This window comes from Cydia pomonella, chromosome 12 (assembly GCF_033807575.1).
Source record: "Cydia pomonella isolate Wapato2018A chromosome 12, ilCydPomo1, whole genome shotgun sequence".
In the NCBI taxonomy this organism is placed as follows: Eukaryota; Metazoa; Arthropoda; class Insecta; order Lepidoptera; family Tortricidae; genus Cydia; species Cydia pomonella.
In genome coordinates, this window is record NC_084714.1 from 11,715,438 (window position 1) to 11,994,245 (window position 278,808).

Here is a 278,808-nt window from a genome sequence, read left to right on the forward strand (position 1 = left end):
CCTTGCACTCCCGAAGTGTTTTCAGTGTACGTTCAAATTGTCCATAAGGAGGATTTTTTTTGCACTCTAGCACTGTGTACAAGAAAAAATGTTAGGAGCTACGGCGTAGCACTCGTAGCACACACAGAGTTATTCAGATTTTTAAAACATCATACCAATATCACTGAACCTTTACTACCAATACACAGGCCAATTCGAACGAGTGACATAACAATAAACTAAATGAGATGAATTTATTAATCGAATAGATTAATATAATATTCCAAATGCCTGTGACATCATTTTATATTTTATAATTCCCAATATAGTAAACAACTCTATAACAGGAACAGGCACCAGTAATGGGATGGTATGGACAAATCCTGTAAAAGAAGTATTTACCATCAGTTTTTAATCGCTGGCAACATTTTACCATAAACAAGAGCAGAGCATAATATTGAAACTAATTGCAGTAGCTTTCATTAAATACATAGGAAACATAAAGGATGAATTGGACATTCAACTTTTAAAGCGTAAAGCGATAGACATTTTACAGGTGTCGGTGAAATATAAAAATACTCCAATTTTTCTTTTAAATGTACCATGATTGTACCCGTTAACATAATTAAATGTGACAGTATAATGTAATTTAATTCTTGAATGAATAAAGACATAATTATAATCATTTTTGGTATGTATAGTGTGCTAAACAGAAAATTTTAAATGACGTGTAACTCTTGCTATTAATAAATACAATACAATACAATACAAATATTCTTTATTGCACACCTCAATACAGAAACAGTACAAATAATACAACACATAAAGAAGAGGTAAACAACAGGCGGTCTTATCGCTAAAAAGCGAAGCATCAAACTAAAGAAAATAAACCATTGATTGATAGGAGACATAGGAGTTAGTGTACAGTCAGTATCAAAAGTAGCGGATCAAACAACGCTTCAAAAGTATCGAACATTCGGATTGTACTATTGATGCTGACTGTATCTACGTTTGAATTGGCCGGTCGGTGCCTAGGTATGCATTTAGATTCGTAAATTCGTATATGTAATAAATAAAAAAAAGTCTGAATATGTCTCCAACGTAGTTAAAAACCTAAGTTAAAACCCATTGGCAAAAATGACATGTAATATTCCGACATTTAGAGCGTCTCAATCTTATGGTCACTTTTAATAGCATTTGCTGTTGCGAATAATATACATAGTGAAAAGCCGATTGCCCTTCGGGCAGCGAGAGGTGTTTAACTTCGCCCAAGGAAGTTGAGTTGCGTGGAATAAAAGTAGGATGTTCAAACTATTGTAAAGGTAGCCGCATGAGAAAAATGCTTGTTAAATCTGTTAATTTATCATCAAACTAAAGAATTTCGCCAAATTACCTGTATAGAAGTATATAATTTTTTGATTGACCAAGCGAAGGCAAGCTTGGCTAAAAATACTTTACCACAAATGTCCCATTCTCAGTCTCTTGTAAGCAGCTTCGAGAATTATGTGGTTATCGTTATATCGATTCAGTTTTAGGGTTTCGTACCCAAAGGCTAAAACGGGGCCCTATTAATAAGACTCCGCTGTCCGTCCGTCTGTCTGTCTGTCTGTCCATCTGTCACCAGGCTGTATCTCATAAACCGTGATAGACAAACTAGACAGTTGAAATTTTGACAGATGATGTATTTCTGTTGTCGCTTTAAAAAGTACGGAACCCTCGGTGGGCGAGTCAGACTCGCTACTTTGATACTTGTCCGGTTTTTTTGGAAATCAATACTTGTAAAATCTTCGCTGGTCTCAGGTGTTGTCGAGGTGATAAATAAGAGTGGACTGTAGTATAGACGCTGGTTTACTTCAAAAATTACAAAAATACAAAAAGTGGCAAAGTGAAAAGTCGCTGGGGAATTGGATAACAACGGTAAGTTTTAAAAGCTCTGTAAACTGTCAAAGTTTTGAATGTAAAATTGCCATAGTTAAATTTGAATATAGAGATTTGAATTATGATTAGATTTATACATTTCGTTGAATATCTTAATAAAAATAAAATGCAATTTGAATTAAATTAATTATAAGAAAATATTGTTACATTAAATTAAATTATATAATATAAAACTATGGAAACGATTTTGAATACATATGGTAGGTTTTTGCCTAACGAATACAGGATCAAAAATTAGTTAATTTTTGAACGATTCGTAACAATACTATAATAATTTTATACATAAGTAACTATGTCTGTCCATCAATTTACCTGTAACCTCTTCACGCGTAAATTGTAGAAGGGATTTAGATCAATCCACGCATACAAAGTCGCTGTTAGAAGCTAGTTTTTCATAACGGCGGAGATGATGCTACACGACGTTTTACAACCTACAGGTTCACTAGCTTAGAAATTGTCAAGTATATCAATGAATTGTATGACATAGAGGCTATAACACTTATCTATGGGTTTGGTATCGTCTTTTGGTCACCCAGACTTTTTTTTTGTTTAGAGCAATTAGATTCGCTTACAAAGCAGTATACCGACGTCGGCAATCCAAAAAAGGGTTAAGTAAATTCAGTAGGTGTCCTTTTTATTATGACGTCACCTATTACGATCCTTCATTCTGTAAGGCTGAATGTCGTTAACGATGTCTGACCTTTAGATCTAATTGAGGTTGTTAACCTGATTAATTGATTTTTTACATAATAAAACTTTCAAACATACGAGTACCTATATATGGGACGTTACTTCTGTTTTACTCATTTCCTCAAAGGTTAACTGGAAGAGATCCCATACAGGGATAAGTTCGCCTTTGTTGTATTTAATTTACTCTGTAACTGTGTTTTTCGTGTTTTTATTTCTGTGTACAATAAAGTATATACATACATACATGCAATGTATAAAACAAAGCATCACTGTACAGCACAGCACGTTTTGACCTCTGATAATGGTTGATTGTTATGAACTTATGAATCTAGAGTTAAATATAGCCAGCAAATTTTCAAATACATTACTTATCGTAGCAACAAGTTTCTCTCATTTAGTTAAATATTTGTACAAATATCCTGAGTGAAGCTAAGTGAAATTGTGTTTATAAACACAAATTATTTGTTAAACTTACACCTTGGCTGCGGTACTGGATATGAAGCTGCGCTCTTAAGTATTTTAACGTGCCAATTTTTGGCAGAAGTGGGTAGGTTGCTACTGCAATGTCATTTAATTTGAGTTTTGAATACAAATTTTGCTATGTCTTTAAAGGCATTGAAATTCAATTTTAAACATTTAGGCCGTTATTTTCATAACTAAAGAAAGAGGTATACAAATGTCACCGATATCGCATCGTATGCGACTTGGATTTTAAACGCAGTTATTCACCTCAAATCGGTGTCCTATTTTTTTTTCAATATTTTGACAAAAAATACCTACTACTTAATATATTTCTCTAGATATAAGGTGGCAACTCTATGTTGAAAGTACAATCGATCGGAGGTTTTGTAGGTCTGACGTAGATATCAAATCCTTCTAACTTGGCCAAAAACTTGGAGACCCGTTTATCGAGAGAGCAGTTTTATGTAGCGATCGGTCGTTGACATCGAATAAAAATCGGAAAAATAATATGATTGGTTTAGAAACCCTCGAAAGTTGCATCTAGGACAAGCCGTAAGAAAATTAATAAGACGCGTGGGCCCGATAAAAACGTGAACGTGACTCGTGTTTTGAAGGATTGCTTGAAAAACGGCCACTTTAACCTAGTTGGTTGTGACCCTGCCGGGTACATAATGTACCTAACCCGGTGGTGTGATGCGCTAATAATATACACTAAGGAATACGTACCTATTGTATTTGTTCCTTGGTGAAGAAAGTGCTCTAAATACTTATATTTGTTCACATGTTGTTCACACGTGTCAGTACTTGGGTGTGTAATACATCTGTAATACCTGGGTGACGGGAATGGCGAAAAAAGGCCGCTCTCCTATAAATAAGCTATTTTACTATGAAGTCAATACGGCTGTTTCTTGTAAAATGTTATGCTTTTTATGAGTTCTCCAGGTCTCAATCATAATAAAAATAGTTGCCCATGCCTTTAAGAGTTATTTTTAATAACACCATTTATTATTACAGCGGTCAATAAAGTTTATTCTCTTGAACCTGAATCTGAAGTACAGAGTAAGGTCAGTAAATATGCATTAAAGGGCTTATCTTAAAAGTAAAGTTTCGTGTTTTAAGTCCGGCTGCAAATGGATAGGTAAACTGCATTGTATTAAAACTTGAATCTTATGATTAAAACTATTGAAGGAAATGTCAATGATCATTACAGTACCCCTAGTGTAAATAAATTCGATTTTGAAACGTGACGTACGCGTTTGCGTTTAGTCTCATTTTGTATTGGATTTAGAAAGAGCGCGCCAAGCGGGACGTTTTGGAAACTCAAAATCCTATACAAAATGAGACTTAACGCAAACGCGATCGTCACGTTATGATGTCGATAAAATTTACACTAGGGGTACTGTACCCCTAGTGTAAATAAATTCGATTTCGAAACGTGACGTACGCGTTTGCGTTTAGTCTCATTTTGTATTGGATTTAGAAAGAGCGCGCCAAGCGGGACGTTTTGGAAACTCAAAATCCTATACAAAATGAGACTTAACGCAAACGCGTTCGTCACGTTATGATGTCGATCAAATTTACACTAGGGGTACAGATCGAAATATTGACAAGACAAAGCTCGTACCAAAAAGACCGACGACTTTGATTTTACCTTAAGTATCGGATATTAAAGTTTATAATGGAAGAATTGTATAGTTTGTATTAAAAATGAATAAAATGTGTAGGAACAGTGATACTGCTTTGTTGCGGTCATGTTTTACCGAAATAATACTGTGCCGTAGTTCAGAGACCTTGTCTCTTATAGACCTTTATCGTCTAATTGTTATAATTTTTCTCCTTAGTATAATGGAAAAAGGCGTGAATTTGACATCGACGTCATTAACGTAGGGCGTAATGAATCGATGAACTAAAATATGAATTAACAAAAGTTTTATTTAATATAGTTTCGTTCTAACATATAGATGTCCCCTTAAAAACTCGTTTTTAGTGAAAACGCGTTTTCCGTAGTTAAAACAATTTTTCCGTATCGCCTCAGTAAAGATGCGTTTTCACGAGTTAGAACCTTGTGCATTGGTGAAAACTAAATGTATTTCAATGCAAACTAGTTTTGACTAGATAATGCACATAACACAAAAAAGGTTTATTTTTTAAGTAAAGATAATAATATAGGTATGTAAAGTCAGTTCGGGCGTAGCGTAGCCGGCCGCTCTGCTGTGATGTATGGTTAACCTAGGATGCTTCTCCTCGCTTCGCTCGTCGTCGTACCAATTTTTTACTCTCACGCAATACGCGTTTTCCGGTTAAGACTAAAACTTTACCTGAAATTATTTATGATTAATTAATTAATCAGTGAATGGACATCTTGTAAACACCATGGTGGCAAGAAATAAAGGAAATTAAATGAATACTACCGGCCTTCACCACTGGAGGGCTTCGTCACTTTTTCTTTAATATATGACATCTATATCAGTTTATGACTATAATTACTATGAAGAAGGCACTTAAAAACTAGTTTTCATTTTCACTAAAGCGTTTCGGAAAACTAGTTACAGTGAATATGCGTTTTCACCAAGGCCATACGGCAAATTAGTTTTCACTAAAACGGGTTTTTACGGCAACAAAGGCATGTCTAAATATATTTTAATGTTATTTTACTCGTAGATCTTATAGACGTTTATGAATAACGCCATAAAATCGAATAATTGTAGTTCAGGGGGTCAATTAGTAATACTATGTACATTATTAGCTTTGTCTAGGATCCCTCTTCCTTTCTAGGAGAAGTATCCTAGCCGAGAGGTCTGATTGCAGCATATGTATCTACTTAATCTCTATATAGGATAATGTTCTCTGAAAAATGCCTATAAGATTAACTCCTTATTTGTGGTGTATATGGGTCTGAAGAGGCTTGTCCCCTCGCAGGGGGTACCTTTATCGCGCCTTAGTAACTGATTTACATAATACGATTACCTACGTCTTTGTAATATATCTGTTACCAGGTTACCACGTTCATGACTTTCATGAGTCTTCTCACTTAATTCAAACCAAGAACACAGCGCGTGTAAACCAAACAATGAAAGTAACGTGTTTGCGCTGAACCTGTATTTAAAAGGAAGTGTCAAGTTGAATTTCACACTAAAGGCTTAACAAGAGACACAAGCATCGATAACCATGCGTCACAGGTCACACGTGCAAGGATTCTAGGCTGTTTGTATTTATTATGTTTAAGTAAATGAGCTGGTGACAGCATTGACGCAAGGTTGCACGTGCAGTTTCGTTAAGAGGAAATACCAGGTGATCCCCTTCTCAGATTTGAGAATTTTAGGTAAAATACCTCCATCGCGCTGACGGGAACGGCTCATTAAATTAGTGCTATAAGTCCTTATACTGCAGCTTAGGCGAAAAACCATGCGTAAAATCTCAGGAATCGAGGTTTTGTTCTCGATATTTTCATCCTCTAAAACTCGTAACGAAATTTTGGGAATGGAATGAAAAATAAATTGACTATCTGTGTCTTACCGTTTTGATTTTTGCGTTTATTGTTGCCGATTTTGTATGCTAGACGTCATTTTTGGCCGTTTTTAGTGCTGAATAACCAGTTTTTATAAAAAACAGAATATCAAAAAAGCAAAACGCAGACACAGGCAACGGTAATATTGAACTCATATAAAAAATATTTATCTAGGGCCAAAATCCAGAGAGGAAAATGTCGAGAACGTTTGTATGAAAAAATGACCACTAATGTTAATAACCAGTTGATAACGGGTGCACTATACTAAGTAAATGATTCCTTTCGGCCATCTGAGACCACCTGATTTCTTGCCCAATGTAAATAATAATATGAGGTATAATAATTCCTCTATCCATTCTATGTTTTCTCGTCAGCGATCTACGTACAAGTATTACGTGCACTGTTGTCACTTACCTACCCCCTAATACAAATACTTAAACATACTTACCGGCAAAATAATAACAAATGCTTATTGTAATTGTAATCAGTGTCTGTCGCTCCTTTTGTGACATGGAATATGTAAATGAAATGAATATATTTAAGTTCTCATTTTAAGTGAATTGTACAAATTCTTATGAGAATAAAGAATCTTTAAACCGAATTATGTACCACCAAATAAGACCAATTATAAGGACAATGTAAGTGGTGTAAGACTGTTATTTATTAAATTATTTATTCATTTTAGACTTAAAACAAAATATTTATAGTTGATTGTATGTGATAGACTTAAAGCTACACTTTTAATGTTTTGTTAATTAAAAAAATATAATTATAGTTTAATGTAATATAAATCAGTCTGAGTAATTCCAATTAAAAGAAGATAACATGATTCGACCCATAACAATCTAATTATTTTGTGTAAATAATGTTTTCATTTATAAAATAAAAATGTGTGGTCCTATCAAATAGATATAATGTGTTGACAAGTAAAATCATACTATTTTATCAACAAAGTTTGATTCTGATACTGATTCCGATCAATGTTTCCTCTTAAATACCTAACGCGGTACTTACTAGTGCTACTTATTCGATAAACTTAATAATTATTCGCCAAAAAAAATTTCAAACCGGTTGAAATGAAAATTTAACATAAGAGTTTTGTATCTTTTATGAAGATGTGATTCCAGGAACCGTTCAAATAATAATGAAGTGTCGATACAATCCAGTTCTGAGAAATCTAAAGTTTAAAGCAAACGAGTTTACAGCCGAAATAAAACTGTCATCTTTTTAGCGCCCCGTACAAAATTTTGTTCAAGGAACACTTATGGTCATATATCATTTGGGTCTTGCGAATAGGTAAAATGCGTTTTTTTTTTTTCAGAAACTGTTTGACGTAGAAACCTAAAATTTGGAACAATTAAGAGGGTTACTCACGCTAGAACGATCTAGGTCCGGGTTGATGCGTCCGACACTTAGTTTTCTATAGAAAACTCTACCAACACTACCAGATTCTGTTCTGTTAAATATTACTAGGAAATGGTTTTGGAAGCGAAATGCTAAAAAAACAAAACAAATAGAGTCGGGTGAGGTAAAATAGATTCTTGATATTTTTAGTGATCTACGATTTGGTATAAAGTTTGAGTCCCGGGGAAGCTAGTAAACCTATAAATATGATTATGGTATCGCCTTGCTTGCACACACTGACAGTCCTTATTTACAAAAACAATGACGGTTAATCTCCAGCCAGTTAAATTTTTAAAGACGTTTATAAATAGGGAATATCGTTCGTTGATCTTGCCCGGGCCTAATTCGTGTACGTGGAAATGGTCATCATTGGGGAATTAACATGTTATCAATTCAATTTATTACATAGTGGTCCAATCATTGTTTGTTTACAAACATTGCAAGTAGGTACTCCCGCGCACCCCGTTTAATATACAATATGTATCTGATCCTCAAGCAAAGCTTTAAAATGGCTAACGTCTAAATGGAGTATGGTGTAATTACATGGTTTGTGTTACCTTTGCAGCAGTTCCGTTTATATTATAATTAAAATTTAATATTAAATGGATTATTTGTACAGTTTCCATTCTAATACACATATTTAACTCCGCATTCCATAAATCACAATACTTTACAACCAAGAAACGTTATAAAATTTTTATAACATTTCTTGGTTCTGCCAAAGATTTATATAACTTCGTATCTCTTTGGTTCTACTATTGTCTGCATGTAAAGATGTAATAATAAATTACTTTCTTTCATCAAACCTCAAATTTAATTTGAAGTTGAGTGTCAAAAAAAAAAACAAAAACAAAATACTACGACAACCACGACGCCCATAAGAGTACATTGGGGGTTGTGGTTGAGATTCAAGATGGCGAAGGTACTCGTACGAGCTCTACGCGCACACTTAAAAGTTACCACCGAATAACGACACTTGACATTGGCAAAATCATCATAGATTTGATGGAGGCCATATTTTAAAAGGAGAAGAAGAAATGCCTTGAATATGACGACGCCTTAAATTTTTACTGCGATTTTAGTTTTTTTTTTTTGTAATTTTTACCTTAGGCTTACAAAGTCCAGACCTGGTTCCATCATGATAGTGCACCGCCTTATATCACTGTTCAAGTGTGGAATCAGCTATGTGAAATTTTTGAAAATCAGTGGAATAGCAGGATTGCAGAGACCTTGTGGTCTCCCGTTTACTCGATCTTACATCACTTTTCTTTTGGCGGTAGGTAATGCAATTAGTTTTTTAAACAGACTCAAGAACTCAGAAAGAAATTTAGTAAATTCAATTCAAGCGTCGTTTTCGGCAAAAGCGTTTACCTACATTACAAATGACATTATGACATTTATGTCTACTTGTCATTGATAATAATAAGATGGTAAACAAATAATACGGGATGGTAAGAAATATTTAAAAAAAATTATATACTGTGATGTAACTCAATTGATTAATTTTCCTGTATAGTATTTGATGTTATTTATTAATGATGACTTGTAAATTGGCTTTATAAAATAAATGACTATGACTATGACTACTTTCCTCTTAAGTTACAACAGCCTCTTTAGGGCTGAGTTCGAACTTCGAACCTACAACCTCCGAACAATCAATAATCTCCTTTAAATTCCAATCGACAACAGTTTAGGGTATAACACCGGGGCTTTTTTCACCTTTCAAAACTCCATAATCACCCTGAGAGGAGTGGAATTCATAACAAATCGACAAAGTTAATTCAAATAAGTCAGTTTTAAGTGTCCTAATGGACAGGTACATTTGTTAATCCTATGATAGTGAAATTAATAACAGATGATGGTAATAGATAAATACGAGTATATCAATTAACGGTTCTATAATTACTCATTGTTATGCAAATCTTTCTACTTAATTCACAAATGGGCTCCAAAGCGTACACTCAATTTTGTGGGAAACTTCGGAATTATTTTTAACCGCTGTGACTGCCACGCCGTATATTTATAGATTTCAACATAACTGTAGCTAAGAAAGTAAAATTGTGAACCTTTTAGGCTTCCGTAATTTTATTTTTCCCATAAAATACCTACTTACCTCGATTGGCTTCTTTTTTTCTGGTTTCTTGCGTATTGAGTTTATATTCGTACCACAGTCGAGTTTTCAGTTTTTAAATATTTTTGACGATATACATAAACCATATTCCATTTTAGGGTTTTCTTGGTCTTTCTATCTTTAGACTATTAGCAAGCAGCCTGAATTTTTAGGTCATAAATACAGATCTTTAGGTTCTAATTTGCTTTATCTATTACATACTGATAGCATATTGCGTTTAATACATACATATTAACTAAACAATCATCATTCACACCAACACATCAAAATGATTTAAAGTAAGGGTTGACAGATATCATTTCAATGTCCTGTCCCCCATCCCAACGAGTTTGAAAAATACTATAGTGTTACAGTTCTGGAAGGTTTATTAATTTAGTGTTATCATTTCCTTTCACAGGAAAGGGAATTTGAGAAGTCTCGAAATTTAAGAATATTGGTGATACAAATCCATACACTTTTGATGCACCGAAATAGTTATTTATTTTATAAGGGGGCAGAGTTGTTCTTTAACCGCTCGTTCTAATATTGATACCTGAGCAAGCAAAAGATTCCAAAAATGAACCACGAGCGTAGCGAGTGGTTCGAGAAGTGGAATCCTGAGCGTTGCGTGGGTTTCAATGCATGATGGTTAAACAAACTGTGCCTCCGAGTGAAACACAAAATTATTCACCACACCAACGCGAGGAAAAAAAAAACACTGAAATATCAAAAAAATCAATGGAAGTAATAAAATATATGTCATTTAAAATCTTCATTTAAAAGTCAATTCTACCAGCTAACATAAGGAAACAACTCAAACTTTGCCCTACATGTGGTTGAAATGAAACTTTTTCATTAGTTTTTGCACAGTCAAGAGGGCCTTTACCAGCTGTTGATGTGGTGAAAAAACCTTTTTTAGTCTGTGTAAGTATGTTGATAAGGCTGCCTGTGTATGATTCATCTGTATGTACTCAAAAAACTTTTAAATATGTTACTTTATTTTGTTAATTTCGACTATCCCGTGAATATTTATTTTCATTTAACGAAACAAACTTCAAAATGGCCTCCTGAGTCAGCTTATTCACATGAAGGCACCTTGAGATTTATTTATAGGCCTGGCCCTCTGCTATTTCCAGGGTTGGGCTCATTGACGGACCCCATCGATCCGGGGGCGGGTCCGGGCTGCACCACCAGCTCCGACCTAGTTCACACGCTCAATGAAACAGGGGTATGAGTAGAGGGCCTGAAACAAAACCGGTAACTTAGAATTTGTCGAAATTTGAATTAGATAAAATGTGTGATGTTACTTACAAATAATTAAAATTAAATTAAAATTCATTTATTTCGAGTAACAATAGGACTCAGAATCACATACTATTAAATAACATTAAAATGACATAAAAACAAATTTAAAACCGTAAAACCACCCAACTATAGTCCAAAGCTCCCAACTATGGTCCACAAATAAACTCAAATTTTCTTGTTCAGGTGTGTATTTTACTATATTTTTGTAGTTCTAAGGCAAAGTACGTTTATAAATGGAAGGTAAAACTAGGAGTAAACCACAAGGAACATTGGTATAGATACTTAATTTCCTTTTGAACTTGTGGACCATAGTTGCAGTATTGGACTATAGTTGGGTGGTTTTACTATTAATATTAACATAAATTATTTTAAATGATACAACACAACACAACACAAATTATTTTACAACATGTCGCAGCAATGTCGAATGTAGGGACAATCGTCTCTGTCAGCAATCATGGCCAGGACGGCATTGGGGTAGCTCGCACCCTACGTACCATGGAGGCCCCGCGCGCGCGCATGTTCATGCATGTTGTTGCATGTGCGTATGTGTGGTGGGAATGGCTGTGGTGGGAATATCTATTTGCCATTCCCACCACTACAATGAAGTATAAATGAGTTTTATTTGGGTGCGTAATCAACTTGCCAATCGTTAATGCTCCATTACACATGAAACGCAACTGTCACTGTCGCATTAATATCGAAGAGTGATAGAATAGAATAGATTTTATTTGTATTGATTGTATATCGTCATATTACCTAAAATAAATTATTTACACTTAGATAATCAAAACATTAATAAAATTATGTGCAAGTTAATACACGTGTATACAGAGAGTGAGAGAGATGAGATAACGATTGGAAGTTGGTTAAGCACCCAAATTCGCTTTTTATACATAAACAAATGTGTGCGTGTTCAAATTCAAAACATATAAGAATGTACATATATCTAGTACTTATACTCCATCATTTTGCTATTAATAAACGTAACATGAATATATTTGGTATGTAAATAAAATAAAGGAATAGTTTTTGTACCTTTTATACCGCCATTCAAAATAAATAGGGGTTGTTGTACTGTTTACAACGAATTAATATGACCATAAAGAAAATTGGTATAAGTTCAAACCAAAAAATTCTGTTTTCCGAACCTAAACGGATTATAAAACAATCGTAGCGCTTTTTTGGATCACAATACGGCTGCAATAAATTTAATTAGCAGTCTTGAGGCCTTTCTCGAGGGCTTGTATAGATCTCAAAATCACGAACATGCACTTAATGAATTTATAAATTTTTTTAACAAATTACGCACAAAAGTTAAAAATATGAAAATTGCCTCTAATAATCGGCAATATCATGTTTGAAAGAACGTATTGATTACTTTTTATTGATTTCAATAACTTCACTTACATTTCGCTCACGATTATGCTCAGTGAGAGTGAGAGAAGAACACCAAACTCACTGCTCCTTAAAAGTAGGTATCTTATTTGAAAACACAAAATTACGTAAAGATGGCAATCCACAGAGCTCGTTTACTTTTTATAACGATAATGGAGTACCTATTAATAAATTAATATTAAGATGTTGATGATTCTGTTACCACAGTATCTCGGTGACATTCGCCGGTCATTGGTCTGGTTGACCTGCCCACGCTCGCACCACTAGACTCTCAATAGAAGTCCGAGTTTTAATAATGAAATTCATGAAAATTAATATAGAATCCAGTTTTTAAGATGGTTACTCAAATTACCTATCCAATTAATTTAATTGTAAACTTAATCTAATCTGGCTAGTCTAGTTGATAGTTCCTAAAGGTAACGATGGAAACACTGAGGGTCAACAAACAGAAAACTAAAACGGGCCGCTTAGAGGACATACGATAAAAATAAATATTAATTAGAAAATTATTTTTGTTTTCTCGTTAGAAAAAGAAGATTGCAGGCAATTTCAAAATTGTGTATGTGTTTTTGTAGACGGTGGTCTAGAAAACATCTCTTAAAATTCTGCTGTTTTTATTTAAAAACATATTTTTACTATGCACAAAAGTATTTTAACGTCTTAATTTACCGTTTTTTAAACCTGGTCAAGTTAGCACTTTTTTAAAACCGCTAACATTAGTGAACTATATCTAATTTACCATAAATAAGAAAAATGTAAAAATACCACAATTATGATTGAGTAATGAAAATTTGAGGTAAAAAAGCTTGTAAACCCTAAAAATACTAAGTACTTAACATTTTGCAAATACCTCCGTCTACACTAGCGCCCCTAGCGGCGAAATTACACGCATTAGCCCTCACTGTGCGAAATGCACTGTGAGTAATGTGTGGTAATGCCAAATAAATATCAAATATAAGTAAATTGAAAATTTGAATACCGCAGATCCCGAGTTTAATATGTTTGTGAATAAAATTATATCGGCCAAACCAACTTCCGATGTGGTTTTAGCCTGCAATCAATGAAAAATTCTACATTGATACCAGCTAAAGTTTGAGAATCAATAAATACTTTCATTGTTCGGTTAATAACTTGATTTACGAACGTAGAATATTAATGAGTACAATATGTACCAATAACTCCGTACTAAGTGATACCTGTTTCCAACTAAGCCATGAAACTGGGATGTTATACTCTAAAGAGGTTATAAATCATTGTACTACCCAAATTGGAAACGGATTGTGTTCCCCAAGGAAAACCAAGATGCGCGTGGTCGGCCGAAACATACTCGGTGATGCGAGTGACGCACGATGTTGGGTGACGCAAAATACATTCAACTTCGTTATATTATATTCAAACTGACTGAAAACTGAAAGGGTTAAAAATAAGCCATCTTCAGAATATAAATCGTACAACTTACAGTTAAATTGGAGTAGGGAGTTGTAGTTATAAGTTTTTGGATTATCAAAAACGGATCTGAATTTTCAACGTCAGATTGAAAGCTTACGATTAAATAAAAAAACTCCTAGGTAATTTTTAGGCAGTTATTTTTATCACCAGATGTTCAAATTGGTAAGTTATATTTGGAGGAATTTAGGAACTTACACTTCTTATATAAATGCCTAAATTTAACAAAAATTTAACCTTGAAGCCAAAGCATAACCTGTTTTTTGGATAGCTTTATAAAAAGAAATGGTTCTTAATTTAACTCTATTTTTATCCCCCTAGTGTCATCTGGAAAGTAACTTAAAGGGAAAGATGAAAAAAAAACTTAAAAAAAGTATTATTCACATTCAATACAAATAGTGACATAAATAATGACGTGAAAAATACATAGCAAAATTATAAACTGAAATAAATGTCATATACTAAGAAAAAGTGACCAAGACCTCCAGTGCCCCGGGCTGGAACCGAACCAGCGTCCTCTGCTATCGCGGCAGGTTTTTCTTAGTATATGACATTATTTCAGTTTATAATTTATATAGTAGTGTGTGTTAATAAAAAATTAAAATATTTTCTAAAAATAATTTAATTTGTTCTAATACTTCTAATAGTACATAGCAAAATTTACAAATGTCTGGGAAGACATTAGGTACATTCATTATAATAATCTTAAAATAAATAACAACTACAATTTAACAGAGATTGTACAAGGTAGCCCAAAATAAGTTGACAAGTATTTTTACTGCTGCATATTGATGATCATTTTTACGAACTTGTACGTTTTAGTATCAAAGCTAAAAGAGTACATTTTGGAGATGTTGCGTCTTTTTTAGATAAATTAATGTAGTTTTAATTATTTAATATCACTTTGTAAAACACATTTAAGTTAGAAAAAATCCTAAAAAATATTTATCCACGTATCTTTGGGCCATCCTGTACAGTCTTGTTAATTATACGTTAAATTGAGAGATGTAAAAGGACCCCAATTCAAATAAAAACCGAATACTTATAAGATTTGGAGATATAAAGGCTCTCCAAGCGTCAAAATAAAATTATATGAAACAAGCATTTCACTGGAGACTGTAAAGCTAACAATATTATAAATTAATGCTACAGAATACAATATAACTTTGGTGGACTGTGGCTCTGTTACACTTATTTGAAACTTTACATTGAATATCTTCTGTTACAGGAATATGTACTACATTTACTTGGAATTGACTTTTTGGGTATCTAAAAAAATTAGAAAATGAAGTTACGTGCATTTTCTTAGGCCTACAAGGACGCGGTACGACTGCATTGGATGCGGGGTCGTTGATCGCGCGACCCAGTTTTACCTCTGACGTCATAGTACGCCTCCGTGACGTCATGCGCGAGCCTCCGCGAGCCCATTCAAAACTAGATCACAGCCTCGTACCCTGCACCCTGCACCCCCTGTTCCACAATTATATCCGAGGTCGCAGGTACATGGAAGTATCAGTGGAGGTCGTTTCACTCTGCGTCCTTTCTATTTTTTATATGCAAAAGGTCACGGGAGAAAATCCCAAGGAATTCCTGTATGCTGATATTTAGTTGTTTTCTCGTTGGAAAGAAGTGGAGAGCACTTGTAGAAATTGGAGGTCAATAGCATGGCCAATAATGTACAAAAAGTAGATAGATTTTTTGGCATTTGATAACACTTTTCATTGAAATATCAATAATTAACATATGCTTTAATTAGAAATCGATATAAATAAAGATTTAAGTAAGTATATGAACTGTTAATAAGTCATGGTTGTACTTATAAACTGCGAGATTAAGGTAATGGGTGTGTTTATATTATTCGCAATTTCTATTAAATTCTACATACTTGTACAATAGTACTGTGGTTTGCGCCCTTGGGTGGTCCGAAATAAAGAAAATTATTCGTTAGTATAGTACCTATTTATGGCTCCGTTAGCGGACATTGTCGTTTTTTCACGGAAGCCGATGTGTAATATGTATACATATGTATACATATGCGATGTTACGTATTGTTTGTAAATAAACCGGATTAGAATACATTTACTACCTATAAAAAAAACTGTTTCTCATACTTTGAAAGTATATAAAGCGGAAATTGTTTATCTATAAAGCGGGTTGAAGGTGATACGTTTCGGCCCTAGGGTGTTTTTTTCAAGTAGGTACATTTTTACAATGTTTAGCAATGAAAATTAGGTTCGAATGGATTTGATGTATAATTTCCATTATGATTTTTAACTCCCAATTCTTAAATCTTCAATTTTTTAAGCGCTATTTATGTTTAGATCGCCTATTTATTAGCGCATGTTTTAATTCCCAGATTACCTTATTAACAATAAATAGAAGTCATTAAAAATCTTCATGATAAAAACAATGTTTATATACTATTTATTGCTTTTAATCTAGTTTTTTATATAACTAAAATATGATCTTTGGCACATCTGGTTTTACTCCACAATTGCAATTAATGTAAATTGTAATCATATCACATATATTAGGCTAAAACACAAAAAATACATGGATATATGACAGCTAAAGTTGTTATTACATCTATCCTATTGTCGGACACTTTCTGCTCCACAGCTCAGTGCAGCGGTCTTTTTGATGGTCACCGGGAAACTAGTCGAAATTATGCGGCGGATCCGTGCCTTTTGATTTTGAGTCTTTCCATGGAAATTGTATGTCGGCCAAGGAATATTTTCTCATGTGTACCGTCTAAAACAAAACAGTCACATCTTGAACAAACCTATGTCCTTATATAATTACTAACCTCGCTAATAACTACCAGAGTTCTTAATTGCCAGCTAAAACAATGTTCGATTTTTCATCTATGATGTATTTTGATTGTAATTATGGACGCTATATAGCGTCCGTGGGACTTAAGGAGGTGGTAAGATTAGGTAAATTTATGTAATTGAATTTGGCAATAGTACGCTTATTTTATTTATAGACTAAAATATTTCTTACCTTGAGATAATTGTTCTTTCTTAGTTTAGTAAAATGGATTAAACTTTAACTGAGTCTGTGCGGAGACTCTGTGCGGTGGATTTTTAATTTTGAAAATTAATCAATAAATCTATCTCAAGAACATAATGCGTTATTTAATCATTTTATATGAAAACTGGTAGTTTTGCGTTAATGACTTTATTGACAGCATTGACATTGCAGACTTTTGCCTCTGACTTCCATAGATTTTATGAACATAGACAAAGATAAACTGAAATAGGTAATAATTTATGTAAAATAATAAAAGTTTACATAAGGTAGTGTGACATAAATCAAAATATTTGATAAAAATAATTTAATTAGTTCCCAAAGTTGTATAGAAAAAGTCAGCTAGGAGCAATGTTGCTGTAGAAAAATAGTTTTATGTTAAGTACTGGCAACGTATTTCCCCAGCATTAGACCACACATGCGCAATTATGAAGGGTCATGTCTTTCTAAGGAAGTCCCATCTGACTTGAACTATTGTCGCTTCCTTTGTGGTTTGGCAACTTGCCATATTGCCTCAAAGTATCCATCAAAGTTCACCGTGATCTAAAGTTACATGAAAAAGTATAATACAATACAATACAATAGTATAATAGTAACACTATCTTTGGAGCATATTAAAAAATGTTGAGCCAACGTAACGATGCGACGCTAATATTTAAGTAGTTATTTTGACAACAATCCGTTGTCTAACGTCACGTCAACAAAGATAATCTATGAAGTATCCACTTATAATTATTATTATCATCATATCTCCTTCATAGCCTGCAGCTTTATAATTTCGTTATTCCATAACCTATAACTCATTCAGTTTCGATTTCGCTTTATACTACATACTGCTTGCAGGGATCCTTGATCGCCTTGACACGGATTGGTAGGGTCATGCTCTTTAGAGAGGCGCAGTTCCGACTACCGAAGGTTCTTCGTTATGACGTCCATGTTTCATAATAAACCTACCCCTATTTATAGGTATCCTTGAATAATTATATTATCGTTTAAGTAATTAGCGTTCAAAGATGATAGAAAATATTACAACTGCAGTATGCCAGTGTCATTGTAATGATTCTGAAAAAATAATCAAATGCATTCAACTTTTCCTTTTCTTCATTTATATAAGTGTAGGTTTTTCACTTATTTATCCGGGGATGTTTAATCTTAAGATTACGTCAGTCCTATCGTACCTTTAACGACACAATCATCATCATCATCATCACATTACAATCATCTACGGCCTGACAGTATACTGACTAATATAATTTATACACAAATAAATATATCTCCTTTGCCTCTTCTGAGTTTGGTGTCGCCAAGACGATTTGAAATGCGCCTACATCTAACCTATTAAGATTTAGTGACTTCATCAATATTTTCCTTTTATCTTCGTTCCGCACACATTTCACTAATACATGTTGAACATCCTCTACAATTTAACTTTTATTTTTTTTCATTTACTTATATAAAGTGTAGATATATTATTTTATTCGTGAACCTAAAATACATAATAAAAAAACGATTTAACTACCTATGGCCTCTATCTTAATCCCTCGATTTAGAGAATAATTATGTATATTTATTAACTATATTAATGTTGCGGAGCGTTTCCAAAAAGCTGGAAAAATTATCAGAATTTTCATGATAATTTCTCAAAATTATATAAACCATTTTGAAAATCTTTCCATCTTCAAAAAAGGAGCGTACAGATTTTTAACGGGTCGGCATCACGCTTGTAACACCTCTGTTGCAGTTCCAGGCGTCCATAGGCTATGATGACTGTTTACCATCAGGCGGGCCGTGTGCTTGTTTGCCACCGACGTGGTATAAAAAAGAAATTGACATTTTCTTCTCCCATACAAAATTATGAGATTGTAGAAATTTCATTTACTAATTTGAAGACCTTTCCTTCACCACATCAATATCTTTGCATGCGATTAATAACAAAATGACTATCAAAATGCCCAGAAATGGAAGTGCTTAATAAAATAAATTCTGCATTTTAATTCAAAGTTTAAAGATGTACTGTTAATAGAATGATATTATGTATAAGGAGGACCACAGCGTTAATAAGATCCACAAATAAGACGAGTTATTTTCAGACCCAACCTAGTGTGGGTTGGATATGAAAATAAGTCGCCTTCCTAGTTAGTAGGAAGTTGGTTCGTTATTAAGTTGCAATAAAAAGGCAAAATTGTGAACAAGATTAAAATATAACTTTATATGAACCTATGTACGAGTCCCGTTTCATTTTCATATGAGATTTTTAACTTAAAGTAATCGATATTCATTTCACTTTATCGTACAAACAGTATACGCTGTATTTTTCTTATAGGCCTAAAAACATCTTCATGTCTTCTTTGGAGTGAATTTTTAAATAAAATTGTCTTAAAACATTTATCTATAAATGTATAAATAAAAATATTCCAAAAGAAAGATCTTCTCCTGTGTGGTATTCACTACATATGTACAATGAATTTTCTTACAAAGATACAAGTTTTGATAAAACATTCTCGCAAATGCGTAGAGAAGAAGACAAATCATCGCATACAGTTCGTTAATCTTCCACACTATGACTCAGTCACGTATCTAGGTCGGGAAAATTCAAAAACCCATTTAGGTACTCATACTTAAGTGCTAGCAACTCTTGCTTGACAATAACAGATAAATGTTTTAAGAGGATACAGGAGCTGAGATATTATTTTAGGTGAATATATCCTTCTCACTAACGGAAGCGGCTCCTAAAACTAGTGCGATAATGAGAACGCTAGGTTAGGCGAATAATCCTGCGTAATAATCTCGAAAAACGACGTTTTGTACTCGACTGTTTCCTCCTCCAAAACTTAACCAAATGTAACAAAATTTTAAGATCTAAATGTTAATGAATTTATCTGTGTCGGACTGTTTTGTTTTTTAGGCTAATTGATGTCAGTTTTGAATACCATGCTTCTCATTGCGGCATAATAAATTAGGTCCTTTACGCGAATATTTGAAGTGCACTAGTGCCTTAAGAAAAAAAAAAATCAAAACAGTCCGACACAGATATTAATAATTATAATCTGTGCTGAAAAAATCATTGCTCTATATTCAAAGACCACGGAGGAAACAGTCGAGTCCGTTTGTATGGAAAAATGACCACTCCTGTCGCCTCTTAAACACGTTTGGTGTTACTCGTAAAAGCAGTGTTATTCAATCGTGTTAACGTGAAAATTACAAAATATGTCTGTAAAGCTTATAATAGTTTCAAAACAAAAGAATATATACCTATGTGGACTGTTAAATTGAAAAATGGACGATGGGCATTATAACAGCTGCGTATTATGTAAAGTAGGCGGATATAATATTTATTACATTATACTTTTTGACAGTCGACAATGTATTGTAAAACTTGACCATAATGGTAGCATTTTAACAGAATAATTTATTGAAAAAAAGATGTATCATAACTTTGCGAGGTGCGTATTCATTTCAAAAGTAGAGTAACCGCACAACGCGATGGCAAACTATTAAGTAAATTGTTGTTAATTTTTCGGTTATAACTTATAAGTACCTGGGTACCGTTTCGAGAAAGCTTGTTAAGTGTAATCTCCAAGGGCTCATTTAGACGGTGCGAGAACTCGCATGCGAGTTTAATTACATTGCGGTATTTGATCGGTCTGCTGAATTGGAAGTAACCTCAATAGTCCGCAATGAAACTAAAATCGCATGCGAGTTTGCGTGCCGTCTAAATGAGCCCTAAGGATCTTATTATCTCTCTTGAAAACAGCTCTAATATTTATTCTGTGATTCAGCCACGGGCTTTTTCGCATGTCCATGAATGGAAGTTAAAGAATAATGGATGAAAACCATGAATCAGTTATCTTTTTCAGTCACGTATTTATTAGTAAACACATGAGATTGATATTGGTATAAACCATTAAAATCATACTACCTTTTCTATTCTTTTGACTGGACAATACCCGTGCACCTCGGTCGTTAACATTACTTTTCACTCAAAGCAGCTCAGAATTCAGCTTTGTTCTGAGGTTGTGCTAAATGGAGCTTTATTTATAGAAACATTATTAAGAAGCTAAATATGGCTCAAGTCTAAAACCATCGTCGAAACAGTTGAACAATCGTGAACTTTAATGTAACGATATAAGGTATATTTGTCGTCAGTTGAGTGTGTTGGTGTGGTAGTACTAAGATGGGTGGAATGAGCCATTAGGCGCGGTGTCACATGGCGCTCGGCTGGCGCCCCCGTGGTGCAACGGGATAGTCCTCCTTGAAAGCGACATGCGAAAGTAGAACGAGTTACCATACAAAACAAAAGTATTCACTAAACGTCCTAGGTATTTAGTTATACTGAAAAACAATAGGGGTAAAATTCATTGTGTATTTTAAGAAAAATATAGAGATATTCCAGGGATCGGAAACCGGTATTTTTTGTATGGGAACGAAAACGGTATTTTTTCGTTCTTTGTTGATTATTGCATTTGTAATTGGGCAATCTAATAATACGAAGTCGTTATCCAAAAACACAACTGAGTCCTACTGATTTGGAGTATAAAATAAACCGAAATATATGGTTATATCGATGTTTTTGCAAAAAACCGGTTCCGATCCCCGAGATATTCAACTCCGGATTATGTCCTATTTTTTGACGGAAATGGGTCAACTGCACATAACACGATTGCAATGATACTTATAGTCACTATGGGTAAAAAAAATATTTTTTATAAACACCTATTTTATGTGGAGGCTAACAGATGTTGGTAGGTAGTTGTAAAAAGTTCTTATTGTAGGCCTTAGGTCCACTTCTTTCGGATTTTAAATCACTGTGTATCGATGCCAATGCCAACTTAATTAATGATTGGCAACACCGTTTAATTCTTACTTTAGTGCAGTTGGTAAGACGTGAACGTAGCGATCACGGCCAAGTAAGGATCTGACACGACCTAGCCCCAGTTCTTAACTGTAAGATCCCGAATCACCTTGCAGTAAAGCTATACCGTACTCGTATCATGCCCTACTCTTAACAGTTTAATGTGGGAGCGAATGACACGGTGGTGATGATAAGGGACGATATAAGCCGCAATGACACTTGTACTGTACTATTGATTGATTAGGTACTTGTAATATTGTTTTGCGTTTGAGCACTACATTCATACATCGGCCTTCCCTTTTAGGCACGTGTACTGTTGTTATGTACCTATTTTATCCTGCTATCCCAGCTACTTTGCATCAGTTTTGTACATTACTTTTCGCACACAGTAGCCTCAAACAAGAGCAATCGTAAAATATCTTTGAGTTAAAATTTTTTTACAGCTTGTCACAATTTTTTCCAAATACGTCCATGGACTGATGCGAACACTAAGTAAACACCGCGTATAAGGCTTATTTTAGCTCCGAATCCAAATGTGTGGTTTCTAGCTCAAAATCAGCGCCATCTCTGTCAGCGGTACATTAAATTCCAAATAATGGCTTCTCTCCTAAACATCGATATAAAATATACGCATATAGCTATTGTAGTTGTAAAGCTGTAAGCCACTGCGCCATAATACTTTTTGTTAGATCTGGTTTTGGATCTGACCCCTTAGGGTTTTCAAGACGTTTCACTCATGTTTCATTTAAAAAAAAAACATTATAAGTTGCATGATGTACGGAACCCTTCAAACGTGAGTCCGACTCGCACTTGGCCGGTTTTTTATGTAGGTTTGGAAAGAGTAACCTTCCTATTCTTATTTTTCACCTACGTATACTCAATTCCTTATTCCTTGTTTTGCTTTTGCTAATATTTTTATTTATGTTTTTTCTTTCAGGAAACGCGCACCTTTTATTTTTAGTTTAGTTGGGCGATGCGTATGGGTTGATTTGTGATACATATTTTTAAATATTTTTTGGGTGAAGTTCATGTACCTACCTACTTAATGGTGTGAACTAAATACCTACTTAGTTACAATTAGTAAATTTCGCTTGGACATTGTTTATTGAATTTCCAAACACACTAGTTTCAAAATTAAATGGAAACACGTTTCATTTGCTCATGAAATATTATTTGCACTTGCCGAATCCTATGCCGAGTCATACGACGCTACGGAGCCACACTGTTACGTCGTCGGTCGCCCAAATCCAATGTATAAAATAATGTCAAACATTAGATTGTATTTTGTTATTATTTGTGTTTTCTCGTAACTTCGTATTTTTTTTTAAACATGTTTTGTAGTTCGCAGTGCCTTAGTAGTAATACTGTAATGCGGTGTAACTAACTTGAATAATAAAATAAATAAAATAAAATAAATTATCGATGGAATTTCGTAATAAAACGAATGATCCTGACCGTCATGAGAACCGTCTCAATTCGAGAACTCAATTTCTTTAATTAAAACTTACGAGTATGTTTGGTTAAGTACCTAAATTATAGTGTTTACTTCAGGTATCTAAGGTTATACTCGTAGGTTTTAAGTACTCGCGAGCTTGGTTTCCATAACTCGACGTCATACAATTATTGCGCCTATTTTGCGTGGTGGGTTGTCGGCACTACTCTTGCCAACCCAACTCTACCTAAAGCCTAGCACCCTTGATGTTGCCAACGACTTTTTGGGAGAGACCCCGGCGAACCGACGTGTTGTCCCCGGTACTCTGCCACCCCTGGGCATTGGAGAATGACTTAGGCAGCTGTCTCTTCTGCCTCCATGCACGCCTTGTAGAGGGGATTATCTGTAGCACGTAAGGTTAACAGGTGCTTGTTTAGTGGGGCGTGGCCAGTCAGAAACCGGAGCTGTGGCCTCTTCAGCTATCTCAGCCTCTTTGACAAACCGGGGTTGATTGTCGGGCCTTCCTTCCTTCCTTCGCCTGCCTGCACGTGCCTAGGTTAGACCAGCACTGTTGGTGTTTTACCTTGTGATAGTATATTCCGGAGCCAGGTATAAGGCAGAAAGTATCTTATAAGGTAGGTAGGTAGTAGGTAGGTTTTAGGAAATGCGATGTGCCTGTGATACTTTGAACCCTGTGGATTGGAACCAGACACGCACAGCCGACTTCTTCAATTATTCAAGTAAGAAATCTATTTACCCCGACTGAACACGATACTGAAATTATGTTTTTCCTTTTTTATTTATTATATATCGTTACTCATCATTAGGATTCCTAGGTTCCACACGCGCCCTAGAGTGGCTTTTCTAGAAGTCGAATCGCCTTTTTACCGCCCTAGTTGCCTTCCATTTTATGCGCAAATCCTTGCTAGGAGTGTAAATTAGTTTAAGGACAGTATTTTAATTAGTGTTGATTTCATAAGAGTTTTCTTCGGGGATAGAAGGGTAAAGTTTAATAATAGGATAACCGGAATAAACTCAGACTTTATTTAATGGCGTTATAATAAAATATTATGAGTTTATTTTAATTAAAGTTTTCATATTTAATTTACTCTAAAATGTTGTTACTTCATTCTGAGTAGATATCTTTATTACTTAACACTTAATTATTTTATAAATGTACCTACTGCTATTTTCCCCCTAATATTGGCATTCGCTTCAGATAAAACGTAAATTAATTTCATTTTCACTAAGTTTATCTAAATGCTCGAAAACAAATTGATATCAATCGATTAAAATAGTCACGTTAGCCGATAATTATTATCTGGATTAAAGAACTTTTGACCGAAAGAGTGAGAGTTCAAACGGGTTTAGGTCACTGTCTCCTTGGCGTTGACGGATTTCTTGTGTTGTTGTGGGCTTCGTAAGGTTCAACTAAAGATTGGTAAATCTTTACTAGCGTTTAGCGTTTAGGTACGTATTCCTATGCTTGATGCGACGTTTGGCCACGATCAGCTATCGCTTCGTACTTGTTCTGCGGGCAGACGAAGTAGGCGGCTCGCCATGTGCTCGTCACGTTGCACGGTGCGTGCTCGGTATGGTGCAGCGCAGACATTGGAAAACCAGTTTGAGTTTGGAATACGGTAAACAGTGTAGCTGTTGCGTAATCGTTAATGTTTCGTACACAATGGTAACGTACTTGTCTTACACTAGTCTTACTATATCTAACTTTATACATTAAATCTAATTATACTAGTACCTCTGTCAGCTGTAGACCTCGCGATTAGATTCACGAGATAAAAAAAATTAAAACAAAAAACACTAACCTCGTTGAGTCATTATCACAGCGTACTCACAATGGTCTTAAGTGCCGTAGACTTTAACCTAACACCAACGTCTTTTATGCCAATTTTCACCATTTTGAATATTTTCCAAAAAAAACGACACGACAATTTTTTTTACCTAGTATTAAAATTAATACCTAGCTAGCTAGCTATGGGAAAAAGATAATCATAAAATAATGGATTAAATTAGCCCAACAGTTAGTTGTAGCAAAGAAATACTACGGAACTAAATACTTTTAGTACAGTAAAGGAGAAAGTAAGCACTTAATCGCAGGAGCGAGATGATCGCAAAATAGCTTAAAATCTGATATTCAATATGTATATATTCTAAGTGCTGGTTATGTAAAGTCGGGTAAGGCAATATAAAATTGGATGAAATATTGACGAAATACTCGGGCTCTGCCGCGGAGGAGGCGCGGTCACGTTACACCGAAGGGGGTATCGTGGCTTCTAGACAACCTCTCGGGCATGTGCTCTAGGACAAAAAACGTGTTCTTAGTATCATTGTTTTCCTGGGAAAATAATGTGAAATAAATATACAATCGCTTGCAGTTCACGCAGGCATACGCAGGAAGCACATAATGTAACTTCCTAATACAAAAGTTATATTTTTTATTATGATTGTTGCAGACTCTATGCAGGATACACCATCAGCCTTAATTAGAGATCATTTTAAATTTTCAATATAAATATAAACTTTATTGCAGTTATAACATAGTAAAAGTACATAAAAATATATTAAGATAATTACTACTCTTATAAAATAAAATGACTAAAATTTACTTTAAAAAAATGTCTTTCATATATGTACTTACTTACCTTCACTGGCTCAGTGACCCAAACATGATCTTGGCCTCTGACCTGAGCGCCACTTCACGCCATCACTTCACTTTCATATAATGTACTTCACCAGGTTTTTAGGTAGGTAGGTAGGGAGTGTTACAATGTGAGCCGGAGCCGAAGGCGTAGGCGAACATTGTAAAGGAATACGCCATGAGCATTTTTTGACCTACTTATACAACGTTGCATACAATATTTTTCCTACGAGTCAACAAAAATAAATCTTAATTTAGGTAAACAAAGCAAAAGTATATAGCCAAGACGCGCGAACATACCTTGTAACGCGCCCGGCCCGCCCGGGCCGCGGCCGGCCGGTCCGCGACACCTCGTAACTCATGAGGCCCTGGTACTTGCTACTTGCTAAATTAAATTTTTGGAGTTTTTTCTCAATATTGGCCACTGTAGCCTACGGAGACTAACAAGCAACGCTAAGCGGTCTTCGTAGTCTATGGGTGTTGCTATATTACGGGTGTCACATGCGTGTTTCTGACTTATGAAGTAATTATTTTTACTATGCAACCAAATGAATATTTTGTAAGTTGGAAGCAATGCACTTAGTTTAAAACTGTATTCGTTTTGGTTTTGTTAGGTTGGTAGCCATTAATCGCAGTAACGTTATAGCGATTAAAAGCACAAGAGCTTTTATGAGGAATAGACAATATAGACTTTTCTTGAAACCTTTTATGTATGTTCTTATATTCGTGTTAATGAATGCATAAATGACAGATAACAGTAGAGGAGTAGGAAAAAATATTATATTATCTTTAATATTATGTTATATTATCTTTATAAAGAGCCGTATTGATGGGTTAATATATTCTCATGCTTTTTTGTACGGCAAAATTGTTTCATTTTTAGTGACCTCGAAAGATGTTTTCTATGTATAGCTAGAATGAAAAAGAACCTATTGGAAAGGGAATATTCAAAACTTTATTTTTTTGGACGACCCTAATATATACCTATAGACAGTCATATGTATATATATATATATATATGACTACGTTTGACGTTTGACACTAAAAGATTACTAATAAATATATCATAAGTAGACTGCTGTTCGATAAAAAGTATTAAACTGTATGTATGATCTATTGATGGTATGATCTTATGGCGTTATTCATAAAGGCATGAATTAGTTATGAATAGTTTGTCTTTATCTGTCATTTTGACTTATAAGATAAGTACCTTTTTGTAAGAAAGAGATAAAATATAATTTAACATATTCAGGCTCGTAAAGTCTTATGAATTAGGGAATTAGTCTTTATCTGAGCCCTAATAATTTAAGAAAATCAAATTAGACCGCGGTATTTATCATACATATTGTTAGATTTTAGCGCTTTACTGCGCTAGGGATTGGTACCTATTTACTTAGAGTCTGCAAGGAAGAAATGTGACTGGCCACGTGAGTTTTATTTTTAAAACTTTCTTCCCCACAAAACGTGGCGTAACAGCGTCGCGAGTCTGCAAAAGTTAGCGGTCTATAGGCCGATTCTAACTTTCAAATCCATTTCATCTCATTTTGACATCATTCGCTCGTGCATCTTGCGTGTACTAGCTATAGGGACCGTGCGCGTTGGAGGGTCTGCCATCTTGTGGGCTACGTCGGAACAAAAACATCACATTTACGCCTCGCGCCAAAAATCTGACGGCTCGTGTGTGGCTGACTATTGGAGCGAGCGAACATATCGATTTTTATCTCATTTGCCAGTTTGAGTGTCGCACTGCCGGGCAAAGGCCAGGCTTTCTCCAGCTTTGTGATTTTTCTGGCAGTTGTTAAGATAGGTGTCAAAGTGATCTTGCCATATCCGTCTGGGCAAACCCCGCGCACGCTTCTTTATCGGCGTTCACTTGGTGATTATGTTAGCTCACCAGGGTGCCTAGCCAACGAGACAATCGTTTGCGCTACGATAACGAAACGCTTTGTGTCTCTCTATCACTCTTTCATATTAGTGCGACAGTGACAGTTGGGTTTCGTTCGCAACGAAGTGTAAACGATTGGCATGTTGGCATGTTACGCACCCTATTTGGATGTATGCGATAGATATGGCTGATATCGATAACAAATCAAAAATTCGACTTTGAAGTTCGAATGCCGCTCCATTTTTTAAAAGGTTGTGCTTTTTTCTTGACAACTCTCTTTCATTAATTTTTATTAAAAGGTTTTATTTAGCTTTCCCTGTAGCGTCACAATAGGGTTGTTTCCATCTACAAATCATAGGGCAGAATTGTATCCCAATAAATTCTTTTGGATTATAAGAACATGTTAAACTACTTTTAGGGGACCTGTAATGACCATATTTTTGTAAATATTGAATTTAAAATATCTTTTGGCACACGTCACGTCACCAAACTCGAAACGTCATTGAAGATTGTGATGACGTCACAACTCTCGGATTGACACTGTTGACAGTTAGGCGATAAACAACAAATGACAAATGTCAGTTGACAGTTCGTATCTTCTACGTGTGTATGTAGTTATGTGTCAAACCGTAAACTGTGACGTCACACAATTTTCAAAGAGCGTTTTGGGCGCGAAAGCATCTGTCAAAATATATTATGTTAATTTAACATATTTAAAGCCTTTTTTAGTATGAAAGTTGAATTTTAGGGCAACTTTTAGTTAATATAGAACGTAATACAAGCGTTTCAAAAAATTGGAAACAACCCTATTATAATAATTGAAATATTAACCATATCTTGGTGTCTAGTTTAGTTCAAATTTTGGTATGAGTACTACTTCGTTTTTTTAGCATTAGAAATAGGGGGGACTCCCTCTGGTCGCATAACAACTTTTGTCATATTTTTAATAACACTTTATACATAAAATTGTAAGTTTTTTTTTTTATCGTATGGCATATGTATGTCACTGGATTAAGTACATAGATAAATTTATAATTAGAATTTCGCCCTTCCTAGGTACGCGACCGCTTCTTCTGATAGGATCTTAAAATCATCTACATGGCCTGTGTATCTAGTAAGGGGGCACTCCAGAGTGATGTGGTTGATGGTCTGGTCTGGGTGCCCGCAGTTACAGGCAGGAGAGGAGCTCCAGCCCCATTTGTACCAGTGGTGGCCGCAGTTGCCAACTCCTGTTCTTAAGCGGTTAAGAGCAGACCACACCCGGCGCGGTTCCTTGAATCCCACTGGGGATACTCGCAGGGGTAGAGCAGAGAAGGGGTTTGCTTGGTCCCTGAGGGCTTCCCATTCTGCGGTCCATGACTCCTCCAGGGTACGGGTGGTCAGGGAGTTTTCCATCCGTAATGCAGGCGGGTTTCGGGATTTAAGACGTTTTCTTCCGAAGCCCTCGAGGTCTTGGTGAATTGGTAGTTCAGGACTAAAGTGCGCTTTCACTAGTTCGCGTTGGAGGCATTTTTCTCAAAATTGTAAGTCATTAAAATCTTTAGGTCAGGATTATTCCTGAGCATAACTGGGTTTATGTCATAAATGAGTTATGTCATAATTTTTATAGTCATTCATTCATTTCGTATAAAATTTTAGGTCATCTGCTTGATATCCATAATTGTATTTCGTTCGAAGTATTGCAGTGCATAGTATTAATATAGACATAAAAAATAGGTCATATATTTAGTGGTCATAATATGTTTTTAGGGTTCCGCACCAAAAAGGTACAAAAGGAACCCTTATATAGTGCGACTCTGTTCGTCCGTCCGCCCATCTGTCACAACGCTAAATATCATATCTCGAGAAACACGTAATTAAGCTATCGTTTTGAAATGTGGAACAGTTATGAACAACGCTAACTCAGATACATTGAAAGTATTTTTTTATATACGGAAAATGCCGAATATGAAGAGAGAGCAAAATTTCAAAGTCTAGTGACTAGGTCAAGTGGGGTATCATTTGAAATAGCTCAAATTGTACATTACAAAACATTTTTTTCTTTTTTTCCCTAGTGAAAAATAATTGATTTATCGAGGAACATGTGAAAAAATACCATTCTCCCCCCTTATCTCCGAAGTTTACCGAAGAAAAACTATGAAATTTTTAAAGGAAAAATATGATCAGACCTCTATCTTGATAACTTTTTTTATTAACAAAAAAACATTTTCGAATTCAGTTTGCAATTTAACCAACTTTTTCAAATAAAAAAATAATTTTTGAAATCGGTTCACATGATAGAAAATTATCCTTGAAAAACCAACATTCGTGCATTATATTTGGTGATAGATGGCGCTGTACACAATTTTACTTAGTATAGGTACTTCTGATCAAGTCTTTCGCCTATACAGTTACACGAGATAATTCAAAGTTTGTACGGAACCCTCAGTGCGCGAGTAAAACGAACTCGTACTTGACCGGTTTTTTTTTCATAAATGCTACAAATCATGAGTAATAAATATGATGAAGCAAAAAGAGGAGATCGAAGGCCAGGAGCCCCCTCCAGTATATATAGATATAGATTTATTCAAATAATGGGTAGGTTAGGTTCGGCAGGTTTCTTTAGATGCTCGAAGGGCAAACTACGTAGAAATAGGAGCCGCGTGAGCGGGACTCCGTCGAATTAAGTGTTTGGACGGAGATTAGGGAAAAGATTTATTTACTTTTAAACGTTATGGAGGAAGGTGTATATACGGCTATCAATAACTAAGTATGCCCTAAACCATTATGGTTTCAAAATTATTATGCTACAAAAGGTTATACGTAAAACATTATAGGTTAGTATCGATAAATATGCTTTTAGCTGGTATGACATTTGATTCATTATAATATTTATAATTAAAACTTATATGCACAAAAAATATATGACAACTGCTGAGTATGTCATTAAATATTATGGCTAAAAGTGTATGACACAATATAATATAACTTTTCATTTGTGCATGCAATGATGATTATGACACAAGATGTTATGCGTATCAAAGATATGATTTAAACTTGTATGCAACCCAATAAGGACCCAGAATAGGGTAACAGTCATGACGTCACTTTTTATTGAAAATCGCTTAAAAAAATTGTAACTATTGCTTATGCACCAAAAGAATGCAAATTATCATATGATTATTTATATCATGTATATGCTAAATATATATGTATAATTGATACATATTTGATGTGACTTATTTTTCAAACGTGCTTTTCAATAAAAAGACACGTCACGATTATTTACTCTTTTTAGAATGCTTAAAAAACGTAGTACTTACCTATAAGCATTTTCGTAATGCTCCCGAGCACCCATCAAAAAATATTGTAGATTGTGTCACAAGGGAGCAAAATGACATATTTACGGCGAGGGCTTACATTGAATCCGGAGCGTAGCAAGGGCCCAAGATGGAAATGATTTTGCTACCATGTGATATATACTGCGTTTCACATCATCTATGAGGAAATTATGATGTTAAAAAATATTACTAAGCAAAATGAAGTATGCTAAAAATATAGAAATAGAGTCCTAGAACAGCAAAGTGTTACTTTGATCCTTCCTAGCAGGGAAGAAATATGCCACCTAAATCCCGCCTAAACAGGAAAGAAACAGCCCTGTTTCGAATTGGTGATGTGAAAAGATATTTAGGTACTTATCATCTTTTATTAACATACATACAAGGAAAGGTGACAAGTGGCCTTCGTATATGTATAAGTACAGTTGTACACCCAGCTGCAAAAGCACATGGCCACTTTATGAATGAATGAATTTTGTAAAATTATTTATGAAATAATAAATTTATTAAACCATATATGATTGTATTTATTAACAAAATGTCACGTAGCATTCTCAAGTTCTTTAAAATTGTATTAAAAAAAAGAATTCTAGAAAATTGTTTACATCATACAAATGAATGTGAAAAGCAATTTCTTGTCATCACGTCTTTGACTGGAAAAGTATTCGATCACACCCACTTGGTATCTACGCCGTAGCCGGTACGTCGTTCGTAGATAGCCCACGAAGATGTAAACAAACATGACTTTGACTCCGAAACGAAAAGTTTGTGTATAAGTATTAGATTGTTGTCATATTCCCCAGAGCGCAACTGTTTCCTCTGATGCGAAATGAAATGCGTGCGAGTGAGAGATGTCCTGATAATAAGATTAGGTTGAGTTTAGATTGATAATAGATGAAGACTCTTTAGCGTTGGCGTTAATTATAGACTTTATTTATGCTTAGAATTATTCATTCAAACAAATTTGGGATTACATTCTACATTTAGCTCGTGTTTACTTATCTGTGATTTGCATGTATTTTACAACATGTATTATATTTATTTTTATTTGCTTCTAATATAAATCGCTCAGATTGATTTGATCAATTTTCATTATTGAGAGAGAAGAATTATTCAAAAGCCTAAATTCTATAGTTTTTTTTACATATCAGTGAGTCAGTCCCCAAAAATATAGACTACTACTACACTACACACACACACTATTAGAAGTAATATAAATTATAAACAGTACCCCTAGTGTAACTTTGATCGACATCATAACGTGACGAACGCGTTTGCGTTAAGTCTCATTTTGTATAGGATTTTGAGGTTCCCGTCCCGCTTGGCGCGCTCTTCCTAAATCCAATACAAAATGAGACTAAACGCAAACGCGTACGTCAAGTTTCAAAATCGAATTTAGTTACACTAGGGGTACTGAAATAAATGTCATATACTAAGAAAAAGTGAACAAGGCCTCCAGTGCCCCGGGCTGGAATCGAACCAGCGTCCTCTGCTTTTTATTTTTATTTTAGGGTGCGCCGTAAGCCTTCAGTAAGAAATGCATATACTTACTTCAAAAAAAAAATACGAGCTATGCCGCCGTGACCCCGGTGGCCGACAGGCTCAGGCACCTGCCGCGATAACAGAGGACGCTGGTTCGATTCCAGCCTGGGGCACTGGAGGCTTTGGTCATTTTTTCTTAGTATATGACATTTATTTCAGTCTATAAAAATTAGAGTACCTATGCCTCGATATAAATTTAATGATTAGGAATAATTTCTTAGGATTAAATTATTGTAATGTTCTAAAAAGGAATGCAACTAATTATAGGTGCCAATCTAAAACTAGAATGACGCAAACAACATTGAAAAGTGCTAAAAATACGGATTAGATAAGAATATCGTATAATCCTTTCCTATTATAATCGAGACTATTGTTACTCGTTTTGAATAACGCACTGTAACAATATTGACGAAGTTTCATAATCTGTAAACATTCCATAACGTCTAAATTAAATTTATCTTGCCAAACAATTACGGGAAACATATATAAAGCATAGTAAAGCAGTTTCTTTTTCGTAAAATGTAGCTTAAGTTCATCCTTTATTTGTTAACACTTTTTACGTTACCGGGAGATCACATACCTGTTTTTTTTAAATATTAATCCAGGGTAAAATGAACAAAGGTATCATAAAATGAATAATTTCTAAATATGGACAACGTTTTGCTGTTAACATTTACTTAAACTTGGCCGCTAAGAACAGGAGAGTGTGCTGGGCAATGTTGCCACAAATGATTCAGAGCAGGGAGTGTCACACTTTACTCATTTGCTCAATGCTCACGCTGCTGCCGCATGCGGTATGTTGCCGTCAAGATGCGAGGGCGCGCGGGGTTCGACACTGCATGTGTTTGATGTAATATTTTAACAATAAATGCAATGTTAACTAACATATAACATAATATTTACAGCCAGCCAGGGATTTAGAACCAGCGCGCCAAGCCCGTTTTGGAAACTCAAAATCCCATACAAAAATGAGACTTAACGCAAATGCGTACGTCACGTTTCGCTATCGAATAAATTTACACTAGGGGTACGGAATGTATTAAACAAAATTCAATTCTATTTTTATTAATACCTTAATTTATTGTACAGATATATCACTTAGGAAATCGTTTTAAACAAGACGATGATTGTTGAAGATGTCATGAATATCATTTCGGTCGGGAGTTATCATAGCAAACCCTGCCTTAATCTTTCGAGATAGGTATAACAGTACAATGTACTCGTATGGTGTAGCGGTTCCTCTTTTATAGACCTACTAAAAAGTTCATGATATAGACATATGCTATCTTTCAAATAATTTGCTTTACCCATTTTAATTAAAGTGATATAAGTTAATCATATAATTTAGATTTAGGTACTGTAACTCAGTAACGTTAAAATTACAATAACGTTGAAAATTAGTGCTTCATTTCGCCGTTATACGTAATTTTTTTGAAAAAATAAAAACAATCCTTGTCAAATTTAATACGTTAGTTAATTAGAGCATTTCATGCACATTGTAATTGTCCTTTACATTGCACAATTTAAATGAATATCGTAAGAGTTATCGCAAAATAATGCACACTTAAAAATAACGCGTGAAATACGATTGAACGAACACGAACATGCTTTTACGGGCATAGTGTAAATGCTCACTGCTCTTGCTAATTGCTCCTTTGACTGCCACCCGAAAGACTGCCTCTGAGCCTCTAAAAGCAACCTAGGGAATAAGCAGAAGCATGAGCAGGATGGCATTTATAGGATGTCCCTGTTCATTCCCCTGCTCACTGATCTGCCGTCGATGGTATACTGAAAACGACGCAAGCTTTGTAACCTAAACGCGGTACACGATTAAAAAGCTGTATCATATGACGATTGTATAAAATGTCATTTATTGATTACTATTTGATATTTCAGTATTTGTTACAGCAGTCAGCAATAAAACGTGCGGAAACAAATTAAATAGTATTAGTTTTATGAAATAACGTTAAGGCTACGTTCACATGGCGCAATTGTTCTCGAATACCGTATACGAGACTATCGTATGTCGTAGTTACAACAAAATTGGTATGGCAACGTGAAAATCGTTCACACGGTGTCTATCCGTGAAAATCGTGTTCGAGACATATTTTTTACCGTATACCGTAGGGTCTTGCCACCGAGGATGCGAGATTCTCGAAATGATTTTATCGAATGCGATGTTCAGTGGCGCTTGTTCACACGGACAAAGTGGTTTCTCGTATACGAGACGCCCGCGGGCAGTTGTGCTAGCATATTAGTCACCAAAATGTTTACAGCAGATAGTATTCTGCTGCTAGAGTATATTTAAGTATGATACATTATAGTTTTTATGATGTTTTTTTGGAGAAAATTGGAAAACAAATTTATTGCGTAAAAATACCCTGTTAATGAGATAATTAAATGAGACCTCATTGATCAGATTCTAGAACTTCTTTTACCTAACACTTAGCTGGCTAGTTTATGTTGATAAATCAAATGATAATGTCATTTAAGATAAAAAAAATGTTGACATGACAGAAAGTGTTAAACATCTTGTCGGTTAAATGCAAAATGATGATTATTTTTAGATGAAATTATGATTGCTTTTTTGAGTTTATAAAAACAAAAAAAAATAGAGGTCTTTAATACTATTTAAAGTTAATTGATTTAATGTAAAGGATCACCTTTTAAAATATCGGTAGCTAATTTGTTAGTATGTTAAATAAAGATTACGAGAAGACTGTGTATATGAAAAAACCGAAACCGAATGGACCTGGCGCTGTATGAACAGTCGTCTTCTATACGGTACGAGTAAAACCGTATGCGAGAAAATATCGAATCGAATAGTCGCCGTGTGAACGTAGCCTAAAGGATTTAGGTAAATATGCCAATTAGTTTTCGGTCGCGTAGCCAACGTTACAATCGTTAACGGTCCGTAGCGTAGCGTAGTCATCTCTCTCTATCACTCTTCCATATTAGTGCGACTGTGACAGTTGCGTTACGTTCGCCACGGAGCAGGAACGATATGCACGTTGGCTACGCAGGCTGAACAGATTGATGTGAAAACAGCACTAATAAAACTGAAACAAAAAAATAGCATTAAGTATAGGTCACAAAATCAAATCAAATCTGTTATTATATGGAACCTAAATCCTCATTCTCTCAAGTCATATAATAAAATACTTGCATTATATTATATAAACTGAATGTCTTAGATAACATTAAACCTTTTTTATGCGCTTTTAAAACCTACTTAGATCTCTTCAATGAAATGGCTAAAATTACCTCGTTTAAAGCGTCAATATCTGAATTTAACAGCCTTTATCACTTTATGAAAGACTAGCAATTTTTTTAATTTGTTTGTTTAATTTGTTGTGTCGAAGGGTAAACACAACCCACGTATTTGACATCGAAACGTTAATTAATTTCATTGATACAGAATTGAGAAGGGAATTGCGGTGCAAAAGTCACGTTTTTGTTTTAATTGATCGTCAGGTGTTCGATGACGTACCAACTGGGACCTGAAAGATTTCAGCTATTTGCAATATTTATAAAAAAGTTGTTGAAATAATTTGCAAAGAGAAATGTTAAGTACCTTTAACACACGTATTTGTTTATGTGGGTAGGTATATTCTGTGGTAAACTCTGAAAAGATTTAATTCGGCCTTCGCCACGTTGTGGATATTTTGGTACAAATGTATTTTACTGGCAAAGAGAACTTTTTGTACGTTGAAAGTCATCAAATGCTAAATAGGATTGCCAAAGATGCAAGAAAAAATATTTTGAATACAATAAAATATGAACATAAAAAAGGACGAAGGATTGCGTAGCGGTTTCGAAACCGTGAAATGTACCTACGCTGTAGCCACGTTTAGTAGTAGTAGTAAAACACTTCATAGTCCAAAAATAAACACATCATTTGTACAAAGCCGAACTTATCCCTTACAGAGATCTCTTTCAGCTAACCTTTGAGCAATTGACGAAGAATTGGAGAACGGTAGACATCAAAACTGCACTAATGGGCACGTTTACTTTCCTGCAGACGAGTTGAACAGTAGCAAGATCCCGCATCAAATAGCTTTTGGGACTTCTAGCTTCATAACCCTGTGATCCTCCTCATGTAGAAGTTATAAAATATAGCGTAGTTGATGGCATCCCCTCAACTCCGCTTTTATCTAAATTCATTTAAATAAGAACAAAATCCTAAAGTTATCGTTAAAATATTTAATTATCAAAGATCAAACTTCGAAATGCCGTGACGTGACCCTTGTCAGACGTGTTTTCCAAGTTGAATATAAGAACTTTGCTTCGCTTTGCTTGCTCGTTTGATAAATACTCAGGATTCGAACCCGGGACCTCCAGCAGCTTAGTAGATAGGGACACTACCGGCTAGGCTAGGAGGAAGTATACATATAAGCTGATATGCAGACCCACAATTCATATTCCTCAAAGAACTCTTTAAGTCTAAAATACATAGGTAGTTCCTATATACTAGCTATGATTCGATATTTTGCGATTAACCATACAATATTGTACAAACAACCATATAATTAATATTGTATACTTAGCTAACCAATAATTTTAAAAACTGTTTATTTTCGTACGTGCCTAACTTGTAACAAATTATTAAACTATTAACTTGTGATTTCAATGGTTTCTTGACGAACGTGAATTGTGGGTTGAAAACGTGCTTAACGTCCTATTAATAATGCCGACAAATTAAAACAAGTGTACAGGAAAAGGTAATAGTTGTATTGGAAATATATTTAATTATATCTTCTTGACCTACTTATCCACGGCTCCTAATCGACCCATTCATTCATCATTCACGCGGAGTGGTACGGGAGGGGTCCAAGGCTCGCACGATGACGTCACTATTGGGTTTAAAATCATGTATACACCCCGCTCGGCACAACCGAGCTGCAGCCCCCTCTTGTGACCTACTAACCCAAAATGGGATCCAAGTGACGTAGGCAATTGTACAACCTCGCTAACGTGTTGCCCTCTCAAGCACAAGGCTTCGTAAGGAACCAGGATCAAAACTTGTGTGCAGCGCGCGAGTTGCGTTTTCAATGGAACTTTCACGAACAAGCGTACAGTCCACCACATAGCTTATAGATGTGTGCGTTTCCAGTTATATTTATTTTGTTCCACTCGGCAAGTGGCCATGGCCTGTTATATCGGTACACAAGTAATACAGATGCCCGTACCCCTCTCGCAATAGCCTTCAATTCTAATAAACTTAAAAGATTTCTTTAATTGTCACATTTATGACATTCAATTAGTTTTAAATTATTACTACGAAATTACTGTTAGATAAAGGTATAACTCAATTATAAATTACTTATTACAGATAAATTCAAAACATCAAGAACTTTATGTATAGGTATTTATGCAGTATCTTCAAGCGGAATTGGGATTAAGTAACATGAATATATCAGCATATTGATGTAAATTATTCCAATGCATGACGCAAGGTTCACCTTGTTGTGTTATCTACCTGAAATGTGTGCAGATATTATAGTACGGTCGCCAAGCCGCTCCAAGGCCAGATTTAATTGACTCAGCTCGGCCTTACCCACAACCGGTATCAATGTGTTCGGACAGTTCTCCTGATCACCGTACATGCGGTAGTAAAGCGGAAAAATGGTGGAGGGGATAGTAATGACGTCACAAAGATGGCGGCCGGATCTATTCTTTTTGGCGGTGTATCTCGAAAACCACTTAACCGATTTTGATCATCGAGGTGTCAAATAATAGCTTATATTATGGAGATTATTTCCTTTTCTACAAACATTTACGTGAAACCTATAGGAAAAAAAATAATCACAAAAAACAGTTTTTTTATAAAATTATTATTTTTTATTTTGTAAAAATCTCCGTAAATATTAGCATTTCGCAAATTTTGTTTAATATAAAACATATTGCTTCATTATCAAGGAATATAATGAGCCTTAAAACATACAGATCGAGTAATAAACAATGAAGCTACACTCATTTATTTGCGCATGGGTAACGATAACTGGCTTTTACCGGTCGAAACTGTGGTGACTGTTACGATACGTATTGAATGGAATTTATAGAGTATCGGTTTTAATTACTGAAATTATAATTAAAATTATAAAAACCAGACACAATAATGTTACCTTACTTCGACGTTTAGTCTCTTTTTTCGTCTTAATCTTAGGTAGGTACATATTTCTTTTTACTTAAAAATTTTATACAGGGTGAACTTTTAACCACCAGTCATACTCTGCGCAGCGACTTTATAGGTCATACTTAACAACTTTTACTATGGGACCAATTCCGAAATCGCGAAAAAAATTTTGACTGTCCCATATAAAGGTGCGACCAACTTTACCAGACCAACACTTTTCCAAACTGAGCTACAGCTGTCCGATGAAGTTAAGTACTTAGGACTAACTCTCGACAATAAACTCAATTGGAACAACCACATCAACAAACGGATAGACAAGGCGGGAGTTGTCTTCTGGCAGTGCAGAAGGATGATTGGTAAGAGCTGGGGACTCAACCCGAAAATTACCCTCTGGCTCTATAAGACGATAATCCGCCCCTTACTCTGTTACGGCGCTCTGGTTTGGTGGCCAAGAACAAACCTAGGCAACGTACGAGACAAACTACAAAGACTTCAAAGGCTCGCATGCGTGGCCACCACTGGCTGCACGAGGTCTACCCCGACTGCAGCCATGGAAGTCATGCTAAACCTTCCACCGCTGCACCTACACATACAGCAAGAGGCCAGTCTCTCAGCGGTAAGGTTGCGAACCCTCAAGATATGGTCTAACATCACAGGAGCTCTTCACACAAAATGCCTGGAAAAGGTGTATGACGAATTTCCAGTGCTTAGGTCAGGCACGGACCGGATTCACAAACAAGCTATCTTCGATAAAAGGTACAAAATACAGTTATATGAGGACGACAATCATGAAGGACTCAATCCCCGGGAGCTGAGAATCTTCACTGATGGGTCCAAAACAGACAGCGGATCGGGCTCTGGAACCTTCTCAGAAGACCTGAACATGTCGATCACCACTCCGCTAGGAGCCCATAACTCGGTATTCCAAGCTGAGTGCATGGGCATCATAAACGCGGCGGCTGCCATCACTGCAAGGAAGGTAGTAGGATCCTCCATCCGCATACTCTCCGACAGTAGAGCAGTCTTAATGGCTCTAAATAGCCATATAGTTACATCCAAACTTATATACGAATGCCACGAACGACTAATGGAGGTATGTCATAATAACAAGATCACCCTACAATGGATCAAGGGACACAGTGGATCCCGAGGTAACGATGCTGCGGACGAGCTTGCCAGGCAAGGATCGAATGCGGGGGCGATTGGTCCGGAACCGATTCTTCCGATACCATTTAGCAAGGTACGCTCAATGCTGCTGGCACGTACAGGGAAACTACACACAGAACACTGGCTGAACCAGACTGGATGCAGACAGGCAAAAGAAGCCATGCCTGGCATCAACGGAAAACTCACAAGGACGCTCCTGCAACTAGGGAAGGTCCGACTGAGTATGGTAACCAGTGTCATAACAGGTCATGGACTATTTAACAAACATCTTTTCACAACAGGTGTCACAGACAGTCCCCTGTGCCGAGGTTGCATGGAGACAGAAGAAACAGCCTCTCACGTGGTGCTGGAATGCAGCGGAGTGACTCCATACAGGGCTAAACATCTCGGATCTCCGAGAGACCTCCCCGAGGTCCTACTCAACATCAAAGGTTTGATAGGATTCCTCGAGGAGCTGGGCTGGCAGGACTAGCCCACCCCCAACATATCACGCAAAATAGGCGCAAGTCGTCGAGTTGCGGAAAAATCGCCCGAATACAATACAATACAATACAATACAAGGTGCGACCAGACCGCAGCTTAAAAAACGGTCACGATACGGAATCGCAGTGACGCGTCGTATGCGTACCGTTTTTGACGCATGCTCCCCACACCGCTGTTTAAAACACGGTGACGGTACGGAATCGCAGTGACGTGCTTCACGCGAATCTTTTTTGTTCGCAAAACAGTTGCGTCTTTTACGTCACCGGTACGGTGTCTGCCATAAGATCTCCGTGTAATATTTTTTGCGATTTTTACGCAGTTCAATTTACGGTGCGTCAGCTTATTTTAAGCAGCGGTGTGGCGAGCATGCGTCATGGACCCGGGTACATCCTTAAACTACGTCCAAAAGAGAGGTATGGGCATTGTGAATGTCATCTCGCTTTGTGTGGTAGGGCACAGCCAGTGGGTGTCATTCCAGATCCAAATTTTCTTGCGTGATTCGGCATTGGTCCCATAATAAAAGTTGTTCAGTATGACCTGTAAAGTCACTGCGCAGAGTATGGCTGGTGGTTAAAATTTCATCTTATACCTATATTCGACACAAGTAGTAAGTACTTACAGACCAACTATGATACACATTTTGCCTGTATAGTGATACATAGTGAATAAATTAATACCTGATTTAAAAAATAAAACAAAAATAACAAATAGCATGTTATTTAATTCAGTAATCACTAATCAGGCTTAAACAATGAACATCATACTTTTAGATTAGACAACAAAATGTATATTTATACTGTGTTTCGATTTGAAAAATTTTACTGCTTTAAAACATAAGACAAACCTACCAACCAAATGTATAAAAAAAAATGTTTTTTGTGATTATTATTTTCCTATAGGTTTCACGTAAATGTTTGTAAAAAGGAAATAATCTCCATAATATAAGCTATTAGTTGACACCTCGATGAATACAATCGGTTAAGTGGTTTTCGAGATACACCGCCAAAAAGAATAGGTCCGGACGCCATCTTTGTGACGTCATTACTATCCCCTCCCACCATTTTTCCGCTTTACTACCGCATGTACGGTGATCAGGAGAAACGCCCGAACACATTGATACCGGTTGTGGGTAAGGCCGAGCTGAGTCAATTAAATCTGGCCTCGGAGCGGCTTGGGGACTACTAATAGTAAAAGTAATTCAGTATGACCTATAAAGTCGCTGCGCAGAGTATGACTGGTGGTTAAAAGTTCACCCTGTATAAAATTTTTAAGTAAAAAGAAATATGTACCTACCTATGATTAAGACGAAAAAAGAGACTAAACGTCGAAGTAAGGTAACATTATTGTGTCTGGTTTTTATAATTGTCATTATAATTTCAGTAATTAAAACCGATACTCTATAAATTCCATTCAATACGTATCGTAACAGTCACCACAGTTTCGACCGGTAAAAGCCAGTTATCGTTACCCATGCGCAAATAAATGAGTGTAGCTTCATTGTTTATTACTCGATCTGTATGTTTTAAGGCTCATTATATTCCTTGATAATGAAGCAATATGTTTTATATTAAACAAAATTTGCGAAATGCTAATATTTACGGAGATTTTTACAAAATAAAAAAATTTTTTTTTATAAAAATACTGTTTTTTGTGATTATTTTTTTTCCTATAGGTTTCACGTAAATGTTTGTAGAAAAGGAAATAATCTCCATAATATAAGCTATTATTTGACACCTCGATGATTAAAATCGGTTAAGTGGTTTTCGAGATACAACGCCAAAAAGAATAGGTCCGGCCGCCATCTTTGTGACGTCATTACTATCCCCTCCACCATTTTTCCGCTTTACTACCGCATGTACGGTGATCAGGAGAACTGTCCGAACACATTGATACCGGTTGTGGGTAAGGCCGAGCAGAGTCAATTAAATCGTGTTTCTAGAGGGCTTTTGAGATTTGGCGACCGTACTATTATGCTACATAAATGTCTCAACTATTTAGATCGGGTGCCTAGCCAAGGTGACAATCACTAGGGCTACGACAACGAAACCCTGCAAATCTGCGAATCGGGCCGAGTGACCGTTGCGATTCGTTCGCTACGGGGAGCGTAAACGATTGGCGTGTTGGCTATGCGCCCAAGTGTAAATAGTTATTAGTGTAACAAGAGAGGGAAGTTGGTTTTTCTTGCGAGGGACTCAAACACACGAGATGTAAAATAACTTTGCTCTCGAGTGACACATACAACTTTTCACCTTAAAAATTCAACATCAAGTAAAGTTAACCACATTTATTTACATTCATGAATGAAAGGCATCATCATTATGACGAAAGCTTCTAGAAATATTCCTGTATTCATGGCCTTCACTAAATTAAAAAGCTACTTTGTCTCACTTCCTGGAGTGACGAAAGTCGCACTTTCCTCACTCCCTGGAGTGGCGAAAGTCGCACTTTCCTCACTCCCTGGAGTGGCGAAAGTTGCACTTTTCTCACTCTCTGAAGTGACAAAAGTAGGCTTGTTCGAGCTGCTGCGGTAAAAAAAATATTAAACAATAAATGAAAATAATATAATGAAGAATTAATATTTATTCTTCTCATAAGAACCGAAGGGAAAAAATATTGTAATGATTTGGTATTTGATGTTTCAGAAAAATCGTTATAGGGAGCACAAAAAACCTTACGTAGATATTTATAAAATGTATGGTGTAGTTTCAAATTTGCTTCTGATAAGAAATTACCATTTCGTTTGATGAGCAAATTACATAGTAGGTACGGTACATTCAATATTAGGTACAAGAGCATCAAAGAGCAGTTTACACGTAGGATCACTAATTAAACTATAATAAAATGTAGATATAACCATAAAATAATTTATAATAAGATTTAGGCAAAAAAATGGTACAAGCTTTATCTCTGTGCTTTTCTTACCGCAAGTAACTAACTAATACTCATCGAGACAGTTCTAAAAACCTTAAACACAATTAGGTTGCATTATTTCATCACAGTTCCTATGGCCTCCTGTTTCCATCACCAGATTAACTTGATGGTGCCATAATATTGCATTGTCACCAGAATTATATATATGTATAAGCAGATTTTCAGTTCAATCGGAAATCGGGAAGTGGGTAAAAAGCTTCCAATATTTGACCCACAGTAACATACATAATGATAATACTAACAGGGCAAGATAAAAGCTAGTAAAAATATGAATTTATGTTTACTGTGTTATATCATTTTGTGTGGCCCCAATAAAATAACATTTATTATTTTTATTAATAAATTTCTCTGATAATGAGTGTATAACTAACCATTGGAAAATGCTTGCTCGATGCGAAATAACTTTTTTAAGTATAAATAATGTTGTAACTTATAATATACCTATTAGCTAATTCTATACAACATTCAATTATTGGTAAAATCCATTCTTGAAAGTATTCTGTCTGTCTGTTATCTCTTCACGCTAGAACCGCTGAACCGATTTAGATGAAATTTGGTATGATGAAATAGTTTGAGCACATTTCAGTTGCTAAAGGGCTAAAATACCTACTCTATTTAATGTACTAATTTTAGTTTTTAGTAACGTCGGAAAATATCGATACGAACAAAGTCCCAAAAATATGTATACACGACCTTATTGCCCATATACTTATACCTACATATTTTTGGCACTTTATCGTCCGTATATATATTTTCAGACGTGACCGTATAAGTAAATGAATAATATAATTAAGTCCGCCATTTGTACTTTTTTGTATTGTGCTATAAAGGTTAAATAAATAAATAAACGCTACTAAAAACCTTAGATAATACTCATAGTGCTTGTGACCTTATTTCATTTTTGTTAGAAAAATTCACCTAAAATTATCAGCCAGTAAAAATTAGCAAGAAAGCACCGCTTATTTATTCACGAAATAAGATTACATTTCTAAATAGCTCAAGTTCAACATTATGAGGAGTGTATATCCAAACATAATCTTGGCTTATATTGGATCACCTCTTGCGAGACAGGCTGATATTCTCATTGCTTAACTAACCACCCTAAACGACCTTGTTAAGTTTGATCTCAGGACCCATACCATTTTTTTAACTTCTGCCGAGGTTTTTGTCGAGAGATTACAATATGGGGTTCTGCAAAAAGGACAGGTACAGTTCAGGTACAGATTTCTAAGGCATTGAACCCATGCTTGTGAGACATTAGGTGGCGGTTTGCCATGGTAGATGCATTATAAATAACAAATAACACATGAAAATAGGGTCTTCCCCTTAATAGAGTCAATACAAAAAGTGCTTAAGAACATATTCTTAACTTAGTCTGCAATATGTAGTTATTTAAATCAAGTAAATTAATTACTATTTTGAAGAGAAACATTGTATTCTGATATGTTGATCGACTAACTATTTACGGTAATATAATTTGTGAAAAATTTGATTCGGTATACTATATGTGATTACTTAGCAAGCGACATGGGAACAGCAGTCCAATACAGCCGCATGTCCAACGAACTCGGGATGCTTCGAGGATGTAAATTTGTTTGCACTTGAAGCGTGTAATCGCTGCTTTCTCGATTTCTAAACATATAGGTCTAGAGATTTTGGGAGAAGTGAAATAAACAAAATCACTCACACAGGTAATTTGGAGCTTAGAAATTCAAATTTGAAATAATGCTGAGTTCATGTCCATACCATACACCATACACGACCGTTGTTTGTGTGTGTGACATCTATTTTACCATGCTTTTACGAGTATATAGTGTCTTATATATGGATGATCCCAAATGGCTGATTTCTAATTTTGGCAAGAGCTACCGATCGGTATCCAAACTTTAAATACATGTTATTTAGGTATATGTAATTACTCGCAGCACATCTTGCTTGCATTGTCAAAATGAGTTAAATGAAACATCAATTTGTTAGTTCGAAACGGCCTCCAGATCGATCAATAGGTGCATCCCCGGTCGCTGACCGCGTTGCACGCTGGCTCCAACCGATATTTAAATCAAACTTAGCCGCGTGTTCCAGTAACCTATAAACAAATGTATGCATACTGCAGTGCAGAGAGTATGTTACTACCTGACATGGGTACCTGCAATTCACTTGGTTTGTGATGAACATAGGGCATGTAATTCAGTACATTTTCTACCTATTTAAAATATGCCGCTTCTGATGAAAATCAAACGTATACCTAAATAAAAACAATTTATTAAATACTTATATATAAACGTACTGCTAAAGTTAATTTTTACAAACAGGGAGCTTATTTTTGAATTTCGAGCGTCCGATTTCGTCACTTGAAAATCTGTGAGAAACGGCGAATTGGTACTCGTATTTTTCACATACGAGCAATACAAATTGGGAATCGAGAGCACGAAATTTTAAAATTGGCCCCGTCTGTTCGTAGTTTCATAGACTTGACAATGCAAAACCGAACGGCATTATGTCTCATCGCACAACATAACCGTAACAGCCAATGGAAATCACTTTTTATTACCTACGGGAAAATAAGGTAAACGGGCTACTTTTACTTCTCAATCAATCAATCATATTTGTAGATCATATATGTAGGTAGGTATAGCACAAATGTTTATTACTCTTTGGTCCCTCTAACTTTTCTAAATAAATAGGTACTCAATTTGGATATCCTCTGATTTCAGGACACTGAACCGTAAACGCAAAGGTCCTAAAATAGCTAGGACCTCCCAAAACTATTCCGGGTTCTCGCATTCAGTCCGATTTATTCACGTTCTTAAAAGTATCATAGTCTGCCAGTTTGACATATATTCTTTGTCACGCCTATATTGGAGTCGGATGGGGATCGAGACTTGCAAGCGGAGCACGTACTATCCATTTGACAAATGGGTCACCGGTTTATGTAAAAGGTTAGGGTTTGAGATGCGAGAGTTTTGGGTGCGTAATGTGTGAAATGACTATTTTCTCTTAACTCAGTTTTGTTTTTACATAAAAATGTTTTCCAATTCAGTTGGTCCATTGTCATCGGTTCAGGATCTGATGATGAAGTTCTGGACAGTCAGGAAACTCCAAATGTTATAAGCAGAGCTTATAGTATTTTGGGTATTTGAAGTGCTCCGTACTAAACTTTGTTTTTATAGAAAGTTAGAACCTTTTTAGGTAGTGTATTTAACAAATTATGCGTGTTACCGATTTTAATTTTATTCATTTTCGTGCCTTAATCAACGGCCAGGAGGCGTATTCTAATTGTAATAAGAGGTTCAGGCTCATAGCTGATCTGGATTGTCAGCTTTTAAATATAATTTTGATGTCACAATGTACGTTGAAATTAGCCTCCAGGCCTGACAAGTGCGACATATGTCAAGAAAAATTGGCATTGACATATTCTTTCTGTTTCACCAAAGTCTACAATTGTCACACAATAAATTTAGCCCGTGGGTCAGAAGTTGAAAGGCATAAACCGGTCAACTAGGAGCGCGATGCATTTGTCTCGCTCTAATATTATACAATAAGCGCAAAATTATTATTAGAGAGAGACACAAGTATGTAGTAAGAATGCATCCCGCACTTATTGCTGTACTATGCCCTAATACAAATGAAACGGAATATTAAACGTTTATACTTAGCGTAGCCGTCGGGCGTTGAGCATGTCGATGCTCTAGACCGTTTTTTTATCAAATATTTAGTATCTCTATTAAAGAAAATAAAACAAAATTCATTTCTTACATTTCCTTCTTACTCTCTGTGGGTAGGGTTAGGTTACCGTGAGGCCAACATACCTACATATTGATATCAAAATGATATAATTTTGTTACCATTAGCCCGCGAGCCTCACACACGCCACTACATGTACGAGCGAAATGTACGCGCGAATGATAACAAATCGGCATCATTGAGATACCAAAACTTACAAGATCGAATTGGCCTCAGAGTCCGGTACGTGGTTGATCTCCACACTAATTCCTGTCAAAAAACTTTACAGTACGATTAAATAAATAAAATGTTTTATTGCATTCATAAGTCTTGGAAACTAGCTTAATTTAAATTAATTAAAGTGTAAATATACTTAGTTAAGTTTATCGTCTAGATTTTAGTTAAGTTTATAAAAAATGAAAAATGTTTATTGACAATAAAAATATACATAATGGATAAAATTATAAAATTTATTTATTTTTTAATTATTTAGTTTATAAAATATACACGATGTTTCCAATCGCAAATATGCTTAGCCAAATATTATTGTAAAAGAAATATTATCATTACGTACTTATATATTCTACTCCATGGCTAAGAATAAAATAATATTATCTCCGGTAGGTATATGAGCGGGACATTGTTATGTACGTGCATCACATAGCTCTGCAACCAAAATGAGGACCGCCCCATCGCAAAACACGATAATTGTCACGGAAACCCGACAGTGCTCTTATCTCATGTCAAGAATTACCGACATTTCTACAAATATGTCAACTTAGAAAAATTACCCCTGTTTCACCAAACATTTGTCCGCGACATATGTCACAACCTTTCTATGAACTTGTCACCTGTCACTTGACATATGTCGAATTGTCGGCCTAATTTCGCTAGGCCGAATGTAGACATTGCCGTTGGTTAGTACAGTTCATTATGTATCTACTGCTTACAGGGAAAATAGAGTTCTGAAACTTTTTATGGCGCCTCCTGCTTGCGGTTTCTAATAGACACAATCTCCAACTAGCTCAGCCCAACATCGTACATAATTACATATTACCTACTCTATCGCCTTGATATTAGGGTCGTGTTCAGATTGGTGCTGTGTAGTGATTTTCAACAAGGATTACCTTAACTATTTAAGTCCAACAGTAGGGCTAAGATGGTCGGCTCTTTATCATTTGTCACCATGCCTGTCACGTTCTAACAAGTAAGGAAGTGCGAAAGTGACGGGCATAGTGATTAGTGATAAAAATGGAACTATGCTGCCACCGCAGTCCTGCAGTTAATAAAGCCTATTACAAAGCGTGAGTAAAAACGTTTCGGATCACGTTTGGCGACGTCGTAGGCGTGTCCATCCGGGCAGGTGACTGGTAGGCTAGTCGATGTCGATAATGACGACGTGTGGGAGGACAAAATATTCCACGACCTGATTCCGGTATATATTGCGAGATTTAAAATGTATCACGTCGGTAACCTAGAAAAGATTCGCTCGTCTGATGTTTAGGTTTTGCTAATCTAGTTTTTCGTTAAACGGGTATCACTACGAATGCGCTTAAGATTTGCTCGGCTAATGTTTTGGTTTTCGTTGGTTAAGAGTTAAACCTGCTATCCATTTTTGATTTTTTTTTATTTTTAACTTTATTGTATATAAATAAAGATTCCAAATGGTCAACTTATAAAAATGGATTTAGCAGCTTTACACTCTTAACCAACGTTTTGCTATTCTAGTTTGTCTTTAAACAAATAAAATTCTAGTTTGTCTTTTAAATGCGCTTAAGAATTGCTCTACCAAAATAATGCAAATGGCTCTATCAAAACCTGGCTCCTTCATACCAATACTCTCCTACATTAAGATTACCGACGTGCTTGGTCCACACCAAAGATGTTAAAAGTACATAATAACACTACAATATCCCATACATTTCATTCATGAGAAAATAAGTAAGGTTTGGTGGCTCTGGGATCTTGGACTATTACTAATATAACTAAATGAGACAATCTATATCAAAAGGGCCCTTATGGTGGTCGGCGCTTACGTCGCATAGTAAGCGTAAGAGCCGACCGCTATAAGGTCTCTTTTGATTTGGATTGTCACAAAATGTTGCTACGTAAAAATGGTCTTAGAATACCTTCCCTCGATTTCAAATTAATGAAGATTGGCGTTTACAGATTTTGGAAAAATCATACAGGGTGCGAGAAAAAGGTCATTTTTGTAAATTTTTAGGGTTCCGTACTCAAAGGGTCAAATGGGACACGGCTATTACTGAGACTCCGCTGTCCGTCCGTCCGTCCTACCGTTTTTAAACAGTGGTAAGTGGTAAACATTAATTAAAAGCTATAGCTAATAGATTTTGATTACAATCGTTTCTTTTCCAAAAACATTTCCTTCACAACGTAACTAGACCGTGCCCCGGCCCCGTGTGACTACTTAAGTAAGCCAATGCTCGTTAAATTTGCTAATAAATTTAACACTTAAGTAGTACGGTGGGACCATGGTAAAAATATATTACCTACCCGTAGACCCACTGGCGAACACTGTTTAGAACGGTAGAACAACGAGTAAATAAATACTTTTGGAACTACCAGGGGGACATGTTGGTGGGACTAGGGTTAATATATCGATGATCTATCTGCCCACCATGGCATACGGCGCCGAGACATTAACGTACACTAAGGCGGCTGTGCATAAAATAGGTACAAGTATGTACTTGTCTAAGTACAGAGAGTTGTGGAGCGCGCCATGCTTGATTAATTTGAATAAGGAATGCCGAGATCCGGCGCCGTACCAAAATGCGAGGCGAGGGCGACATCATTACCAAACTTAAAGAGAAATGGGCGAGAGATATTGCCAGGCAGGGTGATGGCAGGTGGACTAATATGTTGACGGATTGGTGACCAATATCGGATGGAGAAAGCACGTGGCGTCTAGGATCGCAGGGCACCCCTGTATAAGACCAGGACCAGGATAATTGGCGTACATGAAGAGAGGCCTAAGTGCTAAGCAGTGGGCGCTTAAGGGGTTGAAAACAATGATGATAAACGATCTAACTTTCATCTTATGGTTAATTAAGGGTGAACTCAATACAACGTTCTGCATGGTGCGCGCTCTATACATCGAGATAGTAAATTAGGTACTAATGTCTGCCACACTAAGCATAAGTGCAAAACCTATTTTGATTTTTATAAATCGGATTCAATCCTATTAAGATATTTTAATGAGAATTAAATGATCTTTTTTTACACTAGGTATGGTATTGTTTTATGAACCTATATCATGCGAGAACAGCTTAATTCTTACGGTTCGGTTCTCCCTCGTCTAAAGCCAATAAAAACCTTTTACGTTAAAATTCGTCAAGAATTGACTATTCTTCTTATTGAATGGAGTATATTCAATCTGTTTCAGACGTTTTTTTAAACATGATGCATATGTTTACAAAAACCTATGTGCTTATGCCGAAGACATTTAAAATATATGAATACTATTCATCCCTTTACACACAGGGTTATAACAACCATGAAAAAACTCGTAATTTATGCTCACGCAATAAATTCTGAATTCGAACTGATTTCTAATGGTAGTTATGGCAGTTATGCGTGGTAGGTCTACTGCGTGTTAACTGCTTTAAAAAATCCGTACTTTTTAGTATTTGTTATTCTAGCGGCAACAGACATACATCATCTGTGAAAATTTCAACTGTCTAACTATTACGGTTCATGAGATACAGCCTGGTTACAGACGGACGGACGGACAGCGGAGTCTTAGTAATAGTGTCCCGTTTTACCCTTTGGGTACGGAATCCTAAAAATGGAAAACATATTACTTAAAAATGTTAAGCTGTAGATAAAATCAACCTTTTTAGTAGGTTCTTTATCTGTTATGCAAGTAATATGTTTGTAAGTAATATGTTTTCCATATTTTATAGTAAGTTTATTACGTTAAAAAGACAACGCAGATAAAAATAAATTATGAATGAACCTATTTGACTTGTACTTGTTAGATCGTGAAATGATTGATAAATGTCAACTGCTGATGGGTTATATTAAATTGATAAGACATAAATATTTTTGTTATTCTTTTATTTTTATTAAATACGAAAACCTAACTTATAACTACAATAAAAATGACTTAAAACTTACGAGATGCAATATTTCGACTACCTATGTATCCCTATGTCGATAACAATTATTAAACGTAGGTACTGAGTATACTTTATAGACAAAGTCTACTTATGTACAAATTCGATCCTCTTCACAGCATTAGGGATATACAATAATTATGAAAGTGCAGACATTTAGTGTTTGTACATAAGTACACAACACCAGGTACAATACTTCGTGATGGTTCTAGTAAGGTACATAATACAGCGGTATATTTAATTTTAGTCTACAGGTTTTCTCAGTAATTTATAAACGTGAAAGGCACTATGCTTGAATAATAGGAAACATACAAATATTTGAAGTAGGTACGTTATGTTAATTTGACTAATTAAAATTATATAATAATATTTGGAGAACTGGTGACAAAATTTATCCTTGCAGTGATTTAAATAATTTGAGTGAGAAATTTTTAGCCTAGAGTTAATTCACTTGGTGTTCTACAGTGCAAATCTGTAATCATAAATACCAGAGAGTAGCAATTGAAACATTATATAATTATGTTTAAGTTACGGACCCACGAAATTCAAATCGGTATGACACAGTCTTATTTTTCCTTATATACTTAGTGAGACGTGTCACAGCACGAAACTACTCCTAGCGAGCGGGACCCAGAGGCACCCATCGTCGCCTCTTTCTTGGTCCTTGGTGAAGACAATAACGTCGGCTACCTCCTTCAGGTTTCAGCATTCAACTACTGATATGAGACATATCTGTCTAGTGGTATTTAGACTACCTACTAAATGTTAACCAGTCTTGATCTCCGTCCGTGTTCACTCCATATTATAGTATAGAGTCGATTAGCACTTCTTGGGGTTTATCGGTGGAGTCCCGCTGAAGGGCTGTATACGGCATGTCGTGGCACTCTCTGTGTTGGCAGACCGGAGAGACCGCGTACGTAAGTGTAGGTGACAGGGGGGCGAAGAATGCGCTTCGGTTGGGTTTGCTTTTTGGGTTGACGCTGGCGATCGGTCGGTGAACTTGACTGTGATCGAGATGTTAGGTTTAGGCTTTGGAAGACACGGCGTAGCGAGACAGTTGACCGATGACGGCGGTGGTGGTCTGAGCCATCGCTGCCGGATTCACTAGCGGAGCATGATGAATGGTCGTCGCCAGCATTTCTGTTGGGGTCGCAGCTGACGCTGTCGCTGCTGCTGGAGCTGGCGAGGGAGTCGGCGTCTGCTGAACGTCGCGTCAGCCGCCTGCTGAGCGCCCGCAGCAGCCTTCCACCGCGAGGCGCCGGAACAGGTTCAGTCATTTCTTCCATTGGCGGGCACACAATGATTTTCGGAGTCACTGATTCGCGTCGAGGGTTCTTCGTGCGCTGATCCACTAGTTTCACCGGCAAATCGCCGACGAACTTCTCACTCTTCACAATATTAACTTCTAGTATTTTCATAAGTTCGACAGTTCACTACTTTCGACGTTGAAACAATATTTTTATTTTAGATGAATGTTGTTATGATACGAAACTTTTCCGATGTGGGCGAGTTTTGCAGAGCATAGGTCGCTTGACGAGATGTGTTTACGAACTGATTGGTGAGAGGCGAGAGAGCGGCTTATAAGCTTTTCCCCGATCATGCGCAGTAGAGAGCTCGAGGAAGCCTGCAGATGCACACGTCCGCTGCGAGCCTTCTATGCTAGTAGGCAGGACCCGAAGGACAGTAAAACGATTGAAAACATGACAAGGAATTAAAACTAAAACAACGTGCCTATAATCAATGGTCTTTTGAGTGTATGTATATATACGGTTTAGCATAAACTTTTTCTTGTATTTAGTATTCATCAACATCAAAACATTTCAGGTACAAGTGTTTTACCTAGTCCTGAATATCTGTTATAAATTAGGTAGGTATGAGACCTACATAAAACTCCAATAGTCCAAATATTTCGTTGCTACTTCAGGTGAATCAACGTTTTTTGTGTCGGTTCCTAGATTTGGAATGACTAAATAGGTAGGTAATACTATATTATTTTTATTTTGTTTTATTTTAAGATATCAACATTTTCAGTGATAATTCGTTGTTGAAATTGCCCTGCTGCTGGCGGCACCCTTGGTTAGGTTTTTATAATGTGTTTATATGTATGTATTTCATATTGTTTTTATATTTTACTTTTATATCCGTATTGTAACTAACCTTAACCTGAGAAGAAATAAAAAAATAATAATCGAAGCGTTAGCGAAGGTCTCCGTTTTGACACGGGCAATCTGCTTTCGTATGTTTTCGATTCTCGTGAAATTTTGTGAGCAAGTTCAGTAACATATAATTTTTCTGTAGTTTCGTTTTTTGGAAAATGTTCAAATTGGTAGAAATTGGCATTAAGGAATTAGTTGCCATTAGAGTTTATGGTACTTAAGACCATTGTGAGTGCGCTGTGATAATGACTCAGCGAAGAATGTATTTTTTTATTTTACATGTTTTAAGCTTAATCATATTATGCGAGGCCTACAGCTCACAGAGCCACTAGTAATAAAATGATTTATGCTGCACACTACAAAAAAATTGTACTTAAAGCGGCTTTATTAAAACCCTAATCAGACGGCTTAAGAACTTGCATGCGATTTTCGTTACATTGCGTTGTTTGGAGCATCGATTCATTGTACTCTGTAGATATAAAGATAACGAATATTATACCTATGTAAGTTCTTGAAGTGTCTAAATGGGCCTTTAATATGAGAAAAATTAACTGGATCTTTGTTTATAATTATTTTGCATTACTTGACATTGTTTCAAAATTAACTGTAACCTTTACTTTAATAATATGGGAAGTAAAAAATAACGTGAATATTGGCTTTTTTACTAACTTGCCGAAATTATTATAAAAACGTAGAACCTTATTACGAAAAAAATACAATTGTAATAAAACGATTTATGACGATCTTCGTCGCAAAGTGTAGGTAATAGTAGCTGTGTCCATCATTCGGACTTTGTAGTTGATTTTTGACTGATCATTTGGTTTATCATGGGCGGCGTGATCGTTTAGAGGAACCCTCGGTGCGCAAGTAAAATGAACAAGCACTTGACCGGTTTTTAGGGTTCCGTAGCGAAATGGCAAAAAACGGAACCCTTATAGATTCGTCATGTCCGTCTGTCTGTCCGATTATGTCACAGCCACTTTTTTCCGAAACTATAAGAGCTATACTGTTCAAACTTGGTAAGTAGATGTATTCTATGAACCGCATTAAGATGTTTACATAAAAATAGAAAAAAAAAAACAATAAATTTTGGGGGTTCCCCATACTTAGAACTGAAACTAAATTTTTTTTATTTCATCAAACCCATACGTGTGGCTTATCTATGGATAGGTCTTCAAAAATGATATTGAAGATTCTAATATCATTTTTTTCTAAACTGAATAGCTTGCGCGAGAGACACTTCCAAAGTGGTAAAATGTGTCCCCCCCCCTGTAACTTCTAAAATAACAGAATGAAAAAAATATATGACATACATTACCATGCAAACTTCCACCGAAAATTGGTTTGAACGAGATCTAGTAAGTAGTTTTTTTTAATACGTCATAAATGGTACGGAACCCTTCATGGGCGAGTCCGACTCGCACTAGGCCGCTTTTTTTTTAAAGTTAAATGCCAACACTTGTTGGCCGTTACTATAAATAGTTCGTATCTCGTATTGTCATATCGTGTTATGTCTCGTAATGGATAAAATCTATATCTGGTTTAATTTATCGCCCGTATCGCATTTACATATTGCATACTATCGGCAAATAAAAACTTAAGATTTCGCTTCTATTGTGCTAGCCAAGTAACTATCGTTTATAGTAAACACCAATATAAAAAAGTCAGTCAGCGATAAAAGCTTGTACCAACAATCAAATTTTCGCTAAAAACTTGATACTTTTCGATGACCGTTTGTCGATGAATGAATGTCAATTTCGCTACAGTTTCTGGCTTACTTTAGCATTAGGGATTAACCTAGGAAGGTAGATACAGTAATTCAATAAAACCAAATATTTTTTTAGGAGTTTGATTGAGTTTATTTTGTAAAATCTTTATGTTTATGGTAACAACATAATGTTATGATATGTGGGTATAACAAATGGCGATAAAAAATTATGATAACCATAGGAACTCTTTTAATTTATTTACAATATAATTATGTACCTATAACAATAGTTTAGGCCAATGTTTTTTAACCTTAAACATATACAGACATTTTTGTCGCAATATGGTACCTTATAAGTTAAAAAATGATTGAATCATTTAAGGGCCTATAAAGGAGGCTTGGGAAAAAAGTTTTATTCATTGGTTGCTTAGCACGTTTTCTATTTAACAGCAAAGGGCTCCATTACAAACCATTATATTGTAGTGGCATGGGGCACGTGCCATAGCTCTTTGTTGTGCAACAGTCTCGGCGCCGCGCCGCCGTCGCGACACACTACTCCGTGACGTACTTTTCTACCACGCCACGAGACCTCTATTTATAATAAGAAGGTGTGAAACATCTGTAGGGCTAAGATGGTCGGATCTTTATTATTTGTCACCATGCCTGTCACGTTCTAACAAGTATGTAAGTGCAAAAGTGACGGGCATAATGACAAGTGATAAAAATGGAACCATGCTGCCACCGCTGAACATTCTTTTAATTTACCTAAAAGAATAATCCCTACTGTAAGTAACTCGGTATGTCTGTTGCCTCTTCACCGCGGAACTGTTATAGATGAATTTATGGAGATACAGCTGGATTCAAAATATATTATTATTAGAGAACAGAGGATACTTTTTTTTATCACGGATATTGTTTAAGCAGACGAAGTCGCGTGGAGAAGCTCGTATAATTGTTATTTGTTTTACAAGGGGGCAAAGCTGTAGAGTCGAACGCAGCTAAGAAGTAAATTTTGACAGTTATGAATTGACCCTTAAATACCTATTGTATATGACACTGAGGCTATCAGTTAAACGGTAGGTCTTAGCTCCCTAAATATAAGGAATAATTCGAAACTGCCAAAATTTGCTTACCATCAGGTGGGCCATATGCTTGTTTGCCACCGACGTAGTATAAAAAACTAAATTACTTCTTAAAGTACAGCGACTATAGCTTAACTAAGATTCCAAAATTGAACCACGAGCTTAGCGACTGTTTCGAATAGTGGAATCTTGAGCGTTGCAAGAGTTAATCAAACTTTGCTACCAAGTGCAACATAACATAACAACCACAACCTAACGGAGCAAACACTAACTGTAAAACATTACAAATCAAATCCAAATTAGTATGTTATCAAAATCATCAGTAATAAGTCAATTCTGCCAGCCAATACGAGGAAAGAACTTAAACTTTGCATTTAATTACTTTTCATCACACTTGCTCGAAAAAGATCTTATTTCATGCAGGTATGCTGAAGGACAAAGGCCTATTTTGTTCCCCCGGGAGTTATGGCTTTTTTTTTTTAATTATGACACTTATTCATACAAGCCAAAGTAGCATAAATAAGTTTTACTATTAAAATACTGACGTTTATAATTTAATATTTTTGTTTATGTTTAAAATTATTTAATTTGATTAATTTAACAGCCGTTTAAAATAGTTTTTTACATCATTTTCAATCGTGGCTGAATGCCGAATAGGTCTGTGCCTGTGATGCCTCACCTGCCAAGAAATTACAAAATGGCGGACGAATGTTTGATATGTCACCGTATTTAAGAATTGTTTCTCTTAAAAAACAATTTTTTTTTCTTCGCAAGTGTGATGAAAAACATTGTGTGTAACTCCGGGGGTAAGAATATTGCAAACTTGGGTCTTTAATTCCCTTTAATTTAATTACCACCCTCGTATCCAAAATTTCACTTATCCCCCTCGTTGCACAATGTACTATTGCCATTTTAGTGGGTAAAGCGCAATTTTCTCATCGGTTTTTAAGGAATATAGAGAGCCTTTACGAACTAGTGTGGTGAAAATATTTTTATTACTTTTAAATGGGAAGTATACCACGTGAGCGTCCATATAAAAAGAGAAAACGTTTTTCCACTGCTAAATAAATATTATCCATTCTCCATATTTTTTTAGTGTGTTATTAACACTTTGAAAAACTAGATTCATAAACTAGGTTTATAGGTTTCCCTTTTTTCAAAATTTGCAATACAATTTTTTTAAGCGAAACAAATAAATCTAGAGTATATTATGCTGAAGCAATCAACATCAGAATCAAAGTGATTTGTTAAGATTTAGTGGAAAACGTTTTCTCTCGAAATAGAATTTCATTGAAAAAGTATCGAAAAAAAGCATTTTGAAAAGTAGCGAAATAACTTTCGCTAGAGTCGCAAAGCTATTCTTCCCTCTTTAAGTCGAAAGCTTTCACTCCTTAATATCGCACTAATGTACGTCACTTTTAGCTCTATGTTTAAGTGGAGCAAACACATTAAGGCATTAAATACGCCTTTTTTATTTTTCTCTGACCTGCAAAAAAAACATGTTTATTGTTTCTATAAATAATAAAAAAAATCCGGATACCTCAATTTAAATCGGGCTTTCATTACACATAATTAATTAGAATCATATATTACGCTCAAACGCAAATACTTTCAGTTTAGCAGTTCCTTGGGAATGGTTTGAAATAAATGAAATAAAAAATATTGATTGATTATACAGGGTGATTCATGATACGTGAGCAGGACTAAGCCTACACAATCAGTAAATGTTAATGAACCGTTCATCATCATATTTAAGTAAAACAATCTCGCTTTATTTCTGTTATTGAACTTTTTTGGAAGGACAAATTTGATAATCTACAATCATGGACACCCTACAACACTTAATTAAGAAAGATAAAACCTCTTTAACCGTTATGACAGCAGTTTGATTATGAAGAAAACAAAATGTCACACTTGAGTGAGATACGATTTTTCAAAAGTAACCAGACTCCGATGACATTCAATTTGTCACTTGTTATGGATAAAACAAATAGGGTGACCATACATGGCGTAAATAAATTATAACATTTTTTTTGAACAGTAAAAAATAAAAGAACGTTAATCTCACAAATACTGGTACGAAACAGTTGCTTATAACTTACTGAATGCTCAAGCTTGATCCTGCTCACGTCTCCTGAATCACCCTGTATATAGATAGTTTATTTTCCAAGTAGGCATATTACAATGCGTTTATGAACGTCAAATAAAGCTACGCCGGCTCTAACTCTACACCTCTGACCCGAGAAGATTTAAATCCCTCCTAAATTGTAGGAAGGTATCCCAATATGGGACCGGCAAGAAACTCGGCGGGACACATCTTTTCAAAACATTACCTCTTATAACACACATGCATTAAATAAATAAAAATACAATTGAAATTAATATGGAATAAAAAAAAACGTAAAATAACATATCGTAGGTACTTTTTTATAGAAATTTGATGCACTAGATTGCTAATGCAGGACGTTATCATAGCCAAACATCCCTATCCATGATATAATCGCTTATTTTATAGTATACTCGCGAAATGAGTTTTTGTTTAACAACAGTTTTGAATTTAAAATCTGTATGATCGGTGACATTTTTGGTATCATATTATAGAATTTTATACTATGTATTTCCCAAGAACGACTTTCTTGTTTTAGCTATCAGTCTGTAAGGTGTTACTTTAAGCTTTCCTGTGTTTCTTGTAGCCTTTGGCTTATCAACATTCGTTGGGAAATTGCGTGGAAACATTGGAAACAAATAAAATTGCGGAAAAGTATGTATATTAGCGCACAACTCAAAAAATTCAAATATAGGTCACAAATGAATATCCTCTGTACAAAAGTAACTTTCAACCTCGAATAGCTAAGTATTGCTCTAATTAAATCCCACTAAGTAATTAATTATTAACTAGACTTAAGTCGGCCGGGATATGGACCGTGATTAATCTTTTGTATTGTTTCAAGCTCCCGATATTTCGACGCAGTTACATGCATCTTCAAATCACGGTTCATATCCCGGTCGATTTAAATGTAGTGAAACTAACCGTGAATCATTCAAAACTGTTAATAACACCTAATTACTTTGAAACGTTGAAACCTTTTTGTTTATTCCATCAGCCAGGGCCATCACAAACTTATAATTGGACACATTGTCTTAATTCCGTGTCACGTGCAGACGTGGTTAATTGACTTCCGAACTATTCGTACTTTATAAAATAAAACGCCTTCTTATTTAAATAGAGCAAAGACGCCTACGTCTAAAACTCCATTCAATTATTGGCAGGTGCTTTAGATTAACGAACATTATACAATTTATAGGGCCATTGATTTGAAATAATTTGAATCACTCATGCCGCTGTATTATAATCGTGGAATATAGTGTCATTCACGTGTTGTTGAACCTTTCATAATTTTTGTAAACAAGGGACCATGTTCATAAACCTTTCACAATAGCTAATGTTATTTTAAAACAATAGATTTCATTAAGGTAAAAAGAGCTACAGGTAAATACATAAGTAAGTTTGTAACATTCTAAAATATTACAAGTAAAAAAATACCTTAATTAAATTAAAAGTTAAATTGAATAGGTACAGTCGCCATCAGACATATCAAATACATCAGAGTAGTCAAGGTGCTCATAAATATCTGATGGCGACTGTAATAATCAAAAGTAAACTATTGGTTCTGAGGATGCTTACCGCCATATATACCTATACATAAGTATACGTAGTATCTTGTCAGTAGTTCGATTTTTGTTGCATTTCCCACTGGCTTTAAAGGATATCAATGACATTTTACAGCTATATATGCCACATTCAGTGTATAAATACGTGCACTGTACTTTTCATAATAATCTGAATAGAGATTGTTGGTAATGTTGGTGCAGTTCAGTCTCGTTATTGTTACGAATTACCTAAATGTGGAAAGATTATGTAAATATATATAAACGGCAAGTATAATTAAAATTGTACTTATAACGTGGCTGCATTGGGATTAGGTACATTATATAATGTTGTGTGTTTTACAATTTCAAGCAACTTATGTTCGTTACCTTGTTAGTTTAACTACCACTACTAAGACTACTAATACTACTTTAGGTATCTTAGTACTAAGATACCTAAAGATAAGGAATTTTAGTTAGTTGCATATTCCCACAGTTCGCGAGTCCCAATTTTTGTGTAAGTAGCTAATATACTTACTGACTTTACTCTTTGGTAAGTAGTATATATGGGAAGTACTTGGGGTGCCCATGGGGGATCCCATTCTCGTCGCCAGTGGGAAGTACTTGGGGTGCGAAATGACCAACGACCGGTATATAGCGAAGCTAGTTTATTACTGAGGTGGGGGGCGGCGCGGGCGCATACATGTCAATATAACAAAATATTTTTAGTACACTCGCGCCGCGCGGTAAATTTTTATATTCGAAAACTGATGAGAAAGTTGCATTATACAAATGTTAAGTATTATGCTCATGCCGGTAAGTAGAATTTACTTAAAAGTGATGACTGATGATTTTGAATGATAGATATTTAATAACGTTAATTTGAGTATGATTTGTGATGTTTTACAGTTAGTATTTTCCTCGCATTGGTTGGGTGAAAAATGTTGTTTTAAACTCGGGAACAAAGTTTGTTTAACCCCCGTGCTTTGAATTCCTCGAAACGCTCAAGATTCCTATCTTTCAATAGCACGAGAGGTTAAACAGCACCATTCTCCCTTTGTAAACCAAATGACTCTTGTTACTGTTGTGCAAATATTCCATTTAGTGTTGAAAATTTAAATTCATGAATCAAATTGCATTTATAATGTGTACAAGATATAAGAAGCTATTTTGAAAAATTCAACCCCTAGGAGGTTAAAAAGGGGATGAAAGTTTGTATATGGTACAAGTTTTATTTTAAGCTTACTTATTACACTGATGGCTCAGTGACCCAAACAGGATCTTGGCCTCTGACACAATAACGCGCCACTCTGTCCTATTCTGCGCAACTTCACGTCAGTTGGGTATTCCGAGGGCGGAGAGGTCTCTTATGGCTTCGTCACTCCAGCCCAGCGGTATCTGGGACGCCCAGACGGATGTTTTCCACCCAGGTGCCCCACGCACGCTTATTTTAAGCTAGGAACTTGAAACATCGTAAAAAGATGTTTTTATTAAAATACAGGCTAAGTAATTTGAGCTCTTCAGATAATGAAATAAAAATATATTATAGGACCTTCTTACACAAATTGACTTAGTCCCACAGTAAGTTCAATAAGTCTTGTGTTGTGGATTTTTATTATATATATTATTATTATTATTATATATAAATGCATAAATACATGTTGGCGATATACAAGGTGCCCGTGACCATTGCAAGACATTTTAACTAAGCATTCCTGGTAATATTTAGAAACTAAAATGTCATATAAAATTTTCTGGATTAAGCCTATTTTCCTCTGAAAATATGTAATTAAATGTTTTTCGAAATCATTCTTTCGCCATAAGTCGGTACAAAACACATTTTTGATTGCGGTATTGCCACTTTGAGGTCTAGTCTGGACAAACCTATTGATTGACATCGAAAAATTAAAAAAAATGTATTCGAGAGGCTTCCCCCAAATAAAAAAAAAACTTTTTTGTTAATTTTAGGTTATGTGTTTATCAATAAAAAATACGTTTTATGTACAGGAGTGTTCAAAAAAAGGGATTTTTTTTTGTCGAATTTCACAAAAAGTCATTTTTTGCTTCTGTTGCCATCAGGAATGCACCGTTAAAATCTCTCGCAATGCTCACGGGCACCTTGTATTATAATTAAGGAATGCAATTAGAGACAAACCTACATTTTGGTGACAGAAAATATAGTTGCCATATTTTATTTAGTGAATGACTTGAAACATCGTAAACAAACACTTACGGCCCGATTCGAAGAATGAGGTACGATAACAATAATTTCTTGTTTAGATTAGTTCATATAGATATCGTTTGTATGTCGTATAATTGACAGAAGCAGCTCGATTCGGGCAACCAATGTCACTTTGTCGTTAGAAATATCGTAGATAGAACTTATTGGGATCACAGCGGAATCGAAATAAACGTCAATTTTGACATGTCGTTTAGATCGATCGATCTTTTAAAGATCTGTCCAAGATCGTAAACCTGTCTTAATCATTCTTTGAATCGGACCGTTACAATATATACCAAAAAAGGAATTTTAGTGTTTTATAAATTCATCCCCTAAGGCAGTTGAAAAGGGGTTCAGGTAGGTACGATAATCTTTTCCCACTCGAAAAAGCTTTTGAAGTAGAAAGACAAAACATTACTTAGAAACCAAACAAGTAATTTTAGCTGTATAAAATTACATAGCAGTATGATTTTAGTATAAAATAGCTAGTGATATAGCCGAGGGATCTGACAATATTTAAAACGAAGTATATTTTCAGTATAATTGAGATTAAAGATAAATACCTGCGCGACGGCAATATCTTTCCTTAATTCAAATATAGCGCTTATTTGTGAGCCCTCTTGATAGCTTTGAGCTACATACTTAAGGAAAAATGATTGATTGTATAGTATGCAGCTTTAAAATATTGTCAGATATAGCCATGACAGTATTCCGGCAAGTGTTGAGAAGCTAAAAAAGTTATACGACTAATTGTGAAGTAGTTTTATTAGGTTTCTTTTTTAAATGAAAGATTATGATTATTATATTTATTATGAAGACGAGGCTTAAAACTAACTAGGCTTGGACTTAAAATTACATTTCGCCAGTCTCGGGTCTCTTGTCGTCGGACTGGACGTGGACTGGACCGTTCAAGCATTTTTTACCATATCAATATATTTTCAAATCTAAAACAGAATGTAGGCCATCGCCATTTGTAATATAGATGCGATGATTGCGATGCGACTCACGAACATTTCGTCCTTGATATTGAGTAAGAATAAGAATTAGCGCATTATAATTATTCGTAACATTCACCATTTTTCACATAAATATTTTCATGCAACCAAACAGTTATGTTTGGCAACAATTTCATTTTGGTGCAAGCTTATAATCGCTGACTGTACTTTTCTTTCCACGGGCAACTAAAACTCATCAAGATATATAATTGTCCGAAACCCCAAACACAATTAGTTTGCGTTATTTTATCACAGAATTCCCAAGGCCACCTCCTGTGTCCATCATCAGATCATAATATTGCATTGTCACCTGACTTACACATGTATGCAAATTTTCAACTCAATCGGAAATTGGAATGTGGGTCAGCTTTCAAGATTTGACCCATACTAACATACATATGTACATACTATTAGATGTCTCACTAAAATACTGAATTAGTTTACAATAGTTTATTTATCTTTGAGTTTTTACAATTAAAACAATACAAATCCTTCCTTCAATCGCTTGAGTTTTTTCCTCTCAGTCGTAATCTAACTGTCAATGTCACATTTTACCAAAACCGCGGCAAAACTATCTGTCACTTGTCAAACACTTGACAGAATAAAACTAAAACATCGTTCGAGATATCCTTAATATCTAATATTCGGCCAACCTGATAATCTAGAAGTTTGTCCTCAAACTCAATCTAGCAGGTACTGAACAGTATAAAACCTTATTTTTCAATGAACCACACGAGTATACATAAGTTCATACATTAGTCTCTAATGTGCCATCATGAATTTGTTTAATTAACCTTATTTACGCAAAATTTTGTAACATTTCACCCTTCAATACACTGGTCTCTAATATGCGGCCGTGTATATCCCCTTTGTCAATCCAAAACATTAACAATATCCACCTGAGATGGCATTTCACTCCACACCACACCAGTCACTAATGCGGCTGTATGAACCTGATCACTCAGTCTAAAACATCAACAATATTCATCTGAGGTGACATTTTCCATTTCACTCCGCACCACTCTAGTCACTAGAGTAGCCGTGTGAACCTGGTCACTCAGTCTAAAACAACAATATTCATCTGAGGTGACATTTCCATTTCACTCCGCACCACACTAGTCACTAGTGCAGCCGTGTGAACCTGATCACTCAATCTAAAACATCAACAATATTCATCTGAGGTGACATTTCCATTTCACTCCGCACAACACTAGTCGCTAGTGCAGTCGTGTGAACCTGGTCACTCAGTCTAAAACATCAACAATATTCACCTAATGTGACATTTCATTCTAAACCACATTAGTCTCTACCGTAACCATGAGCCTGGTCACCCAGTCTACAACATTAACAATATTCACCTGGTGTGACATTTCACTCTAAACCACATTAGTCTCTAGTGTAGCCGTGGACTTGGTCACTCAGTCTGCAACATTAACAATATTCACCTGCTACGACATTTTATTCTAAACCACAGTAATCTCTAGTGTAGCCGTGACCCTGGTCACTCAGTCTACAACATTCACAATATTCACCTGGTGCGACATTTTATTCTAAACCACAGTAATCTCTAGTGTAGCCGTGACCCTGGTCACTCAGTCTACAACATTAACAATATTCAGCTGGTGCGACATTTTATTCTAAACCACAGTAATCTCTAGTGTAGCTGTGACCCTGGTCACTCAGTCTACAACATTAACAATATTCACCTGGTGCGACATTTTATTCTAAGCCACAGTAATCTCTAGAGTAGCCGTGAACCTGGTCACTCAGCCTACAACATTAACGATATTCTCTTGATGTGACATTTAACTCCAAACCGCACCAGTCTTTAGTGTGACGGGTGAACCGGTTCACTCAGTCTATCCATATTTACCAACAAATAACAGCAAAAAAGGCAACACTAAATCTTTTCATACTTGAATGTCTTTTGACAACAATAAACATGACGTTTTCATAAACTAAAATCATTTTCTTTGACTTTCATTTTCTTTACTAAGTACATCAAGTTTCTTAGGTTAGGTGGAATGGCCTTCTTTTCAGGCATACAATTATATTTTCACTAACTATTCTCACTATCGGTTACTTTGTTCAGATCAATCAACATATCATATTGTATCATCTAAAAGTCAAAAAAATATTTTGAATAATCTGCTAAACCTGAATCATCAACATATCAATCATCATAATGCTATACTTTAAATATGCATGACTGTATACAATCTATAACCTGGACATTTTTGCATTTTCCTTGTGTCGGTCTTATGCCCTATTATTTTGTTAACTGCCCTATTTCCACCTGTAATTCTATAAATATCTGAATTTTGTGTACCTACTTTATACATTTATTTATTTCATTTTCAATACAAACTTACAGTGTACACCAAATCGCTTATATGAGAACAATTACATTAAAAAAAAAGACAAAGTATGTTACAGGTTTAAACATATCTATAAACATAGTCTAAAGAAAGTAATGAAACACACGGATGACGGTTGACAAGTAACGGGATTTTATTTCATAAGAACAGATATTACCATAGACATATGTTGTTACATGCCTGTACTAGATGGCGCTAGGAACTATATTTTAAACTTATTTTGATATATAAACAACACATAGCTATATACATTCTACATATATTTCCATAAGTCATGAGGTTCAGTAAATAGGGCAAATGCAGCATCTGCTTCAATAGTGCAGTCATCAATACATCATTAAGTTACGGATCGACCTAATATATATATAACAGGAAACAGGTCTACCTTAGGCACATAATCTACCATATCACGACGTTGGCAATGGCGGCAATGCTCATCTCACAGTTATGGTCACGCCAGTAGTGATCTGACCATCTGCGACATCGAACATAGGACTGCGCTCGAGCAATCCCCACAATCGGTTATCAGTTCAGCCTTCTGAAGAAAAGCCCTCGCCCCCGAATGTCAGCAAGCAGCACCGCAGAACCTCTGCGCCTCGTGCGCCTTCCAAAACGCATCAGGGGTCTCGTGACGTAGCCGATTTATGCTCAGCGGCTCCAATTGCTCCGACGGCCGTGCACCGCTCCGGCGTCCAGTCTCGCACAGCCGTTTAGCGGTACAGACTCGTACCGCCATTCAGACGTGTAGCCTCGCGTTAGAAGTCCAGACTCGCACTGTCGCTCAGACGTGCAGACTCTTGCCAGTACATTCTGCAATCATAACTCAGGACAATATCTGTGTTCGGCATAACATAGCATGTTTCATTCAACATTTGAAATTACGGTTGAACTATCTTTGCTTACTAAATATTTTCTAATAATTTATCAAAATACTTTTTACTAAATGTTTGATCAAAACGAATTACTTAAATATGAACTGAGGAGGCCTGTGCCCAGCAGTGGGACATTATCTTGTAAAAATGATAATGGCTTCAATTTCATTGACATGCATCAAAATGCAATCTTACAAAACAAGACACAAAGTCTCATATTAAAAATAGGTTTTATATTAGTTAAATTATGTCAATAAATATGTGATCAAAATTTTGACTTAAGTTGTAGATCCAATACTGTATGAGCTATAGCAAGCTATCTTAGTCACAATAGTAATTACCGGCAATGTAACCCATTTCTCCATTGTAAAAATGATAATGGCTTCAATTTCATTGACTGCATTAAAATGCAAACTTACAAGACAAGTCACAAACTCTCATATTAAAAATAGGTCTTGTATTAATTAAATAATGTCAATAAACATATGATCAAAATTTTGACTTAAGTTGTAGATCCAATAACTGTATGAGCTATAGCAAGCTATCTTAGTTACAATAGTAATTATCGGCAATGTAACCCATTTCTCCATTAAGTCATTGTACTAGAGTCGGCATCTCTAACAAAATGTTTCCACACCTCAATGAAGTGTCGGCACTTCATTAGGTTTAGTACGACTCCGACTACAGGCGTGATGCACGCATGAGACAAAAAAAAGTTATTTTTTTTTTCTTTTATAAATAAACTGAAAATGCCTTTGTGCGTTATGAAAATGCATTCTAATAATATCAAGAAACGTAATTAAAGCAATATAATAAAGATTCAATGCGAAAAGTTCTTGTTTTAAGCTCATTTAGATTATTTTCAAACGTCACTTTAAAGTTTAAACACTCACGGTGGTACGCCATTTTCTGTGGCGCATAAATTACATCTCGCCTGGATAATAAGCTATGATGTAATACATCTTACCTTATTCTTTGCAAAATAATAATTATATACCTACACAATAATGATATATTACTCTTTATCTCGTAATTTTTTTTGTAGTTTCTTCTCTTCTCATATTTAAAGAGTATATTATGCTATAAGTGCAATTTGATCAAAATTGCTACGAGTACGAGAGTCAAATAGAAAGTTCAAAGCTTTATGACTATTTTTATAAATCTTAATGTCGTCCGTATCACATACGTAAAACAATTTCAATACACTTGTAAGGAAATATCTAGATTCTTTACAATGCATATGTAGACAGAAAATGAACAGTTGTCATAACAGTTTCGCCTCTGGCTAGCTACACAGCTATCCTTATTCTTTAGCTTAGTGACAGATGTCAAACGCCGAAAATGGCGGACACAATTTGTTCTCGATAGCCTGTCTAGTATATTTATGTCAATGCATTTCTCACAAACAAAAAAAAGATTATGATTATGATCTTTTAATGTTAATTCTCCATACAGAATGTTATATACCAATAATTTATTTTATTTTATCTCTTGTAACTAAAAATATGTCTTGTACCACTTATTATTATAAGTATTTTATTTATACACTAGTAGTTTTTGAAGCGGATGCATGTATATCACAGCCAATAACCAAATCATTGTACTAGTGCCAATAATTTATTACCATTTCATGACATTGTCAGATTTCAACAAATTTGCTTGCATGAAACTTTCAAATACTTCAACTTGTTGAAACAAGGAACATGTGTGGAGTATACTTAACTTTTGTTATAACAGCAAATACAGCATCCCCTTAACTTTTGACATAATACCTGCAGTCATCTCTCACCGCAGATTGCTTTTACTGTAAAGAATCCCTTGCACCATCCAGTTCGGGGAGGACACCCATCACGCACTTGCAGTACCCATTTATGAAGACATTTGGAGATTCTAACAACACACAACATGCAACATGTTACATCTCACTCCACATTATCACTCGTCATGTAGATAAATACAGTGGAATCCATTTATTAGTCAACCGCTTACTATGACATAATTATTGTGTGAAAGTTTGAATATAAAATTCCTTGTAACAAAATCGCATAAGATGACTTGGCTTAAAGTGACAATTCGCTTAGTATGACCTTTTTATCCTATTTTTATCAAATCATGGCTGACACATTCACTGGTTTTTATGGCAGTCCCCACACTTTCTACGCGAGGATGCTTGGTGCATGCTTGGCGTCTAAGTTGTTTAGTTTTGATTCTAATTGACAAATTGATAATTGGTACAAAATTAATAAAAGTCATCTCTCATAAAGGAATTTGAGATTAATTATGACAACATAAACAAGAACTAGGTTTTATATGACATCCACTTAGTATGACATATTTGTCACGATCGATTGATGTCATTATATGCAGATTCTACTGTAAAATTATTGCACTGTAAGTTAACTCTGTAATATGAATCTTGAAATATTATTCTTCTTGTAGCAAGGCATTCAGTAACATTCTTTGGTTGCACTCAAGTAATTAGTATGAGTAAGTAGGTCTTCATGACTAACCAAGACTTAGTCGATATCTCTTAATATCGACACAATTTGCATTCCACAACAAAATATTATTATGAATAATAATTCTATATGCATAGATATATAAATATGTGTGTCCTGATTGACTGATTCATTAACACAGAGCCGAAAGAACTAAAACTAATAATTAATAAATGGCCACTTTTACAAGTATCATAACTAAGAATTAGACAACAGGCCTAATTCTTATTTACTCATCACTGAATTAACTACCTCTGATAATACAGTCAACATCAAGAATTCATGTGTAAAAGAATTTCATACTTTTTTCTTTTTCACTGCACATGTTACTACAACCATACCATTTGGACAACACAGGCCTTTAGTGGCTATGCTGGCTTGAAACATGTTAACAAATATTAATTATTCAGTTAACATAACAATTTTGATCTGTCGGAAACATACCTCAAAGCGACTAATCTTTTGTATTAGTCAATTTTATATCTGGCAGTAATACTCACATGTCATTATTTAAACCAATACTTACTTGTAAATTATGTGAATGCCAATGAAACATTCTATAATTTGACCTTACCTCACTTCATCTTGTGATTATATATTTTTATACCTCCAAACCTTTTACACACGGCCATAGTGCATATTTGAGTGCAATAATTCTTCAACAATTAGGCCTTCGTGGGTATGCCAACCCCCATCTTGTTCACCCTGCAATTTCATCTTAAAATTCTAACATGAAGCTTTACTCAATATTAAATAACCAAACTTTCGTATCTTTCTTTGCATGTTTTAAGGTTAGCATATGAGCATTGTTGTTCACATGGGTATATGCCATTATAGCTATGATTTCATGCTGTAAAATGTTTTCATATATGTAATACTCAGGATTCAAGATTTGTTAGACACTATAGCACTCAGTTTGCTCTGTCAACATGAACTCTGAACATGATGGCCTGTCCCAGTTTTCCTTTTTTTTGTTCTTTGATATTTCTTCAATGTTCTTTGCCACTTCCGATATTAGATGTCTCACTAAAATACTGAATTAGTTTACAATAGTTTATTTATCTTTGAGTTTTTACAATTAAAACAATACAAATCCTTCCTTCAATCGCTTGAGTTTTTTCCTCTCAGTCGTAATCTAACTGTCAATGTCACATTTTACCAAAACCGCGGCAAAACTATCTGTCACTTGTCAAACACTTGACAGAATAAAACTAAAACATCGTTCGAGATATCCTTAATATCTAATAATACTAACACGGCAAAATAAATAAAAGTTTGTGTAAATATTTTTTTTTTATGCCGCAACAAAATTCACATAGATGTAGGTAATGCGTGGTGGGCCAGTAATGTATGTAGGGCAGTATTTACTTACTTTCTCGACTCAAATATATCCAGAGCACAGATATAATACACCGAGACCGATAGTCGACATGCAGCTACTCAGCCAAAAGTGAAGCCGAAACACGATTGACGTGTGCGTGCGACGCTCGTGTCTTACGCTCAGAAACGCACACAAGTATACAAAAACGGGTTGCCAGTATTTATTTAGTCCCGTCAGAGTAGCAACAACATTCTTATACTTGGTTATCAATAATTTGGAAGTGTGTAGATTTTTAATTTTGTAACAAAAATCTCTTTAGGGTTCCATTATTACATTGAACCCTCAAAAATTGAGTGTGATTGCAATATTGCTGCGGTCGACCGCATTACTGCAGGAAATGTCAAATACATAGGCCATTTACTTAATACGAAATCTATCAAATTAGTCTATAAAACCGGACAAGTGCGAGTCGGACTTGCCCACCGAGGGTACTTTTTAGTATTTGTTGTTATAGCAGCAACAGTAATACATCGTCTGTGAAAATTTCAACTGTCTAGCTATTACGGTTCTTGAGATACAGACGGACGGACGGACGGACAGCGGAGTCTTAATAATAGGGTCCCGATTTACCCTTTGGGTATGGAAACCTAATAAAAATGTATCAATAATTACCCGTTCTATAGCGGTACGCGGCAACCACTGCTAGACCAAAATTGGTCCGGAGGTGGACCGCATGTACTTGTAAGATTCAAAGATTTTAGTTGTACAACATAGGTAGATTACAAGATGTTACATAAATATTTTGGTATCACTATGTCGTGCGTATTGACATACAAATTCAATAAAAATAGCAACGCGACGAAATCGCTGGAAGCGCCACGCCTGTTTTTTGGCAATAAGGTTTAAATAAATAAGCTTTTACTATTTTATTTTTATTTTACAAATATGAAAAAAATACTATATTTTAATATATTTTACAAGTGTACAAACAATGAGGTACCTAACAAGCTGACTCTGTTCAGTATTGGCGCTATAGTGTCGGAATATTATTTAAAAAAAAACATATTTTGAAATAAAATAACGAAAAATATAATTTCCTTTAATAATACAAGGAACTTAAAGTAAGCGTACTTATTATAGAATGTCAACGTCATGCCTCATGTGGAGGAAAAATGATTCATTTAACTGGCAACATTTATAAGCAATGGCGGCTAACGAAGGTCTGGATTTTAGTATTCACAATTACGTAAAATAGCAAATTAAACTCTATGCTTACGCGTGGAATGTAATATCAGGTGATTTGTTTTTATTTAGTGATGAATCGTGACACCCATTCAACGCACAAACAGCCATCATTCCTGTATTTTTCAATTTACAACCGGGAGGTGTACACAAACCGACTCGACCTTGAGTACTACGAGGGCCGTTCGAACGAGTGCGACATAATGTCACCCCTGAAGTGGCTTCACTAAGGCTGTGCGGACTACTCATCTATGCTTTTTAAATCTATGATCCAGAGTACATAATTATGGAAATAACAATACTGTCCGAAAATAATACATTGAGATTATAAACATTGCTAACAGTATGTGCACTAAAATTAATTATAGAAATCAACTGATATTGAAGTAAAACTAATGAGCTACTACGACTACGGAAGTCGGAAGGAGCTCATTAATTCGTACTAATATTTATGTATACAAAGTGTGTTTGATGGTAATGCCATAATTAAGCGGTGTGTTATGATAATAATAAAACAAAGATTAGTAAACAATAAAGAGTTTTTTATTAAAGAAACATTTATTATAATTTAATTACTTATATTTGAGTTTGTTTTGTTCACTTGTGCCTTAATTTTTTGCAATATTATTTAGTCTTTGCTAAAAAAACTACACTAATAAACGGTTGGATTACTTGGAATAAACGTTTGGAATATGAGTTCCTGCTACTCGAAGGCTGTTTACAAGACGTTGCCCGTTGATCTGTAGTGTAATGAGGGAACGCCTATCTAGGAGAATGATGAACACTCGTCGTAGTTTTCTAACTGTATATTTTTTTATATCAATCAGCTAGATTACAAATATCGACTACTCTTAATGACTGCCACCAATGGAATGCCTGCCTGTCAATCTTTATTCCTCTAGCAGGGCGATAGTTCTAGTAGTAGTAGTAGTAAAACACTTTACTGTACAAAAAGAAACATAAAACAGGAAAGAACACACATCATTTGTACAAAGGCGAACTTATCCCTTTCAGGGATCTCTTCCAGTTAACCTTTGAGCAATTGAGGAAGACTTGGAGAACGGTAGACATCAAAATTGTACTAAACGGCATAAAAGAAAATATTTAATTTCCTAAAAGATAGGTAAACCTATAAGTCCTATAACCTACACTATATAAACTACTGCACTACTACTGTAGTTCTTAAATTAAATATATAATTATTGTTGCCAGTTACTTACAAAAGACTACGTCTAATACTAGTACCTACCTCACAGTAGCTTATTCTGATTGTAATAACGGGTTATGAATTTTATTCTTTCTTTTAGAATAATGGATTCAGTCCAGTGGGACTATTTCGCCTATCAAGAGTATCAAGGTATTAGGAGCTCTAAATATCACTAAAATTGTACGGTTACTACGAGACAGTGTACGGTGATTTTATTATTAGCTCTTGTAACGCGATAGCTGGGCTTAACAAGTAGCACGTGAACTACCGGCCGTTGACTCCAAAATTGTGGTTAAAAGCGTTTCAAGATTATTAATTTAGTGTAATATAAGCTATCGATATTTTAGAATTAATTAGCTTTAATCATTGGGTAAAATATATTATAGTCTATCCTGTCCTTCCCCGGGTCTCAAACTATCTCAGTGGCGGATTTGCCCTAAGGCCCAGTAGGCCTGAGCCCAGGCCCACTCTAGGGCAGCAAGACATTAGGGGCGGCAGTCTATATGATGTGTGATAGAGGGCTGCTTGTAGTTACTTCAGGGCCTGAGGCTGACAACGCTACAAATACGCCACTGAATTATCTTCGTAACGTGTTTCATCGAAGTTGGTTCAGCGTTCTAAGCGTGAAGAGGTAATAGACAGACAGATAGAAATACTACTATACGCATTTATTATAGTTATTAAGTAAGGACGAATGTATGCATAATTTATGTTTAATAAAAATACTGGTAGTGATATTGTTCTATTTGCTTTTTTACCGTACTTACACGATAAAGCGCTAGTGACATAACAGTAAAAGCGTGCGACTTGCAATCCGGGTTCAAATGCCGGCTCGTTCCAAAGAGCTTTTCGGAACTTATGTACGAAATATAATTTGATATTTAACAGTCGCTTTTTAGTGAAGGAGTTTCGTGAGGAAACCGGACTAATCCCAATAAGGCCTAGTTTACCCCTGTATATAGTCTAAATAGAACATTTGTGTTTGTTTATCGTGGCGTTGTGCCAAAAATAGTTTACTTGTTCCTAAGTCTGCGATTATAGACTTGAACTGGCAAACACTCTATTTACTCTCTGAATAAATATTCTTATTTTATTTTGTTCCGGTTAGCATTTTGAGTGAAAATGCGATACGTTGTACGAACATTTCCACTTGCTTATGACTCGTAAGATGTGGGACGCACCACGTAAGACATGTGTGCTAAAGGAAGGGGAAGAATTTAGAGCCCGAATACATTTTTAAACATAAAAGTTTATTAATACATATGATTTTATTTAAGTATCAAGTCCGTTCGATTGAGCAGATCCTTTTTACAACAAGGAGCTAGAGCAGGCTACAGTTTATTTCTCAGAACAGAACCATTTACAGATACTCGCTTGGTTGGTTGAAAGGCTATTATTATAATTTGACACATTGTCGTATACCCATTGTGGTACCCTTGTGCCTAAGTTAAAATAAAAAACCGTAAACTTCTTCAACACGCATGCAAAACGCTGGTTTTAAAAAATCAGTGATGCTTCACCAAACAGAGCTTTCGTCTATTTGCCTCTCTATCTTTTGAATATGCAAAGGCGATAGAGTCCGATAATGAAATTTAGCTGTAAGCCTTTAGCTATAATAACAATGGTCGTCTTTCCTCACAGGAATACGGTGTTAACAGCTGTTTGGTGAAAAATTCCTCATTATTCAAGCTAGCAATGTTTGGCATGTCATACGAGTAGTATACAATTTTGAGTAATTTTACGGTAGGTCTCATTGTTCATACAATATTATAAGGCCTTTTAGTTTAGCGTAAAAAAATATATTCTCTTTAAAAACCGAAAAAGTGTGCGGTGTGCACACTTTCAGTTGTCTAAGAGAACAATTTCTTATGTAATATTTGGCCAGTGAAGGTGCTCCTGCTCCCATATAGCAGTTATAACGTTGCTTAACAAGGATAATAATCGTCCACATCATTGTCTTATATAATGTTATCTTTGTTAAACATAGTTTTATAACGTTACATGACTAAGGGGCGACTATTTGAAGTTAGCGAAAGTAGACGGTATTTGCAGGTAGGGCGGAATAAGCCACTGGAGCGACGGGGGCCGTGTAGGTTACGGGCGAGACGTAAGAAGGCACCGCTCCAGGGTACACGTAGTCGAGTCCAGAGGAGTATGCCACCACTTGGGGCTTAGGGTTAGGTGCGGCGAAAGCCACGGCCAGCAGGGCGAACAGAGCGAACTATAAAAAAAAACATAAGTATTTTTAAGTAGGTATTAGTGTATACAATCTTTAATTATAACTATGCTTGCAACACTAATTATGCTTAATTTTAAACTATCAATCACCGGCTATGGGCCCGATTCGAACTTTAAGATTCGTCAAATATTAGGTCTACATACGAACGTTTCTTCACACGAAAACGTCACTTTGATACTGACATATCCGATCCATATCGTATCTAGACCTAATATTTGACGTATCTTAAAGTTCGAATCGGGCCGTATACTTATAGATAGTATAGATCACATCAAAACGATTGGATTACAAATCAAGGAGTTTTGAGACTAATTTTATATTTTTGTAATTATGCCAAGTTTATTATTTTTAAGAACATGGGCTAAGTTTTTTGAATGAGTCTGCTTTCAAATTTAAGGTGTGGTTTAAAAATGACACTTTTGAAGTGATCATACTTTGAAAATTATTCGGGAGCACAGATTTCATGGTTTTATAAATTCTACTTACAGTCTTAGCAAACATGTTGAATGCGAGTCAGTGTACAAACTGAATCCTACCTTGTCCAGGAACCTAAGGCTTAAATATCTAAATTTCAACCTTGATCTTTACAGTACATGATCTATTTATTCTGACGTCGGATGACAAAATGACAAAGCAAGGGCGTCTTACAAGTTCATCGTACTCCATTACAATAGAAGCTCACTAATACATCCTGACTCGCCTAAAACGTATCTTGTTTTTGAGCACCATTAAACAACATGTGTAGTTGTCATACTGTTTTTCGAGAAGATTTTTTAGGCGTAGTACCTACGTACTTGGTCAACTTTAAGTGTTTGCTAGATTTGGCAATGTTAAAACTGTTTTGCGTCTTACATTATCCTTGTTCAGAGTACATTTATCCGTCGTTTTGGAATGCAACTGCCATAAATAAAACGGCCCGTGTATTCAACCAGAGCAACGATTTGCGGGCTTAAGGTTTTGGAGAATTAACAAAGGCGACCTATTTGCTCATGCCAGACTCGTCTTCATTGCGTTTGTATGAATTCATTATAATTTACATTAAATGTCCACTGAGACGTTACACGTATTTATGTTATTGTTCCAGCAGTCCCAAGGACGGAAACTGCCTATATAAATGTAGACGGAATAATAAAAATAAACAGTTTCGATTGAAAGGCACACTAGTGTGATCCCAGAGGACCGTGTTTTGGTTTCTAAAAGTAACTCGAGTATTATTAAAATAAACATGCTTGCTAAGCTGGTGAGTACATAAAGGTATTACTATTGTTGTGGTCTCGTGATACGATGTTGTGTAAGTAAGTTTATTCTAACATATTGATTACGTAGATATGCTACATAACAGTATCATACGGAGATAAGTTTTTAATGGACTTCGAATCCTGTAAACTTCATTGTTATTTTGTTCCTCACTCTTATTGCATAATACTACCGTACAAATGGCTGTGTCCGCATATGATTCAGTCTTATTTTCCCTTTACTCTCCCAGGGAGTAAAAAAAAAAAAAAAAGCAGCCAATGGCCATCCTAAATTTCGTCAAAATCCCGGAGTAGCCGTGAAAAGGTATCAGGCAATAGAAACATTCACATTATCATGTATCCATATTATCATTATAACTACATAAATAAATAATATTTTGGGACATTCTTACACAAATCGACCTAGCAAAGCTTGAACTGTGAGTACTAGGCGATATTTAAACAGATAAATACATTAGATACCAGGATTCGTATCACACTGTTATTGGCGACTGTTCTTCTCATTTGCATGGCCATTCTCTTCTCTCGTTTTCGAGACCTTCCTAATGAGCCTAAACTCGATGTGTCTGTATTTTCAATCCAGGAGTTCCTTTCGCTACCTTCCTTCCTTGCATATTACGGTAGTAATTCGAATGTCACCTGAATCAGATACCGGAAAGTGGTTTAAATTTTAATTACAAGATTTGAAGCACTATTATACTCGTATATTATAAACAAATATATAGGGATTGAAGCTAAATAAAAGTGCTTAAAAAATAGGTACTAGTCACCGAATAAATGACAACGGGTGACTTATATTTTTCTTTAATCTTTATTGCACAAAAGAAAACCATTTATATAGATTTTGATCCAGTTAACCGCAGAGATTCTTTTAGATTCTATAAACGAAACTTTATACAAAATGTTGTTTTGATTTTATATATTTTCGCACATTTCAAGGTAACTCAATACATATTAACCAAAGAAATATCTACTTTAAATACCCATAGGTTATTGTCATTAATAACTGTAATACCTATATAAAAAATATTGTGTAAAAGGCACCATACATTGACCAGGATGTAGTTTTTTTACTGACCTATGATGACAAGTAGTGTCTCATGGATGTCCATGTAACAAAAAAGATTAAACGTAATGTGAAGGCTTATTAATACTAATAACTCTCAGTATCTGTGAATCAATTGTATACGTTTAGATATATTTTGGTTTGAAATATAAACCACCTATATGAAAACAATAAACCATTATGACTGTATTATCATTAGTTAAGAAATTAATCTACTGCATACTAATTGTGTAAATATTTTATTTTATTTTATACCGTAATACTAGTTTTTAGTGAAAACGCGTTTAGTAGTTTTTCGTAAGGCCTCGGTGAAACCTAGTTTTTACTAGACGATGCATTGAATAAAAATGTTAATTTTCCTAAGTTAACATTATAAAATACTTAAAGTGTTAGTTAGGGAAAACGAGTTGTAACAGTTTCCTTTAACTTAAATCGGGTTTTACGGTAACATGCATACATACAAAAATATGTATACATACATATATGTAGATACCTTCTTGCTTACTATAATACCTAACATTTTTTTGTAATTCATGCGAAATTTATCTACATTAAGAGGAAAGGGGACGGCCGCTTCTCCATACAAACGTAGTCCCCATTCTCCTCTCTGGATATTGACATTATGGAAAATATTTCTACACAATTTGATGTATTGTAAGAGACGATGGTAAGAGACCGGACGGAATGTCACTAATTCCGTGGAAGATGGGACGGGTGCTGGTGTGGGACGCCACATGTGTAGACACCCTAGCCCCGTCTCATCTCCACGGCACAACTGCAAAAGCCGGCGCGGCGGCAGAGGCGGCCGAAAAATTAAAAAAGATCAAATATAGGGGTCTCGGCCCCGAATACGATTTCGTACCTTTTGGCGTCGAGACCCTTGGCCCGTGGGGTCCGAATGCATCTACACTGTTCAAGGAAATATCCAAAAAAATAGCAGACGCTACCGGTGATCGTAGAGCTGGCAGCTTCCTCGCACAGAGAATAAGTATTGCGATACAACGAGGAAATGCTGCCAGCATCTACGGCACCATGCCGCAGGGGGATAGTTTTTAATTATTTATTTTAAGATTAGTTTTATTTATTTTTAGATTTAGATTTTAAGTTTTATATGTATTATGTTGTGTTTATAAATACTTAGTGTATTTATTTGATGTATATTAACCATATCTATCATACTCTTATAATTATTAAAATTTCGAAATAAAATCAAACGTCGGGGCAAATATTTTCAATAATGTTAATATCCAGAGAGGAAAATGAGGACTACGTTTGCATGAAAAGGCGATTTCGCACGGGACCTCCACTTTTGTCTTAATGCATATATACCTTTCATTTTAAGTACAGTCAAGGTATTAGATAGCGATACGAACAAATGTCCAAAAATGTGTACACAGTACCTTCATGTTTAGGAAAAGGTATATTTTTGACTTCGTATCCGATGGTACAGTCAGCATCAAAAGTAGCGGATGAAGCAACGCGCCAAAAGTATCTGATATTCCGTATAACTTTTCGAAATGTAGATAATTTTCTAAAATTCGCGTTCAAAAATATATCTTTTACATTCTTAGTTGTTCTATATTAAAGATATCACTTTTTGTTAAGCTGTTAGAGAATGGTAGGTACTTATGAAGCGTTATTTGATCCGCTACATTTGATGCTGACTGTACCATTGTGGTTATTGCACAAATAAAACAAAATGCAAATAACAAAGAAATAATACAAGTAATCATAATTAGATAACAACATTTATTTATATGAGTTTTTCAACCGAATTTACCGGTTTATGTTTTGTTTTAGATATTCGTCTTTGCTTTGTTGGCTGTTACCTTGGCCGCTCCCCAGTACTACTACCCTGGCTCTGGCTATGGGTACAGCGGGTACTCGTCAGGGTACCCCGGTTACTACGGGTACTCCGGGTACTCCCCACTCTCCTACAGCGGCTACGGCGCCTACCCAGGATCGAGCTACAACTACGGATATAGCTACTACTAAGTTCATCATTTAATTATTGTCGCATACCATTTGTATATATAAATATTATTTTAAAATGAATAGTTTATGTATTCTGTTGTTTTTGTTCTCATTTTCTGTTGTTTATTTTTACGACAGTAATTTTGTATCAAGGTTACATTACAAAGTATACTTAGGCCAAATATTTCCCAAAAGCTTGTTCGAATTACGGCTGCAGCAGCGTTACTGCTGACGCGTTGCAGTAGCGAGAAATGGGCGAATGTCACTAATGATTTCCTTGATAAATCGCGTCGTAGTCGTTTCTGAACTGTTATCGCCATTGGGAAGTTCAAATCCATCTCACATATTATTAAGGAGATAGACAACTAATTAGTGACATCGCCCGTTTTACGTTGTGGCAATGCTTTTTCAGCCTTGCAGCTGCAGTCGCAATCGGAACGTAAGCTTAAGGTTAATAATGATTGGCTTATAATTCCTAATGAGAAAAATGAAAGTGAGTCTGACTTTAATTTCGATGTTAATATGACATGTATGCATGTGACGTCCGCGCGCCTCTGTCCGCGCGTCCGCTGTATCCTGGCCTGCGCGCCAGTAATAAACGAGCTTCCATCGTACGCACTTGTTTCATTGCTAAGTACTTACATACATATCAGTGGCTAACGAGGCTGGTGCATACCCGCGCGTAGATATTATAAGTGTTATAAAATGTCCGGTTATTTAGGCAGTATTTCTAGCTTTGATCCTAATACGCAGGACTGGCAAATATTTGTTAGTCGTTTGAAGCAGTTTTTAGGATTAAATGCGATTACGGACGAGGGGAAGAAAAAAGCGGTTTTATTAACGCATCTTTCGGATGACGCATATCGGCTACTTGTAAACCTCGCGCACCCAAAGGATGTGGAAACAGAGAAGTACGAGGATCTGCTCGGATTACTCAATGGACACTTTGTACCAAAGAGGTCTACCTTCACGGATAAAGCGAAATTCTACAACGCGGTAAAGGCAGACGGCGAAAAGATCGAAGACTGGGCGGCTCGACTTCGTGGACTGGCAGTTCACTGTCAGTTCGGAACCGCTCTGGAAATGATGCTTCGCGATCGTTTTGTTCTGGGATTCAATGCGGGTCCAGAACGAGACCGACTCTGTGAGCAGGACGTGGAGAAATTAACGTTCGCTAAGGCGTTGGAGCTAGCTCAGCAGGCGGCTTGTGCTCGTCAGGCCAAGGCCACCCCTGCGGTGCTCAAGGAGGAACCAGTGTTCCGGACGAGCACGACGAAAAGCGGCAGCAGCGGCCGCGGAGGTCACGGAGGTCACGGGAGCCGCGTTAGGCACGGTAGCCGCGCGGCAGACAGCGCGGACTCATCTCCCCGTTGTAATGTTTGTGGTCTTCGTAATCACGCGGCGGATAGGTGTAGGTATAGACAGTACCGGTGTCAAAAGTGTAACGAAAAAGGCCATCTTAAGAAAGTGTGCACGTCCAGTCGTGTGAATAATATCGCTATCGGACAGTCGGCGGATGCCCAGGAGTCTGGAGACGGCAGCAGTGAGTGTGAGGAATGCCAGCTGTTCAATTTGAGGTGCGTCAATTACGATCCCATATTAATTCCTGTCGTTCTTAATAATGGCGTAAAATTAAGCATGGAACTAGATTCGGGGTCAGGTTCAAATGTAATTAGTTATGAACTATATGAAAAACATTTCATCCGAATTCCATTAGAAAAGGTCAATGTGAGAATGTGTTTCTATAACGGTCATAAAATCACTCCCGCGGGTAGATTTGCGGCCGATGTTACCTATCGTAACGTGACGAGGCAATTATCGTTTTATGTTGTGGAAAACGGTGCAAATCCGCTATTGGGTCGTGAATTTATGGTCAAATTTGATATATATTTTGCAGTAGGTAATAATAAAATTGCTGTAAACGAATGTTTTGATCCCGAAGTAAAAACATTGTTATCAAATTTTGAACCATTATTTCGTGACGAATTAGGGTGTTTTAATAAGTTCAAGGTGAAGCTTCAATTAAAGGAAGGCGTTAAACCTAAATTTTATAAGCCGAGACCATTGCCATTTGCGTTAAAATCTCAGGTAGAAAATGAATTATCGAGACTTACGCGGGAAGGCATTCTAGTTCCTGTTAACTACTCCGATTACGCAACGCCAATTGTCCCGGTTTTAAAACAAAACGGCAGCGTACGAATATGCGGGGATTATTCTCTCACTGTTAATAATGATATTTATATAGACAAATATCCGTTACCTCGGATAGAGGATATTTTTGCTAAATTAAGTGGGGGTGAATATTATTCGAAGTTAGACTGCAGTCAGGCCTATAACCAGTTTGTTCTTTCGGACGAAGCCCAAAAGCTTACCACAATAAATACCACTAAAGGGTTATTTATGTACACGCGCCTCGTTTTTGGTCTCGCGAACGCGCCGGCGGTATTCCAGCGAGCTATCGAGAACTTGCTAGCGGGTATCGAGGGTGTAGCCGTTTTTCTAGACGATGTTTGTGTTACGGGGGCTACAAAATCCGAACATTTAGGCCGGCTAAAGTTAGTTTTCGAAAGATTTCAAGACGCCGGCATGCGACTACAAAAAAATAAATGTGCATTTTTCCAAAAGAGCGTTGATTATTTGGGACATATTATCGATAAAAATGGAATGCACAAGTGTCCTAAAAAGGTAGACGCTATAGTAAACGCACCGCGGCCAACTAATATAAAGGAACTTAAAAGTTTTCTAGGGCTAGTAAATTACTATCGCAATTTTGTAGAAAATGCATCAAGCATATTATGTCCACTCCACGAATTATTGCGCGCGGGCGCGAGGTGGGAGTGGACGCCGCGACACGAAGCCGCTTTCGAACGGATGAAGGGGGAGCTGGCGTCCGAGCGCGTCCTGGCGCACTTTGACCCCAGCGCGCGTCTCCTTCTCAGCGTAGATGCTGGCCCAGCGGGTCTTGGTGCGGTCTTGTCCCAAATAGGCGTCGATGGCGTTGAGCGGCCGCTTGCCTATGGTTCCCGCTCGCTGACGGACAGTGAGCGAAACTATAGTCAGCTGCATAAAGAAGCGACCGCGTTGGTGTTCGGAATTAAAAAATTCCACCAATATTTGTATGGCCGCGCGGAACCGTTTATCCTAAAAACCGATCACAAACCTTTATTAGCGATATTCGGGAAAAAGAACGGTATATCGGTAATGACGGCTTCCCGGTTAGTAAGATACGCTATATTTTTATCCGCGTATAACTACGTTATTCAATACACTGCAGGTAAGGAAAATACAGTTGCTGATTATTTTTCGCGCGCATGTCCGTCATCGGTAGATAACGCGGCGGGGAACACACTTGTAAACCAGTGCAGTGTACTGAACGTTAACGCGTTGCAACTATATAATTTAGCACCCTTAACCTATAAAGACATTCAGAATGCTACGGCGGCGGATAAAACGTTAGCTACGGTAACAAAATATATTCAGCAAGGCTGGCCGCGCAAAATACGCTGTTCTAAAATTGAACCTTATTTCCGTTGCAGGAATGATTTAGAATTAGAAAAAGGCTGTATAATGAGAGGACATCGTGTTATAATTCCAAAAATGTTAAGATACAAATTATTGCAAGAGCTACATAAATCACATTTAGGCATAGTTAAAACTAAGAGCAATGCTCGATCACGTATGTGGTGGCCCGCTATCGACCACGACATCGAACAGCTGATCGGCGCGTGCACCGTGTGCAGCGCGCTGCGCGCCGCGCCCGCTCGCGCGCCCCCCGCCAGCTGGAGCCAGCCACCGGGGCCATGGCACCGCATTCACATTGACTACATGCTTGTAGCTCAAAGAACGTATTTGATTGTGGTAGACGCTTTTAGCAAATGGGTTGAATGTATAGGCATGACTTGCGGTACTACTACGAAACATTTAATTAAAGAGTTATCATTATTATTTACGAGGTTTGGCCTGCCTGATACGATTGTGTCAGATAATGATACTAAAATTGCATCCCAAGAATTTAATCAGTTTTGTAAAATGATGGGTGTTAATTATGTAACTTCACCTATATATCACCCAATTAGCAACGGTATCGCCGAATGTGCAGTACGAAATTGTAAAAAAATGATTAAATCAATTATAGAACAAGAATCACAATGTATAAGTCAGTTAAATTGTAAATTACAGAGTTATTTGTTCGAATATCGTACTACCGTGCATTGTACAACGAAAGAAACTCCAGCAAAGCTAATGTTTGGCCGTGAGTTGCGTTCGAGATTAGACCTCATAGTACCGCCGCAAGGCAAAACTGCTGACGCGATGCATTCCTCGCAGCCGGCCCAGCCCGGTAAACAAGCGCGTTCATTTAACGTCAACGAAGACGTTTGGGTTAAATGTTTTGAAAATCGTAAACCATATTGGACAAGAGGTAAAATAATTAGCAAAATCGGTTGTAGAATGTACCTCGTTTACGTAATAGACCAAAACATAAATTGTAGACGCCACGTTGACCAAATATTGCGATATACGAACAATAACAAAAGCTATAATGGTCACACCTTCGATTCAGCAGTAACATCCTCTGGTACCTTGTCAGATGCGATTCCGGATTCTATCACCTCGCCTGCAGTCTCACAAGACCAATCAACGGATCTAAACAATGATGTAGTGAATAATCCAGCTACTATTAGCTCGGACTTAGGGAATGAACCCGTTCTTGAGGAGAGGTGGGAGGATGCCGAAGCAGAGGGGGAGGACATGGGGACTGAGCGACGGTTAGTACTTAATGATTCACCAGAAACTAGTAACGAAGATCAGGTTATCCCTTCGACCGATAACTCGTCACCCGATCCCCAACGTCGTCATCAATTACGACCTAGATCTAAGGCAATTAATTATAAGGTTTAAAATAAGTTTGTTATATTATAATAGTGCTTATTTCTTCATCTCAGGTTCCCTTAATTAAAACGGGAGGAGATGACATGTATGCATGTGACGTCCGCGCGCCTCTGTCCGCGCGTCCGCTGTATCCTGGCCTGCGCGCCAGTAATAAACGAGCTTCCATCGTACGCACTTGTTTCATTGCTAAGTACTTACATACATATCATAATATCAACGCCATAGCTCACTTTAGTCTTCCCGTGCTATGAAAACTCCGAAGACTGGATATTATGCGATGTCACGACGTATTATAAAAAAATGCAATAGTGATTTAAGGATGAATCACGGATATTGATTGTCTAGGCTGATATACAAGTTTGTCTACAGAATACTCGATCAGTTTGAAGATTAAGGACATTTTTTGTCAATAGATGAAGTACATTGCGTGAGCCGGGCGTGGTTGTTTTAGTGGTATATAAGCTGAGGTTGGTGTTAGGACCATTATCACTTGTTACTAGTACAAGCTCCAATCACATCAATCATGTTCTCTAGAATCGTAAGTACTTACCTATATATATATATATATATATTATCTTTATCTTATCTTGAATTGTATTAATAAATAGTGGACCCTTAAACAAAATTAAAGAATAATATTTTAATTAATAAATCAGGTCTCATATTTTCTTGTGCTTTTAAACCAGATCGAGGTATATTTACCCAGTAAAAGGGCTATCTATTAATGGTTGTAGCTAGTTTCCCAGTAGCATAATTTGGTAGGTTCTACAACATGCGTAAATACGTGGTTATATCATCAAAAGCCCGAATAAAGGTCAGTTTCAGTCACGCTTGTAACAGCTACGTCACACAATTGGCGAGTAAAAATAGCGAAGCACTGACGTGGAGAGGGGCTTCTCACCTCGCTGAAGCTTGGCCATTTCACTTCGTTGGTTGACATTTAGCGAGGGACCAGACGGTCCTAATATGCACTAAATATAGGTATAGGGAGTGTTCAAATATTATGCCAAAAGATACCTATGATAAAGTTTTATTGATACAAACTTATGCTGTTCTAAAATGTACAATGAGTTACAATTATGAATTAAATACGAATACATGAAAAATCAACTTAGTTAAAGTAAAGTTAGTTAAGTATTCAATACCATTGAACATATTACATTATGTATATTACCGAATTTAATTTAAATACGATGCCTAAAAACTAATATTGCGCAGTTTTTGCGCAGAAAGTTAGAAACATGAGCATAGTTAGTGTAGTTATGAAAAAGTTTTTTCTGGCACAATCTTGGCTTAGAATTATTGAAATTATAAATAAAGAAATATAATAAGACTCAGGAAAATGTCATGCTGCATGCATAGTTTACCGTGTAATTATTATTATAATTTAAGCTCTCCAAGGGCCTCTACGTATTGGATCTATATCCCCATGCAAGCCTATCAAAAGACCGGGATTTATAGGCCCGTATAATCCAAGGATATACAAATTATAATTTAATAATTACGTTTTTCCATGTTACTTGATACCGTAGTGGCGGTAGCTTGTCGACCGTTTAAAAAAGTAGAGATTATAACATTGGACTTAGAACAATGAACATAAAGTTAAAATAGTATTTTGAATAGAATGAGGATTTCATGCGATCGGTTAGTTAGATGGTAGTATTATTTCAAATGAATTAAGTTTGGTTTATTATCTGCTGCGGTAGGTAGTGCAAGGGTTTTTGACTAGTGCTTGGTAATTTTGACGTTGACTTGCCATTTTATTTCTGTGGTTAAAAAAGGTGTCACTATTTATTTTAAAATGAATATCTTTCTTCCAGTTTGCCTTCCTCGCTCTCGTGGCTGTGGCCTTCGCTAGCCCCAAGCCCGAGCCCAAGCCCGAGCCCCAGGTGGTGGCGTACTCCGCTCCCGCCGTAGTGCCCGCGGTGGGCTACTCCGGCTACTCCGCGTACTCCCCAGTCGCCTACTCCGCCCCGCTCGCCGCCGCCCCTGCCTACCCCTACGCCTATTCTGCAGGATACTATGTCCGTTAAAAACAAATTCTTACTATGGACTCATGAATATGGACTCTGAACTGCAACACGATTTTCAATAAAGTTTATTTTTGCAACTTATGCAAGTGTATTCTTCATCATAATTAGTACTTCTTATAACACATTCTTCTGAGGTAAAAATATTATTTATTAGGATAAGTACCTTACAAATAGCTATTTGACAAAAAAAATATATTTAGAAATCGACCACAATGGCAATTCGTATATCTACTTATAGATAAGTAAGTAAAGAAGACGGTAATATGATTCCACAATCTTATTATTGAATTAAGCTTAATACGTCATCGTCTTTATTTATTTAAAACATCAAATCAATTACTTATTTTCATTCAAGTCTCAAAATACAATTTACATTACATATGTATAAAATTAAGTACCTATTTTCAAAGAGATGCCAAAGCCTGCCTAGGATTTTAATTTTAGTTACAACAATAAAGATACATGAACATAATACGTATTGTCTTAACACTATTCATGGTTTTTTTTAAATAGGTACCTACGCTTTTTAAGCTTCTTTTTTGATCGTTAGTGCTAGAAAGCAGCAATATGGCATCGATACATAAATCAATAAATCCGACAAATCGTACAATAAAATCTAAAACAAAAAAAAAAAACAGGGTACCCCCCCCCCCCCCCTACAAGTAAAGTGGGGTGATTTTTTTTTCTTCAACCCTACAGTGTCGGGTATTGTTGGAAAGGTTTTTCTAATAAAGGATATTCAACAATTTTTTTGGTAAACTGAATACATTATGTAACAGAACGAAAAGCCAAGAAAGAGACCCATTAATGTTTAACCATATTTACATTACTGCCATGAATGTTAAACACATTTTGAACATAGGTCCAAAAAAAAAAATGGAAATAGAGCTTACGAAAGACAATAAATTAAAACTATAGCGGACATGACATGATCAGTTTAGCTGTTTCTGAGCTATCGCAAAACGTCTCCCCTTTATAGTGAAAAGACGCACATACACAGTTAAACGTTATTATGACTCACGACATTGAATGGGTTGTTAAAGTTATTTGGCATTATTCATGTAAATATGCTTCACTAAAACGGTTTCAATGGATGTATGAATAATGCCGTTGACATTTGACAGTTTTAGAACGAAAGAGTAGAAAATTAAATAATAAAAAGCGGCCAAGTGCGAGTCGGACTCGCGCATGAAGGGTTCCGTACAATTTAAGACGTATTAAAAAAAATCTTCTTACTAGATCTTGTTCAACATTTTACCACTTTGGACACACATTTTACCACTTTGGAAGTGTCTCTCGCGCAAACTATTCAGTTTAGAAAAAAATGATATTAGGAACCTAACTATCATTTTTGAAGACCTATCCATAGATACATTACACGTATATGTTTGATGAAAAAATTTTTTTTTAAATTTTATGACGTATTAAAAAAAAAACTACTCACTAGATCTTGTTCAAAACAATTTTCGGTGGAAGTTTGCATGGTAATGTATATCATATATTTTTTTTAGATTTTTCATTCTGTTATTTTAGAAGTTACAGGGGGGGGACACACTTTTTTTCACTTTGGAAGGTTCTCTCGCGCAAACTATTCAGTTTAGAAAAAAATGATATTAGAAACATTAATATCATTTTTGAAGACCTATCCATAGATACCCCACACGTATGGGTATGATGAAAAAAATATTTTTTTTTTTTATTTCATGACGTATTAAAAAAAAACTACTTACTAGATCTCGTTCAAACCAATTTTCGGTGGAAGTTTACATGGCAATGTATATCATATATTTTTTTTAGATTTTTCATTCTGTTATTTTAGAAGTTACGGGGGGGGGGGACACACATTTTACCACTTTGGAAGTGTCTCTCGCGCAAACTATTCATTTTAGAAAAAAATGATATTAGAAACTTCAATATCATTTTTGAAGACCTATCCATAGATACCCCACACGTATGGGTTTGATGAAAAAAGATTTTTTGAGTTTCAGTTCTAAGTATGGGGAACCCCCAAAATTTATTGTTTTTTTTCTATTTTTGTGTAAACATCCTAATGCGGTTCATAGAATACATCTACTTACCAAGTTTGAACAGTACAGCTCTTATAGTTTCGGAAAAAAGTGGCTGTGACAGAATCGGACAGACAGACGGACATGACGAATCTATAAGGGTTCCGTTTTTTGCCATTTGGCTACGGAACCCTAAAAAGGAGTCATATAAAATGCATTATGTCTAAGACTTATTACTATACTTCACTTTTTCATACTTTAATGAACAAAATCATTTTGAAATTACTGCTGTTTGTTAAAATATGTGTTTTTCATCTATATCACGTTCTTCAATCTAAATGTTTTTCGCTATGGGATATTTATCTTTAGACATGCAGTCTCCAATTTTTTTAAGTCCTAAAGGAAAAATCATGGCCATATGTTTATTACTTTAGTTAGGTAATGATTATACAAATTTGCTTTGAGTGAAAGGTATCATTTCATCCCTTGGCCTTGCCCACTCAGATGAAAGGTATCATTTTATCCCTTGGCCTTGCCCACTCGGGTGAAAGGTATCATGTCATCCTTTGGCCTTAACCACTGGGGTGAAAGGTATCATTTCATCCCTTGGCCTTGCCTACTTAGGTGAAAGGTAATCATTTCATCCCTTGGTTAACATTTACTATACTAATAGCTCCAGTTTGGCCTATTGTGGCGGAAGGGTGACTATGGAACCCTACACTGAGCATGGCCCGAAATGCTCTTGACCGTTTTTTTAAATAGTAAATGTATAGTATAAGCTTATATTTGAAACAATATATTTATATTGTCTATCAAGCCATTTCCGTCAGTAGTAGAAAAAAGCGGCAAATTTAAAAAATGTCGGCGCGAATGGTTATCGTCCCAAGGAAAATTTTAATTTCGCGCCTTTTTCTACTGACAAAGTTATTTGATAGCTATATAATATATGTTACTTTTATATTGTATGATTTCAAACACAATGCTTGTATTGTGTCCGAATAACCTAAATCTGAAATCTGAATCTTCCGATCTTCCGCGTATTAGAAATTCTAGGTCCATGCTGAACTCCCAGAGCGCACAAATTTATTGCAAAAATCGTGAATCGCCTGGTTGACATAACTGGTGACCGAAGAGCTGGCGCCAATATATCAGCATTGCGATACGACGAGGAAATACCGCCAGCATCTTTGGAACAATGACTCAAGGGCCTATTTTAGATTTAAGCTAGTTACAGTAATATCTCTGTATATATTCAATATGTAAATAAAAATCACTCATTTCACTTTTGTCTGGAATTTAATCAACGACGGCACATTAACATAGAACGACGAAGCTATATTTAAACGTAAAATAGCAGGCGTACGTCATAGAGAGTGCAACAATTGGCTAACCCTAGTGGGCTGTGGACATAACTCACAAACCTTATTGTTCGATTTGTCACTATGAGGAAGCTGTAACAAACAGAACAATTCTATGCTCATAATTATGCCTTATAGTAGCAGCAACCGTCTTTATTTATAGCTTGTAATGTTATAATATGACCCAAATTTTGTCATTACAACATGTTATGATATACGTGACATCAGAGACTTCCCTACTGTTTACAAAATGGTTATCAAAAGAAATATCCACTACGTCCATGGCATCCATGGCATTTTTTATAAAAACAAAAAAGTACGTAAAAAAATCGCACGTAGAAATAGAATTTTGCCGTTAGTGAGTTATGGGTATGGGTAAGGAATTTTGTACCTCAGATGTATAAACTATTAATAATTAAGTAAGTATTCAGTAACCCTACAATTTTTTTGACGTATCTTAAAGTTCGAATCGGGCCGTGAAAGTACCCACTTTGCTAAAGATACGATATGGATCGGATATGTCAGGATTAAAAGTGACGTTTATGTTTGAAGAAACGTCACATTTGACACTGACATATATACATGGTTCTAAAACTTTTCTTAGAAAAAATATCAACATTTCGGAGCTTGTTTGGTAGCTTGTTCATTAAGATAATGAACAAGTAAAACTTTAATTTCTTTATCCTGTCAGGCATAAAATTGAAATAATAATATAATTAAGTTACAGGGAATGTCAAAATTAGCTAATCAAAAGGTAATCATAAAATGATAAACATTCAGTTTAAACTAGTACGTAGTGAGTAACTCGCGTAATACGAGTACGTAGTGAGTGAATTATCCGCACTTATCTCAAATTCACACTTATCTTTTATAAATGTAGTCAGAATAATAAAAATAAACAGTTACGATTCCCAGAAAAGATAGTTGTTTTATAAAAGCATACTCGAGTATTAAAATAAAGATGTGATCACTGCGTAGCTGGTGACTATATTACATAATGTGTTTTGTACTGTTTTTGTCTTTTAATACGATGTTATATAAAATTTGGAATCCTGAAATATTACTTATACCTTTTCTTCTTATTCTGCCCGAATTGGATTCAGTCTTAGAAACAGAACACCGGTACACTTATAAGAAGTTCAAGCATGAATAAAAGAACAGGATTAGTTAAATGCTCGGGACGCGAGTTCGACTCCCTCTAAGACCGATATTTAGGGTTCCGTAGTCGACTAAGAGCCTTTATACTTTTGCCATGTCCGTCCGTCTGTCTGTCCGTCCTTGGCTTTGCTCCGTGATCGTTAGTGATAGAAAGCTGCAATTTGGCATTGATACAAAAATCATACATAGTCTCCAACAAGCATATTTTGATAAAGTGAATATTTGCTTAAATAATCGCTCCGAAAGAAAAAATGTGTCCCCTCCTCAAATTTTTCAATTATGTGTCGAAAAGGAAAAAAAAATTGTAAAACAAAATAAAAGCTCTCAATGAAAAACATGATCGGTCCAGCCATTTAAGAGTTATTGCAAAAATTCTTCTCTTCTTAGTAAAAAGACGCACGACAAGGCACTGCGAAGATACTACCTTATATAGATTAGCCTATTCTGATAGAATATTAAATCTGGAACTCAACACTGAGAATGGTCCTACATGCACTTGGCTGATTTTTGTTGTATTTGTGGTGGCTAAGGTAATCTTTTGAACGGGCGAAATAAGATTCGGCTAAAATTAACAAACAACATCGGTTGTTTTTTAGGGTTCCGTAGTCAACTAGGAACCCTTATAGTTTCGCCATGTCCGTCTGTCTGTCTGTCTGTCTGTATGTCTGTCTGTCTGTCTGTCTGTCCGAGGCTTTACTCCGTGGTCGTTAGTGCTAGAAAGCTGAAATTTGGTATGGATATATAAATCAATAAAGCCGACAAAGTCGTACAATAAAATCTAAAAATTTAATTTTTTTAGGGTACCTCCCCGACACGTAAAGTGGGGGTGAATTTCGCTTTTTTTCGCTTCAACCCTAGAGTGTGGGGTATCGCTGGAAAGGTCTTTCAAAACTAATAGGGGTTTTCAAGAAACATTTTTTGATAAAGTAAATATATTCGGAGATAATCGCCCTGAAAGAAAAAAATAATGTGTCCCCCCCCCCCTCTAACTTTTGAACCATAGGTCCAAAAAACATGAAAAAAATCGTGGAAGTAGAGCTTAAGAAAGACATCAAATGAAAACTATAGCAGACATGATCAGTTTAGCTGTTTTTGAGTTATCCCAAAAAGTTTTCCCTTCATAGTAAAAAGACTTACTTTAATTAGGTACTGATTATGCAAATTTGCCTATTTGTTTAACTCGGGTGAAAGGTACCGTTCCATCCCTTGGTTAACAATTTACTATGCTTTAAGCTCCAGTTTAGCTTATTGTGACGGAAGAGTAACTACGGAACCCTACACTGAGCGTGGCCCGACATGCTCTTGGCCGGTTTTTTTATGATAGAGGACACAAACGAGCATACTGTAACCTGTAAACCTATGAAATGTACCACCAGATGACGCTAACACCACTAGATGGCGCTATGTGACAATACGGATCACCTGATGGTAAGCGATTACCGCCGCCCATGTAACAGGATGTATATTGAGATAGCTACGGTCTTGCAAATCGGTTAAATGCGTTTTTTATACTCAGATACGTATGATGACAAGTATGGGCTCATGGATGTCTATTAGTTTGTAACAAAAAAGATTAATCGCATTGTTAAGGCCTATTAATAACTCTAACAGTAGCTGTGATAAATTGTTTACATTTAGAGATACTTTGGCTCTAGATATAAACGATCTATGTAATAACTAGTGGCTCTGGGAGATGGAACACTCTCGATAAGTAAAAAAAAACTTTCTTCGTTCCTTCCATATCCCAGCAGACTCACAATGGTCTTAAGTGCCATATACGGATACATATGGGACGTTTTAAGTATTTTGTGCCAATTTCCTCCATTTAAGGGTTTTCAAAAATACTGAATGACCAGAAAACCTATGTATATCATAAAATTTTACGAGAATTGTAGAGGACATACGATTTTTGTCCAAGCTGAAACGGAAACCTCAGTTTCGCTCGGTCAACAACAATAAATCTCCCTCAATTGCTCAAAGGTTAACTGGAAGAGATCCCTTAAAGGGATAAGTTCTCCTTTGTAAGTGATGAGAGTTTTTTTTCTGTTTTGTTTTCATTTCTGTACAATAAAGAGTTTTACTACTATTACTCGTACTATACTATAAATCGCTATTGGTGAATTAGTTTAGAAATTACCCTATTAAGTACTTGTTTGTAATGAGCAGCAAACTTACTTACGTCTTGTCAGAATATTTATGTACATAAGTGTGTTAGCTTCGGCTACATACATGTCTCTAAATTCCAGACATTGTCCTAGATGGAAACATAATATGACATATGTTACCTGTACTATAATATACGTAATATACTTGCCTTTTTAGGGTTCCATAGTCAACTAGGAATATCGATGTTGTAGCGCTGTAGCAATGTTAGTTCTATACCATAAAACAATGTTACGGTTAAGCTCTTTTAAATGAGATATGTATCTATTTTTATACACCGATGGTACTAACTGCACAGTCTCCTTAAATACTTACCCTAAAAAACAATAAGCTTCAATAATTGACTTAGTATATATTTAGTAAAGTGATCAGCTGTTGCCAGAGGATTAATAGGCCAATAATAAATTCGATTTCTTGAGAGTAGGCAAGTTTTTGTCAGTTAATTGGCAATATTAGACCAGATATAAAAAGTCCCAAGGCGAGCTATAATAGCGTCAATTATTTGGTTGACAGATAAGACATTGCCTTAGAATGGGCTTGTAGAAGTACGTCAAAATACGCTGTATCTGCACTATCTTACGCGCTACCTTACTACGCGCAACCCGAGAAATGGTCGCACCTAATCTGAATAAGTACCTATAAATTTTTATTTTTTTATCTCATATTATAAGCTTTATTTCATATTATTTTAGAATTGTGTTAACTTTCTGTAATGCGCAACTTGTACGTTTATAAAATTGATTAACAGTCTCGAAGTTAGTTTGCTTATCAAAATTAGAGACACGTGGGTACCTATGTTGATTTTGTTACACAGCACTTTTGGGTTTCTTTTACTTATTTATGTAATTTTAGTTTACGAATCATCAATTGGTTAATTTTTGTTTCTTAATCATTTTTTTAGTAAAAACGTTAATATATGGCAAATATGATCTAAACGGGCAAACTAAACTGTCTAAACCATGAATCATGAAGGAACACTATAATTATAGATCTATAACAATCATGCTTAATAATAGTATTCTGTTACATGTAATAACAGCCTATTATTTTTTTTTTATCTTATAAACAAACCACAAACTTCTAACCATGGTAATTTTAGACAATTAATCATTAAAAAAATGCAAGAGTGATCTAAAGGATGAATCACGGATATTGATTGTCCGGGCAGATAGAGAAGTTTGTCCACCGAATACTCGATTGGTTTGAAGATCAAGGGCACTTTTTATCAAGAGACAAAGTACCTGCGAGAGTCGGGCGTGGTTGTTCTAATGGTATATAAACTGGTGTTGGTGTTAGGACCATTATCACTTGTTTCTAGTACAAGCTCCAATCACATCATGTTCTCCAGAATCGTGAGTATTGACTTGATTTTATAAATAATTTAATCCTGAATTTTATTCATAATTAACTGACTCTTCAATCGTGGTCAGGTCCAAATAAATTATTATAATTGATTTAATAAAAGATAGTAACCATAAAGCAATATTATTTAGTTATGGTCTAACTTAAACTATTTTTTTTAAACGTTGACTCCATTATTGATGATTTTCTTGTGTGTGTTTTGGTCCCACTGAGGATCACTATCCATGTTTTAAAAATATGATTTAAATTTTATGTTAATTTTTATTTTCTCAAGCGTATTGGTGCCAACTAAATAGATGCCCTAAGACTTTTATGAATTCAATGTAAATCAACGTCGTCGTCTTAATTAAAATATGCCTGATATTCCTCATAACATAGCTTCGGGAAAATCAGCAGACACTCCGTAAGCGATGTTAATTATAGCCTAAGCTTCAGTGCGTTTTAGCCAACCAATGACAATAATGGCAAGGATAATCCAATTGTAGCGCAGTTATGGGACTTCATTTACGCAACAATTCTGGTTATCTGCTGATTAAATTAAATTCCAGTGAATAGTGAGCTTATAGGGCAGAGAGGCAACAAACATAGTTTTGACATTCAGATCCTATTCTAATATTTGTGAATTGAGTTGCGAATATTACCCTAATTAGGTATTTCCATGAATATAGGCATATGTATTATACAAAAAGTAAATCTAGAATTTTCACAAGTAAAATAGCAGAAATTTAGTCACACTGGAATTTGTAGATGTAAATAAGATTACATTGAGATTACCTCGGTTTATAAATATTGAAATAAATATGTCGTTGTTAGCCATATACCTACATATATTGTTATTGTTTTTCGTATAAACAAATATATTTAATTAGAATCAGAAAAAATGTTGCATGCTTATAATTCGTTTTTTACTGCTTCTAATGCTTTAGCTCGTGCATAGTCCGTTTAAAAAGTTGAAAACGAATACCTTGAAAATTAAATAGATATCATAAAATTACATGTTATTTATTCATAGTGGTTAAAACAGTTTTAACTATGTGCATGTTTTGTGCCATTAAATTATCCCTCCCTGATGTATATAACCACTTTATGAAATTCTGTGAAAGCGATTGACATAATGTTCATTTTGATGACACTCTATTTTATTTACATAGGATTAAAATAATTGTATTAATACAAAAACAACTTTTTTCCAGTTTGCCTTCTTCGCTCTCGTGGCTGTGGCCTTCGCCAGCCCCAAGCCCGAGCCCCAGGTGGTGGCGTACTCCTCTCCTGCCGTGGTGCCCGCGGTGGGCTACTCCGGCTACTCCGCGTACTCGGCCCCATTAGCCTACTCCGCCCCGCTCGCCGCCGCCCCAGGTTACCCCTACGCCTACTCCGCCGGATACTATGTCCGTTAAGATAAGAATCACGACTATGGACTTATGAATATGGATTCTGAATTGCACCACGATTTTCAATAAAGTTTTTTTTGCAAATTATACAAGTGTATTCATTGTTACGATTAAGCCCTCAGAGTTATAAAAATAAGTAGAGAGACCACGACTATTAAATAAATAAATAAAAATAATAAATATTATAGGACATTATTACACAAATTGACTAAGTCCCACAGTAAGCTCAATAAGGCTTGTGTTGAGGGTACTTAGACAACGATATATATAATATATAAATATTTATAAATACTTAAATACATAGAAAACACCCATGACTCAGGAACAAATATCCATGCTCATCACACGAATAACTCACTATTATTTGACATCAAACAGAATAACTTGTTGAAAAAATGCATCCATTTGTTACGTGATATATTGTATATTATCTTATCATGCAGCTATTTGAATTGAACGAAATAGTCGTATAATTTTGAATACGATTTTAATAATTATATTTTTTAATAATAATAATTAGGTTTTTTTATGACATGTTTAAAATTATTTTCTAATTCTAATACATTCAAATATAAATAATATATTTAAAATCCCTAATATAAGAAGAAACATAACTAAATAAGATAATAAGGATTAGATTATAATTTTGTTGGAGTTTATTACTGCATTTATTTATCAATTTGAGCTGTATGACTGCTTTTTAAATAAGAACATTTAAACGCCCTAAGGTAGTTCTTAGTTACGTCAGTGCCGTCAACAATAATCATAAAAACCTGCAACGAACACCGACTACTAAATAGATAGGCTTACAAGGAAAATTTATTGCCTAGATTATGAGTGCCTACTTAGGTATACATATAGTGAATAATACAATTAATAAATGTCAACTCATAAACATTCGTCAGTTTGAAAAAAATAAGGATGTAGATTTAGATGCAGTCAGCAAAACTATTAGCTTAGCACCTCTGCATACAAGTGAGGATTGAATCATTAGTTAACTGTCAAATAAAATTACATCATTGCGCTACATCTCAAGCTCTCTAAGGAACACATGTTACGACCGCCATTGCTCACATACTCAATAAAACGTCATCTCGACTGATACTAGAATTGAGGTCAAATCAAATTTCTTTGTTTTTCAGAGAAGCAGGGAATTTGAAAAGGTATTAAATCAATATCGTGTTTATTATTAAGAAATTTGTTACGAGTGTAATTAAACAGTTTGTTTTTATGGAGGGTTTATAAAATACGTGTGTAAAAACATAGTATTGCTTTATTTTATTTTATTTCTTTGGAAAACTTACATTTAGAGTAACAAGATAGGTAATTTCATAAAAACAGTGGGACAATTACAAGTTTCCACCGGTAGACACACACACACACACGCTATGTGGCAGGTGTTATCAAGTGTTATCGATATACTTGTAGATACTACGCTATTTGTTGACATTAGATCCGACAAACCGAACTGTTTTGAGAAGCCATCATTTCTTAACGTCATACAAGTTTCATAGTAACATACGACTTTTTGAAATGATATCATCATCATTTTTATTCAATAACAATATTACATTGTGTTTGAAAAATCTTAAATCTAGGCACGTGCATACAAAAAATATATCAAAATTAAAGATCATAACATAAAAATCAATATTAAAATTAATTCAAATAAATCGCACAGACAGTCATAGTCAGGTCTACCCTCCTCATATCTCCGAACTGCTAGATATAAGAAAATTCTAATCTGAAAAGTTCAAATAAATCCGCTATTGATCTTTTCTGGGGCGAGTTCATTAAATTATTTTAACTGCTAAGATTTATACTTCCTAATTGGAGTATAAAAAGGTAAATTTTGCTGTTGAGTCTTAAGCTAATGAAATATGACATTGGAACCAGGGATTGTAAAACCGGTTTCATTTAATACCTGTAAATACATTGTCAAACTATTACCGCTATAAAAAAAATACCTATATTCCTATTAGAGGTATTGCTTTCATTTCGCTTTTGTTTTTACCGCTATATATGGACTATTTACAATATTAAATACCTTTATTCGATACCGCTATTCATTGCACTTGAAAGGTAAGATGTCAATCAGAACTACTAAATCTACTACTAAATCACAACAAATAAGCGTAATATTGTAATGTCACGCGATAACATTCTGCATATCTGTCTGAAGTGTCTACTATTATTCTGTCCTTCATTTTATTCAAAAAGGAAAAGCCTAGCCAAAGTATTAAGTCTGTCAATTTAGCAATACGGCAAAGTGATATTCGCAGAAACAAATAAAGAAGTGTATTGACATTGACATGTATTACCGGTAATGGTTTTTAGGGTAACATGTCAAATACGGGTATTGTTGTCTAATGACAAAATCGCTAATAGACATGAATAATACTGTTATTGATTATACCGGTAATCAAAACTTTAGTGATATGAATAGCGAAATACAACTGTAACCGGTTATACCTAATTTAAAACCGGTAGTCAGTATTCTGACTACCCCTGTAACGATCCCTGTTTGGAACATTGTCTTATTTTATTAATAGCACAGTCGGATTAAGACCAACCTCGAAATCTCAAAGTCATGAAATATGGTATGTTAATTAATTTGATGGCCCCTTTTTCATGCCCACACCATTTGACATTTGGGGACCTCGAGGAATCGCAGCCATCTTGGAAAATGTGTACCATCCAGGAGAAATTCGCGTTTTAATCAAAATCTACATTCTTTATGAAAATATAGTGTAAGGTAAGCTTATGTAGGCTTATGAAATTCTACACAAGAAAGTCCTGATATCTTTGAGGAAAAAATACATCTTGTTATAGAAAATACTTGCTGAATCTAAGTTTAACGCTTATATACTTCCAGGGGACATTCTCTAAATAGGAAACTCGGAGGAATATGAATTCCACTTTTAACTATACATTTGTACGTGATTTACCCCAATATTAACATTTTATTCGACTACGACTTAACCAGAAAGTAGGGTTATGGGTTTAGTTTAGATACTGATGATTCAGTACACCCTGTAGCTTAGGATACAGGACTGATTTTTTTAAATGACGTATCGGTAGATTTCTCTTACTCTTCACAACTTGTTTACACTTGTTTTATTACAGAAAAATTAAACCAACCGCCTTGAGAGGACTCCGAATATTACATCATATTTTTTCATCTAGCGCCTAAACTATTTAGCGGATTTCAATAAAATAGACATCAGTAGATCCATAATTAGTACAAAGTTACTAAAATTAACGGATGAAAACATTTTACGGCTCAATAATGTTATGGCAAAAATGGCTCGAACAATGCTTATAAGATGTCACACCGATACGATACTGAATCTGATCTGTTAGAGTCAAAAGTGATTTTTTTTCAAACAAAAACGTTAAACAGATGGATATCTTATTGGTGTGACACTTATAAGCATTGTTCGCATTGGGCCGACATCACAGCCATGTTTGCAAGCAGGTTAGATGGGGCTTACCTGTACCCCTAGTGTAACTTTGATCGACATCATAACGTGACGAACGCGTTTGCGTTAAGTCTCATTTTGTATAGGATTTTGAGGTTCCAAAACGTCCCGCTTGGCGCGCTCTTTCGAAATCCAATACAAAATGAGACTAAACGCAAACGCGTACGTCACGTTTGGAAATCGAATTTATTTACACTAGGGGTACTGAACTATGGGTGCACTTCACATGTGCGCTAAAATGTAGTTACAGCCCGATTCGAAGAATGATTAAGACACGTTTAAGATCTCGGAAAGATCTTTAAAAGATCGATAACTGGACGCCAATAAGCAGTCAGGATAGACAGGTCTCTATCTGATTGGTGTGATCTCGTGACGGGCGTGCCTCAAGGTGGAATTCTATCTCCGCTCCTTTTTTCCCACTTTCATTAATTTCATCACACCTGGTCTTCGTTGTTCTCACCACCTGTATCATATAGATCAACTCCACATAGATCATACCTATTTGTAAAAAGTTAAATCAATTCGTTTTTGCTCTTAAACGTCTGAGACAAACGGTCTCAATAGAAGCCGCGCTTATGGCGTACCATGGATACGTATCATCAGTGTTAAGTTATGGACTATAATAATTATAGTGTTATTGGGAAACTCTGTAGACGTAGAGCGAGTTTTTATAGTTCAAAAGAAATGTATCCGTGCTCTTGATCACGTGGTGTTTCGAAAGTTGCAAACCGTTGTTTAAAAAACTTAGCATATTACCGCTCCCATGCCAATATATAAAAGATGCGTGCCTACTTGTCCAACATAACCCAAACTTATTCACATCTCGTAGTGAGACAAGTACAAGACACACAAGGGCGCAATATAAGAATTTGCTGCACCAGCCTCCTTGCCGCTCTTATATTTATAAAAAGTACTATTTTAATATGTGTATAACCATTTATAATAAATTACCTGACGAAATTAAATTGGAAGCTAACAATTCATTTAAGATTAAGTTGACAAAAATCCTTTTAATAGATACTCTTATTTTACCCATTATTGATTACGGTGATGTGTGTTATCCGGACATATCCGAAGAACTTCTCAACAAATTGGATCGCCTTCTCAATAACTGTATTCGATAATTTTTTTGCCTCCGCAAATATGATCATATCTCTGCTTTCCGCTCCCAGCTTGGCTGGCTTCCCATCCGTCAACGACGTAGTGTTCGCATGCTTTGCTCTTTATACTCTTTTCCCAACGATCCACATTCTCCTGTATATCTCAAGTCGCTCTTTCAGTTTTACTTTAATATAAAAAATGCTCTAAATAAATTTGCGTTTAAGAAATCGGTACGGTCTTTCTTTGCTAGTAGTATGAAGGATTCCTAGTTTCTATTATTTAGTTTATATTATTTATATATTGTATGTATTATTTGTATTATGTATATGTATATGTATTTTGTTGCTCATGTATGTTGAATCTTAGGTAAGCTTTTGTGTTATTTTGTTAATAGTACCTCGTAATAGCTAATAGCACCGTCCACAATCTCTCTACTTTACCTTAAGGTTGGCTGGTAGAGAATGCCTTTTGGCATTAAGTCCGCCTTGTGTACGATAAGTTTTCTTTTGTGCAATAAAGTTTAAATAAATAAATAGCTTAACGACATCGACATGTCAAAATTGACGTTTATTTCGATTCCGCTGTGATCCCAATATGATCTATCTACGATATTTCTAACATCAAAGTGACATTGGTTGCCCGAATCGAGCTGCTTCTGTCAATTATACGACATACAAACGATATCTAAATGAGAACGTATCTAAACCAGAACGTATCGTTATTTTATTAGTCAGGTAAGAAGTTATTTCATAAATAAGTTTGTGTGTGCATTCTGAATGTTTATTACCACGTGGTAAATAAACATTCAGTACTCCTAGTGTAAATTTATTCGATAGCGTGACGTGACGTACGCGTTTGCGTTAAGTCTCATTTTGTAAGGGATTTTGAGTTTCCAAAACGTCCCGCTTGGCGCGATGTTTCTAAATCCGATACAAAATGAGACAACGCAAACGTCACGTCACGCTATCGAATAAATTTACACTAGGGGTTTTGAACTCTTTTACAGAAAAGGGCCCACGAGGCCTACTCACAAAAGAAAATAGTTTACGTTTGAACATATGCGATTTTGCACGGAACCTTCTGCAGCATGACGCTACAATAGTCCCATTTCAACGTTTTCGCGGGCGCCTAGCGTAAAAAGTAAGACAAAACGAATAAGTGAAAACACTATGTGATTGCAAAAAAAAACTTTATTGTAAATCTCGAGGCAGTTCAGAGTCCATATTCAGCAATGGTCATCATCATCCCTCAGCCTCGCCATTAATTAAATGTCTCAACGGCGAAGGTAGTATCCAGAGATTCCAGAGTAATCATAGGGGTAGGCAGGGGCGGCGGCGAGTGGGGCAGAGTATGTGTAAGGGGAGTATGCAGAGTAGCCGGAGTAGCCCACCGCAGGCACCACGTCTGGAGTGGAGTAGACCAGCTGGGGCGCCGGCTTGGGGCTGGCGAAGGCCATGGCCACGAGGGCGACGAAAACAATCTGCATAAAAAACATGTATCGTGATGTGTTTTTGCTATAGGTAGGTACCTGGGCATTTTCAGTAAAAAGTGTGCCATTTCCTTCTTTCCAAAAAAAGCCAATAACTTTTGGGTTTTTTCTCAGAATCACGAGAACTGACGATTTAAGAAGGAAATCCAAGTGTCCGAAAAAAATTACGACTTTGTCACGGATTTTCACATACATTTTGTATGGACCGCCTTAGTCACAAAACTGACATCCAAACTTTTTATGAAAAACTGGGGACACTTTTTTTTCTTTTCTTTATCAATAGTTCTCATGATTTTGAGTCGAATTAACCCAAGAGTTGTTAGTTTTACGAAAAATAGTAAATAGTATCCTTTTTTCTGAAAACCCTAACCTAATACTCATTTTCAAATAGATGCCTCGGTTTCAAATCAATTAATCATATATTTTATGTTAAGTGTATGTACTAATTATTTTACAGTTTACTCACTTATATATAATATGTTATTATGTTAAACGGCTGACTTTCATTGCAACGTGTACGCTATATATTTAAAACAATTTAGATTAGCTAGTTTGGGTCATATATTCAAAAAAGATATAGGTAGTCTTGTCTAAAATAAATATAATTTTACTTACAATTTTTGAGAACATGTTTAATATTGTCCTTGTACTGGCAACAATAACAAGTGATGATATTTCTAACACCAACGCCAGCTTATATACCACTACGCTTCGACATCTGCAGTAGCAGTTTTTCAGTTCTAAATAAAAAATATCCTTGATCTTCAAACTAATTAGCTGAATATTTGTTGGGCACACTGATTTATCAGGCCTAAACATCGGCATCTATGTATTATCATTTTTAAGATGTTATCTGGAAGGTTTTAGATACTTGAGCTTTGAGGTGAGAGATTGTTCGTTTGTTTTAGTTTTTACGCGCGTTGATACAGATTGAGTGGTCGAGATTGAGTTAGGTATCAGTGAAATATTTGTGATTAACGCGATGGATGTCACAAAAAATATTTTGCTTATTAAATGAATACACCTATAGTGAATTTTCCTTGAGATGGCTGCTGGTTTAGATGAGATTGGTAGTTTATATGCAATGTATGTATCTCACTGGTGTACTGTTCTGATTTTAACGTTCAATCCGTCACTTATTCGTCACACACTACAACAGCAAAGCTAGTGCTGCCGCCATTACAATGCATAAGTATAACCTTTACAGTTCCTCATTAGTCGAACTGGGGCACGGCAGTGCCCCCGCCAAGTCGACAAATAAAGCGGCACGGCCGTACCATCTTTTTCTCGAAGCAGTTCAAGCCATTTTCGACCCGGGTATAACTTTGTCATGGATAAAACTAGAAGCCTGAATTTACAGTAACCAAGCAGGCAATGTATAAGCACAGGATACTGCAAATTTCATTCAATTTGAAAAGAATTATATTAATAACTAGTCAAAATTGCTTAATTTTATCACTCACTCACTGACTGACCGATCATTAAAACTGTCAGCCACTTTTAGCAGACATATAAGATTCAAATTTTGAATAAGGTTAGTGTTTAGTGTACAAATCAAGGAAAAACTCAAATGTTTTGTAATTTCGGTCCAGTTTTCTAGATACTCGTACATTAAATACATAAATAAATGTATAGGATTACAAAGTTACTTTTGCAGTGAATGAATCAGTGTACTTGTATATGTATAATATAATGGAATCTAGACACGCGGTAGCGTGTCCAGCCAAGTTTAAAAGGTTTAGATAGGTACCCAAGGCCAAGTCATTCTGTATATTTAAAACATAAAAGATTTTTAATATAGAGTGGACACTATAAGATGTTGTTAGGTTAGCTAATTACGTAATATCTTAAGATAAAAGGTCCCTTAAATAGGGACTGAATAAATTAACCGATTTGGTATTACATGGATCTCACATCTTTTTACGGTAGAAGAACTGAGTTGCGAGACTTGTTTTGTTTTACAAGTTATGTTTTTGATGGCATACTAACAATATTCTATCTAAATATTGATGTACGACAAAGTCCTATGGAGATAAAGAAAACGTACAACATCTAACCATTATCACCCAATTCACCCCAATCACTCGTGGCTAAAAAAGGTGTGATTATAAACAATGAATCACGGACAAGGATCACTCGGAAGTCTGTCCAAAGAACACCCGATGCTTAGTATCTATGAAGATCAAGGACATTTTTTTATCTAGATACGACGTGTGTGTATTACCAGTGGTATATAAGGTGGCGTTGGTGGTAATACCATTATCACTTGTTAATAACATTATCATCAAATGGCTGCTAGTAAAAGGTTCTATAATTTAAATGAATATTTTATGTACATAGGAAATTAATTGTTTTGATGTTATGTTATTTTTTTACGTTTGCATGTATTAGTTTAGTTTATTATTGTACCCCCGAAATGGGCAAGCTGATGGACTTTTGTGATGTTTATAAGACCTATGTACAAACACAGCTTTGACAATAAAGAAATCTTATCTTATCTTATCATAAAAATTACAGAAAAAATAAAATCAGACCTCTATCTGGATAACTTTTTTTTATTAACAAAAAACATTGTGTAATTTAATTTGCGGGTGTTTATTATAGTTAAAATTCCCATGAGATTAAACTAAAGGCACCATCTTTCAAATAAAATGAAAATTATTGAAATCGGTTCACATGATAAAGAATTATCCCTGAAAAACCAACATACATAAAGATCGCACAAATTAGTTAGCCAATTCGCCCATAGATGGTGCTTTACACAATAATGCTAGTAGTATACTTCTGGTCAAAAGCCTTTCGTGATTATAGTTACATGAGAAAACTGAAAGTTTGTACGGAACCCTCGGTGCGCGAGGTAAACGAACTCGCACTTGACCGGTTTTTAGTAACTTGAAACTAACTCATCTTGTATTTGTTGTCTCTGCTTAATGTATTTTTTTATTACTATCAGTAAGTTCGTGTAAAACATAATTGAAACTCAGTATTTTAACAAAAAAGGAAAGTAGAATAGTCTAAAGCTCAGGAGTTTAAGTAGAGATAGTTAACGAATATTAGCAAAGAAAATACTTATAGTGTAGCATTTAAGGCACTGACCGTTGGGCTTATTATTTGAAATTTTGGGAACTTAGTATTACACTTACACCTTAAAGATATCAGGGTGCTAAGCCAACACGCCAATTGTTAACGCTCCGTAGCGTAGCGTAGTCATCTCTCTCTTTCACTCTTCCATATTAGTGCAACAGAGACTAATATCCGAATTGGAACAATGCTTCTAAGAGATTACTGCGGTATGATACCGATCAGTCAGTGTCTAAAATGATATTTTTGGTTGAAGAAATATCACATATGACAGATCATTATCGTACCGCAGTGATCTCTTAGAAGCATTGTTCGAATACGGCCAATAGGCGTTTCGTTCGCTACGGAGCGTTAACGATTGGCATGTTGGCTACGCACGAAGGGACAGACGACTATCGTACACCTACTAATCGAGATCGCTAAAATGTTTCATTATAACAGATGCAACAAAAAGTCACGTGATCATTTCCATACATTATTTCATGCCAATGCAATTTCTGTCAACGATTATAACTTGACCAGGCTCTCTGTGCCCTTACATGCATTAAAAAGATCTAAATGTCGAACGGAAATGAGAATAATCCTTAATGGCTCCTCTACACGATGGCTCAGCGCTGAATCAGCAAGATAGCTATGCGATGGATAGGTATGGCTCTTCTACACGATGGCCCAGCGGTGAATCAGCGAGATGGCCATGCGATGGTTGAGTGCATGGACTATGGAATGGGCCATAAGTAGACGCGTACGCATCATCGCTGGCTCACTTCCTTTGATGTGTGGACGAAAAACCAACACCGCGCTGTAAGTTATCCGATACAACTGCGCTCTCTACACGCTGGCCCATCTTAGTGGGCCAGCATGATGGTTGAGCCATCATGCTGGCGACATGTCAAAATATGTCATAACACAAATGTTAATAAAAATAATATAGCCGATAGATACCTATTTGATTTCAAGGGATAGATAGTCATTAAAAATGTATCAAAGCTACGACATTAGAGACAAAGGGTTAATAAAATAAAAAAAAATTGGGGACAATCTTACAGAGATAGACCTAGCCCCGAAAACTAAGCAAAACTCGTACTATGGGTACTAGGCGACGATGTACGTATATACATAAATAGATAGATACGTATATCTACTACACAGAAAATACTCATGATTCAGGAACAAATACTGGTGCTCGTCACATAAATAAATGCCCTTACCGGGATTCGAACCCGGGACCATCGGCTTCATAGGCAGGGCTACTACCCACTGGGCCAGACAAGTCGCTAACAACAACTAATGAACTAAAAACAACCTCAAATTGGTGCTATAGCTTAAATATTAGTAGTTAATACTGTCGGTTTCAAGTAAAGCTAAGCACATAAGACACGCAGCTGAACACATAACACTTAAGTAAAGTAAAACATTACTTAAGTCTTAAATCACTGTGAGAGACGTTGGCTGTTACTATAAATAGAATATTTAAACGCACTATCATACGACTTAAGCAAGCTCGGTTCTCCACACGAACGTAGTTACGCTCTCATTTTAAAACGACTAGCTAGATTGCTCTGAAATTTTGTACTAACAATAGGATAAGGAAAGGCTGTAATCAGTTTGCAGCCTTAGATACCATAGTTAAAAAATACAGCGAATTTATGATATGCATACAAAACTTGTTTTTGATCTATTTCGTTTTTTTTATAAGGTAAAGCAATATAAACTAATTTAAGCCCTAGATATATCTCATGTCATTATATATGCGTTTCATCCAACACTTAGTTTTAAAATGAGAACGGGAAGGTGAAATTCGGCCGAACTTGCCGGGGGCTCTTAAGACTCATTGAGAAAATAATACTTGTATCATTTGTATTTTTTTAAACATTTTGAGAAACCCTACTAATATTTTAACAGCGAAAGTGATTGTCTGCCTGACTCTTCCTCTTCAAGCTTAAACTTCTGAACCGACACAGGTGTGACATTTGTTATAGAGATGATATGAGTCCCGAGAAGGGACATAGGATATTTTTATCACGAAAATCATCTCTTGAAGGGGTGAAAGAGGCCGTGGAATCTATGAAACTGGACTGTGGAAAAACCTACTAATTATTTTACGCGATCGAAGGTGCGGGCAAAAGCTAGCGTTCTATATATGGCATACATAGCTTCAGTAACCATACCGTCCAGGGTGCACGGAACACCATAGATGGTACAGGCCGGGGTGCAGACAGACCGATAAGGCGATGGCGGGACGACTTGGACGCATTTTATCCGGATTGGCCGGAATGTACAAAGACAGAGTTGAGTAGAAAAAGCGAGGGGAGGCCCTTGCCCAGCAGTGGGACACAAAATTAAGCTAAAAAGCTTCAGTAAATATACCAGTGACCACACAGCTATCAATTGGATGACAAAAAGAGCAAGTAACATTTAAGAAAAGGATATAATGCGTGGGTGTGTTTGTTTATTGTCTCTAAATAATACTTACCTGCTTCTACATATATGGGTATACTATACATACCTACCGCTTTAACAACAAAACAAAAGCTTAAACGAGAGATATATTTTCCTGATTCAAAATTACACCTGTTTACTTGTCAAATGAGCCCCAAATATATCATTACCAATAAAGGATGTCACATTGGTATATGTTCATATGTATGGTAATGCACACTACTAAATTAATGAATAATTTAGGAATATTTCCATTACTAAAGCCGTTTGTCATGTGCATATGAATTAAAAATTACGTTTAATAAAAATTGGTATCCCTAATTGTGAATATAATAAACAGGTTAGCCTTACCAGCTTGTGCATGTTGCAAGTAGTTCGAATATCCAGGGATATATGATGCCCTTCGTAGAACTGACGGGGTTTTTATACCCCACGCGAGGACTATGCAAGAATGCAAATAGCAGTAGCAATGACCTTTGCAGTCGGCTCTACGAACTGGATCCAGGCGAAACCGGGACTAAAAAAGTACATTTTATTATGTTCCTAAAGGTTACTGGCAGTTAGTAATAAACGGGTTTCTTCTTGTTTATCTCGTGAGGTTTTTACGTCCCGAGGATGTCCGAATGTACCTTTGGGTATTGAGGTTGGATTGGAAACGTGTTGCATGTAGGCGCTTGATTTTATTAGCATTTGCTTGGTACGTGAGAGCACGATATAGTCTGATTACATTTCAATTGTATTTGTTGTTTCTGAATGCAGATCCTACATTTTGCTGTTTTTACCTACAAAGGAAGAGAATTATTTTCTTATTTTACAAATAAAATAAACGTGGTCGCAATGAGTGGGAACAACAGAGCGATATAAAATCTTAGTACCCTAGGTTCGTTTAAATATGTTTATCTACTTTGATATCGTTACTTGTTAGAATAGAGGACCACTTTAAGCAATTGAAATATAATGAGTTATTCCTTAATATTATTAGGATCCTTTCTTATAACATATTACCATATGTAGTGCGTGGAAACTAATATCAGTTTACTGTATATAAAGTAAAACTTACAAATTTAAATTGAATATTTTGGTTTGATTTATCACATTTTTTTACATCGTACCCCTAGTGTAAATTTATTCGACAGCGAAACGTGACGTATGCGTTTGCATAAAGTCTCATTTTGTATGGAATTTATTTTTTGTGTTTTCGTCTTTAAAAAAAAAAACAATCATTTCAGTCCATTTTAATGTTTATGTATGTTTTAAATTTTCAATTATTTACGGAAATCGTCAAATATAATTATAAGTCTAAAGCCTACGCGTCATTTCAAGGGTAATAGACCCCGTTCAATAGTAGGTCAATGAGGGGTCCATATCCGTAGGTTTTACTTCCTTCAAATGCTGTGAGTTAATTTGATATTACTCGTACGTAGGCGAACTGTTTGTACATCACACACAGACAAGTGTGGTAGGTATGTTGATAGTAAACAGTCCTTCCGGTCTACAGCTGTGAAAGTGGTCATTTTAATTAAAAACCCCTTTGATGCTATTAAAATTAAGGTAATTATTTCATCGAAAACTTTTGATAAGTTTCTCGTCCTTAATGTGTTAAGGAAATCTCCCAAAGCATGATTAATGCGTCCAGAAGGCTGGTAGCTACTTATGCCGGCGGCTAACCCTGACTATCCAACGGGAAACGGTGCCGGCCTACTGGGTATCATCACATACGAGGGCTGATCCAAAAGTTGTTAGTTGCTCCGGCTCTACTCATGCGATAAAAATTATTTATACTATTGTGAGGAATTTTTTCAATGCTACTTATGGCCATCATTTTTTTTAATTAATGTAAATAGTTTTTTTATTATATATTTTTAAGTGAAAGCTGTTTTGTATGGAGTTACGAATTGCTTAGAAAAAAACGGCAATTTTGGGCACAATTAAATGAATTTCGTATTGAAATCTTTGAAAATTGAACTTTAATTTACCCGGGACTAATTATTATCTTCGTTCTGCTATTTCCAATGTATAAATCAATAACTAATCTTAAATGCATATATATATATATATATATATATATATGCATATAATGCTATTAAATCATAATAATATTTACTCAATCAAAACGATTTATACGTAGAAAAAAGGCCGAGATTCGTCATTAGTAGCACCTAAAAAACTTTTGTTTTTTTTTTACAAAAACTGTCTATAAAATGGCAGCACATACCTATATGGAGTCTCAATTACTGATTTTTATGACTAATAGTTAGGCTTCGACGCGTAGATATAAAAATAAAATAAAAACAAAAATAAGCGTTTTCTAAAAATGTATTTACACCACTTTAATAAATACTGAAAAAACCCTCACAATAGTATAAAAAAAATTTTATTCGCATGAGTAGAGCCGGAGCAACTAACAACTTTTGGATTAGCCCTCGTATTTGATAGTTAGTACTTATAGTTGGTATGGGGCTAGGTCGATCTGTGTAACATTGTCCCCAAATATTTAAATTTATTTGTATTGTATTTATTAATATGAAGCCGACCTGGAGAACAATTTTATTTGTAAGTCTATAATAGGGATTTTATTATTAATAAATAAATGATAGGGTTTAAGTTCAACTACCAAATGTGTTAGTATTATATTATTGTACTGTTAATATCGGTTTGTGTTTATGAATGTAATAATTGCGTAGTTTATTACATTTCCTCCTGTCCTTTGTCCTTTTTATTTTTTCGATTTTCAACATCTTAAAGCCAATCCATACGGGTATGAAATTGTAATTTGCTGTTTAAACAGTTTTCAAGTGAATGGGTTTTCATTATCACGAGTTCCTAAATAATTTCAGAACTTATTTATCTATTCTGTCAAAGCTTTTCTGAACTCGAAACTCCAGAATTGTTATGTTTATTCAACACTAAGGAATTCACGAAAACCCTAAAACAGTAGTTAGCTGCAATTATTATTATATACCTATAATATAACAGTACATATTTAGCTTTTATTGCATAGTATCTAATACAGAGTGTTTTTTTTGGAGCTCCGTTAATTATTTTAAGTGTACATTCCTGAGCGTAAATTAAGTTAATTTCTCAAAGACACCGGTATTCTAATTAACTCCGTTTTGAAGATAATCAATAATGAATTTATCAGATATCAAGAATTTTATCAGCGCTATAGAAAATGACGTCGCTGCGCAGTTGCGCCCACCTCACGTCGAGCAGCAGCCATAGAGTTGACTAGACGCCGACGATCGGGAGACGCTAGTGTGGGGAGACGTAGCTTACTGTTTACGTCTCAAGAGAGATTAATAAAAATTCTAAATATAAACTTCATTCCAAAATAATATATCTGTTAACCTAATTTTAGATCTATGACGAAAGCAAGTAGAAGTTTACAGGTTTACAAAAATGACGCCTCTGCCGCATCATAATTATATAATTTTCCAGACTCTACCTATATCAGAAAATACTTATTGAGGCTGAAAATAAAGTTCACAATGAAAGGTCAAAGTCATTTAAATGGGGAAGTGAATAGGAGGGGTTTAATGATTGAATGGCTAGTAGGTCAACTACTTGCGTAGACAAATGCTTTAATAGTACTCGTTAAAATGTGCCCACTCTTACCCATCTAAAAACCAATTTATATGAGCTGATATACGTAAATTGCCGTAGTATGCAGTAAAAGATTCCAACTCAAAGGTCAGTCTAATAATATCATCGACTTGCATGTACAGTTAGCCGCAGAGAAGGGACCCCCCCCCGCCTTGCATAGAAGTTTGTATGCAATGGTGGTAAGTGAATAGTATTGCTGACTGTACATGGCAATAATAACTTCTCCCCAGAACTAACATGATATATTAGTCATGCCAGTGGAACCCACTCACATTAATATTATGTTGGTATCATATTAAAAAATATTCACACATTAATATTATGTTGGTATCATATTAAAAAATCTTCAAACATTAATATTATGTTGGTATCATATTAAAAAATCTTAATATTTCTCCTGGTGGCTCCACCCAACGGAACCTTAGCTAAAAAACCAGCTCCGTTCGGATCCGGGCCGAATGTAACCAATACGGTCTTCTTGAAGTTGACCTTAGGTAGGTAGTTAATTCGTTATAATCATTGGCACAGAGATAAGTTAATCAATGGTGCCACATATGACAAGTAGGAAAGCGATTCCCGCAATCTTTGAATTTCGGTTTTCGCGGTAGGCCCCAAGGTGTCTACATTACATGTCGGGCCTAGAACGGCCCTGTTCGGTCCGGGATGTGTACGGAAGGGCGACGGTACCTTTAATATAACGGAGCTGTACTTTGCGGAAAGCTCGGTGTCGGCTCGGCGAGTACTAGGCTCGTAGGCCCCGGAACGTTCTATTCTAATGTGAGTCGAATTCATACCTTACAATATGAAAATGAATAATTTTTTAAGCAAAAATAGAGTTTGATATTTTTGACAGAATGTTGAGAGTTGTTTAAGCATTTTAGTGTTTAATTACTATTAAAAATATTAAAGTGTATAAGCTTTACTTTAAGTAAAGCAGATTCTTAAAGTTCGTTACTTTAAGAATCTGTGTCATTATTTTAACTATTTTTGTATCTTATGTCTGTCATATCGAACAATCGAACAATAAGCATATTCGTTAACCGACCGGTTGGCGCCTTGATGGTTGTTTGATTATTGTGAATATTTAGGTTTGTCTAACTTGGTGTGTTCGTGATTAGGTTCAGCTAGTTGCAACTACGAAACTGTTACTACGAATTATAAATGAATTCATTCATAAAGTGGCCATGCGATATGGCGGCCGCTTGTACGTAATAATCTTAAAGCTTCATGAGTTCGTTGTTTCATTCCTTTGTTAGAGAGTTATTAGACCTCATATTAAGGTAGATCTGAAGGCTATTTCTCCACACGTCCAAAATTAATCAAATATCTTTTTTTATTCATAATTTTGTAGGTTTAGCTTATTAGGTAAAGTATTAGGTAAAGCTCAAGCGAGGCTTGAATTTTGAGTTTAGTTTGAATAATTTGCTAAAAAAAGGATGTGCAATTCATAAGGTTATCTTCTTACTTCATAGGGCTGAAAGAGGAATCACTTGGGACCAACCAGATGGACTATATGGAAAATTTATTACAAACAAATGCGTAGACATATGACACTTAAATTTATGGAGTCATTACAAGCATGTCATATACTTTGCCCACCTCATCACGTAACATATTATCGCACGTGAGCATAGTTGTTTATAAGTACGAGAAGAAAATATACCAACAATGAAACTGTAGCTAATTTATTAAATAAGGTATGTATTTATGATAGAGTTTTAAAAGACTGTCAATATTATTTAAAATGTCAACCACTTACACCACGTTAAATTCCTGTAGTTGACTCTGTTCACCCAGCTCAAATCACCTGGGTCAATTAAGTTAACTAAAAATACACTTTATTCACCTTTACGTCATTGTCAAATTTGTGCAGCGTTAAGCCGTAGAGAATTTAAATGACTTTGATCATGATAAAACTATGATTTAAATATTCGCCTTGAACACACACTGTGCCAAAGTAAAGTAAACCATTCATCATTATTCCGTTAAATGTGCTTTAATACTATATTGATATGGACGTTATTAATACGTTCACAATACGTTTTGGCACAGTGCTTCAAGGGTCCCCAGCAAGCTTGGTTTTCCTTACAAATGTAGTTACGCTAGTATTTTTAAATGACTAGCTAGATTGCTCTGAAACTTTGTACTTACAATAGGATAAATAACTTATGTAGCTTGTCATTAGTCTTGTAAATAGTTTATGTAGCTTCAGATACCATAGATGAAAAAACTACAGCGAATCTAAGTTTTTCAGACAAAATTGGTTTTGGCTCTATTTCGCTTTTTTTATAATCTGGAGCTATATCAACTAACTATAGGACTAGATATCATTGTGTGTGCAAAATTTCAGTACAATCCAATACGTAAGTTTTAAAATGAGAACTAAACTCCGTTTCTATGAGAAGGTAAAATTCGGCCGAGCTTGCCGGGGACTCTTAATCTGGTTAGAATCACAAAAAATGCGATATTTTCACTATTCTCCTATATCTACCTACGGTAGAACCAGTTGGCGTAAGAATATGGCACACTATAGGCTGAGCTGTAAAGAGGCGCAGCCGCCGTGTTGACTAGAGGTCCGTAATCTTGAATGCTGTATGAAGACCCGTAGGAATAAGCCGATACTGATGAAAGAGGAACAGCGGCAGCTGGCACGGCAGGAGACACTCCTGCTGGTACAGCTACTTCTGGTGTCACAAGCGCCGCTGAAGTGTAGGGCGCCGCGTATTGTGCTATGAATGGCGAGGCCAGGTATGGTGAAGTAAAGACGAGTGGGTCAGCTACCGCCGCCGCGAGTACAGCTAAAAGCTGTAAAACGATCACTTATAAATAACAGTCACATAGATGATATTAACCACACATTACAAAGACATTAAGGATAAATATATTACAATATGATTTTTTATACTAACTGAAATAGCTTTAACTAATAGTTATAAAATATCTACTATTTTTTCTCCAATATGCTCGGAAATGTTCACCTTACGCAAAAACGCAAACATCCAATTAATATAGCCGCAGAGTCATGTAAGACCGTGCGAATACTGCTTAATAAAATCAAAGACTATAAGTATAACTTTTTTTTAAGGATCTCATGCGTGCAAATATCTACAGCTTATATCGCATAATTATATTGAATGAGCGAATATTGAATGGCATGAATGGCAGAATAGTTGTGCCTTTAACTTAAAAAAAAAAATTAAGAGGGAAATTGTTTTTGACGTTTTTGATGTGAATGTTGTATTTGAGTGCTGGTTGAAGCTTACATTATGATTATTTTACCTGATTTCCTCGCATGTTTGGAGAAAATCACTATATAATCGAATACGATAAATCGAAACTCATCCACGAATTGCCATTTCCCGGCCTTTGCAATAATGTACTATTAACCAATCGTTAAAGAAGGTAAGAAATTTATTTCTAGTTTGTTTGTTAATAATTGTGAGATACATTGTAATATTTGTAACAAACATATTTATATTATATAAAAACATAAAATTTACCAATAACTTACAATTAGGATTCTCGCCATATTTGTATTTCCAAATGACGCCTTTGACAATGAGTAGCACCGGCAGCTGTACTACAGCTGTATTTCAAATGCAGTAAAAGCCATGAAGATGTGCTTACTTATATACATGTTTAGGTCCGGTTGTAAAGGAGGAACAAATAGTTATTACTTTAAAAGAATCGATCCTTTGAAAACTAAACTAGAACCAAGGCCTCACCGAATGGTTCGGCTGGAAACAAAAGAATGTATAATCACAGCACAAATTAACGAACTAACTGTGTAGTCAAAACTTCATGTATATCCTCACCTTGAGCTGTAGCGACAAAATTTAAACGTAAGTATTCAAAACCAATAAAAATAATGTGAGTCTGCCACGTCTTAATATTTCATGAGAAAATTAAACGCACTTGTTTTAAAAACAGATTTTTATTTTAAATCATTGATTAAGTAAGTGATCCATATTGAAGAAAAGTGTCAGGTTCTATTTAGCGTTTTAGGTAATAAGAGTAAGGGCTAGCGGCGTAGGCGACGGGAGCTGCGGCGTACGGAGTGTAGGCAGAGACGACAGGCGAACTGTAGCCATAGGCGCCGTACGCCACGGGTGCAGAATACGCCAGAGGTGATCCGTAGGAGTACGCCAGGGGAGCCCCGTATGACACTCCCCAGGGCTTGGCGGCGGCGAACGCCACGAGGGCGGCGAGGATGGCGAACACCTGGAAATTAAAATATGTTGTATGAGGTCGGTCCCATCACCATTGCTAGGGTGCTACATAACATAAGCAATATCAGTAGGTACTTATGTAAAATTAGCTTTTGCCCGCGTTTCTCTCTATCACTCTTTCATATTAGTGCGACAGTGACAGTTGCATTTCGTTCGCTATGGAGCGTAAACGTCATGTTGGCTACGTACCCTGGCCACGACATATGTTAATATAGATTTTTTAGTAATATGTAAAAATTCAATAAAAGATATCCTTAAACAAAACTTTTTTACAGTCTATAAACACTATAAGGATACCTATGTAAAAAAATATGTTAACACGTAACATGACCACAATATATATTATATATATGTATATATGTACCTACCTATGTACTATTTGACCCAAAATATTTTATTTTATTACTCAAGTAAGTATGTGGGAGGATAATTTGGGTGTCTCTTGATGTATATTTTATGGATGGCAAACAATAAATCCTACGACGTCGTTGGATGCGCACTTGTCCTATGTTTATCTAAGTGACGGAAACAACGCGAACAAAAAGGCCAATCAATTAGACTTATCAACTACATCAATTTTTGTAAGCGCCATTGTATATTTTCATACAAATTATTTTGTATGAAAATTTTTGACCAAGTTGTTTTGGTAAATGGTTGCTAATAATTAAAATAATGAGAATGTTTAAGATATTTTTAATATTTCCTATCAGAAATGCATGCATGAGTTGCAAGATAAAATTACAAAAAAAAATACTCATTCCACAAGTTTTACATTGTTCTTTTATATGTTTTTTGTTAAGTGGTACTTTAACCGACTTCAAAAAGGATACACTAAAATAGTATCCCTTTCCCTTTTATATGCACTAGCAACTAATATGTTTAAAGTCGGTGGCAATTCACTATGACGTCCGTGTATGATAGTCATATTGTGAGATTTTCTTCTCAATGAGAATAATTTATAAAAATATACCAGTTAAAGCAAGTGATTATATTCAAAGTTACTAAGCAGGCAATGATAAACGAGTTTATTATTGTTTGCCAAAACTTTAGGATAGTCGAGTTCATAAATATGTATACATTTCTTTACATTAATTCCATTGCAATAAGGTAAAAAAGTGTATACATATTTATGAACTCGTCTGTACCAAGTCTACAACGGAGGAATGACATAACAAACAACAGATGAGACCTAAAATGAATTTATAAAGTTATACAATTAGTCTAGACTTTAAAAGGCAAAAAGATATGTGGATAACTTACCAGCTTGAACATGGTTGATTAGAGGTATAAAATGTGAATTCTCTCGAAAATGAGAAAAACGAATGATGCCACTATCAACTTGAACGACGGTTTTATATGAGATACCAAAACCCGTATCCGTTTCAAAATAAATCGTAAAATAAACCTTTTGCTACATATCAAAGATCGAATTTGAATTAGTAATGATAAAGACGATTTATTTTATGTCATATATTTAATCCAAGGTCGATTCGGCAAAACTGTATCAATTATGTACTCGTCACCGATGTTTGCAAATTGCCGCAAAAAAGATATATTGAGGAAGTGATGCTGGGTGTGGAGGACTAGCATGGTCGTTTGGATACATATTCGCTGTCTTACTTACTCGTACTTACCTTCAACAATTTATAACTGAATGAACACAATTGTTTAGATTCTTTTTGCTTATTCAAAAACTAATGAGTAAGTTGCATTTAATCCACATGTGGGGCAAAGTAATCAGATGCAAATTTGGAGTTGTTTCCTTATGTTAGCTGGTAGAATCGACTTTTAAATGATTACTTTGTATAATAATGTTTTTATCACGTTCATTTGGATTTAATTTGGTTCGATTTTTTTGGTATTTCATGGTTGGTATTTTTCTACTCAGAGTCAAAGTTAGTTTAATCCTCGCAACGCTCAAGATTCCATTCTAGAACCACTTGCTACGCTCGTGGTTCCATTTTGGAATCTTTCGCTTGGTCGGGTATCAATATTAGCACGAGCGCTTAAACAACAACTTTGCCCTCTTATAAAACAAATAACTATTTTGTCTTTCTTAATAATTTTTCTAAACTTGGTACAGATTTATACAACTTAAAATAAACATATTTAATATGTACTATTCACATTGTCATTTACGTTTATAATATAACCTAATATACTTAGTTTACTAGTGTCTAGCAAAAAGCGTAATGTATCATTTTTGTAGAAAAAAATGATACAGATTACTTAAGTACAAGAATATTTCTTGTTATAGGCCACCGTTAACCAGTTACCTCCTTACGAAAAACTAAAAAAAAAGTACCTTTACACCTCTTCCCATCCGATAGCCTAGGAAAGCCTGCCTAGCCTGGGGTTAGTTAGGAAAGGATATTTTGCAATCAAACTCCTAACGAGTTGACAACGAAATATATGCTGACTACCACATTTAGTGGACTGATCGATGTTACCCATCAGTCAACTATGAAACTTCCCATACAATGAAATTTAGCGAATGATTTAACGGTGACAGACGGTTATGTGCAACCGACCAAAAATCGAGGACCGAGGCTAGTCTACTAATAAATTACTCTGCGATGATGCTAGAACCAATAAACAGATATAATATAACTATTAAGCCTGTTTAATATCCAAATATAACGATCATATCCAATATTGTTATTAACATAAAATTAAAAAGCGTATTACTTTATGAGTAAATTGTATTATTCGTCTCAAATGTTACTTTAATTGAGATGAGGTAAGTTTGAGGATCCGGGTTCAATTGCTATATCAAATTTTAAAATTGTAACAAGTTATGGAAATCGGCCTTCAAGTAGGTATGTATGTAAGTACAACTTGGTCTGTTTACGTTTCGATTAGTGCTTAGTACGATTTTAGCTACAAGTACGTAAGTCTGTGTCCGTACCAATGTATAAGTTTATACATTAGCTGCAGGCACTAATCAAGTAATCATTATTAATACGTCATCAAAATGTACATCCATTGCAATTTTTTTGCTAAGTGTCATACTTTATAACCGGCACCCGCGCCACTACAATGGCACCCGCGTGCGTGCGTCCGCTTCGTGCAGTCGCGCCAGCCAGCGGACGCCCTTATCTCGTCGCAAGAAAACATAATAAATCGTTCTATCGTTTATTGATTTAAAATACAAATACAAACTTAGTGACATAAATTATTAACGAAAAACTAAAAAAAAGGGAACCTTAAAATTGATTATGATTAACTTTCCCTCTTTGATGTCTTTTAGAATATTGATCCATGCGAAAAATGTATCAATCTTTTTTGTGGAAAATTGTGTGTAGATTATTCACGTTTAACAACGTTTTTTGCTATTGGTCACCGTTTATGAGTTATTTACGAAAATATAGAAAAATATACCCTAAAATATATACATTATTTGCGTATAAGAACATTTTTGTTATGAACCACCGTTTACGAGTTAAGAAAAACAAAAAAAAATGAACCTTTAAGGGGTTTTCAAAGAAAACTCAAAAATGGCTCAACCGATCATGTTTAAAATATTTTTTAGTACTCTATTGTACGGCTAATCTCCCGATATTTTTCATCATTTTTGTTTAACTTTGGTTGGAAAGTTATGTTGGGATAAACATTATTTCGGCCTTTAGAAACGGTTTTTCTCCAAAAGCATTCAATTTATCCAAAAAAGTTTTTAGAAACATTCAAGTTATTCTTAAAGACCCATTTAATGATGAGGTTTCTAATATTTTTTTTGTGACAAATAGTTACAAGTATGGGGTCCCCCTTAAAAATATATTTCTTACAATTTTGAGTAGCGGCTTACAAAATACACCTATATTTCAAATTTATATGCCCCTTTCAGCGCTCCAAATAGTTTATACCTACCAATTTGGGTATAAACGAGTAAATACGGGTATATTGAGTAAATGCCCGTGACTCACTACCTACCCATCTCTAGTTATGTCTGTCTGTAATCAAATCTTGCAAGTTAAATTTAACCCACTTCCCGGTTTCTGATAAAGCTGTTCTGATAAATTTGCATACATAATTATGAGAATTGGACGACAATGCAACTTAAGTGTATTTGGGTTTGTTAGAATTGCCTTGATGAGTACTACTTGCCTGTTGAAAGATATGTACAATCAGCGATGAAAGCTTGTATCTAAAATTTCATTTTTGACAAAAAAACTTTTTTATTTAATTAAACTTAATTGCACATAATAAAATTATAGCAGGCGGACTTAATGCCACAATATGCATTATCTACCAGTCGGCCATAAGGCAAAACGGAAAAGCTTCAACTCGTCAAGGTGGATGCAGTGCGATATAAAAAAAAACCGTAACTTTTGTGCGAAGTAAAATTTCTACAAAAATACTATAATATCCTTAATTATACCTTACGACTACTTATTTAGTGCATGAGAGACGGAAAATAACAAAACACATTTGTAACTTATTATACGCATTTATTCGGCATAATCGTTAGAATGAAGTGTAGCGTAAGTCAGGTATTAAACAATAATGTAGTCTCAAAATTTAATATATTTGAGGATAATCATTGCTTTGATTTCTTAGACGTAGTAGGCAGAGTAGGGAGCGTAGCTGTACGCGGAGTAGGCGAGCGGCGAGTATGCGGAGTAGGCGGAGTAGGCGACGGGCGCGGTGTACGCGGCCGCCACGGGCGCCGTGTACGCCGCCGCCACCGGCGTCGCGTAGCTCACCACCAGCGGCTTGGCGGCGGCGAAAGCCAGGAGGCAGGCGAAGATCAGCTGTAGACATTAAATTGATTATAATAATTGAATAGGGTGTACCAGTGAATAACAAGACAGTCCAATGAGAACAATAAGACAGTCCTCGTTTTTTCATCGATAACTAAATCATGAGTTCGTGACACAAGTAGATTTTTTAACATAATTTAATTAAATGTATAAGTAATGAGCAATCTATTGTAAATACGGAAATACATATAACACAGTGCACTTTCAAGTTCCATATAAAATTGCATGGTTCTTGTACTTGCAAAACTTGATATTATTATTGTTTTCACTTTTCGCGACGTTTTTTATAAAATAAAAAGTTTCACATCGATATTGAATTAAATTAAACCAATATCTAATTTGAACTGAATCCTAATAATTATTGTTAACTGTGCTAATTGCTTTAATATGAATAAATTGAAACTTACAATCTTGTACATGTTGATTGTTTATTTAGACAATGCGTATCTAACACTGATGCTAATATCCCGTCCTAGCTGTTTTATACGATTTTATGTTGACCCCCCATTCTTTTCTCTTTCCACTACAAAAAGACATATGTACTGTACAGTTGAATATACATATACGACGTTATGAAGTAGCTTGGTAGCATTGTGTTGGCAGCGAGCCGGCGCCCGCGCTGCGCGATCGGGACCTCTACGCGACTTGAATAACTTTGATTGCACTATAGATTTGTCATTTACAGGGTGATTTAAACGTTTAGTCTCAAATTTTATGCGCAGTAATTATTACCCCTTTATATATTTTTTGACGCGGTAATTGACAAGTGGGCAAAATCGAAAATCATTACGGTACGAGTAAATATGCTTCCTGTATGTAATAGGTAAATAAGTTATATTATTTTATTGCACTTGCTGGTAAACGGTTTTATCGTATGCCTGCATACTGAGATGAAATGAGCTATATTATGCCAATGGGCATTTTAGTCATAATGGTATTATTATATTATCTACTCTATTTGTACGCAAGGAGGTATAAATAATGGAGGATGGATCCGTGCCTTCGGTCCGAATTCTTCGGTTCGGACGAATGTTTTGAAGTCACTGTATTTAAGAATTATTTAATCTAAAATTTAGTTTTTTCCTCACAAGTGTGATGAAAAACATGAAGTGTGCCACGGGTGAATTACCGCCCATGATATACATTGTACTATTTTTCCCATTAATTTCTTAGAAAATCGCGAAGAAGTGTAAACTGGAAGTCATTACTACGAGTGTATGACATAAAATATTTATACAATACAATACAATACAAATATACTTTATTGCACACCTCAATACAGAAACAGTACAAATAATACAACACATAAAGAAGTGGTAAACAACAGGCGGTCTTATCGCTAAAAAGCGATCTCTTCCAGACAACCTTTAGGTAACGGAATTAAAAAAAAAAAAATGTTATGTCAGTAGGTGTTCCAGATGCAATAAAAGAAGTCTAGCACAGAATAAACACAAAACTAAACAATATAATTATCATATACAAATATAAAAAAGATATATAAATACATATACATACATATATTAAAATACATATTATATATATAATAAATGCCAGCCATAAATATGGAAAAGGAAGCAGATAAAAGTATTACGGAGCAGGTAAAAAGTGAAGTTTAATGAGTCTCTTGAAATAATTAGGACATTGAGCGCGCCTTAAGTCTATAGGCAGAGAATTCCATAGTCGGATAGCTTGAAACGTGAAAGAATTATTATAAAATTATGAATTATTAGAATTATTATTTTATTATGTATAAAATTTAAACCGTACTCGTATCTGGTTATCATAGACTGTCATAAATTTCAAAGGTCTTTGTTGTTGTCACTTTTGTTTTACATTTCTTCGCGGGCTTTTTCTCACACTAAAATAGTCTTTTAGCTTTTCAGCCGTAGTACCGGCGTCATACTACACTTAAGACCCTTTGGAATTCGCTATCTACTGTTAGATTTGATATTTTTAATTGATACGTAGGTTTTCAGGTGAAATAAAAAACATGTGTACCTTAGAATTTTTATTTTCACTCGACTTAAAAAAATGAAATGCTCTCAAATGACAAACGCCTGTTTTTTAATAAATTACTTTGACCGTTAAGTATCAGTGCTTTTTTTTTATTTTTTATACCTACATTTATACGCGGTGTCTGAGCTTCGCACTTTCTTTACAAAATGATTGCTTAATTCATAATTCCGATATTACTGAAGACATAACTGAATTCTCATGATTATTCCATTAATTGGATTATAGATATTATTCTCCTCTACTTTTAGTGAATTCTTATCATGCATAATAAATTAGGCCAACTGTTGGTAGCCTAGTGGTAAGACGTAGAGCTAATTCGGAGGTCGCAGGTGAAGATCGCAAGTTCAAACGCTTTCGTAAAAATTACTAGTAAGCCTGTGCCAATTTTTAGGATAAATTGCAGAGTCCTCCAACTGAGTGAAAATACATTTTCTTATAAATAATCGATGTATAGTGCTGTCCTTAAAAAACGTGTGCTATGCTGAGCTAGGATCCACCTATGTCTACCTAATTTTTCGGTCAAAAAAATTGAAAACGCATTGCCAGTGCATCTAATCTCCCTTTCTCACTCAGAAAATGTCCGCAACCTTATGAAATTACCTTACGGTACGTTTTCTATGAAATTTCCAATTCGGGAGAAAACGTTTTCCAATAACTAAATGTTAACAAATCACTTGGTTTTGATGTTGATCGCTTCAGCATAATATATTCTAGATTTATAGGTTTCGCTTTATTATATATATATATATATATTGTATTGGAAATTTTGGAAATAGGATAACCTATTAAACCTAGTTTTTCATTGTGTCAATAACATAATATAAAATCATGGAGAATGGAAAATATTTAGAGGTGGAAAAACATCTTCTCTTTTTGTATGTATACTTCCCTTTTAATATATACTTTTTTCTTGGACTAAGGAACTCAAGTACCTACTCAATAAGTTTTTTTTTCTATATATTATTTAGGTACTTAAATCAGTTACATGAGTATGCTAACCCCATCGTACCTTATTCTAGTATTCTTACATGTCTACTTATGGGACTTGTACTAGTTATACTGTACTCAATAAGTTATTAGTCAACTTAATAATCAAAACATCCTGTAGGCTCATTCATTGGCAGAGTCACAATTCGCCGTCCCACCAAGGTCGCTTGGACAGTCCAGAGTGTAGAACATTCTACCATCGTATGTGACCGTAACTTTAATTACTCACATCCTTTTTCTATGACGGAATATTAAAGAGTAAAACTGACAACACTGACTATTCGTGAACCTTATCTCACTGTATTAAGGTTAAATATTAGCCAGTTAAAAGTGTGCAATGACAACTGCTTCACAGCTCTGACTGCCGTTGATAAGGACGTTCAAGGCTACCATTAAAGGTGACCTTGAACTTATAATGTTGCTATAGTTGTCTGTATAAAGTGCTAGTTGGCAGCACGTAGTTAAAATAATAGACCCAGCATTATCTTGTCATCTGACAAAAAATTAAAATGAAAATAATGTATGGAAATAAAATTTTATGTTTACAATATTAAATAAATGACTAAATAACTATTTGTTTATTTCTTTTTATTAATTATATAATAAAGTGGTCAAACGGGCGCTTTTACAAGTCAAGATTAATTTAACGTACAAAACATTCCATCTATCATTACTAATTCAGAAAAATAGGTAATAGATTGCGTAGTATTTTCCTGGTACAAATACCTAGCCTTAACATAAAGTTCACTGTATAATCGACCGAGTGAACGTGAACCACGAGCGAAGCGTCTCCGTTTCAGCATGGGTGGTTTATGCTTTCGTATGTCTGTCCGGCTATTCTCTTTTACATGTCACATTTCTCCACCTTTTCTCGAGAATTTGAATGTGAGCGAGTTCGTTATAATATGAGTATTTTTTTTTTCTAAAATCAGATTTTGGATTTTTCTAAAATGACGGAGCCGGAGCAGAGCTGTTTTTAACCACAAGTTTTCAAACAGATAAAGGTAAAGAATAAATTTCAAGGTACTAAATGAATGATATTTTGACGACCGTCTGGCCTAGTGGGTATATGAAGCCGATGGTCCCGGGTTTGAATCCTAGTAAGGGCATTTATTTGTGTGATGAACACAGATATGGGTTCTTTAGTAATGGGCGCTTTCTATGTATATCTAAATAAGTAGGTTTATCGTCGCCTGGTACCCATAGTACAAGCTTTGCTTAGTTCGGGGCAAGGTCGATCTGTTTAAAAATATCCTGAAATATTTGTGCATCAATATATATAATTTTATATAAATTAAATTAATCTTAAAAAATAGTAGGTGGAATAGGGGTAAGCTAAAATTTAGAAACGACGCCACTAAAATATTCCCTTTGCCGTGCTGTGGTTTGTGGTTGTGCAAATATTATTTTGATAAAAATAGTAAATACTAGTTTTGCCAGAGGCGAGTATTGTTACAATTTTATGGAACAGGGATTTAAAAAGTTGTTAATTATAGCTGTAAAAAGAAGTAAGTAGCTTCTTGGAGGCTATCATTTTAATAATGTTCTATTAAATCGTACTGGCATTTCGTTGATTGCTACTATTGTTTTTATTTTTTACATTTTTGTAAGATTGAAACTATATTGTAAATTCTTAATAGGCCTCTTTTTGTAAGCTAAGATTTTGTTAAATCTTTGAGATTTTATTTGTGTTGACATTGCGTTAACTTTATGTGATATTTAATGTTGATTGTTTTAAGTATCCTATAGGAACAAATAGCTATTATTCGAATGTAGCATAATATTACTTTTCAAAAGAGGGATGTTTTTGTAGTATAGTAATTCCACTTATTATCAATTACACAAATGTAGAAGTTATAGATCGTAAAAATATATATATGAAGAGCATGCGACTTGCAATCCGGAGGTCGCGTGTTCAAACCCTGACTCGTAGCAATGAGTTTTTCGGAACTTATGTACGAAATATCATTTGATATTTACCAGTCGCTTTTCGGTGGAAGAAAACATCGTGAGGAAACCGGACTAACCCCAACAAGGCCTAGTTTAACCTCTGGGTTGGAAGGTCAGATGGCAGTCGCTTTCGTAAAGACTAATGCCTACGCCAAATCTTGGGATTAGTTGTCACGCGGACCCCAGGCTCCGATGAGCCGTGGCAAAATGCCAGGACAACGCGAGGAAGAAGATATATTATTTAATATAAATATCAGCCTTGCAGTAACAGATTATAAACACAACTCCAATGATTAAATTTAATGAAGTGACATTCATGAAAATACCTATATTCTGGGATTTTTCGTACTTGAGGAATCATAATATTTCTAACCCGTTCTAACAAAAGCTCTTTCTGGGAGCCATTTGATGTTAGATTGTTTACCAATGTTAAAGAAAATTTGTCAAGATTCCATGCTTGACATTTTGAAATATTTTCAAAATATAGGCTTTAGTAGAAATTGATCTTATTTTAAATGATATGGAAAAAGGAACAAATAGGTAAGTTTTTATTAGATATATTAAAAAGTATTGTTTCTAATTAGGCAATACTACTGTTTGCTTGCTTTTCAAAGTTGAGATTGACAATGCATTTTACATATTTCTTGTCCTCAGTGGTTTTTGATTTGGAAATTTGATTAGTCAAGATCAATTATTTATGTATAAATAGAAGATTTTAAGTCCAGTCATAATATTACCGAGATTGTCTGACAGGTAACTTGGACTTTTGTCAGTCATCAGTCTCTGTAATTATAAAACATATTAACTAGGATCTATGTGATTGTGTTTCTAGTTATTCGAAAGAAAAGAGCCATTAATAAAATGAACATAATGATTTTCTTTTAACATGGAGTTGCTCAACTGTTAGGTAACGTTAATTGATTTACATCCGTATGAGATTTTTCATTAAAATGGAATAGTACGAAAAGGGATAGGAAAATCAAAGTATAACAACTATTTTGCTTAAATATATTTCATCATTTTTCAGTCATCAGGGTTTCTTCATTTTCGGAGGTAAGCGAACGCAGGAGCCGTGTACGCTGCTGCGTAGGGGGAGTACGCAGTATACGCAGCTGCAACAGGGGCAGTATACGCGGCAGCAGTATAGGCGGCAACGGGAGCAGTGTAAGCGGCAGCTACAGGAGCAGTGTAAGCGGCGGCCACAGGGGCTGTGTACGCCGCAGTGTACGCAGCGACAGGTGCTATTGCAGGGACCGCGGGGTACGCCACGGAGTGGATGCCGGGCTTAGCCGCGGCAACGGAGAGAAGAGCTACGAAGGCCACCTGCAAACATACGAGTGGTATGAGTTTTAATAAATATAAAAAAGAATTTAGGATAAATACGTGTGTGGGTTATTGTGCCTTATTATGGGCCTATAACAGGAGCCAAAAAATAAACTATAGGTTGTACTCCGTAAAAATAAATTGTTTTGATTTATAGCACACTTTAAAGTTTATTCAAAAATGCAGTGTAGTGCGCAATTTGTTGTTTAAACGTGACAGGCAATGTCAATTACAATGATGATGGCGTACATTGAATTGAAAATAGTATTTAATTTGTATGAGAAATAAAAAGTCTAAACATTTCATCATTTATAAAACTTATTGAACAAAAGCGTCATCGTTTGAGGATTACAGTATATATTTTAATTATTTGCTCGTGTTGCAGGCCCCACCTGGTATTAATTAAGAATATTAAACAGAGTGTACATATTTTTGAGGAATTGGTCGCTTGAACCTTGAATGTACTTTAAATAATAATACAAGTTCAATACGTGACAGTAATGACGTCAGAAACGTCAAACATTTGCTCTGCCCTAATAAGAAATGCGAAGACGTCACCAACGTAAAATCTCGGCCTATATTGTGTACTCCCATTAGCCCATTACTATTATATTTCTCATTTGTTTATAAAACGTGATCGGCATATAAAACTTCTCAGTAGGTAATATATAGTAAAAAGGTGTATCGTAGTTTTGTATTTACCAGCTTGAACATGTTGGTTGATTTGTGTTTTTGGTTTGGTAAGTGAAGAGTGAATGATGTCTAGGGTAGAATGCAGCTGGTTTAAATACCTGATTACACACTGAATGAGATTTCGAGACAATACGAGGGGCTGCTTGCGCATCAGTGGTGCTCCGAATTAAAGATACCCATCTTGGGTACATTCATGCCATAGTGAACCAAGAAAATATATTTTTTTAAACCACGAAATCTTTAATTTTAGAACTTGTACCTACTTTAAATGTAAAAAAAACGTTTTAAATATATTTGTCAAAAATGGAGAAATATTGAAAGTTTACTAAAAGTGGCCATAATATCGCCGTAAACTTGTTATAAATACATATTGTTTAAGTAACGTAATCTTAATGATGGATATCAGTCGTAGTCATAATCAATATTTCCATGAAGTTGTACCTCTAGATGGTAGTAGTAGGTATCTAGTAATCTAGCACTTTTTTGTACATAATGCTTAACAGCGCTATTTCTTTAAAACAATTTAAGAGAAATAGCGTTGCACAGGCAAACTTATCCTATTTAAGGACCTTTTCTAGCTAACATTTGAAGCATGAAAAAGTGCTGAATTTTGATAGTCAATCTTTTACAATATGCAATATCGCATTTAACGGTAGGTAAATATAATATCTTCAAATATTGATAATATCATTATTTCTACGTACTTGTAATAAATAAACATAATAGTAAAATTACTGCGGATAAGTAAATTAAACAAATCTTTTAGTTTTAAAATAAGTCAGTAATCTAAAAGAATTTAACATATCGGTGATATCGTTAAAACTCTATACTTTTCAGATTGCCAATACCAATCTGAAATTCACAAAATAGTATATATGTATATAATATATTTTCTTGGTTCGTTATTGCATTGGTCGGTAGCTTGGGCATGCAGGTCCGGTCGCATTGCATCAGAGGTTACTCAGCACGTGCTCGTGGTGACAATCCTCGCTATAGCAATTGAGCAACTACCTGGAGGTCAATGTGTCTATTCAGCCCATACCATAAAGAGTCATTGAAGAGTTTATTTACCCAGGAGCGTAATATGTCGGTTTCAATGGACGTTTTGAAACATGATTCCATTTATTTTCAGAATGATTAATTGACGTAGGTTTTGTTGTATGTTGGTAGCTACAAATACTTTCTTGTTATCTTGAATATGGTATTAAAATAAATTGATATATGCGTACAGTTAGAAACAACAGCTTTAAACAAAATATTCAACATTCTGAAACTTTTTAACCCCTTCAGCGGCAATAAAATATTTGCATGCACGTCCATTGAGGCATCTTGCCTGACGACGGGCGGCAAGATGCCTGAATGACGGGTTTATTAAGGTTAGGTGGTCATAATACTCATAATTATAATATAAAAAAAAACATAATCAATTTGATATTAAATATAAATCAGCTTCAGAGCATGTTGCTATATAATAATCGAATTTCCAGCAGTTTTAAAGATTCCACTGTGTAACCGAACGAAATATCATCTGTTACAACTACCCTTATACCTACTCGTATAATCAAAAAATCTGTAATTTGTCCTACCTCATTACATGCATGTTCCATACAGATTTTTATTATTATACGAGGTACTGCATTATTTTATTTTATATCTTGTAGAAAAAGTAAAGGTTAAACCCTTATATGTGGGTATATGTCAAACAAAAATTGATTGTACATTATAGGTAAGTCCAATTTTATTCATTTCCCGGGCTTAGTTGAGTAATATCTTTTGGACTTACAATGAGTTCACAAGTTTTACATGAGGTAAACCATTCCTCACCGTGTTTAAATCGTATTTTACGTATCTTTTTAGGGTTCCGTAGCCAAATGGCATAAAACGGAACCCTTATAGTTTCGCCATGTCCGTCTGTCTGTCTGTCTGTCCGAGGCTTTGCTCCGTGGTCGTTAGTGCTAGAAAGCTGAAATTTGGCATGGATATATAAATCAATAAAGCCGACAAAGTCGTACAATAAAATCTAAAAATTTAATTTTTTTAGGGTACCTCCCCTACACGTAAAGTGGGGGTGAAATTTTTTTTTTCGCTTCATCCCTAGAGTGTGGGGTATCGTTGGAAAGGTCTTTCAAAACTAATAGGGGTTTTCAGGAAACATTTTTTGATAAAGTGAATATATTCGGAGATAATCGCTCCGAAAGAAATAAAAAATGTGTCCCCCCCCCCCCTCTAACTTTTGAACCATAGGTCCTAAAAATATGAAAAAAATCGTGGAAGTAGAGCTTAAGAAAGACATTAAATGAAAACTATAGCGGACATGATCAGTTTAGCTGTTTTTGAGTTATCGCAAAAAGTTTTCCCTTCATAGTAAGACTTACTTTAATTAGGTACTGATTATGCAAATTTGCCTATTTGTTTAACTCGGGTGAAAGGTACCGTTTCATCCCTTGGTTAACAATTTACTATACTTTAAGCTCCAGTTTAGCTTATTGTGACGGAAGAGTAACTACGGAACCCTACACTGAGCGTGGCCCGACATGCTCTTGGCCGGTTATTTTTATTCAGATGGGATGTAGATATTTTGTTCCTAATCGCATTGTTGTGGGCATACATCAAAAATTTTTGTATTAGAAGCAGGAGTATTTTTTAGGTACACATATTTATCACAGTGCAACATTGCGTTTGTTTTATTTACAGGTCTCTATTGAATTGAAATGAAAACATTTATTTTCAGGCAACTATTGGCACATAGATAAATATACCTTGAAATTAGCATACATACCATATTATAAAATACCTATTTCTTAAAACTAAATTTAATTTTAATTAATCTGGACTTGACTCGTACATACTTTACGATTTCCTCGACCTTCGTAAGTAGTGTAAACGTTATACATACAGCAGCGTCATCGGTGTTGCAGGACGCAGCAAATGATTGGGTCTTGCCGGAACGGTATCGCATTGATTCTGAAGAGCTGAAACCCTAATAATCTACGGATATACAATGTAGGTATATAATAAGTTGAGATCTAGGATGAGCCGGTAGTGAAAGAACTTTCTCGACTTTAGTACTCGTATGATGACGTCTCAGCGGCACGAGTTTTCAGTGTAAACATTTAACTACCTTTGGTATATTTTCAACTTCTAAGAGCTGTTATTAGCACTATTATTAACTTTATGACACATTTCCAACGTGACATCGTTACTTATACAGTATATTACGTGTGTATCGACTTATTATTAGACTTTGGCATTTTAGGACTGATGAAAATATGCCTATTTTATGGAACGAGCGAGCAAGCGAACTAAGCGAAGCGAAGTTCTTACATTCAACTTGGAACGCAGCTACCTAAGGGCACCTCCTGGTATTTTGATGTAAGTAAGTAGTCAATATTTATTCTAATTTAAATGAAATTAAGTAATAGCGTAGTTGAGGTCATTACATTTTTTAAGTTCTCACATGAGCAGGATCGATCAAACTTGAAGCCCCAAAAGCTATTTGATTAGGGGTCTTGCAAACTTCGTTTGCAAGAAAGCATATACGTAGCCATAGCGAAGGTACCTAAATAGCAAAGTTAGGTGGACTATTGTCTGGTCAATGGTAGAGCGAGCGTGGGAAACAAAGTATTTTTAATTTCTTCATTTTTGCTCCAATTATGATGAAAATTGATATCTGAAACCCCGAAGGTCTCTTAATACCAGTTCATAGTCTTAATTCGTAAAAACGGCTGTCATCTTGAAATTCCGAGGAATTGTTCGGATTAAAATTCTTTCCGCTTTTTTCTGGTATTGCTCTATTGCTCTATTTCTGTCATTCTCATCTTCACCACTAAGATGGTTGACAGTCCTCAACTGTGCATTTCTCCATAAACTTCCTGCCTCACACACACACATCTACCCTTAAACTGTGGAATAAACTGTCACCTTCGGTATTTCCGGACCGATACGACCTTCAAACCTTCAAGAAAAAAGCGTAATCCTATCTTAAATTCCAGCAACGCACTTACAACCCCTCTGGTGTTGTCCATGGGCGACGGTAACCGCTTACCATCATTTACTTACGCGATTCGTCTACTCGTTTGCCTCCTATATCATAAATAAATCTTTGTTTTTTGGTCTGATCATGTTGAAAATTGATATCTGAGGATCCGAAAGGCCTTTGACGTCAACCCGAAGTCGTCGTCTGTCGAAAATTTATTTGATCTTTATCAATCCACTCTATATATAGAAAATAAACCTGTGATCAAAAGACTTTTTCAATTGTATGTTTTTGTAAGAATTGCAAGTTTTCAGTTTGGGATCGAACTACCTACTACATAGAAGATCGCTTCATTCTCCATAGATCCAACCAGTAGATCCAAGAGCTTGTAGACGATTTTTGTCACATTGATTGCTACAATACGGACATAAAATACACTGGGACCAAGCTAACTCTGATGCCATTTGCAAAGTGTGGCAATGTCATCATTAATCTCAAATTTCTATGTAATAATATTCACGTTTTGTGAATAACACTCCCCCTCACTTTGTTCTATTAATCCGATGCAAAGCTTAAACGGATTATTTTTGTATAATCTAATTCCAATACAATTTCAGACTTATCGTAAACACCATTAGCGCGAGCTGAAGTAGGAAAGCAATTACAGAAATGATTTCAATCTTATACCAGGGTGCCTAGCCAAAGTGATAATCGCTTGCGCTACGACGAAAAAATGCTTTGTCTCTCTATCACTCTTCCATATAAATACGGCAGTGACAGTGGCGTTTCGTTCGCTATGGAGCGTAAACGATTGGCAAATTGGCTACGCGTCCAGTACGTCAAATTGACAAACCGAAATAGGTAAACAGAAAACAGAGGTTAATTATCTCGAACAACATGAAATTATACTAGAAGGTTTCCAATATGACTAATTTCTACGTATTGGAATCACGTGGTTTTTCAAATCTAATACATCAAACAAATAGGAGAAAGTTCGACATGTGACGAGAAATTTGAAATGTCGATATTCTAACAATAACAATTCAAATGGTGGAGCTGGAACGGGGTGACATTTCAATATTGAAGTATGTAGTTAGAATTATTAGTTGTGCCATTACTAGCTACAGGGTAAGTAGGTTAACGAAAATCGTTAGTTATAACTAGTATTTATTATTTAATTTGCCTTAAAGATATTTTGGGATTTCAGTTATGTAAAAGTTTACTAAGTACCATGGGAAAAACTAAGGTGCCAATAAGTATTGTTTAAATTATACTTAGAAATAAAAACCACAATTATTTACAATTCATTAAGGTGCCATAAATTTAATTAACAATCTTGAGGCCTTTCTTTAGGAACTACAGCGAATCGAAACTTAAGTTTTTGACTTTCGCTAGTTAGAAAAAAAAAAACACGAACTTAGGTCTAAAATGCACCTTTTTTTTAAATTATAATAATTTTTGCACAAAAGCTTAACATATTATTAAATTTCATTCTAAAAATGAGCAATATTATGCTTGAGGGAACCCAGCGACTACTTTTTTATTTTTAAAACACGAAAAATTAAAATTAATAACAAGATATTCGCGCTCCCGGGCACACACATCTATCTCGCTCACGCTTACGCTCAGTGAGAGTGAGAGAAGAACACGAACTTACTGCACCTTAACTCATATACATATATTTGTCTTGAATTTTAAGTCATATGTGTAAGTTGCAATAGATTGATAAGATTAATATTGGTCACCTAATGTGGAGCTAATGGCAATACACTGGAAAGCCACGTAATTTAGAAAATCTCTAACCGCTTCGCTATCTAAGTGTAGGTGAGTGGTTAATTCTCATATAGTATGTGTAAATTAACAAATTCATATCTATACACCATACTTATTTTTTATATACATATATTATCAATAGAAATATAAGCAAATATTATTTTAATTTTAAGGCGGTTAAATGTGTATTCTGCAATGTAAGGGCGGTTCTGCGGTATTAGTCGATAGCTAACATTAGTACAGTCTACCCTGTATTTGTGCTTCATAAGAAGTTACAGGGAAATAGGTTTATAGGTAAACAAATATACATTTGCACACATTATACACATTCGAGAATGGCAGCATATACATTGTTAAAATAAACAACGCTGCTTTCGCCATTTACTGCGACCATAATACTATTCAGTTTCACGCCCAGAATAACTATTTCTCACTTATGATATAGAAATTTGAATCTTTAAGTAGTACCATACCCAATAAGTTACTCTTTGAAACTTCGTGATCGGATACACAAATGAAATCTTACATGATTAAGGTGAGCAATCTGCGTCATTAGTTTCAACAATATTTGAATAAATATAACACTAAGACGTAAATTAATATCATTGTATCTTTTTTAATCTACTAAAAATAATTATTATCAGAGAATTAGGGCGTTTAAAACGTTGTTTATCATAATTTACTCTAACTTAGGTACTAAGTTCCTACATAACAAATAATTAAGCACAGTTCGTATCGCCGTTTCTATCTAAAGATAGGCAATTTTGATCGAGAAAATTCTAAACTTCATTTTACAACCAATACCGTGGCTTTTGTCGAATACTGAACGAATTTCACATATTCTTCTGGACATTCAATTACCCTTATATCAGCTGTCGCATTAAGAGGATAATGTTAGTGCGCGGGCGCCGGTGTCTCATCGTGATTCTTGGGACGTGCGGCCCGCGAGGACCCTGGTTGCGAGCTCACGGCCTTCATCATTCACTATAAAATTTGCTGCCCACGGTAATCGGACATCACTTAGCTCAGCACTAGCACCGTGACACAAACAAACCAACAAAATGTTCAAACTGGTGAGTTGAAATTTAATTTGAGTGCGTAGGTATTTTAGCTACAGTTTCAACGAGTGAAACAGACATGGGATCCTGGCCCCTAGTGCCTAATATTTTATGCCCCGTTAACATCTAAATATTCCAGTAGATTTCCAGTCCAGTGCCCGAAACCAATGCTGTCATTTGTAATTCTAGTGAATTTATGGAGACTGATACCGAAAAACAATACGTGTACAGTATTTAACGTTCAATCCAGCACTGGATTGACTGTTTACACTATTCCAGTCACGCTAGATTGGGCGAGCTGGAATCAAAAAGTGGACCATCAATCACTGAACAGTCAGTCACTGGACTGGAATGTTCACTGGAATGAATGTATTTCCAGTCCCGGTTCACATTATTTCAGTAACATTCCAGTGCAGGACTCGATCACTGGATTGGAATGCTACTGGAATAAATGTGAACGGGGCATTAGAATCATACATGTTTAAGTATAACACATATCTATATAATGTGTAAATCATTACTTCTAGATCCTAGACTTAGGCAACAAATTTTTAAAACATTTACATTTTCTCCCACTACTTTTAAATACTTTATAAAAATGAAGGTTTCATTGATTTTCTCGATTAAGTAATCCATGGAAAAATCCTAAAATAAACGAGGGGCAAATTATGTCTAGTAATTTCAACTCAACAATAGATGTGTGATGTTTCATTAGTGATATTTCAAATGCTTAATAATGTATGTATTGGTTTGCAGTTCATCTTCGCCTGCCTCTTGGCCTTCGCCGCCGCCAAGCCCCTGGTGGTGAGCTACGCGACGCCGGTGGCGGCGGCGTACACGGCGCCCGTGGCGGCCGCGTACACCGCGCCCGTTGCCTACTCCGCCTACTCCGCATACTCGCCGCTCGCCTACTCCGCGTACAGCTACGCTCCCTACTCTGCCTACTACCTGCGCTGAAGTGTTCTGTAACAAAACTGGCTACTATCTGATAATAAATCCATGACATTATAGTTATATGTGTTTGTTTGTTTACTCGTACATACGCGAAATGATCAAAATCACAAATAATTTGGTAAGTGTGTGTATAAATACCTATGTATGTACATGCGAAAAATATCTGCTACTGTACTGGAAAGTTTTTCACGAATGATTATTCTTGTGGATGTCATGTACATTTTATTGCAACGCAATATGTACGGACATATAGTAAACACCCCTATAATGGAACAGGCACCAGTAATGGAATGGTATAGACAAATCCTGTAAAACAATTACTTACCATCAGTTTTTAATCGCTGGCAATATTTTACCATAAACAAGAGCCAAAAAGCTGCTTAAGTTTAATTTCGCATTGATATTTGTTATTTTGAAAATGAATGGCGCCATACATTCCATGACTGAAGCAAAAATCAACAGTTTTAATTGGTTAATAATATTATATTGAAACTAATTTCAGTAGCTTTCATTCAATACATAGAAAACATAAAGGAAGAATTGGACATTCAACTTTTAAAGCGTAAAGAAGCGGTAGACATTTTATAGGTGTCGGTGAAATATCAAAAACACTCCATATTTTCTCTTAAATGTTTCATAATTGGTGCCGTTAACATATATGTATAATTCGGATTAAAGATATTTTTCTACTCGTCGACTGTAATGTTTGAATTAAGATTTCGTTTACCAAACTGTAATTGGGTACTTTTCGTGTATGAGCTCCCAACTCACTATAATATTCATTTCAAAACAGTTTAATCAACTATAATGAAATTGACCAATCACAGATTACAGCTCGCCGCGGTCAAGAGGACGAAACAAAACGATACCTAGCTGAAATGAATTATTTATTTTAGGTTGTATAGTAGAAACAATTGCTTCATAAGTCATAAACGCACATGTGACACCCTTAATATAGCAACATCCATAGACTACGAAAACCGCTTACCATTGCTTGTTAGTCTCCATAGGCTATGGTGGCCAAAATCGAGAAAAAACTGTCTAAAAATTGAATTTAGCAAGGAAGTACCAGGGCCTCATGAGTTACGAGAAGGTGTCGTTGACCACCCCGCCGGGTCCCGGCGGCCGGGGCGCGTACGAGTATGAAGGTATCGCGGCTGCTCGCGTATCTTAAACAGCTGTATATTTTTGGCTTGTTTACCTGTATGATTTTATTAATTTAAAGTATTATTTTTATTGACTCGTAGAAAAATTATTGTATACAATAGTGATATAATCAAACTTTTCAATCTCGTACCTCACTTTGGCAACTCAGCAAGCTTCGTTGCCAAAACACGGCACTCGACTGAAAAGCTCTCTATTATGTCACGATTGTATAAAATACTATTATATTTGTCTTAAAATAAATATTTAATTTCACTTATTGAGATAAGTCGATACATACAAAAATATTATAGGCTATAAATACGTATTATTTTTATTAGAAAAAATAATTTACCAAGTTATCAAAGCCACAAAAAAACAGAGAGTTAGTTTAAAAAAATACAAACCAAGCAGTTTTATGTTCCTTATGCATAGCTTGTATGTGACTAATTATTTATAGGATATTGCGTTATTTAGTAGAAACTAAACGCATATAGCCTATGGTCTTGGGCTAAGTCTAGTTTTTTTAAGGATGTTGACTTTTATTTAATTTTTTATTGTAACTGTTTGGAATTCGTTACAGAAATATTTATGAATTTGAAACGCAGGTGTATGCGTAGTGCGTTATAAACATGAAAGTATAACCCTTAAGTACGGCAGCGACGTTAAAGACAAGAATACAAACATGCAGAGCCAGCCTAAAAATTATTACCATCAGTACCTATCTACTTACATTTAAGGCCATCCTTAATTGATAGAAATAAATAAATCTTTTTGCTTCATCTTAGTATCACTCAACAAATTTGAGAAATACGAATTAAAAATTATTTAGGTACGTGTTCTCATTAGGTCCGACAAATTGTGCTGTTTTGCTAAGCCTCCATTTTATAACGCCACACAAGTTTCATACTCGTAGTATAATGACATAAGACCACGACATGACCTTTTGAAATCAGTACCCCTAGTGTAAATATTTTCGACAGCGAAACGTGACGTACGCGTTTGCGTTAAGTGTCATTTTGTATGAGATTTTTGACTTTCCAAAACGTCCCGCTTGGCGCGCTGTTCAAAAACCCATACAAAATGAGACTTAACGCAAACGCGTACGTCACGTTTCGAAATCGAATTTATTTACACTAGGGGTACAGATCGCTAGGTCTACCCTCCTCTTTATACTAACCCTGATTACCCTGATGCAGTAGAGTTCCTTTAGTGAAAAAAACAAATGTTTTGTTTTAATTATTTTGTCCAAATTATAGTGTCTTTTCCTACTGTATTTCTCCATGTATGGGCTCGAAGAAAATTTGTCAGAGCCTGGTTGCTTTCCGTGGTAATGCCTTTTCTACATCTGTTATAATTCCTATCCGAAATAAAAGAAAATCGTTGATTTTTCGCATCGTACAATTGCAATTTCTTGTATTTAAATTCTGTTTGGATAGAATATTTCCATATAAAATTAACCTACATTAGTATTTAGTCAGTAGTAGTCGTATTTAGAGAGTAACACCCTAACAAGGTACCTTCTATAATTTATGCGATCGGAACATCGTCTTTTGCGATGTCTGATAGTAAATGGTATCTTTATTTCGTGTCATCACCAATCAGTTTAGTGAACTTGTAGTACAGTCAGCATCAATAGTAGCGGATGAAACAACGCGCCAATAGTATCTGATATTCCGGATAACTTTTCCAAATATAGATAAATCTCTAAAATTTACATTCAAAAGTATATCTTTTATCGTCTTAACTGTTCTACATATATAACCACCACATTTTGTTAAGCTGTTTCAGAATGGTAGATACTTTTGAAACCTTGTTTGATCCGCTACTTTTCATGCTGACTGTACAAACCATTCTCAATTATGAATCTGCCTAAAAAGGTAAAAAATTCAAAGATGTCCCTGGGCCCTTCAAAGGTTACATAAATAAAAATAGGTAAATTAAATACAATACAGATTAATTACATCACTGGATGGTCACGATTCATTTATTGTTTAACTGCTTCATAAGAATACTTAACATAAATTGTAGGAATCAACGGCGGAGGTAGTAGGAGTAAGGAGCGGCATAACCGTAAGCCGAGTACGCCGAAAGAGGAGCGGTGTACGCATTGCTATACGCGGAGTACGCGAAAGGCGAGTAGCCTGCAACGGGCGCCGTGTACGCTGCAGCAGTGTAGGCGGGCGCCGTGTACGCTGCAGCAGTGTAGGCGGGCGCTACGGGGGCGGTGTACGCAGCAGCCACAGGGCCGGGGAATGCTGTGTACGCAGCGGCTACGGGAGCTAATACACTGGGCTTAGCAGTGGCGACGGCCAGGAAGCAGGCGGTGATCAACTGCAAATAATTGTACAAATATAAACAATAAATCATAGAAAATAATCATGTTTTATGTTTTTGTTTAAAATGCTTAAAAGTATTATTAATTGTCCTAATCTCTTAATTTTAATAACTTTCAGTTGCTCGCATTTTCCCTTACGCTCTCGACCGCTGTTTATGTCAGTTTTTCTGTGAAGACCTATTCCAGACATTTTTTTTTCAGACGATTTCCGAGTTACTATAATAAACATTAATACGATGTCGATTGCTTTCAAAGTTCGTTGGCTAGTCTAAAAAATATTGTTATAGCTAAGTTGTTTTGTACCCAAGTACTTAAATATAATAATATTTATGTTGTATGCAGTTCATTTTCTATCCAAGTAGGTACTTATTTCAGTTAACATTATTTACAAGTATAACTATGAACCTCCAGGCCTTTTTGTTGCCTTGTTTTTTGTTGCAGTACATCTTTTGTATTGCCTTTTTAATGTGTTTATATGACTGTTTGGTTTCTGAATAAACAAAAAAAAAATTAACGAAATTTCAAGAGCTTTGAGTAATTAATTAGTTTAGCCAATTTTAAATAAACAGCCAATAGTCCTAAATGTACATAAGCCTAAGAACACCAAAACAGGCAAAACAAGAATTGTCTTTCTGTTTGAACGCCCTTGCGACTAAGATAACTAGCAAATTATCAACATTTATTTCAACTTACCAGCTTGAACATTTTAGTAGTAGTTTTTTAAATGTTTATTAAAACAAATTGAGCAAGTATTGACGACTGAAGACGTGAGTGTGATGTGCTAATGTTTGGGTGGCGTGCCGTTTTATACGTTTACTTTTGTATCAGCTGGTATGGACAAATAGCCTCGTGGAACCTGGTTGGAATATCAATTTGCTGCTTCTGTCCAAATTCGGCCAACTCGGAGTTACCGGTGGGGTGAAACTAATTACAATAGCCGTGTCTAATTAAAAGTTTTGTGCGGCACATGTTCATTGTGAATATGACGAATACTCGTAGTCTCTTAACTATATATAAAGGAATGTCTAGGAACAGTCATAGTTATATACTCTTATCATGATTAAGAACTATATAGGTAGGTAAGATATTTACTCTTTAAAAAATACACTATACTTTAATCACAATACGATTCTATATAATAATAATAATATTTCAGAGTGATTAACTTAAAACAATAAACTAGATTCTATTAAAATTATTTATTACTGGTGACAAATATAAAGGTGATAGAAAAATAGGTTTTGTATATCACCTGAGTAAAATTTGTTTGTAGGAAAAATAATCTGCCAAGAATCTTTTCGTAAATAATTTCTTGTGGCTTCACCCATTGTCGAAATTGATTGTTTACGGAACACAGCAGTTACCTACAAGTTTATTTCAGGCATCAACCAAAGCTAGAATAATATACCTAATTCATCCAATTGATGTAAATATATTAAGTTTATGATCAATCAATCAACCCAAATGTATATAGAATTAAAATTAAAACAGATTTCTTAAAACAGGACAGTAATTCAGCTTTTTCCCTACTCTAAATGAATATCCCAGATAAAGTACATACTATAATTTGTTATGTTTCCGCGATGATAGAGAAGTTTATACCAGTGATATAACCTACTAGAGCGACTTGCTATCCTGACCATGAAATATGGGACAATTCTACCTAACATAATCAGAAACATTTAGTTTTCGCAAATAGCCTTTGAGTGGTGTAATCCCAGCTTTATGCCGCGGTTCATGGAAGCCGGGGTCCGCTTGACAACTAATCCCAAGAATTGGCGTGCCTACGCTAGTTTTTACGTCCCAACCCAGAGAGGAAATCAGGTCTTATTGGGATTAGTCCGGTATCCTCATTATGTTTTCCTTCACTGAAAAGCGACTGGTAAATATCAAATTATATAATCTTACATAAGATCCCAAAAACTCATTGGTATAAGCCAGGGTTGGAACCCGCGACCTCCGGATTAAAAGTCCTACTTCGCTAGGCTACCAAGGCTACTTACTCAATCTCACTATCCCATTGTTTTATACAGGATGGCCCAACAATACGTTGACAAAACATTTTCCTGCTGAATATTGTTGCTTTGAAAAAATGTGTCTCTGAAGGATACATTGAAAATAATTCAAATTTTCTTTTAATATCTGTTATTTTATTTTTAATGCTGTTTAAAAGAAAACATATAAGCAAGAAAAAAATCCTTAAAATTATTTACACCATATTTTTGGGCCACTCTCAATTATCAAGTAAAAAAAGTCTACGCGGATTTGAAGAACATACAATATATTTTGAGGTACAACTGGTACAAGTCAGTTAATTTATTTTTACAAAAATTTATTTTTGTCCTCTTTGAAACGGCTACAAAACGGACATAGTTCCGATATCACTGATAAACGACAGAAAATACCTATACGTTAACTGCGTATGAAGGAAAAGTAATTAAAAACAAGACATCAAACAAACTTCATTAAGCTTTATCACCGCGATAATGATTAAAGATCACGGGTAGTTATGCCTAATCATCTGTGCAGTGTGGCATTCGATATAAACAAATGTTGGCCATTTTGTTGGCCACATCGTCCACGATGCTGCTTCAGAATGTAAGTTACAAACTTCTGACCCTATTTTTATTTGCTTTGTATTTTTTTCTTTGATAAATGCTGCACAAAAACTATTATTGGTAATTAGAAGAAGCTAGAAAATAAAAACCTACATACAAAACTTCTCATTATTGTACTTAGTTGGCGCTAGTTTTTGTTCTCAGTGCGAATAAAACTGTTGTCTTAGGAACTGTTATTTCCAAAATTTTAAATGACATTATCACACTGTTTCAATCACAAAAGACTGAATCACAGTTAGTAGTTTTATACAAGGTGTTTATTTAGTCACCTGCAATAATTTATGGGGTGAATATATAGGTCATACTGTCCAACTTTTACTACGGCACCAACCCCAAAATCGCGAAAACAAATTGGCTTGACTTTTTCTATGGGCAATTAAATTTTGTTTTCGCGTTTTGGGGTTGGACGCATAATAAATGTTGCTCAGAATGACCTGTATATTCACCCCGTAAATTATTGCAGGTGACTAAATACGCACCCTGTATAATAGTGTCATCTACCCTTCCTTCTACCTTCCCTTCCCTTGATTAGATTTTACACTCTGGTAATTAGGATCCTATTTTTTTTGGACTTCAATAAAGGAGACCGGTGAATGAAAGATTATTGTTGATTTTGGATTTCATACAATGAAATTTAAAAAATTGTCTTGAAAATCTAATTTGCTTAACGAACACAGCGAAGAGGACAAAAGATCAAAAATCATGATTATCATCAGCAGTTCCACTTCATCAAATGTCACCTTTTTAGGGTTCCGTAGCCAAATGGCAAAAAACGGAACCCTTATAGATTCGTCATGTCCGTCTGTCTGTCCGATTCTGTCACAGCCACTTTTTTCCGAAACTATAAGAGCTGTACTGTTCAAACTTAGTAAGTGGATGTATTCTATGAACCGCATTAAGATTTTCACACAAAAATAGAAAAAAACCAATAAATTTTGGGGGTTCCCCATACTTAGAACTGAAACTCAAAAAATCTTTTTTCATCAAACCCATACGTGTGGGGTATCTATGGATAGGTCTTCAAAAATGATATTGAGGTTTCTAATATCATTTTTTAGGGTTCCGTAGCCAAATGGCAAAAAACGGAACCCTTATAGATTCGTCATGTCCGTCTGTCTGTCCGATTCTGTCACAGCCACTTTTTTCCGAAACTATAAGAGCTATACTGTTCAAACTTAGTAAGTGGATGTATTCTATGAACCGCATTAAGATGTTCACACAAAAATAGAAAAAAAACAATAAATTTTGGGGGTTCCCCATACTTAGAACTGAAACTCAAAAAATCTTTTTTCGTCAAACCCATACGTGTGGGGTATCTATGGATAGGTCTTCAAAAATGATATTGAGGTTTCTAATATAATTTTTTTCTAAAGTGAATAGTTTGCGCGAGAGACACTTCCAAAGTGGTAAAATGTGTCCCCCCCCCCCCCCCCGTAACTTCTAAAATAACAGAATGAAAAAACTAAAAAAAATATATGATATACAATGTCATGCAAACTTCCACCGAAAATTGGTTTGAACGAGATCTAGTAAGTAGTTTTTTTTTTAATACGTCATAAAATTTAAAAAAAAAATTTTTTTTCATCAAACCCATACGTGTGGGGTATCTATGGATAGGTCTTCAAAAATGATATTTAGGTTTCTAATATCATTTTTTTCTAAACTGAATAGTTTGCGCGAGAGACACTTCCAAAGTGAAAAAATGTGTGTATCCCCCCCCCCCCCCCTAAACTTCTAAAATAACAGAATGAAAAATCTAAAAAAATATATGATATACATTACCATGCAAACTTCCAACGAAAATTGGTTTGAACGAGATCTAGTGAGTAGTTTTTTTTTTAAAACGTCATATAATTAAAAAAAAAATTTTTTCATCAAACCCATACGTGTGGGGTATCTATGGATAGGTCTTCAAAAATGATATTTAGGTTCCTAATATCATTTTTTTCTAAACTGAATAGTTTGCGCGAGAGACACTTCCAAAGTGGTAAAATGTTGAACAAAATCTAGTAAGTAGATTTTTTTTTAATACGTCTTAAATGGTACGGAACCCTTCATGCGCGAGTCCGACTCGCACTTGGCCGCTTTTTTTCTAAAATGAATAGTTTGCGCGAGAGACACTTCCAAAGTGGTAAAATGTGTGTCCCCCCCCCCGTAACTTCTAAAATAACAGAATGAAAAATTTACTTCCACCGAAAATTGGTTTGAACGAGATCTAGTAAGTAGTTTTTTTTTTTAATACGTCATGAAATTAAAAAAAAAAATTTTTTTTCAACATACCCATACATGTGGGGTATCTATGGATAGGTCTTCAAAAATGATATTTAGGTTTCTAATATAATTTTTTTCTAAAGTGAATAGTTTGCGCGAGAGACACTACCAAAGTGGTAAAATGTGTGTCCAAATTGGTAAAATCTTGAACGAGATCTAGTAGTTTAAGTAGTTTTTTTTAATACGTCATAAAGGAACCCTTCATGGGCGAGTCCGACTCGCACTTGGCCGCTTTTTTTTTTAATGTAAATGCTTGATTTGTCAAAGAAAATACAAAAATATTGATACTTTGATGTTAAGTGTTGTTTGTATTTTTAGTAGGCATTTTTTAAATTAAACTTCATGATAGAATTCTCATTTCTATCCATTACCATTTATTTAACAATAAGTATTAAAATTGGACATGTGACATGTGCAACCAATTAATTTCACCTGGCAACCGAAATGGGTCCAACTCGACTCGACTGCCATTTTTATCGTGTACTGAGTAAGTTACTTACATAACTCTCGTGAATGCTCGCAAGTTGCATGCACGTGCACGTGTAGCATGCGTATTGCAATTAGAAATCATATTTGATAGAACTTCAAGGGTTGCTTACATTTCAGTTCACGTGTACTGTATTTGTTTACATATATTATATTTATTTATTTATTAACTCTGCAGCAAATAATAAAAAATCCATGACAGACATTTATTTAGATTTCTTAAATAGTTCATATATCTATAGAAATGTCTGTCATGGGTTTTGCGTAAAAATCATAGATTGTTTTTTACGAGTAAAGAGAATCCCATAGTTATTACTTAAATAATTTCTTGTTCTTAAACTTACCACATACTCCACCATACCACACAATCAATTTCTCATAGGTTTTATTCTCGAATTTTTTATTAAAATGAACTATTATGTGTTTAAGAGTAAATTTAAATTTCTTTCAGAATATTTTCATACAACTAAAACCTACGTCTCGTTTAAGTTCCTGGTTATATCAAAAATACACGCAGTGTAACACTTAAATATATTCAGCAATTACTAAATCGTTTTTAGGGTTCCGTAGTCAACTAGGAACCCTTATAGTTTCGCCATGTCCGTCTGGTTTGTCTGTCCGATTCGGCATGGATATATAAATCAATAAAGCCGACAAAGTCGTACAATAAAATTTAAAATTTTATTTTTTTGAGGGTACCTCTCCTACACGTAAAGTGGGGGTGATTTTTTTTTTTGCTTTAACCCTACAGTGTGGGGTATCGTTGGAAAGGTCTTTCAAAACTAATAGGGGTCTTCGACAAACATTTTTTTATAAAGTGAATATATTCGAAGATAATCGCTCCGAAAAAAAATATGTGTCCCCCCTCTAACTTTTGAAACATAGGTCCAAAAAATATGAAAAAAATCGTGGAAGTAGAGCTTAAGAAAGACATTAAATGAAAACTATAGCGGACATGATCAGTTTAGCTGTTTTTGAGTTATCGCAAAAAGTTTCCCCTTCATAGTAAAAGACTTACTTTAATTAGGTTCTAATTATGCAAATTTGCCTATTTGTTTAACTCGCGTGTAAGGTACCGTTTCATCCCTTGGTTAACAATTTACTATGCTTTAAGCTCCAGTTTAGCTTATTGTGACGGAAGAGTAACTACGGAACCCTACACTGAGCGTGGCCCGACATGCTCTTGGCCAGTTTTTTTTTATTAGTGTCATTTACTCTTTCTAATTTTGATACCTGTTGGGCGTTGGCGGTGGGCACTTTATTAACGACACTTCAATACTAATGCGGCGCTCCGTGGCGTAAGCACCAACCGCCATAAGGTACCTTTAACCCTGGAACGTCATGGGTCTCTACTGGTTCCTATAAATGTTAAGTCATAATGTATTGTTTTTCCGCAGTTTCGTTAGTCATAATTTACTTTTTCTCAGAAACGCGCAACGTTTGCATTTTGCGATTGCCATAAAACAATCCTAACCTAACCTATCTTTATGATAACCTTACAAAAATCCTTAGAAGTTAACGGTTTCAGAATTATGACCTTCTGTTCCATCTCATGTGATTTGTGATACGCAATAAAGATTTGACTTTGATTTTATGACTAATGATAATCTGACAATCATTACATTATGACTTTCAATCATTATGTCCAGGGCCCGTACAATTCATGCCGTTGACGGAAAAATTACGTCACGCTACACAGAGTATGATTCCAATTAGTATTTTCATAATAATTAATTATTTGTCAACCTCTTTAGTTAGCTGATATAGATACTTGTCAATCAGTACAGAAACGTCTGTCTTTCACCTGTTGGCGCTCAACTAAATAATAGATTATTAGTTTATTAAATAACATTTTGATTTTTAGCAGTATATTTTACGTAACAAGTATTTTCTACGCGTCAATAAGTAAGTTATCTAAATTTGTAGTGTTGTAAAAACACTTCCTGTACCTATGTTAAATTACGTAATTTTTGCGTCAACGGCATGAAATGTACGAGTCCTGATATGTCAAACAAAGGGATCCGGAACGTCACATATAATCAATACCTACACATTGTTTTTAACTAGCGTTACCTCTTTCAGTGGTTCCTGTTGTTCCTGTTAGTCGCAGCGCTCGAGGCGAGCTGCGCACTGTCCCATGTGCGCGTGAGGCCCGTTGTCGTGACAAGGCGCCTACTCAGGAAACGCCCGATCATCATACGATTAACCAACTCCGTGTAAACTTGCGACCCTTCGAGCTAGTTCATTATTTAAACTGAATGTGACATGATAATTATATCTTAAATGATCTCTTTTTATCGTTCTATTTGACGCAAGATTCCTGATAGTTAGAACCTAGTTATTTTACAGTTTGAAACAAAATACCATAATATTAACAACGTGACATATTTGCCTACAAACAAAATGGTCCAGATATATTTATCGTCAATTAATTTATTAAATAACTACATACAAGATTCATATAAATGATATGGCGGCGCTCAAAACTTACGCTGAAAGATATGGCGATAGCTGGACATATCTTCCATCGCAAGTTTTGAGCGCCGCCATATATTTCACCTTTAACCTCGATTACTCTGAAAATATGAATATTAAATATTATAAGGACTATTATACCGCTATGATATGCAAGCTAACTAGGGTCACTAGTTTACTACCGAAGGCTAGGAAGCGTCTATTTTGCTCCAATGAATTAGTGCGACCGAGATGCACATAAGTATTGTTTATATGCGTATTGGTATTATGTTAGTAGAATATTTTTAAAAGCAGAATTAGCCCCTTATATACCTCATGTCATTTTTTTGTTTGTAGTTTAAGGCTATGCACTGGCGTAATAGATATTATCGTTTGCTGTAATGAGAACTACCTAATTTTGGCCTGACGTACAAATATGACATCAGTCATGACAGATATCAATAGTGTTGAAAAAATATGTAGAATTTAATACAACTTTATTAAGTAAACATGAAAATTTAATTTTTCTAAGTAATAACATAACAATCAGAATTATTTGGAACGGTAATGAACAAGTATAAAAATATAAATATGTAGGTACAGGCGGACTTATCGCTAAACATCATACACAGCTCCTCCTTTTAGCTTCACCTGTATGTTTGTATGTTTATAACCGACTCCATTTATTTATTAAAAGCTTTTATTTAACCTGCACTGTTAGTATGTAAGTGTGTTAGTGTGTTACGGCCCGATTCGAACTTTAGAGATACTTCCGTCAAATATTAGGTCTAGATACGATACGGATCGTATGTGTCAGTGTCAAAAGTGACGTTTTTGCCTGTGGTTAGGAAAAAACAGTCGGCAATAAAATCTTGTTACAATTTTTTTTTTCCAAAACTTAGTTCTAATACGGTTAATTAGCAGCTTGTTTTTCTAAAACGCCAATCCTTTCATCAATGCATCCTCATTAAGTAGTATAACGAGATATTTTTTCATTTCCATAAATTTAGTTGTGAATAGTTTTCTGTGTAATCGCAATTTCATACTGGAACATATCAAAATTCAAATATGTAGAATGTTAACTACATTCAGTTTCCAACTAGTTATAATGATACCTACCACTCAGGTATACTATGTTGCTAACTTTACTCGCTTTAACTTTGTAATAAATAAATTATGTGTGAATTGATTTTATTTACATAGGAACGAAAAGGTTAATTTAGATGGAATTTCGCTCATCATGACCCGTTCTCACTGTTCTTGAGTGTAAGTACAAGTTTCACACCGGGATGTACCGAAAAAAAACTGTAAACTTCAAATGATAAAAACTGATGCGATTGAGAACAAACTAAGGTTTTTAGAATAACTACAATAAAAAGCTACTTTTAATTTAGATATATGTCACTTTTTTAATTTTTCTGTACGAGTGATAGGCAGCTTCTTCCTGGTGCGTTCAGTGGCAGATCTTTACGGACCCGTTTTTCATATTTTCCTGCATCAGCCCGTCACCTGCTGGAATTGTTAATGTTTTTTGGCTGTTTCATTCTTCTCTTTTAATACACTTTTGATTTGAGCCCAATAATAGTTGAGAGAACGGCACTGCAGGACGTTTGGAGCTCTTACTCTAGTCTATGTCAACTACCACATTAGATTTTTGTACGAAGGAAATTGTATGATTTTCGTCTTGGCCTAGAATTAAGTAACACACATTTTCTGTAACTTTAGTTATAATAACCTTCGTACGAAGAACTGAACTGACTTTCATCGTAGTTTGTTGCACTTTAGCCGCATATGTACCCCAGTTTTTACGATAATTATGACAGGTATGCTTGCTTCGTTTTCGCAAATCCTATTAGTAATCTTTGTGATGGACCCAGAGCAGGGTCACTTGTTCCTAGAGATCTGCCGCTTCGAGGCTCTGTTCTTGAACATATTTAGTATGTTATCTCTCCCTGGTACGACACGTTCCTACATGCTCTTTTACTTGGCTCATATAACTTTTTCTTGGTCGTCCCCTCCCTTTCCTTCCATTTATTTTCCCTTCTATAATGTTACTGATGAAGTGGTCGTATAATTTAATATCCAGCTTATTCACCTAACGGGCTGCGTTCACATCAGGGAACAGCAAGTCTAGGGGATCTCCAGTGTATTTCCTCTTTGAACAGTCATAGATAATATGTTTTATGGACTGCACAGGAGCTCCGCATTGACACGCCGATGAATTTCTCCAGCCACAATTAAACATGCAGGCCCTGCAGAATCCATGTTCTGTTCTAATTCTGTTTCACGTAATATAAATTATAAACTGAAATAGATGCCACATACTAAAGGAAAAGTGACCAAGTTATCAAATGGCCGAGGCCGGAATCGAACCGACATCTTCAGCTCACGCGGTTAAATTGAAGCGCCTTAGCCACATAAAGGTTATATTCAGATATCAACTGCAGACTGACCTCGACACACATCTTACAATTTTTTCTATAAAAGACAAACACGAATTAGTCAAAAGAAAAACTTGTTTCTTCTTGATCGGTCATGGTATCCCATTCGGATCATAAAAGAATATAAACCACGTGAATCTCAGGTGATGTATACCTCACCTTCACCAACTCGCACACGTCCCACGCCTAGACACAGGCCTGACATACCCAGGAATGAATTATTTAAAAGCGGTAATCTCTAAAAGAAGCTATAAAACAAACATCCGCTTATTTGCCGTTGGTATGGCGAACTGACGTAGCCGTAAACATTAGTAGGTACTTGTTTTGACATTCGATATTTGAGGGCCTACCGCCAACATCTTACAATCGAAAACTATTACCTACCCTGTCACTCTTGCATATTCGAGTAAAAGAGAGGTAGATAACGATTTTCTATTTTTCGGTGTTGGCGGAAGGCTCTCTGCTGCCACGTGCTTGTGCGTAAACGTGAGTTGCTCTCCCTCGTCGCGTGAAGGTGTGAAAAGGGCACGTTATGCCATATCTTTATAAATGAATCGTGTTCCATTTTCATATTACATATAATCGTTTCTGAAACGGTCTTCCCCCTAACAGCAGTATATCGCCCAACGTTGGCTTTAAAAAAATCTGTGCGGATTTATTTTCTGACAGTTCAAAAAACAATTAAGTATGTGTGTGTTAAACAAGTTGTTTAATGTATATATATATATATGGAATGTCATTGATGTATATATCTTTATGTATTTAAGTAGTATATAATATATGTATGTGTATTCATTAAGTCTCATTTTCTTTTAGTAATTATTTCTTTGGTTTCAAATGCAAGCCCTCAATACAAGCCTTATTGAGCTTACTGTGGGACTTAGTCAATTTGTGTAATAATGTCCTATAATATTTTTTTTTATTTAAATGCACCACCTATAATAATTTCTCCTTTGCCATAAAGTTGACTGTTAGAGAATCTCACATGGAATTTATTCGCCTTTTGTACATTGAGTTTTTTGTTGTGCAATAAAATGTAAATATCTAAACCGACTCCATTTTTATTTAAAATGAGTACCTATTTCCGGGTGTTTACACTTATCCTGCTTCGCTTAAGTGACGGGTAGGTATTCCATTATACAGGCACGTGCAAAAATGTAAATGTAAATCTTGATGAAGAACCCGGATTTTGCAAACCACTTGTTCTTATATGGAGGTCTAGATTTTCTAGAAACGTGAACAAATTTATTGCAAGTGTCATAGAACTTGTTCTTGAAAATTTACTAGGTAGTTGTTTAGGCCTTGCTCTTATAAATTTTTGTAGCGGTCATCCTCCAAGGCCGTGCATGCTCGCCATACGTAATGAAGCGAAGAGGATATTTGTCTAGTTATCCGGTACTTGCGGCACATCAGCCTGTATAAAAGACTGCATCATCGGTCAGTCATCATAGTGATTTAGCTCCTGTGCCTTATCAGTTCACTTGCAAGCCTCCCGCCAACCAAAACCACCATGTTTAAATACGTAAGTCTATTCGTTCATTTTTATTTCGTGCCAATGCCACATTAACAGAAATAAAAAAATCACATTATTTTAGTCCGTTTTTTTTTAGTTTTTTGTTAACATGTAAAATAAGGCATGTTTCAAATGATTTTCATTGAATATTTGTCAACACATGTTATTAGTTATTGCTTTACTTAATTCGTTATGCGTGTAACTGTTTCCAAATTTCATGGAACTGTTTCATGGAAATTTTAGCCTGCGATCTACAGCAGTTTATTTCATACTTTAGAGTAGTCAAGTTCATTTTGTAAACATTTTGTCTTGCATTTTATAAGTACAAGTATAAAACTGATCCATTTTAATTCACTTCAAATTCAAATTAAAGTTATAATTTAATTAAAATTTTGTCCATAATTTCTTATAAGATATTTCTACATTTTTTTATACGTGTTGCTGATATGTGAAAAATAAAAATATAAATTTGTAGGTTACTACTGCTTTACGTGTAATAACGGTACATAATAGTGCAGTGCGCCAAGTAAAATTAAAAAAAAAAATTATCACTATTCGAGAGAAATTCAGTTGTGGAACCCTTTTTGCCAAACCGTATCTTAAAGTGAGCAAATCAGTGAAGATATTATAAAAAATGTAACCTTATAGACCAATATTCACACCTGTTAATTAATACGAGTATTTCATACTTACAAGCATTTTTAATAGCCCAAATGTTATCGACTACCCCACAGTAAGGCTCAGTCTGATTGGACTCTTCAATATGTAAATCTAAATTTAAGTTTTATTTTTTTTTATACTACGTCGGTGGCAAACAAGCATACGGCCTGCGTGATGGTAAGCAGTATCCGTAGCCTATGTACGCCTGCAACTCCAGAGGAGTTACATGCGCGTTGCCGACCCTAACCCCCTCCCACCCTCGTTGAGCTCTGGCAACCTTACTCACCGGCAGGAACACAACACTATGAGTAGGGTCTAGTGTTATTTGGCTGCGATTTTCTGTAAGGTGGAGGTACTTCCCCAGTTGGGTTCTGCTCTAGATCTGGAATGACATCCGCTGTGCTGTGCCCTACCACACAGAACGAGATGACATTCACAATGCCCATACCTCTCTTGTGGACGTAGTTTAAGGACATACCCGGGTCCGAAGTATTATATCTACCATTTTTTCCAGGTGTTGTTCGCTGCTCTCCTAGCTTTCGCCGCAGCCAAGCCCCTGGTCTACGAGTACCCAATAGCGTACACGGCCCCCGCCGCGTACAGCGCATACACCGCGCCTGTCTACTCGGCCTACAGCAGCGCATACACCGCACCCTTATACTCGTCCTACGCCTACGCTGCCCCTTACTCTGCCTACTACTACCGTTGATGACAAAAAAGAAAAATAACTTACCTCCTACTCAACTATGCGACTATGTGATTTAATAAATTAATTTAAATGGAACAATAAATTCAAAGGCATATTTGGTATGCTGCTATAATGAACTTGAATGAACTTATTGTGAACCTTTACCTATTATAAGGCATAAAACTCTCAATTGTGGTACATTATTAAATCCCTGGAGGGTAAGCTTGTCATATTAGTTTCAGTGAATGACCGATACTTGTAAGACGTCTATTTAAAATGAATTATTATGCCATTATTAAATAAATGGCGGTCTCGTAGAAGCCTGCGTGTCAATAGACTCGGGCTGTAATTGTTATAAAATAGGTAACGTCACAATATACGCAATTGAAAATTAACAATGTGGTTGCCACAATGCCATTTAAACGCACTACTAAGTACATTACTTACCAATTCAATACACGCTGTACTAAAAAGTAGCGAAATAAATTCTTCCATAAAATATTTCGACTGCTGCATGCTGATCATTTCTATTAGCCAAAATGTACATAAAATAAGTGCATATCGACAAGGTGTCATTGGTTTGGACACACCAGACAAAATTGTTTTGTCTGACGGAGACGAGTCGTGTATATACATTTACGACACTTATGGCCTATTTCACAATGTCTAAGTAAAGTCCTGAATAAGCTACTTGCCACTTACCTGACGAATCATTGTTGGCGTTTCACAATCTTCAAATAAGCTGTACTGGTAGATAAAGTACTAAGTACTTTACTTGGACATTGTGAAACGGGCCCTTAACCATTTGATTTCAATTTTATATTTCTGAATGAGCGCACTCGCGCACTGCCTTAATGAATAGCATTATTTACGGCACCTAATAGCTGAACGAACTTAATGACATCCGAACGACTCCTAATTGCGTGCGAAGCTACAACGTGATCGACTCAAGTCGATGCCGCGTTAATAAATGTGGCGAGGCCCTTTACCGACGACGGGAGCAAGAGTCCCAGCACGTGACACCTGCGTCGACGCTAGGCACGTGAATGTCGTCAATGCGCTACGCTGCGACGCGGAATTCGCCGTTTAAACCCCAAAGGAAAGTTCTATGTGGCCGATAAGGTATTTTATTTGTCCTATATTTTGTGAAAAAAAGGACATAAAGAGAAAAATATCGTTTTATAAAAAATACTGAAATAATCTAACCCCCTCGGCGTAGTAGTCACAGCCATTTATCTTAGAAACTATCACGTATACTGATATTAATATATTAATACAATTTATAGGTAGCATAGATGTATTGTGCGTGCCGCTACTAAGTTTAAAAGTTAAAATTAAAAGGTATATATTTTGAGGGGTGCCTCCATACATGTAACTAAAAGTGAAATTAGTTATTTGTTTTACAAAGGGGCAAAGGTTTTGTTAAATCCCTTGTTCTAATATTGCTACCCGAGCGAGCGAAAGATTCCAAAATTGGAAAAGTAGTATCTTGAACGTTTCAAGAGCTTCAAGGTACGGGGGGTAAACAAATTTTGCTCACGAGTGAAAAAAAAATCATCATACTAATAAGAGAATCATATTGACTAAGACATTACAAATCTAATCCAAATGAAAATCATCACTTCTAGCAGCCAATACGAGGAATCAACTTAATATTTGCTTCAGATTATTTTGCCACTCTTGTGGATAAAATGCAACTTATTGTTTATTGTATTTATTGTAACATGTACAGTACAGTAATGCATCAGGATACATGGTGTTAAATATAATTTCTTACGAATACTTAGTGCATGCTACCCTGTGAGGGCATTACAATGTCTTATTTCTATACCTATATTATATTTTGTCCATCTTATGTTAATAATATAAATTTAAATAATATTAATTATTTATTAATTTTTAAGAAAAAACCGTAAATCCAAACCCGCCGAAGCCAATGAAGCAATACTGATATTGGCAGCGGTTACCATAACATTTTCCTTCGTTTATCATTATGATCTCATTCTCCGTTTCAGACCACCCCATCTTGGTACGTTGATTACCCAAATTAACAAAACAATAAATCACTGGGTAAGCTCGACGCCGCCGACTCGTCCTCAAAGTCCTCTTCATTGTCGTCGTCCATGATGATTTTATATCCGCAGTATCCTCACACAGAATTCGTGTCCACGGTCGCCATGTAATAGGCAGAGCGCCGGGGTGGAGGGGTTGAATCTTTCAAACACAGTGTACATTCTAGTTACTCATATTTTGTGAAATAAGAATTGAGACGCCATTTACAACACACTTTTATATTATAACATTTTAACGCGTATACATGTTCATTCGATAAAGAATATTGCAAAAATAAAAAGCTTGACAATCCGCCGCCGCTTATATAGGTTGCTGGGAACTCGTAACGCGCGATGTATGCAGCGCAGCGCCATCTACCATGAAATTGAGTAAACTTTCTTGCTTGCCGCAACATACTCCCGCCTAAAGGATAACAGAATCTTTTCTTCTCACATCTGGTAGTGGACAGAGCTTCGGAATCGAACGTGTCAGCACTCCAGTTGCTGTGCGGATGTCGTAGACTCTTGTCACGTTATCTTGTCCAGGATGTTTCTGTAAAACTCTACCTAGTAGCCATTTACTAGGAGGTAATCTATGATCCTTAATTAGTACTAGATCTCCGACGTTAAACTCTTGTTTTCTGATTTTCCACTTCGGTCTCTCTTGTAATCTTGTTAGGAATTCCGTTTGCCATTTTCTCCAAAATATTTGTAGCATTTTTTGAATATTTTGCCATCTCGATAGTGAATTTGTCTTATGTTGTGTCAAATCTCTCTCTGGAATGGTGACTAATGGTTCTCCAACAAGAAAATGTGCTGGTGTCAGCGGCTCTAGGTCATCAGGATGATCGCTCAATGGTGATAAAGGTCTTGAGTTCAGACAAGCTTCGACCTGGTTCAAGAGAGTTGTAAATTCTTCGAAGGTAGGTGTAGCATCTCCGAGAGTTCTCTTAAGATGAAACTTTATACTCTTGACTCCGGCCTCCCACAATCCGCCATGGTTTGGTGATCCTGGAGGGATGAACTTCCACTTGGTGCCTTCTGTATCTAATAGGGCTGCTAATTCAACAGGGATTGTTGACTTGCCAAGTCGCCACATCTCAAGTATCTCTTTGCTCGAGGAAATGAAGTTAGTTCCATGGTCACTCCACATCTCCTTGACGAATCCTCTTCGTGATGTAAATCTTCTAAATGCTGCCATGAATGCTTCCATAGTCATGTTGCTCACACATTCAATATGTATAGCTTTAGTTACCATGCAGATGAAAATACTTATATAAGCTTTGAATGTCTTTGATCCTCGTCCAGGGCTCATGCGCACATTTACTGGACCTGCGAAATCTACACCAGTTGTAAGGAATGCTCTTGACGGCTTCACTCGTATTTCAGGTAAATCGCCCATCAGTTGAGTTACTGTCTTCGCTTTTTGTTTAGCGCAAGGAAAGCAATTTCTCACATATGTCTTTATAGTGTTTCCTGCGTCAATCAGCCAGTATCTTCCTCTAAGATATGTTGTCATCAGTTGAGGGCCTCCATGCAACGTCTTCTTGTGTGCGTCGTTAAGTAAAAGTGGTACTAGTACGTTGTTTTTGGACAGGATAATTGTATGTTTGCTCAAGAACTCTAAATCTGCATGTTTCAATCTTCCTCCAACTCTCAGTACTTCTTTGTCATCTAGAAAGGGCGTAAGTGACAGTAAACGACTTCTGTTCTTCAAAGTTGTGTGATTTCTCAGAGCTTCGATTTCTTCTGGAAATTCTAGTTGTTGTGACAGCTTAATACATATTGTAAGTGCTTCTTCTCGCTCATCATGAGTTACATATTGACATAAGTTATATTTTACATCTTTGTTTTTTAAGATGAGCCATCTTCGACAGTAGGCTATGACTGAGATGAGTTTTCTCAATGATGAATATCTCTTTGAAATAGTAAGAATGAAATCTTCTTTCTTCTCTGACACTGTAGTAGTTGCGCATTTGATAGATTTTCTGGTTTCTAGATCTGTATCTTCTATTTCACAGGGTTCTCTTCTCCATTCTCTTTGATTTAAAAATGTTGGGCCTTTAAACCATAGTGTATGTTCTTTTAATTTCTCAGGTGTGACTCCTCTTGATGCTGGATCTGCGGGGTTTTCTTTAGTGTTCACGTAAGACCATGTAGTATCTATATTGTTGTTGATTGCAATGACTCGGTTCTTCACAAATGTTGTCCACTTCAGCGGGTCTCCGAGAATCCAGGCTAAGGTTACCTTTGAATCTGAATATGCATATGTGTTTTTGTGCTCGATTCTCATAGCTGTAGCGACGTGTTTCAGTAGTTGACTCAGTAGCAGTGCTGCACTCAGCTCAAGACGGGGCAAAGTGAGTTGTTTTTTCATTGAAGAGATTTTTGTTTTTGCCATGATGAGTGATACTTTGACTTCTCCATTTGATTGGATTACTCTGCTGTAGACTACTGCTGCGTAGGCTGACATTGATGCATCAGCAAAGCCATGCAGTTCCACTAACTCGCTCTTGTTGCTCGTTCCAATCCATCTCTCAAGTTTCACGTCTGACAAGTGCTCTAGACCTCTGCAGAAAGTCTTCCACTCTGTCTTCAAGTCTTCAGGTAACTCTGTGTCCCATGATAATCCTCTTGACCATGTTTTCTGTAGAAATATCTTCGCCATGACTACAGATGGTGCTAGCCAACCCATTGGATCAAACAGGGAAGCGATGACAGTTAAGACGTTTCTCTTAGTTACTCGTTGCTCAGATAAAGTGTTGATTTTGTTTGTGACTAAGAGGGTATCTTCGTTTGAGTTCCAAATGATTCCTAATGTTTTGATTGTCTCTTTTTTGTTGATATCTATCTCAGAATTTTTCGCTCTCTTCTCTGGTTCTACTGTGTTCATAAATTCTTTGTTGTTTGAAGACCATTTTTGTAACTCGAAGCCTCCTCTTCTTAGTATTTCTATCAGTTGACGTTTAGCTTCTATTGCGTTTTCTTCTGTATCTCCCCCTGACAGTACATCGTCCATGTAGAAAGAGTGGTTGATGATCTCTCGTGCTTGGGTGTACTCTTCTGTGTTTGCCTCATCGATTGCTATCTGTCTCAGGGTTTTGATTGCTAAGAATGGTGCACATGCTGTTCCAAAGGTTACAGTTAGCATTCTATATTCTCTTATGTCTTCATCAGGGCTGAATCTCCAAAGTATTCTCTGAAAGTCTGTGTCTTCTCTTCTTACAAGGATCTGACGGTACATTTTTATGACATCTGCAACAAAACAGACTTTATGTATTCTCCATCTCATAAGAATGTCTCGAAGATCTCCCAGAAGTGATGGACCAACTAGCAGTTCTGAGTTGAGGCTTACTCCGTTGGTTCCTCTGCAGGAAGCGTCATAAACAACCCGAAGCTTGGTAGTGTCTCTGTCTTCACGGATCACAGGATGATGTGACAGGTATACTCGTCTGTCTGGCTCTCTTACAGGTTCATCTCGATTGACTAATTCCATATGTTGTAGTGTTATGTACTCTCTCATGACTTCATTGTAGGATTCTCTCAATTTTGCGTTTGCTTCTAATCTTCTCTCGGTGCTCATGAATCTTCTCAGTGCGATTTCTCTCGAATTCTCTGGTAAAGTAGGTTTGTTACTCTTGAATGGAAGTGCCACAATGTATCTTCCGTTTGTATCTCTGGTTACTGTCTCTTGATAGATTTTCTCAGCTCGAAGTTCTTGTGGGGTGAGAGTGTCGTTTTCCTCTGACTCTAATCTCTCTGTCTCCCAAAATTTCTCTACCATCTCCTCTAAAGTGATGTTCAGATGCATACTCTTGAACTCTTTCATGCGGTTGTTGTTCAACTGACCTCCTGACAGGATGTATCCCAAGCGAGTTTGTTGTGCTATGGGAGTACCTGGTTCTCCTTTAATCACTCCGTTCATTAAAATGTCTGCGTAGATGTGAACTCCAAGTAATAGATCAATGTTGCCCGGTGTATGGTAAGTTGGATCTGCCAGTGACAGGTGTTGCAGATGACTCCATTTCTGTGGATTGATTGGTATCTCAGGCATTATGTCGGTGACATCTTGAACAATGTAGGCTGTGCAGTTGACTTTGAAGCTGTCGTTGAACCTTGAGTAAACTTCTATATCTGTAGCAAACTTAATTCTTGTTGACATATGACCCACTCCAGTAACTAATCCAGCAGCTGTTTTTCTTCGCAGCTGTAGTTTTTTGACAGTTGCCTCACTTATAAATGATTCTTGGGAACAGGGATCAATGAGTGCTCGTAGTAATTGTATACCATGGCCAGTGTTGATGTTTACTAGTGCGGTAGCCATGAGCGCAGTATGACTCTGAGTGACAAGATAATTTCTCATTTTTGGTGTATCTGAAGGTTTTGCAGTAGTCTCTTCTCTTGATGCATAGTTTGAATTTGTTGCGGTTGCTCTCGATGTAGATTGTACTGGATTATCTCTCTCCTCAGCGAGTTTATTCTCAAAATGCAGTAATGAATGATGTCTATTCTGACAGTGATGACAAGATACTCTGGATTTACAATTTTTCACATTATGTTTTGATGACAAGCAGTTGAAGCAAAGTCTTTCGTTTTGGACGTGTTGAACTCTGTTGTTGACATCTAGGTTTGCAAAGTCTTTGCATAGATAAGTCAAATGGTTTTGTTTGCAGTAGGAACACTGTACTGTTGTTGTAGCGGGGCTTGTTAGAAACGATCTTTGTCTCACGATAGCTCTCTCTCTGTCCTTCGAATAGGTTGTAGATGGAACCATTTCTAACACTCTGAAACGTGTCTCTAAGAAGGTTGTAAACTTCTCTAGTTTCGGCAACTCTTGTACAGGTAGCGCTCGTATCTCCTCTTCCCACTGTTTGCGCGTCTCGTCGTCCAATTTGTTAAGTATAATGTGAATCACGATTGTATCCCACTCGTTAATCTTCACGTCGTTATTTTTAAGGCTGTTCAGGCATTCTTGAGTTGTATCGAGTAGTTCTCTGATAGATCTAGATGTACTGTGGTACACTTTTTTCTGATTCATGAATCTATTCAAGATTGTATTCACTATCATGCGTTTGTTGTTGTACCTCTTGTCTAAAGTTTCCCATGCGACATCGTAGTTTTTCTCGGTTATTTGTAGATGTTTCAATAATTGTTCAGCCTCACCGGTGACACTTGATTTAAGATAATGAAGTTTTTGTACTTTACTCAGCGATGTTTTATTGTGAACGAGTGACGTGTACAGATCTCTAAATGAAGTCCATTCTTGATAATCTCCAGAGAATTGTGGCAGGATAACTTTAGGAAGCTTCACCTCTTGCGTGGAATGCTTGTTTACTTCCGATGTTGACTTATTTTGCGGATGCGGTTGCGGTTGCTCACTCGAAATTACGGATTTGTTGAATAGCTCGATAGTATCCGATAAATCTCCTTTAATCGTAAAATAATCTTCTTCTCCGGCAGAATACAAGTCGGTTGTGAAGTAGTTATGCTCCTTCTTCTGCGCCGTTGTTGCATATTTCAAGATTTCGAAATGATTTGTTTGAAATTTCTGCCAATACTCGTTCAATGTATCAATTCTCGCTTGTACATAGCCTTTCGTAATGCGTGTTTTTCCTTGCTTCTTGAAGTTTATTCCGATCTTTCTTATTAAATCGTAAGTAATTTCTTGTTCCGACACGTATGTATCCATTTTGTAGGTTATGTAGTAAAATCTTACGACGAAATATCTCGAATCTTCACTCTTTTTGCTTCGAAAACGCTAGTATGTTCGTAGATTTTCTCGTTTTTACACGTTTTCTTCAAAATTATTACGAATCGCGATGTATTTTCATTGTTTTATGTCCATTGTTTACACCGATGTTTACACGGAAACGCCGACTATTTTTCACGAAATTCACTAAATTATTGTTCTCGCGGTACTCGATACGCTTATTTATCGTTTTTATGCACTGAAACCTCGTAAATATTGTTCATTCACTGTTTATTTCTCGTATTTTTAGTATTTTTTCACCATAGTTCGTATTTTGTTTTTTCACTTTTGTCAGTTTTTCTTTTATTTTGTTCTAGAATGTTCGATGCGCGACGTCTATAATCTCTCGAAAACGTTCTTATTTCACTGCGATTGTTCGTTTTTCACCACTAATTCAATAAATCCGGTTCTAATGGGCCACTTTGTACATTCTAGTTACTCATATTTTGTGAAATAAGAATTGAGACGCCATTTACAACACACTTTTATATTATAACATTTTAACGCGTATACATGTTCATTCGATAAAGAATATTGCAAAAATAAAAAGCTTGACAATCCGCCGCCGCTTATATAGGTTGCTGGGAACTCGTAACGCGCGATGTATGCAGCGCAGCGCCATCTACCATGAAATTGAGTAAACTTTCTTGCTTGCCGCAACACACAGTATACAGGTTAACAGATGTATTGTCTCCCAGCTTGTACCCTTGAATCCCTCTAATACTTACTATTCTATCATTATATATAATTATACTACGTGACAGAAGAGGAAATCCCTTATCGAGTGGAGGCGCAAGATCTATATTAAATGTGCTGATCACTCAATATGCACTGACGTGCCGATATAAGTGTCTGCCTATCGCAGCCGGGAAGGTACGCCTTTTTTCTGGTATGGCTTTTTATATCGTATGAAGGTACGGAACTCTCCAACCGACCGAGCGAGTGAACGGTCTCTGTTTCACCTTGGGCAGAAATGCTTTCGTATATCAGGCCTCTAGAGGACGCCAATTCAAACTTGTATTTTGGTGATAGTAAATGATGTCGATTTCTTATGACTCATTTGTGCGTCACGCTCGCGCCAATAGTTAAGTACTCTTGATCATTGTGAGCAAGTTCGATAATTATATGTGATTTTATATTCCACTCAAGGGAGGGCAACTTATAAAAGTAGTAACTAGGTTAAGAGTAAGTGACCCTATTGAAAACAACGCAAAGTAATTGCTACAATAATAAGAAGCTAAATATTTAGTCTACGGGGAATACAGTGATTCTTAAGCCGTCACCCACAGTTTTTTCTCAGTTAAGATTGTCGTTCCTAGAATGAAATAACAGCTTTTATTCAGCCTACGATCAGTTTCAACTATTCGGTTGATATTATGAATTAAATCTGATCATCTATATTAACTATTTTTGATAAATGTAGGCGCCAAATACATCGTTCCAACTGCCAACTTTGGCTTAGTGAATACTTTATATGTTGATCGAGAAAGAATTCATTTCAAAGATCAAATGCGTGTAGCACTCTAGCCTGTCTCTAATACTCTAGGACTATTGGCGTGAAGTCACATCCGAAACTTCATGAGGTAAATAAGTAAATACAGGCGATTTCGGGGTTGTGGAGCAAGAAAACGAGACATCATACAGAATTCAAAGATGAGCCTAATGAGGTTGCTAATTATTTACCTATTATCACCAATAATGATGATTATTTTTCAGATTACAAGTAGAAAAAAAAACATGTTTGCGTACAATTTAGTCACCCTACTTAATGTGACGTCTTGTCGCTTTCCATAGAGCGTATGTCAAAATTCATAGGGAGACTATGATTACTTAGTATTAGATTAATTTTACTTGAAAACTAAGAAAAATTTAACTAATTCTCTTTTAATCAAATACTACTAAATGATAATGTGGCTCATTTACAGAGTCGGAAAAAGTGGTTCTGGATCACGACCCAGAAATCAGCCTGTATCAGTTTTTTCAATCAAGTCCTCTAATTATTTCTAATTAGTATGTGGATCTAATTCCATTCAGGTGTCTAAAAGCAGCACACAGTAGATAAATATGAAAAAAGGCTACGCATAATAATTTTAATAATTATATTCAAGTTCATATTTATTTATTATGTAATTACTTTAATTATGAATGCATTCGTTCTCAGGTATAAGTACGTTCCACCATATTGCCAAGGTCACACACGCAGTGCATTCACGTTTGCATTAATACAAACTTATGATAATTTGTTGATCCAGGAATTTATTTATAATACACTCGATGTCAAGATTGCAACCGGATCTCAATGAAACATTATAGTGATACGGTAGTACATGATTGACACGTAATTATTAAGTACCTAGTAACAGACCCGAAAATTAAAGTTTAAATATGTTGCTAATTAATGTCGATGTTACTTGAAAAGCGTATTAATCGATTATAACTATTTCTAGCTAACAATGCTACTCGTAACAAAAAAAATAGGTAATCTCTACTGAAATTTCGCGAAATGGATTTGAAAAAACATTTTTTTTAAACAGGTATGTTTCCATGACTCTACAGACGTATCCAATGCGCCATCAAACTTAAAATTAACATATAACAAACAGGTAAATATAAATTATTACAATTAGCAATCAGGTACAAACAAATAATCACAAATAATACAATTACAAATTACTATTAATAATTACACTTTCACAGATGTAGGCCTCGCATCTATCACCACACAGAATCTCAGGCATTCATTACTCCCAGCCACCCATCGCCACGCAAACAGGTCGCACTCGGGTGCTGATGAGCACGGAGCAGCGGGGAGTTCAGGCGCGATACGGTGCGTCCCGCTGGCAAAGCCAACAGATCGCGTCGCGTCGCCGCGGTCTGAGGGCTATCCTGGCGATGTCCGGTACATGCAGTCGCACAATTCCACTCACCACACTTATGTATTAGTGTTTATATTATAACATCCAATCCTTTCTTATATATAAATAGTTATTTGTTTTACAAGGGGGCAAAGTTGTTGTTTAACCGCTCGTGCTAATATTGATACCTGAGCAAGCGGAAGATTCCAAAATGGAACCCCGAGCGTAGCGAGTGGTTCGAGAAATTGAATCTTGAGCGTTGCGAGGGTATTAAGGCACGACGGTTAAACTAACTTTGCCTCCGAGTGAAACACATAATTTTTCACCTCACCAACGCGAGGAAAATACTTACTATGAAATACCCAACAAATCAAACCAAATCAAATCCAAATGAACGTAATATAAAATGTAACATTCAAAATCATTATTTAAAAGTAAATTCCACCAGCTATCATAAGGAAACAAATCAAAATTTGCATCTGATTACTTTGCCCCACATGTGGATAAAATGCAACTTTCTCATTAGTTTTTGAACAATCAAGAGGGCCTTTACCAGTTGGTGTGGTGAAAAAATATTTGTATTTCGATAAAGTTGCAATTGTTTATTCATCTTAACAGATAATAATTGGAGTTTTGGGAAAGTTATGTCTTTTATTATCAATATATTTAATGACACTGGAACCTAATAGCTGGTTTTCCTAACCGACTTCAAAAAAGGAGGAGGTTCTCAATTCGACTGTTTTTTTAATGTATGTTACTCGATCTCTCCGAGAATCGTGAACCGATTTTCAATTTTTTTTTTAATCGAACGGGTATAACCCCGAGATGGACCCGTTGGCACCAAGTCGGGGTCTGATGATGGGATCTTGGAGAAATCGAGGGAACTCTTCAAATGTTATAGGTACATGTATGCCGCTTTTGGTAATTTTTATTTGAAGTCGGTTTTATTTTTTGTTAAAAAGTTTTCCCGGTTAGCCATTTCTTTGCAGTTGAAAAAAAGAGAGACGATAACACAAAAACGCATAAGGAAAGTTAAGGTGGCTTAAAAGCTTAGTAAAACAATTTCTCCATATTATTTTGTAAAAAGATATCGAGAGATAAGCTTTACTTTAGACCTAATTGGCGACGACGATGATTACTGCAACCTAAATAAATTTGATCTCCACGAAATTGCTCTTTTTTCTGGTTATTTTGAACTTGTTATAATGTTATATCCTGTTTGTTATTCCCATTGCTAACCGCCCACTTCTCCGCACAAGGCCTAGTGTAAACATGACTCCCGATTTTGACACAAGGTACCTATATCGAGATCAAGTTGTAATCTAGCCGATCGTACAGGCGAGACAAAATGTTTTGTACGTTAGATAGCATGCGTAGGCGAAACATGCGATGTACCCACCTCCATCGTAGTTATTGGGGACTGGGAGTAAAGAAAAAATACTTTTGCTATTATTATATTTATTGTCAACGTGTGATAAAGCGTTCTCAGTTTTATTTATTATAATAGTTTAAAGTTCACAAAAGTTCACAAAGGTTCATTGTAGGCAAGCATTAATTACCTACACGGTTTTTTTTATTTTATATCATATACAAAACAATTTTTTTTCGTACTGTCAATGCAGGTACATTTTTTTTTACCTTTTACCGCCACACCATACAATGCCTGTATGATAGGGTAAATTTCCAGCTGCCATTTAAATGTATGCTTTTAAAATATTATTTTTCTTAAACCTATTATAGTACTTTACAGTGTTCAGAGACGTCTGGCTTGTTTTTAATTTTTTAGTCATCAACGGAAGTAATAAGCAGAATAAGGAGATGCGTAGGTGTAGGCTGAGTAGTAGGGAGCAGTGTACGCGCCGCTGTAAGCCGAGTAGACGGGAGCTGTGTACGCAGCCACGGGGGCAGTGTAAGCTGCCGCTACCGGGTACTCGTATACTAGGGGCTTAGCTGCGGCGAAAGCCAGGAGAGCGGCGAAAAGGACCTGAAAACACATATATAACAACTGGGTCAATATCAGAGCGTTTTCACTCCCTGTTTTTTTTTACAAAAGGTTTCAACCTTTTGATTATTTTTCAGTTGTCTGATTAGTATTGTAAAAAAAAATTGTTTAAAGAAATTATGTGAAATAAAAGAATATTAAATAAACGAATAAATATTATGGGATAATCTTACACAAATCGACTTAGTCCCACAGTAATCTCTATAAGGGTGTGGCAGGTGTGGGTACTAGACAATATAATAAGTAAACAGATATAGATACATTGAAATAATTACATAGAAAACACCCAAAACTCAGGAAAATACCTTTGATGAATACAAAAATAAATGCTCTTACCAGGATTTTAACCTGGGACCCCCTGCTTCGTAGGCCGGGTCATTACCGACTGGGCTAGGAGGTCGTTATTTGGTAACAATTTCCAAAGAGTTTCGGTTTCCAAGATATAATTCAATGATATATAATAAGGATATCTTTCCTAATTAAATTTTAGTCACCATTTAACATAAAAGGTATTTTTTTTATACTACTCAAATATTAAAGAACTTTAGTTACTTTCAAACTAATTTTTATTGCCGCTTCAATAACAAATTATAAAAACTTACGTATTTGAACATGTTGGTAGTGGTTGGCGGTGGGCTTGCAAGTGAACTGATAAAGCACAGGCGCTGAATCACAATGATGACTGCTCAGTGATGCGATCTTTTATACGGGCTGATGCGCGGGTGCGTGCCGAAAAACTACACAATTATCCTCTTCGGGGGTATCGTTCCAAACGATTTCAATCATGGACGAGTTGAAGGCTTGGACAAGCCAGGATATGTGGGCTTTTCGATTTCGTATACTCGTTAAGGATTGTAAGGTCACATTATACTGTTTTTTTTGTTGAAAAATCCAATCCCTCGCGCTTGAATACTCTGTGGAAATGTAGGTTAGGTACCTTATTGAGGTACATTACTGCCGACTGCATTATGACGCAAATGTCACAAATTCGGGCAGTGACATCATTTTGATATTTGAGGCAGTAATGCAGTCAGTAGTAATGTCGCGCTGCAATACTGCCGCAGTGCAGCTGCGGTCGAATTACGAACGTCATCATTAAACAAAAATGATTCAAAATGGCGTATGTAATAATTGCTGGATGTATTTGTAGTTTACATGAAAACCTCTATTACCTCTATATATAATATATTATTATCTACATATTGTATTGTCTAATCTCAGAAATTGATATCTAATTCAATGTACCTAATTCGTTTTTTTACATTTAGATTTTATTCAATAAGCCAATATTTTATCAAGCAGATACGTCTGCGCTACTACAAATTTTATATTAAAGGAAAAAGTATACTTCACAAAAAAAAACCAAATAACTTAATTTTATTAATTGTTAAAATTAAATATGTAACTAACTACCTATAAAATAAAATAATGAAATGTATTGTATATTGCTATTATAAGTTAAGAGTAAATATAACTATTTTTTTTTCTGTTTTCTGTTGCGTTGACGGTACCGCCACTATCATAGTTTTAAGTCAGGTCCCCACTGAAAACCAGCGCCACGGATTACCGCGGCATCGGCATTATGCTGAGTGGGGATCCTATTTTAGCGTCCAATGTTTTTCTTTCTCTGTATGTTATTTTTATCCAAATGTAATGTGTTGTGGCGTTAAATAAATGTATTTTCTTTCTTTCTTTCTTTCTAAATGTAATCTGAGTGTTAGCATGTAAGGTTTATCTGTTAGTGCTAATATTAATATTAAATAAATAAATAAATAAATAAATTTCATATCTTTATAAAAAAGGGAGCCGCCTTCAAAAACCAACCCACTGAAAAGTACAAAATAATTTTTATATACCCCACCCCTATCCTTGTCCAGTCTCTATCCCGTCGTAAAGCAATTTTCTGCCAAAAAGTAATTAATACCTAATAATAAGAAAATTAATAACCATCCTGGTAATTACTTAGTTTTTGAAGTCGGTGCTAACTAACTCCACTAACGAAATCTTAACAAATCACTTTGATTTTGATGTCGATCGCTTCAGCACAATAGGTTTCTTCTAGGTTTCGCTTAAAACAATTACCCCCTTATTCATAAACGTGTACTAAAGTTACGATGCCTCTAATAATCGTTTGTCGTTTTCCATCATACCAATACGTCGGAAAGGGACAAACGATTATTAGCGGCATCGTAACTTTAGTACACGTTTATGAATAAGGGGGTAAATAAATAAATAAATAATATATTTTTTACAAATTTTGAGAAAAAGAAAAAATCATAAACCTAGTTTTTCATTGTTTCAATAACATACAAATCATGGATAATGGAAAATATTTAGAAGTGGTAAAACGTTTGCCCTCTTAATGGATTTAATTTTAGCTTGCGAATAATTCAAATGCAGGTGACCGTTTACGTGAATGTATTTATAAAGTTTGTGTTGTTCATTTCGTTTCGGCACACTAACAGGCTTCGCCATAGCCAGATATTGAATATATAAAAGCATCTTCACACCCACTGATAAATGTGTTTAGTGTGCAAGTAGTTTTCCTATAGAAAAAAACTGGCCAAGCGTGAGTTTGTTTGACTCGCGTACCTAGGGTTGCGTACAAACTTTCAAGTGTCTCATTTAAATGTAAACACGTTTTTTGTTAATTAATAAAAGTTATCAAGATAGAGTGACATACATTTTTTTACTGTAAAAATAAATAAAATTTATATTGGAATGTACCTACAATTCAAGTTCTTTCAAATGATACGGCACTTGACCTAGTGACTATTAGACTTTTAAATTTTGCCCCCTCTCCCAAAAACGCGTGGAGGTATCGAGTTAAAATTAAAATAATATACTACAGTCTACAGGGGCTACAGTCTCTTGAAGCAGTGAAAAAATAAAACTTTTAGGTTAATTTAAATAGGACACGGCCGTTTATGCCGCAAATAAGTTATAGGTATTTAGATACTCTTAAAGCAATCAAAATTATATCGTAAGTACTTCTCTGTTGACCTAGAATTATGAAATTTGGCAAGTTATACCGTCTTATGCTACAAGTATAGGAAAAATCTGAAAACTATACAATTGTAATTAAATCATAAATTCCTGAACTATTTATAATATGTATATTTATAATATGTAAATTGTTATTTAAATTTTAGGATGTTATTTAATTAGATTTAATTTTATTTTAATTTAATTTAATTCTTTATGTAATGTAATTATGTGTAAATGTATAATGTATATGGAAATAATTTTCTGGATTAAATTTCATTCATTCATTCATTCATAATACCTACAAATTTGTACGGAACACTCGGTGGGCGAGCTCGACTCGTAGTTGTCCGGTTTTCGTACCTAATCTAACCTAAACCTGACTTCTGTCCGAAGGGTGTCTTGTTTCGGAGGTTCCGGGGAAAACTACCGAATCCGACACAAGACCAGACGATTCAACGAAGCCATGCCGTTTTGTCGCCAAAATGGTGTTTAGTTTTAAGTTTATAAAATGCAAAGTTAGTCTGTGAGGTATTTGTAATATGGGTATTGTTGCCAAATTTAAAATTTTGAAATAAAAAAAAGCTTACTTTACTTTAGCTTACCGTGGGGTTAGTCAATTTGTATAAGAATGCCCCTATAATATTTATTTATTTTATTTAAATAAACCATGCAAAAGTTTGCAAAATAAAACTAAGCAATAGGTAAAACCTTTAGGATGAAAAAAGATAACAGCGTGTTTACTAAAGAATTCAGTTCAAAACAAAGCTTCCCAAAGTTTTGTTTATCCGACCCTACTTCACATTAAATTGACGTGAGCTGCGAACGGCTATCGGAGACAGTAAATACATAACACATCATGTACGCCGTGATAATGGGAAGTGTCCGCTGCAGCAATATTATCTGAGGACTGTCTTCCCCGGCCATTGCGTAATACCTGTCGTTACCCAAAGGAGTAACTGCGCATTGAATTCGCGTGTACGGAATAATAAAATTCATTGTATTATATTTTTAACTGACTTTTTTTTCTGCGAATAAGTCCTATATATTTTTAACTGACTTTTGACGATGGATCTGATAAAAATCAATGAAACTGTACCAGTTCTATACATGGATACCTTCTGTAACTTAGGTTTTTTTCTTGACTAAATAAAACGGGTACGCGAATTTAATTTACTATCATTTTAAACCACGCTATTACTCGTATCGACGTAAGTCTAAGCACCATTTTTTGACAAAGACATTCATTACTTATGACGTTATTCATAAATGCATTACAAGGCTGAGCTAGCTACGAATCGTTTATCATTACCTGCCATTTTGACTTATGTATATGTAAGAAAGGGATAAAACATACTTTAACGAATTCAGGCACATAACATTTTATGAATAAGGGGGTTAGTCGATTATAAGGTTAAGGTAAATACTCTCAAAATTTGGTTTATCTAGCAACTTTATGAGCGCCCGTCACCAGCCCTCCTATGCAACACTCCGTAAGTATGTAGGCAGGTACCTATTATTGGACCACCCTTTCAAACATACGAACATGTAATCGATTAGCGAACCTTTTGTTCCACGCTGGCTATACAGCTAATTATTTACTTCGGAACAACTGACAAAATATAATGGTTTCGTTTAATTCTACGTAATAAGTACCTACATAATCCCACGGGCTTTTGTTATTAAAATAGCCCCGACATTGTCTACCAGTATAATGCATTTCGTCAGATAACAACCAAAACACACTAATCACTAAAAAATAACTAAACAAAAATTAACCTTATCTTGGTTCCAATACGGTTCACTATGGGTAGAAACTTGTGGTGGTGGTTAGTGAGTTTTGGTTGTCACCTGACGATTTCATAATCACAAACTTCCTAGAAATAAAACATCGTGGAACTTCAATGCTACCTTTTTCTAATAAAAATAGATGAAACGACATGGCAACAACCACACATAGTTGAATTCCGGGTAAAAGTAAAAAAATATTACGACAGTCTTATACATATTCCTGAATATTTTTTGCCGCTGTGTGTAAATTTATTTTAGGAAAGTATAGGTAACGATATAAAATAATAGAGAACGATGGTGTATTACTATGAAAGTATAAATATTTCGATGAAAGGTAATGGTTGAGGTTCAGTTTCGTTTATATCCAGATGTGGTACAGAATATTAGATTCTCATCACGCCCCGGCCAATGCCAGAGACGTCGCCGCAGACGGGCACGTTGCGCCATGTGCAGCGTGGTTCATATAAATACCCTGCGATGCCGATCTTATGGTATCAGTCCTTTTCTTTATCATCAACAAGCAAGCAATACTTGAACAAACCCTACAAAATGATGAAGCTTGTGAGTACATTCATTTAAAAGCGTTTAAATAGTTTTCACCATTGAAATTTTTTTATCGGCTATCAATTTCTTTCGTTACAGATCGTAGTCGTCTCTGCCTTGATCACCATTGCCGCGGCTAAGCCAACCGTATATGCGGCGCCCGTGGTGGCAGCCGCTCCCGCCCCTGTAGTCACGGCCTCCAGCTCGCAGTACTACCACCGCATCCACAACGGGCTGGCCGCGTACGTGGCCGCGCCGGCCGCATACGTCGCCTCCGCGCCCTACGTGGCGGCCTCGGCTCCGTACGTCGCGGCCCCTTACGTAGCAGCCCCTTACTCCGCCCCCGTCGTTGCCTTTTAAATTAAACTTAGCTATCAGCACACCATGACTCATTTGTGATATTTGAAATAAATTTTCGTTGGTAAAACCTGCCTTTTTACACAAATATAAATATATATATGAAAGTAATTTTGCTTTCCTGTTCGTACATAAGTACTTAACAGGATAATTACTAAAAAAAATAACCTATTAGTATGTAGTATTAACCTCATTGGATTTAGCAACAACTCTGTTAACAGTCAACTATTTTTGGATCCTTAGTCAGCTTAGGTCGACTTAAAGGGTGACACCTTAGCTAACTTAGTCTTAGTAACTAAGAGTTGCGTAAATAGAATATTTATTAATAGCAGGTTAGGTAAATATACTACCTTGAAAATCAAATAACCTTTTCCTTTATAAGTTTTTTATTCACCCAGTATTTTGATAAATTATCAAATGGGTAGAGAAACTGCATAAACCTATGAATACCATTAAAATCCGTTACTGATAATTTTGCATCTCACCTGCCCATAAATATTAATCCGAAAAGAGATAAATATTTTAATGTCAAATTCGTACCAATAAACTTAAGATTTATTTTTTGCTGTTTACAGTAGGTATCTTATCTACTTATTCACTAAGAAAACGTCTATTGAAGAAACAATTGAGTTGGGTTGGGTTGATTTTATAGCAATAAAATATGATTTAGGTTCACGTCTGTCTTGAGGACATAAAGTTAAGAGCTATAAAGCCTAATCTTCTGATTGAATCATCTTGTTCATAAATTTATAGTAACCTTTGTTAAATGAAAAATCGTTACTTATTCACCAATGGACACAAGCTTGTCAATGTCTACTACGGGAGTGTCAACCTTTGTTTTTTTATTATTTGTAGGTTGGTTCACTTATGATCCATATACTCGTAGCTTTAGCTTTGCTTGTTAATGATTTTACACTAAACCAAGTAAACAAGAAAACAATTATTATAAAATCGACTGATAACATAATTAAGTATGCCCCATGTCAATCAGTAAAGATGAGTCGAAAAATATCTCATTGGTTAGAATATCAAGCCATTTGAGCAGTGTGCCAAAGAAACCGATGTACTTACCCGCAACGTAAATTAGCTACACCAAACTAAAAATATTAAAATTCATCTTCGCTTCTTCCTCAGATGCTTTCATTATTTAAATTAGAATGCATGAAATTAAAGTGGTGTCAATTAACTCTTGTTTTGCTTTAACGCCAAATCACATTCACGCTGGTAACCACAGAGAGTACAATTCTAAATTGAATATCGTATGGGATGAGCCCAAGTCAGCTTGACTTGTCAAGTGATCCTTTGCGAGTATGATATCCGATAAAAGTTTATAATTTATTATATACAGTAAAAGTTTGCATAAAATATTTGAACTAGTTTTTTGACGAAACTTAAGGTGGATGTTTCTGTAACATGACGAAGCCCGTGCTGTGGATCTTTTTTTTTCTGTTTATTTGGGTAAACAAACAGCCACTACAAGTAATACTTACAAAACTAATTACTATATTGTTTACAATATGTGTGGCCCACAGCGCTTACCACTGATTAGTATAAATAATATTAATTCAGAGCCAAAGCTAATCACCGACAGTCTGAAGGACTCCCGGTGTCAACAACAACATAGAATGGCTGGTTATGTATTTGGTAGGTACATGAAATACACTACAAGAAACTAGAAGAAGTACTTAGTTTATAGGGCGTGTTAAAACATCAATAATACGTTTTTTATAAACATTTAAACTACAGCCAAAAATATCTACGTGAATAATTTTTTTATTGTAAGTGCTGACAAGTCTGCGCAGAGGAGCGCGCTCATCAGTGTGCGTGCGGCAGCGGCCGGTTACGAACAGCTGGTGCGTTTGCATTTCTTACATGTTAATAATAATCTATTCAGTGTTAAATAGCGTGAAAATGCTGAAAAGTATGAAGCTCACCTTTTTACAACTGTCGTTCACTTGACCCTAATTCTTTCAGTCGTTTAAACACATTTTGTTTTTAGCTGCCAACGTTAAACAGACAATTGAACGATGCTACAAATGTCGTGCTAACTAATATCTGAATTCTGTTTATGTGTAACTTACATTCTAAAAACATTCAATTATCTACCTTGCTGCAACATATTAAGATATATAATATATTAAATTTTCAAATGTAGTTACGGCAGATATGCTTCGCGATGTTGCATTGGACATGCCGAATGGCCGGCTTCTCGATGCAAATTAGAGTTACGCAATGGTTTTTCACATTGTCAATGTCAACGTTTATTATAACTACGACTAGGACTAGCCGAAGTTTTAATAGTTATTTATTAAAAGTCAAATAATTAATTCCTTTTCTTTTATTCTGTATTTATTTGGAATTCGATTGCACCAGCGTTACTGCTGCTATATTTCTGTTGATTGCACTACTGAACGAGGTGTCAATTATCCAGTCATCCACAGCAATGCTGCACCACAATACTGGAGCAGCATTGCTGTAGTAAACGTGAAGAACGGATTTATATTCCAAATTAAAATTTAATATTCTTCACGTTTTCTACAGTCTGCTCTGCAATATTGCTGTGCAGCACATCTGCTGCATCATTATTTCCGATATGCAGCAAATGTCAACGTCAATGTTGATACGTGTACTAATAACATTTGGCACCGCAATACCTACTGCAGCAGTAATGCTGTTATAAAGCGTCCTATTTTTTGGACCTTACTTTCTGACCTTCTTAAATCATGCATAAAATTTATTACAAAGTTTTTAAGATGTGGTTACTTACCTACTTAAATATGCGTCACAACTTCAGCTTTTTATATTTTAAGTATAATTGTATTGGTGCCTGTGTGAAATAAACAGCAAAACAATCTAACTGATTTAAGACTGAATGAAGCAAGGCGTTTCAATAGGTAACGTGAAGTTGTACTGATTGCTAGATAACTCGAATACGTATGGTTTGCTATAAAATACATTTAGGAGCTAGGTAAAATAATGTATCATCGTAAACAAATTACTTATGTTGTTGTAAAAATTTGCTTATTCGTATCGATTGGTACAAGATTTATCTAGCAAAAGTAAAAGTTAACCACCAACAATTAATTTTTTTATACCTTATTTTATTGAGGAGTCAGAGGGATTTTTTGGAATAGCTCATACCTACTTATAATGCAGAAACAGGTAGATTGTTATAACTTGGCATGTTAATACCAAACTAGAAACTGAGAATAAAATTATTTTCAGAAGTATTAATAACATGAATGAACTCCGACTCACCCAAGTTACAAGTTTCTGAAGCAAATACATTAATCATTATATCTTTATAGATAAAACATCTTAGATAAGACGCTCTGGTAACAGTACAAGTTTACAGCGAGCTGCAAAAGTACATGGACACATTGCGAATGGAATTTATTCATAAAGTGGCCATCCATAGTTGCAGTTCCCTGTACATGCTTATATGCCTACAGTACGCATTTCTTTTCTGGGCTGCACCCTGCGCACCCTGCACAGAAGTTTATATGCAGAGGTAATAACTTATTTTGCAACTGCCCATTCAAGGGTGCGTAAATAGTATCCACGCCTGAAAAAGCGATCATAATTATAACTTCAGTGGTCATAGATACAATACTAAGGTTTATTCCGATATGATCCCCTAAATTAATTTCTTGCTAATATTTTTTAGATTTACATGCCTTTGACATAGTGCGTGTGTGTAACTGTTATCCATAGTTAGTGCAATGAATAATATACGAAAATATTTTGAAGACGTGTAAGTATTAAAACAAAGGTTACCTTACCTACCTATTCAAGATGTATATAAATACATCATTTTTTATATATATTAAATGTGTTTTAATCGGTAATGTAAAGTCTAATATAATCATAAAATAACTATCATAAAATTGCTATAATGCCACTTGGTATATATAAAATTAAATGGCATAACGTAATTTTTATTATATGATGTTGTTGGTATATTATAATTTATTATTAATCTTAGTGTAAATAATGCATATTTAAATCTAATTTTTATCTAGTATAAAGAGCATCATTGCATAATGTCTTTAGTTATATAATATATTAATAACGTAATATTTTATACGATTTCAATAACTCATTTTTATATAACACGATTTGATGTGTTGATTGTAGAATAATTATTTAAAAAAACGTTTGTTTCGTTACATAAGGAACTGGCGCATGCACACAAAGCATGTGTATCATTAGGGGCCTATCCCCCGTTTCTGGAACAATGCGCAAGATTCTATGGGGTTATCCCGTATCCTGCTCAAGGTGAAGCACACCTTTTTCGCATGATAGCATCTATCTATTCCGGCATCGGCAAACATCCCCGAGGCGCTACAGAAACGAGGCAACCCTAGAACCCTGTAAGCATTGTTATATTGCACGTGTATTGAGCGTTGTAGTACGAGGTCGCAGTTCTAACCTAACCTATCTTACTTTTTGGTAGTTATTCGATTCGGTGGGGATCGCAATTCTAACCTAACTTATTTTTGGTTAAACATCTATTCAATTTTGCGAGGCCACAGTTTTAATTTTAACCTGAACTAATCTACTATTTGTTAAACATCGGATTCTGCGGGGCGCAGTTTAAACCTAACCTAACAGACTTTCCTAGGAGACTTTATATAATTATATCATATCACTAGTTATACCTTATATGTCTTATAGCATGTCATAATTATAGCAGTGTGTGTTATACGAAATGTAAATATACCCTTTGACCATTATAAAAAGAATAACATTGTGCATATCGTCGATTAGTTAATGTCATATATTACATTGTTCCTAATAACATTATATCAAACTATAATAGATGAAAAGTAATTATATTAAATGCAATGCACCCATTTTTATGATAGGTATAAAACCAGTGTTAATTATTAAAATAATCATTTGAGAAAAACGAGTCGAACTATCGCTCGAAAGGCTCTGTACATGTACATTACATTTTTTTTTCCTATTTTAGGGGTCAAACGGGACCCTATTACTGAGACTCCGCTGTCCGTCTGTCCGTCCGTCCGTCTATCACCAGGCTGTATCTCATGAACCGTGATAGTTAGCCAGTTGAAATTTCTACAGATTATGTAATTCTGTTGCCGCTATAACAACAAATACTAAAAACAGAATAAAATAAATATTTCTTTCCAATATCGAGATTCTCATCCAATCACCGAAGTTAAGCAACGTCGGGCGGGGTCAGTACTTGGATGGGTGACCGGTTTTATAGATAATGGTACGGAACCCTTCCTGTGCGAGTCCGACTCGCACTTGGCCGGTTTTTATTTTTCTTGAAATCGACTCGCGCTTCATATGTTATATTTTTACATAGGTTTTGTGCTACAGACCTATTTTCTATTTTTAGAGTGTTCGATCATTAAATAACAAAATACACCAACGAATTATTTTTTATAACAAACATTCTGAAACCATCGGCCCAATTCGAAGAGTGAGATACGATAACGATAAGTTCTGGTTTAGATAAGTTCTCTATAAGTTATCTTTTGTATATCGTATAATTGACGAATCATGCAGCTCGATTCGGACAACCAATGCCACTATGACGTTAGAAATATCGTAGATAGATAGGTAGATCTTATTGGAATCACAGTGGAATCGAAATAAACGTCAATTTTGATATGTCGTTTGTTATTGATCTTTTAAAGATCTTTCCAAGATCTTAAACGTGCCTTAATCATTCTTCAAATCTGCAAATAAAACAATAAGTATTCAATGAAATAGCTATTACTAAAACTATCTGTTATATTTTAAAATAAAATTAAAGATAAATATTTTAAAATAAAGCTAATGTGCCGGATATACAATCCGGCACATTAGCTTACATTTCCTCTAAAAAAGTATTAAGTATAACGTGAAATATGAACTTATTAGATATCAATGAATATTACTTAACATGATGTAATGGTATTGTTATGACATGTTACAACTAGCAAAACGCAATATAAGGTACCTAGGAAGTACTTTCCACGTTGGTCGCCGTTTATTATTATTCCTTCGTCGTAATTTCAATACGATTTTCGTAGCCACCAAGGACCTGTCCTTACCCATTGAACCATTAGGTATTCCGCGGCACCCGCCACGTTGCCTCACCACAATGCAAAATTTGTTACACCTTTATAAAAGCATGGGCTCCATATTCTAACGCCCCATTATTATATCAAAAGTGGTGACAGACGGATGTTCGATAAAATGCTAATAACGGTAATTGTGATTATAATATATAAAGTCTTACTTTTTTTTACTTTACCGTATAAAAAAGTAATCATCTTGGTATTTTACAGGTGTTACTACTTTCCTCAACATGCGGATATGTGTATAGTTCCGGAGTGGCGGTAGGACCTGCCTTAGCTCCCGTTGGGCCACCTGTGGTTACCGCAGCCAGCTCTCAGTACTTTGAGAGAACATTCAACAGATTGGTAGCAGCACCTGCAGTGCCCGTGGTACCTGTAGCTCCTCCAGTTCCTGCCCCACCAGTGATAGTGCAGCGTGTTCCTAAAACAGTTCCAGTGCCTGTGCAACCACAAACAAATTTACCAGTTGAACCAAACGTAGCAATCGCCATAGCGACGGCCCAAGCCGCGCCTGTCGCGACCATCCTTCTACCACCCTATCCATTTGGACCACCGCCAGCAATCAATTTTATCCCATCGTCTCCACCGATTGTTGTACCTGATGAAAACTCTAGGACCGAACCAACAACGACGAAACAGGTCAACACTAAAGCGACTGTACGAGAGCCCGAAACCACTACACCTTTACCGTCGAATTCCGATAGCAACTTTATACAAGCTCTGCCGTCAAACCAGAACAATCAGAATGTGGGTTTCAGCCAGTATGCGCCACCGCAGTTTCAACAGTTGCCTTTGGAACCTCACAATAAACCACAGAAATTAAAAACTTCGGTAGAGGTAGAGCCAGTTCCTTTGACTTATATTGCACCGCCGCCTTTGAATCAGCTGCCATTCCAACAAATCCGACACGTTCATACCTTTGTGCCAGCGAAAACAAAGATAATAATTAGACCTGTATCTGCACCACTGAGAATCCATGGTAGACCCGTCCGAATAGTTATGTACAGAAAGCCAGCTCGTTACACGAAACAACGATACCAAAATGCTTTGAGGAGGCCCAAATCGAGAGACATAGAACCAACGACCTTTAGTCCCTTAGGAAAACCTAATACTAAACCGCCAAGGCAGTAAGATGTTTCACTGAAATAAATAAGTTACACCTGTTATATAAATTGCACTTTGTAAATATGTTTGAGGATGAGGAATTAATAATAATTTATATTTGTTCTTACAGTATATTTATTTATTTATTCTACTAATACCAATAAAAATAATGTCTGTTGAAATTAGGACATATTAATTTTTAATATACTTAACATCGATGTTTTTCACAACATTTTGTTTATCAAAATAAATAGTTATGCGTCTTGCTCGCACCAATACGGACAAGTACGAGTGAAATGCTCGAGCGGGTGATAACTAAATGACATAATTTTTATGTCAGTGTCGTTCGAATTGGCCTCCTGGTACCAATCTAATATTGTCAGACGTAAATCTCATATATCCAAAACGAATGTAACGAGGTATATTAACGCCCGTCAAGTAGTCAGATTTATGAGTAGGCACTACTCAATCCACTTGTACAAATTTATTATTAAATATATTTTTACATAGACGTATATATCAGATAAGTGATATAGGTACTTAATTGAAAATAAGTTATTTAATTTGTGTTACAAATAACTAAGTAGGTACCTACCTAACTAATATGTAAATAATCAATGCCTATGAAAGTGGTATCGTACTATAATTTTACTAACTTACGACTCGATTCAAGCTTTTTGATACGTCAAATATTAGGTCTAGATACGATATGGATCGGATATGCCAGTGTCAAAACGTTTCTTCAAACAAAAACGTCACTTTTGACACTGACATATCCGATCCATATAGTAAGTATACCTTTTTTTATACTACGTCAGTGGTAAACAAGCACGGACCGCCTGATGGTAAGCAGTCTCCGTAGCCTATGGACGCCTGCAACTCCAGAGGAGTTGCATGCGCGTTGCCGACCCTCTACACTCCGCACCCTCCTCTGGCAACCTTACTCACCGGAACACAACACTATGAGTAGGTTCTAGTGTTATTTGGCTGCGGTTTTCTGTAATGTGGAAGTACTTCCACAGTTGAGCTCTGCTGTAGATTTGGAATGACATCCGCTATGCTGACCTAATTATTGACGTACCTTAAAGTTCGAACCGTGGCGTTAGGAATCATAATACTTATGTTTCTTCTTTTAAAATATGGCCTCCATAAAATCTATGATGATTTTGCCAATGCCAAGTGTCGTTTTTCAGTTGTTGTCGTTCTAAGTGTGCTCGCTGCGCGTAAAGCATGATGTTATTCGGTAGTTGCTTTAAGTAAAGAGATAGCTGGACTCTACTAAAAGCCACGATGGATTGTCGGGTGTTGATTTAAACATGGTTAAACGCGTTCCAAGATTAGTATTTATTACCTGGATACTTCGACTATAGTTCACTGCATAAGCTATCAATATTACACATTAAACAACATTAATGAGTAAATACAAACAAATATTCTCAAGACGTCTTCGCCATCTTGAATCTCAACGACAACCCGACATCGTGATACTGGTGATACCTTAAAGGTGGCGTTCAGATGTCCACTACAGCTGCTTTACTGTTGCGGCGTCATTGTTGCCGCCGCGGTATTTGTCAATTAATGAGTGACGTTCACCGCCGTTACAGTGGAGCTGCAGTTGACATATGAATTCACCTTTATCATTTCTAGACAAGGCATTTCCACAAAATTATTGTAATCAAGAGTAAAGTACGTCGTAGCAACGACCTCCTGTGTAAACTTCATCTGGGTTTAAAAAACATAATTTTATAAAAAGTATAGGATTAGGTACTCACATATGCAAAGTCATAATTAATTTTGTACCATAAAACAAAGCTCCTGTTTTTACGGGGAAGGATAGCTTTTTCATAGATTTAAAGGTTAGTAACCTTTCCAAAAGCTACGTTACATGCCCCTTTTTGGTAAATCATAATATTCATAATGCTTTTTAGCACCTGTAGGGCATACATGGAGCAGTCTTAACTAAATAAGTATTCGGAACATAGAAAATGCATTCAATCTGAAATTCTATGATACACTCGGTTCTGAATGCAAACAGTTACGTCTCGAATACATCTGGATCGATCGGTCGATGCATTTAATGATTATTCCCGTTTATTACGCTTGGAACCTGTAGTATATAAGTAATGTAGTTAATATTGGCCTTTTTGGGTGGATTGTATAACAATAGGGTTGTTTCCAATTTTTTGAAACGCTTGTATTTCGTTCTATATTAACTAAAAGTTGCCCTAAAATTCAACATTTATACTAAAAACGGCTTTAAATATGTTAAAATCACAAAATATATTTTGACAGATGCTTTCGCGCCCAAAACGCTGTTTGAAAATGGTGTGACGTCACAGTTTACGGTTTGACACATAACTACACTACACACGTAGAAGATACGAACTGTCAACTGACATTTGTCATTTGTTGTTTATCGCCTAACTGTCAACAGTGTCAATCCGAGAGTTGTGACGTCATCAGAATCTTCAATGACGTTTCGAGTTTGGTCACGTGACGTGTGCCAAAAGATATTTTAAATTCAATATTTACAAAAATATGGTCATTACAGGTCCCCTAAAAGTCGTTTTACATGTTCTTGTAATCCAAAAGACTTTATTGGGATACAATTCTGCCCTGAGATTTGTAGACGGAAACAACCCTATTGTACGTACCTTAGCGTAGTTGTAGGGACCTGTCCGATTAGTCCGACGGGCGTCTTCTGATTTTAATAACAGGTTATGAATTCGATTTAGATTAGTTGTGGATCTAACTCATAACCTGTAATTGTCGATGTTCAACTTAGTTCCCTCAAATTTCTTTTTGAACACCTCTTCTATATTAACATAAATTTGATTTTGCAATATAAAAAAAAGACTTGAACTTGATGTAAAAATACTTGTGAAAGGTTTGATTAGCCTCAGACAAAGCTAATCTGGCAGCGATTTTGATTGCCTAGATCTTGGTCTGACTCTAGGCACTAAAGTGTAAAAAGCCGGCTAAAAAAACTTACAAAAATTGTGTCCTTTTAATAGTAAGATAAGTTTTTTGGAAAAAAGTCATTGCCAGCTCAGCTGATAGGTAATGTTCAGATTAATTTTCATGGAAAGTAGAAACTATTCAGTCATAAATATGTATAGTAAAATACATTTTTAGATGCGTATACAAATACCTATAATAAAGCAAATGTGGTTAAAATTCCGAGAGTTAGTCATAAAATTTCATTAATTTTTATAATTTTATTTAAGAAATATAATTTGTATGCACTGCCCTGCCTATGATCGTTTTCTTTCCATATTAGTGCAGAGAAAACAAATTAGAATTACAAACGCCGAGCGATGCGCAGATATGCAAAAAAGCCTTGCTCAATAAACAAATCAGATACAAGTCTATCAAAAATAGACCAACCAAATATCGTAAGCTCAACAACAACGTAGGTATCATAAAAAACAATAAGAATGAGAAACTGTTTATTATAATCAAGGTCAATGTGGGCAAGACAGACACATGGCCCGATTCGAACTTTAAGATACGTCAAATACAAACAAAAACGTTCGCCGACAGTCAGAAAGGAAGAGCTTCGCTCCGCTCTGCCGAACTACTGTAAGTGGAGTATATGTACAAACGCAAGAGTTAGAAGCGCCGAAAGAGACTCTCCTACCTGATAGACGGTCTTCCTCACATTGACCTTTTTAGGGTTCCGTAGTCAACTAGGAACCCTTATAGTTTCGCCATGTCCGGCTGTCTGTCTGTCTGTCTGTCCGATGCTTTGCTCCGTGGTCGTTAGTGCTAGAAAGCTGAAATTTGGCATGGATGTAAAAATAAAAAATTTTTTTTTAGGGTACCTCCCCTACACGTAAAGTGGGGGTGAAATTTTTTTTTCGCTTCAACCCTAGAGTGTGGGGTATTGTTGGAAAGGTCTTTCAAAACTAATAGGGGTTTTCAAGAAACATTTTTTGATAAAGTGAATATATTCGGAGATAATCGCTCCGAAAGAAAAAAAAATGTGTCCCCCCCCTCTAACTTTTGAACCATAGGTCCAAAACATATAAAAAAAATCGTGGAAGTAGAGCTTAAGAAAGACATTAAATGAAAACTATAGCGGACATGATCAGTTTAGCTGTTTTTGTGTTATCGCAAAAAGTTTTCCCTTCATAGTAAAAAGACTTACTTTAATTAGGTACTGATTATGCAAATTTGCCTATTTGTTTAACTCGGGTGAAAGGTACCGTTTCATCCCTTGGTAAACAATTTACTATACTTTAAGCTCCAGTTTAGCTTATTGTGACGGAAGAGTAACTACGGAACCCTACACTGAGCGTGGCCCGACATGCTCTTGGCCGGTTTTTATTTATTTACATAAAGAGCAATGAATATCTATAAGTATAGGTATTTCCGTAGAAAGTGTCTCTTAGTCATTGGTCTTGAGTGTATTTTAATTCATAGCTGGACTAGTACTCTTGCCTTGCGGCTGACGTGGAGGCTGACGGCAGTGCAGGCGATCTCTGCCCGACGAATGTGTGGCTGAATGTGGTATCAAGCTATATTTATTAAGCGATAGGATCAATGAATAGCTAATTTACACATTAAATCATAAAAGTCAATTCAAGCAACCTACAGTCAATCATAATATTCTACCTACTTGCGAGCAAAAACCTTAAATAACTTAATACATCTAACAAAAATTTAACTGTGAATCATACAGTTAAAAATACATAGAAAATGGAAGACAGTTAAAAACAAGCTAAAAACTGGGTCTTATCACTAAAAAGTGATCTCTTCCATACGACCTTTGGGTAGCAGGAAACTAAGAACTTACTATCCAACATTGAACGGGTATGTATTTTGGTGTCTGCATAAAAATAAATACGAATTGATTACAAATCCGTAAAAGTGAATTTCGTTAAGTCGGCCAAGAGCATGTCGGACCATGCTCAGTGGTAGGGTTTCATTAGTTACCCTTCCTTCACAATAGGGTAAACGGGAGCTATTAGTATAGTAGAAAATATGAATATCAGCGGAATTGCCTTCTACGTTTTTTTACTTTTTCGTTCTAAAGCTGCCAAATATGTAATAACAATTGGATAAGTAAAACAAGTAATTTTATCTTATATTTTTCTTTACTTACATGAACTATATGAATTTATATCTCTTCAAAAACCCATATATAGTATTAACGTTTAACTCATGTTCAGGAGGGGAGGAGGGGGTCAGCCGCATTCGAGGGGAGCCAGTGCTGTCAAACTGGTCAAACTTGACAGACATTCAGACGTACTCTCAGAGTAAACAACAATTGAAGCGAATGAATAACTCATGTTCGCTATAGTGTGGCTACCACCAGTTTGGCACTGACATAAACGCCATCGAGAACGTAACTTACTTTCTATGTATCTCGCTCGAACTCGCATATAAGTGCGAGCGAGATGTATAGAAAGTAAATTGCGTTTTTGATGGCGTATATGTCAGTTTGACATTGTCAGTGACTCATGGTACGGATACAGTTTTCATTTAATGTCTTATGTCTTAGTTGAGCTCTATTTCCACGTTTTTTTTTTTCATATTTTTTTAAACTCATGATTTTAAAGTTAGAGGGGGCCCACTTTTGTTTTCTTTCGAAGCTACTATTTCCTAAAGTATTAACTTTATCAAAAAAATGACATTCCCACTTTACATGGAATGTACCCAATAAAAAATATTTTTGGACATTTTATTTTATATCTTTGTCTTTTATATGATTTTTATATCCATTCCAAATTGCAGCTTTCTAGCACTAACGATCACGAAGCAAAGCTACAGACAGCCAGCAGATAGACAGACGGACATGACATGGTTTCACATTCGGCTACGGAACCCTAAAAAGTACCTACCTAGTGATTTACACGCACAATGTGGTCACATTATTCGTAACTTATCACTGCTAACACGAAAACTAGACTATATTCTATTATATTTCAGTGTTACCTCCTAAACCCAGAAGTTGACAATGACTTAGTGATCCATATACTAGTTAGGTTGTCCAGATTTGTGTCGTAACTAACGTGGCCCCGTTGCGTGCCCGGAGTCTAACGAGTTACACCACCGTGACGAAACGCAACGCAAGGTGAATCTTGCAGGCTAGCGTATAAAAGCTATTGTCACCGACTTGGACACATCACATTCGCATCTTCTGTCCACTACACAGAAACAACAACAAGCAAAATGTTCAAAATTGTAAGTGCCGAAAATAGCAGCTCCCAAAAAACCTTTTTCTTTCTAATAATATCTAATCGTTTCATGGTATTCAGTTATTTAACTGCTCTTGTCTGCTTCTTCTTATTTTCATCGTGATTTCAATTAAATTAATCCTCTAAGTACCATCATTTTATTAGTCCAATTTTTTAAAATTCTCATTTATGTCAGATACGCTGCTATTAAAATTAAAAGTTTTAAAGATAAATTAGATAGGTACATAAATACCTTTTATTTATATTATTTGAAAAGCCGATATATATTTCAGGTGCTCCTCGTCACCTTCGCTCTGGCTGCTGCCAAACCCAGCGTCGCTCCCGCCGCGCTCGTGGCTCCAGCAGTTGCAGCACCCCTAGTGGCCGCGCCCGCGCCCGTTGTGGCCCCCGCGCCCTTCGTGACAGCGACTAGCTCCCAGTACGTCTCAAGGAATTACAATGGACTGGTTGCCGCTGCCCCCGTTGTCGCTGCTTCCGCTCCTTTAGTCGCGGCGCCCGCTCCTTTAGTCGCTGCGCCCGCTCCTGTAGTTGCTCCAGCTCCATACGCTGCTGCCCGCTTTGTGGCTCCCGCTGCACCGGTGGTTGCCGCTCCTGCCCCGTACCTCGCTCCGGCAGCCAGGATTGTAGCCCCTGCCGTCGCACCAGCCCCCGTCTTGCCCGCGTACGCTCGCTACGCTGCACCTTACGCTGCGCCGTACTACGCCCCTTCTGCTCCTTACTTCGCCCTTTAAATAAAAAGAAGACTGATCATTTTTACCGAATAAAATTGTATATAACATACCTTTTACGTATTCATTTTAAAGTCCTCTAATTATTCTTCAAAGGACCGATCCCTATCAAAATACGAATAATAACTAAGTGACTAGCCGAACACGCACGTAGTTGTCTAAATAGACTGTGTTATAATGATCATTGTTTTCACATACACAGTCAATTTAATTAATATACGACTAAAATAAACGCTGGACCTTGGCCATAAACAAGAATCCAAACAAAGTGATTACGTATGTATTTTAGTGGAAAATTAATTTGACTAGGCTCATACGTACGGAGGTACCTACAAGTCGGTTTACGTGGACAAAGTTTCAAGGAAGTTGGCGATTAGTCCTTGGCAATTAAGTAGGTACCAACGTGAAAGCACAAACAAATAAACCTCGTTACGCATCGGACCTTTCGAAGCCTTAGCGAAACAATGGAAACAATTAAAATTTGACTGACCTATTTATTTATGCACGCGCTTTCGGCGTCGTGGCAGTGCCTAAAACAAAATGACTTGAGAACATAGGTAATGGTCTAAGTTATAAGGAATATCTACCCTCATCTGTTATTTATTTGTGATAAGAAATAAACGAAACGATAGACAATATTCACATTGACACATTGCAAATAGGGGCCTAATTAAAATGCTTACTGATGGAAACTTTTTTTTTAATTGTATTGTTATTTAATCGTATATTATATCAAATCAAAGCTTATTTAATATATAATCTAACTGTAATAGGTCGCTTTATAAAAAGTTGGTCTAGTCTATAGTCACCTAGATTTTAGATAAAAATCGCTTAATTAGGTAATAGTACATTACGATACAAGTGCGAAAAATAGGAAAATCGAAACGAGTGGCGATAAATTAAAACACGACCGAAGGGAGCGACACGAGTTGCGAATTACCTATTCGCACATGTATCGTACAACGTTTTACAGTACATATGGCCCTTTAAATGCTAATTTTCGCACTAGTGCGGTAATGTAGCAGCATGTGTACTGTAAAAAGTTTTTTTTTCTGTCCGTGGATTATCATTTATTTCTTATCACAAATAAGTAATAGATGAGTGTAAATATCTCTTATAACGTATCTCCTACTATAATCAAAATACAACCGAAGTAAAAAATAATAAGAAAAAGCCAGTATAATAATAATTAACCAAAACCACAGATTTACAGAGACAAAAGAGCTGGCAGCTTTCTCGCTCAACGAATAAGCGTTGTTATTCAGCGAGGAAATGCTGCCAGTATCTTTGGCACTAGGCCCCAGGGGTCCTCTATAGATATAGATTTTAGTTTTTAATTAGTTTATGTTTATATTGTACCTATATTTACATTTTACTCTAATTCTTTTTAATTGTTAATTGTTCGAAATAAATAAAAAACTGATATCTAAATGATGTCATTTAGTTATAGTACATTTCGCTCATACTTGTCCGTATATGTATTAGCGCGAGCGAGACGCACGTTAACCAAATGACATCACAGTTTACGTTCGAATTGGCATGTCCAACTTTCTAACTGCGGATCCAAAAACATGAAAATAATTATCAAAGAGGATGAAAAAATATTGACAACTTTATTTGAGCGTTTTTGAACAATCGTTAAAAAAACCGTCTGCCTTGGGTAATACAAATACATTCTAACGATGATTTGGAGAATTGCTCTGCTACGCGCTTGCAGTTTGAATTCTCATGTGAAAACAAAAGTAATAATATCTAATTGAAAAGGTAACAAGAACGTTGCCTACAATACTAAACAGTTATACTTTAGTTGACATTCAAGTCTATTTATATCTATAGACTGCATGGTATTGTAGCATTGATTAAATTATATTTAAGTAGTAGAATGTGTTCGGCTATATTTATGCTTTAATTACTTACATTTTATTATCTTCTAAAAATAATTACTTACTTCGATTTTTTCACAAACAAAGTAGACTCCGAAAATAACTCTTAAGTATAATAAACTTACCGAACCTTAAATAGTTAAGGAGTAGATAAGCACCATTGAGTTACAGATTAGAAAAAGGTCCCTGAAATACGAGAGGGTACTGGGGTAAAGTACTCAAGTAGGTATTCATTTTCTTAGGTATTTCGGTACCTACGTCAATATTGTTGGCCCACATAATGGTTAAGAGGTATTGTTCTTTTTTTACAATAACAAGCTAATAATGACGATGAACTTCAGTCTTGGACTCGAAGCCCGGAAAATACCATTATTTTGTGATGAGCATGGATAATTTCCTACTGAGTTATTGGAGGTTTTCTATACATTTGACGTCGTCTATGGTACGTTGGCGTACTCTATTTATTATGTTACTCATTTAAAAATTAATAAAAAAATCTCATATAATACAATACACAAGATAAGATTCATTTGTTGTCAGAACTGTGTACATTTAAATGTTGTGGGTGAAATAAAGTCCTTAAAACTAGGCAAATATTCTAAAACAATAACAAAAATAGTATTTCAAAATAATTTTAACCATTGATACACATAAAATATTCATTTAGATTGTAGAAACTTTTTATTAAAAGCCATTTCTTGAGCTTATTTTTAAAGGCGATACGGTGTCTGTTTAAAGTTCACAAATTGTACAGCTTTTGTCTTGTCTAGGTTCACACTTTAGATTCAAAGTTGAGAACCAATCAATTACAAGTTTTAAGGTATTTTTTAATTTCATCGGCTATATCTGACCCGTTTTCTTCAGAGAGGTGGTTAATTATCAAGGGTAACTCATTGACATATACTAGAAATAAGAGAGATATAATATTTCTTTTTCTTATATTTTTTATGATATATCGATGATAGATTTGAATGATGGATAGGTACATAATATATCGATGGCAATCACATTTATGTAGCGCTAACACAATTCAAAGTTATTTTTTATAATACCCAATTTTTAAATTGAAATTAAATTTTAATTGAAATTTATTGTCGCTCTACCAATGATTTAGTCTAAAGAGTTTAAAAACCTCTTTCCAAAGTAACTGTCATAAAACACTAAAGCCTTATAAGCAATAAGCTGGCAATTTGTGATTGTCAAATAGTTTAATTCCCCACTAAAGCGATGGCACTTGACGTACACCTATTCCCCTTCAATAAAAATAGATGGCCATGTGTCCAATGGTTATTAATTTTAACGATACCATTAACTGTAATTAATAAGACGGGGAAGTAAATTGCATGAGATTTCACGTATTGAATCCTACTTAATAATAATAATAATCATAATCATAATCAATTTATTAGTAATAAAAATTACAGGTCACAGTAATTGCCTATATCTATAGGAAAATATAAAACATTAAATTAACACATAAGATTATGGCTGATAACTGCACTAATACATGCAGAGTACGTTATATTATTTACATATTTGATTTTGTAAGATCACGGCTGTAGAATTCTTTATGGTCATAGAAAGCCTGCTCGATTAGCCAACTCTTCAGTTTTGTTTTGAAGATTGTGTTGCTGTGTGTGTTAACTATTTCATTGGGTAGATGATTATATACCTTCGGACCCATAACGTGCACGAGTTTGGCTGACTTGGCTAGCTTGTGCGACACGGCTGGGAGTCTTCTCCCAATTCGAGTGGAACGTACCGCATAACGGCGAGACGTTTCGTTACTTTTGCTCAAAACTGTATCTTCCAACTGTTCTCGCGCGTGCACTGCTGCTTGGAGTATCAGCAGCGATGGCAGTGTTAATATGCCCAGAGACTTAAAGTGAGGCTTCGTAGGCTCCGTTTGTGAGATGCGAACTATGGCTCGTACGGCACGTTTTTGGAGACGAAACACCCTTTCCCAATCTGCAGCACTAGCCCACAGATCTACTCCGTATTGCAGATGTGCGTGCACTGATGCGAAATAACAATTTCGCACCATGTCGCGGGGGAGGATCCGAGCCAGCCTTTTTAGGGCGAAACAGGACGCTGAGAGTTTACCACACACCTTATCGATATGGGCCGCCCAAGTCAGTCCTCTATCCAAATCAAAGCCCAAGAAGGTCGTATTTGTGACTTGATCTATATTAATTCCGTTCGCGTTTACTGACAGTGACTCCATCTGCCTACCCGAGAGATCGAAGTGAATGAAGTGAGTTTTTTTTATATTCAAAATGAGACCGTTACTTCGGAACCAATCTGATAGGCATGCGGCAGTCACATTTAGTTGCGCATCTAGGGCATCACAGGTCGGTGCGCACACAACCACCGCAACGTCATCCGCATACATGAAAATCTCGCCGGTATATATAGCGTCGGGTAGGTCGTTAAGCAAAAGGGAGAACAAGATATTAGAAACTGATGATCCCTGCGCTACGCCCATGCTGGTATGCACCGCGTCCGACTGCACGCGGCCGCTGTCTGCCACCACCACCTGAGACCTGTCGCGCAGCATGTCCATCATGAGCTCGAGAGCTCGATTGGCAAAGCCATAGTGGCGCAGTTTGTCTTCCAAAACGTCATGGTCCGCTACGTCGAACGCTTTAGACAGGTCACAGCATAAAATTGCGACTTGTTTTTTGCACTCTCGAGCCTCTAGTATTTGACGTACTACGTGACGTGTCAAGGATGTAGTCGAACGGCCTTTGCGATATGCATATTGCCGGTCGGATAGCGCGTTTGTTGCCATGAGGTGGTCGGTTATTCTCGCACTAAGGCCGTACTCGAACACCTTGGCTAGAACCGGGATGATGGCGACCGGCCTGTATCCGTCGATGGCCTCTCTCTTGCCCTTGCCCTTAAATAGCGGAGCTATACGACTTTTCTTCAGAGCGTCCGGAAATACTCCCTCGCGGATACACCGATTGTATGCTGCCGCCAGTATGGGTGCCAGATGCGGTGCTGCAGAACTGAGTAAGACGACCGAGATATCGAATATATCTCTCGTCGCTTTCCTTGCTATCCCGGATGTAATGATCCTATACACTTCGTCTGACGTGAAAGGCCTTAGTCTTATGCACCTGTCGGCGGGCGGGCGCGCGGCGCGCAGTGCGGCGAGCGCGGCGGGGCGCGAAGCGGGCCGCGCGCCGCTCGCCGCCGCTGCTTAGGTTGGTAATTCGTATTTTTCAACTCATGAGGATTAAATTTCATTAGTACGACTGATAAAAATAACTTAAAATGTAGTGCAGTGGAACACACCGTTGAACCATTTCTCCAGCTCGAGTGCTTCATTCTAAGTGCCGCTTGAATATCAATTGGATAGTGACAGCGCCACATGGTACTTCTTTAATATGATTGAAACTCTATATCAAATTAAAAAGGTTTCTTTTCGTAGCTCCATAGCTTAGATGTCTGAAGTGGATACAGTTTTATTAGAACTTCATTAGGATTCAATTCGAACACGATTATGGGTATACTGCGCATTAAATTCCATATTGAGGGCGTGATTTGTCCGTGGACTCGTTTTGTGATGCCTATTGTTCAATATTTACCCATAGAAGTATATGGGTCAAGACGACTGTGTGCCAATTTCGCTGTCATAAAGACCTAGATTAAAATTTTACATGATAGCATAGTACTGAATAGGTATCACAAAGATAGAAGTTTTTTATGTAACTACATCTAACTTAATCTTAACGTATTTGTATTTGTAATCTTTGAAAATATCACGTATCTCATAACATTTCCGGCGGAAACGTACCTAATTGATGAGCTCAATAAAGTTATTATGTACCTACTTATGAAAGTTACGACATGAATACGAGCTTTTTTAAAGTAACGGTCAACAAGCGCTTAACTTGAGTGTGTTGCATTAGGTTGCGCTTCCATCAGAGATGTGCGAAGATGCGTAGCGAGAGATGTGTTTGTCATGAACCAATAGAAACCATTTACCTACCTATTCTCGCTCAGCGCAGGTCCAGTAGAAACAGCTCAGCGAAGCGAGGTTTTTTTACAACAAAAGAAGGGAAGGATGTGGGCGAGGGATATGCGAGTCTCATGCGAGGTACGGACTACGGACGCGAGCGAAAAGCCCAATGTTTCATTAGGCGTCATAGGATTCATATTGCTTAGGGATTTATTTTTGTGTTTCTTATGTTTGATGGTGATGTGCACGAGGAAAAAGTCCACTGATGACGTGTATACGCTAATAGAAACACTCGTATCAACGGGAACACATTTTCGCGGCGCTTCCCAAGTTCGCTAGTGACCTTTGGACTTTATAAATTTGTTAGCTATTGATACTTTGTTACTTGTATTGCATCTCACTCGTCCGTATTAGTGGTATATGTACTAGCAAGATACGCAGGCGAGTAAAGTCAAGGACAAGATCACATTGAAATCAATGTGTAAGTTCTAATCGGCCTCTAGCTTTGGTAGAAGGCCCGCTTATTAACCGCCCTAACTGAACTTCACCTTTCCATTTGATAAACGCACCATGTATGTATACATCCTTCTTCCTCGCATTGTCCCGGCATATTGTCATGGCTCATGAGCCTGGGGTCCGCTTGACAACTAATCCCAAGATTTGGCGTAGGCACTAGTTTTCACGAAATTGACTGCCATCTGACCTTCCAACCCAGAGGGTAAAACTAGGCCTTGTGAGGATTAGTCCGGTTTCCTCACGATGTTTTCCTTCACCGAAAAACGACTGGTAAATATCAAATGATATTTCGTACATAAGTTCCGAAAAACTCATTGGTACGAGCCGGGGTTTGAACCCGCGAGCTCCGGACCACCAGCGCTTTTTGTATGCATGTATGTATACATATGAAAATTATAATGCATAAATAATTTTCGATTGTCTTACAATACGTAAGTAAATGCTGCTTGTTCTTACGTTAGAGATGTAGTTAACCGATACTTTGATGCGTCTGTGGATTCATTCAAATTGAAACTACTAGTAGACTCATACAAGCAAAGCCTGATTACCAAACACTCCCTACACCTTCGAATTATATAACAACCCTATCAATGGGCAACAAGACACATTCGGTAATCGATGGCGCCCATGTTGGTATCTAATTGAGCATGCGCATGTCCTGCCATAGGAAAGTGAAACCGAACATGACCCGCGAAGACGTAATGCTTGCAACAGTATGAACTATATAACTACATGTGACACATTCATCAACACACACCTAGGTTGTTCCTCGACTCATCAAGTCGTGTCAAAGATACATCATGTCGACCCTTAGATTCGTAAGTACCCTATTCACTTTTGAAACCCACATCTTGACGTTTGCAGCCATGACCTGTGGATGGATAAAATAATAAAATCGTGTGCTTCGTTAAGACAGAAAAGCATTAGCAGCGAACAGTGAAACCCCTTGAAGTTCCTAGCATCTCTGGCCTACAATGACAGCTTCTCTTAAAACTCTCGTTTGCCCTATTATAGAAATTAATGTAGGTATCAGAACCAAAATACTCTTTACTTGAAAATTATTAAGCAACAAAAAACTACATTAAAATATCTAAAATAAATAACCCACCCTAGTTCGTTAATCTAGAATTACCCTTAAGTATACCTAATTTCTGAATACTTACCTAACATATGTACATATATCTAAATATTATTTACTTTTGTCACAGATCATTTCCTTCGCCGCCATCATAGCTAGCTGCCGTGCTAGCATAGGCCCCGCTCACATAGTACCAGCAGTCAGATCCTTCCCCATCGTTAGATACGCTCCATTCTACAACTTCCCTCACGGCATCAGATCCATCCACGCCGTAGCACCAGCCTCGCTTGCCGCCGTAGCGCCAGCACCTGTACTGCCAGCGCCTCTCCCTGCTCCAGTGTTACCGGCGCCTTTACCAGCCCCAGTGTTACCAGCGCCAGCACCGTTCTTCGCGCCTGCTGTACCGAGATTAGCACCTGCGGTTCCAGCGTTGCCGGCTCCTGTATTTGCGCGAGCTCTACCAGTGCCCGCGCCTGTTCCTTTCGCACCCATTGTGAGGCCAGCTTATGCGCCAGCTCCCGTATTTGCGCCTGCCCCAGTCGCACCAGCTCCTGTGTTTGCACCTGCTCCTGCTCCGGTATTTGCCCCTGCTCCTGCTCCGGTATTTGCCCCGGCTCCAGCCTCAGTATTTGCGCCAGCCCCTATTGCTGTGGCAAGAGCAGTACCCCATCTGCATTTATACAACAGGTTCCTCACGCCAGCTCCGCTGGCGCCAGCACCTATCGCGTGGAAATGAATCTAGTCTGACAATAGTAGTAATATTAAAATTAAATTGACTTAGTTAAGTTAGTAGGTTTTTGTACTTGAGACGAGACTGTTATTTTGTAAAATAAAATAAAATACACAGTCATAAAACGTGTTATTTAATGAAACCATTACCAGTATAGTAAGTACTTACTCGTATTTATAATAGTTCGAAATACGAGTAATAGTTAGTTACGATACAAGTGCAGAAAATAGGAAATTCGCAACGAGTGGTGATAAATTAAAACACGACCGAAGGGAGTGTTTTAAATCGACACGAGTTGCGAATTATCTATTCGCACGTTTATCGTTCAACGTTTTACAGTACATATTACTCTTTAAAGTTTCGACATATGCACGGAAAGTGCTCATTTCCGCACGGGTGCGGGAAAGTAGTATCATATGTACTGTAAAGAAATTTTAGAGTGCGTAAGCCAAGTAAGTAAGTACCTAAGTAACTCCACTCAATGACTTTTTAGGTATACTACGACGGCGGCGAATAAGAGTATGATCCAGCTGATCGTAAATAGCAACAGCAACTATTTACAAGATGTGTCACTTGAGCTTTCCTAATCCTTTATATTTAAATATACTAGGTAATGAGGATAAAAATATTTGCTTTTTAATTGAACCAGTTTTTGATAAGTTTTCTTGAAGTTATGAATAATTTAATATAGTTAAATATTTCAAAAATGCAAGGCAATAAAATCTCAGCAATTTAGGTAAAATGACATTGCGTGGCACTTCATCATTCATTATGTAGGTAGGTATTTTTAGGGTTCCGTAGCCAAATGGCAAAAAACGGAACCCTTATAGATTCGTCATGTCCGTCTGTCTGTCCGATTCTGTCACAGCCACTTTTTTCCGAAACTATAAAAGCTATACTGTTCAAACTTAGTAAGTGGATGTATTCTATGAACCGCATTAAGATGTTCACACAAAAATAGAAAAACCCTAAAAAAACAATAAATTTTGGGGGTTCCCCATACTTAGAACTGAAACTCAAATAATATATATTGAGGTTTCTAATAGAGACACTTCCAAAGTGGTAAAATGTGTGTCCCCCCCCCCCCCCCGTAACTTCTAAAATAACAGAAAATATATGATATACATTGTCATGCAAACTTCCACCGAAAATTGGTTTGAACGAGATCTAGTAAGTAGTTTTTTTTTTAATACGTCATAAAATTTAAAAAAAAAATTTTTTTCATCAAACCAATACGTGTGGGGTATCTATGGATAGGTCTTCAAAAATGATATTGAGGTTTCTATATCATTTTTTTCTAAAATGAATAGTTTGCGCGAGATACACTTCCAAAGTGGTAAAATGTGTGTCCCCCCCCCCCCCCCCCGTAACTTCTAAAATAACAGAATGAAAAAACTAAAAAAAATATATGATATACATTGTCATGCAAACTTCCACCGAAAATTGGTTTGAACGAGATCTAGTAAGTATTTTTTTTTTAATACGTCATAAAATTTAAAAAAAAAATTTTTTCATCAAACCCATACGTGTGGGGTATCTATGGATAGGTCTTCAAAAATGATATTTAGGTTCCTAATATAATTTTTTTCTAAACTGAATAGTTTGCGCGAGAGACACTTCCAAATTGGTAAAATGTGTGTCCAAAGTGGTAAAATGTTGAACAAGATCTAGCAAGTACATTTTTTTTAATACTTCTCAAATGGTACGGAACCCTTCATGCACGAGTCCGACTCGCACTTGGCCGCTTTTTTATAACTCTTGTACTCTTGTTGTCTTGTCTTTTGTATAACTCTTTACGTCATAATAATAATATTCATTCATTCATATTAATATTCATTCGTCATATTTGTCGTCGTGTCTTGCCGTCAACTGCTCCAGTTGGTGTATCAGCGACTCCACATCGCGATTACGCTGCTGCTGCAAAACTGAGAAAAGCACCTTCAAGGGTGCCTGAACATGTTTCTCGTGATGAGAAGCCACCCCGCGCCGAGAAAGGATTCACACAGGCGTCGAAGGAGAGGAGGCCGCGCAAGGCGCCTCGCAAGAGCCAGTGTGGCACGGCAGAGCCGGATATTGCTTCTGGCCTGAGGGTTGCCACACCGAACACGGCGCTATATGTTTCGCGCCTGCATGTTTCCGCCACGGCAGAAGATGTGGTGGAATATGTCCGCAAGAAGATTCGTTACGAGCTGAAAGTATTCCAGCTGCAATCGCGGCATTACGTGCACTTCAGCTCGTTTGTGGTGCGCGTCCCGCGGCCGCTGCTGGAAACCATCGCGAGCGCAGACTTCTGGCCGAAAGGTGTGATATTTCGGCGGTTTCGTGGGAATCTGCCGAATCCCGCACCAGAACAGGCGGCGCAACCGAAAACTGCGTCGTCAAAATGATATTTATATTTTAAGATTTTTATTATTGTATGTATGTTAGTCTGTAAGGTATGTATATATGGGCCATAGTTGCCTGAAAATAAATGATATTTAATTTATTTAATTTTAATTTAATAATTGCAATTAGCTGACATTTACTATATTCTATTCTTTTACAATTGTTTTGCAAATATCCTGCAGCTTAACTCATCGGTAACAGTTATGACGATGTTTTATTTTGTTATCTCTGGTTTTTACAGAAAAATCTGCGTCTACAACTCACCTAAACAACCAAAAATTTCGATTATTATCATATCCCTATAACAAATCTTATCTCGGTGACATGTTGGCGCAATGACTATTTAATTGTAAAAAACCGGACAAGTGCGAGACGGACTCGCCCACCAAGGGTTCCGTACATTTTTGTAGGTACAGTCAGCATCTCTGGAATATTTTTACAAATATATGGATAAACCTCTACAGTCTACAGTTTGCATACAAAAGTATCTTTCAAATTATACCGAATATTTATTATTATTGCATTTCATTTAATCGATAAAAAGACTAATATAAACAGTAACTTAGTTTATAACATGCAATATATAACTTCTTTATTATTAAGTCTAACATACATAAATAAAAAACAATCTTACAATTCATATTATTATTGAATGGTACCTATATACCTAATATACCTCCTATTTTCTTGGAGCTTGGGCAAGCAATCAGGTGGTCTCAGAGGGCCGAAATAAATCATCTACCGAGTATAGTGCATCAGAAATTAACTTTGCCTTTAGCTTGTTCTCGGATGATCGACTATTACATGCGCCTCGAATGCCACCTTTGGGCCAATTGAGTGCAGCAGTTTTTTTGATTTTGCCAGTCTAGTCGGGGGTGGTCGCGACTTAAGTCTCAGCCTTATGTTACGATTGTGGGCGTCACCGTAGGTCGAGAATTGATCCAAACGAGTTCGTACATATTTTGCAATTTCCAGGATGTACAAACTTGGTAATGCCAGTATTTTGTACTCCTGGAACAGATTTCTAGTGTCACGATCGAATCCCAACGGGACGCCAGCCACGACTCGCATCGCTCACCTTTGCGACCTAAACGCTCTTTCTCGCTCTTCCGCGTTTTCCCAGAGGTCGACGCCATAAGCAAGAAGCGAATGAAAGTAGCCGCAGTAGGCTTTTTTCACATTGTCCGTATTAAGGCTAGGACGTAACCTACTAAGTGCGAAACAAGCAGATGAGAGCCGACTGCACAGGGTGTCGATGTGAGAACTCCATGTAAGACCGGACTCTATTATTAGACCGAGATATTTCACCTCATCCACCTGTGGAACCGGCTGCCCATTACCGACAATGTTTAGAATACTTATGAAAATAATAGATATCTTATGAAACTCGTAAGAGCGTGCCCAGTTACCCCTCTCACATATTTGATATTTTTACACCTACATTAAATACTGTTTACGTATAAAATGAAAAAAATTTAGACTTGTAAATAAAAAAAATTTATTACACATATTTTAAACTAAAATAGTCTTTTCAGCGAGTTATAAGACGTACTTGTTTTTGACGCCAATAATATAATTATTAATTATCCGTATTGACGTCAAAAACCATTGAATCAATATTATAACTATAGGAAGGTCAGTCGTGTTTTCTAAAATCTATCGCACAAACGCCGGAGCAACACCGAGGGGAGCTCGGACTATGGGTGCCGCGGGGGCATAAGGGAAGGGGGCTGCAGCGTAGGCAGCGGGGGCAGCATACGCGGCGGGGGCAGCATACGCGGCGGGGGCAGCATACGCAGCGGGTGCAGCATAAGCAGCGGGTGCCGCATACGCAGCGGGTGCTGCTAATGGCGCCGCGGCGTAAGCAGCCGGGGCAGCGTAAGCAGCATACGGGGCAGGTCCAGCGAAGTACGGAGCGGCGAACGGACTAGCCACCAGCGGGCTCACGGCTCTGTTGACCACGCTGACTTGCGACGCATATGGAGGAATATTTTGGGGAATAGCTTGAGCGTAGCCCACGTGAGCTGGAGCGACCAGGGGAGCAGCCACAGCGACGCTGCATTCCGCTCCGACGGCGAAGGCCGCGGCGATTAGTACGATCTGTAACAAACAATTTAAATTATTAGATAAGATTTATATGAATGGTCTGTTATCAACTTGACTCACCGATTTACTACATAACTGCTTGCGTAAAAATATCTACATAAAACACGCTTTATTCTGCTTACCAGAAAATTATGAGGTAAGTTTTTTAAACTCTATAAAACAATATCCCAGGAGAACTATTAGAATTGTAAAATGTAGGTAAGTATGTATTTATGGCAGGGTTTAAAATTTATTAATGCGCGTCTAGTGGTTATTAAATAATATAAGACCTATTAGGCCTCAATTTTGATCTTCAATTTGTTCAAAATTCACGATTTCTTAAATAACGTATAAATTTGAATACTTACAGATTTGAAAGAGAACATTTTGCTTGTTTGACAGAGGACCTTCCTTGGCGAAAAGAAGATGTGATGTGCGATTTGCAAAGAAAAAGTCAAGCCTTTTATACGTCGTATATTGTGATTCAGATAACGTGCTGGTAAATAAACATTTTGTTTGACGGATTGCGGCTGGCCATTTGGGATTCATGTGCACGTGCGGTGAAATGGAGCACATTGGGAAATTGTCTGCAGCGAGAAATACTTACTGTTTTTTGCAACAGCTAAGTGGTATTCAATAGATTGAGCGCTTGGGAACTCAGTGAAATTGGGTAGGTAGAGATGAGAGAGATGTTGTGAAACCCCGATGATACCTTTGTTGAAGATGAACGTTGTTTTATTGATGATTTCTGCGATAAAAAATATTCTTTCTTTCCCAGGGACTCAAACTATCTTAATAATATAATTGATTTCATCTTAATTTGTTCAGAGGTTTAGGCAAAATCTAAAAGGGAGATTATCTAATGGTACAGTCAGCTTCAAAAGTAGCGCATGAAACAACGCGCCAAAAGTATCTGATATTCCGTACAACTTTTCCAAATGTAGATAATGTAATTTCTAAAATTCGCGTTCAAAAATATATCTTTTACAGTCTTAGTTGTTCCATATTAAAGACATCACTTTTTGTTAAGCTGTTACAGAATGGTAGATACTTATGAAGCGTTATTTGATCCGCTACTTTTGATGCTGACTGTACCATAAATCAGTTCAAATTTTAATCAGCCGCTACATTTTTTAAGCGGGAGTGGAAAAATGCAGGGTACTCGTATGTCAAAAGCAAGAGCATTTGTTAAGAATTTAGCAACATGATCTCCTTTTCTGGAAAACAACGAGCATTTTGTACCCACGAACTTAAACAACAATTCTAGGCAAGGAGGAAATTTTGTAATCTTTAAAACATACGGCCACTACGCAATAAGTACTAGATACTTTAGCCCCGCCTAATTAAGCAATTGTAAATGGGTTCAAAAATCTGAGACGAACCGTTAAATGCTAAAATAGCCAAAAACGCTACGTAGTACACGTGGTAGGTACACGTCCTGAAAACATAGAAAAGTTGAAGGTCAACCTGGTTTCTCTAAAATAAAACGGTCTACCTTTCTTAAGGAGACGCAAGCCCGCGGTCATCCCGATACTTCGCGCGTAGTGAATTTGCTTTTGCGCTAGCTTATTCTATAAGGTCGTATGCGGTAAAAGGCGTCTTAACTTTAAAAAAAACGAGAATGAATTGCAAAATCACAACTACAAAATTGAAGTGTGTGTTTCTACATAGAAAATATAGACGCTTGAATCGGTTCCATTTACCTGTAAAACGAAGATGTTTGTTTGAAAAGACGCATCTTTGATACGATTTTTTCTGCTATAAAAAATAATCAATCGGGTAACCAATTCACCAAACAATACTTTCATGAGTTTTGTAATTGCTGAGATTAATCAAGAACCTGATGCCAAAATTTACAATGCGTCGTCTTAAAAGATACTCAGAATACGGTATGAAATTATTATTATTTTTTCAGATAATATTAATTTTTTTTTTTTTTATAGGACAACTTGACACCCTCCTCCAACAACGTTATTTCGGCAATTTGGAAAAAAATCACTAGAAATTTATTTCCTAAAGAAGTAACCTTAACTGGCCATCTAATAACCCAGATTTATCCCAGATCGATTTTTCTCATCGGGGATATCTTAAAAGTAAAACTTTTGTCAGCCATCTAAGCTCCATCGATGAACTAAAAATATATATATGCGAGGAAATACAAGAGATTTCCCGTAATTCGTAATTTCCAGTAAGGGAAATTTTCAGACTCAAGTTGTAAGAGGGCCAGGAATAAAAAGGATTATATTTTCTTTTGAAAAATTTAATCCCATTTTGTCTACTTTCGTTACAAAAATAAAAGCTTTTAAAAAGTATTTTTCCTGTGCAAATGTTTTGTTATTCAAAATGAAATGTTAACTTATGGTCCACTCAGTATGGGGGAAAGTTATTTTAAATATTGTTTATTCATAGTTGCTATCCTTCAATATGTTAGGTAGGTATAATAATAGATTACGTTCCTTTATGGATGAAAATTACGTAGTTACGTTCGTATCATGCTCAATGTAGAAAGACTTTGAGAAGGAGAAAATATCTTGCAAGGAATTTAAATAAAAAGTACACGAATTTAGCCTTTATGTCTTTCCAAGTTTTTTTTTTCTTTTTCAATAGCCGTTACGTAAGTTGCAGTGAAATTGGTGCGCACAAAGTCGAAATTAGAATGCAGCCGTCGTTATAGAAGTCTGGGTCAGCCACTGTGGCGGTTAGCCAGCGGTGTCCTGCGTGTTATTAACGCACGCATGCGGCGTCCGTATTGTTGCTCAACTAAATCACATTTCGTATAAAACGTGACGATGCCCTGGAGACGACACAGTCCACCGACTCTTACTTTAGCGTCCGAACTTGTGAGCAGTCACACAAACTAATCAAAATGATCGCCAAATTCGTTGTAAGTTTATTTGCCGGGTAAAACTTGTTTCCACGAAGGATATTGGGTACCTACTACTGAGTATCAAAATGTCATACTATTGTATTATATTTATACCTACTCATATTGTTTATCCTTCTCACATAAAATTAATCAGGTACATTATTACAAATGCTCCTTAGTACCTAGATAAGAGAAATTCAAACAACTAAAATATTCTATGCAAAGCTCTTCGAAATTCCCACTATATAAATCATATTGTATTATATTTATACCTATATAAATATAACACATCTTCCACTTTTCCAAGCGGACTCGGGTCCAGCAGCAAGAAGAATGGGAAGAAGAAGAATGGGCAAACTATAAAAAAAACCTATTACAATAAGATCAAACTTGTTTACAGGTCGTCTTCGCCCTAGCTCTTGCCTCCGCCAGCGCCGGTGTCCTGCCCCTAGCCGCGGCTCCAGCTGCGCTCGTGGCCCCAGCCGTAGCCCCTGCAGCGTACGCCGTGGCCCCTTACGCCAGCTCCTACTCCGCGCACGCCGTCAACCATGCGGTAGCCACTCCTGTGGTTGCCCCCGCCCCGCTGGTGGCTGCCGCTGCCCCGGTTGTCTCTTCTCCTTACGTTGCTGCTCCCGCCTTTGCCCCATCCCCGTACTTATCCAGATACGTGGCTTCCCCTTACATCCTATAAACGAATTTGGTGATATCATTGTCTTAGTGACTTGCTCAATATAATATATAAGTACTCAAATGTATAATATATTATTTACTATATTTTATAATATATGGTTACTTAAATAAATAGCAAAAATTGTTATAAAGATATACTTAAGTTATTTTGTTTTAATTTACAACAGTTTTGTTTAACTGTAAATATTATCCTGTTGACGTTAACTAAAACAAAATGGTGAAGGGCAAACACGTTTCCCATATACCTGTGGGTAAACATTATTAATCCAATAATTGTACGTTATGTATAATTGAGTGGTTTTCCGGTACCTACACAATAAGATTACTATACACTAAGTAAATGCTAAAGAGCTAGCATAAATACGCAATTTAACATTAATTAGGAAGCGTGATCTAACATTTTGGCGGAAATATAACTTTAGCACGTGTATAATTTGTTCATGGAGATCCTAAATATGATTAAGCCCTGATAAGTATTACAAATTAAAGTATTAATAGTACTTAATTAATCCTCTAAGTTGACATAAGAAATTAGACAAAAGACATCAACACGTAATCTTCTAAAGGCTCTTAGCTTTTCATAAACCGGCTTTTGGGCATATAAATAACGAAAAACCTTAAATTCCACATCGTTTTAGTAGAAGTAAACCTTTTTAACTAATCATTTTGATCTAACACTACACCAATTACGCGTGAGTACGTAACGTGCCCGGTAAATAATGTGCATAGTCACCTAGATATGAAATGATAAGTCATGTGGCCATGTGACACAAGAACAGTGTCATTGAAAACGCCCTGCCCTCCTTTGGTGTCACCTGCGTCCGCTCCGCTTCTACCAGCTATAGCCATTTTCATCTATGGATAAATATAAATTTTAGCCCACACAACAACTAACAACTAAATGCGTACGATACGAGGCATGAAACCTCTTGATCCATGCTAGTAATTAGTAGGTACTTAAGAAATAAATAATTTTTCACCCAAATAAGTGTAAAAAAATAGGATAACCGAATCCAAAAGATATGAGAAATAAGTAAATAGCTGAGGTGACAATAATGACGCCCGTTTTGTGACCTACCGAGAGCGAAGGCCTCCGTTTCAGTTTGGGCGAAAATGTTTACATACATAACGTATTTCTCAACCAATTTTCATGAAAATTTGATAAGCAGGTTTGATAAAATAAAAAAATCCATATAACTATTTCATTTATTTTTTCAAAAAGGCAGAGCCATTGGGATTAACAAGGTCTACAGCTCAGAGAGCGACTAGTCTTTTTCTTAATTCGTGTAAGTACCTAAGTATTAATAATCATTTTCAGTCAAATTAAATTGAAAATAATAAGTACCTAAGTACTTGCTTTTAACTAGAAGCAATTAAGCCAACAATGTAAAATAATGTTTTGTACCTTCAAAGACTTTTACCTATTAAATCCCGGTCTTTAACGATTAAGACCGAATTATTTATAGCTGTTAAAATGAGCATAATCTTCCAAGAAATTATTTAATTGAATGTAATACCTAGTCAATATCAGACTGTCAATAATTAATTCTAAAACAGTTCAAGTCTCAGATAAGACTGCAACTAGTACTGTTAACAATGTGAAAGCTGCTTGTATAATTTGAAACCAATCAACAACTCATGATTGCGCCATTGGTAACATACATGTGCTAGCTAACTGCGTTAACGTTTAAATACTACGTAGTTTAAAGTTTTGGGATTCTTAACTTCTGATACGTTTTATATCATGTATAGTCTGCATAGAAAACATAGTAGTCTTATGTAGGGTTCTTTTTCATGAATGTATTACAAGGAAGGCCACGTTAAAGAACCGAGTTCTACTAGGCAGGCTACATGTACGGCAATTTCAGGGCTTTCGATTATAGTTGTTACATGTGTCTCTATGGCACCGTCTAACTATTTTAAGATACAATGCAAAGTATCTACGTGTGTAACTTACTCGCATGTGCATCATCCATTGGTGAGTCAAACTTCCAAACGACTAACATAGCTACGGGACAACAAAGTTAATTAGAAATCAATATAGTAAATTTGATATTTAATGGCCCTCAATCCACCTAACCTGAAAGTACATAAAAGACTGCAAAACAATAAATATAGCTATATTAACGTTATCCAAGTCCTTACACGCTTCAGAATTTCATCAATATTTTTGTGTGAATGTGCGAAGTATCAAAACAGTTTTCTTATATTGCCAGCGAAACGTAGGTATGTGCAGACATAAAAATTCTCAACTGGACCGCAACACGTGTACGGCCCGAAGTAGCGTTAGATTCTCAACATCGACTCGGCTACAAACATACAAACTTCCTTTCTAAGATTTCAAGTGCTTCATAACATTCCCCTTTTATTAAATAAAATACGTAGAAATGGGAAGAATGACTTTGCTTATGAGCTGAACAAAGAACGGATCATTTGGTTACAGAATTCTCGGATCGCAGGATTTATTTCTTTATATTGATGTCTGTTACTAAGTGGTTTGGGAAAGCCTCTTGCCAATACGATAAACAGTTAAGAAACGTTGTATTTTGTTTACCAAGCGTAAATTACAGAGGAAATTTAAAAATCATTATATTGTTATTATTATTTTCGGATTTATTTTATTTCTGATCCCTTAGTTTGATATAATTATTGAAAGTCATAATGTAATTATTATCATTAGTCATAATTCTAAAACCGTTAACTTTTCAGGATTTCCGTAAGGTTATCCTATAGACAGGTTAGGTTAATAGGTTTATTTCATGCCAATCCTGAAAAGTTACACGTTTCTGAGAAAAACCAGATTATGACTAACGAAAATGCGGACAAACAATACATTATACATTATGACCTAAAACTTTATGGGAATCAATAGGGACCCATTTTATTTATATTTATATACCATTACAATGATTACTTTGGCTGCTGCAATTAGCTTACCTCATAATCAACAATGCCTAGTTGTACGGGATAGAACCAAGCCATTGAAGATGAAAAATCATAATTTTAATGTACATATCACAGTTTTTCTATTCGCAATTCTTAAGTAATTTGCAATGCTTATTCTTAATTAAGGACCTGGACCAAAATACCATCATAACATATTAAAAAGTTCCAGGTGGATCTAAGAGGAAGTTATGATTGTAGGTACTTAATCCATCCTTAATTAATAAAAGCGGCCAGGTGCGAGTCGGACTCGCCCATGAAGGGTTCCGTACCATTTATGACGCATTAAAAAAACTACTTACGAGATCTCGTTCAAATCAATTTTCGGTGGAAGTTTGCATGGTAATGTACATCATATATATTTTTTAGTTTTATCATTCTCTTATTTTTAGAAGTTACAGGGGGGGGGGACGCGTTTTACCACTTTGGAAGTGTCTCTCGCGCAAACTATTCATTTTAGAAAAAAATATTAGAAACCTCAATATCATTTTTGAAGACCTATCCATAGATACACCACACGTATGGGTTTGATGAAATTTTTTTTTTGTTTCTGTTCTAAGTATGGGGAACCCCCAAAATTTATTGTTTTTTTTTTCTATTTTTCTGTGAAAATCTTAATGCGGTTCACAGAATACATCTACTTACCAAATTTCAACAGTATAGTTCTTATAGTTTCGGAAAAAAGTGGCTGTGACATACTGAGGGACAGACAGACAGACATGACGAATCCATAAGGGTTCCGTTTTTTGCCATTTGGCTACGGAACCCTAAAAAGCATGCCATTATTGAAACTCGTAGCTCAAAAAGTGGCTACGCTGAAGCGGGACTGGGCTGGTAACGCTGGTAATGTCTGCCGCATGTCTGTCTGTCTGCTGTGAGGTGTGGGCCAAGATTGCCATCAAGTGGCGGCGCCGCTCAAATAGAGGGTCTGGCAGACCAGGTCGGCGATGGTAAAACGAGCTAGACTCCTTTTTGGAGCCATAGTTGAAGACTGCACTAATCCAGACGGACTGGAAGAAGTAGGGAGAGGTCTTTCCTTAGTAGTGGGATACAACAGGCTCTTAATATTATATTAATCATTGTTGTTGAAGGTTCAATAATCAAATGATTAAGCGTCCGCAGCAAGCTCGGTTCTCCATGTAAATGTTAGTTAAGAAGTCATTTTAAAACGGCTAGCTAGATTGCTCTGAAATTTCTTACTCACAATAGGATAAGGTATATCTATGCCTGTAATTAGTTAATAAAGCTCCAGATACCATAGATAAAAAAATACAGCGAATACCTATAAGTCTTTTATACAAAACTTATTTATGCTCTATATCAACTAATTACAGTCGTAGATATATACTCCTGATGTCATTTTATGTGCAAAGTTTCAATCCAACACATAGTTTTAAAATGATAACGAAACTATTTGAATGGGAAGGTTAAATGCGGCCGAGCTTGCTGCGGACTCTTGAATAAATAAAATTATGTTGAGGAGATTTAAAGTTTATGGTGATAAAGAAGGCAGACGATTCCTGTTGTATAAAGAGTACATTTAGAAATGAGTACGTATAAGCAAGTATTACCTATGTAATAAAACTTACAGTTTAAACTGTCCTCTTAGCAAAACTATCTAATTTTCAGTCAGCCTGTTTTGCTAACGCTACGTACCCAGCCGAAGGCTGATACAAATGACCTAGGCCCAGGAGGTAGGGCTCGACTTGGGCCGAGCATGTGTCTAGGCAGTATATAAACTGCCCGACTCGGGTCCAAAGCACATTCGTCCCACATCTCCTTCTTCACTTCTACAAGCCACCCCAACCCACCCTTCAAAATGTACAAGCTGGTAAGACTATTTATTTATATAACCGGCAGTCATTTTCAAAATAAGAAAGTTTATCAAATAATTACATTTTTAGATTAAGACGTCTTTTATTTTTAAATAATATGCTTAAATAATCATACGAGTATTGCATTCTTATACGAGTATCATCTTTAAAAAAATCATAACCATCATTATCAATATCCATATCGGGATGATGACAAATGTTGAATTTTACGACAACATCTAGTTAATTACATATAAAATTTACAATTTTTCACTACGAGTATAAATTGTACACAAAATGTAAATGGAAATGATAAAAAATACAAGACCTCTAAAATCGAAATTATGATGCCGTAGGTTCAAATAGCGGAATTTTTGAAAAATCGTACAGCTTTTTACAATATAGCAATACGATTGCCAAATTTAATTAGCAATCTTGAGGAGTATCTCTAGGGACTTCAATGATTTGAATCCTGAATTTTTACTTTCGCTCGCTAAAAAAAATCACGAACATAGGTCTATAGCGCACTTTAAAAATATGTAACAATTTATGCTCAAAAGCTAAAAATACGAAAATTGCTTCTTACGATTGAGTTCCGTTCAGTGAAAGGAGTTTCGTGCCTTTTTGGTTTTTTTAATACCACGTTGGTGGCAAATATAACCTATTGCATAATTATGTACATTTCGGCTGTGTTCAATGGCTAGGTGCACACTTTATAAAATGGATAATATTTTATTGTATCCTTTTTGAAGTCGGATTTTCCTTTATAAAGGTTTTATTTTAATTTTCCATTTTTAATTTTTAAGTTTTTGTTATGAGTGACGCAGAGTTCTGTAAGACACGTTCCTGTCTGGTCACACAGTAATGTCAGTTTCACGCTTCAGGTAGGTACGTTTCAAGTTTCCTTCAACCTTCCATGGTAGATAAAAAAATATCATAAAAACTTGACTTGCTTAGCCAACTTAAGGAAGAAGACAACTTGCTAGTTTAAGGACAAACCCGGTCCCAAAACTTTGTTAGCGTCATTGTCATTGGGCCAAATTGCAACTTTCTAGTACGTACTAATAAACCCTTAGCTAGGCCGCGGACGGACAGCCAGATGGACAGGACGTGGCGAAACTGTAAGGGTTATTACTTGGATAAGGAACCTTAAATGTCGGGTTCAACGTATTTAATAATAAATCTTTTTGGTTAATCTGAACCCTCTCTGGAGCGATATTAACAAAATGCCCAAACGCATTAAAGATACGTCAACGACCCTTTACATTGTCTATCAGTCAGCTTAATACGCGTACTTTTAAATTACGTACATATTAACCAAACCACCGCCAAAAATGGGACATATATCAAATTAATATTTTTTCATGAAGTAAATGTATGTATGTATGTATGTATGTGTAATGTATGTGTAATTATATGCCAACAACCTTTCTCGGTCACGCTACGATCTTTAACCGAATCATATCAAATCTTTTGTGAACCTAAAGTTCCTGAATAGATTGAAATTCATTATTCAAGGACGATAGCGCTCAAAAAGCATTTAATTGTATTGACCGAGCGTTAGCGTAGATCTCCTTTTTAGTTTGGACAGTAATGCTTTCGTATGTCCGGATGGTCTCCTCTACAGGTCGCAATTCACAAGAGATTTCGAGAAATTTTGTGAGCAAGTTCAATGATTTTGTTATGTCGATTCAGTTTTAATTTTTTTTTATTGCTAAGTCATACATTCATTGAGTTTTAAGCTATACCCGTGAAGTCTATAGCTCAGGCAGCTACTAGATTAAACATATTGGCACTGGTCAGCGTCTGTCAAAAAAGTGACTTCAATGATATTGAACATGTTTTCCGTAAAAAAATAATACCCTTCCCCGTACGCCTCAGCTACTTTACGGGTTCAAAATGTTCTATGAAATAGCTTAGATATGTTCGCAGTTTCGTGTTTGGTCCCACGGGAAAGGTTGTTCAGTATGTTTGTTTCTTTTCATCTTCAGCACTTTTTGTCATTCAAAATCATAACCCCCGTAATCACCCAGTAACTTTTTCGCTCTGGTTTGCTTATCTTTGAGTTTTATACGCAGACAGACAAGCCCTACCGCGAAAAAAAATCGAATTTTCTTTATCTGCCTCTCTATCACTCGATTGAGCAAAAGCGATAGAGGCAAATAGCGAAATATCACATTTCATTTTACACGGTAGGCCCTCAGGTACAGATGATAAAAAAACTTCAGTTCGAAATTTAAACAAGTTAATTTAAAAAAAACTTGATTTACGCCAAAACAGACATTTACGGCTAATTTTATCCTTCCTTGTCAGGGAAAGAATAGCCTTATTATTGAATACCTTCCCACTGTGGACTTAATCGGACTGATTTAAGTTTACCAGTATGTAAATATCGGCGAGGGTATGGAGATAATAACTAAGTGCGAGTCGAACTCGCGCCCTGGAGATTCCATACTATCACTATTATCTATTTAATATTTTGTACTTGAGTCTCATTCCATATTTTATTATTTGTTACTATGCGGTATTTTTCTATTTTTACGCGAATAATAAGAACCGTAAATACGGAGTTATTTATTCGTACATCAAATAATCTTTTACATAGTAGATATAACAAAGATTTTATGTTGATATTTATTAATAATTATGCTTATTATGAATAGTTACATATCTATACTTCTAATATACAAATGTCACCGATTTAATATAAACACTACTCTTACACGCCCATTCTACAAAGGTTGTTGATTTATTAATACATTCGTTGCACTATCAATACAAGAGCAGTCAAGGCCAATTAAGTTGTGTTTCCATCAGAGATGTGCAACTCTGTGCGTGGATGCGAAGCGAGGGACGTGTTTGTTAAGAACTAATAGAATCACTACATTTACCTATCCTCCTCAGCGTTACTAAAGTAACTACAAAAAAACTAACTACAAACACAGCCTTACTGTTATCAACGGCTTTATACCTACAATAGTATGGTGTAACAGAGCCAATATTTATATCTATAGGATTGCAATAATAATTCAAATCGTCATATTATTAAATTCATGTATTATTTACGTAAAGAAACATCTTTTCAGAAGCATGGAACCAGAAGTCACCGTCCCAATTAACGGCTAAGGATTAAATTCTCAAAATGGCCAAATTCTAAAATGAATGGTTGAGTGATTAGGTGCTCCTTAGATGGAAAACTCATTGTACAGTCGAGGTCAAAGATATCTTTACATTTAAATAAGTTTACACACAGCGTGACAAAGCATGCTTATATGATGTGTTTGTCTGAATGAATAGTTTCTATTCTATTCAATAAACATTAAAAACTTAACGAATTTTCCTTTGACATAAATTTGAAATCTGTTTTAATAAGAAATACAGAACCGGCCAAGTGCGTGTCGTGCCTCTCGCAATTGTAAGGTTCCGATTATTAAACGCAAACTTGTTAAGCTGCTACTGCTTTTCTTGACACCCCATATAAAAAAACTTTTTCAAGATTTTATTTTATCACTTTGTCGGCGTGAGTAATATAGGTCCACGCAGTCCAGGCCATTTCACAGCTTTCTAGTTAAACAGCTGTAAAAAAGGAAAACTTCACAAATTAGTAATTTTTGCGTAAAATGCACGTTATTTATACCAAAATAAGAATGGAAGAAGTGCTATAAAAAGAGGTTTTAACGTATATGCAAAAGTGCATTATTCATCTTGGCGAACAAATATAAATGCATATATTTATTATTCTTTGATTTTCTAGATACATAAATTACAGCCCTCGTATATGGTTTCGCTGCTTAGCTGCGGTATTACAGACACTCAGACGCGATTATACTAAGTTCCTTGTTTGCACCGGAACTATAAATTAATTTTTACACGAACCGAAAACGACTTCCTTTTATTTATTAGTCGGTTATAAAATAGAAACTGGAAAAAATACTCCATTGATGAAAAAAAGAAGAATCATTATATAACATGGCAATTAAATGTCATTAATAAAATGAAGAATCGATCAATCAACCTGTAAAGATATTTTAAATACAGTTGCTCAAAAAGTGCTTCTTTACGTAGCTGTTTAGCGTGCGGAAAGTTGGTTTTCATGAACTAGTGTTTTTCAGTGTTCCAATTTTTTAATTTATACTTGTTCCAATTCATGACTACTTATTGATGAGTGTTGATGTTAGTTTCCTTTAAAAGTCGTAATGAACATAAAAGCCTACTGTTAATGTAAGAATAGTAAAAATATACATATTTCATATCTGTTAACTTACCTCTTCATCATTATAACTAGTTTACTTTTTAATATTGAATATTGAAAAACCGTTCTTAATAAGTTGTCTGAACGGAACGGAATACCTGCCGAAACGCTTGTCAAGGAAGAGGCGTTTTTTCTTACTGTAAGCATGTTTTAAGTTTCCAATTCGATATTGTTTTTATGCAATTTAAATATACGATACACAAATAATTGTAAATAACGATACTGAGGTAATAATAGTACAATGTTTTATATTTACAATTGTTTCTGTCTTATAGAACATGCATAAAAAAAAATACTTGTTGTTTTTCTTATTTTTTCGCAACGTAAAAAAAACGTCGTTCATTACACGTGCGGAAATTGCATACTATTTTGTAGTAATATATGTAAATAAACAAATACACTTGAGCATGAAGTTTTCAGTGACACTGGTACTCTAATCATATTTTTGGCACATTGACAGGAAATATTATTTTCTGTAACATTTAATGTAAACATATATTTATCACAATGTACCCATGTTAATTTCAGTGAAAAGATAAAACTGTCATGTGCGTTGTAAGCGTATTTTGTCACGCTGTGTGTAAACTGAGTCAAATGTAAAGATGTTTTTGTATCATTAATTGTAAAGATATCTTTGACCTCGACTGTACGTGACTACGTGAGAGCACTGTAAATTTCCAAGCAATTTTCAAATATCGGCCCGATTCTAAGAATGATTAGACACGTTTAATATCTTAGAAAGATCTTTAAAAGATCGATAACTAAACGAAATGTCAAAATTGACGTTTATTTCGATTCCGCTGTCATCCCAATAAGATCTATCTACGAAATTTCTAACGTAAAAGTGAATTGGTTGCCCGAATCGAGCTGCTTCTGTCAGTTATACGACATATAAACGATATTTAAATGAAAACTTATCTAAACCAGAACTTATCGTTATCGTATCTCATTCTTCGAATTGGGCCGTATGTAGGTTTAAATGTCAAGATTGGTAACGTTCACGTTCTTCTAACCTTATCAAATAATCTATAAGTCCACTTATTTGACATTACTATGAAATGTACTTTTGTATTAATACAAAGCTAAGCATTTTTTAATTTAATTATAATTTTTCATCATTTGGCTCTATCTAGAGTATGCTAAGAGTGGCATTTAAAAATAACTTTGAAAATTATCTGCGGTCACCGAACTTATTAATTTGTCCTAAACAAACTGGACCAATAGTACTTCACAGGTCTTCGCGGAAAAACATCTTAGTTAAAACACCTAGCAATTTCAAGCATGGTTCAGAAAAAATGTGGCACAGAATTATTAAATGCGGATTTATAAATTCTGAAGAAAAACATTTGTTGTATGAGATACGTTTTGATATAAAATTAAGACTTTTGGTCTTTAGGATTGCTTTGTCGTAAAGTATTTATTAGTAGAATATTTTTGTGGCAATATAATAACACCTATTTATAATTTTACAAAAGGTTTTTGTATAAGTACATTTTGTTTGTGTTTTAAACATACGTTTATTATATGTATTGAATGATGTCGACACAGATAAAGTCACGGCAAAATTCCGGAATAATAAAAGTTGTCATTTATTGTCTATACACATATTTAACCACTTTTATGAAAGAGCGACCTCGATTCGCAATTCCTGGCCAGCTCGCATACAAAGGACGTGCAATGTAATGTGGCTGATACAATCACGAACACATGCATAATATTCAAATTAGGTAGACGTCACTCATATGACGTGCCGAGTTAAAGCTGCCAGATTAAGGTCATATGGTAGGAGGCTACTTAGATATCCGTGTAAACTGTCTCTAATTTAGTTCAATTATACTAAATATTCGAAATATCTATAACATAGTTTTTTTTATTATTGTATCAAAAGCAATAGTCGAAAAACAATTATTTATCGGTTTAAAATTAAATTAAAATGAAATTATATTTGCATTTAAATTGAGGCAAAAATGTTATGAAATCCACAACATTGACATGAAGTATCAAATTAGTAACATTCTACTCGTAGTGTATTGAATTATATTACAATGTTACTATTTTGCTACTCATATTTTGGTAGGACTCAACATTGTGCCGTGAGTCCGTATACATGCCATCTATCTATCTAAAGTTCTGTAGCTCTATACGTTTAAACATATATCAATCATAAGACAAAGACACTCGTACACGGACAGGACCAACATCAACCGCGCACGCGACCAAGGCGTGATTATTTAGACCGGTCTCGTTAGAAAGGCGGTCTGGATCTAGATTAGACAGGCCCACACCCGATGTCCTTTGCGACCTAAAGGGCGTTCGTAGGATGTGGTGACAAATCCAATGACGTGACTAAGAACAGATAGCCTCAGTATTGGTGCGCTACGTTAGGCAAAAGCATCTGGTATTCATGGAGCTATGAATAAATTTCCTCTGATGTCGCTGACTAAGCCTAAAGGGAACACCTATTAGGTTAGAGTTAAACAGTGACCTTGTAGGTTGAACTAAGTAATTGGCAACATCAAATATTTTATAACATAGGTAATAGCTTTTGGCCGTAAAATTCGTCTGCGTGGAATCAGTAATTTGTGTAGCGTATTTTTTTTACATCTGCTTTTTACAGATTCCGCATAAAAACGTTCACCCCCTTTTTACCCACTGAAGAGATAGCTAATTGATTAAAAATTAAATGAGTCTTAGGTATACTCCCTTTTTAAGATATTATTGATTTCCTTTCCAATCTTCCACACTGCTAATTTTTTTACAACCTTACGGGATGAATTCTGGGATAATGCCAACTTTTAAATCGGGACAGACAGACAAACAGACACACTATCGTATTTATAATATTAGTATGGATTTTCCCGTTAACACGTGTCCACAACTCAGGCACGTGCTTTGGGCTATCGTGTAATAGAAATATAAGAAGATATTTCAATAGAAAGTTACACGTTCTTTTAGGGTTCCGTACCAAAAAGATACAATAGGAACCCTTATGGTGCGACTCTATCCGTCTATCATATCGTTAAACATTGCGAGAAGAACTTAAGATATCGATTCGAAATTTGGAATAGTAATCCTAACCACACATCCCAACACATCGAAAATGATATTTTATCTTTATTAACTATATTAAAACACAACCAATATTAAAAGGGGGCAAAATTCATATCATTCATCATTTGAAAGAACTGAAATTGGACATTCCAAAACAATTTTTTTTTTCATATGAAAAAAAATATTTATGAAGGAAAATGTGAACAAAATGGCATTGCAAGTGGGGGGTCTGAAGTTAACCAACGAAAAAATTTCAAATTTTCACATATCATTAACATTATCATATATATAACAGGAAAAATATAATCACACCTCTATCTTGATAACTTTTTTTTATTATCAAAAAACATTTTCTAATTTAATTTGCAATTTCGTGTTTATTATACTTGACATTTTTATGAGATTAGACTAAAACTACTTTCTTTAAAAAAAAACATAAATTGTTGAAATCAGTTCACGTGATAAAGAATCAACAAACATACTAATTTACCGATATATGCCGCTGTACACAATTATCCTTAGTATACTTCTGGTCAAAAGTCTTTTCTGTGTAGTATGAGATAGTTAAAAGTTTTTACGGAACCCTCGGTGCGAAGTTAAACGAACTCGCACTTGACCGGTTTTTTCTGTATCAAAGCCGTTAAATAATTGTTTACGCGCGAGACGAATATGTGTAACCTCAACATTTCTTTTCTTATGTGTTGAGGTCGTCTACCTACATATGTAGATATTTAAAAATTCGTGTGCTTAAAAAACATGAACTGAAAAGGGAAAAACGAGTAGTACAATACATATATAGTTAAATAACTACATATGATTATTATATAAACAGAATAGACTTGACATGCTAAAGATGACACACAATCAGTTCAGAACATATCTACATAAACTTAGGAACAAACTGTAATTCCACTGTGTAACTTTTTCTTATTTTGTGATTGTTTAGAATTTATCATTTGTCCACTCACTTGCTTCCTAGAAAACTTAACGTAAATTTTTTAAACTTATACTAACTTAGACTACTGATAGTATCAATCTCACTATTTACTTAGCTTATTTTCTGTATTCTACTAATTCCAGCATTACCTTGTATATATTTAGTACTTAGGATAAAAAAAAAACATATGTAAGCAAAATTTGTTACATGCATGCCGTGTTTGCCTGTAATTGGGTGAATACTCAAGCAATCTTATTTTATAACTTGTCATTTATAAGTATTTTTTGTATTACACCTGGTGGCAAACCTAAAGAAGTAAATAATATTCAAATTAGTTAAACTAAATACTATTAAAGCGTTGCATGCGGGAACAAACAATACTTTGATACCTACGGGAAACAAACAATAGTTTATAATAATAATTTGATTTCACACTTTTAAGTTTAGTAACATACATTTTGAAATGGTCTTTTCACTCTTCATTTGCGGGCGCCATTTCCAAAATATATATAGCCTATATTACTACCCCAAATGTGACGAATGTAACGACTCCTCATAAGTCACAAACCGTCCAGACGTTTGGGCTTTAGAGCGTGCCAAAGGAATGGACATACATCATATTTACATACACTCGAAAGACATTACACTCCTTCTGACGCAGTCAATCAGTGTAAGGTAGAACTGACAGATTTCTGGCCAAATTTGCTCTGGTTGAAGATATCTATCGTATATCTGACTGATTTCCATGATTATAGACAATCAGGCTCTAAATTTAAATGTGTCTATGAAGACGGTTACCAGGTTCCTTCTTGTCTATAGGTAGTGTTCGCCGCCCTCCTCGCCGTGGCCGCCGCCGCGCCTAGCCCGTACGGTGTTCCGCTGGGCGTAGCAGCTCCGTATGCGGCCCCCGTGGCATCCGTTTGGGGCCATGGGCTCGCTCCAGCCCCCATCATTAAGACCGCTGTGCCTGTCGCCACTTCCTATGCCAACACTGTGAGGGTATGTATCATGTTCCTTGACTAAAATACGTAAATTTACTACCAAGGCGGCCGTTCCCATTGGATGCAGATCCGCACGCCACTCCAGTGGGCGAGCGGGACATCACACATGCCTATCACTGTCTTGCTTACTTATCAGTTAATGTGACATCATAGCCGGAATACATAATACATCATTCATTGCATTAATTGACATTTATCTAATTAATTACATCTCTGATTGCCTTTTCGTACTTTTACGCATTCATTTTATCAAGCTATCATTTATAATTATTTTCCTTATGTCACTTACTGATAGACAAAACATCAGAAAATGCTAAGAAATTAACAAAATCAATCTTGTCAAAAGGTCCATAAACACGGCGAGAGGCCGTGTTGAGAAACAAAAATAAATGAAAATATAATATCAATTTAGTGCATTGCCCCTGCACGGTAATATGTACCGAGAAAATATAGGCACTGCCTTTTGCCCTTTGTCTCGTCTTGGCGGGGGCACGGCCGTGCCCCCAGATGTTGCCATGCTCTAGAGCGAGCAGGCGCATGCAAGTAATAAATTACTGAATCCAAGATATATAGTAAATAAAATGCAACTACACGATGCGATGATAAGTAGACCTAACCTTGAAGTAGGCCGATCCAATCTGAACTACTTATCCTTTAAGTAAAGAGTTCTTTTGTTTTTGCGACAAGCGGCCCTGGCATTTGAGTTCTGACTGCAAACTTGACCATCCACTTTTGAGCAACATTTACTTTATAAAACCATTAAGTTTATAGTGCTAGTGACGCCTAAAGATAAGCGTCACTATGCATCGTAATACTCGTATATCCTTGACAAGATTCAAAAAGAGATTAATTTTAACTTTGTATAGAGCATTGGGTAAATAATTAAAAGCGTGTTAATGCTCTTTTAAAATATTAAAGTCAAGGTCTGAAAAAAATTTTTTTTAAGTATTAAAACGCGTGTATTTTTGATACAATTACAAACTTAAAAAAAGCGGCCAAGTGCGAATCGGACTCGCGCATGAAGGGTTCCGTACCATTTAAGACTAATTATTATTATTACTATTAAAAAATAATCTGCTTACTAGATCTTGTTCAACATTTTACCACTTTGGACACACAGTTTACCACTTTGGAAGTGTCTCTCGCGCAAACTATTCATTTTAGAAAAAAATGATATTAGAAACCTCAATATCATTTTTGAAGACCTATCCGTAGAGTTTACCACTTTGGAAGTGTCTCTCGCGCAAACTATTCATTTTAGAAAAAAATGATATTAGAAACCTCAATATCATTTTTGAAGACCTATCCGTAGATACCCCACACGTATGGGTTTGATGAAAAAAAAAATATTTTTATTTTATGACTTATTAAAAAAAACTACTTACTAGACTCGTTCAAACCAATTTTCGGTGGGAGTTTGCATGGTAATGTATATCATATATTTTTTTTAGATTTTTCATTCTGTTATTTTAGAAGTTACAGGGGGGGGGGGGGGGACACATGTTTTCACTTTGGAAGTGTCTCTCGCGCAAACTATTCAGTTTAGAAAAAAATGATATTAGGAACCTAAATATTATTTTTGAAGACCTATCCATAGATACAACACACGTATGGGTTTGATGAAAAAAAAATTAAAATTTTATGACGTATTAAATAAAAACTACTCACTAGATCTCGTTCAAACCAACAATGATATACATTACCATGCAAACTTCCACCAAGTTTGCATGGTAATGTATATCATATATTTTTTTTAGATTTTTCATTCTGTTATTTTAGAAGTTACAGGGGGGGGACACATTTTTTCACTTTAGAAGTGTCTCTCGCGCAAACTATTCAGTTTAGAAAAAAAAGATATTAGAAACCTAAATATCATTTTTGAAGACCTATCCATAGATACCCCACACGTATGGGTTTGATAAAAAAAATTTTTTTTTTAAATTTTATGACGTATTAAAAAAAAAACTACTCACTAGATCTCGTTCAAACCAATTTTCGGTGGAAGTTTGCATGGTAATGTATATCATATATTTTTTTAGATTTTTTATTCTGTTATTTTAGAAGTTACAGGGGGGGGGACACACATTTTACCACTTTGGAAGTGTCTCTCGCGCAAACTATTCATTTTAGAAAAAAATTATATTAGAAATCTCAATATCATTTTTGAAGACCTATCCATAGATACCCCACACGTATGGGTTTGATGAAAAAAGATTTTTTGAGTTTCAGTTCTAAGTATGGGGAACCCCCAAAATTTATTGTTTTTTTTTCTATTTTTGTGTGAACATCTTAATGCGGTTCATAGAATACATCCACTTACTAAGTTTGAACAGTATAGCTCTTATAGTTTCGGAAAAAAGTGGCTGTGACATAATCGGACAGACAGACGGATATGACGAATCTATAAGGGTTCCGGTTTTTGCCATTTGGCTACGGAACCCTAAAAAGACATAGGTTGTAGTGGTATGAAAAGGTTCCGAAAAATAATTAAACTTACAAAAGCATTATTAATTTTTGATAAACAAATAAAGAATTTCCATATTTTTGTTTTTTTTTTCCAGAGGAAATGTATTTTGTACATTGTAATCACTTGTGAAAGTAGTGACTTATGTAAAACACATTTGAAGTTTGACGTTTTGAGTTAAAAGAAAGTTGATTGATTGATTGTGCATTGCTTGCTGAATTATTTCATATGGAAAAAATAAGGGTCGCCCATTTTTTTTTAAAATCAATGAAAGTGTGTTCATTAAAGTACCCTTTGATTATGTGGTCGTATCAAAAGTACACGCTGTATAATAGTTAATGTTGTGTGACAAAAAGCCTCTTAGGCTTAATTGGTAGTGATCCTGCCTCCGAAACTGGAGCTATCTGGTGTGAATCCCGGTAAGGGTAATAATTTGTGTGATCAACACGGATATTTGTTTCTGACTTGTGTTCATAGATGTTTTCTATGTACTTAATAAGTGTTCATATTTATCGTCGTCTATTATATTATATATTATTGTAGGTAAAACTAAAATCTTTATTGAGTTTACTGTGGAACAAGATCTATTTGTATAATATTGTCAACATTTATTTATTGATATATTGTTATTTTATTAGCTCGCCAGTCCAGCCGTGGCCGTGGCGCCCGCTCCGTACGCCGCCGTGGCGCATGCGCCCGTCTTGGCGTCCCCCTATGCGCACGCCTGGTAAGCGACACGCCACACACCAGACGCCACAAGCCCGGCCACGCCACCCGGCCAACCAGTGCAACAGTCAACATTGCTTATTTAATTTATTAGCGCTAAGCAAATTTTTGAATGTCGGAAAGTAGTGTGCTCTTCAGGAAAGCTGTATTGTTGTTAATAAATTCAAATTTTTGGTTTTTATCTGTTTTTTTTTTTACTTTTTCCTGAATTAGATATTGTAAACTAAAAAAGTGAACGACTAGGCCACCCGAGGCACAGAGGTGCCGGTTGAACTTTCAATAGTCACTTATTAAGTTATTTCAGTATATAATTTATATAGTAGTATTACGTCTTTAAAAAAAACACAAATCATACTATTCAATAAAATAATTTGATTATCACGACATCATCTCGTAAGAGAGAGAAAGAGCCTTCTCTTTAGTCTTTAATAACTGAACGAGAAAGTTGCATATTATCCACAAGAGTGGCAAAGTAATTAAATGAAGATATGAATGACAAATATTCAACTTCATTTGGATTTGATTTCTAATGTTTTAACTTACAAAACTTACAGTTCTCTTGTGCCTCGAAGGCCTCGCAGCACTCAAGATTCCTCTTTTTGAAATTTTGGAATAATTCTCTCGCTTGTGTATCAATACTAGCATGAGGGCTTAAACAAATTTTCACCTTTGTAAAATAAATACCTATTGTTCCCTTGTTATTTTCCTGGGTGTAAATATCCACTGTGGTGACAACTGATTCATTAATGATATTAAATGTGGTTACAAACACTAGTAGGTACCAAACCAAAAATAAAACGTTTCGCATCTATTTAGTGTATATAGACAATTGTGGTATATGTGGTCCATTACTACCAGTTTGTATATTTTACGACTAAAATACCTAAAATATTTAAAAATTAAAACTAAATCAGCTCCAACTTCCCTTACGGATTGGTTTTGGCTGTTTGAGGTCCCAGCACTAAAAGTTATTCATGCAAAGAAATCTTTAAAAATTCACCGACCTATTCACCTAGTGAATAATATTAATTTCACTTTAGAAATTAAATGAGAAAAAATCTATTAAGGCTAGAGATTTGAATCAGCACTATCCACCCGTTCCATCATCTGATTATTCTCTGAAATAAATTATGTTCACTACATGTAAATCTTAATAAAGCTGTCTTTACGCAAAATTTAAACCACAAGTTGGTATGTCGATTATTTTTATTGATTCATCGAGAACCAGCGAGTAAATGTTAAATAAAAGAATATCGGACACGAGAACTGGCGTGGATAAGCGGCTCTCCGTATATGGCGGCTGGATTCCGCATGCCACTGCATGCTGTCAGTGGGTTGGTGTTATACATCTATTTCATATAGAGTGGTCAGACAACTGCACTCTATATGATACTATCTGAACTCATTTTGTGGGGACTGGCGGGAGCATGCACAAAGCTGTGACGAGTGGAGAGATGGGAAGGCCTTTGTCCACCACTGGGACAACGATACTATCGACCATGCTGTCAACTAACAATGTAGTAAACCGTATTGCAACGACATAACGCCCACCAGTAGTCAGTTAAGTTACTCGTAAGTAAGTTAAGTTACGCTCTCATTTTAAAACGACATTCTTAAATATGAAATTTGACATGAACACTCAAGTAACATATATCTATACTTGATACTAGTTTTCGTTGCTAGAAATTGTATTTTTTGCAATTTTAGTACTAGACATAGATATACTGCATGTATTTTTGATGTAACTACAAACTTAAACGAGACGTAGGTTTAAGTGGTATGAAATGATTGTGAAAGAAAAATGTAATTTATTCTTCTTTTTCATGCAATTTTTTGGTGCGGCAATGAATTTCGTATACCGTATAAACTTAAACGAGACGTAGGTTTAAGTGGTATGAAATGATTCTGAAAGAAAATTGTAATTTACTCTTCTTTACCATGCAATTTTTTTGTGCGGCAATGAATTTCGTATATCGTGATCACTTGTGACGTTTTGAGTTAAAACAAAGTAGTGATACATTGCGTGCTAAATTATTTTACTCGTATATGGAAAAATAAAAGTGGTCCATTTTTTTAAAAACCTATGAAAGTGTGGTCTTAACTATCCTATGATTATGTGGTCGCTCAAACATACACGCTGTACGTTACCTAAATGTTCATGCCAAGTGTCATGTAATTTAAGAATATCGTGTCGAAGCACTTCAATAATATGGCGGCAGCTAGGTTCGTGTGTTTTTGTTAATACATGGTACTTACGACTTATACATACATATATCCATCTATACATAAGTATTGTAACGAGGGATACGATACGGTCTATCTGCGGTGGAGAATATAAAGGCAGACGTAGATTTGTGATATAAGTAATATACAAAATTATAAATCAACTACCCGTAATGCCAGCCACCCCCCGAATGGCCGTGTCCAAATCTTTATTAATTTAGCAGGGCGATAATTCTGACTTCAAATCTATAACTGAGGCCAGTTATCAAAAAAAAACTGTGAATAATACGAATAATACGATTTTAAACTACTACACCACATAGTCGGTAAAAAAACTACTGTGTTCTAATTTAAATTTCCTGTAATTTAATTTATAATATTGGGTTTGGTATTAACCACTCCACATCAAAACCGGCCTACTACGCCCAACTGGCGCAGTACGAAAGTGAACCCAAGGCCGCTCCGTATGTACCTTACAATTTCGCTGTATTAAACACGCTGCAAAAAATCCCTAACGACAGCTTGCAATGGCTTAATTCAACTTGGTTTAATAACAGATCATGATATAGCAACTATAAAGCAAACATTGAGTTTTTTTAATAGCAATGTTCGTAAACTAGTTTACCTCAAATCTAACAAAGATAATTCAGAACAAAGAAATTTAGCATAGGTCCTACCTAAGGTAAACTACTCTAATAATGGTGCCCAAAGGAACTCTCTAATGAAGAATTTTATTGTACTTGTATTGAGACCAATGGCAAAAATCAGAAACCATAGACGTTTTGACAAAATTTAAATAGACATTGAAATTAAATATGTTAAAACTGGTCACTCACGTATTTTAAGTCGAAAACGCTCGACATGTTTCACTTCGTACCGAGGAGTGTCGTCAGGAGCTTGCGTTGATGGACTGGCGCAGACTGCGCGCCGCAGTCCTCCTCCTCCTCCTCCTCCTGACGACACTCCTCGGTACGGAGTGAAACATGTCGAGCGTTTTCGACTTAAAATACATGAGTGACCCGTTTTAAAATATTTAATATGTTTGTGTCTCACGGAAGTTTTGTTAGACATTGAAATTATCAAATATTACGGTCATGATTTATATACCTATTTATAAAGTCTTCAGTTGTACAAAAACACCACAGAATTGTACCGCAGGCGCTTCGAATTACTTCTCCGGCAGCTTAATACGACTTTCAACTTTTTTTAAACTGCCCGCTCTTATTTACGTTATTGTTACTACGCTATTTATGGGTTTCCTTGATAGAAACGGGCGAGTTGAAAAAACTATTACTTATCAGTATATACACCATGTTCTTTTTATAAGTAAAAACTTTAACTTTTTAAGTATAAGTACAGTACCTAAGTAAGTAAACGTTTTATAAATGCATATAGAATATGAATGGAAATGAGCTTTGCATGAAAAATAGATACAGTGGAAAACTGATATTAGGTAATGTTAAAAAGGAAGATATAAATGTGTTTAGTAAAAAGTAGAACGCTGAAATAAATATATTGTGCCTAATTATTTCACGGATATATTTACATTAACGATCACGGAGAAAAGTCGCGGACGGATAGACAGGCGGACATGGCGGAACTATAAGGGTTCTTAGTTGACTACTGAACCCTAAACATTCCGACAAATCGTAAAATACCCCTACACTAAAAGTGGGGATGACTTTTTTTTTTGTTCAACCCTATAGTGTGGGGTGTCGTTGGATAGGTCTTTCAAAACGAATACGGGTCTTGCGTGACCATTTTTTTATAAACATAATATTTTCGGAAATAATCACTGAACGAAAAAAGAATATGCTTCCCTCTCTACTTTCCCTAGCTACTGAACCATGGGTTCTAAAAAATACGAAAAAAAAAACGTGAAAGTAAAGCTTAGTAAACATTTTCAAGGAAAACTATAGGGAACCTGATCGGTCTAGCCGTTTTTGAGTTTTTGAAAAAAGTCTATGCTGACGGAACCCTACACTGAGCATGGACCAGCATGCTCTTTTGCCGGTATTAGTGTTCCGTTCAAAACTTTGTTCACGGAACACTTATGGGATCACTTCGATTGCATGCGATGCAATTATTGCAATTAAGTTAAATGCGTTTTTCTCAAAGACCGTTTGACGTAGATGGTGCAATAAACGATTATGATTATGATTATGATTATGATTATGATTATGATACCTAAAATTTGGAACAGATATAGCTATGACCATCTCTAACATTGTACATAAAATAAAACCACTTATTTCTTATTTTAGAGGAAACTTTAGGGGGTTGAGAGGGGTAAGCTGAAATTATTTTATATATTCTAAACAAAAAAAAAATGAGTTATGATATGATGAACAATTACGGAAAAACGACGTTTTCTTAAATCGTCTATTTTTTGTGTCTTTGTTAACATAAACATCCTGTAACTCCTAAAGTAATGGTCGTAGAGTAAAAATAAACTAACCACATTTGTAGGGAATTTTATGGTAACAATTTTGTCCGAAATAATTATAATGCTATTCGTAAAGATATTCAAGATATGAGCAAAAATCTGAAAAAAGGTCCCCCACCCTCGAGTACTTTTGGTATGTTGATCTGCAGACCACAAGGTATATGTACGTATACTAATTTTCAAAACGACATGAATTATTGCCCCTGATTGCCCATATTCGAGTTATTTTTCTTGAGTTATATCGCTTGTAGCTTATGTAAGTAGCGTAAACAAAAATATTAATACTGTTAGTAGTAACTAGTTAGTGGAACTAAGTGCGACCACGCAAATACTTAATGAAATGGTACATGGTATCGAGATGACTAACCGAAGTAAACTGGTTGAACTTGACTTTTCTACCAATGATGCAGTGAAGTGTGCGGGAAGTATAAATACATACGCGTAGTGAAAGAAAGCATCAGTTAATCTGAGTCGTTTGTCGTTCGCACCTGAACTAACACAGACCACGATGAACTCGCTGGTGGTGTTGTTTTCCGTGATGGCTCTGGCCGCGGCCAGCCCCTCGGGCCTGCTGGCCACCGCACCGCTGGCGTACTCCGCGCCGGTGCTGGCCGCCGCACCCGCCGCCGTCTCCAGCCAGTCTCGCCTTGACATCAAGTCCTCGCCAGCCATCGTCAGCACTTCTTACGCCGCTGCTCCTGTAGCCTACGCCGCAGCGGCTCCCATTGCTCCCGTAGCTGCTGCAGCCATCGCGCCCGCTGCCGTCTCACACCAGTCCCGCATTGACATCAAGTCATCTCCGGCTGTCGTGAGCACGTCTTACGCTGCTGCTCCCATTGCCGCTGCGGCCCCCATCGCGTACAGCGCTCCTGTTGCTTATTCTGCGCCAGTGGCAACTGCAGCCATCGCTCCCGCCGCTGTCTCCCACCAATCTCGTGTCGACATCAAGTCATCTCCAGCTGTGGTTAGCACTTCTTACGCCGCTACTCCCATCGCCTACGCTGGTGCTGGCCCCATCGCCTACAGCGCCCCGTTAATCAAGACCGCGGCTGTCGCTACACCCGTCATCGCTACTACTGGCTACGCGGCCCCCATCACCTCTGCCGCCATCGCGCCTGCCTTGCCCCTAGATACCCCTGAGGTGATCGCCGCACGTGCCGCGCACTTCGAGGCCCACGCCCTCGCTGGCGCGCACCTGATTAAGAAGCGCTCTGCGCCGCTGTTCGCCGCCCCAGTCGTGTCCACGTACTCCGCGCCGATCGCCTACTCCGCGCCCATCGCTCCCGTGACGTCGTACGCCTCCTACACCCCCCTTACCTACTCCTCGCCCCTCATCACCAAAGCCTACAGCGTGCACCCCTGGTGAGCGCCATCATGGTAACGAGGACTTACTCACCTCGGTTCAGCAACATCGAACGACAATGATTAACTTGTAAATAAATTGGAATTATTAACACTCAAAGTTTTATTATTCGTAAGTCGTTTTTTTACTTATTTTTAAGTATATATATCCAAGAGGCATGGGTACCCAATTTTTTTTTTAATTGATATAAAAATATCAGTAAGTCAAGTTATTATATAGATGTCGTGCAGGTGCCTATAACGTGATACACCGACATTTCAATCAAACCTAAATTCGCACTTACCTATGAACAATCGATTCCTAGATACTGACCGGACAGGATCACACATCCTGCTTCATGCTATATGCTTACATACTGCTTCTAAGAAAAACTATAAAGGAATAGAAATAAGTGGACGATTCAATATACAACGACACTTTGGCAAAAGCCGACCAAAATACTAAAAAATAAAAAATAAAATAAAATATTTTTATTTCAGAACTATCAGAATTCCATAAAAAATTGTTAGTACCATCGTTATAGCTAGGGGTTAGTAAGTACATTAAAATCAAATCATATCCAAACATAATAAGAATAATAAATAATTAATAATATTGACATAATAACAATGAAATCATGATTCATAGTAAAATAAAAATTAGTTGAAATAATGAATACAAAAATAATTATTATATTAACATGTCAAATTCAAAATAAAATAGACTAGAATAATAATTACAATGTCAAAATTTACTACTTTTATTCATATTCCCATAAATAATGATTTCATGTCAAAAGAGCAATAGGTACAAGTATAAAAATGTCGTAATATTTTTCGCTTCAAACATAACAAAATTTGCAATACATTCTATCTTGAAATATACTTTAAAGTATGCTAAAAATCAAAATACAAGTTAATTTAAAAAGTCGCTGAACGAATGTTGGTCCGTTTGAGCAGTACAGCCTACGAGGGCTAATCCAAAAGATGATCAATCGTGTGATGAGCATGGATATTTGTTCCTGAGTCATGGGTGTTTTCTATGTATTTAAGTATTTATAAATATTTATATATTATATATATCGTTGTCTAAGTACCCTCAACACAAGCCTTATTGAGCTTACTGTGGGACTTAGTCAATTTATGTAAAAATGTCCTATAATATTTATTATTTAATATTTATTATTATTTAATTTCATAATAATCCCTCGTAACTTTTTGAGATTGGAGTGTTGTAAAATGAGCTAACTTAAGGTTTTTAGGCTCTTTCCCTCCAGTTTCCATACATTTTTCCACTCTGTGTATTCATGACTCCTTATCCATTATTTACAGTGAAATAGTATAACCTAGTAATAGTATATATACGTATAGCTATGGTAGCCAGAAGTAACTATAGAGCGCTGGCTACACGTTGGAAGCTTTCCTTTACTCCCCGTCTTGATAGGGTATCCATGGGGCGATTACGTGATTAGGCGACTAGGTCAACATAAAACTTTTATATATGTATATAAGTTTTATGTTTTGTTATATATATGTTGAGTATGTAATTAGCATATCCTAAATATTACTGTAATTCACTATGAAGATTGACCACCTTATAAGAAGCACCAAAAATAATAAACCTTGAATTTGATTGTTCTATTTTATTTATTAATGAGTTAATGATTGTCGTCCGATGTTGCTGAACCGAGGCGAATAAATCCTCGTTACCATGATGGCGCTCACCAGGGGTGCACGCTGTACGCCTTGGTGATGAGGGGCGAAGAGTAGGTGAGGGGGGTGTAGGAGGCGTATGACGTCACGGGAGCAATGGGCGCGGAGTAGGCGATCGGCGCGGAGTACGTGGACACGATCGGGGCGGCGAACACCGGTGCTGAGCGCTTCTTGATCAGGTGCGCACTGGCGAGGGCGTGGGCCTCGAAGTGCGCAGCACGGGCGGCAATCACCTCAGGGGTATCCAAGGGCAAAGAAGGCGCGATCGCGGCAGTAGCGATGGGCGCCGCGTAGCCAGTAGTAGCGATGACGGGTGTAGCGACAGCCGCGGTCTTGATCAGCGGGGAACTGTAGGCGATGGGGGCAGCAGCAGCGTAGGCGACGGGAGCAGCGGCGTAAGAAGTACTAACGACAGCCGGAGATGACTTGATGTCGACACGGGACTGGTGGGAGACAGCGGCAGGAGCGATGGCCGCAGCTGCCACTGGCGCAGAATAAGCAACAGGAGCGCTGTACGCGATGGGGGCCGCAGCGGCAATGGGAGCCGCGTAAGAAGTAGTAACTATGGCCGGGGATGACTTGATGTCAATGCGGGATTGGTGTGAGACGGCAGCGGGCGCAAGGGCTGCGGCAGATACGGGTGCGGTGTAAGCCACGGGAGCAATGGGAGCCGCTGCGGCATAGGCTACAGGAGCAGCGGCGTATGAAGTGCTGACAACGGCTGGCGAGGACTTGATGTCGAGGCGAGACTGGCTGGAGACGGCGGCAGGCGCGGCGGTTAGCACCGGCGCCGAGTACGTCAGTGGTGCGGGAGCTAGCAAGCCTGAGGGTTTGGCGGAGGCCAGCGCCATCACGGAAAACAACACCACCAGCGAGTTCATCGTGGTCTGTGTTAGTTCAGGTGCGAACGACAAACGACTCAGATTAACTGATGCTTTCTTTCACTACGCGTATGTATTTATACTTCACGCACACTTCAGTGCATCATTGGTAGAAAAGTCAAGTTCAACCAGTTTGGTCGCCAGTTAATTTCGCTTAAAGTTTTACAATTACGAAAACTATTCAATTACTTGCATCAGCTAATAAAGCAATGCACTTGATAGAAAGACAAAATAAGTTGTAAATTTTAACTTTTTGCTTATACATATATATACCATAAATAATAGATATCTTTAATTAATCAATATTTAGGTATGTACTCCAGAAAGTAATTCACAGGTAATATATGTTCTCTTATTGAATTTGTAGCCTTCTATGAACTACTCCTAAAAGTAATATTGAAAATACGCTCTTAGTAATACCTTGCCTGCTACTTGGTAACTTATTTAACTTAGGTAATCTAGCTTTTACCGTTTCTTTTTTGATGAATTTTTAAAGACCCTTCTCCTCACATATTACCGGGGACGCACGCTTGCGACCTCATTATTAAAAGGCAAGATGAGAAGTTGTTCTCATAGTAACCAATACTTGTTATGATATTACGTAACAAAAGGTGTACAATTTCAACGACTAAATCTATCAATTTTACATTTTTGCTTTAAAATCGTCACCGGGCTCAAAAAGAATTTGCTATTTAAAATATGGGGTCACAGAGTTGTCAAACGCCATTTTAAAAAAATCAAAGTTACTGCATAATGTATGAATGAGGCCGTACAGCGCCATCTCGTTTAGCTATGGAATTCAAAACAAGAAAGTGTCTTAGACTTGACACATCTTACTCAATCAATGTATCTTTGTCTCCGGGAAAAAACGCCCCTGCCCGGAGGTCGCCAGACACACCAATAAGTTTCTGTGATATTTGTTTACTTAAGTACTAGTTTTTTGGTGTCTGACGTCCAAGTCCCAAACATCTCAATCGCAAAAGCCACAAACAAACACATAATTGTTTTTCAGAGCTCAACGAGGGGGGGTGGGGGTGGGTTTAGGGTCGGCAACGCGCATGTAAGTCCTCTGGAGTTGCAGGCGTACATAGGCTACGGAGACTGCTTACCATCAGGCGGGCCGTTGTTTGCCACCGACATAGTATAAAAAAAAACGCACTTGGTGTTTTGGGCGTGAAAAATACGAAAAATGTGCCAAAAATAATAATATGTATGTAGTGTATACATATTTTTGGCACATTTTTCGTATCGATATTTTTAGACGTGACCGTACAGCGTTGTCACTGTACCTACATAGGACGTAGCCATTGTATCTACACAAGTCACGTCCTATGCCATGAAACGTCAGAAACCATGGCACTAGCGAACACCCATCGGGACTTTTACCGTCCGCCTGACTCCAGATCCCACGAACCTAGGTCGGGTAAAGAAGTATAAGATCTATAATTAAGACCATCATCTATATTATACAAGAAGATAAGATCGTTTAACGCAGCGTGTCTGCACACCCGGCCGCGGCACTCGATTGGCACCGTGGCGCCCTCTCTTATCCTCTAAAACTATTAGTACTTATTTAACAAAGCTGATTTGGTCAGTACTTGCCTACTTTTATCGTCTCAAGATTGAAAAAAAAAGTAATAAATATTCATAGGCGTACCTTGAATTTCGAGAATACTGTACGCAAACATTGCTAAAGCTTCCGGGACGAATAAAAAATCGTCTTTTGATCGAGCGCCTACTGATACTTTAGTACATATATTTAAATTGAAGGTGATTGTGTGGCATTTTATTGTTAATAGTTCGTTGTTAGAAGAGTAGGTATATAAACATCATTGGTTGCGAATAAGGCATCAGTCGATCCTAATCGGTCAGACAAAACAAATCAACACAGACCACAATGTTCAAGCTGGTGGTGTTGTTCGCTTCTGTGGCTTTGGCAGCGGCCAAGCCTGGCGTGGTGGCTCCTGTGGCCTACAGCGCGGCGGTGCCAGCCGTGAGCTCCGTGTCTCAGTACAGCAGCAGTGTGGTGCATGGTTCCCCTGTGGTTCCTGCCGTGTACTCGGCAGCTGTTGTACCCGCTGCATACAGCGCTGCCGTGGTTCCCGCTGTCGCCCCCGCTGTGGTTCCCGCTTACGGCTACGGTCTGTCCCAGGCCCCCCACTCACCCGCCGTCGTCCTGGATGCCGTGAATGGAGTCCCCCTCGACACGCCTGAGGTGGTCGCCGCCCGTGCCGCCCACTACCAAGCGAAAGCTCTGTCTGGCCATCACCTGCGCAAGCGATCCGTCGCTGCTGTTGCTCCCGTGGCATACAGCTCGTACGTGTCTCCTGTTTCCGCCGTTGCTTACTCCTCTCCCGTCGTTTCTCCTTACTCTTCCGTTGTTTCCCCTTACTCGGCGGTAGTTTCCCCTGTGTCTTACTCCGCTGTAGTCCCTAAGGCTTACAGCGTCCATCCCTGGTAAATACCCACTGTAAACTACCTAGATCCTGTATACGAGTGTGACATATACCTACACAATAAGTTCAAATTTGGAAATAATAAATGGACCGTTTGATCTATTTGGATTTTTATTTATACCAACTTAAAATTAGTTAAAAACCACAAATAAAAATATAAGGCAAATAAATATAAATGACAGATTATATGTACACCGTATGTTATACGTAGGTACGCTTTTACCTACCTACGCATTTACGTAAATTTTGCACGACATTTCACTCGAGGCCAAGTATCTCACTATATGAGACAAATGATTTCCGCCTAGCATCTGAATCTTGTAGGAATTTAAGTTCAAAATATTTACGCGAGTAGACATAAACCATTTTTATTATTATATCAAAATAAAAATACATATTTAAAACGTCCATCTTCTTTTTTGTTGAAAAACACTGTGTTGTTGGATAAAAAAAATCTTCACTAACCTAGTTACATTATCAATATTATCATATTTAAGCGTTAAAATTCCTACAATACCTATATAGGTGGGTACTGATGACAATAAAGACATTATTTTGCTTTTTTTGTCTTATTTAGTAGGTATATTTTTGATGCGCTTCTAACATGGGAAAATAAATCTAATAAAAATAAAGCCCATATGTTTTAATATTTCTTTTTTTATGCAAGTTTTCAAACTGGTAATAAAATAAAAACTGATAAGTAGTTAAGAAATTAGATCGATCTGTTTAAAATTTATTAATGCGTCAAATGCACAAGAAAATTAAGCGAGTACATTAAAGTGGATATTAAGTTGTTCAAATTTTAAAATATTGATGAAATGTTATTACAATAAATAATACCAAATAAAATCCTGTCTCGCTTTTGCCACTGGCTTTTCAATTCTTCAAAATTTGTGAAATGCTCAGGTAAAATTCTAAACAATAACATAAAAATGACGCTACAAGAAGCTACAAGTAATTGCTGCAGTAGGATGTGCTTCTGTATCAGACCTGACACAATCTTCATTAAGTAAACGATTTTGAAATGAAATAATTAGATAGTTATTCTTGTTATTGCACTTTATTATTTAACATTTGTAAACAAAATCTTTTTACAATAAAACCGTAGCCAGTTAGTTACATATTTCTTAATAATGTCCGACGTGAGGATAAAGACCGCCATGGATTCCAGCTCCGTAGTGCAGCGGTGAGGCGACCACTGTCTTATGGAGCAGTGGTACTGGCAGCACGGGGGCCACTAGCGCTGGGGAAGAGTGTACGTCCAAGCGAGCCTGGTGCGAGACGGCCACAGGGGCGACGTGGGCGAGCGGAGCCACGGCAGCCAAGGGAGCCACGTAATGAGGCGAGCGCTTCCACAAGTGATGTCCCAGGGGCCCGGCGACCACTCCATGACCCAATAAACCATGGCCAGCGTAGCCGTGATGCACCAGTGGGTAAGGCGCTACCAGCCCGTGGTACGAGTGCGCTGCCGGCACTACTGGGACTACCGCATGGCCACGGCAGAGAGCCAAGCACGTTAACAGCAACAAAAGTCGACCACACATTTTTCTTGATTTTGTTAGCAACAATCGACGTGGTGTCAATAGTAGACTAATGCCTGATATCTCAGTTTCCACCTTCTTATACCATGGGTGCTGAATCATAGTGACAGGAATCTGTTTATTTTCAACAATAGATTCGTTACGGTGTTGAGCACGGTCACTGCAGGTAATAGAAAAAACATTAAAATTATAGTTTTTACAATCCAAATAAAAATAGGTAGCAGGTAAAGGAAGTAAGCTTTAAGGAGGTATATGCTGTAGTTATTAGTTTATTTTTATACTCTAAAGGTAAAACGTAGCCTAGCAAGGATGCTTGCAACACCCAGAACGACACATTTGCATTGTTGACCTTTTAAAACCCGGCATAATAGATATTCATCATACAGACTCAATTATTTTTATAACTACCCAAGTAGTAAGTAATATAAATAGATCATCGAATTGCAATGGTATAAAATATGCACCGAATAATTCGCCCGCTTAAACAGTTACATAACGTTATGGTAACGTAAAGGATGCTTAATTGCAACTCCCAGGATGACACATTTGTGTTGTTGACCCTGTTAAAACCTGCATAACAGATATTCATCATACAGGCTCTATTATTTTTATAACTACCCAAGTAGAGTAGATATACGTAGATCATCGAATTGCAATGGCATCAAATATACTCCGAATGATTACGCCTGCTTAAACAGTTACATAACGTTATACGTGTTGCGTCACTTTATTTACATCTGAGATATGGATGATGTTTTTATAATGCATCTCAATCCGGCCAGTGCCCGCTGCGTCGTGACACAACCCGTCCGACCGGCCGAGAACTTGAACTTGCGTTCCGCTCCAACTACCGTTACTTTACTATAAAACTAAGGCATCCAACGGCGCATCCATATAAACGTTAGAAATTTCCACGGGAGCGCGCAAAGATGTTCCGAATTCTATCAATACTGGGTTTGATATATCAAGTTTGTTGTCAAATAGCACCGCTAATATATGCCGCGCCAAGTGCCGTGTCGCATCAGTCTCGGATAGATATAAAACACTCTCCAGGTTTCATCTCCACACCGTTGATATACAGCCCTGCTACGACAGTTTTTGCTTCTCATCCTCAACGCTTAGAAGTAGTAAGTGACGCGATTATAACGCCAGTGATTAACACAGATACAGTATTAACTCCAATTGCGTTGAGTTTCTACCATAACCTTCCCCTCGCGCGGGCATTGGAGCATCCAATATCGATAGAGGCTGCACAGGAGGCGGTTATCCAGAGCGAACAAAGTAATGAAGCTACAAAAGAAACAGCAAGTACAGAACAAATAACAACTGAGCTATCGAACATTCATCTAAATACGCCAGGAGTTAACGTGATGTTGGAAAGCGACGGAGTGGACCTGGAGGTGAAGGACACAATTGTACCGAAAGAAGACTAAGATTTTATAATAAAACGAAGATGAGGGCCGTGAAAGTTGTGCAGGGTAGAGACCACCGGAATATCGTGGAATAATCAATATTTTAATTAAATAGCTTATATGTGGAAGAACAATGTGCAAGTCTCTTAACTTGGGTGATACAAATGTGTTAATTATTGCACATTAGACTTAATTTTTTTATAAAACAGTCCAAATAACTTAATCGTAATTAATTTTATGTAATTAATTTATTATCTGCTAATTTATTTGTTGTGTGATAAGTGTATGCATGTGTGTAAAATAAGAGGTATTTAAAACGAAAATGCCTATCAATTACAAAAAGTCTACAGGATACCTATACTTACATAATTTTATACTCGATTCTTGATATTGACAGATCATTGCCATTTTTGAAGATGATATAGTAGATTGTTAACCGGAGGATGAAAGGCACGTGAGAGCGCAAATAGTTCGAGGCTGAAATCGTGCCTTTCACCCGAGTTAAACACTTTACTTTTCATTTCGAATACGAGGAATATAAATTACGTGTGTATTTAATTTTGTTAAGCGGTTTAAACATGCATAATTTTTTTTTTCTTTAATTATCAATTTAGTAAAATTTATAATTATTTATAGAATGGGAAAGAAAATATCAGAATGGAAATTTTACAACAAATAAAGAAAAAAAAACGAACTTCGAAAATCACTTTAATGTGTGCTCGATAGATTTTTTTTTCAGTGTATTGTTACAAATCTGCTAAATGCAGGAATGTTCAGATTTTTTAAAGTTTGGCAACGCGCATGTAACACCTCTGGAGTTGCGGGCGTCCATAGACTACATTGACTGCTTACTATCAGGCGGGCCGTATCCCTGTTTGCCACCGTCGATATTAAAAAAACATGCAGCCAAGCCTTCAATCAGACCGTATCTGACCATACCTTCTTACCAACCGCCTCAGTTAAACGGTAGACCTATAGTTGTGCAGTTTGAGTAAATGGAGGACATTCTCGAGAACGGCTCAACTATAGGTAGACCTATGGATCACATTCAAGAAGTGTCCTTGTAGAGAACCCTACACGCGTACCCCAAATAACCATCTATCGTCATTCGACGTAATAAAAGTGTCCTGGAAAACAGGCACATCGATTTCATTTAGTTATGACAGAATAAGGTTGATGTTACATCATACATCGTAATCTATTTAGGAGAAATGAATGATTCATCACATAGGTACTCGAGTGGTAGTGGGAAAGGCTTTGGGAAGTCGATATGAATCAAGGACAGTGTCAACGCGGTTCGCTGACTGAAACGATCTTCGCGTGAATTTAGTTCACGGCCTATCCTTGAATACTGTTTATATTACATACATGTAGGAGCTAGCTAGTTTCTCTCTATATTTCTTAAAATTATTAGTTGGGGAACTGGATACTTGTAAACCGGAGCCATATGCTCCAGCCCCGGGTCGCACTGCTGGGTTTTTTGAAACTTGTGCAAAAAATATATAATTGGTTATTTTACAGTTTAGCCAGCCAACCACTAATATAACAGAAAAATACATTCATTAGCAGACGATATGTATTTATACATTATACTTAGTCATAAGTTCTGTCACAAAGATTTTGACTGATAGTAAATGTAAATTAGCCATGACCTGAAAGCTTGTTTTATACTGATCAAAACGTAATATAATTATTTTTCATTTCTCATGCTCCGTAATAGAGTCATTGTTGTTCTAAAAAGTGTGCAGGGAGTGATACGTTTCTGCACTAGAGCATTATACTTCCCAAGTACGAGTTTTTTTTTACGATAAGCAATTGAAATTAATTTTTAATGGATTTTTTATGCAATTTTCATTCTGATATTTAACTTCCTATTCCATAAATAAAGATCCTTTTGAAATTACCCTCAAGGAATTCTATAAAAAATGATACTTAATAATTTAAAAAAAAAAAAACATGTATTTTACTTTCCACGTATTCGAAATGAAAAGAAGAAATGATGCATCATTTCTTCTCTTGGTTAACAATCTATTATTAAAATCTAGATCGCGAATTTATTTACTACTTTCTACTACTTTGGGGTAGTCGTTAGACAAGAAGACGCGGCTGCATTGTGAAAAATTATAGTTCACAAAAAGGAGTAAAAATCAGTCACGTTAATAAATTACATAGTTAGGTGCATTTGTTTATCTCTTTGAACCTACTTTATTAGAAGGTTACTTTATCACCAGCATTTAGTTCTCCGTCAAATCTGTACTTCAGCTAATTCTTCAAACTTAGGGTACCTTTCAGTAACACGCTTATTTTTGACTGCCATCTAACGAGCTGTTTTAGTAAAATATTTACAGTTGCAATTTTGGCAGTCCAATACACATAAATTACATATCTAAATTATTATAAAAGAGCTTTTGTTTTATATAAAATTCAACCATGTAAAAAAGAAAAACAAATGAAAAGGGACCCAAATATCCTTGAACAGGCCGCGTATTTTTTTCCATGCTTTTTATAACTTTTTTCCTAATATTACAAAGAATTATATAAAGCTGTGACATTATATTGTAATAATTCAGAATTAAACACGCTTTCAACCCATACATATGAATAATCAGGGATCTGTACCTGTATAACTTTTTTTTATGACAGAACTTATGACCTGACTAAGTACACACGACAAAACATATAAGGAATGTCAGTTTATAACTTTCATCATTATTTAATATTACTATCATATTAGTCTCAATGCAACTCTCATCATCAGATCATCACTTATATATTGCGACGAGCAAGGGGTACTCCGAGTAATATCAAATCAATTTCACATTAAGAGGATTTTTTTTAATTTGAATGCCGCTCCTGTGCCTAAGCTTATGGCCTGAAAACCACACATTCTGAGTTACAATAAAATGTCACTATTATACACCTCTAATACTATTTTGTGCAACAAGCACATAATACGGGTTCTTACATTTCAACTACCGAAGTTACAAAAATACACGTTGTCGAGTTTTTTAAAGACAGGCCCGGGAATTTAAAGACCTAATTCTGATTTTAATTATGTACCGTGTTGCGTGTTGCACACAATAATTCTTCTAAGACCGATAAACACCTAAAATAGTAAATAAAATCAAAGCAAGTATCTATACAAGTGTAAATCAAAATTAAAAACAATATATATAGTTGTATTATGATCCTATAGAGTCTATAGTATAAACAAGCGCCGCGCTACAAATTAAATTAAGATATCACTGGCATTTATTTAATTGGCAAATAGAAGTGCTGGAGTAGAAATATAGACTTTAATATGTATAACAAGTAGGATATACAAGTTCAAACCCAAACTTATTCAAGCTTGGCATATAATCCAGGATAGATTTATTACATTTTATGTATATATTTTATCTTATCAAGATACATATATGGCTCTTATTTTTACGAAGCTTGCCAAGTTTTTACGGACTATTTTTTTAAGTTAGGAAAGTCAAGCCAGTGGACAATATCTTTTCAGTCTGCGAACATAACTAACTTAGCGGGAAATTAGATAATTGACGTCGTTTGCCTGTGCTCGTTTCAGAAATAGATCAAAGCACTACGTTGCCGTCGACAACACGCGGAAAATTATGCGACGCGAATATAGTATCTACACTCCAAAGATTGCGTCTATGCTGGCTAGATATTATACGACTGAAAAGGGGGCTATTAAAGAACAAAATGATATCAGTTTTTGTACAGAAATTTATTTCCTTTTATTTTAATACACTGTGAGTTCACTTTGAGGGATTGTTACTGATAATTACAATGGCAGTTAAATTTAAAACTTTGAGCAGGTACATTTATGGCTGGATATAGTTCGGTTAAATCACTTGAGTTTCAATATCAGATCTAGAGGACGTGAGAGTAGGCATAAGGGCTCTGATAGGCCAGGGGTGCAGTGTAATGGCTGACCAAGGGAGCACGGTAATCGATTCTGGATTGGTGGCTGTATGATGTTGGGGCAATGTAAGCGCTGGTCAAGATGGGAGCAGAGCGTTTCTTGATCAGGTGAGGAATAGCCAGAGGAGCATGGGAAAGAATGGAAGAAGAGTAGTAAGGAGCTGCGGAGATCAGGGGAGTATGAGATATCAACGGTGTGGAGTAAGTCAAAGGAGAGTAAGCGCTGTATGCAGTAGTGCTGATGAGAGGAGCCGACCTCTTCTTGATCAAATGTGCAGCAGGGTAGCCGAAGGGCGCAGCGGCGATAGGGGTCGAGATCAGAGGCGTGCTGGCCACCAACGGTGTGCTGTGCAAGATCGGAGTGGAGTATGACGTCGCCAGCAGAGGTGAGCCCGCGGCATAGGTGGTCGGGAAGTAGAAAGGTGCACCACGTTTCTTAATGAAGTGTGAGTAGACAGAAGGAGTGCTGTAGTAGTAGGTAGGCGATGGGTGGACGACGCTGCTGGCCGACTTGGAGATGGTGGTGACTGCTGGTGAGATCACGGTCGACGAGTAGGTCAAAGGCTGGGCGTAGAACGCGCCGGAGGGATCGGCGGTCGCCGCAGCGAGGAAAGCGCACAACACCACCAGCTTGAACATTGTGGTCTGTGTTGTTCGGTCGTTGGGTGACTGATGCTACTGCAATGATTCGTGGCGTTTTTATAGAAAGATATTCACTAAAGGAGAGCTAAGGGCGATCTCGTTTTGATAAACCGGTGCAAGGCGGTCCAGGAAGCTGGTATTTACGGCGAGGTCGCCTGGTAGCCCGCTCTGTCGGTCATCACCACCGAGCGGCTCTCGTTGTCTGCGTGTATTATTACTGACATTAAGGGTTGTTGCCCTATGGGCTCGCGAAAACAAAATAAGCTATAATACAGTTAAATTAAGGACAAGATACAGTTACAGAAAAATCGTTTGCAAACATGAGTAGTTACTAAAAATGCCTTTTCAATATGTTTTACTTCTACTTTCAGTTTGCTTAACAACATTGAAAAAATCAAATTTCAGTTTAACGTTAACCCAAAAGGTTTTACTCAATAAAAAACGAAAAAAAAGTCAAGTCTACGCAATATCAAAACGAAATCATATACCTGCAGGTACATCTTTGCTTTGACTTTACAATAAAATGAAAGTTATTCATTTAAATCCAAACTCGTTATCGAAAACATAATTTTAAAAAAATGAACAGATAAAATTCGCTTAATATGCTTGAAAGTTACTAAAGTAATAGACCAAAATGATAAATAACATCTTGCATATGATTATTAAACGCAGGCACTCATAAATGGAATGAATGCACATTGAAGAGTTCATCAAATCGAAATTTTGAAGAATTCAATATATCATTATTTAATATACTCTCAACAGTTATTTGCAATAAAAACAAGATTAGCCACGGACGGGGTAGTTGACACTTAATGTCGAATAAAAGTGACCGAAATTTATGTTATAGGGTGCCGTTCTTAAGTAAATGTTTTTTTTATAAAATTAATATTGTTTCATGAGTAATAACGGCCCACTGCTTTAACCATCATAGAGAGACCTGTAGGTTATATCCTCGACTCGTACTAATGAGTTTTTCGGATCTTGTGTACGATATATCATTTGATAATTACAATTACCAGTCGCTTTTCGCTGAAGGAAAACATCGCAAAGAAACCGGACTAATCCCAATAAGGCCTAGTCTCCTCGCTGGGTTGGAAGGTCAGATGGCCGTCGCTTTCGTAAAAACTAGTGCCTAGATACCCCAATTCTTGGGAGCAGTTGCCAGACCCCAGGCTCCCATGAGTCTTAAGAATAAGCCGGGGAAAACGCTAGGAAGAAGAAAGAACGAGACATATTACTTACACACGAGGATATGTAAAAGTTCTTTGACATATTAACAATCATAGAAAATTAAACATGTTTCTACTATACTAAAGAAACTGATACAGAACCGTAAATAAAAAAAGTATATTTATTAATTTACAGTTAATTTATTACTCATTACCCACTTACTGTCACTTAGCACTTGTAGCATAACCTTTATCAAAGATACATTGATTGAGTAAGATGTGTAAAATCTAAGACAATATCGTGCTTCGAATTTGACAGGTAAACGAGATGGCGCTGTACAGCTCCATACATTATACGGTAACTCTGATTGTCAATAGTCGACGTTTGACAATTCAGTGACTACGAAACATACTGTACAGCGCCATATGTTTTGGATGTCGGATTAAATTAAATTAAATTAAATTACCGTTTATTTCAAGCGCGTGGACAGTCGATCCTATCCGCAATCATAGTTAGGATGGTGTTGGGGCTGGCGCGCACGCGCCGTACCAGCGATGCGGCTCGCAGGCGCATTGCTGCTTTGAAGCATGTTACGTGCGCGTCAGCGAACATCTGTGACGCACTGCAAAAGCGCGGCAGCCCCATCAACACCCGGAACGCATTAAGGTACAGGTTTTTTGTTAGACTTTAAGTCAAGAAAAGTTGAAAATAGTTATTTTGTTTTCCTTAATATATTCGGGTTTTAGCGTGCATTACATTAGCATGAAACCTGCGAAATGTAAGGTAAAGGGCATGTTTCGGCAGGTTAAAACTCTTGAGAATAATATCTTTTAAGCTTTTAATAATTCTTCGGTAGTAATTTAATGTATAAACTATAGAGTTTTCGTTAAAACTTTTTTATATTAATTTATTCGCGAAGCTCTTATTTGGCTCCCATTTCGTGATAAAATTCAGCTCAGCTCCTTAGTTCATGAACTCTTGTCCTCTGTTTCGGGATAAAGTTTTCTAGAGTATTTGACGATAATTTGTTGATAAAAATCATAAATATTTAACGGTCAAGTTAATGAGTTTATTTAAATAAATAAAAATAAGTTAAATTGAGAACCACTTTCAAACTTTTTCTGTTCGTCGCATCGCATACCTTTAACTGTGACTTTACGAATGACTTTACTATGAAACGCATTAGTGAACTATAATTAATTTGATCAATCGCGTCTCGCCACGGTCAAGAGGACAAAACCAGAGGATAGAATAAAAGCCATCAACGAGCTTCTCTTTCAGTAGATACTTACTCTTACTAACCTCATTTTATTTGTTTATTTAGGTTTAGTTGTAAACGATTGTGATATAATCAAGCTTTTCAATCTCGTACCTTACTTAGATCACTCAGCATTACTTACAAGCTACTTAATAATTAAAAGAACTTTGCAAGTATTGTAAGCTATCATTTCGTAATTTTTAACTGATTGATTTTAATGTCTATATGTTTTGTACGGAATTTTGTTCCTTGCATGTCACTGAAAAATAAAAATAAAAATAAATATTTAACTAAATTCTCAACAAATTAAGATTCCTGCCTACTTAACGGTTAGAAATGTATAGTACACGTTGTCGAATTTTTTAAAGACAGGCCCCGGAATTTAAAGACCTAATTCTGATTTTAATTATGTACCGTGTTGCGTGTTGCACACAATAATTCTTCTAAGACCGATAAACACCTAAAATAGTAAATAAAATCAAAGCAAGTATCTATACAAGTGTAAATCAAAATTAAAAACAATATATATAGTTGTATTATGATCCTATAGAGTCTATAGTATAAACAAGCGCCGCGCTACAAATTAAATTAAGATATCACTGGCATTTATTTAATTGGCAAATAGAAGTGCTGGAGTAGAAATATAGACTTTAATATGTATAACAAGTAGGATATACAAGTTCAAACCCAAACTTATTCAAGCTTGGCATATAATCCAGGATAGATTTATTACATTTTATGTACCTATATATTTTATCTTATCAAGATACATATATGGCTCTTATTTTTACGAAGCTTGCCAAGTTTTTACGGACTATTTTTTTAAGTTAGGAAAGTCAAGCCAGTGGACAATATCTTTTCAGTCTGCGAACATAACTAACTTAGCGGGAAATTAGATAATTGACGTCGTTTGCCTGTGCTCGTTTCAGAAATAGATCAAAGCACTACGTTGCCGTCGACAACACGCGGAAAATTATGCGACGCGAATATAGTATCTACACTCCAAAGATTGCGTCTATGCTGGCTAGATATTATACGACTGAAAAGGGGGCTAATAAAGAACAAAATGATATCAGTTTTTGTACAGAAATTTATTTCCTTTTATTTTAATACACTGTGAGTTCACTTTGAGGGATTGTTACTGATAATTACAATGGCAGTTAAATTTAAAACTTTGAGCAGGTACATTTATGGCTGGATATAGTTCGGTTAAATCACTTGAGTTTCAATATCAGATCTAGAGGACGTGAGAGTAGGCATAAGGGCTCTGATAGGCCAGGGGTGCAGTGTAATGGCTGACCAAGGGAGCACGGTAATCGATTCTGGATTGGTGGCTGTATGATGTTGGGGCAATGTAAGCGCTGGTCAAGATGGGAGCAGAGCGTTTCTTGATCAGGTGAGGAATAGCCAGAGGAGCATGGGAAAGAATGGAAGAAGAGTAGTAAGGAGCTGCGGAGATCAGGGGAGTATGAGATATCAACGGTGTGGAGTAAGTCAAAGGAGAGTAAGCGCTGTATGCAGTAGTGCTGATGAGAGGAGCCGACCTCTTCTTGATCAAATGTGCAGCAGGGTAGCCGAAGGGCGCAGCGGCGATAGGGGTCGAGATCAGAGGCGTGCTGGCCACCAACGGTGTGCTGTGCAAGATCGGAGTGGAGTATGACGTCGCCAGCAGAGGTGAGCCCGCGGCATAGGTGGTCGGGAAGTAGAAAGGTGCACCACGTTTCTTAATGAAGTGTGAGTAGACAGAAGGAGTGCTGTAGTAGTAGGTAGGCGATGGGTGGACGACGCTGCTGGCCGACTTGGAGATGGTGGTGACTGCTGGTGAGATCACGGTCGACGAGTAGGTCAAAGGCTGGGCGTAGAACGCGCCGGAGGGATCGGCGGTCGCCGCAGCGAGGAAAGCGCACAACACCACCAGCTTGAACATTGTGGTCTGTGTTGTTCGGTCGTTGGGTGACTGATGCTACTGCGATGATTCGTGGCGTTTTTATAGAAAGATATTCACTAAAGGAGAGCTAAGGGCGATCTCGTTTTGATAAACCGGTGCAAGGCGGTCCAGGAAGCTGGTATTTTCGGCGAGGTCGCCTGGTAGCCCGCTCTGTCGGTCATCACCACCGAGCGGCTCTCGTTGTCTGCGTGTATTATTACTGACATTAAGGGTTGTTGCCCTATGGGCTCGCGAAAACAAAATAAGCTATAATACAGTTAAATTAAGGACAAGATACAGTTACAGAAAAATCGTTTGCAAATATGAGTAGTTACTAAAAATGCCTTTTCAATATTTTTTACTTCTACTTTCAGTTTGCTTAACAACATTGAAAAAATCAAATTTCAGTTTAACGTTAACCCAAAAGGTTTTACTCAATAAAAAACGAAAAAAAAGTCAAGTCTACGCAATATCAAAACGAAATCATATACCTGCAGGTACATCTTTGCTTTGACTTTACAATAAAATGGAAGTTATTCATTTTTTTTTTTTTTTTATTAATTCTCAACAATAATTATTGTGTCGAACATACACAACTACTACTACTACTATTACTTAATGATTCAAATTATCTACATTATATTTAAATCCAAACTCGTTATCGAAAACATAATTTAAAAAAAATGAACAGATAAAATTCGCTTAATATGCTTGAAAGTTACTAAAGTAATAGACCAAAATGATAAATAACATCTTGCATATGATTATTAAACGCAGGCACTCATAAATGGAATGAATGCACATTGAAGAGTTCATCAAATCGAAATTTTGAAGAATTCAATATATCATTATTTAATATACTCTCAACAGTTATTTGCAATAAAAACAAGTTTAGCCACGGACGGGGTAGTTGACCCTTAATGTCGAATAAAAGTGACCGAAATTTATGTTATAGGGTGCCGTTCTTAAGTAAATGTTTTTTTTATAAAATTAATATTGTTTCATGAGTAATAACGGCCCACTGCTTTAACCATCATAGAGAGACCTGTAGGTTATATCCTCGGCTCGTACTAATGAGTTTTTCGGATCTTGTGTACGATATATCATTTGATAATTACAATTACCAGTCGCTTTTCGGTGAAGGAAAACATCGCAAAGAAACCGGACTAATCCCAATAAGGCCTAGTCTCCTCGCTGGGTTGGAAGGTCAGATGGCCGTCGCTTTCGTAAAAACTAGTGCCTAGATACCCCAATTCTTGGGAGCAGTTGGCAGACCCCAGGCTCCCATGAGTCTTAAGAATAAGCCGGGGAAAACGCTAGGAAGAAGAAAGAACGAGACATATTACTTACACACGAGGATATGTAAAAGTTCTTTGACATATTAACAATCATAGAAAATTAAACATGTTTCTACTATACTAAAGAAACTGATACAGAACCGTAAACAAAAAAAGTATATTTATTAATTTACAGTTAATTTATTACTCATTACCCACTTACTGACACTTAGCACTTGTAGCATAACCTTTATCAAAGATACATTGATTGAGTAAGATTTCATTCGCTTTCATTCGCCGTCCGCCACTAGTAGTGAGTTGTTGTGTGTTACGCTCCTGTTACTTACTCATAAAATAATAAATTCTACGATAGCGTCAAACTAACGAAATTGGACTCTAAAACATTAGTGTTATAAGTTAAAGTTAAACTAATGTAATAAGGTGTGAGATCTGCATTCACCACATGCGGCGCGCTTATCAGCTACTGCACAAAAAAGGTATGCTCGCATAGTATACGCAACACTTTCCGATAAATTATCGAAGAATGCCCCCTAAGATTACGGTTAATAAATCTTTGTCTCAACCAAATCTACAGAGTACTGAAACTAGTAACGTTACTAACAGAAAACGCAAACCAAATCCAGACATGCAAGATTTACTAGCGCTGAAGCAAGAGATAGGGGAGATGATCGAAAACATTAAGTCATCCCAACAAACTCAGACTAATCAGTTGCAGAATTCTATTGACGAACTACATGCACAAAATAGAGAGATCATTAAGACAAACTCTAACATAGAAAAACTACTCGTTCAAACAAATGCATTGTACAATGATATAAAAATCAAAGTTGATAGTCTAGAAAGCGGACATAATGATGCTCTTCTTAGAATTAGTGCACTAGAAGAACAAGTTGAGGATTTTCAAAGGAACCAGCGAGTTGCTACCTTAGAAATAAGAAATATGCCAGAAACCGAAAATGAAAACCTCGATCAGATAGTCACTAATATTCACAACTTCTTAAGTATTCCTGTTTCTACTGAACATCATATCAAGCAAATCAAGCGCATCAAAGCCAGCAAGAATAAAGTAATCATAGTGGAATATACAAATTTGAGAACAAGTTCCGCAGTTATGAAGGCACTAAAGATATATAATAATAATCATAAAGAAGACAAGTTCAATACAACATGCCTTAACCTGCCTGGAAAAAAACACCCAATTTTCATCGGTGAATCACTAACTCCTACAGCCAGGAAATTATTCTTTCTTGCACGAGGTCTTCGAAAAGACCATGGTTACCAGTACTGTTGGACTTCGATGGGCCGGGTGTTTGTCAAGTACGCTGAAGGTTCTCCCGCAATACATTTGAAGTCTACTCAACAAGTGGAAGCCTTGAAGGGATCATCTGCCGCTGAGTTGTCTTTGACACAACGGATGGATGGACCCACTGCTCTGGCCAGTACAACGCCTCCTGAGGTAGTGGAAGCCTCAATAACTTCGCCAGGAAACATATTTTGACTATATGTTACTTATCGAATTTACAGGCCAAATTTTTTGCTATTGATTTGTCTTACTTTCTTTATTTTATTTTCAAATAACACAAATGTATCCACACGTATCACATACTCAATATTTACTAACCTGCACAAAACACATACAACAAAACAACACACAAACACACAAACACACAGAATGCCATATAAATCTATGTTCCGCATTGCGCCCTGGAATATGATTCCGCCATTGAAAAATAATGTTATACAGATAATTTAGTAAAAAGTATCCGAATGTCTGAAATAGAAAGGTTATCAAGCGATATTGACGAAAGCGTCAGTATCGGTAACTCAATGGTGGTGAATATTCCGGAGCAATGCAAAAGTCTTTTACCGAATACGAAAAATGTGTTAAAACTTTTTACATTGAACATACGCAGCATAAATCGAAATTTTGATGATTTGCAAGTACTCCTAAGTAGACTTAATATCGATTATGAAGTAATCATACTGACGGAATGCTGGTTGTCCAAAAATTCCATACTACCAAAATTACAAAACTATAAACCGATTGCTACTAACCAAAATTTCAATCAGAATGATGGTATAGTTATCTATTTAAAAGAAAATATACCTTTTATAACTTTAGAACCTACGGAATCTATAGAAGCTAATTGCCTTATTACCACACTTGGTTCGGAATATGCTATAGTTTCAATTTACAGGCCCCCTTCTTTTAAAAATACAGATAAGTTCATAAATGGGCTGGATAATATTCTGAATAAATTAAAACGTTATAAAAATGTTATTGTGTTGGGAGATATTAATATCGACGTTAAGGCGGATAGTCAGGATGCTCGTGCACCCGATTACTTAGATATGCTTGCAATTAATGGACTTCTGCCAGCGCACACCCTCCCAACAAGACTCAACAATTGCCTTGATCATTGTTTTATTAAATCAAGACTACCTATATCAACAACAACAGAACCACTTTCAAACTTTTTCTGTTCGTCGCATCGCATACCTTTAACTGTGACTTTACGAATGACTTTACTATGAAACGCATTAGTGAACTATAATTAATTTGATCAATCGCGTCTCGCCACGGTCAAGAGGACAAAACCAGAGGATAGAATAAAAGCCATCAACGAGCTTCTCTTTCAGTAGATACTTACTCTTACTAACCTCATTTTATTTGTTTATTTAGGTTTAGTTGTAAACGATTGTGATATAATCAAGCTTTTCAATCTCGTACCTTACTTAGATCACTCAGCATTACTTACAAGCTACTTAATAATTAAAAGAACTTTGCAAGTATTGTAAGCTATCATTTCGTAATTTTTAACTGATTGATTTTAATGTCTATATGTTTTGTACGGAATTTTGTTCCTTGCATGTCTCTGAAAAATAAAAATAAAAATCAATATTTAACTAAATTCTCAACAAATTAAGATTCCTGCCTACTTAACGTTTAGAAATGTACTGATTTTAAGTCCATTGCGTAAGTTATTTGAGTCTATGTGTTACCTATCACTATAGATGTATATGTCGCGAACTAGAGGAAAGTAACAAAAAACCAGTACCTTACCTCGTTTTACTGATTTTTTTAAACTACCGACTTAATTTAATCGATCATATGTTAAGTACGTAAATTAATAATGAACTATCTTATATGTAATAAATTATAAACAATTATAAACAAAATTATGCTAGACTTTACTAAGCGAATTTACCTTAAAAATCTAAACTCGTGTTATATTCAAACTCGTTGTATGAGAATTCTAGTAAAACAAAACATATACTTAATTTCGCTCATACGAAGCTTCATGAAATACATTATTGGTTTTCTAATTCATATTTAAATTACCTTCTTTGTTATATTAATACACAATCAATCAAAATATATCTAGAAATCCTTGATTCGTTAGTGACACAAAACAGGAGACACACGAAAAATAAAATGACCGCTATTTCGTGAATCGATTTTTTGCAATTTTAAGGTACTTATATGCATATATTAATTATTTTTTCATATCAAATCAATGACTAAGGAACAAGGAACCCACAGAAATACTCTCAAAAATTCTTAATTGAATGGGATTACTGTTTCCTTCCTATAAGCTTAAGAAGTTAGAGCGCGCATCTTACGGCTACAAAAAGTGCACGCATATACAACACAGCTGATCGCAGCCAATCGCGGCCGTCTGACAGTTTCTAGACTTTCTAGCGTTGTATACATTCAGTTTAGACACTGAAATATCGGTCCTTAGTTTTTTAAGAGTTTACACAACACAGTTTCCTTTTTTTCTTATGTAGGTATAATTTGAATAAAAATTATTGAAATTGAGTATTATTTGCGCCAGAAACAAAACTAACGAAATAACGTACTATCACGAACTTACGGCCCTTTACCTATCTATCAATATCGCTTGTGACTTTGGGATAATCCACAATTCGCACTGCATGCCTGTGATCCCAAATTTTTAAAATTAGCAGGAAACCGCCTATTATATATAATATATCTAGAAACCAGATTTTATGTTTTGTTTGGTATTTTTATAATATTTGTTCTTCCTCACTTGCGCATGAAACGCCGAGTTGCAAACATCTGTGGATCACAAAATTGAATGATATCTCCCTGATCTTTTATGAAAACCAACTTGTGCGCAAATATTACATTGTTGGTTGAACCCACAGGCATAATCTCATCTCACGTCATAAGCGATCCAAGTGCGTGTTCCTGCTTCAATGTGTCATCGTTTCGCGTATCCAATGTATCCATTGAATATTTATGACCACTCAACAGGTTAAAGTTAATCAACCATGAATCTGCGCGTTGCTATGCCGCCACCCTAATTCTATTTGCAGTAAACACATATGAAAACTCATTCGATAATTTACTTTATTTTGTGAGAACAAGGGTTACAATTAAATGATTTTTAATTGAAGTTACTACAAATATATTTAGAGTAACGTAGGAGCAAGGATTGTCCTGATTCTTATCGAAATCTTACAATGTCAACGACCTTATGCTAACTCAAATGAAATGATTGAAATTACGAGTAGGTATAAATGAAAGTTTCTAATTAATATTACTTATTAAAATCGACAATTTTTGATCTTAGAATGGCTCAAATAGAAATACTTATTGTATAATTTTCTGTTTAGTTCAAGGTATTGAAATGTTAGGTACTGAATAAATAACGTCCAATAGGTCCAAAAAGTTAACAAATACTTTCAATACAAACAATAGCGAACACGATCGGTTTTTGAGTTATTGCAAAAAGTCTTCTCTTCTTAGTAAAAAGACGTACTAAGCGCTGTGAAGAAACTCCCTTAAATGCTTGTAATGTCCCTATATGATACTTACTAATAGCCCCTGTTGGCATTTAACCTATTCTGATAGAATTGTAACTATGGAACCCTACACTAAGCATGGCCCGACATGCTCGTGACCGATTTTTAGCAACTAATTTTGTTTAATAAAATAAATACATTTTTGAAATATTAATTACTTATTACTAAACATTAAAGAAAGAAACACAGTAAACACGATCTTATAAGAATCGGGCCTTAAAAGAAACACGGTGGAAAGGCATTGATTAAAATTGTTGAGATTTTTGTTTGTACTTAATTGAAAGTAAATAATTGTTATCTAAGGTAAGTATATATATATTTTAATAATAATAAATTGTACTAATTTAAAAGCCGTACTCAAAATAAATAGACATGTTAGAGACTAGGTATTAGTGTCCGCCTAGTTTATCATGACCTAAATAGTTTGCGATAATAGAACCAAGGGTGACATTTCGATGACATATCGTAATTATTATTATAGTACGAGAGAGTTGCATTCTGGCACTGACATTTACGTATTAAAACGTTAACTGAGCCGTGAATAAGTAAAAAAAACATTGCGCTACAAAATAAGTAGTAAACTGTTTCTCGGCAAAAGTAGTTGCTTCAGGGCCGACAGCGTCTTCCGGATTCACCCATCGTATTAGTCTTATAATGCGTCAAGTATATAAACCTACGTCAATCTTGCAAGTGCATCAGTGTCCCTCCGTGCACCGACCAACACAGACCACTACACAATGCTGAAGCTGGTGGTGTTGTCCTGCTTGATGGCGGCGGCGTCCGCGGCGCTGCTGACGCCCTTCGCGCCGTTCGCTCCGCTGGCGTACAGTGGCGCAATTGTCGCTCCTTTGTACGGCAGCAACTACCGCGGTCCGCTGTCCCTGGCACCCGGCCAGCCCGCCAACATACTCGCGGCGGACGGCAGGCCCCTCGACACCCTGGACGTCAACCTGGACCGCTCCGCGCACCTCACTGCCAAGGCCCTCGACGGCGTGCACCTGCTCAAGAAGCGCTCCGCCCCTGTCATCGCTCCCCTCGGCGGCATCGCCTACGCAGGCACTCCGGTCATCACCCACGCTGCACCCCTTGCCTACTCCGCGCCCATTATCGCGCCTTACCAGGCTCCTCTAACTTACACCGCTGGACACTTTGCTCGCTACTGGTAAATTGTCACCGCCTTGGCTGTTCTCTGTGATATTCCTATGTAAATAAAGGACTGAAGCATTAATGCCTTGTTATTCTATAATGCTATGCTACTCGTATGTAGGTATACCCACCTTACTGAGCGTCAGGTTCTTCTCTCACTCTCACTGAGCGTAATCGTGAGCGAGACGGTTGTACGTGCCCGGGATCACGGATATCATGTTTTAAAATTATTATTTTTAGTAAGCTTTAACAATTTAAGAAGTAATAAATAATAATAATAAATAAATAAAATATCTTTATTTCGAAGATCAGGCTTCATAGTTGTTAGTATTATGTGAAAATAACACAAACAAACTTAAAACTAAAGGTTAGTGTAGTAGGCACATTTCACATTGCTTAATTAATCCCTCAATATGGGCTAGTTGCTACTAGTAATGAATGAGTTCGACCAATAACAATATCACGCAATTTTATAAGCTTTTTTCATATTTTAGCTCGTGTTATTATATTCATTCTTTATATATACATTCATCACCACTCATGCTGCACCCCTCGCCTACTCCGCGCCTGTCCTTACACACCGTCGCTGTTATCCCATTGTTAATAGACTGGTCTGTGAAGTGTGATATTTTTTAACAATAGTATTTTTGTAAAAAAATGTGTTTGAAAGGCAGTTGAAAGGTAATTTAGATGTTAGAATTTTCAGTTCAGATAAAATAAGCATCCTAATTCGTATCATATCGTTAATATTTTTCAAACATGTCATAGTTGTTTAGGGAAACTGTTGTGCCTTGGACCTATTTTTACCTCGGACAGTTGGCAATATTTCCACATTGCCACGGTTATTGAAATATTTCATTTACATTATTTGAGACATTATTTTTAATTATCAAAATCAAGCTATTATCAACGAAACTTGAGAGCGACCGGTATCTCAAGAAAAAAAAATATAAATTGTGTTATGAAAAGTCAGTATTTCGAACTTTACATCAAGGATGATTATTTCATGTTTTCCTAATAGATAATACTACTTAATAAAATAGGTTAAAGTTAAGTTAATTATCGTAGGGTCATTTCAGCCTAATCTCAAATGGTAGGGCTATTACGAAGCTTACTTATCCAAAAAGTTGCTTTGTTGTCCCTCGGACACCGAAAATATGTTGTACATTGGGCCGTTCTAGGTAGTACTGTAAATATATATTTTTTAACTTAAGGTTTAATATTTGCCGTCTTTCTAATTATTAATGATCTTAAGAAGTTGTAAGTTACTAAGTAATCGATCTTAGAAAGGATTCCTAAAATGTTTTAGACCATAATAAAATATGACAAGCATGTGAGCATATTTTTCTAAGGTCATTTATACTAGAAAAATACATTGAATGGCGTAAATGTGCTAAAATATCTGTGATTTTATAATAAATATTATTTCTATGATTATATTAATAATTTAGTAATTAAAGTTATTATGTCCGAGACACAACGTTATATGTCCAAGGTACATCGGCGGTGTTGTTCCTTGGACGCTTTTCCCGTCTTTTTCGTCAACCTATCCTATCAAAATAAATAACCCAATCCTTTGATTTTATATCCTATTTGACAGTTTATTAATCAATCAATCAATATATATATATATATTTATTTATTTATTTCAGACCAAATTCCAGTCCATATTTATCAGTTGGGTACAATAGAACCTACTTATATCTATGTTATTTAGTTATCCTAATTCTATCTTAATAATACCTTATTTACAATCGTGGTGCATTGGAGCATGCAACGACGCCCAATGTCATCTAAAAATAACCTGGATAACCCAGCCTCTCTCCTATTGCCGCTAAGAAGCTGTTGGCGCTGCCTTGCACCTGACACATCTGGGAGGCTACTCGTTTGCGCATTATATCTTATAATATTCGGATAAACAGCAGTTCTGCAGTCTTTAGTTTTTTTTTCTAAAAATCAGAAACAAAAAAAACTGGCCGAGGTAGAACAGCTTCCCAAATTGATATTTACCTTTATTGATCTTTTTTTCTTCAACTTTCTTACTTTCCTGGTTCCTAATAACGGCGTGCATAAGTTCTAAGATCCGCATTAGCACAAGCCGATCCTATAATAAAAGGTACACCTGAACTAATATATACACGAACGGGTTTAGTCCGAGTCCGAATCTAGTCTGAACTTATTTCTGGTCGGGGTCCACGTTTAAGTCAGGATTTTGATTGCGGTTCGGGTTTGGGTCTTGGTCTGAGTCTGAGACCGGATGTTGATCTGGTCCGAATCCGATCCGGTGGGTGTGATCCAGTATGCATTCGTCTCAAATATCAGAAGTATTTTCCACTATACAATGTAACATCTAAATCCATTATACCTACACCCATTTATATAAGAGAAGTTCTTATCATCAGATCGGAACCAAATTCCTATGGGATCACTTTGGACGTGACTCCTTTCAAAATAAAAATAATTACTCAAATTAGACTACGGGGCTCCAAACTATCAGTGAACGAAGAAAGCAGGAAGAACTTCTCGAAATTCGACTATAAAGAATAGAACATTATACCAGAACGAACTTAAGAGGAAAGGGGACGGCCGCTTCTCCATACAAATGTAGTCCCCATTTTCCTCTCTGGATATTGGCATTATGGTAAATATTTATACATAATTTGATGTAAATTAACCATAGCTACGTTTGGCTTTGGGACAAAAATAGGACAGGTACAAATACGGGACGCGATCCTTCAATACGGTGACAGTCCCGTATATACGGGACATATGGCAATCCTATATAACCCTATATAAAATCCAAACACATTTTTTTTACCTGTGAGTCCGTTATTAAGGTCAATAACGTTTCCATAAAAACATGGTTATTAATCGGGTACACAAACACAAGTTAACTGGACAATAGGTAGCCTATGATTGATTAATTATTAAATTCTTGTATCTAAAGATTGAAAATATTAAATAGTACCTGGAGCAAAATAATACCGTAAGCATTCATAGACGGTGTCATTCACGAATACGTGTGTCTTTATTCGTATTTTCATGTTATTAAAGGTTAGATTTGACAAATCTGCACGTCATCGTGGATGACCCGAACTGTCGTTTAGCTTCTACCTAACAGAATTAACGAAGTATGATTACGAGTAGGTACCTACAGACTGTTTAGTTAAACAGGCCCCAACTCTAGGGTAAATATTAAACATAATAAATGTATTATTTCATAAAAATCGGCGTTATTGCGGCGGTGCAGCTAACAAAAGTATCTTTTCTTCAACAAGAAATGTTATGTTTATCAGCTGACCCGACCTAGGACTAGAGATGGGTAGGGGTGAGTAAATACTGAGTATTTACTCAACGCACCAGATAAATACTCGTATTTACTCATTTAGGTGAGTAAAAACGATTGCTAATAAAATATTTAAAAAGTGATATTTAAAACTAAATCGTTTTTTATTAACAATATTTACACAAATTTAAAAAGGATATTATAGGCCCCTTAATTTTTGAAAAAAAAGAGTAATCATCAATGAGAGGCAATTTGTGATAATGCAGAGTTAACAATTTTGTTTTTAATAAGAAGGTATTTACTTTAAAAATCATCATCCTCCTAGCGTTTGCCCCGTACTGTGACGGGGTCCGCTTTCCTACTTTTCTCCTTCCACTTGGCTCTATCCTGGACGTCGTTTTCCGCTAACCCACAGGCGTTTAAATCTTTAGCGACGACATTGCGCCAACGCTGCCTTGGTTTGACCCTCCTGTTTGGGCCTGCCCGCGTAGCCAACCTGCATATCGTTCACGCTCCGTGGCGAACGAAACACAACTGTCACAGTCGCACTAATATGGAAGCGTGATAGAGAGAGATGACTACGCTACGCTACGGAGCGTTAACGATTGTAACGTTGGCTACGCGGCGTGAGGGCCTACCGCGAACCACGTTCGACGTGTTACCTCTCTACCGCACTTGTAGATTCGTACGTAAGTGTGACAGGGAGGCAACACGTCGAACGTGGTTCGCGGTAAGCCCTCTGGTAAGGCAAAGCTAAGGGCTTTGTTGCCTACGTATTCTGGCGGCCTTCTTTTGACATGCCCAAACCACCTCAGCCTCTCAGACTTTCTTCTACTTTAATAAACTACATTTTTGTTATTATACAGTGTAAATGAATCTTAGACGAAATCAATTTTCTCCAGACATTACTTCAAAACAAGTGACAATTTCTCTTAAAATCGACTTAATTTCAACGTAATTTTGAAAAATTTGCTGAAACTGTTCTTATACATCATTTTGTATAATTTACCATCATCATTTTTTGATGAATTTTTAAATACTGTCCCTTCTCGTCGCATATTTACCGGGGTCGCTGCGACCTCATTATTAAAAGACAAGATGAAAGACGTGCTAATAAAAAAAATACTTGATAATTCGATATTACGTAACAAAAGTTGTACAATTCCAACGATCAAATCTATCAATTTTACATTTTTGCTCTAAAATCGTTACCGGGCTCTTAAGAATGACAACAATATTATTATTTTGTATGGAAGTTGTTTAGTTCCATTTTATTTCATTTCTACTCTTTCATGTCACACTGTGATCCAAATAGAATTCTTATTCAGAATGCGTCTGTCAGATAATAAGAAAGTTATGTGCAAAATAATTTCTTTATTTTCATTACATCTATGGGTGTTTTTGAAATGAATCTTTGGACTATTTACAAATAGTGGGCATAAGGTCCGGCGGTGTGAATGAGAGGAGTGTGGTAAGGAGCAACGATGGGCGCGGAGTAAGCCAGAGGCGCAGCATGGGTGATGAGCGGAGCGCCAGCGTAGGCGATGCGGCCCAGAGGGGCGATCAACGGGGCGGAGCGCTTCTTGAGCAGGTGCACGCCTTCGAGGGCCTTAGTGGTGAGGTGTGCAGAGCGGTCCAAGTTGACGTCCAGGGTGTCGAGGGGTCTACCGTCCGCCGCGAGGATGTTGGCGGGCTGGCCGGGCGCCAGGGACAGCGGGCCGCGGTAGTTGCCGCCGTACAAGGGCGCGACAACTGCGCCACTGTACGCCAGCGGAGCGAACGGCGCGAAGGGCGTTAGCAGCGCCGCGGACGCCGCCGCCATCAAGCAGGACAACACCACCAGCTTCAGCATTGTGTAGTGGTCTGTGTTGGTCGGTGCACGGAGAAACACTGATGCACTTGAAATATCGATTGCAGCTTTTATAGTTTGCATTAAATATCAACGCGATGGGCGATGCCGGAAGACAGTTGACTCGCGAAGAATAACGTATTTCAAAACAGCCACAATTACTACGCAAGTAGCGTTACCTTCCAACTGTTTAATATGTTAAGCACCAAATAGAGAATTTGCAATCCCATGTTATTTAGTATTTTTCAAACTCGAAGGGTAGGGCGACACATGTCAAAAAGCAATTATAGGGTTGTGACAGTGCAAGTTAGAAATATTACTATTTTTTTACAATTCACGATTGAATCTGCAAAGGGCATATAAACGATATTATTGGTGATGATTTATAATCTAATTAATTATACGTACCTTCACAATTAATAATAATAATAAATAAATAACTTTATTGTACATAAACGTTACATAATGAACATTGAACATAGTACACAAGAGTTTGTACAAACATGACAGTATAAGGTCGTCAAACTTTCGAGCCCTAAACTAAGAAAGCACCTGTTGCATTGGATACGGCTGAAAGGATTTCGATAAGTAGAGTCAATCTCTATTGTAATTGAGTTCCATTTTATATAATGAAACTCATCGATATTAAAATTTATCTTTTTATTGTTATGTCACAATATTATATAAATATTTTGGTGATTTGTATCTATTATAATGAGATATTTTATTATTATAATTTAAACAATTTTTGTTAAAAAGGATTGGTCTAAAACGTCAATGGCATGGAATGAATAAAAAATCAAATTCGCGTTGGATAGACTACAGTTATGAAGGTACTATAGCGAAAGTAAGTTTGCTAACGCAGAATGACAGCGGGTACTTCAAGTTTACATATATAGATAGTAATTTTTAAGTACCTAGTAGTTCAGATACATGTTTCCATTTTTATTTAATCATCAACTACATAATACCATAAAACTAGTATGCAACTAATTAGTTTATATCTTTGTTTAATCCCGTTTATAATGAGCCTAAGGAATAATTAATTGCTTAGCAATGGTATGCATATTTAAAATACACTCGCAAGGCTTAGGCCAAGATAGGCATCAGAAAAAAAAACTCACTTAAGGGTTCCGTGGAAGCAACTTGCAAATTACATATCAAAATGACAATACCTACCTTATTGTAACAAAAACACCAAAAAAGTAAACATTGTAACAAATATATTTTCGGGTAAAGTAGTTTATATAGTCCTGCCTGACTATTTAAAGTACCCAAAACTGTTTAGGTTAGGTTAAGTAAATATGAGTAAAATTATAATCATAATCCTATCCTCCATAAAACTATGGAAATTTTATTTTAATAATTGTTTGAGAAATATTTTATGCTAAATATACACTGAACAAATAGGAAGTAATTGCACAAAGTAATGCAATTATATCACCTACAGTTTGTAATTTATGTTTATAGATCGAAACTTTCCTACTCATATATCATATTAGCAGAGAGAATTGATTGTTATAGAGAGGTAGTCTAAAGAAAAAAAAAAAAGCGGCCAAGTGCGAGTCGGACTCGCGCATTAAGGGTTCCGTACCATTTAAGACGTATTAAAAAAAAATCTCCTTACTAGATCTTGTTCAACATTTTACCACTTTGGAAGTGTCTTTCGCGCAAACTATTCATTTTAGAAAAAAAATGATATTAGAAACCTCAATATCATTTTTGAAGACCTATCCATAGATACCCCACACGTATGGGTTTGATGAAAAAATTTTTTTTTTAAATTTTATGACGTATTAAAAAAAACTACTCACTAGATCTCGTTCAAACCAATTTTCGGTGGAAGTTTGCATGAAAATGTATATCATATATTTTTTTTAGTTTTTTCATTCTGTTATTTTAGAAGTTACGGGGGGGGGGGGGGGGACACACATTTTACCACTTTGGAAGTGTCTCGCGCAAACTATTCATTTTAGAAAACAATGATATTAGAAACCTCAAATGTCATTTTTGAAGACCTATCCATAGATACCCCACACGTATGGGTTTGATGAAAAAAGATTTTTTGAGTTTCAGTTCTAGGTATGGGGAACCCCCAAAATTTATTGTTTTTTTTTCTATTTTTCTGTGAACATCTTAATGCGGTTCATAGAATACATCCACTTACTAAGTTTGAACAGTATAGCTCTTATAGTTTCGGAAAAAAGTGGCTGTGACATAATCGGACAGACAGACGGATATGACGAATCTATAAGGGTTCCGTTTTTTGCCATTTGGCTACGGAACCCTAAAAACGTGCCCCTTAGTTTGACATCCAAAATAGATGGTGTTGTACTGCGCACTGTCATTTACTCAATCAATGTATCTTTGATATTAGTGAAATTATTGATAACAACCAACATTCTGTACAGTTATTTAATACTACTGGCCTTAGCGTCTATTTCAGACGATCTATGGTGCAATGTCTAGAGACATTACACCGCCTGGGACGGAGTTAAGGAAAACGCAGGGATGCCCAGCACCTGCGCCACCCTCTCGACCTCACTGGCCGGACCCACAGGAAAGGCAAGCCAATACGTGTGGAGCCAGGTTGGCTGCAGGAGTCTACCGCAGATTTCAGGTTGGACCCTACTCACGCCTAACGGGGACTCCGTCCCGGGTTTGATTTTGGAGTTTTCCTTCTCCTAGATAAGTTGCAACCCAATGCTTAGAGGCTTATCTCCCCTGTGACGAAGGGTTAGATGACGGCTTCCTTCGTGAACTTAGTCGCCTCTTACGACACCCTCGTTCTTTTAGGGTTGGTGCTATTCTTAAGCCGGACACCACACGGAGGAGTTAGTTATTTAATAGTTAAATAATAATTATAGGTATGTTCAAAGTGGCTTTAAAAAAATACATTGGTATATAAAAAAGTACCCCGTAGGTATATAATGTAAAGCCTGACAAGGTTCTATTTGGTCCTAAGATAGCGACGCTTCAAACATTTTTACATTATGCCAATTATCGGCCCAATTCGAAAAATGATTACCAAATGTCACACCGATACGATACTGATCTGTCGATGACAACAATGAAATTTCATCTACCAAGAACGTCACTTTTCACATACACAGATCGTTAACATGTCGGTGTGACATCTTATAAGCATTTTTAGTAACGAAACTTCCGTGAGTCACAAAAATATTAAGCAGTCTGCACCGGTTCATCAACGCAAGCTCCTGACGACACTCCTCGGTACGGAGTGAAATATGTCGAGCGTTTTTCGACTTACAATAGGTGAGTGACACCGGTTTAATATATTTAATATATCTTATAAGCATTGTTCGAATTCAAGCTGACGTAGGCATGCATACTTCCGGGGTTTTGGTAACGGAATGATTTCGTGTATTTATAACTTTAAAATAAGTACATAATTCGAGATGAATAAGCGCATCTCTTGTTTACAAACATTGTTCAGTAATATAAGAATCATCAACTCATTTTCTTACCTCTTTTCTTGCCTTAAATTTATGGAACTATGTAGTACCTATCTTATGATTATTCAGTAATCGAGTTAACAACTTATTTCTACCTATCTAACCTGCATAAATATTAATAAGCAAGTATACAGGTGTAACCACCTAGTAAGAAGCTTTAATTGAAGGTAAGATACGTAATGTTTCAGTACAAGCTCGTTGATCTTTATTCCGCGACAAATGCAGTCCAGTCAGGGCCGCTCTGTCTTCCGGCTTCGCCCATCGCGTTATCAATGCGTAGTTAGTATAAAAGCTTTTGTCAACATTGTAAGTGCATCAGTGTTTCTCCGTGCACCGACCAACACAGACCACTACACAATGTTGAAGCTGGTGGTGTTGTCCTGCTTGATGGCGGCGGCGTCCGCGGCGCTGCTGACGCCCTTCGCGCCGTTCGCTCCGCTGGCGTACAGTGGCGCAGTTGTCGCGCCCTTGTACGGCAGCAACTACCGCGGCCCGCTGTCCCTGGCGCCCGGCCAGCCCGCCAACATCCTCGCGGCGGACGGCAGGCCCCTCGACACCCTGGACGTCAACCTGGACCGCTCCGCGCACCTCACCGCCAAGGCCCTCGACGGCGTGCACCTGCTCAAGAAGCGCTCCGCCCCGTTGATCGCCCCTCTGGGCCGCATCGCCTACGCCGGTGCCCCGCTCATCACCCATGCTGCGCCTCTAGCTTACTCCGCGCCCATCGTTGCACCTTACCACACTCCTCTCATTCACACCGCCGGACCTTATGCCCACTATTTGTAAATAGTTCAAAGATGAATGAAAATAAAGAAATGATTTTCTACTTTACTTTTTCATTATCAGAGTTTTGTACCCGAAGCATCATAAACAGAAACCTATATAACTAAACCTCTCCTATTCGTCTGTATGTCTGTCAGCATCATCCGTGGACAACCTATTAATTTTAATATCCATTACATGAACCTAGAATACTAAGGATTGGACCCGGGTACGTCCTTAAATGGACCCGGGTACGTCCTTAAACTGCGTCCAAAAGAGAGGTATGGCCATTGTGAATGTCATCTCGCTTTGTGTGGTAGGGCACAGCCAGTGGATGTCATTCCAGATCTAGAGCAGAGCCCAACTGGGGAAGTACCTCCACCTTACAGAAAACAGCAGCCAAATTACACTAGATCCTACTCATAGTGTTGTGTTCCTGCCGGTGAGTAAGGCCAGAGCTCAACGAGGGGGGGGCGGGTTAAGGGTCGGCAACGCGCATGTAACTCCTCTGGAGTTGCAGGCTTACATAGGCTACGGAGACTGCTTACCATCAGGCGGGCCGTATGCTTGTTTGCCACCGACGTAGTGTAAAAAAAAAAGATGTAGTTTCGCTAAAACACAAATAGGATTCCATCGTTCACCAATTTTCTAGTATTTATGCGTGACACACTCACATTGACAGTTATCTCTATGGCCTCATCCACCAATCTGCCGTCAGTCGAATTGACCAGTGCGTTAATTGGTCGAAGAAAAAAATTAAATACGCCGGCGTGCGTGGTCGAATGTTGGAAAAATTATACCGATCGAAAGAAAAAAAGACGCAGGATAAATTTTCATACATAGGTTAATCAATTAACACAGTATCTTTCGTGAAATACGATATTAATCCATGAAGTTGTATCTAAAGTGGAGGGCGCTCTCACTTTTTTTGCCATACCAAAATTGAACCTTATCCCCAAACTAGAGAAAATGTACTCAATCCACCTAGGTATACATTCGTGACACATTGAATCCTTCCGCCATTGCAGTATCACAGCTGGTCGTCAGTTGCGCGGCCTCTGTCAAATAGTTCCTCTATGATCCATTACAATTTTATCAAGCTATAATTCGATTATAAGTAATCGCTGCTCTGTTATTACGTGTCTATCTCAAGTACCTACAATAATGGTTAGGATTCTCCTCACTCTACGGCCTACAAACTATGCACAGGAACATACCTACCGCTTTTTATGTCCTTCATACAAATAATGCTAAATTTACTCCTTATATAAGTCCACATCAATGTTTTATACGAACATTCCTGCAAATTGAACGAGCTAATCGCGACAGCAATGCGGCAACAGCAACAACAACAATTTTAAGTATTTTCACCATGGATTGTTTTCAAGCTTGTAATGCAAACGAACCCTCTCTTTTTGTATCCTAGCGTAGAAATGTCAGTATTATTGTGGAAAGTTGCCGGTGTATTTGGTTTGGAGTGCGATTCTTTAATTAGCAAAAGGAAACCTTTTTGGTGTAGGTAGGTAACTTTGGAAACGGGCTTTCCCTATACTTCTTTTTTTACGATTATAAATTCGGTAATTGCCTTTCTGTTTTTGGTGAAAGTAAAACATTCGGGTGAGAACGAAGCGGTTATTTTTTTCAAGTTAAGTACTTGGACCTGCCTCTAATGCCTACGGGACTTCGATGGATCATGGATAGATGGCCACCAAACACAGCAAAAAAATAAAGATTCAACAAATATCTTCAAATTCAACAAACTTAAGTGGAAAGTAAGCGATTTTAAAGGTGACACACGTTAAAGCTTGCATATTTAGCTTCATGCATTTCACCCTCGTCGACCGTTACTATGTCGAAATCGAAGGAAATTTTGTATGGAGGAAATGATGGCTCGCGGCTCGCGGCGGTGACAGGCGTACGAGCCGAGGATTTCAAACATACCAGATCGCCAACGAACTTACTCGGCGGTTTTAAAGTATATATATAGTCCTCCACATCGATTTCGATGACGGCGACCTCAGCAATCAAGGGTTTTTCCTCTCATGAGCTCTTATGTGGCTGGCCAGGCCAAACTTGCTCTTAAACACCCTTTCACATTCACAACAGTATAGTTGACCGGCCGCGTTGTATGTATACACATAGGAGGGCTTAGGTCTATCCTTGCGTAGTTGGCGTTTTACGTCTAATGTAGCGAGGCGGTTTTCCTCAAACGACTTGGTAGATTCGAAGATGGTTGATCGCCAAGAAGACCGTTTCGCAGCGAGCTCCTCCCAACGTGCATTATCGATCGCACACGCCTTTAGGTGGCGCTTTAGCACGTCCTTATATCGAAGGTGTTGACCGCCGTGCTTCCGCTTTCCCTCTGCTAATTCTGAGTAGAATATAGCTTTAGGCAAGCGGCGATCGTCCATTCGGAAAACATGCCCACACCATCTGAGCTGACGCTGCATCAATAGCGCCTCCATGCCGTACATCCCGGAGCGACGCAGAACTTCAGAGTTTGGTATACGGTCCTGCCACTTAATCCTAAGTATAGATCTTAGACATTTTAGATGGTACGTGTCTAGTCTTTTGATATCTGGCTTGTACAGGCACCATGTTTCTGCGCCATATAGAAGGACTGGGATTATTAGGGCCTTATAGACGCTTATCTTTGTCTCAAGCTTGATATCATGGGATCATCGAGCCATAAGTTCGCGAACGACAACTTTTACGATAATATTTTTTTTTTAAATACGTTTACTATGCCATTCAGTTTCATTAACTCTACTTAGCCATACCCCGGAGTTAAAAAAACAGCGTATATATTATTAATTTTTTTTTTAAATTATTGTAATAAGTATAGGTACTTTTAGATAAATCTACTTGTAAATACTGAGGTAAAAAATTGAGTCTCTCGCTACGCTCAAGATTCTAAATTAGAATTATTCGCTTGCTCGTGACTCATAGCTGCAAAAACCTACTTTTTTACTACAAATATTTACTTTTTCTTTGTTTGCGTTCGCGAAAAATGTATAACAATTACGAGTATATAGTAATCTATATAATTACTTATATGGTAAACCTAATGGTTTAGGTTATTTTAGGTTATTTCGACGACCGGTTTGGCTTAGTGGGTAGTGATCCTGCCTACGAAGCTGATGGTCCCGGGTTCAAATCCTGGTAAGGGCATTTTTTCGTGTGATGAGCATGGATATTTGTTCCTGAGTCATGGGTGTTTTCTATGTATTTAAGTATTTATTCATATTTATGTATTATATATATCGTTGTCTAAGTACCCTCAACACAAGCCTTATTGAGCTTACTGTGGGACTTAGTCAATTTGTGTAATAATGTCCTATAATATTTATTTATTTATTTATTTATTTTATAAGGTTAGCTGGAAGCGATGTCTCACTATAAGACCTGTGAACTTGTTTAATTTATCTCTAGTCTATATCTACCTACTTTCAGTGCACTGAAGTTCATAAGTATAATACTATTTGAGACGATGTGATGCCAGATGCACATTAAGCTTTAACTAATTTTTCAATTAGATATTTTGACTCAATAAGATATGTACAGGTCATATAATTTGACAGCCTAATTCCAATAGTTGACAGCTTGTTTGGGATTGGTGTGCAGTACTGAATATTTAAATGTCACTTTTATCAGCGGAGTTATTACGGAATAAGAATAAAGATGTCGAACCGTTGGTGACAAATTTGATGCGCGGATGTCCCTTTATTAAAATTATCTTCTACCTGGGTATTTCGATTTAATTCGCATTTCGCAATAAGTACCTTTGTCCTTTAGTCTGAATCAAACAGGATAATATTGATGAAACGGCAGTGAGCCTATAACCATAAATTACTGAAAACAAGATTGGTGACTAGATTCTCTGTATGTGTGTGTATACAGTGCATATCACAGAATACAGATTTATTGCAACATCCGAGCCAAGAGCGAAATACATTTATGCGTATGGTAAACGGTAAAATTCGGTTTGAATTTAGGTTAATAGTGATTAAAAAACATGAATTATATGTAGGTAACTCTCTTTATATATTAAGAAGATCGATCAATATTCTAATTTGTACAATTTTCACCAGAGGTGTCCCAAAGCACCAGCGTGTCCCAGAGGACCGACGCCCCAGGGAGCGGCCACACCCCAGGGAGCCGCGACGCCGTGCACGCCGAGTGCGCCCACAGCGGGCCAGCCGAGCCCGTGCCCCGCGCCCACGAGGCGCGCGGCCGGCAGGTCGATGCGAGCAGCGTGGGACACGGCCAGGGGAGCGGCCACCGGCAGGACGGCGGAGCGCTTCTTCAGCAGGTGCAGGCCGGCGTGGTCAACAGCCCTCGCAGTGAGGTGCGCGGCACGGTCCAAGTTCACGCTCAGAGTATCCAGGGGCCTTCCATCAGCAGCCACGATGTTGGCGGGCTGGCCGGGCGCGAGGGACAGCGGGCCTCTGTAGTTGTAGGCCGCGAGCGCAGGCGCGCCCCAGATAGCTCCATGGCCCAGACCCAAACCGTGTCCCAGGCCGATAGGAGCCAAAGCCGCTGGCGCGGCGAGGGGACCCGCCAGCCCCAAGCCCCAAGGACCGAGTACACTAGGGTTGGCCGCCGCCAGCGCCACCACGCAAGACAACACCACCAGCTTGAACATTGTGGTCTGTGTTGTTTTCAGTACTGCGAGAGACTGTTGCATTTACCCCGGTGCCTTTGGCTTTTATACAAACTTGTGCCGTAGGCGTAGGTATTCCAGATACCGTTGTGACGTAGGGAAATATGCAAGCGGGCGTTGTCTGTATTGGAGGAAAGAAAAGCACCTTGATTGCGGCAGGCCCGGCGCGGTTGCAGCGGGCAACAATCGCTTTCAACCTTATACCGATAAGGCATATTTCGAGAACTCTAAACAGGAATAGATACACACTATACAGTCGTTGTTTCCGTGTTTACCTTGAACGAATTGATAAAGGGCCGTTCACTTCCACTGATTACATGAATAGATGTACAATTAAAAAGACTTGCACTATCAATATAAGGCATCGTACTAAACGGCAACTGACATAGAAAAATAGAATTCGAAAAATTCTAACTTAATGGTTAAGGAAAATCGATCATTTCATGGTATTCCTGGTCTTACGCATGATGCACTTTGAAACCAATGGGTAATAAATTTAAACCAATAAAGACGACAAAATTATTGAATAATATATTAAAAAGTTATTGTCAGTCTCATCCTTTTATAATTCACTTTCAACATTTATATATATTTACAAAATGTTTAATATTAGATTGACAATTTTATTGCAATTATTTAAATAAAGAACGGCACCATTCATCCACCATTTACTCATATTATTAGAAAATGTCAGTAAATAGAGTCCACCTCTCGCATGTATAAATTTGAAAATGTCTTAATAGCGTAATTCTTAATATTATCTTGAGCTTATTCAACGTCAGACTAAAATAACAGTAGACTAATTGTAAATCAAGAAAAAGAGTGTATAGTCATCTTAAAGTCCGGCAACGCACTTTACAACCCCTCTGGGTGTCCATGGGCAACGGTAATCGCTTACCACCAGGCGATTCGTCTGCCCGTTTGGCTCCTATATCATAAAAAACGGTCTTTGTAATCAGTTGTAATATTTGAATACATAATAATTATATAATAATTCCACGGTTGACGGATTATCGAAACTTTATTTTTGTAACGTCAATCCCATCAAAATCAGTTGCTGGTAAAGATCAATGGCGTTATTCATAAACGCATCACAAGCCTGAATTAGCTATGAATCATTTGTCTTTATCTTTCATTTTAACTTATGTATTTGTAAGTAAATAAAATAAAATAATTTGACCCATTATAATAATGAACCTTGATATACCTAATTTTTATAAAATTTATAAAATAAAATAATAATGTGTGATCCTATTAAATAGATATAATGTATTGACCTGTAAAATAATTCTATTTTATTAATAAAGTTTAATTATGATTCTGATAACAAAGGGATAAAACATAATTTAACGAATTCAACCTTGTAAAGATTTATGAATAAGGGGGCAAATCAATATGATGTGGTAGTGGTATTAACTGTTCTATATCATTTTTAGGACAAAATGCTACAATATTAACTACAGTATCCATCCTGCCATGCCATTGAGAAATTGCACATGGGTTGCTACTTGCCTATCTACTTACCTATGTACATTATGAATTGAAAATTTAATATAAAAAAATATTGAATAAGTTAAAAATAAAGTATATACCTATAAATAAATAAATATTAAATAAATATTATAGGACATTATTACACAAATTGACTAAGTCCCACAGTAAGCTCAATAAGGCTTGTGTTGAGGGTACTTAGACAACGATATATATAATATATAAATATTTATAAATACTTAAATACATAGAAAACACCCATGATTCAGAAACAAATATCCATGCTCATCACACGAATAAATGCCCTTAACAGGATTTGAACCCGGGACCATCAGCTTCGTAGGCAGGGTCACTACCCACTAGGCCAAACCGGTCGTCAATCTATATATATATATAGATCATTCATCTTCTAGTAAAAAAAAGCATTGTAACAAGCGAACTGTTGAGGATATGGATAAGTTCGCGTGTATTATGGGTAGGTTGGGGTACCTAAAACTGTTATAGGGGAAATTATAGTAAGTGTTATGAAATATAAAAATTTTAATAACAAAATTCACGGAAGTGAAACCAATTAATATGACGACAATATCTGTGAAGTTACATCATGTTCCACTCACTTTTAACTAAATGTAAATGCATATTACACGCAAACAAAAATTAATTAAATTCAACATACACATAACAATACGTTAATAAAAAGTCCAGAGCGCGTGACACGTATGGTGGTACTTGACAAAAAAAATGTCTACTACAGTATCGCATTTTAAGTTGTGTTAAAGCTATTGTGTAAAAATCTACTATCAACATTCTCGTAAACCTATTTTAAACGTAAGCAGAATACACTGGCACGGAATGGACTACAGGTTGCACGGGTACGGCATGGACAACGGGTTCCACCGCGACGGAGCGAAGTACCGGTGCAGCGTACACCGGGGCAGAGTGCACCACGGAGCTGGACTGGGAAGAGTAGGCGACCGGCACGTGAGACACCACGGGGGCCACCGGGGAGTACACCGGGGAATACGCGACCACCCCGGGCCGAGGCGCGGCCATGCAAACTGCCGCCATAGCGAAAAGAACGATCTGAAATTAGTAAAAGCAAACATGGAAAATAATGATTCAGAGGCAAATTCACACCACATTCTTAATCACAATATATCGTAGGAAAGCTTCAAAACCCAGCCCAAACTACTAGGTAAAGTAAGGGTCGTCTGGAATTAGTTACCTGATTATACCTTTTATAGGACTCGCAAGGGACTTGCTCTATTTGTTCTGTAGAAAACGTAGTTTTAGACATAGGTACTAATTTTTTTTTATTTTTAGATTAAACGGCTTAGTAAAAAACAAAAGACTAACCAAAATACAAAAACAACTTGTTATCAGTGAATTATTATAGAAACTTCAGTCTACTCGTATATCCATCACCTCTGTTATGCCCACGAAACTGATTTAATTTCAAGCGATACAAGTTCAAGTGGTAACAAAACATTTTAACAGCTATGTAAGTAAATTGGAACATTCAAAGTCAATGCCTTTGCAATTCCGAGATTAAATCGAAATTCAGCATCATAACCAAATAATGCGCCATTACCCATTTAGGGGGCATCTGCGGGCTTAACAGAGCTTTACATTTTATGCGGAATTCCACCATCGAGATGAAAATCTGCAGATGATGGCCACAGCAAAAGGGTCGGCCGTTGAACCCATGTCGTAATTAATGAGTTATACTGCCTTACGGATTTTACCTGAAGTTAATTTCGCCCGAAAATCCAGTACAATCAAAATTGATGGGAAGCATTCGCGAAATAGGTTAAAGATCTGATAGAGCGTTGGGATGAACATGAGTAAGTAGGATATGTTTTATGATAAAGTGAATCTTATTTTTTCTAAACGTACCAATTTGAACATGATGTAGAGTTTAGGACGCCTCTGTCTGACGGGCAAACTGTCACTACAGGGCGTTAGAGTTTGACTAATGATATTTGCATGTTACGAGCTTTTATACATGCGAATATGAGAATCCTGTGTGCCAAAAATAATTTCGTACCACACGCGGAAATCATCAGCTCATACGCGCAGAAAACTAGTTCTGGAGATACTCGTGCCATAGCATTATTAATTGGTGCCAAATCAAATAGCACGTTTATTAAAAACTATTAATTGTATAAGCATTCCGCTTCCTACTATGTATGTAGCTAAGAGGCCATTTTTAAAATACGTTCAGTACATCGTTCGATTTGCAACAAGTTTTTACCTACCTAATTCTACCAAGTTGTTTGACTTTTGTGCGCTCACCGCAACAAGGGTGATTATGCGTAATTAATTAACGTAATGGAAAGCATTACTATTTATTATCGATAAATTCAGAATTGCCATGGAGACAACGACGTAGCTAACTGAATCTAGGTGGCCCTGCCAAGACGAGCAAAGTGAAGCGCAAGGGCACTACCCACCTTTTCTCGAAGTTGGGTTTGGATTATACCAGATAAACAAAAACCCCGATTTCGTCACTGACTCACTCACTCAATCACTGATGATCATCAAAACCCTTAGGGTACTTCCTGAAGTCCTAGGAAGCTAAATTTAGTATGTAGGATAGTATATTAGTACACAAAAAAAAAAAACTTACAATTTTTTGTCCATAACGGAGTGAAAAGGGGGGTGAAATTTTATATAGAGAATCTAAAACCGCTGAACCGATTTACTTAGTTGAAGTTTGGAATGTCGATAGTTTTTGTTATGGGGAAGGATATAGAATAATTTTCAACCAGGGGAGAAAAAGGGCGTTAGGGGGAATGAGGGGTTGAATTTTGTGTGGAGAATCAGTAAAAAAAGCAGATTGTATACATGATGCCCTCAGATACGTATTTCTGGATTTTTAATAGTAAATCAACCCCAACCCATGATGGGAAATTATCATAAGCAATTTACATAAAGAAGTGAAATCCCAAGAAAAACATTTTCATGTAAAATGCTGCCAAGACGAAATCATAACGCTCGCACTCTAAAAAAGTTATCAGATCTCTTGTAGAGCCAAGCTTATTAACTCTACAAGCCCTAACTTCACAAACTCTACACCTTAGTCAATATATGTGACTTGGCCGTTTCGTTACTACTAGTATAGTCACAGCTGAAAATATCGGTAGGAAAAATGTGCCAAAAATATGTATACACTAACTTATGGGCAATAAAGTCGTGTATACATATTTTTGGCACTTTTTTCGTGCCGTACTATTGTATAATAAAAAAAATGAATAAGCGGCGCGCTCGGGCGAGGAAAACCCGCGCGCCGCTTCGGTCGAGGAACGTCTACACTGGTCGTTTTGAGCGCGAGGAAATTGCCTCGCGCGTATGCTCGCTCTGTGTGGACCCGCCGAATAGTGTTTAAATTTTTCACCTTACGCCCATGTGACGGCAGCAACATGGCCAAGCCATATATTTTGACTAAGATGTCTGTAGAGTTTGCGAAGTTAGTGCTTGTAGAGTTAGAAGCTTGGCTCTACGAGAGGTCTGAGAACTTTTTTAGAGTGCGAGCCTTATGATTTCGTCTTGGCAACATTTGACATAAAAATGTTTTTGTGGGGATGATTATATCACGAACATCTACGCGACAGAATTGCAATAGCTGCTAGTGCTATCTTGGAACTACATCATATACCTAATAAAAAACGGATATAAGCATGTCAAGCCATAAAGTGTAGATTTCCCGAGTTCCGAACACAATAGGCTACGGGGGTCAAATCGGTAGCTCATCAAGTCCTCTATCTTTGGCCTTAATTTGATCCGCACTAAAAGCGATACGTGTATGCACTAATAAGTATATCTCATCATTTATTTATGTATTATATAATTTACTCATAATCTACAAGATCTCCTGAGGATTCATTGTGTTATTTGTGTTAAAAAAGAAGCTACTCCTCATGCTAAATTAGCGCTTAATACTTTTGGAGTCGTAAGCGTCCAAAGCCATTTACTCAAAAATGTATAATAGAAATATCTACTTCTCGCGTCAAATAATGGTCTTGGTCCCCATTTATTCATTTTTATATGGGGTAGCTGTTACGTAAAATATTTATAGATATTTTTTGGAAGTTTAGCACATTCTGTATTCATTTATTTAGAAATTTACAGACGGATAAATTATATGCTTAGAGTGTATAAAGGGGTGCCAAACTAAATATGTTGCTTACTGTACATCACATACAAACAATAAATTTTTGGAATTAATTCTTTAATTAAGCCCAACCCAAGGAGAATGGAATGAAACTGTCAAAGGGACCATCATTCAACGCGAGAATTATCTGCAAACATAATAATAAAAAAATGCTTTATTGGAGACTACAAAAAAATAATGCTACATAAGTATTAACAGTTATAAATAGGTAGGTAACAACAGGCGGACTTATCGCTAAACAGCGATCTCTTCCAGTCAACCTAGTGATATGAAAAGATATTGTCATAGTTTACATGGATGTTATTGTGTCAAAGTTACGCCATGAACTTGACTCGGCCCACATTCGCATGTAACCGGTCGCATGCGCATAATTATCGCGGATACCGACCTGTTCTACAACACACGTTTTGCGGTAGGTACCTGCACAGATCACTTACAAGACGACACGCGCTCAACCAAATTTTATGATAGGAACAGAATGAAGAAAGAACGAACATGGGCTCGAACAATAAGAAATGGTTTGAAAACAGTACCTTGTCAGTGAGATAAAATTACTTGTGACACCCTCGTGGCAGTAGCGGTACTTCCATTCCATACAAGGCCAAAAGCCGGGCTTGCCTTAGTTGCCTTACCGAAATTACGCAGTGATAAGATCAATATAGATTATTTTTAAACCACGCGCCAAAAGAACTCATATTATTGAATTCAAGCCACCGCGGCGCGAGCGTGTTGCAAATTTTTGCCGTGGCGCCTCGTCCGCGCGAAAGAAATCAGTCGTAGTATCTATCCTGATCTATCTTGCTCGCACTCTTCGGTTTGCAACCGGGCTTGCTTTTTCATCCCGCTCTAGGCGCTCTAGCCTACAAACTGCCATATAACGAATGTGACTATTTGTTGGTATGTATAGCAATTAGCAATCTTATACGGCAAATTAAGCCGGGCTTTCAGTGTGAAGTTAGCTGCATAATTGTGCACGAGCGCGCGTTTACTAAACAACTTCAAGTGTATTATTATTTGACTAGTCGAAATATTATTATTCTGTGTCGAAAGTTTAATTTAATTTGTTTTCAGCGAATCAGTATGTGGACTTGTTTGTTTGTTGTTTAAGTGTCTAATTCGTTAACAATATATGAAGTTGTTCCTTGTGTGATGAGATGCGTCCACGTATGTTATCAAAATTTCCCAGGTTGGTTGTTTTTGGTATATTTTTTTAATAGTAAATAAATATATTTTTTGTACTGGCTACACCATCCACATACTATCTACTAATACTAGCTGTGCACTAAATCAATATTAACTGTGCGTCTGCATTTCTAAGCAAAATATAATTGGTTTTTCAACAAAAAATAACCAACAACGAGATATACACGTAACCAACTATCACTATAATATAAATAAATAAATATAACAGATATAGACAAAAACTTATATAGAAAACATCCATAACTCAGGAACAAATATCTGTGATGAACACACAAATAAATGACAAACACACAAACCTTTACTACCGACTAGGCAAGGACTCCGTTACACTGTTATACTTACAGTTTTGATACTTATTAAATGCATAAAAATGACATTATGCTGTTTTAGATTACGTGTTATGTAGTACCCTAGATAGTATAAAATATTAGTTTAATATACCTAATGCTTTTTACTTAACTTTGGCACAACTTAAAGGCTATGACCGAGTAGGTACATATTTTCTACTATATGTTTCTACGGATGTGTAAGTTGCGGAATATGTCCAAATTTTAGAAAAATTTTACACGCCGCAAGGAAACCATTATAATTGAATGGAATATTTCGATTTATATAAATACAAAAATATGAGATATTCCCGAAAATTTTCCAGGTGAAAATTTCACAATTTTGGAATCTAAAACAAAAACGGCACATCAGGGGGCCAGGCCAAGATGAAAACATCGACAAACGCCAAATGGAATGAAAAAATGTACCGAGATGAGAGATGTTACGAAAAGTCACGCGGCTACAAGTGATTTTCATACAAGTTGCGATTGGCGTGTTCTGTCAACGATTGTTGTCTTCGCTTGGCCCGCGGTAGTTATATCGATATCTCTGTCGTCATTTTTGGTACAGCGTCTATTAGAGGTACTCTTAGTACCTATATACGATTCGGAACTGGTTTATGTAAGTATTCACATGTAAATATTTGGAGGCTATTATATAGAATTACACTGATAGTATAATATTAAATGTGGTGTAGCTCAAGGTATTCGGTTCCATGATTTGTTAAACTGGTTTTGTATACATATCGTACCTAAATTTGAAAATATTGGTCTAAGTGTGGTCATAGTCCAAGCGTTGATGCGGTTTACTATCAACATTGATTGAGATATTAGAGTTTTTCAAACATTACATAAGCACATATTGGACTTTAAAGGTCGTCATCGTCATTAATAAATTACCTTTTGTCAATAACAATATACATAATGGATATATACAGATGAATACTATAACTAGCTTATATCTAAAATAGGCCCTTGATACTGATACGTTGTGCGAGGAAGCCGCCAGCTCTTCGGTCACCAGTTACGTCAACCAGACGTTTCGCGATTTCTCCAAACAACTTGTGCGCGCTGGGACCCCATGGACCTAGAGTTTCAACGCCAAAAGGTACAAAATGGTACTCTCTACCGAGGCTCTTATATTTATTACGTTTCAAAATTTCGGCGCTTTCCGCCGCTGCGCCCGCTTTTACATTAGTCCGTTGGAGGTGGGACGGTGCCAGTGTGTCTACGCAGGTAGCATCCCACACTAACATCCGTCCCAAGCTCCAAGGAACCAAGGACACCCCATCAGGCCTCTTGCCATCATCCCTGATAATGCCAGTTGGCTCAAGAAGAGCAGGCACATTGATGGTGGCAAGAGATCGACGGATTATGTCATTAAGCGACGCATGTCTTGAAAAACGACCTGCACTTTTTTGACAAGATAATCCGTGGTGTCCCAGTCGGTCCACGTCCGTGCCACAAGAGCATATATGTGGCGTACATACCGAAACCCCGAGTCGCAAACCAGTCGCCAGTCTTAGGGAGGTCGGATCCAAGAAAGTACCAGTATTAGGTGAAGGATGGGCATGTAGCCAGTAGCCGGCTTCCCGGGCTCCGACCGCCAAAAGTCTCGCGTGATCTGGACCCGTACAGTTGTTTAGAAGAGTATTGTAAGTTAAATCACAGTAAATATTATCCCAGCTCCTTTGTGATTTTGGGTTGTCTGGAAATTGTTTGCCCGGGCAAGCAATTTTAAAAGCATTTTTAGCATCCTCAAAGCCCGTAATCTCATAGTTTGTGGGCAAAGCCCTTAAGATATTTCCTATGAGACCAGACGTGCTATTAATGGATGCCAAAAAGGCTGGGGAAGCCACACTGGAAATTTTGCGAATTCCTAAACCTCCGAACCGAATAGGGAGGGACGCTTGAGACCAGGAAGGCTCACTCAGCTGAATGTTTAGAATCGTCTCTATACTAATTTTGATCAAATCGTCTATAGGCGACAATAAATTTTGATGTTTCCAAAAAGGACAGCAGCGGAGCACATATGTAAATTTAGGGACAAAAAGACAGAATTTCAGAATCACAAAAGCATAATGAGGGCTAATTTCGAGTAAACTATTCGTGTGACTTTTGAATTTAGATATAGAGTTAGAAACATAATCAGGAAAAGATTCTTCAAATATAGGAGAACCCAGGAGGCAAAGAGAATCCTTGTCTACCAATTTTATATTAGGAGCCAGATCGTCAAATTTGGGTTTTAAGTCGGTCAAAGTACAAGAAGATTTGTGAATAAAGAGTTCGCATTTGCTGAAATTCAAATCTAAACCAATATTTTCGAAACTGCTCCTAACAAAAGACAAATCAGAGAGCACAGTATTCACGTCGCCTCCTAGGGTTCCGTCGTCTAAGTACCAGACGTTGAATTTTGATTTTAAATTTTTAATAATTGGATTTATAGCCAAACTAAAAATTGCTGGCCCGAGAGGGTCACCCTGCTGACAACCAACCTCAGAAGATAGTTCATGTGATTTGTACATTAATTTAGACGAGTCTGAATAACAAAAGAAAAGGTAATTGTACAGTTCCGGAATTTTGTCCTTAACTTCTGTCAGCAAAGTGTCCCTATTAACCGAATTAAAAGCATTTTTAACGTCAATTTTGACTACAATTTCACAATCATCGAATGAAAGGTAGGTCCTTAGGGCATGGACGGCTGCCTCGCACCCACCTTTCGTGCCAAAACCTAGCTGTACTGGTTCAAAAAGGGACTGCAATTTTGATCTAAAGTGTCTAACCGCAATTTTTGATGCCAGACGTCGTAAAGTAGACCCCACCGCAATGGGTCTCACCCCTCCGTCCTTTTTGGTTAGGGCAATCAGGTTTAAATACTTTATTGTTATGGTAAACTGAAGAACGTAGTATGTATATACTTGACCGATGTGAACTATGTGGGAGTTAGACTTGTGTACCTACAAGTAAATATGTACATATGTAGTTTAACTCGACTACCTACAGTTTACAAATACAAATACAAAATTCTTTATTCAACAAAAACACGTAAATTATGATCAAAGGGATGGAGTCTCCCTGTAAGCAAAATAAATGCTTGTGTTGGGAGACGGAGAGAGTTTTTTACCGACGATAAAACATATGCGTTTAGAGTGAGTATGTTTCTGTGTCCGTGCGTTTCTGCGTATTACTAATTATCTCGAAAACGACTCGCCTGATTTAGTTGTGGTTTTCTGTCAATGGTTAAAACCCTGGCTAGTAGCAATAAGTTTTGCGGGACTCATTGTATGAAATATACCTTTAGTAAGCATCTGGTAGGTATACAGTGAATTTGGGAAACCTTATATTATGTCTGGCTCGGGGTCATTTGACCTTACAATAAAATCATTTAACGATCAAACAATCTATTATTCAACATTTTAAATATTGTATTCACAGTCATTTCCGTTTCACGGTATTATAGTTCTATGGACTTATATAAAGTGGCATAAGCTGAATAGATTTTATTGTTACCAAGAACATTAAACCTTTATTACCTGAAAGATTGCAACAATAAAGGAATAAACAGCGGTAGTTACACTTAGCTCGCGGTCGGTAAACCCGGGGTAACCTCAAGCATTATGGAATCATCGTGAGAAGGAGAAACCCACAGTAAGCATAAATATGTAATCATAACAAAAATATTTTCTGATTAGTGCATGAGCAAATGTGGTTGTCAAAGTAATGAATGAAATAAGAAGTAACCTGAAATTACTCAATTGTTTCTAAAAGTTCAGAGTTGAACGGCCTTAAGTTAATGAAACAAAAATCTAACTCAGTTGAAACTTTGGCATTATTAATTAAAAGCTAACATAATTCTGTTTTAAGCCCCAACGGTATCTGCAAATCAGTGGATTTACTTCAAGCATAAATGAGCCAGGTCTTTGTCCTACTTTACAACGTAGTATCTTCATAACAATTATAAACTTTCGTTAGAGACTACATTTGTAACAATATTGGCAAAAACGAATTCTATTTATTTCATTAATATTTTCTGTACAATTAATTTTTAGGACTGATACCAACGAACTGCCACCCGACTACAATCTGTATGGGAACTACACGCCGCCTGCACGCCAACTGCTAAACGCCAAACGGCCAAGCCATATATTTTGACTAAGGTTTGAACATAGAGTTTGTGAAGGCTTGTAGAGTTAGAAACTTGGCTCTCCATGAGATCTGATAACTTTTTGACAGTGCGAGCCTTATGGTTTCGTCTTGGCAACATTTTACATGGAAATGTTTATGGTGGCATTTCCATTACCTGCGCCGATACGCGAATATGATCGAAGTGACCAAATAAATAATATTTGGATTTTTATCAGTGTTTTGTACGAGTAGGTACGTCTCCTATAGACACTGGCCACTCCATTAGATCGTATCAAAGGACTAAGGAAGTGCATATTATAATTTATATCCATAAAGATACTCAGGCATCTCTTGAAAGATAAGTATAATACTAATTAATAAGACAAGTATGCGGGTTTAAAACCATAAGCATATTTAATAGTAATTAATTTTATTTTTCCGACGATAAAAGGCAAAATATAGCATTGCTGGTTTATGAGTTGCTTGACGACGTTCGTGTATCATTTTAAACGGAAATTTATTCCGGAAGCGTTATGGTTCGCAGTCGCTTGCTTTTTTATTTTTGTATGTTTATAACTTTATAAACAATTAGCTATAAGCATACGATATTTTTTAAATCATTGTTTTCTTTTGGATTATAAATGATGGCTTTTATTATTTAAATTTTGTTATAAACGTGATCTCTACGAGTATTACAAACGAAAGAAAATTGCACTCAAACCATTATGTATTATTTTTCGACCATTTTAAAGCATTATAGAAAACCAAGTAAGTACTTATAATTGTTATGGATATTCCGCGTAAAAAAGTGACCGTAGAAATTCGATCGTAGAAATAAACAAGTAATTGCTCTGTTCCAGTATTAACTGCGATTAGTATAATTGTAAACGTACATCCCGCATTAAATATCAGGCTGGTCAGTTAATTTATATCGATCGTTGTCATGCCGCACCGTGCTTGCCTTGATCCAGTAAACGCTAAAGTAATCTGAGTCTGGCTTGTTTCTGCGCTGATCAGATGTCACTGCCACTTAGGCAGCCGCTAACAACAAACAAAAACACTGTATTGGGTGGACGATCACTGTCTGTCCCGATGACTGATTGATTAGTTTATGGCCATGGACTTCGTCCAATATTATCATGGAAATTTGATTAATTAAGAACTAACTGACTTAGATGCTGGATTTGACTTCATTAACGATTTAATTATTCATAGTAATCGTCTCGGTGTTGTACTTTGAACTGAAAAAACTGTAGGTAGCATGTAATTTTTGAAATAATATTCGTTAATCGTTTTTATAGTTATTAATGTTCACCAAATGGATAAAAATAATATTGTCTGTTCAAAAAGACGCCCTGGACTAAAGGCCTTTGTAAATCTAAAATACATACATTCTCTCCAATATTTATCGATTATTTTAAGAACAAAACGTGACCTATCATACGCAAACTTACCTATTATTATACGATGTAGCATTATGTGAACTTATTGATAATAGAATTCCGTGCTCTTCATGCCTAACGGTTTGAACAGTTTTAGGCATTTGTAGTATGTGTGTGATAGTACGTGACGTGGACGTGAGGTGTAGTCACCTTACCCACAAACACACGCGCAAAGGTGACTATAGTATTTAAGGCCATGTACGTGTTATTTAACGCATTATACGTCTAAACTCGAACCTAGTTGTTTCTTTTAACGTCTAACCTCACATGGATCCTGGCAGAATCGCCACGGGATGACTGGATTTTAGGTTTTTAACAATTTTGACTTACAAGAGCGTTAAAAACGGTTCAACATTTTTTATCAAATTAGAGACTTGAAACTTCGTCAAAAGTCAATCATTCCTCTAAGCGTGTTGAGGGGAGGATGAACATTTGTATTATATATCTTAGTAGGTATAAATATTGTTATAAAATATTCATGTTATTGTACCTACTTAGAACTAAAACATCTAAATTTAAAAATCCACGTAAACGAAGTCTTGGGCATCAGCTAGTTCATTCATAATCATAATTCATTCATTCATCATTCATATAAAAATCGGTTTCCGAAAATGTATAAATAAGCCAATAGCCTGATTTTTATGGCAGGTAATGTTAAGAAGGTATTCTTAAATCCAAAAACTGTAGAATACACGATTTAAATCTTATATTTTTGGTTCCACATAACAAAAGTTGGTTCAGAACCCTCCATGGACAATTTATGTATGAGAAGCCAGTGTCAATGCCGGACTACGATCTATTTTAATACCGCGCTATCAAAACTTGTGATCTCGTGACATGTGATTTCGATCCTTGTTATGCCCCAACTTGTGCTGAGAGTAACTAGTAAATAATAATAAATATACGCAGAGCTGAACGGCATGCGACTTTCTTGTAGAAATCGAATTCGTTTCATTTTCACTTTCTCATTACATAAACAATTAAACATACAGGAAAATGGAGCATTCCACGAAATTGTCTACCGTTGTCCTGTACGAACACTAAGAACGCGAATTTAAAAAAAATTGCAGGTAGAGAAGTTTTGATTTTCTTCCACAATGGATGTACAAAATGCTCAGTAATATAATCAATTAAGTAATCATCGACTTGAAACGTTGAATTTTTTTACCTAATATTCAAAATAAAATGTATATGTACATAATTATATGTATTAGTCTATCTTTTATACATTATATAAGTAGTAGTATTTAACTATTTATATATTTTTAATATTATTTGACTTCACGTTTAATTTTTTCCTTATTATTTGTTATTATTTTTTCCTGCACCAACATACACAAATGTCTCTGTTTTACCCAATGGTTGACTGGTAAAGAATGCCTTTTGGCATTAAGTTCGCCATTTGTACATTTTTCTTTATGTTTGCTATAAAGTTTAAATAAAATAAAAAAATAAATAAAAATGCGTTTGTGCGGGTCAGCTCATGGAATGCCCCAAATGTACATTGCAATGTTCCTAATGTTTATAAAATGAAACGTGAATTGACGCTAGAGTAACAAAAAAAAAAGAGAAGTGCCCCAGAAACCATAGTCGTCGCATTTCCTTTCCAGTCTATACAAACCAGCTCCAGTATCAGAATTCATTTCCGAACCATTCACTTAGACTTAGGTGTTTCTGCTTTGATATAAAAGACACTTGGACGACAGCTGGCACATTTTAAAGGTTGAGCTTCAGTGTCCGCGGAATCTTAATAAGCAGTGAACGGAGTAAGCAGAGTATATTAAACCTAAACTTAGTAGAACAGAGACATGAACGAGAGTCCCGGGAAATGATCTATTAAGTAAATGATAATTTTGTAAGGAAGTAAAAATAATGCATCATATTTCTGACCAATACAATCAAAAGGCTCAAAATAAAACAACTATAAGGTAATTCCAGGATAAATACCCTACTTTTTAAAATAGCTTTATAACTCAATAATTCATCATTTTATAGTAATACGTATATAATAATAAATAATAATACGTATATAAGTAAGTAAGTAATACGTATGATAACTATCGTTCTTAATCTATTATTTTACTGTACTTGTCTAGTTATACGTCGTCGTAAAGATTATGTACTTATAAATTGTACTTATTTGACCTCTTGAAAATGGGATATGTGCTCACCGTGGGGGATAGACAACTCGTCGCAAAAATAGGCCAGAGTAAAGATGCCTTCTGAAATCAAACAAGTACAATTAAAAGTAACTAGTTTTTATATTAATGTGTAGAAAACGGGTATCATTCTGAATCCCTAACAACGTTTGTCCTATAGTCACTTGCCCTAACAGGTTTGTCCTAATGGACACATGTCCTAACGATCAATTGGCATATCGATTATTTTCCATAATGTAATGGCTAGCTTAAGACTCATTTGTCCTAAGCATTTGTACCATAACTATCAAGATCTCTAATGTTTATTACCATATTATTCGAAATCCCTAACAATTTTTGGCATAAAATATCATGCACTAACTGTTTTGACCTAATGGCTATTGCCCTAATGATCAATTGTTATAACAGTTACTTTTCATATTGATCAATTATCATAACAATTACTTTCCATCATGAATGGTTAGCCTAAAACTCATATGTCCTAAGCATTTCTTCCATAAATATAAATATCCTTAATGTTTTTTACCATATTTCTCGAAATCTCTAACCAGTTTGGCCTAACAGATCACGCCGTAACTGGTTTGATCTAATGTGAATTTCTCTAATGATCAACTGTCATAAAATATATTTTTCATAATACTTTCTGCTTTAAAACTCTTTTGTATGAAATATGTTTACCATAAATATCAGTATCACTAATGTTTTTTGCCATACTCTGAATTTGAAAATGGGACCTCCACTTTCATAGGCCTCTATTGCTGTCTAGGCAATACAGGCTTACTATTGTGATAAATAATTACGTTTGGCATTAGAGTAGAAGAAACATTACAAATTCAGGCGAACGAAGGGCTCGCGGGCCGCAAGTGAAAGGTTCGTGGGCCGCCTGTTGCCGGCCGCTGCTTTTGATAGTTGTACCTATGTATTATATTACCTATTATATAAGATCAATAGATAAATATTGCACATTTCTTTCGATTTAAATACTGCCATTGCATCTAATATAACAAAAATAATAAATATATATTTAAACACATTTATCATAGTACACTTCGCAAAACCGCACTGTGGCCACAGAAATACGTTAGGTTAGGTTAGAACTGCGACCCTCGTAAAAATGAACTGCTATGACAAAAGTAGGTTAGGTTAGAACTGCGACCTTTGTACAAACTAACTGCTGTCAAAAATTGGTTAAGTAAGGTTAGAACTGCGATCCTCGCCAAAACGAACTGTTGTCATAAAAGTGGGTTAGGTTAGGTTAGAACTGTGACCCTCGCTAAAACGAACAGCTGCCACAATAGTGGGTTAAGTTAGAACTGTAACCCTCGCAATAACGAACTGCTACCACAAAAGTGGGTTAGGTTAGCTCCGCGACCATTGTAAAAACGAACTGCTGTCAAAAATAGGTTAGGTTCGAACTGCGATCCTTGCAAAAACGAACTGCTGTTATAAAAGTGGGTGTGGTTAGGTTAGAACATTGATCCTTGAAATAACGAATAGCTGCCACAAAAGTACGTTAGGTTAGGTTAGAACTGCTTAATAACATTGAAAATTATGTTTAATAACATTAGGATAAGTTATCAATATGCCATTAGGGAAAAAATTGGCCATTCGATGATATGGCAACCATAATTAGGACATATATGTGTTAGGCCATTGATATGGCAACCAAAATTAGGACATATGAGTGTTAGGCCAAGCAACCATAGGCTATGTATGGTTAGGACGTATAACCTTTAGGCCTAAAAATAATTAGGCCAAAGAAGAATTATGCTCAATAACATTAGGCTAAATCCTCAATATGGAGAGTGCCATTAGGGAAACACATATTAGGACAAAAAAAATCTGCCATTCGATAATAGGGAAATCAAAATTAGGGCAAACGATCTTTAGGTCAAGCAACGATAAGCTATGTAAAATTAGGTAACATGATGATTAGGATAAATAATTTTTAGGCCTTTCAATAATTAGGCCAAAAAAGAATTATACTACATAACATTAGGATAAATACTCAATATGGAAAGTGCCATTATCGAAAAACATATTAGGACAATAAAAATCGGCCATTCGATAATAGGGAAACCAAAATTAGGGTATACGAGTGTTAGGACAACTGATCATTATGACAAACAATATTAGGGAATGCAAAAAACTTTAGGGATTCAGATATAGATCCTAGAAAACGTTGTGGTGGTATTCTAAACGGTATTCCACATGTTCTCTTATATTTACTCGTACGAGCCATTTTGCACTTCTGAAACATAATAATTATTTAAAACATGTTAAGTATAGATGCCCTTAGGGCATCTATGGCGATTCGAACGGAGCAACTATCCTTTTAGCAGAGGATAGATGCCCTTTTCTATAAAATATAAAGTAACAATAAAATTAAAATAAAATATATTAATCCATGCAGCCTAAGGTCCAGTGCACCCAAATCAATTAATAAAAGACATACCTATAATTATAAGCGAGTCAAAAGTTATTCGATAACAAATACA

General features: G+C 36.3%; 20 protein-coding genes and 2 long non-coding RNA genes across 22 annotated transcripts; 10 read left to right on the plus strand and 12 right to left on the minus strand.

Moving 5' to 3' along the window:
* Positions 1 to 51,454: 51,454 nt before the first annotated feature.
* Positions 51,455 to 53,256, minus strand: LOC133523554 (uncharacterized). The gene has a single exon (XM_061859207.1). It carries the CDS (start codon positions 52,946 to 52,948, stop codon positions 52,367 to 52,369), a length of 582 nt encoding a protein of 193 aa, XP_061715191.1. The 5' UTR covers positions 52,949 to 53,256; the 3' UTR covers positions 51,455 to 52,366.
* A 14,825-nt stretch (positions 53,257 to 68,081) lies between these two features.
* Positions 68,082 to 69,661, minus strand: LOC133523555 (uncharacterized). The gene is made up of 2 exons (XR_009800244.1): positions 69,615 to 69,661; positions 68,082 to 68,480 (listed from the first exon to the last, which is right to left on the minus strand). It is a non-coding gene; the product is annotated as an uncharacterized LOC133523555 (long non-coding RNA).
* A 10,245-nt stretch (positions 69,662 to 79,906) lies between these two features.
* On the plus strand, positions 79,907 to 84,492 carry LOC133523580 (uncharacterized). The gene is made up of 2 exons (XM_061859245.1): positions 79,907 to 80,970; positions 84,337 to 84,492. Exons 1-2 carry the CDS (start codon positions 80,099 to 80,101, stop codon positions 84,344 to 84,346), a joined length of 882 nt encoding a protein of 293 aa, XP_061715229.1. The 5' UTR covers positions 79,907 to 80,098; the 3' UTR covers positions 84,347 to 84,492.
* A 28,645-nt stretch (positions 84,493 to 113,137) lies between these two features.
* Positions 113,138 to 114,538, minus strand: LOC133523581 (uncharacterized). Its single transcript, XM_061859246.1, has 2 exons — positions 114,461 to 114,538; positions 113,138 to 113,754 (listed from the first exon to the last, which is right to left on the minus strand). Exons 1-2 carry the CDS (start codon positions 114,476 to 114,478, stop codon positions 113,437 to 113,439), a joined length of 336 nt encoding a protein of 111 aa, XP_061715230.1. The 5' UTR covers positions 114,479 to 114,538; the 3' UTR covers positions 113,138 to 113,436.
* A 378-nt stretch (positions 114,539 to 114,916) lies between these two features.
* On the minus strand, positions 114,917 to 117,043 carry LOC133523582 (sulfur globule protein CV1). The gene is made up of 2 exons (XM_061859247.1): positions 116,439 to 117,043; positions 114,917 to 115,170 (listed from the first exon to the last, which is right to left on the minus strand). The coding sequence occupies exons 1-2, from the start codon at positions 116,448 to 116,450 to the stop codon at positions 114,943 to 114,945; spliced, it is 240 nt and encodes a 79-aa protein (XP_061715231.1). The 5' UTR covers positions 116,451 to 117,043; the 3' UTR covers positions 114,917 to 114,942.
* A 2,562-nt stretch (positions 117,044 to 119,605) lies between these two features.
* Positions 119,606 to 127,044, minus strand: LOC133523583 (vitelline membrane protein Vm26Ab-like). The gene is made up of 3 exons (XM_061859248.1): positions 126,917 to 127,044; positions 126,071 to 126,214; positions 119,606 to 119,890 (listed from the first exon to the last, which is right to left on the minus strand). Exons 1-3 carry the CDS (start codon positions 126,926 to 126,928, stop codon positions 119,732 to 119,734), a joined length of 315 nt encoding a protein of 104 aa, XP_061715232.1. The 5' UTR covers positions 126,929 to 127,044; the 3' UTR covers positions 119,606 to 119,731.
* A 10,723-nt stretch (positions 127,045 to 137,767) lies between these two features.
* LOC133523625 (vitelline membrane protein Vm26Ab-like) lies at positions 137,768 to 139,015 on the minus strand. The gene is made up of 2 exons (XM_061859309.1): positions 138,843 to 139,015; positions 137,768 to 138,145 (listed from the first exon to the last, which is right to left on the minus strand). The coding sequence occupies exons 1-2, from the start codon at positions 138,852 to 138,854 to the stop codon at positions 137,846 to 137,848; spliced, it is 312 nt and encodes a 103-aa protein (XP_061715293.1). The 5' UTR covers positions 138,855 to 139,015; the 3' UTR covers positions 137,768 to 137,845.
* Positions 139,016 to 139,289: 274 nt separating this feature from the next.
* LOC133523632 (uncharacterized) lies at positions 139,290 to 145,817 on the plus strand. The gene is made up of 2 exons (XR_009800252.1): positions 139,290 to 140,747; positions 145,607 to 145,817. It is a non-coding gene; the product is annotated as an uncharacterized LOC133523632 (long non-coding RNA).
* Positions 145,818 to 153,755: 7,938 nt separating this feature from the next.
* Positions 153,756 to 159,020, minus strand: LOC133523877 (uncharacterized). Its single transcript, XM_061859631.1, has one exon. The coding sequence runs from the start codon at positions 159,018 to 159,020 to the stop codon at positions 153,756 to 153,758; it is 5,265 nt and encodes a 1,754-aa protein (XP_061715615.1).
* A 9,878-nt stretch (positions 159,021 to 168,898) lies between these two features.
* On the plus strand, positions 168,899 to 169,683 carry LOC133523584 (cuticle protein 16.5-like). The gene is made up of 2 exons (XM_061859250.1): positions 168,899 to 169,274; positions 169,356 to 169,683. Exons 1-2 carry the CDS (start codon positions 169,122 to 169,124, stop codon positions 169,614 to 169,616), a joined length of 414 nt encoding a protein of 137 aa, XP_061715234.1. The 5' UTR covers positions 168,899 to 169,121; the 3' UTR covers positions 169,617 to 169,683.
* A 5,854-nt stretch (positions 169,684 to 175,537) lies between these two features.
* Positions 175,538 to 176,944, plus strand: LOC133523585 (uncharacterized). The gene is made up of 2 exons (XM_061859251.1): positions 175,538 to 175,841; positions 175,922 to 176,944. Exons 1-2 carry the CDS (start codon positions 175,818 to 175,820, stop codon positions 176,840 to 176,842), a joined length of 945 nt encoding a protein of 314 aa, XP_061715235.1. The 5' UTR covers positions 175,538 to 175,817; the 3' UTR covers positions 176,843 to 176,944.
* A 5,881-nt stretch (positions 176,945 to 182,825) lies between these two features.
* Positions 182,826 to 183,798, plus strand: LOC133523623 (cuticle protein 16.5-like). The gene is made up of 2 exons (XM_061859307.1): positions 182,826 to 183,004; positions 183,291 to 183,798. Exons 1-2 carry the CDS (start codon positions 182,993 to 182,995, stop codon positions 183,747 to 183,749), a joined length of 471 nt encoding a protein of 156 aa, XP_061715291.1. The 5' UTR covers positions 182,826 to 182,992; the 3' UTR covers positions 183,750 to 183,798.
* Positions 183,799 to 190,840: 7,042 nt separating this feature from the next.
* On the plus strand, positions 190,841 to 192,045 carry LOC133523586 (uncharacterized). The gene is made up of 2 exons (XM_061859252.1): positions 190,841 to 190,930; positions 191,321 to 192,045. The coding sequence occupies exons 1-2, from the start codon at positions 190,913 to 190,915 to the stop codon at positions 191,924 to 191,926; spliced, it is 624 nt and encodes a 207-aa protein (XP_061715236.1). The 5' UTR covers positions 190,841 to 190,912; the 3' UTR covers positions 191,927 to 192,045.
* A 3,741-nt stretch (positions 192,046 to 195,786) lies between these two features.
* On the minus strand, positions 195,787 to 196,869 carry LOC133523587 (cuticle protein 16.5-like). Its single transcript, XM_061859253.1, has 2 exons — positions 196,759 to 196,869; positions 195,787 to 196,405 (listed from the first exon to the last, which is right to left on the minus strand). Exons 1-2 carry the CDS (start codon positions 196,774 to 196,776, stop codon positions 195,962 to 195,964), a joined length of 462 nt encoding a protein of 153 aa, XP_061715237.1. The 5' UTR covers positions 196,777 to 196,869; the 3' UTR covers positions 195,787 to 195,961.
* A 7,702-nt stretch (positions 196,870 to 204,571) lies between these two features.
* LOC133523588 (cuticle protein 12.5-like) lies at positions 204,572 to 217,313 on the plus strand. Its single transcript, XM_061859254.1, has 3 exons — positions 204,572 to 204,720; positions 213,763 to 213,942; positions 217,047 to 217,313. Exons 1-3 carry the CDS (start codon positions 204,709 to 204,711, stop codon positions 217,137 to 217,139), a joined length of 285 nt encoding a protein of 94 aa, XP_061715238.1. The 5' UTR covers positions 204,572 to 204,708; the 3' UTR covers positions 217,140 to 217,313.
* Positions 217,314 to 222,254: 4,941 nt separating this feature from the next.
* On the plus strand, positions 222,255 to 223,259 carry LOC133523590 (cuticle protein 16.5-like). The gene has a single exon (XM_061859257.1). The coding sequence runs from the start codon at positions 222,312 to 222,314 to the stop codon at positions 223,167 to 223,169; it is 858 nt and encodes a 285-aa protein (XP_061715241.1). The 5' UTR covers positions 222,255 to 222,311; the 3' UTR covers positions 223,170 to 223,259.
* Positions 223,260 to 224,772: 1,513 nt separating this feature from the next.
* On the minus strand, positions 224,773 to 225,789 carry LOC133523589 (cuticle protein 16.5-like). Its single transcript, XM_061859255.1, has one exon. It carries the CDS (start codon positions 225,736 to 225,738, stop codon positions 224,866 to 224,868), a length of 873 nt encoding a protein of 290 aa, XP_061715239.1. The 5' UTR covers positions 225,739 to 225,789; the 3' UTR covers positions 224,773 to 224,865.
* Positions 225,790 to 227,061: 1,272 nt separating this feature from the next.
* Positions 227,062 to 228,296, plus strand: LOC133523591 (transcriptional regulatory protein AlgP-like). Its single transcript, XM_061859258.1, has one exon. It carries the CDS (start codon positions 227,636 to 227,638, stop codon positions 228,197 to 228,199), a length of 564 nt encoding a protein of 187 aa, XP_061715242.1. The 5' UTR covers positions 227,062 to 227,635; the 3' UTR covers positions 228,200 to 228,296.
* A 6,565-nt stretch (positions 228,297 to 234,861) lies between these two features.
* Positions 234,862 to 235,766, minus strand: LOC133523592 (cuticle protein 16.5-like). The gene has a single exon (XM_061859259.1). The coding sequence runs from the start codon at positions 235,714 to 235,716 to the stop codon at positions 235,027 to 235,029; it is 690 nt and encodes a 229-aa protein (XP_061715243.1). The 5' UTR covers positions 235,717 to 235,766; the 3' UTR covers positions 234,862 to 235,026.
* Positions 235,767 to 239,222: 3,456 nt separating this feature from the next.
* On the minus strand, positions 239,223 to 240,130 carry LOC133523593 (cuticle protein 16.5-like). Its single transcript, XM_061859260.1, has one exon. The coding sequence runs from the start codon at positions 240,075 to 240,077 to the stop codon at positions 239,388 to 239,390; it is 690 nt and encodes a 229-aa protein (XP_061715244.1). The 5' UTR covers positions 240,078 to 240,130; the 3' UTR covers positions 239,223 to 239,387.
* Positions 240,131 to 246,902: 6,772 nt separating this feature from the next.
* On the plus strand, positions 246,903 to 256,791 carry LOC133523629 (uncharacterized). Its single transcript, XM_061859312.1, has 2 exons — positions 246,903 to 247,322; positions 256,442 to 256,791. Exons 1-2 carry the CDS (start codon positions 246,946 to 246,948, stop codon positions 256,749 to 256,751), a joined length of 687 nt encoding a protein of 228 aa, XP_061715296.1. The 5' UTR covers positions 246,903 to 246,945; the 3' UTR covers positions 256,752 to 256,791.
* On the minus strand, positions 252,003 to 261,407 carry LOC133523630 (uncharacterized). The gene is made up of 2 exons (XM_061859313.1): positions 261,026 to 261,407; positions 252,003 to 252,451 (listed from the first exon to the last, which is right to left on the minus strand). The coding sequence occupies exons 1-2, from the start codon at positions 261,370 to 261,372 to the stop codon at positions 252,064 to 252,066; spliced, it is 735 nt and encodes a 244-aa protein (XP_061715297.1). The 5' UTR covers positions 261,373 to 261,407; the 3' UTR covers positions 252,003 to 252,063.
* Between the last annotated feature and the right edge of the window lie 17,401 nt (positions 261,408 to 278,808).

What these genes read in the sequence shown, in the direction of transcription:
- LOC133523554 (XM_061859207.1), bottom strand. Translation starts at nt 52,948, where the DNA reads ATGAAAATACTAGAAGTTAATATTGTGAAGAGTGAGAAGTTCGTCGGC.
- LOC133523580 (XM_061859245.1), top strand. Translation starts at nt 80,099, where the DNA reads ATGTCCGGTTATTTAGGCAGTATTTCTAGCTTTGATCCTAATACGCAG.
- LOC133523583 (XM_061859248.1), bottom strand. An exon ending in CCGCCGCTTACACTGCTCCT is followed by an intron (nt 119,891 to 126,070) that starts GTAGCTGCCGCT and finishes GCCGCCGCCAAG; the next exon opens with CCGCTGGTGGTGAGCTACGC.
- LOC133523877 (XM_061859631.1), bottom strand. Translation starts at nt 159,020, where the DNA reads ATGGATACATACGTGTCGGAACAAGAAATTACTTACGATTTAATAAGA.
- LOC133523584 (XM_061859250.1), top strand. Translation starts at nt 169,122, where the DNA reads ATGCCAGAGACGTCGCCGCAGACGGGCACGTTGCGCCATGTGCAGCGT. An exon ending in CCTACAAAATGATGAAGCTT is followed by an intron (nt 169,275 to 169,355) that starts GTGAGTACATTC and finishes CTTTCGTTACAG; the next exon opens with ATCGTAGTCGTCTCTGCCTT.
- LOC133523585 (XM_061859251.1), top strand. Translation starts at nt 175,818, where the DNA reads ATGTTCGATAAAATGCTAATAACG. An exon ending in TCGATAAAATGCTAATAACG is followed by an intron (nt 175,842 to 175,921) that starts GTAATTGTGATT and finishes GGTATTTTACAG; the next exon opens with GTGTTACTACTTTCCTCAAC.
- LOC133523588 (XM_061859254.1), top strand. An exon ending in CCTATGCCAACACTGTGAGG is followed by an intron (nt 213,943 to 217,046) that starts GTATGTATCATG and finishes TTATTTTATTAG; the next exon opens with CTCGCCAGTCCAGCCGTGGC.
- LOC133523590 (XM_061859257.1), top strand. Translation starts at nt 222,312, where the DNA reads ATGAACTCGCTGGTGGTGTTGTTTTCCGTGATGGCTCTGGCCGCGGCC.
- LOC133523589 (XM_061859255.1), bottom strand. Translation starts at nt 225,738, where the DNA reads ATGAACTCGCTGGTGGTGTTGTTTTCCGTGATGGCGCTGGCCTCCGCC.
- LOC133523591 (XM_061859258.1), top strand. Translation starts at nt 227,636, where the DNA reads ATGTTCAAGCTGGTGGTGTTGTTCGCTTCTGTGGCTTTGGCAGCGGCC.
- LOC133523592 (XM_061859259.1), bottom strand. Translation starts at nt 235,716, where the DNA reads ATGTTCAAGCTGGTGGTGTTGTGCGCTTTCCTCGCTGCGGCGACCGCC.
- LOC133523593 (XM_061859260.1), bottom strand. Translation starts at nt 240,077, where the DNA reads ATGTTCAAGCTGGTGGTGTTGTGCGCTTTCCTCGCTGCGGCGACCGCC.
- LOC133523629 (XM_061859312.1), top strand. Translation starts at nt 246,946, where the DNA reads ATGCTGAAGCTGGTGGTGTTGTCCTGCTTGATGGCGGCGGCGTCCGCG. An exon ending in TCCGCGCCCATTATCGCGCC is followed by an intron (nt 247,323 to 256,441) that starts TTACCAGGCTCC and finishes GCCCTTGTACGG; the next exon opens with CAGCAACTACCGCGGCCCGC.
- LOC133523630 (XM_061859313.1), bottom strand. Translation starts at nt 261,372, where the DNA reads ATGTTCAAGCTGGTGGTGTTGTCTTGCGTGGTGGCGCTGGCGGCGGCC. An exon ending in CTGCACCTGCTGAAGAAGCG is followed by an intron (nt 252,452 to 261,025) that starts CTCCGCCGTCCT and finishes GATGGCGGCGGC; the next exon opens with GTCCGCGGCGCTGCTAACGC.